Raw genomic sequence first — 274,350 nt, forward strand, 5'->3', positions numbered from 1 at the left:
CCGACCGGAAGTCCCGCCCACCGCAGCCGAGAGGACAGAGGAAGCCGGAAGCTGCCGGGAGCCGACCCCGGGATCCGGTGAGTGAGGAGGGAGAGCGGCGCCTGCCTTCCCAGCCCAAGAGCCGCCGCAGCACGACCGGGACCAGAGTGGAGCTCCCCGGTGTGGGAGAAGAGTCCAGCACTCCAGGAAGAAGTCGCCCGGTAAGTGGAGCCGGGCCTGGGGGGACTCCGTCGGTACAGACGAAGGGAGGAGGGCGTCGGGGCACATTGCCGGTGCCCGCCCCTCCCCCCTGTGCCATCCGGGTTGCAGGAACCTACCTGGGGGCATTGTGGGTATCTCGAGCCCGTCAAGGCTCCAACGTGAGTGCCGCCATTGTGGGAGAGCCCTGAGAGGCTCCCGGGGCCTGTTAGTGATCTCGAGCCCCCAGAGGGGGGACTCCAACGACGGGCTGCCTTGTTCTTTAGAGCCTGCGAGGCTCGGGCGCAATTTGGCATAATTCGAGCGCAGAGAGGCTCCTGAGTGCCCACATTGTGTTTCAGAGCCCAGAGAGGCTCAGAGGAGGCATTTGGTAGCGTGAAGAGCCCAGCGAGGCTCAAAGGGGCATTTTGATTCCAGAGCCTGTGAGGCTCCCACGATTGGCTCATCCTCAATTGCACCAGTTGCCCAGCACTTTGTGGGCAACTGCTACGTTTAGGCCCCTGGACACTGGACACAGGGCGTCCTAGCCCTAGAGAGGCCAGTTGGCCTAGGGACAGTCACAGGTGGTGACTTACGTGAGTTTGGCGCAATTGTACTTTCTATGCACCTCTGAATGTATTGTTTATGCGTCATGTGCCTTTACACCTCTGAATGAATGTTATGCATTGCATCATGTGTATGTTCTTACACCCCTACAGGTATTGTGATACATAGGTGGTTGTTTTCTCCCTAGTACAGGTGGTGCTAGTGAGGTCCTGGTTACCAGTGATTACTGGTTGTGTGCTATTTTGTGCTGAAGTAAATTTATATTCTACCTTCTAAGTGCTATTTCTGAAAGTGCTACTTCTGATTCCTGACAGTGGTCCAGGTGGCCCTGTCTTGTACATATCCCCTGTAAATTCTGCCCGTGCCTCTGGCACATTGTAAAGTGTGTGTTTTATCTAATGTGTTTTGGTGTAATACAAAGGCTATTTTTATATAACCTTGTGTGGAGTTTCCTTTGTGGTGGGCCTTTGGTTGTTGTTGCTGGGGTGCGTGCGCAAATACTTAACCTACATCGCCTCCAAGTTTAGCCTTGCTGCTCGCGCCACGTTACCTAGAGGGTGAGTAGGGGTTATCTTGGCGTGTAACTCCCTTGCCCTGACTTGGGTGTGGTGGTCTCTGACTGACTTTGGCGAAGCCCTGGTCGGCCGGGGATCCCATTTCCAACAGAAAGCATGTGAGTTGAGTGCTGGATTATGAGTGAATATCTACACTGATAGCCGTTACGCTTTCGGAGTAGTGCACGATTTTGGCCTACTCTGGAAAGAACGAGGGTTTCTGACCTCACATGGAGCACACATCATGCATGGAGAGTTGGTACGTGATCTCCTGAATGCATTATTATGTCCAAAGAAGGTAGCGATAATTAAATGTAGTGCACACAAGAAGGTGACAGATAAAATAGGACAAGGAAACGCTTTTGCAGATCGCATAGCGAGAGAGACTGCCATGTTACAAAATGTCTCTCCTATGTATGTGGTGAGGTCACAGGCTGAGCGATGGCATGATGCTAGAGAGGAAATACTAGACATTCAGAAGTCAGCATCTGAAGCAGAACTTGCAACTTGGGCAACAGAGGGAGTGTTGGATGATGAGGGTTGTTGGCGTAGCAAAGATATGGAGAGATGGAAATTGCCTGCCACTTATTTGCAAGCAATGGTCCAAATGACACATGGGCTGGCACATGTTGGAGCTCTTGCAACTACTAAATTGCTTACACGAGTTTGGGAGCATCCTGAGATTGCCAGCACGGCCAAGAGAGTAGTGCAGACCTGTCTGATATGCCTACAGTACAATCCTGCCAAAGGGACTTATACTCCTAAAGGAGGGTTCGTTCCACCTACTGCACCATTCGAAGTACTGCAAATGGATTACATCCAGCTTGAGCGCTGTAATAATCTCAAATATGTCCTAGTGGTGGTGTGTGCCTTCAGTAAATGGATAGAGGCCTACCCCACGAAGGATAATACAGCATTGACAACAGCTAAGGTGTCACTCCCGACCCACCTCCGCCTGACCCAGGACCACCTTGCCTTCAGGAAGCAGCTCAAGACCTGGCTGTTCGAGCAGTAGCGGACCCCCCCTCCCCTAGCGCCTTGAGACCCCCCGGGTGAGTAGTGCGCTATATAAATGCTTTGATTGATTGATTGACTCAAAGAGTACTTCCCACGCTATGGTGTTTGTAAATTTTTGTGGAATGACAATGGTCCTCATTTTGTTGGGAAAGTAGTAGAGCATGTCCTGAAAGGATTGGGAATTAAACAGAGGTTCCACGCTGTATTCCACCCGCAGTCAGCAGGTCTAGTAGGAAGGTATAATGCGACTCTGAAGCTGAAGCTAGCAAAGATTGTGGCATCCACGTCTTTGAAATGGCCGGACGCTTTGCCTTTGGCATTGCTGTCTATTAGATCAGTGCCACATTCCCGATCGGGCCTCACACCCTATGAAGTGGTGTTTGGAAGGCCGATGAACATCTGGGGAGTTCCAAAGCCTCGTTTGATACATGATGTGCCTTGTATAATGATGAACGATTATTTGGCACGATTAACAAATGATTTACTTTCTATTCATCAACAAGTTCGAGAAGCGCTCCCCGACAACTCTATTGGAGAGGCTCACGATCTTCGTCCTGGGGACCACGTTATGGTCCGCGTGTTCGAGAGAGCCAGCAGTTTGGAGCTGAGGTGGCGTGGCCCTGAACAAGTATTGCTGTCAACTCGGACGGCTGTGCGAGTCACGAACAAGAAGCGGTGGATACATTCAACTCACTGCCGTCGTGTTTCTCCGGATCTGGTGAATCCTGCAGTGCTGTCTGATTATCGAGACATCTTGGATGCAGAGAAGAGCCCATCTGTTACGCCTCACGAGTCGGAGGGAGCCTTCCCGGACCATACTGTTTCTGATGGAGCGAAGTATAACCTACGACCAAGAAAATAAAGGTTTTTTTCATTTTTCAAGACTGGTTGAGTAACCGTTCCGAGGTTTGCGAAAACGGAAGCCGGGAATATCAGGGGGGGGGGGGGGGGTCAGTTCTGGCTAGTGTAGCGACACCCGTCTTGAATCTCGGAGAAGAAACCAGCGGCTACCTCGGATCTTAGCACTCAATTTTTATTTTTTAGTTTGATTTTTGAAACTTTGTTCTTTGTACTATGGCACCTACGACACTGAGAAACAGAAGAATTTTGGGTGCAGTTCTTTTTGTTACAACGATAGTGGTAATAGCAGTAATAGCTTGGACTATAGAACGACTGCTTCCTGCACGAGAATATTTACTGCCTACCACTCCAATTCCATCTGAACATTTCCATTTTACTCTGCCTTATCATGAAGAGAGACATAGACAGACTTACTTGAATAATAGCTTCATTCAAATTCTGCATCACACCCACAACATGACAAACACTTCGAACTGTTGGGTATGTGGAATGTTGCCTGGACATCAAAAGAAAGGAGGAACTCCGCTCATTCCTCTTCCGTTTTCACATAATGGTTCTTGTAATGCTTGGTACACTCTTCTTTTTACTCTGAGATGGCCAACAAAAGGTGGACTACTCTTTCGATTGAATAAAATATGCTACAATGATAGAGATGGTTCTCCACAAGCAGAAGGAACTAAATTTGAGTGGGAAGAATATCGAACGGACAATGTATCTACACCTTGTGTTTTCACTAATCAATGACTTATAAATATGTCTAGTCTACATGTGATCACGGTTATTGATACTAAAGCTGATCTTTGCATAAGAAATAAAGGAACAATTCCGGTAGGGAGAAGTGAATGTAATACTACTCTCACATTTGATACACCGAGTGGTATTACGTTTGTAGCCTCACGAAATACTTATTTTATCTGTGGTAATAAAGGATATCATCGTCTTCCCCTTGGATGGTTAGGAACCTGCTATATATCTTTTGTACTACCCCCTGTATTTATTGCCCCGCCTATGTACCATAATAATTTTGTACTATATCATGATTTTATATTAAAAAGGGTTAAGAGAACATTAGAGATTGAAAATTTGGACCAAACAGACATCTCCTTACAACAATATGTAGATTTTAATTTAGGCCTGTTTTCCTTTGTTGGTGCTGCCTTAAACAGCAGGAAAAAAAGACGGTTAACACGTGTTGTGGAAGCTGTTGCTAATGAAACTGCCTCTGCTCTAGGGAACTTAACTGAGGAACTCCAAATTACTAGAATTGTAACGCTTCAGAACCGAATGGTTCTTGATGTAGTTTTGGCAGATCGTGGGGGTGCATGCCGCATTATCGGAAGTAGTTGTTGCGTTTACGTTCCAGATAATTCACCTTCTGTATATGATGCCATTTCTAAATTGCACAAAATCGCTGCTGAAATTCACCCTGAAAATGGTACATGGATATTCTCTAATTGGTTCTGGACTTTGCTTAGTACCTGGGGTTGGAAATTGCTGACTATCCTTTGTATGATTATTGGAATACTCTTTTTTTCTTTGTTTATGTATCCAATGTGGCTCTACCCTCTGCTCTGTATGTATTACGGCCTGTATTCCATCTAAGCGAGCAATTGCCAAAAATGAGCAAATGAGTAATGCCGAAGTGATGAAAATAATGATGATTGATATTGATGATGAACATCCTGATTATTTCCATTATGAGGTAGCTTCAGCTAAATGCTAAAAGGGCCGTCTGTCGTAATTTGGCAGCAACTGAATTAGCATTTAGCTCAGCTACACGAGCTTTCGTCGTTAACTTGACCAAACGTGCGGGGGCCATTTTGTATGTGTCGGCTTCCATTTTGAATGAACATGCGGCCTCATGGTCAGCATGCCCTTTTGTCCTTCTTCCATGCCAATGACCATTTACCTTGCCCGGCAACAGCCTATTTTTAGCACTGGTCAAGCTCACGCATGCGTACTCGAAAATTTGGATTAATGAGTGGTCACCTCTTAGGAATGTTCTCCGAAACTGACCAGTGGTACTAAACTCCTCCCACGAGTTGGCTGTATTCCAAAAATGCCCTTATATGTACCTAAACTAAGAAAAGAGTATACCGCCTACCTTTTTATTACTGTTGAAATTGTATAAAAGAGGTCGCGCACCGATGTTCGGTGTGATACTTCTTGCATTGCCGAAGGGTGCTGTAGGAATGTACCACCACCCCATGGGGTCTTAATAAACTTGTCTTTTGCATTTTCCAGTTTCCGTGCCAACTTCTATTCTATGGTGTTCGAGAGTTTTTGCAGAGTATGTAGACCTGACAAAACCCAATACCACAAATGGAATATTTTAGTGCTAGGAATATTGCTAGTAGTTCCAGGGGATTGATGTGGAGCACTTTTTGTTGAGTGTTTCATCTGCCCCGAGTTGTATGTCCGAGGAGATGGGCTCCTCCTCATCCTGTGAGTGATGTGTCTGTTGTAAGTACTATCTGTGGAACAGTTTCGAGGAACGGCCGCCCTTTGGACACGTTTTTTGTGTTCCACCACTGCAGAGAGCGATGTGTGCGGCTGTCCACCAACACCAGGTCTGTTAGTTGTCCTTGAGCCTGGTTCCACTGTTGTGCTAGACATTCCTGTAATGGACGAATTTGAAGTCTTGCATACGGTACAATAAGAATGCAAGATGTCATCATGCCTATGAACTGCATTAACACTCTGGCTGGGAGAGAGTGTTGGGCTTGAAATTTTGTGATGAGGGCTTGTATGCTTACAATCCTGGCTGGACTGGGATATGCTAGAGCTGTGGAGGTGTTTATTGTAGCCCCCAGATATTGGTGTATATGAGAGGGCTGGGGATGCGACTTGGTGTAGTTGACCGTGATCCCCAAGTTGTGTAATGTCTGAATGGTTTGGTGAGTGTGTTGAACACACTGGTTGAATGACTTGGCTTTTATTAGCCAGTTGTCTAGATATGGGAAGACATGGATCTGTTGTCTTCTGAGATGTGCTGCTACTACTGCAGGGCACTTTGTGAACACTCTGGGTGCAGTGGTGTTTCCGAATGGAAGGACTTTGAACTGATAGTGTTGTCCGTCAACTACAAACCTTAGATACTTCCTGTGAGAGGGATGTATGGGAATGTGGAAGTAGGCGTCCTTGAGATCTAGTGTGGCAAGGAAGTCGCCTTGTTGCAGCAGCGGGAGCACTTGTTGGAGAGTGATCCTATGAAAATGATCTGAGTGTATATATAGGTTGAGGGGCCTGAGATTGAGTATTGGTCTTAGAGTCCTGTCTTTCAGGGTATTAGGCTCCAACGCTAGAAAGCGTGCCAACTTCCAAGTAAGCACAAAGCAGGATCCCAAGATTGAAAAATCCTTCTTTGGCTATGCTTTTAGATTACAGCTCTCGCATCAGGAAATCCAACCGCATGCACTTCGTAAAATCTGGGTCTGACCGTTGCTACATTAAGTGACACCCAGGATACAACACTCAGAGGTGTGCACTATCACTATATCCCATTCAGAGTGCGTGCTACTGCGGCACACATTCCAACTCATCCACAAGTCAATCGGCATTCTTGATTTCAGTCTGTCATCTCTGGGACGATGGATCCAGGCTACTACCCAATGTCCCAAGTCAGAGGACTTCTGATAGTCTTACCTGCGCTTTTTATACCTTGATCGGGTGCTTACTTTCATTAGTCAGAAAACGTCTTGGAAGCGCAACACCTCTGCCGGCTCAAACACACATGTGGTAAAACACTATTGAAAATTTCATCTGAACTAGCAAATTCCTGTATTTGTTCATAAAATAAATATATGGATGTTCGCAAACAATATAAAGGCACTGCTATTAAGGAACATCTCCCTAACCAAAAAAGTGTCACAAAATGTATTCCAATCTGGGAATACCAACTCACATGGTAACTTTGAACTGTTCCAGATATTGTTTAATTAAAGCTAGGAGAGATCCAGTGTATTTATAAATATGTTTTATTAATTGTGAGTAAAAGAACGGAGTGTAATCCTGTAAAATGCATGCCACTGGTTGGTTAAAGAACGGTGCTCGCTCCCAGTAGTGCTTCATGCAGCATGCAGTGCTTTTTCATTCCCTTCAAAACCTAAGATAGAGCAAAGTCAAAAGCAGGCCACAACTTTCAGACAACTATAGTTTCAATCAAATAATTAACAAAGAGAGAAAAGTCTGCTTTGTTGAAAGTTTATTAAATAAAAAAGAGAATATTTAACAGTTTTGTTAACAGCATTTACAAGAAAACAAATATTCGATGCACTTTTCACATCGCGCACTGACAGGCAGGGTAATGACCCAAGTGCTCAGTCTAAGGCACAGTGTGTTACAGAGGCGGGTTTTACACAGATGGACTATAAACGCCATTACTTAGGCACACTGAGAAGAGCTCGAGGAATCTGTACGCAGGGCTTCAAGTGAGCACAAAGCAGGATCCCAAGATTGAAAAATCCTACTTTGGCTATGCTTGTAGATTACAGCTCTCGCACTAGGAAATCCAACCGCATGCACTTAGTAAAATCTGGGTCTGACCGTTGCTACATTAAGGGACACCCAGGATACAACACTCAGAGGTGTGCACTATATCCCAGTCAGAGTGCGTGCTACTGCGGCACTCATTCCAACTCGTCCACCAGTCATCTGCATTCTTGATTTCAGTGTGTCATTTCTGGGACGATGGATCCAGGCTACTACCCAATGTCCCAAGTCAGAGGACTTCCGATAGTCTTACCTGCGCTTTTTATACCTTGATCGGGTGCTTACTTTCACAAGTCAGAAAACGTCTTGGAAGCGCAACACCTTTGCCGGCTCAAACACACATGTGGTAAAAGACGCTCAACAGCACCACAACCATGCTGGAAGCACTGGCCCATTGCAGATAACTACTCATAAAGGTGACAGGGAACTGCACAACGAAATCTGTTAGAGCCCACCTCCTCATGCTACCCATTGTGCAGGGGTCCACAAAGCTGGGGAGCCTTCTGTGTGCAGGACTCAAAGGGGTGTCTGGGGACATGCAAAGTGGTGGCAACAAGGTTGACTGCGGTAACCTCAGCCACTTCGCAAATAGCCACTTCGCAAATGATTCTGAGGCAAAACAAAGTTTTAAAGGGCATAAATAAACATAGCTGAAATGTTTCAAATATTAAATAGTAAAGTAATTGTAAAAAGTCTTATATTATATATATATCCTCTGTGTTCCCCACGCAACCTCACAAATCCTGGGATATGTGGAAGGTATTTTTCTTTCATAGTGGTACTGTGCCAGTGTGATTTTTACTAGTGAACTGGTCACGTCAGGGATCACCTGTGTTCTGACCCTGTCCAAAGAAATGAATACTAAAGATGAATAGGCTCTGATGAGCTGTTTGGACAAGAGGTGTCTTTGCAGTATCAACACAGGAAGAAAAAAAAGTTTCATGGTTTGCCAACCTGCAACAAAAATGAGATGGCAACTCAACTGTGAAAGAAACACACAGCGCAAAGCTTAGTACCTACTGGCCAGTTTTTCTTAGGTGGAGCTCTACCATGAAAACTGGCCAGAGGGCTGTCACAGCATTGGTTTTTGGTAGAAGTCCTCTAGTGAACATACATCAATTACGTCTTGCACCCCTGAAATTGTGTGAACTGAAGACAGTAGGACTTTTAGACCTGTAAATAGTTCCAGCTGGGGGATGTGTCCATTCCTCCTGCTTGTGTTACACCACTTTCCTCCAGGCCCAACAGCCCACGACTTATCATTTGATCCCAGGCCAAAATCAATCAAAGCAAAGTAGCTTGATGAACCTTTGTCAACCATGAGAGGATACTACAAGGAGGAAGCACACTTAGCTTTGTAGTTCTTAAAGGTGGACTTTTAAAACAAGTTGCACAGCTCTTTTGTTTGAACTACAGTGAGTGAGTTGGTGTGTCACAAATGAACTTGAACAGTCCACTAGATTGCCTTGAAGGCTCTAAATTTGGAACGGCTCCGTTCAAGGCACCGTCGATGCCACGGATCCTATCCCGCCTCTGCCAACCTGGGGTCTCTGTGGTCTTTGTGTAGAGCTCTGTGGCAGACACAGTATATATATTATTAGACCTGACCTTCTTGGGCAGCTCATTTCATATTTGGGTCTTCCTCTGAAGCTACTTTCAGGCCCAGGCCTCCCTGGGCAGCTAAAGTCAGTTCCAGTCCTCCTTGGACAGCTGTGTTTGGACTGAGGCCTCCTCGGGTAGGTTATTTCAGAACCAAGATCCATTTGTCAGATAATTTCCAGCCCAGGCTTCTTTGAGCAGACAGATCCAATTCAGAGGAGTCACCGCCAGTTTGAGCTCTGGCCTCTTTAAGCGTTATGTTGACCATTGGGGGAAAGGGCAGGTGCCCATGGGCAGCTGGTTAGGGACCCTCTGGCATTGTTCAGCTCCTCATATCAGAGGAGGCAGATGTGTCAGAGCTGCTGCAGACCCCATGTTGAATGAGGCACAGAGCGTGTCAGTCCCACCTCAAACTTCACCAATAAGTTATACCCACAGGACAGCACGGAGTCCATCGGATTGGGATGCATAGTCTCAGTTGGGAAAGGTTTCGCCCGCTACAGAGCTGTGAGCGCAAGCACCTACAAGGGTGACATTCTTTAAATTATGTGATTACATAAGAAATAAACATTAGTCTAAAGACAATAAATTAATTTCAGAACAAATTATTTAGTGCAACACAAATATCTCTAGCTAAAGCAAAGCTCAATGCCCATGTCACACTGACAACACTGGATCCAAAGTAGAACTTCCTTTAAAAATGACATTAACATTGGCAGCCATCATTCTAGTCATATATTCAGAAAATCTGGAGATTTCAGTGAGTTGAAAGTCGTACGCATGTCCAGAGGTGAACTGGAAGTATGTGCAGAGCTACTCTTAAGCCGCCAAGTAATTTACAGAAATGTTTGTAATTCTTTGGAGGAAGGAACAACTGTCCAGTAACTGGATTACTAGTTTCCCCTCACTGGAGCCTTACAGGAGACCCAAAATGACACATGTGGCCTATATATCCCTGTCCAGTTAGACAAGGGCAGCAGCATCGTGGGACTCTGTCACTGCTTTGCATAAACGCACTGTGCCATCTCCACCAAGCAAGGGTCGGAAGCCAAACATTTCTACATTTTGTCTCGTGGACCATTAAAATGTCACAACATCCTGCAAAGCCACACTCCAGAAGAGCACAGCGCGACGTGCGCCTTAGACAGGCTCCATCTGGCGGTATGTGTGAAGGTGTGGAGAGGGGGTTCTCTGTACCGAAGACTGGGGTGTGTACGAAAGGCTGGTGTTGGCAAAGCTTGCAGTCACGCAGTAGTAGGAGACAAGAGAAGCAGTACTCTACAATGACATACGTACAAGTGTGCTGCAGAGGAGAGCACTACCAGCAAGGTTAAATATAAGGCAAGGATACGTGATTGTGCCAGATACACACAATCACAACATCCAGGGAGTGCACACAACTAGCCTTTTGGATGCGATTCAAAGGAGGCCTATAGACAATGTCCAGCAGCGTACTCTGAGCTCACGGGGCACTCACACGCTGCTGTAATACCACCTTACATATCCAGGGGGCACTCACACACTGCTGTAATACCACCTTACATGTCCAGATGGAACTCTCACACAGCCTCATTGCTTGCAAATCCAGGCCCACAGCCTCTTCCACCTTCTTCTGACTGAATGAAATATTTATGAATGTTAAAAGCCTCGCCTTACTTAAATGCGTGCAGCCTCTCTCAATTCTATTTCACTGGAGAAGTAGGTCAGCTGAATTCAAGGCGGCGGGTGGGCAGTGCGGGCTAATGTTACATCTCCATGGGGTGTAGCAAGAGTGTGCTTTACATGTTGAAGGGAGCTTGTAATCGTTGTCGCCTCCTGGGAGGGATTTCAGTTACCTTTGCTTTTGCGTCATTCATACCACTGCTCAGGGAATGCAATCCAAAGCCCAACAAGAGGCAGTTCCTTCTCGGCTGCTCTGATGAGCTGACAGAGATCGTGCTTTGGGAGTCTGCTGGCGGTCAGTCACCCTGACCAGCCTTCAGGCACCCACTGGTAATGCACAACACGGTGCGCGACAGGTAAAGATTGGACGGTAAAGACAAGGAGCGGCTGCTTTACACCTGTCCACCCACATTACGGCTCAGTATGAGGCAGTAGCCTCACTCGCGGCCACAATGGAAGCAGAGAGTTGCTTCTGGTTATTCAACTGTCGCTACTTTATAGAAATGTCACCGCAGAGCTGCTGCAGTTTAGAAACAAGTGTAGACTCAAAGAGCCAGACCTGAGGAGCACAGAAACTCTGCCAGTGGCCACTGACAAACCATAGGTGAAATATACACTGGACACTGGTATTGTCATGACTAGACTGAACTCTGGATAATAACTGCAAGAATCTGTAATCAGGCCACGGGTGAGTAGGATCAGGACTCCAGAATCCCTCGAAAGTAAGATTGCCTTCAGATTCACTTGTCCAATAGGCCTGCAAGTTCAGCTCAAGCGTTTCTCGTGGGAAGATCTGCATCGTGTGTGCGACAGTCGCGTCTACCTAGAACTAACCTCTACTTTTGTAACAAGAACCTGATATAAAGGAAAGAAGTAAAAGAGGGACGAGGGTTTAGAGTCAAGTAATCAATTCTTAATACCACGTCTCCATCTAAAGTGTCTCGCTGGACGTCAACAGTCCAACAGTTCCATGTGGCGCATTTATGTACCAAAGGTAATGTTGCTGCCTTGTATACAAGGCTCCCTCTCGTGGACTGCGGTCTTGGAGTATATACTAACTAGATGGCAGCCGAGTGGTGCCAAAAGCATGCACGTTCTATAGGCTGTGTCAACGCAATCATTGACAGGATTTTCTCACAATAGGTCTGAAATCCCAAAAAACCCAGACATAGGGGTGCTCTTTCCTGCATTCCTGACCCACACGGCATCCAGCATACAGCATACAGACTCCTTTCCTAAAAGCGAATGTTGATATGGAAAGAATACTGAAAGGGCAGCTGTTTTATTGACCCAAAAACAAAGATTCTAACACTCTGAAATGACAAATCGACTGGACGGCCACAATAAATTCCACTAGCCATAAGATCTGATTGATATCGCTACAAGTTAATTTTTAAGATGAGGTTTAGTGGCCTGGGGGGAAACTTCCTCTCTGGTCTTTCAAAGAAAGCATGGAATATACTGCTTCTCAAAACAGGAGTAAAAACATGCTTCCCCCGATTGGCACAGATTCAACCAAATATACTTTCACAAATGGTACACAAGCTCCATATGGGCTATGTGGCGCTCAAGAGGTAAAGAGCATGAAACCTCACCCTCTAAAAGAAGCATCCTTTTCTACAGCTTAGAAAATCTTTCAAGACAGCTGAAGAAGATTTGGATGTCTAAAGTTAAGACCACATGAGAGATACTAATGAGTTTCCAGACGTCGTTGAGGCGCCATCCATCCTCTATTAGGTCAGCCTAAATGACTCCATGAGCTTGGAAAAATAGAATCCCGGGGGCCAATCCCTTGAAGACCGCCATAGGATTTCCTGTGCCGGCGTCATCTTAAATTGCACTTTTAAACTTTGTTCACTTGTGCCCCATGAGAATTAGTGGAAAGTTCAGCAAGTGGCCGTCTGTCCTACAGAGAAGCAATCTGTTTGAATCACTGGATGCAATCTGTCCAGAAGAGTCACTTGAGGTTTCTTGCTGTGAAGGCATCGTACAGGCAGATCTATGGTTTAAGACCTCTGGCACTGTTTCCACTCTAAAAGAATCTGTCTGTTAGTGTTTAAGTACTCAGAGTACTGGATACAGGCCACTGTTTATTCTCAGTCCTTGGTAGAATCACCGTGAAAATGAGGTACAAAAACATCTGCGGCTGCTGAGGGTAGGAAACACTATGCATTAAAATACCTTATAACAAAATGTGAGGATGGCTTGTATGGCATAGACATGCTCAAGAGGAAGAGATTAAGAAGCCTGTCTAAATCCTCTTAAGCAAATATCCATTCCAAATGATCTACGCCAGCCAATCGCAGGCCTGGCTCTGCCTAATCATCAATGGTGCCAGTCCTCGCCATACGCAGGCTTGGATTCCAGTGGAATTTTCTTTATTCGTGGAGGGAATATCCTCCCACCTAGAGGTAATGAGAACACCTCACTCAGAAACACTCCAGTGTTTTTAGTATCAGACGTTCATGCTTGAGGGGGTATCGTCATTTTTGATGTAGCGCAAAAAAACAGTAAGGGCGAGTATTTTGGAGACTTTGAGTCAACAGCTTTTAAAGTATATCGCATTTTCATGGCTATTTGCACAAAATCTTGGATTCTGAGCATGCATGAGCCAATGTTTTTGGTCCCTGTTAAGATGTTAAGAAGTTTTAAAGATATCCTGACATATTCCCCGCCCATGACTTCCAATCCATATTTGCAAGCCAGCCTCCCACCTCTCCTTCTAAAAGAGCCTCACTAACAGGCCTGCGACTCATCGAACTCTGCCTCCAGCATTCGCCTCGACTCCCATTCTCCCCTCCTTTCCAGTTGTTTGTGGGTCTAGGTCTGGAGTCTTAGGCTGGAGCTTGTGATAGGCCTTTGCACACCAGTTTATGACGACAGACAAGAGACATGGCAGCTGTTCACAAGTGTACGATGGAACTTAGGGAAACATTTCAACACATTGTTCTCCACACCTCAGACTCTTAAGTACCTGGACAGAAGGAAAACAACACGTCCCTCACTGCAAAGAGCTTGTCCGATTTACTGCTGTCCTGCAAACACAATCCCAAGTCACTGCTGTGCTTCCTCTTAAATGTTGTCAGGAGGAAACGATGCTAGCACTCTCAGCGCTGTGAATTCCTGCATCAAACACATATGTCTAAGTGCAGAGTCTAATTAGTGAAGCTTCTAAAGCTCCATTCAACATGGCGAAGGATTTGATTTGATCAGGGGAGAACAGGGCATCTTTGGCTACTAACTGAGGCCAGGAATACCCTGAACCACTACATAGAGAGCTCAGGGCTGCCTTTAAACAATACAGAGACACACCAAGAGTTTCAATGCTTCAAAAGCCACAGGTTTGCAGACTTGGAGTGTTGATGGACGGAGTCTGAGCAGCTCAAGGCCTCGAGGGGCTGAACATAGAATGTTCTGGACTTGTACGAACACTGCTCAGAGGAGCATCTTTTCTCATGGGACAGGGAGGGCCTTAGCCTCTGTGGACGAAGCTTACGAGGTTCTACTGGTTCAATGGAGGCTACTGTGAAAGGTCCTCCTAATGGAACTATATCATCCCAGAAGAAGTGGTCTTTGGTGACTGGCAGGCCTGGGTTTCCAAGGAGCAGACAGATGGCTCTGATGCAGTCACAGCTAGTGACCAATCAGAGGGGGGTACTCTGAGACACTGGAGGAGGCGGACAAAGGTGCACCTGTGACACCAGGAGCCAGTCACAGAATAGGTTTAGCTCCATCACTCCACGATGCACACATTGTTCAACAGCGACCCGTTTATCACACATTGAGCGGTGTGGGTGGAAGGAGTAGGGAAAATGACTACAATCAATTTAATTTGCTACAATGCCCTATGCAAAACTCCAAAATCAAATAAACAATGATTAAGGGACACCATTTTCAGCCGAAATTAGCTGAGAATATATCTCCATACCTGAAAATATTCAAACTGCCTTAAACCTACAGCAGCTACAGAAAATTGCACTTTTTTAAGCTGAGGATACAGTGCCTGAGTTAGTGTTTGGTGGATGAGTTACTTCGTCACAATCGTGATGGCTATCCCGTCCGCCTCATTGAAGAGTATTCTAGCCTACGGCACTGGTGATAAGGCGGACAGGTTATCCATCACATTTGTGACGGAGTAACCCATCCGTCAAGCTTTAAATCAGGTCTTTAGTCTCCTTTATCACCAGTTCTCAAAAAGGTGTTTGGACAAAAGAGCTTGCATCATCTTGAGGCAATGCTTCAAAATAGAAGACATCTTCTTTAAAGCGAAGGCTGAACAGTGCCATACAGGAGACAACAGGTCCAGGAGGACGGACCATTTGCCCACCAGTAAACCTGGCGGTGAAACATCTGACCAAAATACATTTGAGATATTAGATTGTTAACTTTGCAAGACAGTGTGCTAGATTAAAATGGGATGAAGAATCAAGTTATTAATTCCGTCTCCCGCTGGTGGAGCGACTCCTGGGATACAGAATGTGCAGCAGAGAAGGAATGGCTTCGATAACAATACATGGGCGTAAGACCAATCAGCACCTCCACCCCGGGGCACTGCAAACGTAAGAAATAAACTGCAGGCAAAAGGCAAAGAAAGGTGAAACAGTCGCTCAACGTGAAAGGCCTTGCTCTACACCAGGACCATGAATGCTCACAAAGAGACTGACAAATCTACACAATGCATTCATCGTCAGACCTCCTCCCCATGCAGCCCCTCAAAGGGAAGAAAGTGTGCACTCTCAGGCGGTGACACGGCAGACGAACGACAGTTCTTCATTGAACAAGAGTGGTTACATACAACGGAGCCTGTGAGAGTAGGCTAGCTCACTTTCCAGTCCACTACACGGGCACATTGGGCAGCTCGGGCATGCGTCCTGCGCCTGGTGACCCCTCTCCTTCCATCTCAAAGTTGGCGTTGACAAAGGAGCCGGTGCCCTCAGGCTGCGCAGTGCGAGCAGGGTCGCTGCTGGGCTGGTGCTGTTCTTGAAACCGCCTTTCGGCCTCTTCAGACATCTTGTTCTCCTCCTCTTCCTCCTCCTCCTAATAACACCAACAGAGCTTCATGAAACTTAACATGAGAGACAATATTGCAGAGGCATTCCATGCCAAGACAAGGGTCTAAGTTTCAGAGCAGTCAACTTTGCAAAGAAAGGGATTTTGCCAAGGAAGCCCTAGGAAAAGTGCGGAGTGCAATGATGGGAAAGAAATAAGAAAGAAGCTAAAGGGAGCTTTTCGAAAAGCTTCAGGCCTCTGCGCTAAGCAATTAGTTTTTATTAAAAGAAATCAATAAAAACAAAAGGAAAACACAATAGTTTTTAAGGTGGCACAAATACTACTTTTAAACAATCAGCATTTTGCTGAAAGATTTAAGAGAGCATAAAACAGTATGAAAAAATGGCAGGGAGTCAAAGGCACACTCACAGCATAGCATGAAAGTGTCAAAAAGGATGAAATGAAGGCAACATGTTTTGAATATAGAATTCAAAAAGCTTGTGCAAGGGCAGAACAGGCTTAAACACATTCTGTAAAATCTAAAGTGCTGAAGCAGTTTTTCAGGACAGAATTCTTAACAAAAATCAACTATGGAGTCATAGATGAGTCCCCGAAGAGCGGGTGGGAGGTGGGTGGGTGCAGGACTCCTCACAAGAGATATGGTTTGGTTGCAGCTCGCAAAGCTGAAGCTGGATAAGGCACTGGGTACGATGGGGTACAGCATATGGTATTAAAGTAAAGTATAGGCTGTGCCAGCACAGAGAACAGCCCTGATTAAACTCCCTCTACAGACAGAACTTACGAAAGCTCCAAAGTACAGTGACTATAATCTCACCTCATGAAAGGAAGAGCAGACAAGGGAGACTAGTCAGTCAGATCACTCACTCTCCAACCTTGGAACGATCAGGCTCTCTGCACATCTTAGCTGAGCAGGACTGAGGGCCCTCAAGGGACACAAGGTTCCGTCTGAGGGTCTACAGAGCGCGCTCACGTGTGATGAGCTTCAGCCGGAGGGTCTTCAGAGCACACTCAGGGGACACAGTCTTCAGGCTAAGGGTCTACAGAGCGTGCTCAAAGGGTGTGAGCTTCGGTTGGAGGGTCTACAGAGGGCGCTCAAGGGAGATGAGCTTCGGCTGAGGGTCTAGAGAGCGCACTTAAGGGAGACAAGCTTTAGTGTGAGGGTCTACAGAGAGCGCTCAAGGGAGATGAGCTTCGGCTGGAGGATCTACAGAGCGCGCTCAAGGGAGATGAGCTACGGCTGGAGGATCTACAGATGCGCTCAAGGGAGATGAGCTTCGGCTGAGGGTCTACAGAGCGCGCTCAAGGGAGATGAGCTTCGGCTGGAGGATCTACAGAGCGCGCTCAAAGGAGATGAGCTACGGATGGAGGATCTACAGATGCGCTCAAGGGAGATTAGCTTCGGCTGAGGGTCTACAGAGCGCGCTCAAGGGAGATGAGCTTCGGCAGGAGGGTCTACAGAGCGCGCTCAAGGGTGTTGAGCTTCGACTGAGGGTCTACAGAGCGCGCTCAAGGGAGATGAGCTTCGGCTGGAGGATCTACAGAGCGCGCTCAAGGGAGATGAGCTTCGGCTGGAGGGTCTACAGAGCGCGCTCAAGGGAGATGAGCTTCGGCTGGAGGGTCTACAGAGCGCGTTCAAGGGAGATGAGCTTCGGCTGGAGGGTCTACAGAGTGCGCTCAAGGGAGATGAGCTTCGGCTGGAGGGTCTACAGAGCGCGCTCAAGGGAGATGAGCTTCGGTTGGAGGGTCTACAGAGGGCGCTCAAGGGAGATGAGCTTCGGCTGAGGGTCTAGAGAGCGCACTTAAGGGAGACAAGCTTTAGTGTGAGGGTCTACAGAGAGCGCTCAAGGGAGATGAGCTTCGGCTGGAGGATCTACAGAGCGCGCTCAAGGGAGATGAGCTACGGCTGGAGGATCTACAGATGCGCTCAAGGGAGATGAGCTTCGGCTGAGGGTCTACAGAGCGCGCTCAAGGGAGATGAGCTTCGGCTGGAGGATCTACAGAGCGCGCTCAAAGGAGATGAGCTACGGATGGAGGATCTACAGATGCGCTCAAGGGAGATTAGCTTCGGCTGAGGGTCTACAGAGCGCGCTCAAGGGAGATGAGCTTCGGCAGGAGGGTCTACAGAGCGCGCTCAAGGGTGTTGAGCTTCGACTGAGGGTCTACAGAGCGCGCTCAAGGGAGATGAGCTTCGGCTGGAGGATCTACAGAGCGCGCTCAAGGGAGATGAGCTTCGGCTGGAGGGTCTACAGAGCGCGCTCAAGGGAGATGAGCTTCGGCTGGAGGGTCTACAGAGCGCGTTCAAGGGAGATGAGCTTCGGCTGGAGGGTCTACAGAGTGCGCTCAAGGGAGATGAGCTTCGGCTGGAGGGTCTACAGAGCGCGCTCAAGGGAGATGAGCTTCGGCTGGAGGGTCTACAGAGGGCGCTCACGGGAGATGAGCTTCGGCTGGAGGGTCTACAGAGCGCGCTCACGGGAGATGAACTTCGGCTGGAGGGTCTACTGAGTGCGCTCAAGGGATATGAACTTCGGCTGGAGGATCTACAGAGCGCGCTCAAGGGAGATGAGCTTCGGCTGGAGGGTCTACAGAGTGCGCTCAAGGGAGATGAGCTTCGGCTGGAGGATCTACAGAGCGCGCTCAAGGGAGATGAGCTTCGGTTGGAGGGTCTACAGAGTGCGCTCAAGGGAGATGAGCTTCGGCTGGAGGGTCTACAGAGCGCGCTCAAGGGAGATGAGCTTCGGCTGGAGGGTCTACAGAGGGCGCTCAAGGGAGATGAGCTTCGGCTGGAGGGTCTACAGAGCGCGCTCAAGAGAGATGAGCTTCGGCTGGAGGGTCTACAGAGTGCGCTCAAGGGAGATGAGCTTCGGTTGGAGGGTCTACAGAGTGCGCTCAAGGGAGATGAGCTTCGGCTGAGGGTCTTCAGAGCGCGCTTAAGGGAGACAAGCTTTAGTGTGAGGGTCTACAGAGTGCGCTCAAGGGAGATGAGCTTCGGCTGGAGGATCTACAGAGCGCGCTCAAAGGAGATGAGCTACGGCTGAAGGATCTACAGATGCGCTCAAGGGAGATGAGCTTCGGTTGGAGGGTCTACAGAGTGCGCTCAAGGGAGATGAGCTTCGGCTGGAGGGTCTACAGAGCGCGCTCAAGGGAGATGAGCGTCGGCTGGAGGATCTACAGATCGCGCTCACGTGTGATGACCTTCGGCTGGAGGGTCTACCGAGTGCGCTCAAGGGAGATGAGCTTCGGCTGGAGGATCTACAGAGCGCACTCAAAGGAGATGAGCTTCGGCTGGAGGGTCTACAGAGCGCGCTCAAGGGAGATGAGCTACGGCTGGAGGATCTACAGATGCGCTCAAGGGAGATGAGCTTCGGCTGAGGGTCTACAGAGCGCGCTCAAGGGAGATGAGCTTCGGCTGGAGGATCTACAGAGCGCGCTCAAAGGAGATGAGCTACGGCTGGAGGATCTACAGATGCGCTCAAGGGAGATTAGCTTCGGCTGAGGGTCTACAGAGCGCGCTCAAGGGAGATGAGCTTCGGCAGGAGGGTCTACAGAGCGCGCTCAAGGGTGTTGAGCTTCGACTGAGGGTCTACAGAGCGCGCTCAAGGGAGATGAGCTTCGGCTGGAGGATCTACAGAGCGCGCTCAAGGGAGATGAGCTTCGGCTGGAGGGTCTACAGAGCGCGCTCAAGGGAGATGAGCTTCGGCTGGAGGGTCTACAGAGCGCGCTCAAGGGAGATGAGCTTCGGCTGGAGGGTCTACAGAGTGCGCTCAAGGGAGATGAGCTTCGGCTGGAGGGTCTACAGAGCGCGCTCAAGGGAGATGAGCTTCGGCTGGAGGGTCTACAGAGGGCGCTCACGGGAGATGAGCTTCGGCTGGAGGGTCTACAGAGCGCGCTCACGGGAGATGAACTTCGGCTGGAGGGTCTACTGAGTGCGCTCAAGGGATATGAACTTCGGCTGGAGGATCTACAGAGCGCGCTCAAGGGAGATGAGCTTCGGCTGGAGGGTCTACAGAGTGCGCTCAAGGGAGATGAGCTTCGGCTGGAGGATCTACAGAGCGCGCTCAAGGGAGATGAGCTTCGGTTGGAGGGTCTACAGAGTGCGCTCAAGGGAGATGAGCTTCGGCTGGAGGGTCTACAGAGCACGCTCAAGGGAGATGAGCTTCGGCTGGAGGGTCTACAGAGGGCGCTCAAGGGAGATGAGCTTCGGCTGGAGGGTCTACAGAGCGCGCTCAAGAGAGATGAGCTTCGGCTGGAGGGTCTACAGAGTGCGCTCAAGGGAGATGAGCTTCGGCTGAGGGTCTACAGAGCGCGCTTAAGGGAGACAAGCTTTAGTGTGAGGGTCTACAGAGTGCGCTCAAGGGAGATGAGCTACGGCTGGAGGATCTACAGAGCGCGCTCAAAGGAGATGAGCTACGGCTGAAGGATCTACAGATGCGCTCAAGGGAGATGAGCTTCGGTTGGAGGGTCTACAGAGCGCGCTCAAGGGAGATGAGCGTCGGCTGGAGGATCTACAGAGCGCGCTCACGTGTGATGACCTTCGGCTGGAGGGTCTACCGAGTGCGCTCAAGGGAGATGAGCTTCGGCTGGAGGATCTACAGAGCGCACTCAAAGGAGATGAGCTTCGGCTGGAGGGTCTACAGAGCGCGCTCAAGGGAGATGAGCTTCGGTTGGAGGGTCTACAGAGTGCGCTCAAGGGAGATGAGCTTCGGCTGAGGGTCTACAGAGCGCGCTTAAGGGAGACAAGCTTTAGTGTGAGGGTCTACAGAGCGCGCTCAAGAGAGATGAGCTTCGGCTGGAGGATCTACAGAGCGCGCTCAAAGGAGATGAGCTTCGGCTGGAGGGTCTACAGAGTGCGCTCAAGGGAGATGAGCTTCGGTTAGAGGGTCTACAGAGTGCGCTCAAGGGAGATGAGCTTCGGCTGGAGGGTCTACAGAGCACGCTCAAGGGAGATGAGCTTCGGCTGGAGGATCTACAGAGTGCGCTCAAGGGAGATGAGCTTCGGCTGGAGGGTCTACAGAGCGCGCTCAAGAGAGATGAGCTTCGGCTGGAGGATCTACAGATGCGCTCAAGGGAGATGAGCTTCGGATGGAGGGTCTACAGAGTGCGCTCAAGGGAGATGAGCTTCGGCTGGAGGGTCTACAGAGTGCGCTCAAGGGAGATGAGCTTCGGCTGGAGGATCTACAGAGTGCGCTCAAGGGAGATGAGCTTCGGCTGGAGGATCTACAGAGTGCGCTCAAGGGAGATGAGCTTCGGCTGGAGGATCTACAGAGCGCGCTCAAGGGAGATGAGCTTCGGCTGGAGGGTCTACAGAGTGCGCTCAAGGGAGATGAGCTTCGGCTGGAGGGTCTACAGAGCGCGCTCAAGGGAGATGAGCTTCGGCTGGAGGATCTACAGAGCGCGCTCAAGGGAGATGAGCTTCGGTTGGAGGGTCTACAGAGTGCGCTCAAGGGAGATGAGCTTCGGCTGGAGGGTCTACAGAGGGCGCTCACGGGAGATGAACTTCGGTTGGAGGGTCTACAGAGTGCGCTCAAGGGAGATGAGCTTCGGCTGGAGGGTCTACAGAGCGCGCTCACGTGTGATGTGCTTCGGCTGGAGGGTCTACAGAGTGCGCTCAAGGGAGATGAGCTTCGGCTGGAGGGTCTACAGAGCGCGCTCAAGGGAGATGAGCTTCGGTTGGAGGGTCTACAGAGGGCGCTCAAGGGAGATGTGCTTCGGCTGAGGGTCTACAGAGCGCGCTTAAGGGAGACAAGCTTTAGTGTGAGGGTCTACAGAGCGCGCTCAAGGGAGATGAGCTTCGGCTGGAGGATCTACAGAGCGCGCTCAAAGGAGATGAGCTACGGCTGGAGGATCTACAGATGCGCTCAAGGGAGATGAGCTTCGGTTGGAGGGTCTACAGAGTGCGCTCAAGGGAGATGAGCTTCGGCTGGAGGGTCTACAGAGCGCGCTCAAGGGAGATGAGCTTCGGCTGGAGGGTCCACAGAGCGCGCTCAAGGGAGATGAGCTTCGGCTGGAGGGTCTACAGAGCGCGCTCAAGGGAGATGAGCTTCGGCTGGAGGATTTACAGATGCGCTCAAAGGAGATGAGCTTCGGCTGGAGGGTCTACAGAGTGAGCTCAAGGGAGATGAGCTTCGGCTGGAGGGTCTACTGAGTGCGCTCAAGGGAGATGAACTTCGGCTGGAGGATCTACAGAGGGCGCTCACAGGAGATGAACTTCGGCTGGAGGGTCTACAGAGTGCGCTCAAGGGAGATGAGCTTCGGCTGGAGGATCTACAGAGCGCGCTCAAGGGAGATGAGCTTCGGCTGGAGGATCTACAGAGCGCGCTCAAGGGAGATGAGCTTCGGTTGGAGGGTCTACAGAGTGCGCTCAAGGGAGATGAGCTTCGGCTGGAGGATCTACAGAGCGCGCTCAAGGGAGATGAGCTTCGGCTGGAGGATCTACCGAGTGCGCTCAAGGGAGATGAGCTTCGGCTGGAGGATCTACAGAGCGCGCTCAAAGGAGATGAGCTTCGGCTGGAGGGTCTACAGAGCGCGCTCAAGGGAGATGAGCTTCGGTTGGAGGGTCTACCGAGTGCGCTCAAGGGAGATGAGCTTCGGCTGAGGGTCTACAGAGCGCGCTTAAGGGAGACAAGCTTCAGTGTGAGGGTCTACAGAGCGCGCTCAAGAGAGATGAGCTTCGGCTGGAGGATCTACAGAGCGCGCTCAAAGGAGATGAGCTTCGGCTGGAGGGTCTACCGAGTGCGCTCAAGGGAGATGAGCTTCGGTTAGAGGGTCTACAGAGTGTGCTCAAGGGAGATGAGCTTCGGCTGGAGGGTCTACAGAGCACGCTCAAGGGAGATGAGCTTCGGCTGGAGGAACTACAGAGTGCGCTCAAGGGAGATGAGCTTCGTCTGGAGGGTCTACAGAGCGCGCTCAAGGGAGATGAGCTTCGGCTGGAGGATCTTCAGATGCGCTCAAGGGAGATGAGCTTCGGATGGAGGGTCTACAGAGTGCGCTCAAGGGAGATGAGCTTCGGCTGGAGGGTCTACAGAGTGCGCTCAAGGGAGATGAGCTTCGGCTGGAGGATCTACAGAGTGCGCTCAAGGGAGATGAGCTTCGGCTGGAGGATCTACAGCGTGCGCTCAAGGGAGATGAGCTTCGGCTGGAGGATCTACAGAGTGCGCTCAAGGGAGATGAGCTTCGGCTGGAGGGTCTACAGAGCGCGCTCAAGGGAGATGAGCTTCGGCTGGAGGATCTACTGAGTGCGCTCAAGGGAGATGAGCTTCGGCTGGAGGGTCTACAGAGTGCGCTCAAGGGAGATGAGCTTCGGCTGAGGGTCTACAGAGCGCGCTTAAGGGAGACCAGCTTTAGTGTGAGGGTCTACAGAGCGCGCTCAAGAGAGATGAGCTTCGGCTGGATGATCTACAGAGCGCGCTCAAAGGAGATGAGCTTCGGCTGGAGGATCTACAGAGTGCGCTCAAGGGAGATGAGCTTCGGCTGGAGGGTCTACAGAGCGCGCTCAAGGGAGTAGAGCTTCGGTTGGAGGGTCTACAGAGTGCGCTCAAGGGAGACGAGCTTCGGCTGAGGGTCTACAGAGCGCGCTTAAGGGAGACAAGCTTTAGTGTGAGGGTCTACAGAGCGCGCTCAAGGGAGATGAGCTTCGGCTGGAGGATCTACAGAGCGCGCTCAAAGGAGATGAGCTTCGGCTGGAGGGTCTACAGAGTGCGCTCAAGGGAGATGAGCTTCGGTTGGAGGGTCTACAGAGTGCGCTCAAGGGAGATGAGCTTCGGCTGGAGGGTCTACAGAGCACGCTCAAGGAAGATGAGCTTCGGCTGGAGGATCTACAGAGTGCACTCAAGGGAGATGAGCTTCGGCTGGAGGGTCTACAGAGCGCGCTCAGCGGAGATGAGCTTCGGCTGGAGGATCTACAGATGAGCTCAAGGGAGATGAGCTTCGGCTGGAGGGTCTACAGAGTGCGCTCAAGGGAGATGAGGTTCGGCTGGAGGGTCTACTGAGTGCGCTCAAGGGAGATGAGCTTCGGCTGGAGGATCTACAGAGTGCGCTCAAGGGAGATGAGCTTTGGCTGGAGGGTCTACAGAGCGCGCTGAAGGGAGATGAGCTTCGGCTGGAGGATCTACAGAGCGCGCTCAAGGGAGATGAGCTTCGGTTGGAGGGTCTACAGAGTGCGCTCAAGGGAGATGAGCTTCGGTTGGAGGGTCTACAGAGTGCGCTCAAGGGAGATGAGCTCCGGCTGGAGGATCTACAGAGTGCGCTCAAGGGAGATGAGCTTCGGCTGAGGGTCTACAGAGCGCGCTTAAGGGAGACAAGCTGTAGTGTGAGGGTCTAGAGAGCGCGCTCAAGAGAGATGAGCTTCGGCTGGAGGATCTACAGAGCGCGCTCAAAGGAGATGAGCTTCGGCTGGAGGATCTACAGAGTGCGCTCAAGGGAGATGAGCTTCGGCTGGAGAGTCTACAGAGCGTGCTCAAGGGAGTAGAGCTTCGGTTGGAGGGTCTACAGAGTGCGCTCAAGGGAGATGAGCTTCGGCTGAGGGTCTACAGAGCGCGCTTAAGGGAGACAAGCTTTAGTGTGAGGGTCTACAGAGCGCGCTCAAGGGAGATGAGCTTCGGCTGGAGGATCTACAGAGCGCGCTCAAAGGAGATGAGCTTCGGCTGGAGGGTCTACAGAGTGCGCTCAAGGGAGATGAGCTTCGGTTGGAGGGTCTACAGAGTGCGCTCAAGGGAGATGAGCTTCGGCTGGAGGGTCTACAGAGCGCGCTCAAGGAAGATGAGCTTCGGCTGGAGGATCTACAGAGTGCACTCAAAGGAGATGAGCTTCGGCTGGAGGGTCTACAGAGCGCGCTCAAGGGAGATGAGCTTCGGCTGGAGGATCTACAGATGAGCTCAAGGGAGATGAGCTTCGGCTGGAGGGTCTACAGAGTGCGCTCAAGGGAGATGAGCTTCGGCTGGAGGGTCTACTGAGTGCGCTCAAGGGAGATGAGCTTCGGCTGGAGGATCTACAGAGTGCGCTCAAGGGAGATGAGCTTCGGCTGGAGGGTCTACAGAGCGCGCTGAAGGGAGATGAGCTTCGGCTGGAGGATCTACAGAGCGCGCTCAAGGGAGATGAGCTTCGGTTGGAGGGTCTACAGAGTGCGCTCAAGGGAGATGAGCTTCGGTTGGAGGGACTACAGAGTGCGCTCAAGGGAGATGAGCTTCGGCTGAGGGTCTACAGAGCGCACTTAAGGGAGACAAGCCGTAGTGTGAGGGTCTACAGAGCGCGCTCAAGGGAGATGAGCTTCGGCTGGAGGATCTACAGAACGCGCTCAAAGGAGATGAGCTTCGGCTGGAGGGTCTACAGAGTGCGCTCAAGGGAGATGAGCTTCGGTTGGAGGGTCTACTGAGTGCGCTCAAGGGAGTTGAGCTTCGGCTGGAGGGTCTACAGAGGGCGCTCACGGGAGATGAACTTCGGCTGGAGGATCTACAGAGCGCGCTCAAGGGAGATGAGCTTCGGCTGGAGGATCTACAGAGCGCGCTCAAGGGAGATGAGCTTCGGCTGGAGGGTCTACAGAGTGCGCTTAAGGGAGATGAGCTTCGGCTGGAGGGTCTACTGAGCACGCTCAGGGGATACAAGCTTCAGGCTGAGGGTCTACAGAGCACGCTCAAGGGACATAAGCTCACATAGGAGGGTCTACAGAGCGCACTTAAGGGACACGAGCTTCCGTCTGAGGGTCTACAGAGTGCGCTCAAGGGAGATGAGCTTCGGCTGAGGGTCTACAGAGCGCGCTTAAGGGAGACAAGCTTTAGTGTGAGGGTCTACAGAGCGCGCTCAAGGGAGATGAGCTTCGGCTGGAGGATCTACAGAGCGCGCTCAAAGGAGATGAGCTTCGGCTGGAGGGTCTACAGAGTGCGCTCAAGGGAGATGAGCTTCGGTTGGAGGGTCTACAGAGTGCGCTCAAGGGAGATGAGCTTCGGCTGGAGGGTCTACAGAGCGCGCTCAAGGAAGATGAGCTTCGGCTGGAGGATCTACAGAGTGCACTCAAAGGAGATGAGCTTCGGCTGGAGGGTCTACAGAGCGCGCTCAAGGGAGATGAGCTTCGGCTGGAGGATCTACAGATGAGCTCAAGGGAGATGAGCTTCGGCTGGAGGGTCTACAGAGTGCGCTCAAGGGAGATGAGCTTCGGCTGGAGGGTCTACTGAGTGCGCTCAAGGGAGATGAGCTTCGGCTGGAGGATCTACAGAGTGCGCTCAAGGGAGATGAGCTTCGGCTGGAGGGTCTACAGAGCGCGCTGAAGGGAGATGAGCTTCGGCTGGAGGATCTACAGAGCGTGCTCAAGGGAGATGAGCTTCGGTTGGAGGGTCTACAGAGTGCGCTCAAGGGAGATGAGCTTCGGTTGGAGGGTCTACAGAGTGCGCTCAAGGGAGATGAGCTTCGGCTGAGGGTCTACAGAGCGCGCTTAAGGGAGACAAGCCGTAGTGTGAGGGTCTACAGAGCGCGCTCAAGGGAGATGAGCTTCGGCTGGAGGATCTACAGAACGCGCTCAAAGGAGATGAGCTTCGGCTGGAGGGTCTACAGAGTGCGCTCAAGGGAGATGAGCTTCGGTTGGAGGGTCTACAGAGTGCGCTCAAGGGAGATGAGCTTCGGTTGGAGGGTCTACTGAGTGCGCTCAAGGGAGTTGAGCTTCGGCTGGAGGGTCTACAGAGGGCGCTCACGGGAGATGAACTTCGGCTGGAGGATCTACAGAGCGCGCTCAAGGGAGATGAGCTTCGGCTGGAGGATCTACAGAGCGCGCTCAAGGGAGATGAGCTTCGGCTGGAGGGTCTACAGAGTGCGCTTAAGGGAGATGAGCTTCGGCTGGAGGGTCTACTGAGCACGCTCAGGGGATACAAGCTTCAGGCTGAGGGTCTACAGAGCACGCTCAAGGGACATAAGCTCACATAGGAGGGTCTACAGAGCGCGCTTAAGGGACACGAGCTTCCGTCTGAGGGTCTACAGAGTGCGCTCAAGGGAGATGAGCTTCGGCTGGAGGGTCTACTGAGCGCGCTCAAGGTAGATGAGCTTCGGCTGGAGGATCTACAGAGCGCGCTCAAGGGAGATGAGCTTCGGCTGGAGGATCTACAGAGCGCGCTCAAGGGAGATGAGCTTCGGCTGGAGGATCTACAGAGCGCGCTCAAGGGAGATGAGCTTCGGCTGGAGGATCTACAGAGGGCGCTCACGGAAGATGAGCTTCGGCTGGAGGATCTACAGAGGGCGCTCAAGGGAAATGAGCTTCGGCTGGAGGATCTACAAAGCGCGCTCAAGGGAGATGAGCTTTGGCTGGAGGGTCTACAGAGCATGCCAGGTCAGGGCTCTATGAAGGGTGCCTGTGCCTTGCCTGGTCAGGGCCCTATGGAGGGTGCCCGTGTCCTGCCTGGTCAGAGCCCTATGGAGGGTTCACATGTTCTGCCTGGTCAGAGCCCTATGGAGGGTGCCCGTGTTCTGCCTGGTCAGAGTCCTATGGAGGGTGCCCGTGTCCTGCCTGGTCAGGGCCCTATGGAGGGTCTACAGGGCATGCCAGATCAGGGCCCTATAGAGGGTGCCCGTGTTCTGCCTGGTCACAGCCCTATGGAGGGTGCCCGTGTTCTGCCTGGTCAGAGCCCTATGAAGGGTGCCCGTGTTCTGCCTGGTCAGAGTCCTATGGAGGGTGCCCGTGTTCTACCTACGTCAGGATGCTGTGGCCCTGTTCTGGCTAAGCCAGGGAGTTCTAGAAAGTTTCTATATTGCCAGGCACTTTCTACGTTCACTTCCTGCAAAGCAGCTGCATTCGCTGGTGAAAGACGCCACTGGATTATTCCAGTGTAGAAAACACACTGGAAAAGAGTACAAAGAATTGTGCATTATCTAAAGACTCCGAAGGCAATAAGGAACTAAAGGTAGTCCGAAGGAATCTTTATACTTAGGGACTAAAGGTGAGCAGGTTGAAGAACAAGATGTATTTGAGGGAGATAGAGTAGTACATGCATACGAGCACCCCCGAAGAGTGGGCACAGAGGAGTACATACAAGCAGGACCACTTAGAGGAGTGAAGGAAGTACAGACAGAAGAGAGCGCCTGTGTATATTTGAAAGAAGGACTCACGCACCTCTTTCTGCATCCTGTAGTACTCATCAATGGCGTACTGGTACTTAGGCGTGCTGATGCCAAGGACGGACGCGATCTTCTCCCCAAGGAAGTCACACACTAAGAGAAAGGAAAGATTATACACCACTGCCCGAAAAGGATAGGACACACAAAAGAATAGTGAAAAATCACTGGTGCAAGTTTAGGCAAGGCTCTTATACCGGACATAAACACAGAGAGATGAGTGCTATCAATTATGGTAATGCAGTATTGGAGCAGCAGGCTTGATGAAAGTCTGACCAGGCTTGCCTATGGTAGGCTGTTGTTTAAGTTCTGGACAGCAGATGGTCTGCATGACGCTCATAGTCAGCCTTCACTAAAGCGAGGCCTCAGGCCAGATCCCCCCGAAGTGATAAAATACAGAGGGGGAATGCTGAATACACATATTAACCCCCTTTAGGTTTAGATCAGCTTTGCTAAAATGTGTGGAAGATGCAAATAGGTAATACAAATAAATACAAAGAAATAATAAACTAGGTCCAAGTGGTGCACATCTGAAAGGAGAGGAAAGTTTAAAGACCTCATAACCGTAAAAAAAACAAGAATGTAAACAGGGACCTTTAAATTGTGTTTGTTACATACAAGTACGGGCAAAATGTCCCAAACTGGAAGCAAAGATGTAAAAGTGAAGAAAACCACAACTTCAGCGTGAAGAAACCTCTCACTCCTTTAGTACGAATGCTCATCCTCGCTGCAACTGAACACTGGGACCAGAGACTGGACTCCGCCAAACGCCAGGGGCCGGCGACTGGACTCCGCCAAACGCCGGGGGCCGGTGACTGGACTCCGCCAAACGCCGGGGGCCGGCGACTGGACTCCGCCAAACGCCGGGGGCCGGCGACTGGACTCCGCCAAACGCCGGGGGCCGGCGACTGGACTCCGCCAAACGCCGGGGGCCGGCGACTGGACTCCGCCAAACGCCGGGGGCCGGCGACTGGACTCCGCCAAACGCCGGGGGCCGGCGACTGGACTCCGCCAAACGCCGGGGGCCGGCGACTGGACTCCGCCAAACGCCGGGGGCCGGCGACTGGACTCCGCCAAACGCCGGGGGCCGGAGACTGGACTCCGCCAAACGCCGGGGGCCGGAGACTGGACTCCGCCAAACGCCGGGGGCCGGAGACTGGACTCCGCCAAACGCCGGGGGCCGGAGACTGGACTCCGCCAAACGCCGGGGGCCGGAGACTGGACTCCGCCAAACGCCGGGGGCCGGAGACTGGACTCCGCCAAACGCCGGGGGCCGGAGACTGGACTCCGCCAAACGCCGGGGGCCGGAGACTGGACTCCGCCAAACGCCGGGGGCCGGAGACTGGACTCCGCCAAACGCCGGGGGCCGGAGACTGGACTCCGCCAAACGCCGGGGCCGGAGACTGGACTCCGCCAAACGCCGGGGCCGGAGACTGGACTCCGCCAAATGCCGGGGCCGGAGACTGGACTCCGCCAAATGCCGGGGCCGGAGACTGGACTCCGCCAAACGCCGGGGCCGGAGACTGGAATCCGCCAAACGCTGGGACTGGATTGAAAACTGGAAATCGCAACAGGACACCACTGAATACTGTAATCTGTGGCTGGATTGCAATGGGAACACTGGGTCCTGTGATTGGACTCCACTGGTGACATTAGGACTCCCAACTGGACTTCATCAGGCCCACAGAGGCTTAAAAAAGGACTTCTATGGGAGCACTGTAGCTGGACTCCACTGAAAAATGTGCAGGGCTCTAGAGTCGGCATTAGGACCAGCAACTGGACTCCAGAGGAGACACAGGGGCCCGTCAACTGGACTCCAGAGGAGACATAGGGGCCCGTCAACTGGACTCCAGAGGAGACACAGGGGCCCGTCAACTGGACTCCAGAGGGGACAGAGGGGCCTGTCAACTGGACTCCAAGGAGGGACACAGGGGCCCGTCAACTGGACTCCAAGGAGGGACACAGGGGCCCGTCAACTGGACTCCAGAGGGGACACAGGGGCCCGTCAACTGGGCTCCAGAGGGGACACAGGGGCCCGTCAACTGGGCTCCAGAGGGGACACAGGGGCCCGTCAACTGGGCTCCAGAGGGGACACAGGGGCCCGTCAACTGGGCTTCAGAGGGGACACAGGGGCCCGTCAACTGGGCTCCAGAGGGGACACAGGGGCCCGTCAACTGGGCTCCAGAGGGGACACAGGGGCCCGTCTACTGGACTCCGAGGGGACACAGGGGCACGTGACAGGACATCAGTGAGGACACAGGGGCCCACGACAGAACTCCAGAGGGGAGACAGGGGCCCGCGACAGGACTCCAGAGGGGAGACAGGGGCCCACGACAGGACTCCAGAGGGGAGACAGGGGCCCGCGACAGGACTCCAGAGGAGAGACAGGGGCCCGCGACAGGACTCCAGAGGGGAGACAGGGGCCCGCGACAGGACTCCAGAGGGGAGACAGGGGCCCGCGACAGGACTCCAGAGGGGAGACAGGGGCCCGCGACAGGACTCCAGAGGGGAGACAGGGGCCCGCGACAGGACTCCAGAGGGGAGACAGGGGCCCGCGACAGGACTCCAGAGGGGAGACAGGGGCCCGCGACAGGACTCCAGAGGGGAGACAGGGGCCCGCGACAGGACTCCAGAGGGGAGACAGGGGCCCGCGACAGGACTCCAGAGGGGAGACAGGGGCCCGCGACAGGACTCCAGAGGGGAGACAGGGGCCCGCGACAGGACTCCAGAGGGGAGACAGGGGCCCGCGACAGGACTCCAGAGGGGAGACAGGGGCCCGCGACAGGACTCCAGAGGGGAGACAGGGGCCCGCGACAGGACTCCAGAGGGGAGACAGGGGCCCGCGACAGGACTCCAGAGGGGAGACAGGGGCCCGCGACAGGACATCAGTGAGGACACAGGAGCCAGCTACCAGACCTCAGAGGGGACTTGTGGACCTGCTACCGGGCCCTAGAGGGAACACAGGGGCTCTCTACCAGACCCCAGAGGGTCCGCTACCGGGCCCTAGAGGGGACACAGGGGCTTACATCTGGACCCTAGAGAGGACAAAGGGACCCCAGAGGGGACACAGGGGCACGCAACCGGACCCCATAGTGGACACATGAGCATGCAACCGGACCCTAAAGGGGACACAAGGGCCCGCAACCGGACACCAGGGAGGACAGAGGGGCCCGCAACCGGACACCAGACAGGACAGAGGGGCCCGCAACCGGACACCAGAGGGGACAGACACAGGGGCCCAGAACAGGACTCAAGAGGGGACACAGCGGCCTGCAACTGGACTCCTGTAGGGATACAGGGGCCCACAGCTGGACTCCAGGAGGGATACAGGGGCCCACAGCTGGGATACAGGGCACACAGCTGGGCTACAGAAGGGATACAGGAACCCACAACTGGACTCTAGGGGGGACACAGGAGTCCACGACCAGACAGCAGAGGGGACACAGGGGCCCACAGCTGGACTACTTAGGGATACAGGGGCCCACAGCTGGACTCCAGGAGGGACACAGGAGCCTACAGCTGGGCTACAGGGCACACAGCTGGACTACAGGAGGGATACAGAAGCCCACAACTGGACTTTAGGGGGGACACAGGAGTCCACAACTGAACTCCAGGAGGGTTACAGGCCCGCAACTGGACACAATGGAGGACACAGGGGCCTGCAACTGAACTCCACGGGGGACATAGGCGCCTGAAAACTAGGAACCTGCGACTGCACTCCTGAGCGGCCACTGAGACCTGTGATTGGACTCTAAGAAGGACACTGAGTGCCGTGCTGGACTCCAGGAGGTACTTTGGGACCCAGGACTGGACACCAGATAAGATGCTAGGAACCACAACTGGACGCTAGAGGAGACACTGGGAGTTGCACCTGTACACCAGAGAGGACACTGGGGCCTGTGACTGAACTCAAGAGGAGACACTGGGACCTGTGAATGGATGCCAGAGGGGGCACTGGGACCCGCGAATGGATGCCAGAGGGGATACTTAGACCCTTGACTAGACGCCAGAGAGGACTCTGGGGCCCGTGACTGGACTCCAGAGGAGACACTGGGACCTGGAGAAGTGTGGCTCAGTGGTTAGAGGCGGCAGACCCGGAAGCTGAGATCAGCCGTGGACCAGGGTTCGATTCCTCGGCGGGTCTCTGGCTCAAAAATTCCACGGACTCGACAATTCTCGCTCCGGTGCCTACTCGACTCACGGGGTCACACTCTGCGACTCTGGGCAATAGCTTGCTTAATCTCCACTACGGCCCCTCGCGGCGGGATGCCTGGCTTTCACCTTGTGAATACCCTGCCGGGGTATCTCTCACAGGGGAATACCAGGACGGGTTCCCTAAGCAAGCGCCTTGAGACCCCTGGGTGAAACGTGCGCTATATAAATCGAAATACATTTACATTACATTTACCTGTGAATGGACTCCAGAGGGGACACTGGGGCCTGTGAATGGACTCCAGAGGGGACACTGGGGCTTGGAATGGACTCCAGAGGGGACACTGGGGCTTGGACCGGTGATTGAACTCCATGAGGGACACCTGGACCTCTGATTAGATTCAAGAGGGGACACCTGGACCTGCACAGTTACTTGAGAGGGGACAGAAGAGCCGCCACATGTAAATTAATTTGTGGTGGTCGACTTTACAGAATTGACTGAAATAGTGACTGGTGTTTGTATTAAGTGCCTTTTCCCCATTTTTAGGTCATTCTGTAAGGAAAATGTTACTTACCCGGTAAGAACTGTTTGTGGCTTGTAGTGCTGTAGATTCGCATGCTGTACATACTCCGGCCATCTAGTGTTGGGATAGGATATGTTCAGCTTGTTTTTCTTCAAACAACTCTTCGAGTCACGAGGTATAGGGACTTCACCTATTGCTGATAATTCTCATCGCCTTCATTGTTAGATTGCTTTTTTTCCCGCCATAGGGTTCAGACTTGTTCTCACCAAGCTGTGGGTTGACATCTCGTGGTGTTGTCGCCGGGCCCGTTCAGATACTCTAGACTCTTCGGTGTAAATAATTGTTGCGTCTTCTCTTCGTATCGAAGCGGTTTGCAACCTCGTCCGGTTCCACGACCAAGACTTCTCCGTGCCCATTTGGGGCTTCACAACTCAGGGGTGTTCTCTGCAGTTCGACACCCAAGAATATCCTATCCATGATGGAAAGGACTCCATTCTCGAACGGCCCGAAGTGTCACACCAAGTATCCGTGGACAGCCACATGCTATCAACATTAGATTGATCTATTCTTAATGCACGTACAGTCTCTGATGTATGTTTGTCACATTGAGAGTGCAAACAGCCTTGAGAAGACGCATAATCGTGCAGAAGCCCTCCTGATGGTCAAGGATCTGTTATAGCTGTGCCTTTTGCAGTGGTTTCCACCTGCCAGTCTGCAATGGTTTTGACAGGTGATGCGCTGGCTGTAGGGACATGTCTTGGACGCATATAGGCCCCATGCATCACAATTCAAGCTTTCTGACTTTAGTGAGCAAACTATTGTGAAAAGATAAAAGAGCAGCACTGTGCAGTTTCACCTGGTGAAAATACTGCCTGTTGTATTTACCAGAATGCAGACAAAACACAGCAAAGGATTACAGCTAAACCCATTGAAGCACATCCTCTTGCGCATTGCTGGAGACACAAGTCCTCCCTCCATACATCTGAACATACCTGTAAGGGTGGATGTCGCCATGCGGATCATGTAAAACCACAAGTACGGTCCCCAAGTGAGCCTTCCCTGGGAATAAAAAGAGTTATGAGGGCAGGCTGGAGGAACAAAGGAAATTAGCAAACACACAAATGTAGTTTAAACAAGATTCTGTTGTGAAATTACACTGCACAAAGGGGAACCATGGGTTTAGAAACCACCTTTTGAAAAAATTACCATATGCGAAGAAACCACCGACCTGCTGTGTGTGGTACTAAGGTTACTTTCTGTCCCACGCTAAGAGGGTGGATCGCACTAGCTCCACCAGGAGCTGCGATCTACCCAGCCAGTGCAAGAGGAAGACAGGAAATCATGGTTTACTTGTAGTATATATTTCAAATGTTGAGCATCATAGTCTGGCCTGGGCCCTTCCGGCTCACGACACAGGCAGATTAAGGGTCAACGCTCCTGAAAATGTCATGTCACAGACATTAAAAGCCCCAACTGGGTTCAGGCCCTTTTAGCCACTTCAAGATGCAAGTAAGGGCGCCTGCTCAGTACTTGCCACTGTTATTAAGCATCAAAGACCCTCCCTACACTGAGGGTAATAAAGTAAGGAGCTGCTACAGGGTAAAGCAGACAACGACCATCTAGCACCCGAGCTGCATCCAAGTTCCTGTGGCCTATATACGAAGTAGACAAAGGCTGGGCTTTTGCAAGAAAGTGCACATAATCACAGATTACCAGCGCAGTGCCCTATCACAATGAACAATAACAGTCTGACAAGCAGAAAACTCCAGTAATAAACACACCCATATTCGATGTTCAGAAAAGCAAGGCACCAGTTGTTGTCTTGTTCCCAGAAACAAAGATTATTAGCTTTGCATTCAGACACACAGAGCTATTGGAGCCCTGACAGGGCCGAAGGATCCTAACATGTCAATCATTGCATGAAGCAAGTGTCTGGGTTCAGAAAGAGTGGCTCAACAGCCGCAGTGTAAGTGACAAAGTATGGAATCCCAAATACATCTGCATAGAAACCGCAGCACCCCAGAACCTGAAATGCTCAACCCTTGGATCACACCTTAGTCTGAGCCCAACCCTGGCTGAAGATATGCACTCACAGGGTCAATAGCAGGCAGCAGGTCCTTCTTCTGCTCCTCTTCCTCCTCATCGGTGCTGTACTCCTCCATCGTCTCTCCACTGGCAAAATGAATCACCCTGCGTGGCACCTTCTTCTTCCCCACGACGCCCAGCTCAACGCTGTCATACTCTCCTGCCCCTCCAGGCTCCATCTAGAGCAGGCAAGAGAAAATGTTAGAGTAAAATGTATTCTTGATAATAATGCCCTGACCGTCTTCTAACACGAGGATGGATATGACTGTGCCCGACCCTCTTTTAACACCAGGATGGACATGACCGTGCCCCAATCCTCGCTTCACACCAGGATGCATATGACTGTGCCGGACCCTCCCCTGACACCAGGATGGACATGACCGTTCCCGACCCTCCCCTGACAGCAGGATGGACATGACCATTCCCGACCCTCGTCTAACACCAGGATGGACATGACCATTCCCGACCCTCGTCTAACACTAGGATGGACATGACCGTGCCCGGCCCTCCCCTGATGCCAGGATGGACATGACCGTGCCCTAATCCTCGCTTCACACCAGGATGGACATGACCGTTCCCGAGCCTCGTCTAACACCAGGATGGATATGACCGTGCCCGGCCCTCCCCTGGCACAAGGGTGGACATGACTGTGCCCGAACCATCTCCTAACACCAGGATGGACATGACCATGCCTCGACACTCCCCTGACATCAGGATGGACATGACCGTGTTCGACCCTTGTATAACACCAGGGTGGACATGACCGTGCCCGGCCCTCCCCTGACGCCAGGATAGACATGACCGTGCCCTAATCCTCGCTTCACACCAGGATGCATATGACCGTTCCCGACCCTTGTCCAACACCAGAAATGACATGACCGTTCCCGACCCTCCCCTAACACCAGGAAGGACATGACCGCGCCCGACCCTCCTCTAACACCAAGATGGACATGACCGTGCCCCAATCCTCGCTTCACACCAGGATGGACATGACCGTGTCCGACCCTTGTATAACACCAGGGTGGACATGACCATGCCGGATGCTCCTCTAACATCAGGATGGACATTCCCGTGCCCCAACTGTCCTCGAACACCAGGATGGACATGACCGTTCCCGACCCTCCCCTGACACCAGGATGGACATGACCGTTCCTGACCCTCGTCTAACACCAGGATGGACATGACAGCGTCTGACCTTCATCTAACACCAGGATGGATATGACCGTGCTTCGACCCTCATCTAACACCAGGATGGACAGGACCGTTCCCGACCCTCATCTAACACCAGGATGGACAAGACCGTTCCCGACCCTCATCCAACACCAGGATGGACAAGACCGTTCCCGACCCTCATCTAACACCAGGAAGGACATGACCGTGCCTTGACCCTCCTCTAACACCATGATGGATATGACCTTGCCTTGGCCCTCCCCTGACACCAGGATGGACATGACCGTGCCCCGACCCTCGTCTAACACCAGGATGGACATGACCGTGCCTCAACCCTCGTCTAACACCAGGATGGACAAGACAGTTCCCAACCCTCGTCTGACACCAGGATGGACATGACCGTGCCTCGACCTTCGTCTAACACCAGGATGGACATGACCGTGCCTTGACACCCTCGTCTAACACCAGGATGGACATGACCGTGCCCCGACCCTCCTCTAACACCAGGATGGACATGACCATGCCCGACCCTGGTGGACATGACCGTGCCCCGACCCTCCTCTAACACCAGGATGGACATGACCATGCCCGACCCTGGTGGACATGACCGTGCCCCGACCCTCCTCTAACACCAGGATGGACATGACCGTTTCCGACCCTCGTCTAACACCAGGATGCACATGACAGCGCCTGACCCTCTTCTAACACCAGGATGGACATGACCGTGCCTCAACCCTTGTCTAACACCAGGATGGACAAGACCGTTCCCAACCCTCATTTAACACCAGGATGGACACGACCGTTCCCGACCCTCATCTAACACCAGGATGGACATGACCGTTCCCGACCCTCGTCTAACACCAGGATGGACATGACAGCGCCCGACCCTCCCCTAACACCAGGATGGACATGATCGTGCCACAACCCTTGTCTAACACCAGGATGGACAAGACCGTTCTCGACCCTCGTCTAACACCAGGATGGACATGACCGTTCCCGACCCTGGTGGACATGACCATGCCCCGACCCTCCTCTAACACCAGGATGGACATGACCGTTCCCGACCCTCTTCTAACACCATGATGGATATGACCGTGCCTCAACCCTTGTCTAACACCAGGATGGACAAGACCGTTCCCAACCCTCATCTAACACCAGGATGGACATGACCGTTCCCGACCCTCGTCTAACATCAGGATGGACATTCCCGTGCCCCAACTGTCCTCGAACACCAGGATGGACATGACCGTTCCCGACCCTCCCCTGACACCAGGATGGAAATGACCGTTCCTGACCCTCGTCCAACACCAGGATGGACATGACAGCGTCTGACCCTCATCTAACACCAGGATGGATATGACAGCGTCTGACCCTCATCTAACACCAGGATGGATATGACTGTGCCTCGACCCTCGTCTAACACCAGGATGGACATGACCGTGCCTCGACCCTCGTCTAACACCAGGATGGACATGACCGTGCCTCGACCCTCGTCTAACACCAGGATGGACATGACCGTGCCTCGACCCTCGTCTAACACCAGGATGGACATGACCGTGCCTCGACACTCGTCTAACACCAGGATGGACAAGACCGTTCCCGACCCTCATCTAACACCAGGATGGACAAGACCGTTCCCGACCCTCCTCTAACACCAGGATGGACATGACCGTGCCACAAACCTTGTCTAACACCAGGATGGACAAGACCGTTCTCGACCCTCGTCTAACACCAGGATGGACAAGACCCTTCCCGACCCTCATCTAACACCAGGATGGACAAGACCGTGCCTCAACCCTCATCTAACACCAGGATGGACAAGACCGTTCTCGACCCTCGTCTAACACCAGGATGGATATGACCATTCCCGACCCTGGTGGATATGACCATTCCCGACCCTCCTCTAACACCAGGATGGACATGACCGTTCCCAACCTTCGTCTAACACCAGGATGGACATGACCGTTTCCAACCCTCATCTAACACCAGGATGGACATGACCGTTCCCAACCCTCGTCTAACATCAGGATGGACAAGACCGTTTCCAACCCTCATCTAACACCAGGATGGACATGACCGTTCCCAACCCTCGTCTAACATCAGGATGGACATTCCCGTGCTTCAACTGTCCTCGAACACCAGGATGGACATGACCGTTCCCGACCCTCCCCTGACCCCAGCATGGACATGACCGTTCCTGACCCTCGTCTAACACCAGGATGGACATGACAGCGTCTGACCCTCATCTAACACCAGGATGGACAAGACCGTTCCTGACCCTCATCTAACACCAGGAAGGACATGACCGTGCCCCGACCCTCGTCTAACACCAGGAAGGACATGACCGTGCCCAGACCCTCATCTAACACCAGGATGGACAAGACCGTTCCTGACCCTCATCTAACACCAGGAAGGACATGACCGTGCCTTGACCCTACTCTAACACCAAGATGGACATGACCGTGCCTCGACCCTCCTCTAACACCATGATGGATATGACCTTGCCTCGGCCCTCCCCTGACACCAGGATGGACATGACCGTGCCCGACCCTCGTCTAACACCAGGAAGGACATGACCGTGCCTCGACCCTCCTCTAACACCAGGATGGACATGACTGTGCCTCGACCCTCCTCTGACACTATGATGGAAATGACCGTGCCTCAACCCTCGTCTAACACCAGGATGGACAAGACAGTTCCCAACCCTCGTCTAACACCAGGATGGACATGACCGTGCCACGACCCTTGTCTAACACCAGGATGGACATGACCGTGCCCCGACCCTCCTCTAAAACAAGGATGGACATGACCGTTCCCAACCCTTGTCTAACTCCAGGATGGACGTTGCCCCTTCCCAATAGCGACTCGTAATTCCTAAATAGCGAGTCGCATTTAAATTGTGACTCGCTTTTTAGGAATTGTACATGGCCCTGTGAACTTTTGCATGCGCAAACGAGTCGCAAACCCGTTTGCGCAAGCAATTTAGGATCGTACATCTGGCCCAAAATAACTCCAAGGTGATGGAATGAACAGACGCTACTAGGCAGAGAAGTTACACCTGAATTAATGTACTTCAGTTGATCTCAAATACAACTACAAATGTTCAAACGTGGATTACAGAGTAGAACCTAAGAACGAGTCTACACGCAGGATATCCCAGGCACCACCACCCTGGAATCTTGAAAACCAAGGCTCTTGCTAAGCTCTTTCACTAGACTTTGTTTACCATTTTAGCCACAGATTACATTAGATCTACTTCTTGAGAAAAGCAAATAAAGACAGTGCATTCGATCCATTACATAAATAGCAGCATTTTGTTTTCAGTTTAGTTGCAGTTTTCATTGCGTGGCTGTAGGAAAGAGCCCCTTCTTGACATGGTTACCCCCACTTTTAGCCTGGTATCTGATGCAATTTTGACTGAAAGTGCATGGGGTTCCTGCTAACCAGGTCCCCAGTACCAGTGGTCTTTGCCTAAACTGTACCTTTGTTCCACAATTGCCACTATTTTAGGCTCCATGTAAATTCCTAGTAAGCGTTACCCCTGGTACCTAGGGCATTTGAATTAAAGAGGGTTCCTAAGGGTTACAGCACAAACTGTGCCAACCAATGGCACCCCTCACCAAACTCATGCAAACTGCCACTGCAGCCGGCGTGTCTTGGAGCAGAGAAAAACGAGGGCAGGTCGCGAGGAGCAATCCAGAACTAAGCCAGAGTCTGTCTGAGGCGAGTCGAGGAGAGGCAGGCAGCACCCCATAATTTAATGATTTCTAGCCCTGGGCCTGGCCCCTGCCTGTCCCTGCTGCCGCCATCAGATTCCTCATGGCACTGTGAGCCGGGGCGGGATTAAACAAAAGGTATAGCCCCCCCCCCCCCCCCCCCTCCCGCAGCGCTGTACCCGTTGACTCAGACGAGGCGCTCTAAATGAGCTAAAATATGCGTCTTGTGCGTGCGCAAAGTCGGCCTGTGCATCGGAGCTACACGTGAAAGCGCTGCATAGTAACGGAACCATCATTCTGTGCTGTGTGGTATTTTTTGGCATCCCGTGCAGCGGACAAGCAGGAGCAGCCGATGCACAGAGATGAGATAGCAAACGAGCCGCTGCACCGCATGTACTTTGACTTTCTAATAAGAAAACCCCTGGCGAAGGGCCACTAACGGCTTGAGATGCACTGGGTAGAACATCACTTATGTCCGAGGAGGTTTGATGGGTTCTAGCGTGCCCAGAAAAAGGTCCACATGGGCAGATCTGGCGCATGAGAAACGTTGTTGAAAACATCCGCACCCCGCGTGTGTCATGATAGAACAATAAACAATTGAATAAAAGATTTTGGAGTAGTTGGAATCATCATTTTTGGAAATTGAATAATGGAATACATTGGAATACATTGGAATACATTGGAACACATTGGAACACATTGGAACACATGGTCGTGCGAGAATAACGCAACATGCTGTTGTGCGCCTGGAAAGGAGTGAAATGTCGCTTCCTTAACAGTTACACATCCCTGTGTGCCATCCTACACAGCCCTGCATGAGGTACAGGCAAAGTCGCCCCTACAGCAGGCCTTACAGCCCTAAGGCTGGGTGCACTATACCCGTGTGTGGGCAGATCTGAATGAGTGGACGTGTCCCTGTGTCATCTAAGTTCACCCTTAGATACCACAAGTGCACAGGGAAACCGTACGAGTGCACGGGCTGGACACTCAGGATTACAAGTTCCCCAGGTACATGATGGCTTCACTGTAACCTCAGATGTTTGGTATCAAACATCTCGTCTTAATAAACCCACACCGATGCCAGTGCTGGATTTATTTTAAACTGCACTCAGAGGGCACCTTGTGGAGAAGCGTGGCTCAATGGTTAGAGCGGCAGACCCTGATGCAGAGGTCTGGCCCGGGAGCAGGGTTCAATTCCCGCCTCGGCAGCTCTTGGACTCAATCTCCCCGGACCTGATAATTCTCGCCTCGGTGCCTAGTCTAATCATAGGTCCCACTCTGTGACTCTGGGCAATAGCTTGCTTAATCTCCACAACGGCCCCAACAGCGCTTGGATGCCTGGCTTCACCTTGGGGGTGCCCAGGAGTGGACATTTCACAGGAAAGCCAGGATGGGTTCCACAGCGGTATGAATACAGCGCTACGAGGCCTCCGGGTAGAAGTGTGCTATATAAATACTCCTTAGAGGTGCCCCTGAAAACCTACTGACTACTAGTGTGTTCACTGTCTGGTCTGGGGTATCAGACGTCCTGCACCAAGCACCAACAGTGCGAGTCCAGGCTGGATTCTCACTGCCTCACGATCTAGCAGATGTCGAGGGACGTCAGCATCACTGAGACCCACTTCGTTAGTGGCCCACCTGTCCTGATTTTATCCCTGACAGATGTTTGTCCTTGACCCCTGAAACAGACTGTATTTACCTTTATTGCATTTATGTGTTTTCCTTACATAGGACTGCATTGTGCGCGAAGGTGCACACTGTAAAGTATTTACTTAACTGTAAAAATTGATAACAAAGAAAGTGCTTACCTTTGAACTAAGTTCTTGGTTTTAAAACATATATAAAAAGAAGCTTTATTTTTTTTCTGAATTGGTCTCGGATTTATTCTGAGTGTTTGTCTCATTTATTGCTTCTGAGTACAACAAATGCTCAGCACCACCCTCTGATAAGTCTAACTGCTCACCCACACTACCACAAAAGAGAGCATTTGGGGGGGCGTGGCCAAGATGGCGGCCTGACTGGATGCGTTTTCCGAGGCTCCCCGGCCCTAAACCCCTTACCGCCTTCTCAATAGCGGGTAATACCCCAATCCCCCCACAATATTAGCGCCGAGAAGCAGCTTTGGTCCCGGCGCTGCCAGCGGTCTGATCCGCTCGACGCTGCAGGCCGGGAGCGTCAGGACGGAGCTCCGGACCTCGCCGGCGCAAAAACTGAGAAAGCGCGGCAGCGCAGACCCGGCGGCCGGGGTGCCCTCCGAACACCGGGGACTGGGGTGTCGAGTGACCTGTGCCGCGCAAGACAGCCGAGAGCGGTGGGCTACCGCTGGAGACCCCCGGAGTAGCGGCTAAAAGTATGCGGCACCGCAGGGCAAGGACGCGGTCCGGCTGGGTCGCGGCGGCGACGGAGGGGAGCTGAGCCGGATACTGCAGCACCCGAGCCCCCGGCTTTGGGCCCAGTCCGCGTGGAGCGGTGACCGGGCCCTTCCCCCCACGCCCAGAGCGGAGGGGCGAAGCACAGCGGGGACACAGACGTGAGAGGCAAGCACAGGAGGAGACCTCCAGCGGCCGACGTAACATCTGGTGAGGAGAAGGGGGAAGCGAAGCGCACCGACGGCGGAGCGGTGAGAGAGGCCGAGGTCGGCTGGGAGACCCCACCAGGCCGAGCTGCTGTGCGCCTGCCTATATGCCTGCACCGGGTGGGAGCAGCGCCATCCATGTGGCCGGAGGGTGAGGGCTGAGCCCCCTCGATAGCACCGAGTCCCGGACCCGAAGCACCAGGGACGGACGGAGAGGGAAGCGCGTTGGGGCCCACTAGACGGGGGGCAACGCCAGCGCCAGGCCGGACCAGCGCGGCGCTAAGTAGTACAGGACTGCACCTGGTCTCCCCCTGTGGAACGCAGCGCCCGATCCCTGAGCCCGACGCCCGGAGCAGGGGATCGAGCACGCCCCGGGGCCGGTGGTCCCGAGTGGGGTTGACAAGGGAAACCCCCGGTTGCAGGAGTGTTGGCCGGAGCACAGACAAGAGTCCAGGAGGCGAACCGGCGGAGTGACAGAGGGCAGGGCCGGGACCCGGACGGAGACTCAGGTGGTCGTCTGGGAGGTACCTGCGCCCGACGGGAGAAAGGAGGGCCCTGGGGCCGGGGGTGAGGAGTGTGCCCCCTACCTGCGCGGAGCCCGGGTCCCGGGGCACCGAGGGAGGGCCGGTGGAGGTTTGACCCGGTGGCCCACGAGACCGGGACCGACGCCAGCAACTGCAGTCGTGGGCCGCCAAAGCGACAGGCCTAGAGGGCTGGGCACTGCACTTGAGACTCACACAAAGTGTAACCCCCCCCCCCCCCCACCCCGGTGGGAGCAGGGCTGCACAGCGGAGGGGCCCCCCACCGCTCTACGCCGGCATGGACGAAGCCTCCGGGCCCCCAGGCCCCTGCATTCGGATCCAGGCAAAGTGAAACCTGCTCCTGAATTAGAGTGGAGACCCCCTTCCCGGCATTGGCGCTAAAACACCGACGACATGGCCACCGCGGGACGCAAAGGCAACCGCAACATAGCGGACATGCTCCACAAAAATACGGCGAAGGCGGAGAAGGCCCAGGCGCAGTCGCCTCCTAAGACACCGGTTGCTTTTTGGCCTCCCTCTTCAACATCCTGAGGGACGACTTTCAGACCTTGAAGCAAGAGCTTGCGGGTGAGCAGCAAGAGCTGCGCAGGGATGTGGACAGCCTGGGGGAACGGGTGGCGGCAGTGGAGGAGGCGGACCAGACCCGCAGCATGGAAGTGGAACGACTCCAACAAGAAATCCTGCGCCTCCAGGACCAGCAGGTGGATCTACAAGCACACTCGGAGGATCTCGAGAATAGATCCCGAAGGAATAACATAAGGGTCCGGGGAGTTCCATTGAAATCGGAAGGGAACAGCATTGTCACATACCTACAAGACCTTTTCCTGGAGATCCTCGGGGAACCAGGTGACTTCGAAATATGGATTGATCGAGCCCACAGGGTGGGCCCGGCGCGCCGGGCGCAGGCCCCCCCTCCGGATATATTGGCCTTTCTCCCGGACTTCCCTCTGAAGGAGCGCATCTTGAGAGAGGCCCGAGCGCGACAACCGATCACCTTCCAAGGAGACCCGGTAGCCCTATTTCAGGACCTCTCTGCCATCACCTTGCAGAAACGAAAAGCCTTTAAGGTGGCTACGGACTTCCTAAGAGACAAAGGCGTGCCTTACACATGGGGCCATCTGTTCCGCCTCATCTTCAAATGGAAGGGGACACTTCATCAACTCAGATCCCTTCGGGACACGTGTGCGGTGCTGGACATCGACCCACCGGAGGGAACGGACTCCAGAGGGGCTTCCCCGCACCGATCGACGGAGGGGCCTGCTCGACGATCCGGAGACGGTTGGCTAACCGTGCGGAGACGACGCTCCCCCAAAACCTTCCGGAAGCCGGACCCCCTTGTGACGGCCCAAGAACGGGAGGCGGCTGTGCAAGAGGTGGCGGACAACACAGCAGCTAAACAGTAAGGTGCTCCTGTACAGGGGTTTGCCCTCATGCAATTGCCTCATTGGGGAGATGGGGTCGGGGGGCCGAAGAGTCGGCCGCCGCCATGTCCTTCCTTACATTGACACTCTATGGACCTGGACTTTGTCCTGATAGGCCCGAGACTACGGGAAAAGTTATGAGGGACAGTTCTGGGGGGGATTGCGGGGTGGGTGAGGGAGTTGGGGGGGGTGAGGGGGAGGTCTTCTAGTTCAGGGGAGGAGGGAGGGGGGAGGGAGGGGAAACCGGTGGTGGCAGCCCACTTTCATCTGTGCTGGATGACCCACATGGGCTGAATGATGGGGGGGAAGATGGACTGGCTGGGAAGTCGTAGAGCCTTTCACTGCAACATAAGGGGGTGGACGGATAGAGCACTGGTTGGTCGGCCCCTGGGGAGTGGTGGGGAGGGTCACGACGTGAGATGTATGCCTGAGGGCCTGAATACCCAATTCCACATAGATAACCTGGGTTCCATGTTGCAATGCCTATTACAATAGGTACTTGGAACGTTAGGGGGCTCAACTCCCCCCAGAAGAGGCAGAAAGTTTGGAAGTACGTCTCAGACCACCATATAGACATACTTGCACTTCAAGAAACTCATCTAATGAAAACTGAGGACTTCCGCCTGAAACATAAATTGTACCCGCTTATTTATAAGTCCTCCGCTCCTTCCAAGCACAGGGTGGTGGCACTCCTATTTCGTTCTTCCACTCACTTTCAACCACTGGGCATACTAAATGACAAAGACGGTCGATGGCTGATGGTTAAGGGGTGGCTGAAGGGGAAGCTGTGCACCTTTGTTACGCTTTACGCCCCCAACAGCCGGCAGAAGGACTTCCTACACACTCTCTTGGGTAAAGTGACGGACTTTGCTGAGGGCCCTTTATTTCTACTGGGGGATTTCAACTTGGTTTGGCACCCCTCCCTCGACAGCATGCACACTAACCGCTCTGGCCTGGGCTCCTTCCATCCTGACACTCAGGGGCTCATTCACGACATGAGCCTGCTGGACACCTGGCGCGCCCTCTATCCACACACCAAAGACTACTCCTTTTTCTCCCACGTACACCACTCCTACTCTAGGCTGGATTACATCTTCGCCAGCCAGTCTCTACAGGGCGGGCTACGGGAGGCTAAGATATTTCCCATCTCCGATCACGGCTTGTACTCAATCTGCATGACCTGGCTTGGTAATGCCCCCTCACCGGCCTGGTGGTATTTCCCGGCATCCTTAGCACGGGACAAGGAATCGTGTACCCTCCTTCGGGAGACTATAAGGGACTTTTATGAGCAAAATAAACCGGAAGACACCTCTGAATATAATAATTGAACCACCCTTAAAGCTGTGCTCCGGGGCAAGTGCATCGCGCTTAACTCCGCCCTAAACAAGCAAAGAGCAAAGGAAAGGGAACTGTTGGAGGAGGAACTGGCGTCTGTCGAACAGGCCCACAAACTTACACCCACCCGACAGACACTTCGCAGCCTCACAGCCATCAGAGGCAAGCTGCGGGCATATTTATAATAACCGAGCTGAATTCACTCTCCTTAAATTGAGGAATCTATCCTACACTGAAGGCAATAAAATAGGGAAACACCTAGCGAGGCAACTGCGCGACAAACGAGAACGGGAGTACATAGGTGGGATCCGGGACCCCTCGGGGGCGCTATCCCACAAGGACGAAGACAAAGCTAATCTGTTCTGGGACTTTTATAAAGCGCTGTACTCTGCAGACGCTTAAGACCCTGACGCTCAGCGAGACTTTCTTCAACACCTGCCTATTACACAGGTCTCCCAGGCCAGGAATGATGAATTAACGGCCCCGATCACATTAGAAGAGGTGCTTTCCGCTATCAAAGCTTTGAAACCCCACAAGGCACCGGGCACCGATGGATACACTGCACTTTTTTATAAAACTTTCGCAGCCGACCTTGGTCGCCACCTGGTCCGGCTGTTCAACCAAATGGCCTCCGATGGGGACGCGGCGATATCTATGGCTGAAGCGGTGTTATCGGTGATCCCTAAGGCGGGGAAAGACCCCACGCTCTGTGCCTCCTACAGGCCTTTCGCTCTTTTAAACATTGACGCCAAGCTCTACTCTTCGATCCTAGCAACACGACTACACGGCCTTAGGCCGCTCATTATCCATCCAGACCAGTCAGGCTTTATAGCGGGACGGCAAACACACGACAACACACGGCGCATCATTCATCTCATTGAAAAAGCTAACAGATTTAAAATCCCTGCCATCCTTGTCGGGCTCGATGCGGAAAAAGCCTTCGATCGTGTTGATTGGAAGTTCCTTATGGTCACGCTTCAGGCGTTTGGCTTCTCCCCCACATTTATACAAATGCTTCAAGCCAATTATAAACTCCCGAGATCTAGAGTCTCAGTGAATGGTGTCCAGTCTGCTCCCTTCTATCACTCCCGGGGCACTAGGCAGGGGTGTCCCCTATCCCACTTACTGTTTGCCCTTAGTGTAGAGCCTTTGGCTATCGCCGTCAGAGAACACCCAGGAATTGAGGGCCTACCATTCACAGGTGAATCCCATAAAATATCACTCTTCGCGGATGACGTCCTCGTGTCCCTATCCAATCCACGAACGTCTCTCCCGCACCTACGGACAGAACTGAGCCGCTTCGAAAAAGTGGCCGGCTTCAAAGTCAATCTGACTAAATCCTACATACTCAATATTACTCTCTCCCCGGTTGTGAGAAGTTGGCCTGATGTGCAGTGTTCACTATTCTAGTGATCACTATATATCAGTCCAAACAACCCTTATTGATGATTGGTTGTAAGTCAACCTTATAGACCAGCTATCCTAGTAGCATGGATACGAGCAGTCTAAGGCTAAGACTCTAGAGGGCGTGTTAAGCCAGCTGTTTTACCATCACATTACCCCTTGAACACCCAGTGAAAGGACACCACACAAGTGTTATGAAAATAAACAATGTATTTATTAGAATCACAACAACCCTGTACTCTTTATGAGGACAGGGTGCTAAGCACACAGCAAAACTCTTACGAAAATACTTAAGTTAGCACAGTATACACAAATGCCCGAGGGGCACGAAAAACCATATACTTTAAAAGTGGAATGCGAAATTACTAGCAGGTAAGTACAGGACTAATAGGCTTTGGAATCGCTAGGACTTGACTAGGGAATCGTTAATTACTTCTAGGAGGCCTAGGGGACTCGGGTGCAGAGTGTGCACTCTCACGCGGGATGCGGGACAAAGTCTATGGAAGCTAGTAACGCTAAAGTTAGTGTTCACGGGCGAACCCGACCTGGTAGGGAGAAAACGACAGTGGATCCTGACCCTTGGATAGTGAGGCTATGCTGGGGCACCGAAATGCCGAAGTTACCTAGCCCAGGGGCTGCAGCTGCATAGGTCTCAAAAGACGTCGGGAATCCTCGTTGCCGGACCAGGAGCCTGGAAGAAAGATGCTGGCAGGCGACCAGTGAAGATAGTTCGAGTTGATCCAAGCCTGGATCTGGAAGATGGATGACACCTGAAAGCAGAGGGGACCAAGTTCGTGACTACTAGCCAGTAGTCAGTGGGCACCAGGAGGGCACCGGATGGCAGTCACCTCGACTAGGTGAGTGGGCGACGCTGGCTCTGCAGATCTCACGGACCAGGAGGCGTTGTCGGCGACCAGGATGGAGAGGCGAGCTGTCCCATGATGGATGAAGCTGTCGGCGTCGAAGTTACCCAGGATTGGGCAACAAGCCTTGGCTAATTCAAGCCCACGCGGTGGACTCAAAATGGCGTCTTGAGTGGACCAGGAGGGTCCGGGGTGCTCCTCTTCGGGAAGGGAGCAAGGGCCAGTCTGGAGCAACCAGACCAGCAGCAGTGATGTCGTCGGGCGTCGTTCAGAAGGCCACAAGCCAGCGGGCTAGTAGCCAAACAACGCGGTGAGCAGCAAAAAGCAGAAGGGCCCCACGCAGATCGTGGAGATGCTGGGAGGCTGCACTTCGGTGCTGGAGCTGCTCAGGGTCGGGGCTTCTCGGACCCCAAAGCACTCACCAGGAAATTACTCGGCGGGCTTGCTGTGCAGAAGTCGTGCAGTCTTGCAGATGGCCGGTCCCTCGAGGTCTCGTCGCTCCCACGGTTCTCAGCTGGGCTGTAGAGGTGGGTAGAGGTCAGAGGTGCCAGGGAAGCCGGTTCTCGTCGAGCTGGGCAGTCGGATTCCGGAGGAAGAACTTGCAGCAGACCGCAGTGTTCTTGCGATGGTGCCTGCGGATGCAGGGTGACTACTCCTTAGCCACAAGGGAGAAATCTTAGGAAGAAGTCTTGAGTTCCTTTCGTAGAAAGTAGTTTCAGGATTCAAAGATGATCTAATTTGGAAGGGGGCCTGCTCCTACCTTTATCTGGGAAAAGGGGGCTGGCACGCGACTAAGTCCTGCCCTATGGGTGGGACCAGGAGGGGGGTGGTTACACCCACTTCCTTGGCGGGCTTTTCCCCAGCACAGGGTCTGGAGTGTCCCTGGAACTGGTTCAAGCCAGCCTATGCACAGTGAGCACCGGGGTGCCACGTGCAGTCACCTTCCTCTGAAGCCCTGCCTACCTACAATACACAAAATCCTGTCTGGGACGGTGCTGGCACCGCCCCTGGCAGGAAACCCTTTGTCCTTATCTCCTGCTCTGGGAGGACTCCCAGCAGCAGGAGGGCAGACTTGTGTCTCGGTGGCAGCATCCATTTTGTGGATGCTAAGGCTCTGTCTGACTTTAACCGGGGTTAGGGGTTACATACATGTCGTGTCGTGTCCCTCTAGAAGGGTGGAATGCTAACCCCGTCGCCAGAATTGGCGAGGGGTTAGTATTCCAATTCGTATGACACCTTACTCGACATGTTTTGATAAAGCGATACCAGAGTTGGCATATAACCACGAGGATTATAATGCACTTAAGAGTATATGGTATGCGATATCATGGAAACGGCTAAGGGATGGATCCCGAAAGCCGCAGACAGGCTCAGCTCATGCCAGAGCACCATCTCACACGATTCCAAGCACTCTGCCTTCAGGATTGTTAAGGCCTGCCATAGGAGTGACTGATAGGAGATCTGTGTGTCCATTTTAGGGTTAGATATAGGTATACTATATCTAAAGCAAGGGGTGAGTACACCACCTTGCCCCAGCTGTCGTGCAGCCAGTTGTGTCAGTTTAGTTAGTCAGCCCAGGGGTGGCATAATACATGCTTCAGCCCCTGGGAGACTTCTGGGTACACCTCAGCCCTGGGTACAGGGACTTGGAGAGGGCCCAGTGCCAATTCAGTACCTGAGTACAATTTGGATAGAGAGAACAGCTAGGCTGTGGGTCTGATTAGCAGGCCAACAGCCAGGGAAAGTCGTAAACCAGTGCAGCAAAAAGCAAAAATCTGGGTGATCATAGGATTGCAGACCCTACTCTCCTACATGACCCCCCCCCCCCCCAAACTTTGGGACAATAAACTAACCTTGACCAGGTGAGTCTTCTTGCTCTAAGTGGAAATACCTGGAGAGCCCATCAGCATTGCTGTGATCAGTACCAGGTCTATGCTCCACTGTAAAATCCATCCCCTGTAGGGAAATGGACCACCTAAGCAGTTTGGGGTTTTCACCCTTCATCTGATTTAGCCACAAGAGGGGCTTATGGTCTGTCTGAATGGTGAAGTGAGTGCCAAACAAGTAGGCCCTCAGCTTCTTCAGGGCCCAGACCACAGCAAAGGCCTCCCTCTCAATAGCTGACCAATTTTTCTCTCTGGGTGTCAACCTCCTACTAATGAAAGCAATAGGCTGATCATTACCATCAAAATTCAGTTGAGACAGAACAGCCCCCACACCCAACTCAGAAGCATCTGTTTGGACAATGAATGGCTTGGAGTAATCTGGACTCTTTAGGATAGGTGCTGTGCACATGGCCTGCTTTAGGTCATTGAATGCTTTCTGACAGCTTGCTGTCCACTGAACTTTCTTTGGCATCTTTTTGCTTGTCAGGTCATTAAGAGGGGTCACTATGGACCCATAATTTCTGACAAACTTCCTATAGTACCCAGTCAGGCCCAAGAAAGCTCGAACCTGAGTCTGGGTGATTGGAGGAGTCCAGTCCTTGATGGCCTGTATCTTACTCTCCAGTGGCTGAACCTGGCCTCCACCTACAAGGTGGCCCAGGTATACAACCTGTGTCTGCCCTATCTGGCACTTTGTGGCCTTGATAGTGAGGCCTGCCTTTTGCAGAGCCTCTAACACTTTCCTCAGGTGGACCAGGTGATCCTCCCAGGTGGAGCTAAAGACAGCAATATCGTCTAGATATGCTGCACAGAAGTCATCCAGCCCAGTGAGGACTTGATTCACCAACCTTTGGAAGGTGGCAGGTGCATTTTTCAGTCCAAAGAGCATCACCACAAACTGATAATGCCCTCCAGGGGTAGAAAATGCTGTCTTGGGTTTGGCCTCCTCAGCTAACCTGATTTGCCAATACCCAGCTGTCAAATCAAATGTACTTAAGAAGTTGGCAGAAGCCAATTTATCTATAAGTTCATCTGCTCTTGGTATTGGGTGGGCATCAGTCTTAGTGACTGCATTGAGGCCTCTGTAGTCTACGCAAAACCTCATCTCTTTCTTACCACCCTGGGTGTGAGGCTTTGGCACTAGAACTACTGGGCTAGCCCAAGGGCTATCTGAGGGCTCAATGACTCCCAGCTCCAACATTTTCTGCACTTCAGTTTTGATGCAGTCTCTAACATGATCAGGCTGTCTGTAGATTTTACTCTTGACAGGCAGACTGTCTCCAGTGTCAACATCATGGGTACACCAATCAGTTTGGCTGGGTGTCAGAGAGAACATATGTCTGAAGGATTGCAGGACTTGCCTGCAATCCTGTTGCTGATGTTCAGTGAGGCTGCCACAAAAGACAACACCATCAACTGATCCATCATCAGGATTCTGAGTGAGCAGGTCTGGGAGAGGGTCACTCTCTTCCTCCTGTCCCTCATCTGTGGCCATGAGCAAGCTCATGTCCTTCCTGTCAACATATGCCTTGAGCCTGTTTACATGGAGCACTCTGAGAGGGCTCCTGGGAGTTCCAAGGTCCACCAAGTAGGTAACCTCTCCCTTTTGCTCAATGATGGTGTGGGGCCCAGACCATTTGTCTTTCAGAGCTGCTGGGGCCACTGGCTCCAGCACCCACACCTTCTGTCCTGGCTGGTACACAGTCAGAACAGCCTTTTGGTCATGCCAAGCTTTTTGAAGTTCTTGGCTGGCCTCCAGGTTTTTAGATGCCTTCTCCATATACTCAGCCATCCTGGAGCGGAGACCAAGTACATAGTCCACTATGTTGGTTGCAGGCTTTTTGAGAGGTCTCTCCCATCCTTCCTTCACCAAACACAGGGGTCCTCTTACAGGATGCCCATACAGAAGCTCAAAAGGGCTGTAGCCAACCCCCTTCTGTGGGACCTCTCTGTAAGCAAACAAGAGGCAGGGGATCAGGACATCCCATCTTCTCCTAAGAGTTTCAGGTAGCCCATGAATCATCCCTTTGAGGGTCCTGTTGAATCTCTCAACAAGCCCATTGCATTGTGGATGATAGGGTGTGGTGAACTTGTAGTTCACACCACACTCTTTCCACATTGTAGTCAGATATCCTGACATGAAGTTTGTACCTCTGTCAGAAACGACCTCCTTAGGGAAACCCACTCTGGAGAACACTCCAACTAGGGCTCTTGCCACTACAGGTGCTGTAGTGGTCCTAAGTGGAATAGCTTCAGGATACCTAGTGGCATGATCCACTACCACCAGTATAAACGTGTGCCCTGATGCTGTCTGGGGTTCCATTGGACCAACAATGTCAATCCCCACTCTTTCAAAGGGAACCCCCACCACAGGTAGTGGTATGAGGGGGGCCTTTGTTGTGCCACCTGACTTACCACTGGCTTGGCAAGTGACACAGGAGCGACAAAACTCCTTGGTATTCTCATTCATATGGGGCCAGTGAAAGTGTGAGACAAGCCTGTCCCAAGTCTTTGTCTGACCTAAATGACCTGCAAGGGGAATCTCATGGGCCAAGGTGAGAAGGAAACCTCTCAGAGACAAGGGGATGACCAGCCTCCTGGTTGCACCAGGCTTGGGGTCTCTTGACTCAGAGTACAGGAGTCCATCTTCCTAGTATACCCTGTGGGCACCTGTGGCATTCCCTGCAGCCTCAGCAGCAGCCTGCTGTCTGAGGGGTTCAAGGGAAGGGCAGTCTAACTGTGCCTTCCCCAGGTCTGCTCTGGAGGGTCCCCCTGAGCCCAGAAACTCAACTTGATCAAGTTCAAGCTCTTTAGGCTCAGTTTCCCTCAGTTCTCTCAGATCAGCCTCCTCAGAGACTTGATCCTCAACCTGGGGCAAGGGGGAAGGCAAAGCCTTAACCCTACTGCTCTTCTTCTTGGAAGGTGTCTGGTCCATAATTTCAGGATCCAGCACCTGTTCAGTGGGGCATCTTCTGGCCTGTGACCTAGTCACAGCAAGCACATGTGCTGGCAAGCCTAACATTTCCATGTGAGTCCTCTGCTCCACTTCTGACCATTGTGATGACTCCAAATCATTGCCCAACAAACAATCAACTGGGAGGTCTGAACTGACTACAACTTTCTTTTGTCCCTTCACTCCACCCCAGGAGAAAGCCACAATTGCCACCCTATGACTAGTAGTGACATTGCTGGCATTGGTCACCAGGAAATCAGTACCTGGCATGATCTGTCCAGGGTCCACAAAGTTAGGTGTCACCATGGTGACACTGGCACAAGTGTCCCTATAGGCCTGAGCCATTTTGCCATTAATCAAAGGCGTCTGCCTGTATTTGCCCAAAGTATTGGGACTTATCTCAGGGGATATATCCATTTCCCCTGTACAGACAAGGACAGCCTGAGTGAGTGTGCCAACTAAGTTGTCGGACCCCTCAGTTCCCAAGGTTCACCCAACTAATGCCTTGGGAGGTACACTACCACTACTGACTGTACTAGGGGGTGCAGTTGCCTTAGGGGCTGTAGTGGCAGGAGTTTGTCCTCCTCTTTTGGTGCACTCACTAAACCAGTGAGATTTACTTTTGCAGTACTGGCACCACCTTTTTGACTGGCCTTCTTGAGTCTTCTTCTTCTGGGAAGCCTGACCCCCACCCTCTTTGGTTTGTTGGGGACCTGGTGAAGACTTCTGGTCATTTTGTTCACTCTTTGCATTACCCTTCTGGTCTGCTTTCTTCTGACCACCCTGGTTCTGGTTCTGCTTGATCCTTGTCCTGACCCATTTGTCTGCCTTCTTTCCCAATTCTTGGGGAGAGGTCAGATCTGAATCAACAAGGTGCTGGTGCAACAACTGGTTCTGACAATTGTTTAAAATTTGTTCTCTCATCATAAGATTATACAATCCTGTGTAATCTGTAACCTTGCTACCCAGCAACCAGCCCTCCAAAGCCTTAGTGGCACTATCCACAAAGTCAGACCAGTCCTGAGACTGAGTTTTCTGGGTGTCTCTGAACAGCAACCTGTACTGCTCAGTGGTTAAACCAAACCCATCAATCAGTGCATTTTTCAGGACCTGGTAATCATTAGCATCCTCCACTCTTGTAGTGAGGAGCTTATCTCTACCTTTACCATCAAAGGAGAGCCACAGCATAGCTGCCCACTGACTTCGGGGAATGCACTGCACAGTGCAGGCCCTCTCCAAAGCAGCCATCCATTTCTGGATATCATCCCCTTGCTTAAAGGGGGGCACTATCTTAGTCAGGTGTTTAGTATCTAAACCCTTCTCTCTATCTCTTGGGAGATTGCTGCCACCAGTGGGAGCTAGCCCACTCATCTGCTGCTCTCTAGCAAAAGCAAGCTTTTCTTTGGCCAGGGCAAGTTCTTCCCTTTCAATCCTCAGAGCAGCCTGTCTCATTCTAGCTTCATGCTCTATTCTCTGAGGGGAAGTCACTCTCCTCTGTGGAGAGTTTCTCCTCCTCTGGGAAGAGGCATTAGAGTGCAGAGATCTATTGGAGTCCCTAGAAAGAGATCTATCTCTCCTAACTCCAAGGTTAGGCCCACTTCGGGTTAGTACTGGGGGCCCCCAAGATCCTAGCCCAAGTAAGTCTAAGTTGGCCCTGGTTAGCCTTCTGACTACCTCAAGACCTTTGTCTACCTCATCCCCAAAGAGTTCCTCTTGATCCTCCTCCTCAACTGCAGTAGCAGTGTTGGGGAGGTCTGGATCCCCAGAGGTTCCCTCTAAGGCTGGCATATTCTCATGTAACTGAGAAATCTTTCTGGCATCATATGTCTCTAAGAGACCTATCAGAAAGGGAATGGTGGGGTTAGACCCCTGCTTCAGTTTCCTGGAGGTACAGACTTGTCTCATCTCCTGAAAACTGAGAGCTGCATATCTTGAAGTGACCTGTGGAGGGTCAACACTGACCAGGGGAGTCTCAGTAGATTCTCCCTGGGTAGACATGCTTTTCTAGTGAGGTGTAAGTGGTGCACTTACCTACACTATGTGTTTGCCTACTGATCCCTTGCTAGAGTTGTAGTTTAGGGTGTGCTAGGCCCTAGGAGCTACAACAGCTGGTTCAGTAGAACTCAGAGTATTCTAAGCTAAGTTATATGTACCTTTAGTACTTATGTGATCTTTCACAAGATATTCTTAGGATATGTGTGGTAAAACAACAGCAAGCTCAAATCCCAACCGCTGCTCACCAATGTGAGAAGTTGGCCTGATGTGCAGTGTTCACTATTCTAGTGATCACTATATATCAGTCCAAACAACCCTTATTGATGATTGGTTGTAAGTCAACCTTATAGACCAGCTATCCTAGTAGCATGGATACGAGCAGTCTAAGGCTAAGACTCTAGAGGGCGTGTTAAGCCAGCTGTTTTACCATCACATTACCCCTTGAACACCCAGTGAAAGGACACCACACAAGTGTTATGAAAATAAACAATGTATTTATTAGAATCACAACAACCCTGTACTCTTTATGAGGACAGGGTGCTAAGCACACAACAAAACTCTTACGAAAATACTTAAGTTAGCACAGTATACACAAATGCCCGAGGGGCACGAAAAACCATATACTTTAAAAGTGGAATGCGAAATTACTAACAGGTAAGTACAGGACTAATAGGCTTTGGAATCGCTAGGACTTGACTAGGGAATCGTTAGATTACTTCTAGGAGGCCCAGGGGACTCGGGTGCAGAGTGTGCACTCTCACGCGGGATGCGGGACAAAGTCTATGGAAGCTAGTAACGCTAAAGTTAGTGTTCACGGGCGAACCCGACCTGGTAGGGAGAAAACGACAGTGGATCCTGACCCTTGGATAGTGAGGCTATGCTGGGGCACCGAAATGCCGAAGTTACCTAGCCCAGGGGCTGCAGCTGCATAGGTCTCAAAAGACGTCGGGAATCCTCGTTGCCGGACCAGGAGCCTGGAAGAAAGATGCTGGCAGGCGACCAGTGAAGATAGTTCGAGTTGATCCAAGCCTGGATCTGGAAGATGGATGACACCTGAAAGCAGAGGGGACCAAGTTCGTGACTACTAGCCAGTAGTCAGTGGGCACCAGGAGGGCACCGGATGGCAGTCACCTCGACTAGGTGAGTGGGCGACGCTGGCTCTGCAGATCTCACGGACCAGGAGGCGTTGTCGGCGACCAGGATGGAGAGGCGAGCTGTCCCACGATGGATGAAGCTGTCGGCGTCGAAGTTACCCAGGATTGGGCAACAAGCCTTGGCTAATTCAAGCCCACGCGGTGGACTCAAAATGGCATCTTGAGTGGACCAGGAGGGTCCGGGGTGCTCCTCTTCGGGAAGGGAGCAAGGGCCAGTCTGGAGCAACCAGACCAGCAGCAGTGATGTCGTCGGGCGTCGTTCAGAAGGCCACAAGCCAGCGGGCTAGTAGCCAAACAACGCGGTGAGCAGCAAAAAGCAGAAGGGCCCCACGCAGATCGTGGAGATGCTGGGAGGCTGCACTTCGGTGCTGGAGCTGCTCAGGGTCGGGGCTTCTCGGACCCCAAAGCACTCACCAGGAAATTACTCGGCGGGCTTGCTGTGCAGAAGTCGTGCAGTCTTGCAGATGGCTGGTCCCTCGAGGTCTCGTCGCACCCACGGTTCTCAGCTGGGCTGTAGAGGTGGGTAGAGGTCAGAGGTGCCAGGGAAGCCGGTTCTCGTCGAGCTGGGCAGTCGGATTCCGGAGGAAGGACTTGCAGCAGACCGCAGTGTTCTTGCGATGGTGCCTGCGGATGCAGGGTGACTACTCCTTAGCCACAAGGGAGAAATCTTAGGAAGAAGTCTTGAGTTCCTTTCGTAGAAAGTAGTTTCAGGATTCAAAGATGATCTAATTTGGAAGGGGGCCTGCTCCTACCTTTATCTGGGAAAAGGGGGCTGGCACGCGACTAAGTCCTGCCCTAGGGGTGGGACCAGGAGGGGGGTGGTTACACCCACTTCCTTGGCGGGCTTTTCCCCAGCACAGGGTCTGGAGTGTCCCTGGAACTGGTTCAAGCCAGCCTATGCACAGTGAGCACCGGGGTGCCACGTGCAGTCACCTTCCTCTGAAGCCCCGCCTACCTACAATACACAAAATCCTGTCTGGGACGGTGCTGGCACCGCCCCTGGCAGGAAACCCTTTGTCCTTATCTCCTGCTCTGGGAGGACTCCCAGCAGCAGGAGGGCAGACTTGTGTCTCGGTGGCAGCATCCATTTTGTGGATGCTAAGGCTCTGTCTGACTTTAACCGGGGTTAGGGGTTACATACATGTCGTGTCCCTCTAGAAGGGTGAAATGCTAACCCCGTCGCCAGAATTGGCGAGGGGTTAGTATTCCAATTCGTATGACACCTTACTCGGCATGTTTTGATAAAGCGATACCAGAGTTGGCATATAACCGCGAGGATTATAATGCACTTAAGAGTATATGGTATGCGATATCATGGAAACGGCTAAGGGATGGATCCCGAAAGCCGCAGACAGGCTCAGCTCATGCCAGAGCACCATCTCACACGATTCCAAGCACTGTGCCTTCAGGATTGTTAAGGCCTGCCATAGGAGTGACTGATAGGAGATCTGTGTGTCCATTTTAGGGTTAGATATAGGTATACTATATCTAAAGCAAGGGGTGAGTACACCACCTTGCCCCAGCTGTCGTGCAGCCAGTTGTATCAGTTTAGTTAGTCAGCCCAGGGGTGGCATAATACATGCTTCAGCCCCTGGGAGACTTCTGGGTACACCTCAGCCCTGGGTACAGGGACTTGGAGAGGGCCCAGTGCCAATTCAGTACCTGAATACAATTTGGATAGAGAGAACAGCTAGGCTGTGGGTCTGATTAGCAGGCCCACAGCCAGGGAAAGTCGTAAACCAGTGCAGCAAAAAGCAAAAATCTGGGTGATCATAGGATTGCAGACCCTACTCTCCTACACCGGTGGAGGCCTGTCACCTCAAAACACTGTCACCCCTGGCGTGGGCACCCTCTTCGCTACAATACCTGGGAGTGCAGCTTATGCCAAGGGTGGAGCAATTGTACGGGGCCAACTTCCCTCCGATTCTGACTCGCATCCAAGCGGAGCTCACGAGGTGGAAGCCACTTTTCCTCTCTTAGTTAGGGCGTATCCACGCCGTAAAGATGACCCTCCTTCCCAGATTGTTATACTTGTTCCAGTCACTTCCCATAGAGATGGACAGGGAATTCTTTGGTAAGGTGAAAACAATGATCCTGCGCTTTATTTGGCAGGGTGGGCGGGCGCGCCTCCCTTTCCATGTGCTTCGACGTCCCCAGAGGGAGGGTGGAGCTGGCCTCCCTGACATGCAGCTTTACTATAGGGCAGCCCAGCTTAGAATTCTGATCGAATGGTCCCAGAAGGAATCCGAGAAGCACCTGCTCCATATGGACCGTAGTGTGGCGGGTAGAACGATCTGGGACCTTATCTGGCGTACGAAGCAGGACAGGCCCAAGAACGCCTACCTTAGCACCCCGACACCACTTTAACAGTCTGGGACTCGGTGGCGACACTGGAAGGCTGGTCTTCCTTTCCTTCGCCCTTTACCCCTATCCATTTCAACCCGGCTTTCCCCCCTGCACTCCAAGAAGGGCCATTTGATACCTGGAGAGAGGGCGGGTGTCTGGCCTTGACCCACCTGTTTCACAATTATGATCCCCTCACATTTGACAATTGCAAGAGAGACTATGGGATAGGAGACTCTGAACGCTTCCACTACACTCAGATGCAACACTGGGCCCTAGGTCCCCAGATACGGGATGGGGCGACTCGATCCCTCACCAAGTTTGAATCCTTCCTAGTTAAATCTTCAAGCATGAAGGGTGCCATTTCCTTCCTATATAAGCTCCTGCTGTCCTCAACAGCGTCCCCGCGGCCGCGATACATGACACTGTGGGAGGGGTTGACCCGGCGAGACATTACTGACGAGGAGTGGTCACATCTATGGTCCAATATTTTCAAATTTAATCAATCTGCTGGTCTACGGGAAGCACACTTAAAGACGATGACTGATTGGTACCTATACCCCTCTAAATTGGCTTGAATCTTCCCAGGGACATCAGATAGGTGTTGGCGAGGGTGTAGACTCCTGGGCGACTTTCGACACATTTGGTGGGACTGTCCCTCTATTAGACCCTTTTGGGAAGAAATTTTAGCGCAGGTGAAGGACTTACTGGGCTACCCTATACCGACCTCCATGGCTGAGACTCTTCTGGGGGTCCGAGACCCTATGCTAGAACACCAAACCAGGGCAGACAAGAGAATTATGTGGCTCTGTATAGGGGCTGCTATAATCACTATCGCGGCGGCTTGGAAGAAAAAAGAAGCCCCGGCGATGTACCTGTGGCATTCTCGCCTCTGGAGGCTACTCAGTATGGAGCGTATGTCGGACATCTTCCGGGAGGACTTCAAGAACTTTGAATTTAGGTGGGGTCCACTGGTCGCCTTCCTGTCCCGCGTGTTGCCCTCCGCGGTCTGTCCCCCCACAGTTCGGGCTTTACATCTTTTCCAACTCTAAGTAGTCTTACTTTTACGACACCAATCAGGGACAACGCCACCACCGGGAGGGTTAGGGGGGGGTTTGGAGGGAGTTCAGTTTCTCTGTTTACCTCATGGTTGCTATCAATGTTTCTTTTACCATGTCTCCCTTTTGAGCCCCATGGGGCGATCCCTATACGCTTAAGAGCAATAGCCTCTAGCCCATGATGGACTCATTTACGCACAAACTCATCATCAGGGCCGTAGGAGCCCAGTACTCTGCTATTGACATTGATGCCGAGTGAGACTTACTGGTGCACCTGTTACTCTTTGAAGCTGTAACCGGTCAGTGGGTCTGTGCATTGGGAACGGGATACGTGAACCTAGATCTTTGGGCTCTTTCTCGGCTTGTTTTGCCTGAAGGCTTTTGATCTGGTCGCCCCTGTGCGGGAACATGGGCGGACTGTGCCATGAGTTGTTTTCAAAAAATCAATAAAAATATCTTTGACAAAAAAAAGAGAGAATTTGGCAGTTTAGCCTCTGTAAACCAATTGGGGACCCACTGGACCCCATTCTTTATTTTAGTGCACTATATAGAGAGTCAACTTCCTACAGTGACCCAGATCATAGGGGGCTCCGGAGCACTTTAATAGGGTTAATGCAACTGCTGGGGTGGGACTCGGTACACCGGCACACATATCACCAGCAGCAGTAGGGGCCTGATTGGTGATGCTTAAAGAGCATCTTCGGACTCCTGCAGCACGTTAGGCGATCAGGTGTACCCGGCTCACGGGCGGCCCTGTCTGCAGCCAGACAAGGCTGTGCCCCGTCTCTTGGATCCGGACCTTGGCGCCTTTGGTGTTTTCCCATTTCCTGGCCCTGCCAATTGCATACCAGTGACCTTTCGGATAGCATGCAAGCTTCTAGTTCCTTTTATTCCCTTTGCATGGCCGTACTTTGTAGCCATGGGGAAAAAAATTACTACAACCAGGAAGCCCCGAGGGGATAGAGAGGGCCCCCACACAGCTCCAATCACAACCTATTTAACTTCTGCAATGAATGCCATCTCCTCTGAATTGGAGAGTGTAGAAAGCTGCATTGATGCGGTTCAAAAGGTCATGGTTTCAAAAGATTTGCTAGATTTTCCCACAGTGATTGATGCATATTCTGCGAGTCAAAGGGTTGCTCCACTTCCCCTGGGACTACCCTTGGAACCAGGCATTGTTATTCTAAACTCACATATTCCCCCAGATGTTCTTCTTGATAATTTGCCTGGAGGCAATCCTCAGGTCATCAAAGTGCCTCAAGTCAAAAAGAGAAGGCATAATGACATTACAATAACTCCCATTGGAGCAAAAATAACGCGCACCAAATCCAACGTTCCCCCAGCCGGTCCTGACCCAGAAATCCCCTTGGACATTAAAGTTGCCTTACTGAAGACCTAGAATCCCTCTTGTTTGATCTCCGGAATGAGATCACTACCCAGTTGAATCTTTTGGGGGACAAAGTTCAAGCACTTATGGCACAATGCGCCTCTTCACCTCAAAATCAGAGTATTAAAAATCAATAGCCGCAGCCCCTGCCTTTAAACACCACTATTTCTTCAAGCTTGACAGGAGTGGAGACCGGCTGCACTCAACCATCAGTGCCTGCTCAGTCCTAAAGTTTTACTTCGGTCGTCCCAACATCGTTTCCACCAACTCACCCATCAATGGCCACGAACCCTGGAGATCTTATGGCTGATTTTTGAAAAGGGGGTGGTGATGGACAGAGTTTCTGAAGGATGCAGAATACTCCTACCAAGTCAAGAGATCAGGGCTAGATCCAACACCGTTTTTTAGCTCACTGCACCATCCCAGCTCAGAACCTGGCTACATGCAAATTAGTCTGTTCCTGTCCCAGTGCATGATGGGAACAGGGCAAACCAAACTACCAAGCCAATTCTTATACTGGGAAGGAAACAAGCTTCCGGGGACCGGTTTCTGGCATCACAGCCTTCGTCGGCCCGGCTTGCTTGAATCCTGAAGGTGCAATGAGCAAGGGACTCACGTCTGAGTATACCCTCCCACACATAGTGTGGATAAAATCGATTTTGGAAAAGGGGGTGGTGATGGACAGAGTTTCTGAAAGATGCAGAATACTCCTACCAAGTCAAGAGATCATGGTTTTAATCCATCACCGTTTTTTAGCTCACTGCACCATCCCAGCTCAGAACCTGGCTACTATAAACCATGATCTCTTGACTTGGTAAGAGTATTCTGCATCATTCAGAAACTCTGTCCATCACCACCCCCTTTTCCAAAATCGATCTTATGGCTGAACAAGCACGCAGAACGTGGCCCATGAGCGGGGGGCAAAGGGGCTGTTAGCAACTTCCACCGGAATGTTCCCCATAGCAGACTGGTGGACAAGAAAGTTGGCATAGTTTAAAGAATAAGGTTGTCCACTGGTTTAACAGAAAATGTTGGGTCTTAAAATTCCGGGCTCATTGGATATACTTTTGATTAATTTTTATTTTAACTATTATGGCGATCCTATGACTGGGCGACTTTAATTCTATAGCTTGCCCCTTTGGGAAGAAGTGGGTGTGCGGGGTTTCAGATGGATCCAAAGAAAATGTTACCCACTTTTTACACACCCTGTATGGGGACACCCTGAATCAAGTATCATGAAGTTTAATCTTCACTGTAGCGCTGAGTTTTCTGAAGAAAAGGGGTGCTATAATTAATTTAATGTTTTTTTATTCAGTAAATAAGAACATCATCTTATATGAGGCAAAATTGACCATAATACATTTTGGAGCAACTTGATTTCCCAGAGGTACCAGGATATTACGGTCTGCTTGGCAGAGGGTGCTACCCTGTCGTTATGGTCCAGTTCTTTGAGGCCATTTGTAATCAAGCTACAAATCAATTTGTAATCCAGGTTAAGCACACAGAGCCCATCCCTTTAAATGGTTCCCTGTAACTGTACAGCAGCCTTAAAACAGCTCAAGGAACCCCCACATAATGCTGCTCAAATTAAATAGCTTAGGAATCCGTACAAAACAATAGTTGCTGCTAGGAAACAGGAAGTGAGGGATAAGGCCTGGGATGACTTGCTAATGGCATCATCATTACATGACTCTAAGGCCTTATGGGAAGTCATCAACAGACCTTATTTTATGATAATATTCCCTCCCTCCCCCCAGAATGAATGCCATATGCCAGCAGTCGAACGGCTCCACCACTGTTCGGAAATCTTTGGTATTACCCAAAGCTGTGGACGAGGACCCCTCCAGATAGACCTTGCCGTCTGAACGGTGACGTTCAGTCAGTGGCTTGTGAGGCGGTTTTAGTCATCCTGCCAGGGGGCTTCAACTTGATTATCGGCCCCAGAGGAAATCCCTTTGCCTGCGGGGAGACAACCAGAGATTCTTGCAGGAATACAGTATTCTGCAGCAAACTCCACATAGTCTGCTTGTACCATGACGAGTCATTAACCTGTCATGCGACGGGTTTCTCCCACCGAAGGGACAATCAATGAATCAATCATAGCATTTGTAAAGCGCACTGCTTACCTGTGAGGGTCTCAAGGCGCTGGGAAGGGGGGGGGGGGGGGGGGAGAGGTACGCTGCTACTGTTCGAAGAGCTAGGTCTTGAGGAGTCTCCCGAAGGTCAGGAGGTATTCGGTCTGCTGTAGGCAGATGGGGAGGGTGTTCCACGTCTTAGCAGCGAGGTGGGAGAGTGATCAGCCGTCGCCGGTCACTCTTCGGATGCGGGGGATGGTGGTGAGGGCCCGGTCTGCGGAGCTGGCAGGCGGGGATGTAGCGGCTGAGTCGGCTGTTGAGGTACGCTGGTCCGGTGTTGTGGAGTGCCTTGTGTGCAAAGGTTATCCTCTTGTTGATGGGGAGCCAGTGCAGGTCCTTCAGGTGGGGTGTGATGTGGCTGTAGCTGGGGATGTCGAGGATCAGGCGTGCGGGGGTGTTCTGAATGCGTTAGAGTCGTTTCAGGAGTTTGGCCGGGCTCCTGCGTAGAGCGCGTTGCCGTAGTCCAGTCTACTGCTGATGAGGGCCTGGGTGACCGTCCTTCTAGTTTCGGTGGAGATACACTTGAAGATCCTGCGAAACATGCGAAGGGTGTAGAAGCAGGAGGAGACGGCGTTGACCTGGTTTATCATGGAGAGTGTGGCGTCGAGGATGACCCCTAGGTTGCGTGCGTGGTTGGTGGGTATTGGGTGTGTTCCTAGTGCAAACGGCCACCTGAGTGTTTCAGGTCCATCCTTAAGTAAGGGTGTACATTATCGGGCCGGGGATGTTGGTGTATTTAAGGTGTGCGCACAATACATACATCTTGTCTGTCTAGCGCAGTTGGGTGGCAACATCATACGAGGTCAGATATGTAGATATGAGTTAGGAAACATCTATCGGCTTAGTAAGTGTGAAAATGAGTAGAGAGTAGATGGGTATTTATCCTGTGAAACTATGCCCGGTCATTTTTGCTCACTTCCCATAGTTCTCTTTCCGATGTTTCGGTCTCTGACTGGTTTGAATTATCCTTGTTTTCGCATCTCTTGGATCAGAAAAGATAGTCTGAGCATGGGGGCTTTGAGGGAAGAGTTGATGATGGCTGCAGTTTATGCAACAAGTGCCACACAGCGAATGCTGCACTCGTGCCCAAGTGCTAGATTCTAGTCTTTTTCTTTCAGTACTGCTCTCCTTCAATGCTGTACATTTTAAGCGTTTAACATTGCTATGACTCTGTAGTTTATACCACTCCTGTCGTGACCATGGCTACGTGTAAGGGTGGGGACGTAGGGGTTAATCCTCTGTCCGTCACTGCGACCAGTCAAGAAACCCTCCCAGCATGTTCTTCCAATGTTAAAATAACATACATTTAATAAAAAAAAATCTTCATTTATAAGGGGTTCTTTCCACGCATGTTAGTGATACATTGAATGACGGATGTCAAATAGAATTTGTGAGTCACAAGGATGTTTAGCTTCGGCTGCCTTCTCAGTCCGAGTCACTGCGTTGTTATCCTCAGCGCCCTGGTTTCTTGTGCTGGTTCAACACACTTGTTTGCGATAGTGCCACGATACAGCGTGTGACCTAAAATCGAGTCGAGGGCAGCCCAGGGTTGCTTGGGAATTACTTTTTTCCCTGTCTGGAGCATTCTTGGTGTACCCCCAATATTGATCAACAAAGAACACACACCTGGTTGAACTCCATAACACACTTAGAGGCTCATGTTGTTATTTATTTTTGTAACATGTCCACCTGTTTACACATTTATTTTTTTGCTCGTTTTATATTTATCCATATTTGTTTTGCAATGGGTATATTTCCTGGTGTGTTTAATCAATACATGTTTACTCCTGTTTGTCCAATTGGTTTACCTACTTACAGTACAATACAGACCTGGAAAGATTTGCAATGTGGAACAGCTTTGCTGCTACAGTTATTTAAGCATCAGTAGGAAATTATTATTATTATTTTTTTTTTATTTCACTGTCGGCACAGCTATTGTCCTAGCACACATGATTGACAGCGAGAATATTCCAGAAGAAAACATATTTTCTGTATTCCAGATTTACAAAGACAGCAGAATATATTGTTTTCAATCTGTAAAGATCAGGAAAAATGGAAAACTGGGAGCATTTATTATTATTTATTCTTCATGGTCACATATTGTATCTTTTGGAGCCCAGTCCGTACAAGTGCCCTGACACGTGAGAATTGTAACATTTCCTCATCCCGCCTCACTCCATGGAGACGAAAGGTCATTGGTACTGCCTTAATTTAACTAGAGATTGTGAAGAGATGTAGGATCTTGTGGAGTGTCATAATGTTGAGTAGAGTTTAATGGAGTAGAGCATCATATATTGGTGTACCGTGGAGCACACCCTGAATAGCCATCTAGAAAAATAACACCCTAAAACCGTAGTCTCACATGGGTACCCTGCAGGGATCAATTAAGGGTCATATGACCATAGTATCCTAAGCACCTCTGAATAATTAGGTTTATCATCCCTGAACGCCCCGCTAATAAAGGGATACCATGAAGCGAGCAAGATATTTTTAATCTATAGTTACGCCCCCTAGTACCTTTCTTTTAACTCCTTGGATGCTCATGACGAGCTGACCGCACCCGTTCCGTGGAACGCTCGCACGCTGGGCTGATTCCCCTGCTGTGCTGAACGTTCCATTGGATCGGGCGCGGTCATGACGAGCTCAGCTCGTCATGAGCGCCGTGGCTCATGACGAGCTGACCTCGTCATGAGCATGGGGGCGCTGTACGCGCCGCCCCCCGGCCACCAGCACAGCAGGGAAATATTGCGAGCGGCGAAGGGGTTAAGAGCTGTCTGGAACACGGTTGAGTCCACCGTGACCTTTATGAGTCAGGGTGAACCCAGTAATGAAGCAGGACACTACTAGAGACCCTATGGTTATTTGAAGAAAAGGAATATTTTCCTTTCCAGCGCCTAGTGACAGTCTACTTAGGGTGACCACTCCGCCCTCATGCCACCTTATGACACTAGGTGGGATGCCTATACGTTTTTGTGTACTCTGCAGGGTTGTTGCACAAATCCTCTTACTTTGAAGTCAGAAAAAGAAAAGTAACAAGCATTAAAAATGAAATAGGTCTCGCCTTTCATTAAGTTAAAGCCATTTGCTTTGCTATACAATACCATTAGCAAAGCAAATGGCTTTAACATAATCAAAGCCAAGACCTATTGCATTTCAATGCTTGTTCCAATAAAGGTATCAGACAGGGCTGCATTTTGTAACCCTTTCTTTTTAACATAAATGTCCTAGAGAAAGAACTGATACGAAAATCTAAAGATCGCCCACGGATTGGGGACTGCGCCATCCCTGCGCGTCTTTACGCAGATGATGTGGTCCTTTTTGCACGTACTGTAAATGGGTTTCAGCTGTTTTGGGACCTCTTTAACGATTTCATGAGGGAATTAATCTTGAAAATTAACCATGTGAAGTCATATACCATGATATGCGGGTCTAAAAAGACCCTTTCACACCTTCACAAATTTGCAGGGACTTCTATTGCTATAGTCCAGAATTGTAACCACCTTGGGATAATGTTCTCTTCTGGTTTAAAATGGGAAAAACTTCAGACCCCGAGAGTAGGCATGATGGAGGGGCAATACAGGCTACAATTAGTTTAAAAAAGAAATTAGGCCATAAACCGATTCAGGAGTTAATCGCCCTGTATAAAACATAATGCGTCCCTTTGGGAACATACAGGGCAGAAGTTTGGGGTCACATCTCACCTAGTATATTACAAAGTATTGGGAATACGTTCCTCAGTAGGCTGTTAGCTACACCCTGGAGTACAGCCAGTTTGGTCTCCCTTTGGAATCTGGCCTCCCTTTTCTTGAATATGCTGTTGTATCCGCTCCTGTGGATGAAAATTTAGACCTTCCCATTTTGTTCATTTTCCAAAAAGAACTAGAACAAGCAAATGCCATTTCCTGGTTGTCCTACGTTACAAAAATCTTTCTTGGAACTAGAACACCCTCATTTTTTCTCTCTCTCCTAATGATCTTATTGGTGGTGCAAAAGATGGTGAAAACTGCATTCTACCAAGTTAGAATGGAGATGAGACTTCGTAATCAACATTCTTCAGTTACAGCATTGCATTATTTAGCTCTTAAACAACAGGTGGGAGTCGAACGCTATCTCCTTTGGGGGGACCAACATAGAACATAGGTTCTATCTTACCCCTTTTAGATTAGCTATGGTCCACTTCTTGGTAGTGCACCCTTGACAGAGATCATGGTTCTATCGTTTACCAATCTGTCCCTGTGATGGCATCTCAAAACAAACATGTGCCCACTTCTTGTTATTTTGGGGTTTCAACATCCAACCTAGAAGGTCTTTTTTTATTTTCTTTATTGCAGGAGTATTTTATGGAGCATTGTTCATAAACAATAAACAATAAAGAGCAAACAAAATAAAAAAAAACAATAATACAAGGGACCAGTCTGAGATGTACATGTCTGTAACGTACAGACCTGGGTGGTTGGTAACAGTTGATGAGCACAAGAAAAGCAACATAAAATGTCTCGACGGGCCCTTAAGTGGAATGGTCTGAGATATAATAAATTATAGGGGTAGATAAAGAGAGAAGGAAGAGGTGCTAGTAGGTATAGAATCGGCACGCACTGTCTGTGGGTAATATCTAGGGAGCTCGTAGAGCAATTAGTTTCAAGTGGAGTTCAGGTTATGTGCTCCGATCCCTCTAAGGAGTCAACGCCGGGTTTATGAGAGCGACGTTGTCAGGTCTAGTTACTCTCATGTTTGTGCACGTGCGAGAAAGGAAGATATACCAGAATGTAGAGGTGGATCTCCTGGTAGGCTTTCATGGTGATTTAGAGGTAGGAATATAATTGTCAAGGGAGTTCCAGATCGTTGTGCTGCGTACAATCCACAGGGAATTTTGAGGTGAAATGTTATCTGCTCCTCTCAGGAAGGAGACCCAGTTTAGCCAGGATCGGAAGGAGGTGTCGGATGTGTTCTTCCAATTAGCTAAAATAGTTTTGCATGCAGCAGTAACTAGGATATCAATTAGACTGTCTGCATGAGATTATATGTTTGGGTCTAAAAAAAACCTTGAGTAGTGTTAAGAAAGTCCGCTCTAGAGGAACTTCACAGGTGGAATGGATAAAGCTAAACACTGAGTCCCAAAAAGGGGAGACTGCGCTACAATAGAAGAGGAGATGAGGGAGATCACCCATGGGATCATTGCAATTCCAGCAAGCTGGTGTCTCTCTAAGGGAGGGTGTGTAGAGGCGTGCAGGGGTCCAGAACCTCCCGTGTAATAACCAGAATTTCATCCGTGCCAGTGTGAGGGAGATTTTATACGAGACCACTGATCTCCATATCTGATGTCAGGATTGTGGTGTAATCTTTTTTGTGGTCTTTTTTACGCCCCATCCTGCAATCTTTTGCTGTCGGATCTTATAACACTTGTTTGTCTTGCCTATTATGCTTAGAGTCAGAATTATGCTGTCTTGCTATCATTAGTTTTATTTGTAGAACCTTAAAAATTTGGAAATCTCCGAATTAAAAAGGCTCATTATTAATTGCAGCATTTTAACTCTATAAGAATATTGCGCTTGATTATTGACCATTTGAACTTTATACTGTTTTTTTATGATTGATTCTTACTCGAGGGCTTTTATTTGTTGTCGCTCTATTTTTTTTTAACAAGTTTCCGTCTATGCGGTATATTTCCAACATGGATTTATGCAGACTCAAGTAAAACTGATTGATAAAATATCCGACACTTAGTCGTCAAGACATCCTGGGCAACTAGGTGAATCCCTTACATGTCCCCTTTATGGATAATTTGGAGGTTTTTATTTCCTTGATTTTGTCTTAGCCACATGCCACTTTATTATCAACCAATATATTATAACAAATGTATTCTATACATTTTGTACTGTGATCTGCATTCATCTCATTTAAATGTATTTATTTTGTGTACTTGTATGGTTCGTCTGAGTAGAATAAAGACGATTGACTGACTGACTGTCCTGTAAAACATAAGCCAATGCACTGTATCCTCCCCAAGTCCTAACTTATGGTTACACTATCATTCCTCTGGATTAGGTTACAGTTTGTATCTGCCACAAAGAAAAGTTTCAATTTCAACAAGTATACAGGTTTTATTACTTATAAAATCGCCACTGAATAACTCTTTGACAAGTTTTTTTTTAATTAGTCTAAAGAGATAACTATGTGCAATAGGATACAAACTTGCACAGGAACAATTGAAAACATTCTAAAATCAAAGCCAATACATCTAAGCTCAATCTACTTGCTTTGTCAATGTTCTTTTTGCCATTTGTACAACTTTTGTACAAGATAATTATAATGGTATGGTACGCTCCATCATTGTATAGTGTAGTATTGCATGGCTTGTCATTGTATGCAGTATAGTATGGCGTCAATGAATAGTACAGAATGGTATGGCGTGTCATTGAATAGTTTAGTATGGTATGGCTTGTCAGTGGGTGGTATGAAATGGTTGCCCACTGTACGGTATGATATGATATGGCCTGCCATTCCATGGTATGGTATGGTATGTCATTGTATAGTATGGCCAGGGCCCCGGAAATTTTGTGATTCCACTGCTGCAGCGTTTTAAGCATTATAATAGGTCTTCTGTATTTGCCCCATAATGCATAAACTGAAGGTATTAATAGAAAAATGTTTCTCGCTCAAATGGACCAAAAGTTACAAAAATCGAAGTGCAGTGCGTTGCCGCACAGGAGAAGGCCCTACGCAAAGGTTGGTGAGATTCATTATTATATTTGGATATTAAGTTGGTACCAATGGAGTGACAACCGTACCTAGAAAGTGTTAACATGTGAAAATGTTACAAAATTATGACGTAATTTCACAAAATGTGCAGTATTAGGTTGCAAAATGTGCCTTTAATTGCCGCATCATTTAGTGAAACCTGCCGTATAGTTTGATTCTCCTGTGCCACAAAATTCCAGTGGCCCTTGGTATGGCCTGTCATTGTATGGTATGGTATGGTATAGTATGGCCTGTCATTGTATATCATGGTATAATATGGTAATCTTTGTTGCACATTAAGCTATGGGAGGAAGTGCAATAAGAGAGGTCAAACAAGCATAAAAAAAGCTTTCCAACATGTTATTTTCACACTGCAATGTTATATCCAACCAGTAGTCATGCAAACATAAACCAATCTAAAACAAGCCCTGTTTTTGGCATACATTTTAATCATGCCCAGGACATCCTATAAACCATGAAACACGTAACAAAAAGCACTTTTACCAACTAAACAAGTGAATTATTTATAGCAAAGCCATTAAAGTATTTTAAAATTAATATTAATGTTAAAAGAGATGCCAACAACCCATTGGCTCCTGGTGTTGTTATATTTCACCAAAGAGTAGAATGGAAAAGGGTGAAGTATAAAAGGAAACATACACGGGTGAAAGCTACAGCAAAACCAGAGGTTAGACAAGCTACAAACACACTCACTCATACAAAGAGCTGCAAGTGGAAGCAAAAAACAGGCCACGACAGGAAGGGGAGGCCGTGAGAGCTGACCCCAAAAAAGAAGCAGTACTTGGTCCATGCTCCAAGGGCGGGAACACATAATCAGAAAGTGAAGTCAGCATGTGCAGACCAAACAGGAGACAGAAAATGAGCCAACAAATGGAACGGAATTGGCGGGCTCGAAGCCCCCTGTATGTAAACAAGTTGCCCATGGCCTTCCTAACTGTCCCATAGCCCTCTACCCAAGCTTACTCTGTCCCATAGCCCTCTACCCCACCTCACTCTGTCCCCATCACCCTCTGCCCTCCTCACTCTGTCCCCATCACCCTCTGCCCTCCTCACTCTGTCCCCATCACCCTCTGCCCACCTCACTCTGTCCCCATCACCCTCTGCCCTCCTCACTCTGTCCCCATCACCCTCTGCCCTCCTCACTCTGTCCCCATCACCCTCTGCCCACCTCACTCTGTCCCCATCACCCTCTGCCCTCCTCACTCTGTCCCCATCACCCTCTGCCCACCTCACTCTGTCCCCATCACCCTCTGCCCTCCTCACTCTGTCCCCATCACCCTCTGCCCTCCTTACTCTGTCCCCATCACCCTCTGCCCACCTCACTCTGTCCCCATCACCCTCTGCCCTCCTCACTCTGTCCCCATCACCCTCTGCCCTCCTCACTCTGTCCCCATCACCCTCTGCCCACCTCACTCTGTCCCCATCACCCTCTGCCCACCTCACTCTGTCCCCATCACCCTCTGCCCTCCTCACTCTGTCCCCATCACCCTCTGCCCATCCTCACCCTGGCCCCTCTACCAACAAGCGCCCCCTGCCTCTCCTCTGTGCTCTTGAGACCCTCGGAGTCCCTGCGGCTCTGACCCCCGGCCCCCTCACCCACTAGGACCCCCCAGACCTGGCCAGTGTAGTTCCGGGTTACCGCCTGTAATGCGTTTTCCATCCCGAGCACCTGCTGCCGGGCAACCATTCACCGGAAATGTCCTCACTTCCGACTTACTGTCTCTGCGGGGGTTCCGCCCAGCCAGCGTAGTACGGCCCAATCCAACATGGCGGTCGAGGAAGGCGCTGACATAGAGGAAGGACAAGTGAACGTACTGCTAGCAAAGTACTAGAGCGCTAACTTCCTGTAACAAACTAACAAAGGCGAGGCAGCCGTGGGCGCCATGTTGCTAACGCCGTTGCCTGAACAACAAAAACACAAGCAGTGTGTTGTTGAGTTAGCTGTTTTTCTTTTTGCACGTGTGGATATTTCTGTTTCTAGATTCCTTTTATTAACAAATTGCAAACCATAGCTGCCTAGTTGTGTTGGCTTATGTGTGACGTTTCTATGTTTTAGTGTGCTGGTGTATGATATTTCCTTATGCATGGCAATTCAAGTGATAGTTTATTGATCGCAGAACGAAGCAGATATGTTCACTTCAGAAATGGACAAAACAATGCTGCAGAGCTCTAAATGCATAAACAAGCTTTCTCACCTAAGGGAACATTTCCTATCTAGCAAGGAAGATTTAAATTCTCTTAAGGATACTGAGGAAAAGATTATGGTTTAATCTTCCTTTACTTTTCTCACAGCAGCCATCAGAAAAAGCGACAGAAACAACATATCCCATGTGAACTATGTAGAACCAGAACACACGATCCCTTCAAATAATCATAGTGCCCCCAAAACAGTATATTACCTGGCTTAATCGTCCACTAATCCTCTTTCTTTGTGCGAAAGGTAGCTGCCAAATCTTGTCAAAAGACTGTTGTTGAACCTCACTGCATTAGATGAAAGAATACAACACAATTAACCTGCCATCCTTACTTAATAAGAATCAGATAAAGAACAATTGTGAGAGAAATTGTAACAGTTAGAATGAAGAATAATCAATCATATAATACAAGTACTCAAGAAAAAAAACTTATGCTGACGCCAGTCGCGATCCACTTCATAAACACAAGCTCTTCGCAATGAAAAAGGGTGGGATAATCTTCTACTCCGTGTCCTTAACAGCATTTACATTTTCCTACACACTAGTTAGAACATTTTTCATTCAACGATGTGACCAGGCAACTCAGTTATGCTTGTCCAAAGCTTACTTACCACCACTGAGGCTAACTGGGAGACTAGCCTGATATAGAACCTCTTAAACATGGAATCAGATGACGAGTCTACTATTTGCAAAATATCCTCCAGTCGAACCCCTAAATTGTATGTTTTTGGGGACACTGCGGTCCTGGCTGAATGAGCCCAAAACATGCATCACTCATCTTACCAATCTAACCATAGTGAGTTAGGTGACCGCTTGATGTGGTTTTGTAACTGCAATCAACAACTGTTTCACTCCTCTGGGTTGCAGCTCCTTAGACACATTCTTATACTCTCGTAAACACTACACTACACACAATTTGGGAGACTCTGGGAGCACATGAAACAATACTGACCGCATGTTTGTGCGATTAGAAATAGAAAACATAACTACCACCTGTTAGAAAGGCGGTCCCTGGGGGAACAGAAGGTGTCTGACTGATCACCCCGAGACCCACCTCTCCGTATGGAGTTGGCCAAGCGCCGTCGAGAGGCCTCCTGGGTGAGGCTCCTCTCCTAGAATCGTAACAGCAGAGCAATCACACCACTACAAAAGGATACCACACAAGAGGATAACTTCTTAGGATCTTTATCAGTAATAGCGATTGGTTTTCTCAGTAGTATATACAAACGGATCGAGGGATCCTTAAAGTCTCGGTAACTGAGGAAAAAGGGGTAGCGGGACAGTCTTAGGACCAGCAAGGTCGGGCCGCGGCAGCGCCAGCAGGCTTCGAAGATGGTTTCAGCGAGGTTGGGCCGTGGCAGCGCCAGCAGGCTCCGAAGATGGTTTCAGCGAAGTTGGGCCACGGCAGCGCCAGCAGGCTCCGAAGATGATTTCAGCGAGGTTGGGCCACGGCAGCGCCAGCAGGACTCCAAGGTAGTTTCAGCGAGGTTGGGCCGCGGCAGCGCCAGCAGGACTCCAAGATGGTTTTAGCGAGGTTGGGGCGCGGCAGCGCCAGCAGGACTCCAAGATGGTTTCAGGGTTCAAGGTAGTGAGTTCTTCGCGGGGTCAGCCGCAACAGCGTCAGCAGGGCTTTCGACTCCAGGATACAACTGCCGACCCATTCCAGAGCTGCCCCAGATATAGGTCTGGAGTCCTTTGATGTCCGGACCCTCGCGCCTGGGGGTCAGAGGGGCCGGGATGAGAGCGTCCAGACACCCAGCAGGGGGGTGGAGCCAGCGCCCAGGGAGGCCGGAGGGCGATCGAAACCAGGCGTCCGGGGACGACTGGAGGGCCATCGAAACTCCCCTCCTTGATCCGTCAAGTGGCCGCTTTACCACCTGGTCGGATCTTGGTGCCTCGATGTCGGGGCTTCGCTGGGGTTGCGGCCGGGGACGGGCCGAGGCCACGTGGTCAGGACGTGGAGGGTCCAAGATGGAGTCGGGGCCTGCGAGGGTGGCCCGGGTAGGGTCTGGACCAGTAGAGTGGGGCGAACAGGGGTCGTGGCTGTCCCAGGCCCGCCATGCGGGGAGGAGCCATGAGGCCGGGTCCAACACCACCAGAGTAAATGACCTACCTGTTTGATCTAAGGCACGGACGATCAATACCCTTTTGCATGATATCAGATATAACAACATGGTCAATTTGGCAAGGAGTTGCTTTCTAGAGAGTTCTGCATTTTCTAGCCACCTTAGAAGTAAATGTGCCACTTGGTTGAAGAGGTGTGGCGCCGCGGCCAGGTTGACTGACTCCAGAATCTGGGGATCACGGTTCAATCGCCGGCGGCAGATTAGCCCAGCACCATGTGACTCTGGGCAATATTTTGCTTAATCTTCCCGATGGCCACCAGCGCCTAGAGACCCTTACAGGTGATTGTTCACGTTGTTCACAAATATGGATTATTATTTTTATTGTTGACGTCCCATGTCTGGATGAATTTAGGGTTTTGAGGATTAGCCAACCCAATGATTTTCATTCGTTTTAATATTAGGGAATGTGAACCGATTGGCTTACCTGCAATTGGAGGGTGTCCAACTGAAATGGCTAATCTGAAGGAGTTGATGGTGGAGTATGCTCTACCCACCTCTGCCAACTCAGCCAAAAAATGTAAAATATGTACAAATTTGGACCCCACAGGATCCAAGTGTAATTTCAAACACCAACAGCCCCAGTCAGACCATGCCAACCTGCATAGTTTATGAGTTGCTGATGCCCAAACTTGTGCCATAAATGCGGAAGCCAATTCCGAATGGCCCAACATGCTCCATTGTCACCGAATATTATCCATGCCATCAAGGTCAGTAGATTTTCCTTGATCATGGGATGAATTTCTCCCCCCTGTCCCTGTAAGATGTTATGAAACATCGGGAGGACTCCCGGACTGTCGATCAACATCTTGAGAAGAAGAGAGAACCAAGATTGGGAACTCCACAGCAGTGTCACCAGGATTACCTCCACTCCATGGCGCCTGGTGTTGGTCACCACCCTGGTGATCATGATGAATGGAGGAATGAGTAATTCGACCCCTCGCTCCAATCCTGGAGAATGCATTTACTGCGAAGGCTTCCGGGTCCAGGATCCAGCTGAAGAACTGAGGAACTTGCACATTCAGTCTCAAGTCACACAGCTCCCTAACTGTAAAGCCTTATCTCTTGCATAGAAGGTAGAAGACCGGAAGATTAAGTCTCCAGTTGCTGGAATCCATCAGAAAACATGAGTTCCAGTTCTCCACTGGGTTGGCAAATCTCCATGCCCAGACAGTAGTGCTGAAAGTTCTTGGCTATCTCTGCCAGAGTACTTGATCTCTTGCCCCCCAGCTTGTTCCGACTTTGCACCGCTGAGATGTTGTCCATTCTCAATGAAATAGAACACCATACTCGATCCTTCACCAGGCTACAAATCGCAAAGGAACCCACCATCAACTCGAGGTAGTTGATATGTAGGTTCAGCTCCTCCAGGGACTAACATCCCCCTGTCGAGGCGCTCCCACATCTGGCACCCCAGTGGCTGGCATCTGATCCTATCACCCCGTCTCGGGCCGATCCAAAAAGCACCCTGCTGTTCCACGCCTTCATGTGGTTGAACCACCAGGTAATTTCCATCCGGGGCTCTTCTGTCACGGCTACCTCCTCCAAGTAAGAGACACCCTTTTGTAGCTGATAGCGATTCAACCACTGTAGAGCCATATACTGCAACAGTCCAGGAAAAATGACTTGGATCGAGGAAGACAAAAGCCCGACTATCCTCACCAGTTCTTGCAGAATTGACGGGAAAACTAAGTGAAGAAGGGAGGTGTGCCCACCTTTGCCAACCCCACACCTCCGGTGGGGGAGGTGGGATGAAGCACAATTCTCAGTCCCCGCCATCTTGTAGATGAGGGGACCCAGCCAAACAGAGAGAGGCATATGCCCCACTCTCACAGGAGGGTGACACAAAAGGGGTGTAGCCACCACAAGGAAGGGACCCATCGGTCCCGACTGTTACCTACCTGTAATGCCCCTAGATCTAATATTTAGGGGCAACCCAGAACCTTGCCTCCTCAGACAAGAACCGACCAGAAAAAGAGAAGGAGGACCGAAGAAGTCATGATGAACTAAGAAGAGGGGGACGCCCACTGACTTGGCCCCAGCCCTACCGGCCTGTCCCCATCTCGAACCTGCTCCAGCGAAATCCTGGTGTGTCCTGCAGCCAGCAGCCCCCAAGGACCCAGAGAACCTGCCCTGCCTTCCCAAACCAAGACTCTGCCTCCCATGAGCACCGGATTTGTTCACCCATAGACTCTGGCTCCGGCCAAATCCGCGAGTCTGCACCACTCTGCACCCGACGCCCACGGCCCGATTTCGAGTGGCCCAACACCACGAGGAGGTCTCCCCTGCGATCCTGACCTGAGATCAGGTGATCTCTGACCTGCTTCAAATCGCTAATCGACGCCTGCAGCCCCTTTCTGGAGGATCCCCCGACCACGACCGGAGCTGGTACGAAACCACCGACGCCTAAAGACACCCCTGCACCTGACGTCCCATGGCCTTGGGTGGCCCAACCGATGGTGTCCCAGCATCCCCAGGCATACCAACGTACCTCTCCAATTGGTGCCCCCCCGCGAAGATCTTCGTCCCCAAGACCGCAGTGTTTGTTGCAACCACAGAATCCCTATTGAAATCAACAGAGCACCCGACGTCAAAACAGCACCCTGCACCCAGCCGTCCCTGCGCCGCTGCGGGTGTTCCTTGTGTGCTAAACCAGCTCCCCCTTTGCCCTGAACACAACACCAGGAGCAGCCACCAACTGGAGGCCCTCTATACCCCATTGGATAACATTGGGCCTCAGCACTCTGCACCCGGCCGCCCTACTGGCGCTGAGGGTGCTTGAAGAGTGCATCCATGACCCCGGGGGAACCCTGGTGCTAATCCCAGAATACCAATTTCCACAAAAAAGTACTTGCCTGTTAACCGATAACTCCATTGTCTTTCATGGGGTTGCATTGACTGCTTTCTTTGAAAAATCTTCTAAGTGTGGATTTGGTTTGTATGAAAACTTGAAAAACTGAAAATATACAAAAACGGTATTACTTATCTTTTGTCTAGGAGATGTCCCGGTGTGATAAACTATACCTTACTTTGGTATTGTATATATAGAGCCAGCTTCCTACAGTGGGCTTTGAAGTGTTAAACTCTTTCAATTCATCCAAGGAGGGACCCGCTAGTTCTCGAAGGATAGAGGGCCTGGGCAATCTGACTGTACGGCAACCAAACATTTCTGAAGTGACTGCCATGCAAGGATACCAATGCCCAGCGATGGGTGGGGGGGCAAATACCGGCCACATTTCTACTCATGAGATTCACTGATCCAAATTCACACTTTTATAGCCCTTGTGCAGGCAGCTAGGTGAAATGGGAGCTGGCACAGCACCTGCAAACTGAGCTGCCTGCACCTACCCCCCTAAGGCAGTGCAGTTTGGGTGAACAGCCTGTTCAAAGGCCAGGCCCTGTGGCTAGTTAACGCTACACACAATCTAAGGATGAGCCATCCGGGGGCTGGACACGCACGGGGGTGGCAGGGATTCCATGGCCGAGGCTCGTGATATGGTTTGTGTAGCCAACCACAACTGAACAATTTTCAGAGGGGTTGTTTTATTTCAGAACCATAAGTTTGCTAATCACTTGACAATACTTATGCCAATAAGTAAGAACACCTAAAAGCACAATGTAATTAAACGAGAGTCAAAGCAATAATGAATACTGCCCGTACAGTCGTCTTTCACTATGTTAAGGGTAATATGACTCAATCCCCATCTTTGAATTTATTTACAACAGTTGTAATTGCATTGGTCACATCAAGGGGGAGATCTTGGTTTGCATGTACGGATTGAGGTCCTAACCACAACTTGCAAATGTAAGTGTTTTTTCTGTTTACATTTGCAATAAGAAACCACAGAAGAGCTCAAATAAAAAAAAGAACTTCCCGATTATACTCTCCAAATAGCCTACTGTAGGAAGCTTGCTCTGTATATACTATACCAAAGTAAGGTATGGTGTGCACACAGACCAGTGGATCCCTAGAGGTATAGAGGAGGATAAATTAGATAATCACTAACAGTTCAATTTGTGGTAGTGTGTTCGAGCAGTTAGGCGTATCAGGGGTGTGTTAAACATTTATTGTATTCACTCAGGCAAGAACTGATGGCACACACTCAGAGACAGAATCCAGACCAATTAGGAAAGCATAAAAAACGTATACTTATATTTTATTTCTACAACCAAGCAGGACTTGGCACAGGCAAGTAGTATAAACTTTGAAATGCAAAACTTTATAAGAAAATGTGGTTGAAATTGGAATGGAAACAAGTTTTTATTTGCTTTAAAAAAAGTTTAAAATACATCGGATTTACATTTGGATTACTTTTTAGTTACATCGACTACTCAGGGTGATATGCCTAGACATCACACTATGGATCCTACAATACAAAGATAAGTAATACAATCTACTTTTTAAAGCACAGTTCCTTTTGTCACATACAAAAAACAGGTTGACACAACATTTTCAGAGAAAAAACAAAATGGATACCTAAGGGGAAAAATAATGTTATCGGTTTGCAGATAAGTAAACAACTTAAAATGCTGTGTGTCTGGGCTTAGAACCAAGGTGCAAGTGCCCCACCAGGATTTTGACTGCAGGCTTGGTATAGGAAGTCTTCTGGGAGGAACCAACAACTGGGCAGGTAAGTTGAAGGTCTCAGGGACATAGGTGCACCTCAGGGCATAGGGAAGCCAGATGCAGGGGTGCCTTTTGAGGTCGGATTTCACTTTACGTGGCCACTCAGATGCAGGGGTTCCTTTTGAGGTCAGATTGCACCTTAAGGGGCCACACGTAGATGGGGGGGGGGGGATGTCTCCATGCAGAGGCTACAGGCAACGCCAAGAGTCCTGGAGGGATCAACCCACGGTGGACCCAGACTCTGGATCGCTGGGGGACCTAGCTGGGGCAGGTGGGCTACCTTAACTCAGGCCGTTGGCAACGGGTGCAGAGGTGGTTCCAGGCGTGAAGTTTCTTCGTCCTCAGCAGGCTCAAAGTCTTTCTTTGGAGCTTCTTTGGAACAGAGCTGATATTTGCAGGAAATCCGGTCTTTGTTGAAGGCAGTCAGTCCTCACGGGGTTTCTGGAGGTCACGGACTGCAGGACAAGTTCACTTTTAGTGCAGAATTTCTGAAAACTGCAGATGGGTTGGTAGGGCTGGGGCCTAGTTAGTTCTTCTCTACAGTCTCCTCTGCTGTGCAACTTCCTCCGTCCTTCTTCGTAGTTTGCAGGAATCTTCAGAGGCAAGGTTCAGGGTCCCTTTAAATATTAAATTTAGGGGCGTTACAGGGGTGTGCAGGTTTGGATCGATGGGTCTTTTCCTTGTGGTGAGTACACCCCTATTATCCCTCCCTCCAGTGGGGTGGGGAGCATAAGCCTCTCTCTGATTGGACGTTTTCCCATCATCTTCACGATGGAAGGGACTGTGATGCGTGCTTCACCTCGCCTGCCCCACCTGCGGGATGGGGTTGGCAAAGGTGGTCACACCTCTTTTCCTAACTTGGTTTCCCTGCTGATTCACCCACCCAAAGTGGGGTCAGAATCGGTGGGAGCCAGCTGCTGGGGGCAGCAAAAGGCAGGGTCAGCTAACAAAGGCGGCAGGCCTTTGAAGCTTCCCATTCGTTGACCCAGCCCATCCTAGGGAGGAGGCATGACACCCCTGCCCCGGATGGGCTTTTATTCTAGACCTAGAAACAAGTCTGGTGGTGACAAATGTCAGGCAACCATTCAGGAACCACACCAGGGCTGGTCGTTTTTCAGGGGGCATCTCTAAGATGCCCTCTGAGTGCATTTTAAATTAAAACCTACACGTGCATCAGTGTGGGATTAATGTGCTGAGAAGTGTGATACCAAAATTCCCAGGTTTTAGTAAAGCCATTATGGAGCTGTGGAGTTTGTAATTACAACTCCCGGACCATATATCCTTTTATGGCTTTACTGCACTTACAATGTCTAAGAATGGACTTAGACACTGTGGGGGTACAGAGCCTATGCAACTGCACCTTCACCTGTGGTCTAGTGCACACTGCTAGAGGGGTGACCTACCTAGGCCACAGGCAGTGGGTTGGGGGCATGGCACGCAGGGATGTGTTTCATGTCGACTCTTCACTTTCATCTGCACGAAAACATGCAGCCTGTATTGGCAGTGTGTGGGTATTAAGGTGTAGGGTCTCTAAGGGTGGCATAATACATGCTGCAGCCCTTAGAGGCCTTCCCTGGTCACAGGGCCCTGGTATTCATGGTACCTTTTACAAGGGGCTGACCTGTGGCCAGAGATGTGCCAATTGTCGGTACAAAGGTACTATTTTTGGAAAAGAACACAGGCCCTGGGAACCCGATTGGCAGGGACCCAGGGCACATCAAGTCAAAGTGCATCAATAGTCTGGCAACAAGTGTGGGGGGGAGGGGGATTACTGCAACAGAGACCCACTTTCCTACACATACTCTACGTACTAATAGGGAGTAGCATTAAAGTGTAAGTGTAAATGTAAGTCCATGAACAAGCAATACTATAACGAGGCAAGAACGGGGAGCGGCACCTCAAAGCTTCTGTGTAAAAACTTCAAGACCTGTGTAAGAAATGTTGACTTACTTGTGGTCCTGGTTCTGCTTCGCAGGAATAGTCATTGAAGTAAAAAACATTTGAATAATTCCACGCTGTGTGTGGGAACCCCAGAGCACTTCAAATCCAACATTTGTCCTTATAGTTAAATACATAGGATGCAATTGTCTACATGAGATACAGCACTCTTCACAACAGCCAACCCACCACAAGATTCTCTCCGAAATGTAGACTGTTGTGTGCTTCAAATGATCCATGTACACTACTTTGCCACATTTGTAATGTAAATGTAGGCATGTAGACTACATTGCTGCATTTAACCTCTTCCATGCTCATGACGAGCTGAGCTCGTCATGAGCCGTGGAACGCTCACATGCGGGGATAATTCCCCTGCTGTGCTGAGCGTTTCACGGAAACGGGTGTGGTCATGACGAGCTGAGCCAGTCATGAGCCCCAAGGCGCTGCGCACGCCCACCCCCCAGCACCGCAGGGGAATAACCCCCGCACGGAAGGGGTTAAAAAGTAAAAGCAGGGAAAATCGGTCCCTGATTGAGAAAAAGTACAGGTTTCATTCTAAAGGTATGAAAATAGACTGCTGTCTCTTTAAGAGGCCATGGACTTTCACTTCCCATGATGCACCTTACTGGCAGTGATCTCCCTTAGTCAGTCCTTTTTTATGGTGAGAAGTTAGAGGAATGTAGTCTTAAAAACTTATTAACTGAATTTCTGATGCTCAAGATAACCCAGACAGGGAGGCAGGTGGGTCGTTTATGACATGCAATGAGGATTCCTCCGATACATAACCAGGACTACAAGTAAATAACTTCTTCTGCATTGTAAGATTTTCATTGATGGTCATAAATGTTACAATAAAGGAGGTGGTGGCCGCACACTGCCTCACACTTCAGCACTCAGTTCGCCCCGATGCATCATAATAAATGCAGTGCATGATAACACTTTCTTCAGTGTCAGGCTTTAGTGGTCCTGACTACATACTTCAAGTTGCATGGGCAGGACAGAAGGTCTGTCACTCCGAGAGAGTGACACGGGAAGCTCAATCAAGCGGCCCAATTAACCCTAATGAGCACTCTAATTAGCCAACGCACCACAGTAAAAATTCCCCCTGGGTCTCACCATTCAACATCGACGGAGAGACAGAGAGAACGCCCTCGGGAAGAGAAGCTGGAAGCACTGAATTCCGACAGTAAGAGTATGTGTGGTGTACTGGAGGCTTGGGAATGAGTGGGTACTCCACTAGTTGGGACACCACCCTGCTTGTGTGGCTGTGTTATGAGTCTGAACCTTTTAAACATTTTAACATTTTAAATGCCAAGATCTTCTTCCTTTTTTGTGTGTATGTGTGGTGACAGACAGTTCTGCCTACCATTAGTGACAGTGTAATTTTTCATTTTTCAGAAAGTCAAAGTAGGTCCTTCCACCTCAGCCCTCCCATTGAGCGAGTAGGTTAGAAGTACTGGGTAAGAGCTGGTCAAACCAGAATCGCTTATGACAAGTGTATGAACACACATCCACATGGCACATGTCTCATAAAGACCAATCCCACGCGCGCCATAGGTATGACGCAGTATGGTTGGTCAAATTGTATTAAATGTGTACATACTCACACGCTTTGGTTTGTATGTTTTTTCCTTTGTTTTTTCCTTTTTCTACAGAGTTACTCACATTGAGCCTACACCGATTGGGTAGTGCAGTTAATATATTTATAATCACATCCCCTCCTCCACACTAGAGGCAGGCCCTACCGCCCTGACACTAGGTGTAAGGTGAACACATAGATTGTAATATCCCCATTTTGTCCTGAAGAATGCTACGTACCCTTCGGGGACATATTAGCAGAAAAATGTTGACCATAATTCACACGGTGAAGGGAGAATAACATCCCATATCACCGTTCACTTCTTTTTAATCACCATACATTTACCATCTGAATAAACATAATTTATGTACAAATGTAATGGGTTTTAAATTACATATCACTTCCCCACGGCCATCACTTAGTTTAGAAGTGCATCCCTGTCTCCAGGTGCAGGCCCGCTGTGGAAAAGTAAATTGTGCCATGTTATATGTGCCTACGTGTTCCCCATGTTATGTTATATGTGCATGATCGATATGCATGTATCCCCTTCTGATCGATTAAAGACGCAATTACAGTTGTGTCCATCTCTAGTATGCCAGTTTCCAGTCCTCGTGAATACAACGAATATCAGGCCTATGTAAAGCTACGTTGCCACGTTTCACAGTGTGCACGTTAATTCATTGAATTGTCCCCGTTTCTAGGCCTCAAAAGGGCCCGGACTTAGATTCAGCTCCTGTCTCCTGCACCCTCTCCGAGGAGCGATACAGCCCCCACCTGTATCCCTGACCCTTAGCTTACTTTCATGCCTCGCAGTGCCCGGCTAGGCCTGGCTCTGCCTCCCAGTCTGCCAAGAGTATGTTATGTTTCTAGTTATCAGTCCAACCCTCCTTCTCTGCATTCCTAAGCTACTGAATCGCATCAATAGTTTCCGTCATGGTCTAGCCTTTATGTCTCCATGAAAGAGAAATACTGTATTAATGTTCATAGAATATTCCTCACACACGCAATACATGTAGAATAATGCATGCACCAGTCTTAAAGTCTGTTAGCCTTTGCCCTGATAACTTTTGGATTCTATCAACATGTACTATAAACACCAGATACCAGATATGCCTGAGTACATGTCGCTCTGACACTCCAGACTTTAGTCTCCTCTTCTAGCGCAGAAGTCATAGCCCCCAGTTTTCCATAGTAACACGTCATTGTCAGTTTGCGCGCACCACTAGGTTAAAGGTCCCAGCTGCTCAGGTAGCCCCCTCCATGTTTCCGCCCCATTTATGACATATTCTGTTACGTTTGCATCACATGTCTATGTATACGCCCTGTACACGCCTCTTGTTACACCCACTTTATGCCTTATCTTTTGCGACTGCTACAAACCCCGCCTACTGCTACGCCTACTGTATTGAATGTAATGTATTCTGTTTAACTATAAATATTGTGTACTGTTATTAAAAGTTAGCCTATTCCTGCCCCCGGCAGCTGCCATCCTATTCCCGTACAGGCTGTCCTGTTCCTGTCCTTTATGCTTGATTAAAGCCTGTCAACTTCAACTACCTCGAATCTTGACTCTTATTTATTGAGCTACCTGTTTATTGATTATAGTCAAAAATAGATCCGGTAATTAATTATTTATTTACCACATAATGGCGCCCGAATAGGGACTTGCCCTTTCCCCACGCGCCGGAGAAGCCACGCAGGCCCCCTGATCCTCTGCAGCCGTGACGGAACCATACCGGCCACGTGCAGATATTTCTGCTTCAAGTATCCCTCAGGCCCACGGAGGAGACGGAGGTTGCGGTCCAGCATCCAGACGAGGCGGTGGAGGAACGCGGCGAGTCCCGACCAGAGCCCAAGCCGAGAGTCCAAGGTCCGAGGTATCCGGAGGCCCACCTGTAATGTAACTGAAGTCCGAAGTTCGTCCGTCCGTCGTCGTAGCAGTCCAGTCCAGTCCGAGGCCTTCCGTTCTTGCTGCCCGGTGAGTACCGTTGCTGGGGTAGTATCTAGACAGGGTCAATTAATTTGTCTCTGGTCCGTGGGTTTGGGTACACAGATCCAACACGAAGTGTCCACCTAGGTGGATGCGGGTCCTGACGTGTCTCTTTATGGGACCGGTAAGTTTCGTACTGTTTTAGCAGTGCATCTAGTCATTCCAGTAAGTTCTGTTCTGTTCTCGAGAAATTCATGTGTTTCTGTTCTCAGTATTCCAGGTAGTATTCTGTTCGAACTGTTGTTTTAAATGTTATTTCATGTGTTTTCAATGTCGTGGTATGAGTGATTTGTTTTCTTAAGTTATTATTGTGTTTATCGTGTATTGTATTGTGTCCAGATTCCAGTCTAAGTTATGCCTCTGTTCACGAAGTTACGTCAGTTAAAAACCAGAAAAGGTCTGCTCGAGGAAGCAGTTCCTGTCCCGCCTAGGGACAGTCCAGGTCATTTTATGTATCAAAAGCATGGCATAAGTGCCATATTATATCTAGACTTATGGGTAGAGTACACCAAAGAATTAGAGGAAAAATATAGATGGCCCGTATCAGGTACGTGGGATGCCGAGTGCATCATGCGAGTAGAAGAAGTATTATGGAAAAAGAAATCCAGACAGTCCCAGAAAGATGCCATCGAGTTATGGCGCAAAGAATCTCATAAAAGAACCGAAAAAGAAATCAGAAAGTCAGAATTAAGTAGGGAATCCTCAGAAAGAGCCCAAGAAAGGGAATTAATCGAAATAGGTGAACGAGTTAAAGCCGAACAGTCAGACAGACAGAGAAATGCCCTCATTAAGGGTATGTATCCTCTTCTTGCCGAGGGCTTGCCAAAAGCAACCCCGGAAGCACCATGTAATTTTCCGCCGCCATTAGTTCCGATTAAGCTACGTCACAAACCGACCGCAGCTGATATTTTTCTCTCGTCCTATTTGGACGACACGGTCCCAGAATATGCAAATCCTGTTCCGCCAGCTCCTGTAAATAATGTAATTCCTGTTCCTCCAGCCACCGGGGCACCTGTTACAGCACCTGTTACGGTACCCCCGGTCCAGCCCGTAGTACAAGTACCCGCTACATCGGTCACTCTGCCAGCACGAAGAGTATCGGTCGACGATTCCAGTTTAGGGGCCGCGGGGGGAGGTCCTCCTGGTACCCCGCCGCCACACAAACGTGTAACGTTAGTCGAGTTACATGAACGTGCGTTACAGCGTACGCCCAAATATCAGTCCGTTGCAGATATCAGACGAGCTCTCACCGAATGCCGTTATGATCCAGTCCCAGGCGATGATAATATGGTTATATATTCATTGCGTGTAAGACGGGTGACCGAGTATTTGGACACCCTACCGAATATGAAAGAAGATCTAGACAGAATATATCGTTTCATCCGTACAGGAGAAGACCCAGAAAGTATTGGCGAAATCATGTCTCAAAGGAAAGCTGAGACCCAGCTCATGCTATTAAAGTTTCTAGTTAATTGTTTAATAAGGGAACAAGATTGTCCGACTAAAGATCCGATCGAAATGAGAGTTCTGACAAAGTGGAGTGATCATATAGCCGAGGGAAGACACAAGACACTCAGTAGTATAGAGAGTATGTACAAGAAAATTCGTAAGGAAATAATAAGGTTACACGAGAAACGTAAAGCAGCACGAGTGTCCGAGAAAGAAGACAACACTGATACTGAAGAGGTAGAAGACGAGAATACCGCCAGAATAGCGTATGTAGGTAAATCTAGACTTCCAGACCGACATTCACGCCTAGAACACAAGAACGTTTTTCATCTTCCAGCACCAGAACAAGGTTCTCTTGAACAAGTATTTCAAGCTACCGATCACATTCTGAAATCACGAATCGGTTATAGTGAACTTAGTACCATGCATGAACAAGAACTAGCCCGATCAGCAGTCCGATGGACTACTGATTCTACCACTTTTCCAGACGAAATAGTGGCACAAATGTTTCTGAAACTGCCCCCAGCCGAGCAGCGACTGGTGGGTATGTATATGATCCAGCACCTCATCACACTGTATGAGGGTCAGCATTCTGATCCAGGTCCGTTACATGATGTTCTGAACGAGTTACTCCAATATAGATGGAGAGGTTTAGGTACCGATTTAATTAGTATCATTCTAGAACAGCGCCACAAATATCGAACGTTTCTGAATCCGCATTTTGTTCATGTCTCACCTCCAGAAAGTAAACCATTTTACATAGATAGACAGAATCCGTTACGAGAAGTACACCCAGTTAGGACAGCGGGTGGTGAAATGCAACGAGTATTTGTTTACACCCCTATCACCAAGATGGAACTCTTAGAGATGAAGAAATTAATTCCCTGTCACGACAAAGATCCAGCAGGGTTCCATCGAGAATTAAAAGACATGCTCCGTATGGGAGAATACACATATCCTGATATCATTAAAATGCTAAAGGTCCTGTTGCCCGCAGGGGTATATGAAAAACTCAAGGAAAAAGAATGGGAGGTGGGAGAGAAAAAGATTGATTGGACAGCTCTAGAAGCTGAAGATAAAATACGAGTACCAGGTACCGGTCTTGGGGACAAATGTAAAGAATTGCCCGAGTTATTGATACAAGTTTTGCCAAGGTTACTAGCCACGAAAAAGGAAGATTGGGATGCAATCTCAGCATGTAAACAGAAACAGGATGAAGACACTAGTGATTTTTATTCTAGATTTGAGAAATGTTTTATTATCAACAGTGGTTTGAAGACAAGTAGCGAGTCATACCCTCATCTTTTTGTTACTAAACTAGTCGAGAATTCAAGTCCACAAGTTAAAAATCGGGTTTTGAAAGTCGAAAGTAGTTGGCCAGCTAATACTCCTTCACAAATGCTTCAAATGCTCCAGTATCACCAGAACAGAATCAGGGAAGAGCAAGAACACGAAAGGAGACGTATGAAAGATACGAAAATGAAAGTACTAGTTGCACAATCTGTTCCACAAGACAGTCAGAAGAGGGGTCCGAATCAAGCCAGTCATCCTGCAGCTCCCGTTAAAGGGACTTGCAATTATTGTAAACAGCCAGGTCATTTTATAAACGAGTGTGCAGTTCTGAAACATAACATAGCTACTGGTAAAACTAAAGAAAGACCACGTCCGCCTAGACAAGAACAAGTTTCACAGACTTCTCAGTCACCACAGAATGCACAACAGACAGTTCCAGCACCGCAGCCTATCGCTGCAACACAGCATGTTACACAGCAGATGTACCAGTATGCTCAGACAGAGTATCCAGAGTATCAACAGTATTCATGAAATAGCCTAGAGAGGGAGGTAGGCTTGCCTCTCAGCGAGATACCTGTAGATCAAGAGGGTCCCTATGTACACAGTCAAGTATTAGGGAAAGACAGAAAGTTTCTGATTGATACAGGGGCAAGTAGGACTACTATCAGTCATGACGAGGTTCCAGGGGCTCCGCTCTCAGGCTCTAGAAATGTTTCCCTTGGATTTTCAGGAAAGCCTATTGTAAACGAAATTTCAAAACCAGTTACTCTAGAAGTTGGTCCATTGTCCCGAACTACTGATTTGTTACTTACGAAGTCATGTCCAGAAAATTTGTTAGGCATCAAAACATTGAAAGAATTAGGTGCAGTAATTTGCTGCTCCCCAGAAGGAATACGTTTGTTTTTGCGTGACTTTAAAGGTCACTATGTATTACGCGATTTTGATCCAAGGTTACTAAATGTACCACAGCATTTATGGGCGCAAGGTCCAACTGATGTAGGTTTTATGCAAATCACACCCCATCGTGTGACTCTCAAACAAGGTATAGTTTTGCCACGAATCAGACAATATAGATTGCCACCTGAGGCTGTAGCAGCCTTATCCAAAATTATTGATGAGCTCATTGCTCAAGGAGTGGTTGTAGAAACTGACTCCAATGTATGTAATTCTCCTATCATCCCAGTCATAAAACGTACTGATCCAAATGCACCTCCAGTATATCGATTAGTGATTGACCTTCGAGAGCTTAATAAATGTATCATACCCCAGTATCCAGTAGTCCCAGATATTTCTTCCCTACTGACAGCCATTGATTCTGAAGCTACATTTTTTACTGTTATCGACCTCAAAAATGCATTTTTCAGTGTCCCCATTCATCCAGACAGCCAGTACCTTTTCGGTTTTTGTTTAAATGGAAGGAGCTATAAATTCACACGAGCTCCTCAAGGTTTCACAGAAAGTCCTAGTATTTACAGTCAAGCACTTAAAAGACAACTAGACAATATTCACATGCCAGCTGACACTGCGCTGCTCCAGTATGTCGATGATCTACTGATCACAGCCCGTTCTGAACGTGACTGCGAGCATGCGTCACTTACAGTTCTGTATTTTCTGGCCGAGCAGGGGCACAAGGTGTCCCCTTCGAAGCTCCAGTTCTGTGTCCAGCAAGTGATCTACTTAGGCCACTTACTGTCCAAGTGGGGTAGGCAGTTGACACCAGACCGTATCCAGTTAATAGCGAGTCTTCCACAGCCCAAGACACAGAAGGAGGTACGAGCTTTTATTGGCCTCACTTCTTACTGCAGACAATGGATTCCTCAGTATGCATTTCTAGCCAAGCCACTGATACAGTTAACGACACAGGAGGCAGCCGTATCGACTGTCCTCCCTTGGACCCAGGAACATACACTTGTTTTTAATGAGTTAAAGAAAGCCTTATGCCAAACACCTGTTCTAGCTACACCGAACTACAGTAAGCCTTTTACACTTTTTGTCACAGAACGTGATGGTACTGCATTATCTGTTCTCACACAAGATCAAGCAGGACAGTACAAGCCCTGTGCTTATTTTTCGAGCACATTAGATCCAGTAGCCCAGGCTCTGCCTGCGTGCCTCAAGTCAGTTGCAGCCACAGCTCTAGCTATCAGACAAAGTGATTCCATAGTGTTAGGACACTCCCTGACAGTACAAGTTCCACATTCCGTGGAAGTTCTTTTAAACCGAACACAGACTCAGCATTTGACAATTGCACGTTTAACAGGTTACGAATTGACACTGTTCCAGCCACACATAGAAATCAGACGCTGCAACATTCTAAATCCTGCTACACTGTTACCGTCAGTTACTTCAAATCCTGCCACACATGACTGTGTGGAAGTCATTAACACTATGACTAAGCCAAGACAAGACCTGACAGACATTGCATTACCTAATCCCGACCTGACACTTTATGTGGACGGTTCATGTATGAGAACTAGTACAGGAGAACTAGTAGCCGCGTATGCAGTGACCACTGAAACTGAAGTTATTGAAACACACCGTATTGACACCCTGTCTGCTCAAGCAGCAGAGCTCGTTGCTCTGACCCAAGCCTGCATACGTGCCAAGAACCTGAAAGTAAACATATATACAGATTCACGTTACGCATTCGGAGTTGTACACGACTTCGGAGTACTCTGGCAGGAGAGAGGTTTCATGACTTCTCATGGAACCAAGATTCAGCATGGTCTCCTCATTCAAGCTCTGTTAGAGGCAATACATTTACCGACAGCTATCGCTATCATGAAGTGCAAGGCACATACGAAAGTTACTGATATCATTTCCCAAGGTAACGATCTAGCAGATCGAACAGCCAAGCTTACAGCTCAGACCCCAGACATTCCAGTTAACATGACACAGACACTCACTCCAGATCCGACTACTTGTATGACAGTTAAGGACCCTACACAAGATGTCATAGACATACAGTTACATGCTACTCCCGAAGAAATCAAGAAATGGTCCGAACAAGGAGGGGTCCAGACAGATCAGGGATGGGTGACGAAGGGAAAAGCCACATGGTTTCTCCCCGACTCTATGGTTCAAGTCATTATTAATACCGCACATAGTCCAGCACATCTAGGAGAAAAAGCCATGTTAGACAGTATTCAGAACCTTTGGTTCAACAAGCACTTACGAGCTGCAGCCAAGCAGAAAGTCCGTACCTGTATGATATGTTGCCAGTTCAATCCAGGTAAAAGTGTCCCGGTGGAACAAGGTGGATTCCAACCTCCTGACCACCCTTTTGAAGTCCTCCAGATGGATTATATTCAGATGGAGCGATGTCGAGGTTTCAAGTATGTCCTTGTAGTTGTATGCGCTTTGTCCAGGTGGACAGAAGCATATCCAGTTCCAGATTACACAGCCGCGACCACTGCCAAGCAGTTGGTTCGTGAATTCTTTTCCCGCTATGGACTCCCTAGGGTCGTGTATTCTGATAACGGCCAGCCATTCTCATCTGAACTCATGAAACATGTTTCCCTTTTGTTAGGATACCAGTGGAAGTTCCATTGTGTGCGCCATCCTGAAGCAGCCGGTCTCGTAGAGAGACATAATCAGACCCTGAAAATCCGTATTGCCAAGACATGTAAAGAGAAAGGTGTAGACTGGCTAGTTGCCCTGCCAGTTGCTTTATTCTTCATGAGGATGGTTGCACATTCCAGATCAGGTCTGTCCCCTTATGAGGTCGTATTCGGCCGCCCCCCAAACATGTGGGGTACACCTAGACCCCGCAGTATTACAGATGTTTCCAGTAATATGTTGACAGATTACCTAGCTTCCTTGATGTCTGCCCTACACTCTTGTCGTTCACAGGTTGCCGCCGCATTTCCGGACATTACTGAAGTGAAACCGCATGAGGTCATTCCAGGCGACCTCGTGTTGGTCAGGAACTTTGATCGTTCAAGCCCGCTGGAGCCACGCTGGAAGGAGCCACGTCTAGTCTTGTTAACCACGAGGACGGCGGCCAAGCTAGAAGGAAGAAAAGGCTGGGTCCACCTGTCCCACATCAAGAAATTCCATGGATTGCGTATAAAAACATTTGCCAAGAACATTTCTAAGGACTGCCTAAAAATTGACTCTGAATCCAAGACTCCCCTGTTAGAGAAAACTCCGCAACAGGAGTATAAGTTAAAGCTCCGGTCTAGCAAAATAAGTCAGCCAGTTTAATTGTCTAAGTCCCTCTCGGGTGAAACGGTTAGACAGGTATCTGACATGTATGAGATAGACCCCCATAGTGAGAGAGTTAGTCAAAACTCTATGAGATGTATCGTTTTTCTAAGTTTCTTATTGTTTCTAAGTTTGATGGTTACCTGCACAAGTTATGCATTACATTTATGTTTTCCAATTCCTCATGTAAATAAGTTTTCTAATGCTACAGTAGAGCACACATTCAGTGATCTGCCTCCTCACGAGTTATCCTATCGTCTTGCTATGAGAAATAATACATTTATAAGAATGTTACACTATTCACACCAGACCAGCAATGCCACTAATTGTTGGGTGTGTGGTCGACTCCCCCCTTTCCAGACACCGAAGGGAGTTCTGCCACTCTTTCCTTATCCGTTTTCACACAATGGTTCGTGTGGAGCATGGTCCACGTTAACGTCATCCTCCAATGACATGTCCCTTCTGAATAGAACATGTTTTCCAGACAAGCAGGGTCTCTCCCATAGAACAGGGTTAGATCTAGAAAATGAAGTATATGATTTAGGTAATTATTCTTCGAATTTTATGGTCCTGAATGTTCAGTCTGATACTACTCCAGACTTACCTGCTATTTCAGTACTACCAGTCAAAGGCGAATTATGTGTCAGAAATAATGGTTCCGCACATGTAGGACATAGTGATTGTACTACTACTGTCGAGTATAGTGACAGTGGGAAATCTATTTTCAAAGCCTCACGTCATTCTTATTTTGTTTGTGGTCAGACCGCATATGTTCGTCTGCCCCTCGATTGGGATGGAACATGTTACATTGCCTTCCTACTGCCACCAGTTTTTCTAGCCCCATCTGATTATCACAGAAACACACATCTAGTACACGTCAGACATAGAAGGGAGATCGAGTCCCCAATAGTCGATCAAACTGAAACTACTCTAGAACAGTATCAAGACTTTAATAAAGGTTTCTTCTTCTTTATAGGACCTGTCCAGAATAGTAAGTTAATACGTAGGTTAACCAGAACCCTTGAAGCAGTAGTGAATGAGACTACTTCTGCTCTAGGTAACTTAACTGAAGAGCAATCTGCTATGAGATTTGTCGTGCTCCAAAATCGTCTCGTTCTTGACGTCATACTGGCCGATAGAGGAGGAGCATGTAGAGTCATCGGATCTAGTTGCTGCATTTTCATTCCTAATAACGCGCCGTCTGTTTATTCAGCTATAACCAGACTTCATAAAATTGCCCATCAGTTACACCAGAATCCAGGCACCTGGACATGGTCCGGTTGGCTCTGGAGTATTATATCTGCCTGGGGATGGAAAGTATTGTCATTCCTAGGTATTGCAGTAATGATCATATTCAGTTGCTGCCTCTGTATACAATGTGGCCCTGCGATTTGCGGCATTTGTGCTACCTCTTGTATTCCTAGTCCTAAATCCCGTTCCAAGACAATTCGAGACGAGCAAATGATGCTATATGAAATGATAGATGAATATTGATGTTTCCTGATGGAAACGTAGGGCACAAGGAGGGAATGTGGAAAAGTAAATTGTGCCATGTTATATGTGCCTACGTGTTCCCCATGTTATGTTATATGTGCATGATCGATATGCATGTATCCCCTTCTGATCGATTAAAGACGCAATTACAGTTGTGTCCATCTCTAGTATGCCAGTTTCCAGTCCTCGTGAATACAACGAATATCAGGCCTATGTAAAGCTACGTTGCCACGTTTCACAGTGTGCACGTTAATTCATTGAATTGTCCCCGTTTCTAGGCCTCAAAAGGGCCCGGACTTAGATTCAGCTCCTGTCTCCTGCACCCTCTCCGAGGAGCGATACAGCCCCCACCTGTATCCCTGACCCTTAGCTTACTTTCATGCCTCGCAGTGCCCGGCTAGGCCTGGCTCTGCCTCCCAGTCTGCCAAGAGTATGTTATGTTTCTAGTTATCAGTCCAACCCTCCTTCTCTGCATTCCTAAGCTACTGAATCGCATCAATAGTTTACGTCATGGTCTAGCCTTTATGTCTCCATGAAAGAGAAATACTGTATTAATGTTCATAGAATATTCCTCACACACGCAATACATGTAGAATAATGCATGCACCAGTCTTAAAGTCTGTTAGCCTTTGCCCTGATAACTTTTGGATTCTATCAACATGTACTATAAACACCAGATACCAGATATGCCTGAGTACATGTCGCTCTGACACTCCAGACTTTAGTCTCCTCTTCTAGCGCAGAAGTCATAGCCCCCAGTTTTCCATAGTAACACGTCATTGTCAGTTTGCGCGCACCACTAGGTTAAAGGTCCCAGCTGCTCAGGTAGCCCCCTCCATGTTTCCGCCCCATTTATGACATATTCTGTTACGTTTGCATCACATGTCTATGTATACGCCCTGTACACGCCTCTTGTTACACCCACTTTATGCCTTATCTTTCGCGACTGCTACAAACCCCGCCTACTGCTACGCCTACTGTATTGAATGTAATGTATTCTGTTTAACTATAAATATTGTGTACTGTTATTAAAAGTTAGCCTATTCCTGCCCCCGGCAGCTGCCATCCTATTCCCGTACAGGCTGTCCTGTTCCTGTCCTTTATGCTTGATTAAAGCCTGTCAACTTCAACTACCTCGAATCTTGACTCTTATTTATTGAGCTACCTGTTTATTGATTATAGTCAAAAATAGATCCGGTAATTAATCATTTATTTACCACACCGCCCTCTATCAAACCAAGTTTTTAGAGGGCGAGGACAGCCGATGATGAAGCATGACACCGGGCGGTGTGTGAGGCCAGTCCGAAACTTTTCATGTGATGCCCCCAGTTAGTGTTGCATCTCTTTAGCACTCTGTAGATAGTTGTAGAAATATACTCTTGAGGCAGCCCAATTTTGTGGTTACATATTTCAAAGGAGGCTGGCACGCCCCATGGCCCCGCGCCTCTAGTTCCCACCCTTGGCATCATAGTTGAGGTTAGTGTGTGTGGATTGCTGTAAGTTCTACCCTCAGGGTCAGACCTCTTGCTAGAGCCAAATGTTTTGTGTCTTTAGAGTGTTTCCTTAATCTTGTTTTTCCAAGTTTGTTTAGGTAGTGCATCATAGTGTGGCTGTCCAATTAAATCAGGACACTGTCTTGAAGGGTGGAAGAAAAGCTTTGTGTGATAGGTGACTGTCTTGAGAAGACCCTGTTCTAGCTTTGACCAGCTGTTGGCCTTAAGAAGCCAATTGTCTAGATGGGATAGAGGAAGATGCTGCTACTACTGCCATGCATTTTCAGAATGTATCTGGGTTGATTTCAGGGAGGTTGAGAGCACGGCATATTGAAGTATGGCCCGCCTGTCAAGATCTAGTATTTTTGGTGATGTTGCACTAAGGGAAAGTGAATATGAATCTTAAAGACAGATCGCGCCCATCCAATTTTCCTGTTGTGAGACTGTATCGGGTGAAAGTCCAGCGTTCTTATTTTCTTTCTTTATGCATTTGTTTGGATAAGTCAAATCCAATATTGGCCTATACTTCATTTTTGAAGCCTTTATTTGCACCAGGAAATATCTGGGGTATATTTCCTGTCCCTTCTAACAGGGTGGGACCAGTTCTATTGCACGTTTCTTTAACAGGACTGAAGGCTCTTTTCTGACAATGGCAATTCTGGGATGCAATGTTGGTTTTGCGGAAATGGAAGATGGGATTGCCTTTAGACTCCGTGAAAACCCCAGAATCACTATGTCCAATGGCCATTTGCCTGTTTTAAAAGACTCCATTCCCCTGCTAGGTGACAAGACACTGCCCCCAATCTCTCCCCGGAGTGGCGAATGGAGGAGGGTTAGCAGACAGCCAATTCTTATTTTTTGGGGTGTACCTTGCTCCAGAATTGGACTATTTCCTCAGAGTCTGCTCAATTTTGAGCACTTCTTTTGTTAAGAATAATTTTGGCCTTGCTGATTAAGTTGCTGCTGCTGCTGTTGGTACAGTCAGTTGGGGAATTTCACCCTACATTGTAAGTATGTGGTATCCTTTATCTTTTACAGATTTCTGAAGAAATATTTCACCTTTTCAAGCCCTACAGATTCGAGGGTTCGACTTTATTTTCAATATATCATGTTCCGTGTGTTCACCAAAAGGGCTCCACCTGAAAAGGGAAAGTTATTAATCTTGGGCATCAGCTTTTAGGGCAGTGCGTCTCAGCATGGGTGATCTTTGTAGAGAAATCCCATGACAATAGCCTGTAGCGGCCCACTCCGCACCACCGACAGCAGAGGATATGACCCGATTGGCCACTAAGAAAACAATTGTTTACTAGAAATTCTGCTGCCGGTGTTTAGAAAGATTGAACATTACCGAATTCATACTTCCCAATATTTACCAAGGTATTGGCGTACTGAGCTTCTTCGACGGCGTGTTCCTTGGTGACTTCAATGGTGAGGGAGCTGCCTTCGACTTATTGTCTCTCGATCTAGAGTGCTTCGATGTCAATGATGGGCTTTATCCAATTTATCTGGAGACTCAACTTGTTTTGTGGGTCTCCTCTGAAGGAAACACTCTTCCTTTCATGGTATCTATCGGTGCTCCTAGAAAGGAAAGGTGTTGGCCGTGGTTGATCTAAGGAGTGAAACTCTGTTGTCCTCTAAAGGTATTTCTTGCCAAAATGGAACCTCCTACATAAGATTCTACTTTACGCTCCACCACGCTAGAGACGGGGCTACAGATGTCCAACGGACGGTGGTATCTACTCGATTGGTGGAAGGATAGTCTTTCTAAGACTTGGAACATACCTGTGGGCTAGGACCATATCATTTTTAAGAATATCAAAAAATTCGATTTTTGAGTTTGCACCTCATATTTTTTTAAAGATCTTGTAATCCTAATGAAGCGGCTTGACCGAGTTTTGAGGTGAGAAACTAGTTGATGAATTAAAAGGTGAACCAACTACTTATGAAAGTGACCATAATAAGGCCTAAGTGACACTTTTAAAGGTGTCTGAAGAGGGCAATAATAAAATAGTGGGCTCCATTGACAATACTTAAACTGTACATTAATGGGGGTTTGTGGGAGCACTTTCATACAATATTTTAACAGGCATATAAGATAGTTAATGGACCCCCAGATTGTGAGCGGTGTATTAAATCATTGGGCAAACATTCATTTCTTGTCATCACAAAGATGGGGAGAAGGTAGATAAAACCATAATGAACTTACTCCTCGCCCACCGTGTTGTGGGAACTCAGGGCAGCTGAGGAGACGAAAATTGCTGATTTCTCGATTACCTATTCAAGGAGCTTGGGGGTGCCCTTCCCCCTCTGTTCTTGCGTTTGTTTAGCTATGATGATCCATGTATGCTGATTTTGTTACACAGGGAAATGTTTATTCAAAACATGAAACTAAATACTGGGATATACTGTTTGATTACCTGGAATACAAATAATAAAATATGTATTAAGTAGTTAAGAATACAGGTTTGCAGATAAAACACGCTTTGCTACCTAAAAAAACAACAAAAAAAATGTAGTTATAGAAATACTGCCGCAATTGTAATGCTCAGGTTTCGTTTAGCTTTCGACAAGACTGATAGTTCGACAATAAGCAATGGCTTGGTTTGGAAATGTTTTGACGCTTCTTAAACAATAATCAGCCATCAATGGGATTCAATACTATTTGAATATTCAAATTTTGCTTTATTTTTCATGATACAATTGGTGATATTGAAACTCTGTAGATGCAATGAAATTTCTGTGAAATGCTGAAAATATTTAATGGTTCCCTGTGAAATATTGGGGTCTTACACCAAAACATTTTGTGCAAGAAAAGAGTGTGTGCGTGTAGGTGTGTGTGGGTGAATGTGTGTAGGTGTAGGTGTGTGTGGGTGTGGGTGTGTAGGTGCGTGTAACCAGTTGCCCGAGTTCACTGGCACTTGCTTTGCTTCTATGTAACAATCAGAAAAGTTACTTTCTTTCGATAATGCCTTATCTGGTAGAGACAAGATCTAGCCGCATATTCCTTAGCTTTGAAATTCCCAGGCATCAGACTGGATCTGTAAGATTTTTCTTCAAGCAATACCCCTTCGAGCCAGTAGGAGGCGTTGGTTGACGCTGCGTGGATTCGCCAGTGTCGTCTGCGTCACCTATATAGATGCCACCTTGGCGCGCTGATGTCCGTTACTTTTCATGACTTTCCATGCCAGAAGCGTGGAGCCATGAAGTGCACTCACATTGGTGTATTTCAAACAACCAGAGCCCTGAAAGGGATCAACCCTGACACTAGGAACCTGTCCGCTGTGCGGGTAGAATGGGTGGGTCGGTAAGGAATCTGTGGCTAGATCATTTCTCCACCAGATAAGGCATTACCGAACGTAAGTAACTTGCGCATCTTATAGAGACATCTAGTTGCAGGTTCCTTACCTTTGAACAGAGACCCAAGCATTACCATCCCCGGGGAAGGGACTGCGGACAAGTTAGACTAGAAAATCCAAAATGGCTGCCCTGTGAACTTCACTGTTGAGGCAGTAATTCTTGGCAAATGTGCAGGGAGGCCAACGTTGCTGCCTTACAAACGTTGAGAACTGGAACACCACATTGCAACGCTGTGAAAGCAGCCTTCGCTCTGGTGGAACGAGCTCTTAAGCCTTGTGGAGGTTGCGTCTTTGCCAGAGGGCAGCAAATCTTGATGCAGAGGATGACCCATCGGGAGATGGTCCTCTTATGCACCGTGCAACCTTTCTATGCTCCAACGTACCCCACGAAGAGTTGGTCACTCCCCCGGAACTCTTTTGTGCAGTCACAGATCGACAATGCTCTTATTGGGTCTAGATGGTGGAGTTCCTTCTCTTCTTTCAAGGATGCGGAAGAGCACTGAAAGTGGGTAAGGTGACAGATTGCCCCACATGGTTGGTGTCACCACTTTCAGAAGGAAAGAGGCCCTAGTGCAAAGCACCAACGTTTCAGAGAAGATGATCAAGAATGGAGGCTTGGACGATAAAGCCTGCAGCCCGCTAACCCTCCAGAGAGATGTGATTGCCACTAAAAAGGCTTTTTAGATGGTGAGAAGCCGTAGGGGGCAATTCCTCACAGGTTTGAAAGGAGCACACATCAGGAAGGTGAGAACCAAATTAAGGTCCCGTTGAGGCATAATGAAAGGGGAAGGTAAGAACATATGTACAAGACCGTTTAGGAATCTATATACAATGGGTGACTTAAATAAAGAGGTGGGTCCAGCAGTCTCAAGAAAGCAGACAAACCAGACTGATACCCTTTCAGGGTGCCCAGAGCAGTGCCCTGCTGGCAAAGGGTCAAAATTAAATACAAAACATCATGAAGGGGAGCAGAAAGAGAGTCAATAGACTTTTCTGTACAATATATTACACATTTGTTCCATAGGCAGGTGAACACAGTCTTGGTGTAGGGCCGTCTGGCCACCATAGGAAAATGCTACTTACCAGTATGTATTTGTTCTTGGCATGTAGAGCTGTAAATTTGTATACTTGTGCATAGATAGCCATCTGGTGTTAGGCTCGGATGTTTGCACTTAGTTTTTGTCTTGGAAGAAGTCTTTGTAGTCACCAAGTAGGTGACTCCTCCTGAGGACGATAGTGCGCATGGGCATAGACTCCATCTCCAAGTTGTAAAGCAGCTGAATTGTTTTGTGTGTGTGTTGTACACAGATGCTGTGTGACTTGGCTTTTATGAGCCAGTCGTCCAGATAAGAGAACACGTGAATGTGTTGTCTACGTAAGTGAGCTGCTACTACTGTAGGTGACTCCTCCTGAGAACGATAGTGCGCATGGGCATCGACTCCATCTCCAGATTGTTTTGCCATGGAGGGTTATGATGGAGTTTAGTAAGAAATATAAAAGATGTCCATGTGTGATGTATCTAAGTAAGATAGTCCTGGAACAGATAGAGGTATCCGGGGAGGCGGGAGGGCGAATATGAATCTACAGCTCTACATGGCAAGAACAGATGCATACTGGTAAGTAGCATTTGCCGTTCGAGGCATATGAGCTGTAGATCGTATACTTGTGCATAGACTATACAGCAGTTACCTCCTTAGCGATGGCGACCTGTATCTCTTGCAGTGGTTTGAAAAAGTGTTCTTAGTACAGCCAGGCCCACACTAGCTTGTTGTCTTGCTTGCACATCTACACAATAGTGTTTTGTGAAAGTGTGTGGTGTAGACCAAGTTGCTGCTTTGCACCTATCATCTAGGGGAATGTTCCCTAACAATGCCATAAAGCCCCTAGTTTGCATCTGGAATGAGCTCTAGGGGGAATGGTTAGTGTGCGTTTGGCTTTAAGATAGCATATTTGGATGCATTTAACAATCCACCTTGCAATACCAGCTTTGAAAATGGGATTGCCCTTATGAGGTGGGGAGAAAGCCACAAAGAGTTGTTTAGTTTTCCTAAAGGATGTTGTCCTTTCAATGTAGTAAAGTATTGCTCTTTTAACGTCTAACGTGTGAAGAGCCCGTTCTGCCACCGAGTCTGGTTGTGGGAAAAAAACTGGGAGTTTAACAGACTGGTTAAGATGGAAGGCAGAAACGAATATTGGGTTAGGCCTAAGAATCACTATGTTATGATGGATTTGTAAAAATGGCATTTGTATGGTAAATGATTGGAGTTCACTAACTCTTCTGAGAGACATGATAGCGACGAGGAAGGCTACTTTCCAAGTGAGGTACTGTAGTTCGCATTTGTGCAGAGGTTCAAAAGGGGAACCCATGAGTCTAGTATGAACAATATTTAAATTCCATACTGGAGAGGGTGGAGCTCAAGGTGGAATTATTCTTTTAAGTCCTTCCATAAATGCTTTAGAAGCGGATACTCTAAACAGAGACAAGGGTCTGTTTTGGAGATAGGCTGCTATTGCAGCGGGATGTAGTCTTATGGCTGTATATGCTAGGTTAAATTGTTGAAGGTGTAAGAGATAACATATAATGTTTTGAATAGAAGCATCTAGTGGATTGATTTTGTTATTTGTACAGTAAATTACAAATAGTTTTCCACTTTGCGGCGTAACATACTCTGGTGGTAGGACCTCTAGCTTCTTTAATGATGTTCATGCAGTCTGGTGGGAGATTGAAGGACCCGTACTCTAGGACCTCAGGAGCCAGATCGCAAGGTTGAGTTGACTGGGATCTGGATGCCTTATCTCTCCATGGTTCTGAGTGAGAAGCTTGGGTGAGAGGTGTAGTTTTTGATGAGGAACTACTGATAGTTCCAACAGGGTTGTGAACCATGGTTGTCGGGCCCATATTGGAGCAACCAGGATCATTGTGAGGGAATGCTGTTTGAGCTTCCGAACCACTAACGGAATTAGTGGGAGAGGCGGAAAAGCGCAAGCAAATGTGTCTGACCAGTTCATCCATAGCGCATTGCCTTTGGACAATGGGTGTGGATACCTGGACACGAAGCTTGGGCATTTTGTGTTTTGATGCGTGGTGAACAGATCTATTTGTGGCTGGCCCCACATGCGAAAGAATGGAAGAGCAACTTGAGGATGAAGCTCCCATTTGTGGATCTGCTGTGTTTGACGACCGAGCAAATCTGCAATCTGATTATGTACCCTTGGGAGGTGTTCTGCAAGAAGATATATCATTCGCGGAATGGCCCATCTCCATATGCTTTGAGCTAGATGGGACAGCTGTAGAGTGTGTGTCCCCCCTTGTTTCTGTATGTAGTACATTGCTGTCATGTTGTCTGTACAGACTAGGACAGCTTTGCCCACTAGATGGAGTTGAAAGGATTTTAGTGCTAGAAAAATTGCCGGTAGTTCCAGGTAATTTATGTGGTGGTATTTTTGAAGAGGGGTCCATAAACCCGGGATGGTATGGTTCTGAAGATGAGCTCCCCAGCCGGTGAGTGATGTGTCTGCTGTTAGCACTATCTGTGGAACCGGGTCGAGGAACGGCCGTCCTTTGGAAAGGTTTTTTGTGTTCCACCACTGCAGAGAGTGAGGTGTGCAGCTGTCCACAAACACCAAAACACCAGATTTGTTAGCTGACCTTGAGCCTGGTTCCACTGACGTACCAAAGACTCCTGTAAGGGACGCATTTGGAGTCTTGCATAAGGGACGATGAGAATGCAAGAGGCCATCATCCCGATCAACTGCTTGAACACTCGAGCTGGTAATGAGTGTTGAGGTTGAAATTTGGATACTAGAGCTTGCATACTGCTTATCCTGCGAGGGTTAGGGTATGCTAAAGCTTTTAAAGTGTCTATTGTAGCACCTAGGTATTGCTGTGTGTTGGATGGTTGGAGATGGGATTTGGGGAGATTCACCGTGAATCCCAAGTTGTAAAGCAGCTGGATTGTTTTGTGTGTTGTGCACAGATGCTGTGTGACTTGGCTTTTATGAGCCAGTCGTCCAGATGAAAGAACGTGTGACTGTGTTGTCTTCGTAAGTGAGCTGCTACTACTGCGAGGCACTTGGTGAAGACTCTAGGTGCTGTAGTCACTCCGAATGGAAGGTCTTTGAATTGATAGTTTTGACCGTCCACCACGAACCTGAGATATTTCCTGTGAGCGGGTTGAATGGGAATATGAAAGTAGGCATCCTTTAGATGTAGAGTGGAGAGAAAGTCACCTCGTTGAAGCAGTGGAAGTACCTGTTGGAGAGTGACCACGTGTAAGTGGTCTGACTGAATGTAGAGATTTAACGGTCTGAGGTCTAGTATTGGCCTCGGAGATCCATCCTTTTTTTGGGATTAGAAAGTAGAGGGAGTGAACCCCTGTGCATTGATGAGGCAAGGGGACTGGTTCTATTGCATATTTTTGTAAAAGGGAGAGAATCTCTTGTTTTAGAAGAGTCAGATGCTCTGAAGACATTGGACGTTGTCTGGGAGGGATATTTGGGGGTGTAGAGGTGAGTTCATTGCAATAACCATACTGGATAATTTGTCTTACCCACTTGTCTGTTGTGATGGAATTCCAGACAGGTAGGAACTGTCAGAGGCGTTCCCCGACAGGAGTGGAATGATCGGGGGAAGTGAAGGGAAGTCACTGCTTGGTGGTAGGGGAGTTGAGGGTATTGTTACCGTGACCTCTTCCCTTAGCATTGCTGCCTCTGTACCCTCCACGAAAGTATCCTCTGGAGGAATGTTTTGATTGGGGCTCTTATAGGAAGAAGAGGCATGCTCCGAGCCAATAGTTTTGGAGCCAGCCCTGTAAAAGGAGCGATGAAAAGAACCTCTAGGGGTTTGCAAGGTCCTCATGGCTTTGGCAGTTTCCGTATCCTTTTTTATTTTCTCTAAGGATGTATCTATTGCGGGCCCGAAAAGATGCTCTTGGTCAAAGGGCTGATTAAGAATAGCGGACTGCACTTCCTGTTTGAATCAGGAAATTTGGAGACAAGCGTGCCTGCGCAACAAAACGCTGGCATGAATAGCCCGAGAGGCAGTATCAGCTGCATCAAGCGCACATTTGATGGACGTATTTGTTATTAATTTTCCCTCCTGTAGGTCATTAGCTTTGTCTTTAAATTGGTCAGGAAGAGGTTGCATCAGCTTTTCAAGCTCATCATAGCGAGCTCTGTGATTTCTGGCCAACAAAGCTTGTGCATTGGCAACGCGCCAATGATTTCCAGCTTGTGATGCAACGCGTTTTCCAGATGCGTCTATAAGTTTGGATTCCTTTTCAGGAAGAGGGGTGTCGCCTGTGCTTTGTAAATTTGCTCTCTGGAGTGCATTGGACACTACAAGAGAATCTAGGGGGACCGGACCTTTACAGTACACTGGGTCATTGCCAGCTGCCTTGTATTTTTTGTCTATTCTGGTGTTACGATTCCTGGCTCTGACGGGGTCTTTAAAAAAGTCTAGTGCATGTTTTAACATGCCTTTTAACATTGGCAGAGTGTGTATGGACTTGTGTGTGGGTGTAAATGTTTCCAGTAAAAAAGTCTTCCTCTAATGGGTCAGAGTGTAACTGTAGCCCGTGGTACTGAGCAGCTCTATTAATGCGTTGCGCAAACCCAATATGGTCATCTGGTGATGATGGCCAAGAGGGATACAGGTCCAGGTCATTGTATGGGTCGGGATCTGTGTTGTAACCATCATAGGATCTAGATTGTGAGTAACGGTATCTGCGTCATCATCTTTATCTGGATCTCCATTCCCACCCACATCACTATAGTCCTCTTCATCATCCTGTGGTTGAGGTGAAAATGTATGTTGTTGGGAGTGTGCTGGAGAAATTAGATTTGGATCCGCTGGAGAAGGAGAGAGATGTGGAGTAGTGTTTGCGCCCATCTCTTTTCGCTTCATGGGTATTTCAGGGTGATCTGAAGGGTCCAATTTTCTCTTTTTAGGTTTGGCGACAACTTTGCCATTCTCTGGGTCAATGTTGAGAGTCTCTTATTTCGGATCCAAAACATCGGTTGGAATTTGTTGTACTGGTACATTGCCCTTTGTCGGTGCTGAAGATTTAGGGTCAGAATGTTGATTTGCCCGGGTCTCTGAAGCTTTTCTGTGGGTGTGAGAAAGTGGCTCTATATATACTAGACCAGAATAAAGGTACAGTGTGTATAGAGTCCACAAACCCCAGAGGTATAACAGAGGTTAAAGCCAGGTGTGACCTTACTCTCTACAGTGGTAGCTTAGTCGAGTAGTAAGGCAGTACCAGAGGACAGTGTAAAGCATTTGTTGTACGCACTCAGTCAGCAAAAGGTTTCACACACTCAAGGACTGAACTCCAGGCCAATTGTTTTATATCAAAAGATATAGTTGTTTTATTTTTAGAACCATCAGTTGTAAAAATATACTTTTCTCGATATGAGAACTCGCATATAATTACTTTGCAAAGAAGCAATAAACTTTGTAAACATAATAGGTACAATGGTTGCAGTAGGCAACACAATTCTAAACACAATTTAACATTGAGCTCAATGGGTTTTCTACATAAATGCAGCTAGATACTTTATCGATTACTTTTGTAGTCCCAGGAGTGGATCATAGTCAGTCTTGGGGTCCAAGCTGGAAACAGTTTAGCAAAAACGATTTGCCTATTGCTATGATTTTTAAGGAATATAAAGCTATTTCAAAAGTTCACACTTAGAAACTTTTCAATGAAAATCTGGCAATGTTATCCAATGGGAGGAAAATCAAGTTGCAGTTAAAGTACGTTTTCGTTACCTTGGTAAACCAGGACTGGGCTCCTAAGTCCAGCATTGGGGTCTCTACTTAAAACAGGTAAGCAATTACGTTTCAGTAGTAGGTACGATTTTTAAGGAATATTTGTAATTTTCCAAAGTAGACACTTAAAAGAAATTTCACAAAAAAAAAGTCAATGGTTTCCAAAGGCAGAAATTTAGATTACTAGCAAACACGGTTGTGATTACTTTTGTGGTTCAGTACTGGGCTACAAGGTACAGTACTGGCTTCTCTCCTGATCACAGGTGAGTAATTTGAAATTCGTTATTCGGCTGATTTTAGATGAATATTTTAAAGTTTCAAACGCCACACTTAAAAGATTTTTCGAGTCAAACCAGTCAATGTTATCCTATGGCAGGAAAGTGAGTCATCGGTTTTCAGGTGAGTACTCGACTGGTGAAGTGAAGGTTCTGGGCATAGACTCAGGGATCCCCCAGGGTCAGGTAGGTACAGTTAGTACACCCTCAGCAGCACAGGGGCGGCCGGGTGCAGAGGTAGTTAGGCCCAATGTTATCCAATGAGAGGCAGGGGGCCTTCGGTTGGTGGCTGCTGGCTAGCAGGCCACGTGGCTGTGGGAGCTGGGCTCCTGGTCACTTGCTCAGGGCAAATGGGGAAGTAGAATAGGGTACAGGTTCCACTGGCAGGGGCACTCGGGCGGCTGGTGCAGGGTGCTTTTGAGACGTCAGGCGCTCAATGTTATCCAATGAGGATCTTGAAAAGGGAACAAAGGCTGCAGGGCTCAGGGACGGTGGATCTTCAGGAGCAACCAACACTTCGAGGGGTAAGTTGGGATCTTGGAGGATAGGTAGGCACCCAGGAGTTGGGCACAGGGGGCCGTGGGGCGCCGGGTGCAGGGGTGTCTCTTGAGGTCGGGAAATCTTACCCCCTGCTGGTCGCAGTCGGAGGGGTCTTTTGTCCTGAGGCTGCAGGCGTCGTTGAGGAGGGTCCTTGGGCACTGGATTCCGAGTCAGAATCCCTGGGGGGATGTCCTCAGGTTCTTGGTTCACTCCAGCACAGGCCAGGCTTGGCGGGTGCAGAGTTCGCTGTTCCAGGCTGATGCCAGGGCTTGTCACTTGCTTTGAGCAGTACCACTGCTCGTGGGAGACCCAGGTAGTCAGTCACAAGGCAGTCAGGTCCTCTGGGGGTTTTGAGGTTGCTGACTACTGGAGACGCCGGGGTTTAGCAGGAGCAGGTTCGAGGGTCGACAGGCCGGTAGGGTTGGGGCCAAATCAGTTGGTGTCTTCCTCTTCTTAGCAGCTGCACGGCAGGTCTTCTTGTTTCTTGTTCTTCTTTCTTGTTTCGGTATCTGGATCTAAGGAAGGAAGGTTCAGGGAGCCCCTAAATACTGAATTTAGGGGCGTTATAGGTAGGGCAAGGACAGGGACCAATAGGTCCCTGTCCTGGGGTGGATACACCCCCTAGCCTGCTCCTCTCCTCTGGGAGGGGGGCAGGAGCCTAGCTGTGATTGGGCAGGGCTCCCCATCTTCAAAATGGCCGGAGCCCGGGGTCGTGCTTCACCTCATCTCCCCCACCTGAAGGGTGGGGTTGGCACAGGCTGGCATCCACCCCCTTCCTGACGTAGTTTTTTCCGCCAGTCTTCCCACCAGAGTGGGGGTAGGCCTGGTGGAGGGCTGGTTGCTGGGTACAGAAAATGGTCTGGAGAAGCTCACAGAGGCGGCATGCCTTGGAAGCTTCCCCCTGCCCATCCTGGGGGAGGAGGCTTGGCACCTCGCCCAGGATGTGCATTGTTGCAGGCCCAGGAGAACGGGGGGCTCTCCCACCCAGGGGTCCAGCAACATGTCTGCTGTGTGGCAGCCTAGGCAGCCTCTCAGACAAGACGTGGATTGTAGGTTAGGTTTCAGGGGGCATCTCTAAGATGCTCTCTGTGGTGCATTTTTCATTAAATCCCACACTGTCATCAGTGCGGGTTTAATGTGCTGAGAAGTTTTGTACCAAACTTGTCAGTCTTCAGTGTAGCCATTATGGTGCTGTGGAGTTCGTAATGACAACCTCCCAGCACCATATTTTCTTAATGGCATCACTGTACTTAGTGCCCAGGAATGGCCCTGGGTACTGTAGGCGCACAGGGCTCATGCACCGGTGCCCACACCACTGCCATAGGGCACCCAGCTAGAGGGGTGGCTTTTGTATGCCAGGGCAGTGGGGTTGTGGATATGGCACCCAGGGATGTGTGCCATGTCGACTCTTTGTTTAGTTCTGCACCTAGACACTCAGCCTGCAAAGGCAGTGTGTGTGTGTGTGTCAAGGTACAGGGCCCCTAAGGGTGGCACAATAAGTGCTGCAGCCCTTAGGGGTCTTCTCTGGTAATAATGCCCTGGGTACCTAGGGTACCATTTACTAGGGGCTGATATGTGGCCACAGATGCCAATTGGGTTTAGGCTTTAGTATAGTTTTTAGGGAAGGAACACAGGCCCTGGGTACCCGATTGGCAGGGACCCAGGGCACACCTAGGAAAAGTGAATCAGGTATCAGGAAAAAAATGGGGGGGGGGGTGTACTGCAACAGGAACTCACTTTCTCACAGTGGGGTCTTGGACTCTTTAGCTTTTAGAATAGGAGTCTGTGGCTCAGTGTTTTTCGGTTCCAAAGTTTTGTTCAGCCCGAAGATTTTTTCATCTCCGAACACTTTTTCGGCACCGAAGATTTTTTAGACGCAGAAGAATTTCGGCTCTGAATGTTTGTCCTGCGTTTGTTTCGATGCAGAGGGTTTTGGCACCGACGAAGAAGGGCGTGGCAACTCCTTGGTTTTAAACTTCGGTGCTCAACGTAACTTCGGCACCGGAATGGGGTTGATTTTACCGCTGTGCCAGAGGGTGGGGCGTCTGAAGGGTGTTGTCGGTGTCGACCTGAGCCCAAGGGCGAAGGTGTTACCGGATGTGAGAAGTTGGCCTGGTATATGCTGTCCACTATTCTAGTGGGCACCTTGCACTGGTCCAAACGACCCTTATTGATGGTGGTTGTAAAGTCAACCTTATAGAAAGCTATCCTAGTGGTAGCAGTGGAGAACTGGGGTGGCTGAGTGAACTAAAGAATGGTGGTGGATTAAACCCAGATCAGTTGACTGGGGGTGAGTGTTTGATTTGTTCAAACGCTCCGTCCATCATCCCCTTTTGTATCGCTTTGTTCGCCCTAAGTGTGGCAGGGTATGCTCAGACGTGAGTCCCTTGTTCACTTGGCCACTGGATTCAAGATAGCCTGGCTGATGAGGATTATGAATCCGAAACCGGTCCCAGTATGCTGGTTTCCGGTCCAGGGAAGACATGGCTTGGCAGTTCGGGCTGGACTGTTCCCACAAGGCACAGGGTCAGACTGATTTGCATATAGCCATGTCTGAAATGGGGTGGCTGAGTGGGCTAAAGAATGGTGGTGGATTAAACCCAGATCAGTTGACTGGGCTGAGTGTTTGATTTGTTCAAACGCTCCGTCCATCATCCCCTTTTGTATCGCTTAGCAGTGGAGAGCAGCCTTCAGGCTAAGACTTAGAGGCGAGTTAAGCAAGTTGTTTTACCATTTATAATCTCTTGAATGATCAAATGAAAGTACACCACACAAGGTATATATCAAATATATATGTATTTAATCTAAACACAACCCCACTGGCCTCATTATGAGGTCAGAGGTAAAAGTACAATACAAGGAACCTAATTAGCATACAATAAGTTGCACAGTATACGTTATGCCCTAGGGGCCTCACAAACCGTATACTAAAATAGTGGTATAAGAACCACGTGAGAGTTAGAAAGCAGGCCTAGGGCCTGTAGAACCACTGGGGCTACCTATAACCACCTACGGTTAGAATGCAGGAGGCCCACGAGGGACGCGTGCAGTGTCTGAACACAGCCGCGGATCACCATTGACTTTCTATGAAGAACGAACAAGTTACAATTTTAAAGATTAAGGACACTTAGAGGTGAACTACGATGGAACCCTTTTAGACTTAGACACTTCGAGAGTCAAGACCCACTGGAGCACCGGAGTACTCGTGTTACCTCACCCATGGAAGCCGGGTGCATAGGTGTCTTTTGGTGTCAGATTTCGTCATCGATTCCAATGGAGAGATGCGAAGAAATGCTTCAGGCGAACAGAGGAAAAGTGTCTGGGTGGAACCAAGGGTGGATTGGAGATGTGAAGAACCTGAAAGCAGAGGGGACAGAGCCTGGGTCCCTAACCAGTGACCAGGATGGAGAGGAGAAGATGCCAACCGATGTCAGGTGATTTCGGGTGAAAGAGGTGAAGCTTGACTCTTCAGCCACGAGGTCCAGGAGGAGTCGACGACGACCAGGAGCTGGATTCGAGCTGTCCCACGAAGGATCTAGTTGACTGCGGTGTCGGAATCCAGATTGGACCCAACAAGCCTTGGCAACAGCAATCCACTCAATATGACAAAATTGGCTTCGGTGCAGACTAGCAAGGTCCTTTGGAGAGGAGTGGGAGCTAGTCTGGAGCAACCAGGAAAGCTCAAGAAATCAAAGATGGCCCTTCGTGGGGGCTCCCTAGCCAACGGACTAGGAACCGCGAAGGGGCCTCGAGTGCAAATGCACAGAGCGGGCCCACCGGACACTCGTGGAGTGTAGGCCTCTGAGCTTTGGTGCAAAAAGGTGCTCTGACCAGGGGCTTCAAATACCCCAATGCACAACTTCGGGATACCTTGGGAAGTAGGTGCAGTTGAAGAGGCAGGATGTCCAGGAGTTCCGGTCCCATGTCTCTCGTGTCAGCTACGGGTCTCAGCTTTGCTGGGAGCTCGGGTCAGCTTCAGAGATGTCTGGAAATCCATGTCCTGTGTCGCAGATTCTTCGGGAGCCTCGAAAATGCAGACCGGCAAAGATGCAGTTGGTGCCTGTTTGAACAGGGCGGTCACTCCTTGACCACAAGGGAGATTTCTTCCGTTTTCCAATCGATGTGAAATGTCGAAGGTCCAAGATATATGTTGCAGTTTTGTCCAGGGTAATCTAAAGTCCTAGGGACTGGGGTTCTATACTTATAGTAAGTTTAGGGGTTGGACTAACTCTAAGGTCCCTCCTATGGGTGGACCTGGGGAGGGGGTGGTTACACCCCTTCCCCTGTGTCCAGTTTCGCGCCAGAGCTGGGGTTGAGTGCCCCAGCAACCGGTTTGAACTGGGAAATGCATGGAGCACCTTGTGTGCCCCAGGCAGTGTCTGAAAAGCATTCACTGAATGCAACCCACCCTGCCCTAATACACTAAAGCCTGTCTAGCACCTCCTTGGACAGGAAACCTGAAACCTATTGTCCAGGCCTCCCCTGCCAGAGTTTCGTCCAGCAGCAGGAGGGCAGACTCGTGTCTGTGGCATCAGCATATATGGTATGGCTACATCATAGAACAGCTATAAGTAGATGGTTCCGAAAGCTGCAGAGGGGCTCAGCTCATGCTAGGGCGCCCTCTCACACAAAAATAAGCACTCTGCCTCCAGGGTTGTCAAGGCCTGCGATAGGAGTGACTTATAGGTATACTATATCTAAGTAAGGGGTGCTTACACCACCTTACCCAGGCTGCAAGTGCAGACCTGTGGTGTCAGTTTGGAAGGCTAACCAGGAGTGGCACAATACATGCTGCAGCCCCTGGTAGGCCTCTGGGGTCCCTATGCCCTGGGTACATAAGGTACCATATACAGGGGCTCACAAGGGTGCCTCAGTAACCAATCTGGTATGTACCTAAAGGACATGGTATCAATTTAGAGAGAGTACAGCTAGGCTGTGGTCCTGATTAGCAGGGCCACAGCCATACTAAAGTCGAAAAACCAGTGAAGCACAGCAAAAAGTGGGGGTAACGATAGGAAGCAGACCCTACTCTCCTACACCGGAGCCTTAGATTTGGTTTTGGTTAGGAGAGGGGTTTCGGTACTCACGGACCGCTGAGCCGGGGTGACTGCCTGGTCTTCGACGGAGTCGTCGGCTTCGGAAACTGAGATCTCTCCTTCATCAGCTTGTTGTTCCAGTTGGATATTGGGATCTGCTCCGAAGATGTCCGGAATCGAGCCGCTTCCTCAAGACATTTTGTGATGTCGATTCTGTTGGTAACGGATGGTTTTCTTCGACCTGAAATATGAACAGACCTCATAGTTCTACTCTTCGTGCTCCGGGGAGAGTAAGTCAGTGTGTGGGAACTTGGCCCCACAGCCGGGGCATTTTTTTAAAGGAGTCCTTTCCATTGACTGCTGGCGTGGTCGGCGCGGATAGGCCCAACGGCCCGCGTCGAAGATCGAGGATTTTATATATTTTGAAAATACACGTCGAAAAGGAAGCGCGATTGAGATATTACAGTCGAGTGGAGAGGGATTGCGTGTCGAAGGGGGTTCGAAAACAACACCGACCCGGAGCGCATCAAATCACATCCGAACCCGATGGTGGGAAAAAAAAAAACAATCTGCAGATGGAGTCGATGCCCATGCACACAATCGTCCTAAGGAGCAGTTACCTACCTCGTGACTACAAAGATTTCTTCCAAGGCAAAAACAAAGTGCAAACATCTGAGCCCAACACCAGATGGCGATCTATGCACAAGTATACGATCTACAGCTCATATGCCTCGAACATAACATTACAAACTTCGGGAGGAAGGTCGACTGCTATCTAAATGCCGCCGCTCAATCTACTCCCAAGAAGGCGTAGATTTGAATGGTTCAGGTGGAGGACCCTCCCCTGCTGCTGCAACAGAAGATTTTCCCGAAGAGGCAGCCTGATCGTAGGATCGATGCTCATTTGGAGAAGCTCGGGCGGGATACCAGATTCACTGTGTCCAGTCCGGAGCCACAAGAATAACTTGGGCACTATAGTTCCTGATCTTCTTGAGAACTCTGCGCATGAATGGTATGGGTGGAAAGGCGTACAGGAGGCTGAGCTCCACTCGAGCTAAAAAGCATCTCCAAGCGAGAGACTACATGGATATTCCAGCACACAAAACTGCAGACATTGAGTGTTCTCGGTGGAGGCGAACCGATCAAACCAAGGCTATCCTTACCCCTGGAAGAGAGACTATTCACGAGCAGCTAGGCATTGATGGCAGAGTTCGTCCGCCCTGGCGTTCAGAGAACCTGCCAGGTGGTGAACTACCAGGGATATGCCCTGCTGATCCAGCCAAGTCCAGAGATGCAGGGCCTCTTTACAAAGGCTTCACCTCTCCCAGATGGCTGCCTCATCCAACGAGTGACACAACTGTGAGATCTGGTTGAGGAAGGGAGAGGGGTCTGCCTCGGACCTGAATGCGGTCAGCGAGCCACCTCTGCAGGGCTTATTCAGTTCCCTCCGAGCCCTGAACCAAGTCAAACAGATTCCCCTGATGCTGTGCCCACTGGAACTTCAGTTCCCACTGCAGAACCCGCATATAGCATGTGTCACTAGCAGGATGCAGGAGGCCATGACACCCTGTTGTATAACATTTTAGGACCCTATTATAATTTTCCCGATTTATGCCCTTATATAGGTATAAATCACCATATCCTTATATAGGCATAGAAATCATAACCATATTTAGACATAGCTCATGCAGTCCAAATTCGTCAGGGCTACTTCCAGTAGTTCCGAAAATCTACAACGATTTCTTGGAAAACTCTGCTCCAGCAGCTAGGGACTTCCTCTTGCTCGAATACTGACTTGTCCAAGAACTCATGGAGTTTTCAAAGAACTGAGACTCTAATGACGTTATTATGTCCACCTTTACGTCAAATTTGGTACCTTCAAGGTATAAATATACCCACACTTGCCATAGCAAACACACGGTGGTTTGGAGCAGTTAGACTATCTACTTGCCCGACACATCCTGCTACAGCAAGTGCCGAAGGAAGCCGACCATCCAGCAGACGCACTGAGAGAGACGCGGTCTTTTCTCCTGCCGAGAAATCCAGCCCCAGTGTTTCCAAGCTACCCTTGCGGGTTGTTGGGAAATCGAGTCCTGGGATTGACCTTCATTCTAAACCAAGGTACGGAGCCGATAAGACCCTAAGAGAAATCTTGGATAGATTCTTGGCAAAAGAATACAAAATTTATGCTAAACCTCACTTCTTGCCTCGTACTAAGCTTAGGTTAGGTACATCGGGGTAGGCGTATTTTAGAAGCACCAGTTGAGTACTTTTTAGCCTCTGTTATTTATGTATGTATTTATCTATGGTGTAGGAACCATACAATGCTCTTACAGTATTATTTTACCCTACTCTTTTTACTGTACGCATTATACTTCGCAACCAGTATTACAATTGTAGCAGTTCATTTCTTATGCTGGAGAAAGAAGACTGTTCAATAAAAACCTTTTATCGAAAACGCCCGTCTATTTCTCTGCACCTCTGGTGAAACGAAGCATGCACGATTGAATGAGTACAATATCTATCTATTGTTTGCACGACTCTGAAGATCAGTTTTATCTTGGGAAACAAAGTTGTCATGTTTATGCGGTTGTCAGAAACGAAATCCCTTCTTGTGAACTCGAGAAAGTTTCTAATGACCTCGGAGCTAGCTGGCACTCACAATTAAGTCTAATATAGTTCGATAGAGACCTAGTAGACATAAGCTCTACGTCACATCTATAGGATATATTATTCCAATGTGCAGAGCCTATTGGAAAAATAGGAACTAGACTACAATCCAGCAGCCTTAGAGTCATTATTACCTAAATCAAGCATAGAGGCTGAAACATCAGAATTATAGTCTGAATATCCTGGACTCGCCACTTGGGAGGATATGCCCGAAACTGCACTGTGTCCAGAACAGCTGCAATGAAAGGGAGCATCTGAGAGAGAGTCAGATGCGACTTCTGCAAGTTGATAGTGAACCTAAGCGAATGCAGGAGGTTCGCTGTAGTCTGGAGGTAGGAGACAACAGCCTGGGCTGAGCCCGCCTTCAGCAGCCAGTCGTCAAGATAGGGGTCGACTTGCACCCCTGGTCTGCACAGATGAGCTGCGACCACCTCCATCAACTTGGTAAACACCCGAGGGGTACTAGTAAGGCCAAAAGGGAGCATGGGGAATTGAAAGTGCTCATGGCCTACCGTAAACCGCAAATAGCGCTGATGGACACACAGGACGGGGATGTGAAAATAGACCTCCTGCAAGTCTAATGCTACAATCAAGTCTCCCGGGTCCAGGGCAGACAGGCCCTGAGCTACTGTGAGCATCTTGGAATTTTCCTTTTTGAGGAAGTATTTGAAGGCTGGTAGGTCTAGGATATGACGAAGGTGCTGGTCTTTTTTTCAGGTCATGAGAGTAGTGGGAATAACCACCACAGTCTACTTCTGGCGCCGGAATGCCCTTCATGGCTCCCATGGCAAACAGTCATGACTTTCGCCTAGAGCAAAATCAAATGATCCTGCGTCAGCCGGTTGTAGGATGGAGGCATGATGTGAGGGGTGGTCTCGAAGGGGAGGGAGTACCTCTTTCAGACCATCTAGAAGATCCATCTGCCTGATGTAATGTTGGTGGTGATGGCGGATCCTGCCACTAACTGGCCGCCCATGGTTGGAGGGTTTGGACGCTGAGGCTGCCGGGGTGGAGGGGTGGGGGAGGGGGATGGATTTGACTGGACCTCTGGCCGCCCAACCTATGTTGTCGGAATCGTCCACGCCCTCAGCCGTGCAAGGGTTGCGGAACATTTGCGGCTTTGTGGTTGGGATACGACTGGTGCAGCTGAATGCCCCTTCAGTAGCCACAAAAGGGGCGAAAGGCTGACTAGGGACATGCGGCTACTGAGAGGCCTTGTCTCAGAAGAGACAGGTGCTGTACGAAACGAATATGCTACTTACCAGTATGCATCTGTTCTTGGCATGTAGGGCTGCTGACATTCATATCTTGTGCATAGATCGCCGCCTAGTGTTGGGTCCGGATGATTGCACATTGTTGTCCCGGAAGAGTCTTCGAAGTATCACGAGATAGGTGGCTCCTCCCCTGGACTACAGTGCGCATGGGCATCGACTCCATCCTCAGATTGTTTTTAGCCATTGTGGCAAAGATGGAGTGTAACACCGTGAGTGATGACCATGCTAAGAGTAAGTGTAAGAGCTGCAGCCGCTACAGGCGCCGGGGAGGAGGGCGGGCGATATGAATGTCAGCAGCCCTACATGCCAAGAACAGATGCATACTGGTAAGTAGCATATTCGGTTCGAGGCATGTGGGCTGCTGAATTCATATCTTGTGCATAGAATACCTAGCAGTCTCTCCATTAGCGGCGGCCGCCTGTGCCAGCTGCAGCAGTTTGAAAAAGTGTTTTTAGAACAGCCTGTCCTACAGCTGCCTGCTGTTTGGAGTGCACATCTACACAGTAGTGTTTTGTAAATGTGTGTGTGGTAGACCATGTGGCTGCTCTACAAATGACTTCTAGAGGAATATTTCCAAGGAAAGCCATGGAGGCCCCCAACTTTCGCGTGGAGTGGGCCCGTGGGGGAACCGTTAATGTGCGCTTGGCCTTTTGATAGCAAATTTGAATGCACTTAACGATCCACCTGGCTATACCTGCTTTGGAAATGGGGTTGCCTTTGTGTTGTGGCAAAAAGGCAACAAACAGTTGTTTTGTTTTCCGAAAATCTTTGGTCCTATCTATGTAGTACATTAGAGCTCTCTTGATGTCTAGTGTGTGGAGCTTTCTCTCCGCCACTGACTCTGATTTTGGAAGAACACTGGCAGTTCTATAGTCTGATTGATATGGAACTGTGAAACCACCTTAGGAAGAAACTTCGGGTTAGTACGGAGTACCACCCTGTTGGAGTGAATCTGTATGAATGGCTCCTGGATAGTTAGTGCCTGGAGTTCAATAACGCGTCGCAGCGATGTGATTGCTATCAGGAAAGCCACTTTCCACGTTAAGAACTGAATCTCGCATGAGTGTAGAGGCTCAAAAGGTGGACCCATCAGCCTGGTGAGGACCACATTTAGGTTCCATTCAGGAGCTGGAGCGTTCCGTGGAAGAATAACTCGTTTGAGTCCCTCCAGAAAGGCTTTAATGGAAGGCACTCTGAAAAGCGAAAGATGCTGCCTGTTTTGGAGATAAGCTTCTATTGCGGATAAATGTATACGAATGGAAGCATAGGCCAGATTGCATTTGTATAGATGTAACAGATAACAAATGATGTTGTGAGTAGATGCATCTAGCGGGTTGATGTTGTGGTCTGCACAATAAACGACAAACCGCTTCCATTTTGCTGCATAACATGCTCTGGTGGTGGGCTTTCTTGCCTCTCATGATATCCATACAGTCGGGAGGCAAGTTGAGGTAGCCAAACTCTAAGACCTCAGGAGCCAGATCGCCAGGTTGAGCTGTTGCGGATCTGGATGCTGAATGTCGCCATGGTTCTGCGTCAAAAGCCTGGGTGTGAGGTGCAGCCTTTGATGCGGTACCACGGATAGTTCTAGAAACGTGGTGTACCATGGTTGGCGTGCCCACGTTGGAGCAACCAGGATGAGTGTCATCCAGTGTTGCTTCAGCTTGCGTGCCACCAGCGGTATTAGAGGTGCTGGGGGAAAAGCGTACGCAAATATGCCTGACCAGTTCATCCATATCGCATTGCCCTGCGACTGTGGGTGTGGAAACCTTGCGGCAAAGCTTGGCATTTGGCGTTTTCCTTTGTGGCGAACAGGTCTATCTCTGGATGACCCCACTGCTGGAAGTACGGGTGGAGTACAGATGGATGCATCTCCCACTCGTGCATTTGGTGGCTGTGCCTGCTGAGCAGGTCCGCCATCTGATTGTCCGTGCCCGGGAGGTGTTCCGCTATGAGGAAGATGTTTCTCTGAATGGCCCACTTCCACATGCTCTGAGCCAGATGAGACAACTGTGGAGAGTGTGTCCCTCCCTGCTTCTGTATGTAGTACATGGCCGTCATGTTGTCCGTCCGGATCAACACAACCTTGTTGCACAGATGTACTTTGAATGCTTTCATTGCCAAGAAGATAGCCATCAGTTCTAGAAGGTTGATGTGCATCTTCTTTTGCTCCGCTGTCCATAGTCCCTGCACTGTGTAGTGGAGTACATGAGCTCCCCATCCCTGGAGAGATGCGTCCGTTGTCAGAATAATCTGTGGCACAGGCTCTTGGAACGGTCGGCCCTTGCAAAGGTTTTGTGGATTCCACCAATGCAGAGAGTTGTAAGCACGAGCGGTCACCAACACTAGGTCTTTCAACTGTCCGTGAGCCTGGTTCCACTGACGTGCTAAGCACTCCTGAAGCGGACGCATATGTAGTCTCGCGTGCGGGACTATGAAGATGCAGGAGGCCATCATGCCTATCAACTGCATGAACACTCGTGCCGGAAGCGAGTGTTGTGGTCTGAATTGTTGTATCAGCAATTGAATGCTGTTGATTCTCACTGAATTTGCCTGTGCTTTGGCCGCCAGAGTATCTATTGTCGCGCCCAGATACTGCCGTATGTGGGCGGGCTGAAGGTGGGACTTTTGATAATTCAGTGAGAACCCCAGATCGTGAAGAAGGTGAATGGTGTGAGACATGTGGGCGGCACACTGCTTGGCCGACTTCGCCTGGATAAGCCAGTCGTCCAGATAAGGGTAGACGTGAACGTTCTGTCTCCGTAGGTGTGCAGCCACTGTCGCCAGGCACTTTGTAAACACCCTGGGTGCCGTCGTCACTCCGAAAGGGAGGACCTTGAATTGATAATGTTGATTTTGAATGGTGAATCTGAGGTATTTTCTGTGTGACGGGTGTAGCGGAATATGGAAATAGGCATCCTTCAGATCTAATGTTGCTAGGAAATCTCCCTGACTGAGTAACGGTAGAACCTGCTGCAATGTGAGCATGTGAAAGTGTTGCGATAGGATGTACCGGTTTAGGGGCCTGAGGTCCAGTATGGGTCTGAGGGACCCGTCCTTCTTTGGGATTAAGAAGTACAGCGAGTACACCCCTGTACCTCTTTCCTCCACAGGCACGAGCTGTATTGCTCCTTTTTGCAGCATGACGACTACCTCCTGCTGCAATAATTGCAAATCCTCTGTGGACATAGGACGGTGTCTTGGGGGCATGTTGGGTGGAGTGGACGTTAACTCCGGACAATAACCGTACTGGATAAGCTTTCACCCACCTGTCTGTAGTGATGAACGTCCAGACTGGTAGGAACTAATGCAGTCTCCCCCCCGACTGGTGTGGCATGGTCGGGGGGCAGTGACAAGGCGTCACTGTTTGTTAGCGGCGGAGGATCGGGAGCTGTTATTTCCACAACCTCTACCCTTGGCGCTGTTTCCACGATAGCCACCTCTACTTTGCTTGGTGTAGGTGGTTTGCGTGCCTCCTTTATTGTATTGCGATTGCTGCGACAGTTGGCCTCTGGAAAGTCCTCTATTGTTTGAGCGACGAAAAGAACTACCCCTGAACTGCTGGGACTGTAGAGCCCCCATAGACTTTGCAGTCTCAGTGTCCTTTTTGATCTTTTCCAAGGTGGTGTCCACCTCTGGTCCAAATAAGTGGTCAGGGTTTACAGGCTGATTTAGTATGGTGGTTTGTATCTGTGGCTTGAAACCGGAGATTCTAAGCCAGGCATGTTGGCGCAACATTACACTTGTGTTAATTGCCCTGGCCGCGGTGTCTGCTGCGTCCAGCGCACATTTGATAGATGCATTTGATATAAGCTTCCCTTCCTGAATGAGCATCTCTGCTGCCTCCTTATATTCATCTGGCAAGTGTTGTAACAGGGTTTCAAGTGTATCGTAATGAGCCCTGTCATATCTGGCTAAGAGTGCTTGAGTGTTGGAAATGCGCCAGATATTGGCCGCTTGAGCCGCCACCCTCTTCCCTGATGTTTCTAGCACTTTAGATTCCTTGTCAGGGGGAGGAGCATCACCCGTTGTTTGCGAGTTTGCCCTCTTCCGGGCATTTGAAACAACTAGAGAGTCCAACGGCAACTGTCCCTTGATATAGGTGGGGTCCCCAGGTGCTGGTTTGTACTTTTTTTCAATTCTGGGGTTTATCACCCTTGCTCTGGTGTTTTCTTTAAAAATGTCTGCAGCATGTTTTAAGACACCCTTTAGCATTGGTAGAGTCTTGAAAGTTCTCTCTGAGGTGGAGAAGGTGTCAAACAAAAATCCACTTCAATAGGGTCAGCATGGAGCTGGACATTATGATTTTTGGCTGCCCTTTCAATAAGCGCATTAAACGCCGCGGAGTCTTCAGTAGGCGAGGTTTTCACAGCATACACCTGACTGTCTGGGGCAGTGTGAGGATCTCCTGGGTCAGTAGCGTCCGCCCAGGGTTCATTGTGATCTTCAGGATCAGTGTCTATAGGATAACTGTACTCCTCATTGTCACCTTCCCCTGTATCCACATCTGAGTAAGTTGGCGAGATAGGAGCAGTGACTTGGCCATGTGGTGAAATAGGCTCAACAAGAAGAGGTGATGTAGCAGAATCCTTCTTTTTCAATGGAATGTTATATGACTCCATAGGCTGTTCAGGGGCGATCTTTCTCTTATAAATAGAAAGTCTACCCGTGTCTGCGTCGATGAATTGCCTCGACTGGTCTTCAAGCAGGCGCTGTCGATGCTTTGTGACAAGGTCCGCAGTTGTAGGCTTCGGCCCCGTGGACACCCTCTTGGACGCTTCGACGGCCGGTTTAGGGGCGAAGGCTTTAGGTACCACTTTCGGCGGCAGTGTGAACTGGATGGGTGCCGACGATTTTAGAGGTTTAGTGGGAGGCTTCGGTGTTGGAGTGTCCTTCGGTCCGACAGGAGAAGCCTTCTCCTTAATGCGTTTCAGCGATTCCGACACCTGCTTGGAGAAGGAGGCGGACGGCTGTGTCGACTCGACAGGTTTCTTCGAGGCACCGCCAGGCGTGGGCTCGAGGTTCGTACTGCCTGTAGCCTGATCTGGTCGACGCATAGGATCTAGGACCTTCCGAGCCCCGAGTCCTTTTTCAGTGTCGACTGCCTTCGGCACCGACTTTTTCGGGTCGACGTCCTTGACCAGTTTTGTCTGTGTCGCAGTCCTCGGCTCGACACCCTTCAGCGACCTCACTGGGTCGACAACACTTTTCTGCTTCGTCGGTGCCGATAGTTCGGAGAACTTAGAGCCGACCAAAGCAATACGCACTTTTGGTTTCGATTTCGCCTCCAGTACTTGAGGTTGAGTAGACACCGAAGCTTTCTCTTTCGGTTTCGATCGGTCAACCAGTGGCTCTTTAGAGATGTCCGTAGCCGGGCCCTGAGGCGAGGCTGTAGAACTGAGTGTACGATCTCGGGTAAGGCCATGTGGCGATCCCTCGACCTGAGCCTTATTGAGTGTGTCGGTCAAGGGCCCCGTAACAACGATCGGGCCTTGCTCTTCGCCAGAGCTATCTTCTCCGGCCCCAAAGGCCACATCGTCGTCTCCTACCTCGTCGACGACGTTATCAATATCGACCATCTCGACATCTGCGTCATAGTTGGAGTCGTTCTCCCATGCAGGATCAGACTCTCGAACTTCCTGCTCGACTCCCTCATCCTCCTCGGTATCGAAAATGTTCACCGGGTCAGGTGCCGTCTGCTGGGCCTCCTTGCGCGCTGCGCGTCAAAGCCGAATCGTATTCTTGGAGCGGAAACGAGAACAAGCCATACAGCTGGCTTCATCGTGATCCGGAGACAGGCACTTGTTGCACAGCGGGTGGACGTCGATATGAGGATATTTGGAGTTGCAAACGGGACATCTCTTGAACGGGCTCCGTTCCATGATGGTTCGTCGATAAGGCCTCTGGCGTCGACCGGGCCTTCAGTGCCGAAAGCCACGCGGCTCCTTCGGAGGTTCGTCTCGGAAACCGAGCTGAAACAAGAACTGGCACCGATCGCAAGACAATACCGACGATAACTAAAGGCCTTTTGGCCAAAAAGAAAGTTTACTATCGATTCCGAACTTGAGTTAACAAATATACATCCGAACCCAATAGAGGAAAAAAACAATCTGAGGATGGAGTCGATGCCCATGCGCACTGTAGTCCAGGGGAGGAGCCACCTATCTCGTGATACTTCGAAGACTCTTCCAGGACAACAATGTGCAATCATCCGGACCCAACACTAGGCGGCAATCTATGCACAAGATATGAATTCAGCAGCCCACATGCTTCGAACCTGGGCTTTTGTTGCAGTCCCCACACCCCACTTTATGCTTGGTTTTCGATGCAACTTTGACTGAAGTGTACTGAGTCCCAGCTAACCAGATTCCCAGTACCAGTGTTCTTTCCCTAAAAGCTGTACAATTGATTCCCCAATTGGCAAAACAGTTAGCACCCTCTTTAAGTCCCTAGTAAGTGATACCCATGGTACCTAGGGTCTGAGTAATTAAAGAGGGTCCCTAAGGGCAGCATCCTGAATTGTGCCACCCTAAGGGACCCCTCACCAAGCACATGCAAGACTGCCATTGTAGGTTGTGTGTCTTGGTGCAGACAAAAGCGAAAACAAGACATGCATGTGTACCACGTCCCTAACACTGCTTGTTATATTTTTAAGTCACCCCTACAGGCCTAACAGCCCTAAGGCAGGATGCTGAATATTACATGTGAGGGCATACCTACATGAGCAGAGAGTAGATAAGCCCCCCTACGCTGGTCAGTCCTACTACTGCCAGTACAAGAGACCAGGGAAGCCATTTTGAAACATGTGCTGGACACTGGTGAAAAAGAGTCCCCCAGCTATATGAATGCTTCGCTGAAAATAGGGATGTTTGGTATCAAACATTTCGTATTGGTAAACCAACACTGATGTCAATACATGCACCCAGAGGGCACCTAAAAGATACCTCCTGAAAAACTACCGGCCTTTGTTGTGCCTGCTGATTGGTTTCCGCCAGCCTGCCACCCAAGATGCTGTTCTGACCTCCTAGGGTGAGAGCCTTTGCTCTCAAGAGACCAAGAACAAAAGCCTGTTTGGGAAAGAGGGTGTCACACCCTCTCCCACACGATGACCTGCTGATTAGCATCCTTGGGCCAGCAACCTTCAACGAAGCTGCCGCCTTAGAAATGCAAATCTTAATCTCCTCAAAGGAAACAAAGCCACTCCTTGTCCACAGCCCCCTTGGCACCTGGACAGGCAGGACAATTAGCTAATCAGGTAGGTGTGTCACCTCCAGGCTAGTACCACCCCTAAGGTGGGCTACTTTGAGGTGGACACCATTTTTTTTTTTTTTTTTTTAGAAGTAGCCATCTTTGTGATGGCATACTTTGGAATCTGGAAAAGGGTTATGCCTACTTCCCACAGGAAGTGGTCATATAGGGGGCATAGTGACCCTAAGAGTCAGTAGCCAATTAGCTATTACCCTACACTCCCCTAAATTCAGTATTTAGGGGAGTCCCTGGCACCAGAGAAGAAGATCCTGACAACCTAAGAAAAGAGTACACAGATGAGCTGCAAAAGCAGAAGAGAGAAGACGCAGCTGACCTGGTACTAAACCTGCAGGCCTGTCTGCATTCCTAGTCAAAAACCGCTCCAAAGTCGACTCTTCCTGCAGCGGTTTACTGGAGAAACTCGGGAGAACTGAATGCCTTTGAAAAAGACTCAAAACCTTCTGTAAACAGTGGACCTGTTCTGAAGAAACTCCAAAAGATAAGACTGAGGCCTCCGGAACGGCTAAAACCAGACACCAGAAGCCACCACGGCACCAGTGGCCTCCAGCCTTAGTTGAAGTGGGCCACTGGTGTCAACAAGATTCCCCAGCCCTCCCGAGTTAAGAGTCCATCGTGGTTGCACCCTTCCTGGACTCCCGACATTGCCTGCATCCTCTGCACGCAGGACCCCGCAATCGCGACTGCTCCCGTAAGGAAAAATCAGAGGCCTAAGGACACCCCTGGTTTTTCAATACAGCTTACAGTAAGACTACCAATCCCAGTCCATACACTCCGGCCAGGACCACTCTGGCCATAGGCAGAAGAGGCACAAACACCGCTCGGTTTCAGGCAACTCAGATTCAGACAATTCATCAAGACGCCTTTCAAATCCAATAGTCAATGGCACAATCGGAGGAGTGCGCAGAAAGCAAGGGAAAACGCTCTTTCAGAAGGACAATAACAAATCAGACTGGCAAGTGCAGCTGTGAAGAATTGTCCAAACACCTGAAGCAGAAAGTGCAACAAAAGTAAAATGGGAACCTAAAGAGGCTAGGGCCTGTAGATGTGCCAGTTCCCCTTTAAGAATGTAGTTATTCAAGACCTGCCTGAGTATCAGGACATCTCAGGATCTGGAAAAAGGGACTGGATGTGCCCGCATAAGTCTTTCTTTGTGATCTGCATTCGTGTGCCAGCTTCTTGAATGTAACAGCCGGCTCTGCTATGAATTTGGAGGAACGGGATAAGGACGTAAAGAAAAGACCAACACATCTGCAAGCAGCAATGCATCTTTGATAAGCTCAGTTGCAACAAGAGGGTGTCTACATGACGTTTCAAGATGATGGCAAAGTTTTCTTGCGTTTTTGACGAACTAAGACTAAACACACATTTCAAAGAAGACTTCCAAGGACACTGATCAATATCCTGTCTTCTTCAGTGTCTGAGGGGTGAGAGGGACCACACCTGCTTTCATGACCACGTGTGGATAGACTGGACCTTCACAGTATTGGATGCAGTGAAAAAGCAACGGCACTGACACATTACCAAACATTCACAGGCCACAGCCGAGTATATTTTGTACCAAAATACAACTTTATTTATAGAACGTGTTTTTCCAATTTCGCTTCTACAGCAGTAAAAGCATACACAGGAAGCTTTTCAAATGAAAGCCGCCCTTTCTAGAATCCGGATGAGTAAGTGATTGGTGAGTAAAATTAAATAAACAAAAAAAAAGTACATGTGGTCTGATGATCCTGTGCATAGCTGCTTCCTCCTCTCCTTCCCACCATACCCCATAGTGGAGAAGGTCTATGAATGAGGAAAGTTACAGAAACTTTGGAGACATTTCAAGTGAAACAAACATTGACATAATTTGGATCCTTCTGAGTAGACAGGCTCCAGTAAGCAGAGAGAGGAAACTGAAGCATGGTCACAAAGGCTGAATGGCTAGCAGGGAAGGAAGGAGACTCCTCCTTTGGAGAACACGTTAGCCGTGCTCCTCATGTGGCTGTTCATGCTATATAAACCTTTCCAGGCACAGGCCTGTTGAGCGAGCCCCCCATTCAGACATCTATCCCAACAACTAAAGATCATACCAGGCTCAAATATTCAACAGACAATCTATACACTAAGAAACCATCTTTCCTGCCAGCAGAACTAAGGATGCGTGGGATAGAAAACAGACAGACAGACCAGAACAGTCACTGAAGTAAGGGATGCAGATACACAAATGGTACAGGAGGAAAGATGTCATGAGCATAACCAAGGTCTCCAGGAAAACCAATGTAGCATGAGGGTTGAGGCAGTGGGGTGGAGTAGGGAAGAGAGATGTTCCCTTAGACTCAAACATCAATGGCACGATGAACCCTCCTGGTAGCATAGGTAACAAGCCAATATTCTGACCACATCAAAGCCTTTTCCTGAAGCCCAACCAGATCTACCCCACACCAATAGTCCATCTATTACTTGCTTTAGAGCCCAGACCAGTACTTGCATTATATTCTGTGTTTCACAATCCAATACTTGGAAATACGGACACCACTTTCAAAAAAGAAACCACCTACTGAATAATGGCAAACAAGAAACCATGCCGAAGGTAGCACCTCAAGTCATCCCTCTGTTGTCCCTTCCGAGACAAGACCCTTGATCACAACCATCTGAGGCGGCACTGGATGCTAACGTCTTGCGGCCATGAAGAATTTGTTTATTTTACATCATTCTTCTCAATCAAAGAAATTGCACTTTACTTTAGACCAAAGATAGGTTTCATTTACAAATATTTTTGTTAATCGATACAAACAATTAAAACTAAAGTCTCTCAAACCTTTCGACGCTCTTAATTTTTGAAAGGTTTATTTACTGCCTCTAAAGCTTTAAGGAGCCCCCCTGCCCAGGGAGGACTAAGGAGCTCCCCTTAAAAGCAGAACTAAAAGTGAACCTGGAGAGGAAGAGTTTTTAACCATAGTGGAGAAACAGAGTTGCGGGGAGTCTGCACTAGTTAAGTCTCAGAGGAGCAGCTCGTCGTCTGTGAGGCCTTTCAGAAAACCTAGAGATGTTTCGAATATAATCTGCCAGGAGCTGCGAGGAGGCTGTCCATGGAACCTGGAGATATTCCTAGTGTAGTCAGTCAGCAGCAACGAAGAGGCCTTCCACGGAACCTTGAAATAGTTCTAATGCAGTCCATCAGCAGCCGCGACGAGGCCTCCAGGGAAGAGTGAGAGATTTTTCAAGTCAGTCAGCGGCTGCGGAGCGATTGCGGGATGCCCTTCATGGAACCGAGAGAATTTTCCGATGTCGTCAGTTGGTGGCTGCAGCCCCTCGGCTCACATGTTGTTAAAGCCCATCATGCCCTTCATGTTGCCCGCTGCCCCTTGCTGGAACTGTCGCATCATGGACTGCAATCCTGCCATGCCTCCTACGAAGTAAGGAACACAGGGGCAAAGGTCATCCAAAGGAACACAGGCTCAACAAAAAAGAAACTACTGGTTCTGACCCCTTACGACCACTGAACAAGGCTCCTGTTCTGAAGAGCAAATAGACATTGTCAAGGCATGCCAGGTATGAGACGTGACACATTCTTTCAAGCTTCCTGAGAACATGTCCAGCTCACAATGGACTTCACAGATTACACAGGAGCTTGTGTTAATGCAAAGACATGTATGTGTATGAAGCTGCTTAGCAAGCACAAAGAGAAAGGTGCAAAACAGCAGGCTTGGGTGAGCATAGCAGTTTTCACAATGTACAAAATGGCACACATGCTGGTCACAGACATATGTAAAGTGAAAGTGGTCCACGACGGGTGGCTTCAGTTTACCTGCAGCAGAGTCAACAGACACCTAGGACAGCTACGTGCCAGCCAGTGCCCCATCCCTGCCCTATGAGGATTTCCTCCCAGTAAACCTTTGGTCCCTAGGGCAGGGGTCACAGTGCCAGCTGCGCTGAAAATGTAAGGATGGAATTCTGCATTCCCAAGCAGAGCTCGTGCCCACAGCCAAAACCCATCTCTAATCAATACTGACAAGGAACCCTTAGACTCACTACGCACGGCCTTTACCACTGTAAGATGCCAACGTACGCAGCAGTGCGACAAGGAGCTCGCTAGCTGTAGGGCTGTGCATCCCAGTCACTGCATTACAATGGACCTTCGTGCGTCTGAAAAAATACCAAGGCGGGCTCCTAACACTAACTTACATCCATCAGCATTGGAAGCTTTAGTGCCCTTCTATGGAGGGTAAGATGGGAAACTCCTATCCCTTATCCACTCAGGTCTTGGCCCTACTGCTAAGCCAACAGACAGTGGAATCAGGTGGCACCAAACAGGAGACTCTCTAATGGCAAGATCCCCATCACTAGAAGACGCTAACGGGTGGGTACCCATTACTTACAAAGGATTACAACGGTCTATCTCTACTGGTCAGGTCGTAGTGCTACTGGGCTGGGATGCCAGCAGCACCTGGAAAACAAGTCACGCTTACCCATGTGATGTAGAACGCGGGGATCCATCATTTTTGCCATCTGCTGGTTCAGCTTGGCCATCTGTGAGGGGTTAACATTCTTCGACATGTCGCCACCTAAAACAACAAGAACCAATCTGAGCATGAGGGTGCAGAGAACGTAGTTCCATGTCAAAGCAGCGATGTGCTAAGTAGAGACCTAACCTGTGCCCGAGGTTACAAACTAAACAGACCAATGCTCACAGCTGCACTTGGGGCCGTGCAGAATGCATCTCTTCACACTCAAGGGTTTGTCCAAACCTCTTATATCAAGTGACCACAATGATAAATTCAAATTCAGGGTCAAGAAGACCCCAAACATTGGAGCAACAACCAAGTTCATTCAGCTTTTCCCATTGTAGATGGGTCATCCTGTAAAATGCTAAGAAGAGGTAGAAGGTGCAGTGTCAAGTCCACTAAGAGGGAATCAGAGTTGAGGAAAAGGTTAGATGGACATATGCAGATAACCAGAACAAAGAACAAGAAAAGGACGAAAGGTTACCCAGGATGCAGGTGCGATTATGTGTTCTATTCATACTACTGTGTTGTATGCAACAGGAAAATCAATTTTATTTTTTTTAAATGAAAAGACCAAAAAATGGGCCATAGTATGGGAATCGAGAAACACTTGGGGAGGAATTGTGGGCATGTGCCAGGGGAGAGAGACATGAGTGTCCACCAATACAATTGTGCAAGATTCAAACTCCCAAGGAGCTTTCTGTGCAGTGCAAGAAGGAAGGACACACAGGGGTAGAAGGCATCTCTTGCTCTCAGGCGCACTCACACTGAAGGGGATGTGGGAAAAGGCTGAGGGACGCCTAATGTTTTGAGTGTGGATCAGATCCATGGTTTCCAAGGGAAGGGTGAAAGATGCACAAAATAGAGGGAGCGGAAGACAGGAGTGCCAGGAGAACTACTTGATGAATGCAGATTGTGGGGTCCGGCGGCACACAGGACCCCACAAGGAGGTGATGTACCAGTCATTTCGGTGTGTCGAGAGGGTTCAGAACAATCGCTAGGGAGGATGTTTCGACTGTACATTGTGGGGTAGGTGGAGTGGGATAAAGAAAGATAGTCATGGGGAGGTACCCTTGTGTAGAGAAGAGGCGCTTCAAGCAAATGATATGGTGTGATGTCACCTCCGTAGGGGAAGTGAAAGAGGGCGATAGCAGGAGAACTATTACATAGAAAAAAGTACACACCAAAGTATATGGAGAATACGTGAGGATGTACCCACTATGTGGTATGTGGTGAAGGGAAACAGAGGTTGAAGAGATGCACACGCTGTGGGTAAAGTAGAAGGGGGTGGTGGTGAGAATACGTGAGAGATACGCTCGCAGTGATCAGACGAATGCCTTGGGTTGCACCCACTATGGGACGAGTGGAGGGTATTAGAAGAGCTGGTGGAGCTACGGGCCAGAAGAATGAGTGGCGCTGAACACAATCTTTCTTAAGTTGAGTGCCAAGGGTTAGAATGGCACAAATGCCCACATTTTGTAGTCGAGTAGTGAAGATAGGATGTGAGTGGTGTCTGTAGTAAAAGCAGTGCAGGGGTAATGGACCAATTTACTAGTCGGGTAGTAAATTTACTGTGGCTGCTTGGTCTTACCTTTGAAAAGCCCTTTAATGCCACCCATCTTCTTCACCATCTGTGCAAACTTGGTGTACTGGGTCAGAAGCTCCTGCACATCCCTGGTGGAGACGCCAGAGCCACGGGCCACCCTCTGGATCCTCCCGGGTTGCTTGCTGAACAGCTTGGCACCATCCGTGTTATCAAGTTCTGTAGAAAGAAGATTGGAGCACGTAGGTTACACACAATGTGTGGTTGCATATCACCCTCAACCAACTAGTGCACACTATTTACACATCCTTGAAGAATTTAAGACTTTCTGCCTAAAACCTGTGAACCACGGAGCATTTTAATGACAAGAAAATCAGAGGCATCAATGTCACAAAGCCAAGGATCAAATGAGGCAAACAGTTTAGCTTCACGACTAAGCAGAGGCGAGCAGCACTCTAAACTACTCCTGCAAAGTGTGCTCAGTAAACTATATAACTAAGTCGGTTTGATATCTACATTACATAAACTGTTTCCCTGAGCAAGTTACCCATCTAATTGCAGTGGACGAGCAGCTCTCAAAGTCCACCTACAAACGGGGTTCCTTATCCCGGGTTTCGTTGCCGCTGGAGATTGCCCACATTTTGTTACGCTAATGGCTAAACCTCTGTGTCCTTTAAGTCAGTGGTTAGTGGCACTGTTCTTTAGGAAGCTTTTAGGAGGTGATCACAATTTAAATTATTCAGCGAAGCACCTTCTAAGTCCATGTTTATTGTTTTTAGTTGGCTTGCTAATCTTTCTTTTAAACCTGATGCCAACTCACTGCAACTACACTGTGCTCTGCTACTAACAAATGTCTGGACCTGCTGCGACTGAATGTAGAAGACACTAGTGCTGCTAATTCACTTCTTACACCCAAACATTCAAAACACATCCACCCAAAATGTCCCACACTACGCCGTAACTTACGAAGCACAGACTCGATGACTCAGAACCAGCCCCAGCCAACTACAGGCCAATAGCAAACAGATCAATCTTAATAAACTTGCTGAAAAGGCAGAGCAATTATCGCTCATTTCCGGCCTCAAATCAGCCTGACTGACTAGTTTCAGCCCGAAGAGTCCGCAGTATGAGCTATCGGGGAAGGTCTGAAGAACATGGACTTCCAACAGCATAGCTGCGATCTTACCACTCGATATTACACCAGTATCGGACATGAGCATAAACTGCTCCACCAAAGGCTGGCTCACATTGAAATCCATGGGGCAGCACCAACTTGAGTTAGGCACAAAAAGGTCCGAATCACCCAAACACATTCTGCATACCACCTTCACCAACCAAACAAATGTCCTTCCAGGACGAAAGACTGCTCCCGTTGCTAATGGCAATCAACACTTCAGAAACGGATACCTTTAGGTTTACTTGAAAAACTGGGTGGATGACAAAGATCATCCTAAAACTGGAAAGGAAGGACATGGTTTTAGGGTGTCCTATACATATGTGTGACCCCAGAAACCCCATAGATCTGGCGGTTAACAGATTGTGTTGCGTTCAGTGTCAGCCTAAGTAGATCTAACAGATGTAAAGTATTTTGCATTGTAGCGTTAACGTCTTGCTGTGTGAGTGCCTTGATAAGATAGTTGTCCAGTTTTGGGGAAAGCTTGCAGCCCAAGAAGACAAACGGGCAGCAAATGACGCCAGGCATTTCAATTCGAAGTTAAATAAGAGAGCCTTGAACTGAAATTGTTGGCGTTTGACCAGGACTCCAGTTTTTTCACTGAGTATGAACTGGTATGTGGAAGCATGTGTCTTCCAAATCTATTAGTGCCAAATACTCGCCCCTGTTGATGAACTGAAGGATGTCTAACAAAGTAACCTTTCTGAAGACAAGTTTTCGATAATGTATTTAGAGCCAGAAAAGGATGCCACTCTCCCCACTTTTTTCGTGATGAGGTAAAATCTCAACTTAAAATAAAGCCCTTTATTTCCTTGAGCTTCCAGTATCAGGCCCACTGTGTGCTTGAGGAATTGAAGGATTTCTTCCTGAGGAGCTTGTAAATGAAGGTGATTCTCTTCTTAGTGGTTGAAAGGAGAGCAGATAGCTCTACTGGATGTCCCCCAAAAGGTGATCCAAGACTGGAATGCATCTGACTGACCTCCTGGCATTGTCTTTAAAGTCAAACAAGAAATTGGTTTGGGCTATGGTTGGTGTTGGGATGTGGATTTTTTTAGCAGCATGATCTATGAGGCAATGTCATTTGGTGAATGTGGGAAGCAGGAGCTTCAGAGAGTGAAGACTCGTGGAGTGGAATCTGAATCTGCTCTGTCAGAGTGTACACAAGCATCCTTCACTCTTCGGTGTTTGGATGTCGGGAGTGGTTGAATCGCACAATTCGTCCCCTCATCATCATCATCATCATCAGAATTTGGCATTCCATCTGTTTGTTTAGTGTGTTCATGCAATAACCCTGGAAGGGCAGGCTGGGGACCTGGAGTGACTTAGTGGAGGAACCACTGAAGTCCTCTCCTGAAGTTGTGTTGAAGAGGACTCCGGAGTCTGAGGAGCAAAACCCTGGTTGTGGGTAAGGAGGCAAAACTGGTGCTGATAGCGGAGGCAGTGCTGATGGAAGCAATCATCTAAAATAGAAATCCTGCATCATGTGCTTCCATCAGTCCAAGAAATCTGCGGGCACCTGCACCACAGGTGGCATCGGGCAAGGCGGCAGTTCCCTGAAGCATCACCAGTCCATATGCTGATGCAGAGGATAGAACACGTCTAGTTCATGATGACTTCTACCTATGGATTCAATGTGGTAGCTCAGACTATAAATCATGTGAGTAAAGCATGATCTCTTTCTGTGCCTCTGCCTTTTTCTGACTGTATCCATCATCGTCATCCAGCAACATAGAGGGTGGTTCAGAAGTAATCCTTGATGGTGAAATCAGTGACTGGGTTGGATTTGTAGTCACCGGTGGACTGACTGTTGGCAGTGCACTCAGTTGTAAATGTATTGCGACTTATATAGCGCACGTATCACCCGAAGGTATCAAGGCGCTTGCTTAGGGAACCCGTCCTGGTATTCCCCTGTGAGATACCCCGGCAGGGTATCCACAAGGTGAAAGCCAGGCATCCCGCCGCTAGGGGCCGTAGTGGAGATTAAGCAAGCTATTGCCCAGAGTCGCAGAGTGTGACCCCGTGAGTCGAGTAGGCACCGAAGCGAGAATTGTCGAGTCCGTGGAATTTTTGAGCCCGAGACCCACCGAGGCGGGGAATCGAACCCTGGTCCACGGCCGATCTCAGCTTCCGGGTCTGCCGCCTCTAACCACTGAGCCACGCTTCTCCAGTTGTCATCAGGTCTGACCTCCAGGGCAGTTTAATAAAAACAGTAAAGATTACTGCCCATGGTGATGCCTGTAATGTCTGCCCAAAACCCCTCCATGCTGTTCGTTTAGGTGACTGTGGACAAGGGAGCAGCATCTGACCCTCTCGTGTGAACAGGTCCACCCAAGACACCTCCATGCTGTTCGTTTAGGTGACTGTGGACAAGGGAGCAGCATCTGACCCTCTCGTGTGAACAGGTCCACCCAGGACACCTCCGTGCAGTTCGTTTAGGTGACTGTGGACAAGGGAGCAGCATCTGACCCTCTCGTGTGAACAGGTCCACCCAAAACACCTCCATGAAGTTTGGTTAGGCCGCTGTGGACAAGGGTGCAGCATCTGACCCTCTTGAGTGAACAGGTCCACCCAGGACACCTCCGTGCAGTTCATTTAGGTGACTGTGGACAAGGGAGCAGCATCAGACACTCTCGTGTGAACAGGTCCACTCTATCCGGAAGCTGAGAGGGGCCTCTGCCGCCAGCTGGATCAAGTCTGGGAATGAAAACCAGCCACAGAGAGGCCACTAGGCTCCTGCAGAAACTGTGTGACTGCCTCAATTTGGCCACTACATTGGGAAGCTGCACTTCTTTCAATGGGAACCTATGCTTCTTCTGACACAAGTACTTGAGACTGGGAGTGAAGAGATGTTGGCATCTGAAGCCTGAACCGTTGGCAAAGCAAGCTAAAGAACCATGGGTCGTGGGTTCTGTCACACTAGAAGCATGCAGACAGATTTAATCCAAAACAGCGGTACATTGCTCCATAGTCCCCAAGAGACGGAACAGGAGAATTGCTTTTAGAACTCCTACAGCTTTTAACTCTTGACCCTTATAGAACAATTCTGACAATTTCTGCAACTGGCAAAAAAACTGGTTGGAAGTCAATGCACACCCACCAGGTAGGAGTATTGGGGAGTAGGAGATTATGAGAGTGGCATATGCAACCTGGATAAGGGCTGACTGCATAAATCCACCGCCCTGTGCAGCATGCACAGAGGAACCATATGGATGCCACCGGTCAGCTAATACTTGTCTATCACACAGCTTCCATTTGTTTCAAATATGTAGAAGACAAGGAATCGCCACTATGGACTCCTGATGGACCTTCTATGCGAGAGAGCCAGTGGGCATTTTCTCTACAAGGGCATGGCTAAAAATGCCTCTAGCTATTATCTACTTTCTTGCAACACCACTAATGACATAGAATGAAAGGGTTATAACCACCCTCACCCAGAATGAAGGGAAGTTTGTGGATGCTCACGTCAACAAACTCAGTAAAGTGAAAAGATGGAGCATCTCCGGTACATTCACACAAATGTTAAGCTTACTGGAGGAAGAACAAAGACTAGCTAGAAGAACAGGTTGGTTACTTTCGGTAACACTGGTTCTGGTGGACAGTCTGTCTAATTGCAGTTTCTTCACTTGTAGGTTGCCACCCAGGCGCAAGACTGGACCTGGAAGTTTTCACTGCAGTTCTCTAGAGTGCCACTAGGTGGTGTCATGAGGTTCCAAGTTGGCTCATTCCACCCCAGAAGTGACAAAGGAGACACATAGAAGTGTCACCATTGCACTTTATTTATTAGTTACTTGCTTGACTCTTTCAGTGCCCTCAAAAGTGAGGCATGAACAACCGGAGGTTACAGTAAATTAGTACCTTTTAAGATGGTAAAAGATAAAAAATAATCCCCAGAAGGGGGAGGTGGGCAGGCGTTGAGGAATCTGCAGTTAGATTATTTACCAGAAAGAGTTATTAATTGCAGATTTCTAACCTCAGAATAGATACCAAACTAATATCTCCACAAGGTGAGGGTCTGTGGAGAGGGCTCAGACCAAAAAGTCCTGCAGAGCTGAACAGGAAAACGTCCTTCCTCTCCAACCTGGCTGTCAAGACAACAGTGCTTTGTAAATGCGCCACTGATGTCCACATCGTGGCCTGACAGATTTCAAGAACCGACACTCTGAGTGTCACTGCACCAGTAGCAGCCCGGCCCCCGGTAGAATGAGCCCTCAGTCCTTCCGGAGGCTGCTTCTCGGCCGATGTAGAGCAAATCTTAATGCAGAGGACTGTCCACCTCAATAAAATTCCTTTCTGCACTGCTTTACCCTTCTTTGTCCCGGAGAACCCCACAAAGGCTGATCCTTGGTACGATCCGTGTAAAACTGAAAGCTCTTTTGCGGGTCCATCCAATGGAGTCTCTCCTCCTCTTTCGAAGGGTGAGGTCACTGGGGTGGCTGTTGCGGTGGTAGAGGAGCCTGGCACAGTTACTCTACCATCCCTCTGGAGTAGCCAGCGAAGGGTAAAAACTCATTAGGAAATTGCCAAGCAGGGGTAGAAATATCCCAGGAACTGTTCTGGCACTACTTTCTTTAAAAGCATAGAGGGCAGAATCAGCTTTTGAGTCAAATAGGCGGGACTAATGAAAAGGCAGATCCCATAAAGGACGTCTGCATGTCTTCAGAGAATCCAGTGGATCACATTTAAGAACGGTGCCAGAGCACCACACTAGCACCTACCACTCGCCCCAAGCAATCCGTATGATCGAGGCCAGCCCTGATTGCATACTTGGTGTCTTCATGGCTGTTCTGAATGATCTGAACCAAAGAGGTCCAAAACTCCTCCTTAACCACCATCAAGATCTTGCTGGAAATGTCCCAAAGGGCTTATGTATTATGGCCTAAAAGGCAGATGGCATTAACCGATCTCAATGTCAAACTGGTGCTTCCAGTAAATCATCCCCATCATCATTCTCAGGTGGTGGCAAACTCCGATAAAAAAACACAACCAAAACGATGGAGCCTCTGAGGACGTCTATGAGGTAGAGTTGAGTAGGAGTCAGAAAGTAATTGTGTAAGCTTGGGTGAAACCTCAACCGGGGTCAAAACAGATTTGCCTCAGAGTCGGACACCAGGCTCAGCAAGGGCTCGACCTCTTGCACCAGCAACATGTGGTGTCAATGAGGGAAGAGGCACCAGTCTAGGAGCCGGAACGGAAGTCGACACTAGAGTCCCTGCTAAAACCGAAGCAGGTTACTGGGACTCAGATGGCGTAAGCATGGGTCCAAAGGCCATAACCTGAGGTCCTCGGCTGCTCCTTGGGGTCCAAAGGAATACCAGAGATAGCAGAAGAGTAACACAAAAACACAGAATGGCCTCCTTAAAGGCCTTTACTAGCTGCAGTGTCACCAATGGCCCAGGAAACTCAGGGGGCATCTGGACCTGTTGTGGAGTTGGCTCTTCGATCATGAGCCAGATGGATTTGCACCAGGACACCCGTGTGACTGCTCTTTGGATTTTTCTTCGACTTTGATTTCAACTAACCAGATTAATTCGACGGTAAGTTGCACCTACTGCAAAAACTGCAGTGAGAGTGGAAGGGGGTCTGCGCTCTTGACTTAAAACGGTAGCAGGACTAAAGCGAGGTCCGTGGCTTCATTCAATGTTTGGTGGTGTCCAGCTTCACTTCACGGTTCCAGGCCACTTTTAGATGAATAAGGGCACATTCTTGTACAACTTAGAATTGTGCCCCGTTCACAAACTGAGGCACACCTCGGTAAGGCCATTACCAATATATCTTTCTGACAGTCATTGCTCAGTCTGAACACCTTAGTCTTCAGTGGGGACATCATTTCCTTGCACACTGGAAAAAAATGTAAAAGAATTTCTCAACAGTCGAACAAGTGAGTGGAGCTCCTAGCCCGCATTTGAAGATGCGGAAAGAAAAGAATGGACGTTGGCGCACCGGGTCTGCGTTTATATGCAACCCCATCACTTCTGTGGCACAACAAGGTTAACACGAACCACACAGCACCACCTAGCAGTGTGTGGGAACACGCCAGTGAAAACATATGGATACAATCTGCATCTGGAATATATTCTACAGGTAAGGAATCTGTGGTTAGAAGTATCCATCACAAAAAAAAAGTTGCAGGACAACACAGTTTCCAAATTGCACGGAGAGTAAGAGAGGTGTTTCCTGTCAACACCGCTGAGAATTAGGGGAAGCATGCAGCAGTGCAGGAGAGAATAACCCAGTCAGCACTGCAGGGCAGCAAAAGGAATTGTCACTCTGAATGGGAACCACAGAAAACTAAGTGGAACTGTGCCCAACTTCAGCACTGCAGGAGCGAGTGGGAGGCATATAGCATGTCAGCATTGAAGGAAAGACTGCTTTGTGTCAGTACTTCAGGGGATGAAAAGCAAGAGTAACCTGTATTAGCACTGCAGGAGAGTAAGTGAAACGAGTGTCCCATGTCAGCAGTGTTGCAAAGTGAGAGGAAGTGTGCAACAGGTGGGCAGTGCAGGACAGAGAAGTGTTCTGTGTCAGAACTGCAGAAGAGTGAGGGGAAGCCAGCTGGTTGGCAGCAGTGCGGGAGATGGGGGTCACTTCAAAAGAGCGCAAAATGTTAGCAAAGTGGGAGTGTGAAAGTTTTGAGTATGGTGTCAGCGCTTCAGGAGAATAAGCATTGGCAAAGCTACTGCTCGAATAACCAGGTCTTGAGTAGCCTCCTGAAGATTAGTAGGTCTTCGTTCTGCCGTAGGAGGATGGGGAGGGTGTTCCACGACTTGGTGGTGAGGAAGGAGAACGGTCTGCTGCCGGCGGTCGCTCTTCAGATGCGGGGGACGGTGGCGAGGACGAGGTCAGCGGAGCAGAGCTGGCGGTTCGGGGTGTAGAAGGCGAGTCGTCTGTTGAGGTATGTTGGGCCGGGGTTGTGGAGTGCCTTGTGTGCATGGGTGAGGAGCTTGAAGGTTAACCTCTTGTTGACAGGAAGCCAGTGCAGGTCTCTCAGGTGGGGTGGGGTGTGATGTGGCTGTGTCGAGGATCAGGCGTGTAGAGGCGTTCTGTAGGCGTTGCAGTAGTTTCAGCAGTTTGGCCGGGGCTCCCGCATAGAGGGCGTTTCCGTAGTCCAGCCTGCTGCTGACGAGGGCCTGGGTGACCGTTCTTCTTGTGTCGGTGGGGATCCACCTGTAGATCTTTCGGATCACGCGGAGGCTGTTGAAACAGGAGGATAAGATGGCGTGGACTTGCTTGGTCATGGAGAGTGTTGAGTCGAGGATGAATCCTAGGTTGTGTGCGTGGTCGATGGGTGTCGGTGCTGCTCCCAGGACAGTCAGCCACCAGGAGTCATCCCAGGCTGAGGGGGTGGAGCCGAGGTTGAGGACCTCCGTCTTGTCAGAGTTCAGCTTCAGAAGGCTGTTCTTCATCCATTCGGCGACGGCTTTCATTCCTTCGTGGAGATTGGTTTTGGTGGTGCGAGGGTCTTTGGTGAGGGAGAGGATCAGCTGTGTGTCGTCGGCGTAGATGATGTTGAGGTTGTGCAGTCTGGCAACGCAGGCGAGCAGTCCATGTAGATGTTGAACAATGTCAGGCTGAGGGATGATCCTTGGGGTACACCGCAAATGATCTTGGAGGCTTCGGATCGGAAGGGGGGGTGAAGGGGGGGGGGGGGAGGAGAGAGGGATGCTCTGGGTTCTGTCCGAGATGACAGAGGTGGTCCAGTCCAGTGCTTTGCCTCAGACTCCTGCGTCATGGAGGCGAGTGCGTAGGCAGACCGTGTCGAAAGCAGCTGAGAGGTCAAGGAGTATGAGGGCCGCGTTCTCGCCGCTGTCCAGCAGGGCCCTGATGTCGTCGGTGGCGCCGATGAGGGCCGTTTCGGTACTGTAGTTTCTGCAGAACCCGGACTGGGACGGGTCTAGGATGTTGTTCTCCTCGAGGTTGTGGGTCAGCTGTTTGTTGATGGTTTTCTCGATGACCTTCGCCGGGAACGGGAGCAGAGAGACGGGCCGGACGTTCTTGAGGTCCCTCAAGTCTGCATTGGGTTTCTTGAGCACAGCGTTGATTTTAGCGGGCTTCTAGCTCTCCGGGAAGGTCGCGGAGGAGATGTTGATGGCCTTGTGGAGGTGGGGTGCGATGGTGGAGCTGGCTTTTTTGACGATGTGGTGAGGGCACGGGTCTGACGGGGAGCTGGAGTGGATGGTGCTAATGATTTTGATAGTGTCATCGTTGATGTTAGTCCAGGTGAGCAGGGGGTCACTGTGGGTGGTGGCTGTGGTGTCTGAGGTGTCTGAGGTGTCGTTGGCTGCCGTGGTGGTCTGGTTGTCGAAGCAGTTGTGGATGTCTGCGATCTTGCGGAGGAAGGAGGCGGCAAGGGAGTTGCACAGGTCTTGCGATTGTGGGATGTCATTGGAGCTGGGGTTGGAGAGTTCCTTCACAATGTCGTAGAGTTCTTTGCGGTTGTGTGCATTGTCGTCGAGGTGGTCCTTGAAGGAGGTCTTTTTGGCGGATCTGATGAGTTGATGGTGTTGGCGCATGGCGTTCTTGTGGGTTGCTTGGTTCTCCGGTGTCTGATCGTGGCACCATTTCTTCTCCAGTTTTCGGCAGTTTTGTTTGGCGGTCTGGAGGTCAGCGGTGAACCACCTGGCATTCTTGTTGGTGTCTGTTGGAGGGATTCTTGATCGGGGCGAGGGTGTTGGCGCAGTCGTCGATCCAGCGTCTGAGGTTGCTGGGGTCGGTGGGGTCTGTGGGTGGGTGCGTGAGGGCGGTGTGTAGGAGTTAAGTAGTGTTGTGGACGGTGTACACAGGAGTATGAATGGTGTAGTAGTGCACTGCCATTGCAGACAACACATTTTCAATTTAAATGAGCATTACATTTGTATCGACCTACAGTTTTCCTGATTAAAAAGTCTACAGCGCATAAACGATAATGTGTGGGAATGCAATCACCTTGTGCATAGACTGGTTTTGTTCGCATTAAAATATGGGTTTCCACCAGACTTCAGACTGACAAAAAAAAAATCATTTGTGATTTTCTAATTCTGAAATAACTGTAGTTCATTTACAGATTTTACATTTTGCTGTGTGCTAGAAAAAAAAGCCTTTCCTTTTCACAGCAAGATTGTCACGTAAATCCTCCCACCTTTAAGTCAACAAAAGAAAAGTAAATACCAAGCTCCCTGGAAGACAGAGCCTGACATTTGACCTCGGTCTTTAAATGCACAGCAAATTTGACAATTTAAGTACCAGATTTAAAGGCCTGGTTACAGAAACAGAGCACTCGTGAAAAAATACAGTAAATAGGCTTTGCTCCACGGGAAGGGCAAACTGGAAAGCCTAAAACAAATAAAGCCAGAAAATAGAAAGCCAGAACATAGGAGTTACAAAACACAAAGTTAATGGCGAGCTATGGGTGAAATGCAGTCCCAGTGAAGCTTTCGGAATTTCCAATCTTCTGTAAGCAAACCAGACAGCTATGCTGTTTGATAGGCTTCAACCTAACAAATGTATTTGTAAACAGTGTGAGCACTGCCAGGGCAGTAAAGGTAAGTGGACACTACTGAATTATACACTGCCTGCACACCAGGGAAGTTAGGAGTAGTGGCCACATTATAATAATCCACATTTGTAAAGCGCACAATCACCCGTAAGGGTCTCTAGGCGCTGGGGGCCGTCGGGAAGATTAAGCGAGCTATTGCCCAGAGTCACATGGTGCTGGGCTAACCTGCCGCCAGAGCCGGGGATCGAACCCTGATCCCCAGATTCCAGCGTCAGTCGCCCTGGCCGCGGCGCCACAGATTGCACAGATGGTGTCCTTCGCCTCAGTCCTCTTCTTTCTCCCCCAATTACCCACACCTCCCCGCCTTCAACAGTCCATCAAATAGTCACATGCAACAGTTGCGTGTGTCCAATTCCTCCTCTCGACTTCCCTGCTTAGCACTTCCCCTGAACCTGCCTCCATCCCTCAATCCACAATGGATTTGGCGAGGCATTCCTCTGAGACACAAGTCCCACCCTTTCTGCACTGGCCTTGGAGCCAAGACTCATTCCTCCTCCTAAAGTTAAACGGCATTGTACCTTGATCGTTCATGCTGTCCATGATGGTCATCAGTTTCTTGAGCCGGGCCATGGATTCCTGTTCATTTCCTTTGCTCATGAAGTCTTGTCCGAAACCAGGAATCATACCCTACAGGTGAAGATATGTGGAGAGTACAAGATAAACCAGAGTGAAAACACAAAGCACTCCTGGGCGACTGGGAGTAGACTGAACTGGGTTACGTGTCTAATGAGGGAGGCATAGGGACCTGGCACAAGAGCACATTACATGTGTCAAACTCCTCTAAATGACATAATCTAGCAGAACTGACCCTTTAAAAAACAAGACCGAGAAGTCTGGTGTAGGTCTGCTGCACCGAGTCAAGGGGAACCAACTGTGTCAAACTGATTGTAGGAAGCTGGCGCTTTATGTAGTGTACCACACAGAGGTACACAATAGAGAAAGTCCAGACAACCCTTACTGGCTTACAGGGCTTAAAATAATAATCAAACGGCTCTTTTGTGGTAGTGTGGGCGAGCAGTTTAGGCTTACGGAGTAAAGTTGTAGGAAGCTGGCTCTCTGTATAATTCACTAAAACTAAGTACACTGAGTAGAGAGTCCAGGCAACACTTATTGGTTTACAGAGGCAAAAATGAGAACACTAAAGGCTCTCTTTTGAGGTAGTGTGGGCGAGCAGTTTAGGCTCATCAGAGGGTAACGCTAAGCATTTGTTGTACTCACAGAGGCAATAAATGAGAGACACACTCACAATAAATCAGAGACCAATTTAGAAAAATAACTCATCTTTCTTTTAAATAAATTGTGATACCAAGAACTTCGGTATCAAGTAAGTACTTTTCGAAATACTGATTTTCACAGGTAAGTAAAATGTTCACTTAAATGAGTCTATACATGATAATGCTTTCCTATGGGAGAAAAAGGCATTTACAGGTACTTGAAGTAGGTTTCGGGGGTTCCCCTTAAGGACTTACAGTGATAGGGGGTAAAGTCTAAAGTACCACCAGCAGTTAGAGTTTACCGGCCCTGGAGCGTCCGGGTGCAGAGGTGCTGGTCAGGTTGTTAGCCTTACATGCTACACTGAAGGAGAGCGGGGGATGGGGGGGGGGGTGGCTTTGGGGGGGCGGGGGAGGGGAGGGCACCTAGAAACTGGCGACAGAAGGGGACGTGGGGACAAGTCCGGGAGCTCCTCATGGTGGTGCTCAGTTCAAAAGGGGCCTGGGAGAAAGAAAGCACAGTCTGTTCTCGGGAACCCGAACCAGGACACTCCGGTGAAGAGTGGATAGGCCGACTGAGCTGGTGCATCGCAGCTCCTTGCGGTTGTCGGTCTTGATGGTTGAGGGTGCAAAATCAGGACAGCTGGAAATGAGTCTCTGCAGTGCGGGCGACCCTCAACAATGGCTTGCTTTGTTTGCTGCAAGGGGTCCAGAACTCTGGGTATTGGTGCTGTGCTGTTCTGCTTGGCCCTGGTGTCATCTCACTTGGTGGGGGAGATGGAACTGACCTCTTGGAGCATGGTGACCACTTCCTGAGGGGCTGCTGAGGCAGTGTGACAGAGGAGCTGCAGCACGCTAAACCGAAATCTGTTGTTTTGGTGCCTGCTGACTGCAGGGGAGTAGCTTCTCTACTCCAAGGGAGATTGCTGGCAGTCTACCGGAGTTCTTGATAGCAGCTCAGCTACAGAACGAGTCGGTTTCTTCACAATTATCGGGACTGGTGCAGGCAGGGTTTGGTGCCAAAAAGTTCACAGAAAGTTAGCGGCTTTTCTTTGTCCTTTTCTTCATGTGTCCATCGAATCAGATTTCCTGGTGTCATGGGGTCCTTTAAATACTCAATTTAAGAGCGCTAAAGGGAGTAAGGGTAGTAGCCAGTGGGCTACTTACCCCTGCGGTCACTACACCCCTTAGATGTTTTCTTCCTTTGAGGAGTGGGCATCACCCTGTCCCAGAGTTGCTAATTTCACCACACACAAGATGGTAGAATTCCTATTTTCATGTTCACTACAGGTTGCCCACCCTAGAGGTGTGTACAGCCAGGCATTGCAACACTCCTACTGCATAGCTAATTTTCCCGTCTGTCCTGGTGCCAAATGGGCCTCAGGGTAGGGGGTAGCATCCTCCAGGTCTGGGCGAAGCCAGGCTCGCAAATCAAAAGCGGTGGGCTCTTTAAAGCTCCCTGCCCTGCCTTGACATGCTAATTTACTAGCCTTCCTGCTGGAGGTGGTGTAAATACCTCCTGCCAGAGCAGGCATTGTTTCTGACCTCTGAGAGTGGGGCTCTCACCTCCAAGTGGGTCAGAAACTAGTCTGTTTTGGCAGTCTGGACTGGACCAGTCAACCAGCACACTAGAGGACTAGAAGGGTTCAGGGGGTACCTCTGAGGTACACTCTGGCGCAGATATCAGTGAATCCATGACTGGAATCGGCGCAGGTTTATTAATACAAGATGTTTGATACCAAACATCAAAGGTTTCAGAGAAGCCATTATGTAGCTGGGGAACTCGTGACCAGTGCCCAGTAAATACCTTAAGATGGATTCCCTGCTCACTTCTAATATCCAGCAATAGAACCAGACATCACAGGGGTATATCGGCTCATACAGATTTGTACTTGCATATACTACAATGCACCCTGCCTTTGGCTCTTAAGTCCTGCCGTAGGAGTGACTTACATATAGTACCTGAAGTGTACTTTGGCATTGCACACAGGCAGTGTGCAGTGTTGTGTTTTTGAAAGGGCTTGCACCTGTTCACGCATCCTTCAATGGCAGTTTGTATGTAATTTTTGAGGGTTCCCTTTGGGTGGCATAAGGCATGCTGCAGCCCATAGGGACTCTCTTTGGTACCTATATCCTGGGGACCACAGGTACCACTTACCAGGGACTTGCAAGGGTGCTAACGTTGTTGCCAATTGGGTTACATTTCGTTTTTAGGAGAAAGACCATTGGCACTTGAGCATGGATGGCAGGCTTCAGTGTGCACTGTCAGAGTCAAAAAACCTGCATCCAGTAGTTTAAATGGGGGCAAAAAGTGGGGGGCCATCTGCAAAGACGCCCAGGTTCCTACAGGTCTCCGCCATGATTAGGTTGCATTTAATCATCAAATTATTCAAGGCTACGAAATAAGGACAGTGACGAAAATGCTCTAAGCCTCACCTTGCACATCAGTTAGGCCACACACTTCTTTGGAAGGAAGGGGGCATCTAGTGATATTTAACCACTTGGCTGCTAAGGCTTTTCCCCTCCTGTGCTGACATTTATTGAATCCCATTATACATGACGAGCTCACCTTGTCATGAGCATGCAAGAGGTTAAAACCCCAGACCAGATTAAAAAATTGTAATTCTTTCTCCAGAGCCTCAACCACACAGACACGTGAGGCGTCTAATTGGTAATTACAAAAATGATCTATCTATATGTCAGGATTGCCTTTAAAATGTAATAATACAAATTGATAGCATGGTGAAGCTAAAAATGACTTTCGCACTTTCAATGGCAATGTGGTTAATACTAAAACAAGCAGGCCTCCTCTAGCCCTGCCCACACTGGATGGGATTGCAGCTGTGCAGAAAAATGAGAAACCATCTACATCAACCTTGTCTGCCAGCCGTGTCTCTTGAATGCACAAAGCCCGGGCTAGTTTCGCATAATTAAACCAGTCCTGGAGTAAAAGCTCGTTTGCCCAGCCTGCGACATTCCTCAATATTGCTATAACTTCAAAAGTGAACGTGCAATTATTACCAGAGTTCAGGGAGAGGGTGGACGCATCTGGATCTGCAGTACTACACGCTATTAACAGGTGCTTACAGGGTAACAATTCCCCTGGTAGCATATGTGCCTATAGATACACTTGCTCTACATCAACTGGTTTCCTCCTAGGCAGGGGCTAGTGGGCGGATGATGCAAATATTTGAAACAACGGTCTTGACACGGTCTCTCCAGCCATAGACTGTTGACGGGCTAGAATGTCCAAACGTGTTTTGTAAAATGTGTCTGTTGCGGACCATGTAGCAGCTTTTCAGATGTTCAGCATCTGCATCTGACCTACAAAAACAAATCCAAGTCTCTTGTTTGCATGTAGAGTGCGCCCTGGGAGATACAGTAAGCTACATTTTGGCCTGGCACAGTAAGTCTGAATACACCTCACAATCCACCTGGCAATGCCAGTCTGGAAAGTGGGGTCACCTTATTAGGGGAGTTAGAAAAAGATGTAGATTTAAAAAGGGTACATTAGAATTCAACAAAACACCATGATGGAGGATATACAAAGAACCCTACAAATCACGGGTGTATACATATATTCCAAATGAAAATGGAGAAGGACATGAATCCGAACTAATAGAAAACAGTTCCTAAAAAACACCAAATGTTAAGATAGTAGATGTATAAGTCCATCTTATACATCTACTTCCTTAACATTTGGTGTTTTGTTGTATTCTAATGTACCCTTTTCAAATCCGTTTACATTAAAACGGTGTACCTTTGAAAAGAAAACATACCCGTGTCTGCACATTTTCTATTGTTTAATTGAATATGCTACTTACCAGTATGCATCTGTTCTTGGCATGTAGGGCTGCTAACATTCATATCTATTGCATAGATCGCCGCCTAGTGTTGGGTCCGGATGATTGCACATTGTTGTCCTGGAAGAGTCTTCGAAGTATCACGAGATAGGTGGCTCCTCCCCTGGACTACAGTGCGCATGGGCATCGACTCCATCCCCAGATTGTTTTTAGCCATTGTGGCAAAGATGGAGTGCGAAAGCAGAAATGATGTCCATGCTAGTGATGAAATGCAAGAACTAATCTGCAGCTGCTACAGGGGCCGGGGAGGAGGGTGGGCGATATGAATGTTAGCAGCCCTACATGCCAAGAACAGATGCATACTGGTAAGTAGCATATTCAGTTTGAGGCATGTGGGCTGCTAAATTCATATCTTTTGCATAGAATACATAGCAGTCCCCTCATTAGCGGCGGCCGCCCGTGCCAGCTGCAGAAGTCTGAAAAAGGGTTTTGAGAACAGCCTGTCCTACAGCTGCCTGCTGTTTGGAGTGCACATCTACACAGTAATGTTTGGTAAATGTATGTGGTGTAGCCCACGTGGCTGCTCTACAAATGTCTTCCAAAGGAATGTTACCTAGGAATGTCATGGAGGCCCCCAACTTGCGTGTGGAGTGCGCCCTGGGGGGGGGCGTTAAAGTGCGTTTAGCCTTCTAGATAACAAATCTGAATACATTTAACGATCCACCTGGCTATTCCAGCTTTGGAAATAGGGTTGCCTTTGTGCGGTGCTGAGAAGGCAACGAAAAGTTGCTGTGTCTTTCTAAAGTGTTGTGTTCTGTCAATGTAGTACATTAATGCCCTCTTAACGTCCAGCGTGTGGAGCATTCTTTCCGCTACTGTTTCTGGGTTTGGAAAGAATGCGGGCAGCTCAATCGTCTGATTGACATGAAACTGTGACACCACCTTTGGAAGGAACTTGGGGTTAGTGCGGAGCACTACCCTGTTTGAATGGACTTGAATAAATGGCTCTTGTATTGTGAGCGCTTGTAGCTCACTAACACGTCTTAGAGACGTGATAGCAATGAGGAAAGCCACTTTCCATGTCAAGAACTGAACCTCACACGAATGTAGAGGCTCAAAAGGTGGGCCCATCAACCTAGTGAGGACCACGTTGAGATTCCATACTGGAGCGGGTGGGGTCCTGGGAGGAATGACCCGCTTCAGCCCTTCTAGAAAAGCTTTAATGGCAGGCACCCTGAAAACAGAGAGGTGCTGCCTGTTCTGAAGATAAGCCGCTATGGCGGATAAGTGTATCCTAATGGAAGCGTACGCTAGATTGCATTTGTAAAGATGCAACAAATAGCAGATGATGTTAGGAATGGATGCATCTAGCGGGTTTATGTTATGTGCTGTACAATAAATGACAAACCGCTTCCATTTTGCTGCATAGCAAGCTCTTGTAGTGGGCTTCCGTGCCTCCCTGATGATGTCCATGCATTCTGGAGGCAGGTTAAGGCAGCCAAACTCTAAGACCTCAGGAGCCAGATCGCCAGATTGAGCTGGTGCGGCTCTGGATGCTGAATGTCGCCATGGTTCTGCGTCAAAAGTCTGGGAGTGAGGTGCAGCCTTTGATGCGGTACCACGGAGAGTTCTAGAAACGTGGTGTACCATGGTTGGCGTGCCCACGTTGGAGCAACCAGGATGAGTGTCATCGAGTGTTGCTTCAGCTTTCTTGCCACCAGCGGTATTAGAGGTGCTGGGGGAAAAGCGTACGCAAATCTGCCTGACCAGTTCATCCATATCGCATTGCCCTGCGATTGTGGGTGAGGGAACCTGGCGGCAAAGCTTTGGCATTTTGCGTTTTCCTTTGTGGCAAACAGGTCTATCTCTGGATGACCCCACTGCTGGAAGTACGGGCGGAGTACTGATGGATGTATCTCCCACTCGTGCATTTGATGGCTGTACCTGCTGAGCAGATCCGCCATCTGATTGTCCTTGCCCGGGAGGTGTTCCGCCATGAGGAAAATGTTCCTCTGAATGGCCCACTTCCATATGCTCTGAGCCAGATGAGACAGCTGTGGAGAGTGCGTACCCCCCTGCTTCTGGATATAGTACATGGCAGTCATGTTGTCCGTCCGGATCAACACGACTTTGTTGCACAGATGTACCTTGAAGGACTTGAGTGCCATGAAAATTGCCATCAACTCTAGATAGTTGATGTGCATCTTCCTTTGCTGTGTCGTCCATAGTCCCTGCACCGTGTAGTGGAGCACATGAGCTCCCCATCCCTGGAGAGAAGCGTCCGTCGTCATGATGATCTGCGGCACAGGCTCCTGGAACGGTCGGCCCTTGCAAAGGTTGTGTGTATTCCACCAATGTAGAGAGCTGTATGCCCGACCGGTCACCAACACTAGGTCTTTCAATTGTCCTTGAGCCTGTGTCCACTGATGCGCCAAGCATTCTTGGAGCGGACGCATATGCAACCTTGCGTGCGGGACTATGAAGATGCAGGAGGCCATCATGCCTATCAACTGCATAAACACTCTCGCTGGGAGTGAGTGTTGCGGTCTGAACCTTTGGATGAGCGACTGTATGTTGTCGATCCTCACCTGGTTCGGCTGAGCCGTAGCAGTCAGTATTTATTGTCGCGCCCAGATACTGCCGCACATGGGCTGGCTGAAGGTGCGACTTTGGATAGTTCAGTGAGAACCCCAGACTGTGAAGGAGGTTAATTGTGTGGGACATGTCTGCGGCGCACTGCTGTTCCGACTTTGCTTGAACGAGCCAGTCGTCTAGGTAAGGGTAGACATGTATGTTCTGTCTCCTGAGGTGCGCCGCTACAGTCGCCAGACACTTCGTGAACACTCTGGGGGCAGTGGTCACTCCGAAGGGTAGGACCTTGAACTGGTAATGCCTGTTCTGTATGGTGAACCTGAGGTATTTCCTGTGGGATGGGTGGAGTGGTATGTGAAAATAAGCATCCTTGAGGTCCAAGGTTGCGAGGAAGTCTCCCTGGTTTAACAATGGAAGAACCTGCTGCAGTGTTAACATATGAAAATGTTCTGAGAGGATGTACAGGTTGAGGGGGCGCAGGTCCAGAATAGGTCTGAGTGAACCGTCCTTTTTCGGGATTAAGAAGTACAGGGAATAAACCCCTGTGCCTTCTTCCTCCACCGGCACGAGCTCTATTGCGCCTTTTTGCAGCATCACAAGAACCTCTTGCTGCAATAAGTGCAAGTGCTCTGCCGACATAGGTCGTTGTCTTGGGGGTATGTTGGGTGGAGTGGACGTCAACTCCAAACAATAACCGAACTGGATAAGTTTCCTTACCCACCTGTCTGTGGTGATGGACGTCCAGACTGGCAGGAACTGCTGGAGTCTTCCCCCCGACAGGTGTTGGATGGTCGGGGGGCAGTGACAGAGAGTCACTGTTTGTTGGCAGCAGAGGAACGGGAACTATTGTTGCCTCTGCCTCCGCCCTCGGCGCTGTTGCCTCTGAAACCACCTCTATTCTGTTTTGGGTACGAGGCCTGGGCGCCTCCTCTGCCGAAATGTGACTGCTGTGCCAAGTGTCCTCTGGTAGCACCCCGCGCACTTGAGCGACGAAAAGTGTTTCCTCTGAACTGCTGAGACTGAAGTGCCCCCATGGACTTAGCCGTCTCGGTATCTTTTTTGATCTTCTTGAGGGTGGTGTCAACCTCAGGCCCAAACAGTCTGTCTGGATTGACGGGCTGGTTGAGGATAGTCGTCTGTATTTCTGGCTTGAACCCTGAGATGCGGAGCCATGCCTGACGCCTCAACATAACACTTGTGTTGACTGCTCTCGCCGCTGTATCTGCCACGTCTAGCGCACATTTAATTGCAGCGTTAGAGATGAGCTTGCCCTCTTGTATCAGCATCTCAGCTCCTTCTTTAAACTTGTCTGGAAGGAGTTGTAAGAGCTGCTCTAAGGTGTCATAGTGCGCCCTATCATACCTGGCTAATAGGGCTTGTGTGTTAGATATGCGCCATATGTTGGCTGCCTGCGCAGCCACCCTTTTGCCCCCTGCCTCCAGCACTTTTGACTCTTTGTCCGGGGGAGGAGCTTCACCCGTTGTCTGCGAATTCGCCCTTTTGCGGGCATTTGAGACCACCAAAGAGTCTAGAGGCAACTGGCCTCGGATATAAGTAGGGTCCCCAGGTGCCGGCCTGTACTTTTTTTTCAATTCGTGGGTTCACTACCCTCGCTCTGGTGGGTTCCTTGAAAATGTCTGTGGCATGCTTGAGAACCCCCTTAAGCATTGGAAGTGTCTTCACAGTTTTTTCTGATGCGGAGAAAGTATCAAACAAAAAGTCAACTTCCACAGGGTCGGCATGCATCTCCACCTTATGGTTCATAGCCACCCTTTCAATTAAAGCATTAAACGCCGCAGAGTCTTCAGTTGGAGAAGTTTTCACCCCATACATCTGTGGGTCACCGACCACCTGTTGGTCCCCCTGATCACCAGAGTGTACCCATGAGTCCTGCTGCTCATCAGGGTCATTATTGTCCGGGAAGTTATACCCCTCATCTTGTTCATCCTCATCTCCATTTGAGCAAGTGGGTGAAGGGGTAGGACTCAGCCTAGGCCGTTGTGGAACGGGTTCAACAAGTTCTGGCGTGTCTGGTGCAGTCTTTTTCTTCTTTAGAGGTATTACATAGGATTCCACAGGCTGGGATGTAATTTTCCTCTTGTAGAGCGTTAATCTACCCGTGTCGGCGTCGATAAAATGCTCCTCTTGGTCATCAGATAAAGGTGGTCGACCAAAGCCTCCACTCAGCTGAGTCTGCCTCAATGGCTCCGAGTCCTCGGGCACCGTACGAGGTGCAAAAGCCTTCGGCGCCACCTTCGGAGGTAGAGTATAGAGGATCGGCATGGAAGTCTTCTTCAGTGGAACACTTGTGCTCGGTACCGAAGGTGTTTTCGGCTCCGACGCCTTGTCTCTCAACCGTTTCAGGAGTCCGAGACTTGCTTCGTAAAAGAAGCGGCTTGGTCGATCCGACCGACGACCTCTGTCCACCCGCAGGGGAAGATCCGAGCGTCGACGATGTTTCCTTGGGTGGCGGAGGCGCGGACGCACCTTCGACAGCTGCGCTCTGCTTCACCGTCCCGGCCTTAGTCGTCGACGTCGCAGACTTTGGAGCAGCAGATTTATCTGTCAGCGTCGGGGCTCCAGACTTCGGCTCGGTGCCCCTCGCTGACTTCGCTTCGACTGTCCGTTTGCCTGTCGGTGCGGCAGTCTTGGTTGAAGGTGTCTCGACAGTCTTCTTCGACTCAACCACCTTACTCGACACTGGCTCGACGACCTTCTTCGAGCCGGCCTCCTTGGCCCCTTTCGGCACCTTAGCCTGTTCGACAGCCTTCTGCGGCTTCGAGGGCTCCGAAGACGACGGTTTCGATGTAGTCCCAGACGTCTTCGGTGTCGATGGTTTGTCGGCCATCTTTGTTGTTTTCGATTCCGATGGTTTCGGTTTCGATTTGTGTAATAGAGGCTCCGCTGGTATGTCTGTAGCCGGGCCAGGAGGCGGGGCCCGAGGACTGAGGAGTAGGGTCGTGGGTAAGGCCGTGTGGCGATCCCGTGACCTGAGCCTTAGTAAACGTACGCACGGGGCATAGCTCTTCCTCCGAGCTATCTTCCGCGGCCCCATAAACTTCCTCGTCGTCCCCTACCTCCTCGACGTGTTCGTCTAGGTCCAGGTCCTCAACGGGTTCTCCGTAGTCAGCCTCGACCTCCGCCGATGTAGGTGAGATCTGCAGTTGAAGCTCTTGCTCATCTGCTTCGGGGTCGCCAAAGATGTCCGCCGGCGCCGGTGCCGATCGCTGGGCCTCGAGGCGCGCCACGCGCCTAATCTTGAGCGTCTTCTTCGACCTGAATCTCGAACAGGCCATACAGTTGGCCTCGTTGTGGTCCGGCGACAGGCACTTGTTGCATACAGGATGCACGTCGATGTGTGGGTACTTCGAACCGCACACGGGGCAGTACTTGAACGGGCTCCGTTCCATCGTAGCGTCGTCAGGGTCTTGCTGCGTCGACAGGGCCTCGATGACCGAAGAGTCACCTGACTCCACAGTTATCCGACTCGAAGAGTAGGAGGACACACGAGACCGAACGCTAACAATACCGACGAAGTAAAGAAAGCCTTGTGGCCTTCAAAAGTTGTTTTATCGATTCCGAACAGGAGACGTCGAAATCACATCCGAACCCAATGGCGGAAAAAAAACAACCTGGGGATGGGGTCGATGCCCATGCGCACTGTAGTCCAGGGGAGGAGCCACCTATCTCGTGATACTTCGAAGACTCTTCCAGGACAACAATGTGCAATCATCCGGACCCAACACTAGGCGGCGATCTATGCAATAGATATGAATTTAGCAGCTCACATGCCTCGAACATTCATGTTTTGAATAGCTACATTGTTGTTTTGATTGTTCAATGGTTAGCTACCAATTGGGGCTTAACAAACAAGTGATTATTTCTGTACTAAATCTGACTAAGAGTAGCTACTCTAGGTCACATACATCATTGCTTTAATCCCGGTTACTATTATTGTATTTCTGCCAACTGCCCACACCTCATTTAAAAGTCAACAGCTCCTTTGAACGTCACATCCATGCAATAAGGACCTTTGGGTCATCTCTTAATACCACCAATCATTTGTGTGAATTTACATGCCGCCTTGCCACACTAAGGATCACATCAAAACTTCTATTAATTTAATCTACCACACAAACTGGAGTAAACGCACAGAATGATTTCCGTAAGAGCACAAGACTAATTCCAATTCACAAAGATAATCACAGAAAAACCAGTAACCTTGGATTCTGGATCAGCGTGCTGCCTGATGAGAAGCTTAAATGCCTCGACTGGGATAGTAAGCACGAAATAAATGCAATTACATTATAATACCGTAACAATGGTGGTCGGTTGTATTCAAATGCAAATACCATAGAGCACTTGAAACCTGGAAGACCTATGTGATTGTGGGTTTTACCCCGCTTATTTGTCTGTAAGCCACAAAGGAATTCCAAGCGCTTGTGTACTTTGAAGTACTACGGCTAGATTAATTAGTTACTGGGGATTCTCTTGAAGTGAGTATCCGTGTGAAGAGGCAGAGGACTCACCAGGATTTGGCTGAAAGGTCCCATCTTCATGATGTTCTGGAACTGTTCATACATGTCTCGCAGCGTGAACTGACCTGCAGAAGAATCAGTGGGTTACCATGGAGCACAAAAGCTCGCAATAGAAGAGCTCTGGAACCACAACATTCAGACATGTAACAGATTGGGGAGGTACAAATTGGAAATATGCAGCAGATGCTGTGTTGAAGCACCCCTACTCCTAAAACAATTACTATGAAGGAACATAGCGGACTTAACAGAAAATGAGTAACACTTCATAGAAAGAGGCGTAGAGGATACTTTTCTCAGCACAGTGCTCAAGAGTCTTGAGCGTCAACCATCCATGGTTTATAAAGAGAGTGGGTTAAATTAAGCCACCGAGCAATTTTTGGGGAAGGGACTGAATGAACAACTATGGCGACTGACTCCCTGCAGTGCCTGTCACTTATGGTCAAGGACGCAAGCATGCGGCACACTTAACCTTGTGTAACCACTCATTTTGGCGATCTACCCGTTGTTCCCTCGAGCGGAAGAAGTGATCCAATGATATCCGAGCGTTCATTAGAGAGGAGTACTCGCAGGGCTGGGGTCGGAGCCAAGCATCTCCTTATGTGAATATTACCAAATGGAGGAAATTACAACTCCACTGTGACTGAGGCCCGCAGGATTACAGTTACATATTATCATCTTAAATGCCGTAACTGCTACGGGCTATAGGAAAAAATACTGTAGAGGGTAATTTAGGCCAGGTGTAAAAATAAATCAATACAGTGGCACAATACATGTACCATGCTGTTAGCAGCTAACCAGATTTCATTGGGTTAAAACTTGCACCCAGGCAGCATAGTGCATAGCTAGGTAGTAAAAAAGAAAGGGGGGGAATAAATCATAATGAGTACGTTTGTACAGGGCAAGACCCTGGTGGGCAAAATACATCTTTACGATCACGCAAGTGTTTGCAGGGCAGACATAACCATCGCTTCGGACTGTAAAAACCGGTTAGTAGTTTTACCCGTGTTAAGATCTACTCCCATCAATGATATCTTATCTTAGGTGGCAAATCGCATCCACATATGGCATTTTCTTTCCTTAATGTAATTGGGGATGCGGAGAGTAATGCAGTTACTGCCAACGGTAACGCTGCTCTTCGCAGGCAATTTTACAGCTTGGTGATAACTAACCACTGTGCTTCCCATCAATTCTGTATTCTAGACATAGGAGCCTGAATGCATCCTTGCCACGGTTAGTAGAGCCCACAGCCACGAGATCTCATTCTTTGGCCTCATCTCTTCAATAACTTGGACGAGAGCCCTCCCCTAGAGCCATACTTCATCCTGCAGCTCTCAAAACTAAAACCCATCCGTCTAGACACAGGAATAGCTCCAAGAAACCACGACTCTTGCCCAGAGCGTGTGCTAGCAGCCCTCACCTCATGACTTCGTTGATTGAATACAATTACAGTTTAGGAGGCAAATTCTAGACAACTTTTTCAAGTCCGAGAGACAGTCTGGGGGTTTGCTCACTAGATCTCACCTCTCTTGTCTCAACCTGGGATTTGACTCTAAGGATATTTCTGTGTAACTCACCATGTTTGAGCTTCTCGATGAGGGCCTCGTTATCATCCAATTTTAATTCATTCACCTTGTCAATAAGCCCTTCAATGTCACCCATTCCTGAAGATAAAAAGAAAAAACGTAATTAGTTAAAGATGCAGAGTGGCAATTGCAGGAGAGTAACATTATTAACAACTGCTAGTCTTACATTCTCAAAAGAGATCAAAATAGAACAAAACCGTATGGGGACAGCCTTGCTAATGTATCTTTAGTGGCCCACTGGAGATCACTAGAAAATGTTCAAGATTCTACCAACAACGAAAAAAAACATGTTCTAATAGCATTCACGATGCAAACCAGTGACCCTATCTTCCGCTGACTACTTCTTAAGACATCCTGCAATTGACAATTTACTCTTGCCTACTATGCATTTCTTTAAAAACATAAATATCAGAATAACATATATTTCCCGATTAGTTGATATTAGATCCAAGCTGATAATCTTAGGAACTGTGGGGGTAATAGACTAAAATCATCTCAAGCCTCTGGGTTATCTTAGAGTTTCAGCATATGTGACCATTCAGACAACACTCAAGATGCCGTCTCTAGAACAGACTAATTCCTAGTAGCAATGAGCACAGTTAACAGCACCCTTTTCAGCTGGTGATATCTCTGCCCGTGCAAAGCAACATCTCAAACCCTAAACTGCCCTAGTCAATACAAGATAATCAATAACCCCCAAACTTATCTTCGCATTAGCACTCCGAGATCTTATATCCCATCCAATGCCATGCCATGAACTGGTGCCCAAAGGGCAGGCCTGTGCATGGAATCTGAACGTGCTTTTATCATATTTACCATTCACTCTCAATTATCAATCACATGGTATTCTTTGTGTCTCTTGCATTCAGACAAACTCACTCACCACTCCTCAACCAATCTCACTCACCGCACCTCGATGTGCCTTACCTACGGCTCTTTGGCATACCTCACCAGCTGTTTCTCAGCCTCCCTTACCTACTGCTCTTAGTGATAAGAAGATGTACTTTTATTCCATGTATTTGACATTGTATACCATATTTACACTCTGAAACAAACTGAACAGATTTCAATATGTTTGTCAATGCACATGGACACATTAGGAAGACCAGGAGAAGTTCATCTGCAGGTCTTGCTGCAAGTAACCGTGCACCAGTTAACCGAGGCTCTATGCAAGTGAACACAATGCCTCACCCATAGGAGCACCACCCGCTGGCAACAAATTCACAGATCACCACAACCCATGCTTCGTTTTCACAGAGGTTATAGGACTGAGCTAGTGAGAGTCACACACCCTGATCCACATCATATCAAGATACTTTCACAACAAAAATCACGACACAGAAGCCTTTGCCCACTAGAACCAAGCCAGAAGAATTCCCCACAGCAGAGTCAGCTACGTCTTCAGATTAAGTACTTAAGAGTGGACACACATTGCACCACAATGGGAGCCACCCAGAAGCTGCCATGGTTAGCTCAGAGTACCTTTTACCCAGTCAGGACTAGAGCACAATAAGAGTCTTTAAGCTACTTTAAACATAAGATTGAAACAGGCAATGACATGGTTAACCTCCTCCCAAACAGCTCACACACAAGCCTGGCATGTTTTACACTGATTTGCGGGTAGTGTTGAAAAGCCACAAACTAAGCACCTACCGAGAAGCTTGCTGATGAATGGCTGTGTTTTGAAGGGTTCAAAATCATCTATATGTTCTCCCGTGCCAATGAAAATAATAGGACTCTTTGTAGCAGCAACCCTGTAAAACAATCGGAAAAAAGGATGTAAATTCTTATATACAGTAAAAAAGATTGCACATTTAGAAACCTCAGTCCAGCCATACACTCTCACTACAGGTTATAAAACTGGTTTTCGTTTAGTGGAAATGTTTTTTTCTGCATTTCAGCATAAATATTATGGTTAGAGCAGGGTACCCAAAAGAAGGGTAACCTAGTGTGTTACCAATTTTGAAAATAATATTTTTGCTTGCTACTCCTGAACCACAGAAGCAGCAGGTAGGATTGCAAGTTTTTCTAGAACAGGCACACAGCGCAAAGCCACTGCTGCAGCTAAGTAAGTTGTTCCTTGCACAGTACAAACCTTTTAGAGACGCATGCTGTGCTTCACTTTGTTGTGCCCCTCATGCAGAAGAAGGATGTATGGTCAGTATAATAACAAACAAGTTCAAAAGAATCTTGCACCCTTTTCCTCCTGGTTACATTTTGTGAATGTGTATGCTGATGTCCAGGTGGCAGCCTAGCATGTCTTTAGGAACTGCACTCCCCTTCATTAAGTGAGGATGAAAGGCGAAGAGGAAAAGACAAATCTTTTGTCATGTTGCCCTCACACACCCCGAGAGGTGTCATGCTTCATCATTGGGCCTTGCTCCTCGTCGGGCCGGCGCTGCAATGCCCGACGGGCTCACCGTAAACGGGGCTCTTGTTAGAAGAAGCCGTTGGGTGCGTGTGGGTATGGGGATAGTGGAGGTATGTTGTGCACGTGAGGTGTGATCTAAAATAGGTCAGGGTCAGTCCTATTCTCAATAGACTTTAATGGTTAAGGTAGATCCTGCCTAAATAAAATGAAATGGACGCCCTGTGGGAAAGTGATGTTCCTAGCGGGCAGTCTCTAAGGTGGGGTCGACATGTTTCGTGCCTAAGGAATCGGGTGGCACTTCTTCAGGACCTATGTGAAATGTAGTGCACAGCTAATGACAGGCTCCAAGGAATTCTGAAGGTAGCCTGGTGTGGGGCCCTAGTAGTCTTGTACTGGGCAGTTGGAAACCTGTGGGAAACACACAGAACCAGAACCTGAACTAACCATCAACCCAGCTTTATGGCACAGTCCTCCAGCTTATGTACCATCATTATCAACAGGCATCGATGTCCGTTGGGGCAAAGTCCCATATCTCTTTTAAAATAATATCTACTCCACCTCCCCTGCCACTGCCACTAGTTGGGGAAGGGACTGAATGAACAACTATGGCGACTGAATCTCTGCAGTGCCGGTCACTTATCATGGACTTATTCAGAGGGCATTGAACTATTAGGATTTTCACTAAGGGACATGTGCTGACTGGCATAGTATGCTACAGGCCTCCTGAGGTTGTTAGTTTTCAACGACAGCAGGCGCTGATTGAGGTCCTTGTCAATATGGCGATGGCACACCCCAGACTGCTCATTGTGGGAGATTTTTACTTGTGGCTAAATGGAACCTTGGACTCCGGTTACAATAATCTCCTCCAATCCTGTGAAGGCCTACAACATTGGGTCACTGAGCCAACACACATGGGAGGACATATGCTAGATTTAATTTTCTCTGAAAACAGGTCATAGAACAGTGGACATTTTGGCAGTAGGTTGGTCCGATCACTATCCGATCAAATTCCGGGTATAGAACCAGAGGATGAGCATCCAGGTCATTAGTGAGGTGAGGAATTTTGTAAGCAGGGACTGGAAGATGTTCCTGAAAAAGGCAAGAATATCCTCTGTATTTCCCCTTAATGGGTGCTTTGATATAGAAAAGCAAGTGGAAGAAAACTATGTGGCTTTCTGTGCACAGATAACTTCTAGGCTGGACCAGATTGCTTCTCTAAAAAATCATAAAAAAGTAGGTAGACCCTCGGCTCCATGATTTATTGAGAAATAAAACAATCTGAACTAGGGATGTAAGCAGGCAGAGAGGAAATGGAGAAAGGTTTATGTAGACGAGGGTAAAACCGTCTGGAAGGCAGCAATTATGAACTATAAAAAATAAATTTTTATAGCGAAGGCAGAGTATTTCGCGGATACCATTTTCAAAGCTCCCAATAGCACAAGAAGTGTTTTTAAAATAATGAGTGATATGGCTAAACCGGATTGCTCTAAAAACAAGATTCACCCCACTCAGGACCTCTGTGATAGCCTAGCGACCATTTTTGTGGACAAAATCAGAAAGATCATTGATGGACTCAAAATGGGCAATCTGCCTGAGGAAGAAGATCGCAGTGGTAATATCTGAGGTTCACTAAATACAAAAAAGCGGAGAAGGGCAGGGGTGGAGAACTCGAGTTCCTTAGACCACCTTGAGATATTCTCGGTGGAGGATTTTAACAGTGGCTCTGGAGTCTCCTCAGGATCACCTATGGAGCCACTACCACACAAATCTTGGAAGGAACTGGGAACAGAACTGTTCCAGAACCTCCAGCAGATTTGTAATCAATCCTTGTCCAACGGGCCAGTGCCCACTTGCTGGAAACAAGCACTGGTGACACCAATTCTGAAAAAACAATGCTTGATCCAATTTGCCCATAATATTATAGACCCATTTCTCTACTACTCTACCCAGTAAAGATCTTAGAGCGACTGGTCAGCAGGACACTCTCCAAGTTCCTAGAAACCAATAACATTCTGGAGGACGTGCAATTTGTTTTCCGTCCCGGACATGGAACGGACACCGCTCTGGTGACCGTGTTGGACGATCTTCGAATGCGAGCAGACAGGGGACAATCCGCTATACGGATCTTGCTTGACCTGTCTGCCGTATTTGACACAGTCAATAATGAGGTCCTTCTGGCCAGACTCAGAGAGGTTGGGGCAGTGGGCACAGCGTTGAAGTGGTCTCAATCTTACCTATCTAACAGGCGGCAGGCAGTGGCCCTCCCTCCTTATCGATCTGAATTTACCAGCATTCTGCATGGTGTTCCCCACGGATCTTCGATCAGACCAGTATTGTTCAACATCTATATGAGCCCCCTGATTGCAGTCATAAGGGCTCATAATGTCAATACTGTAAACTACGCAGATGACACCCAACTTATTCTATCATTAGAGGGGGACCAGTCTATATCCTTGGAAGACTTTCATGCAGGATATGACCCACTCTTAAGGGAATACTTGGACTCTTTGTAGAGTAAACCAAAAAGAGTTATACTGTTCAGAGAGCCAGGTTCCTATATTTGGACAAGGTGTTTGATAGGTTTCAGTGAAGACATTATATAGCTGGGTAACTCGTTTTGACAAGTGCCCAGTACATACCTTAAGATGGCTTCCCTCCTCACTTGCAATGCCCAGTAATAGAACTAGACATCACAGGGTCATTTCTGTTCGTGCACATATGCCCTCACCTAAAATATAATGCACCCGGCCATAGGGCTCCAAGGCCTGCTGTAGGGGAGACTTACATATATTAAATGCAGGGACTTTGGCATGGAACACAGAAGTGTGCAATGTCATAGTTTCACTCATGGTTTGTACCATATCCCGCAGCCTGCAATGGCAGTCTGTGTGGAATGTGTGTGTTGGTCCCTTAGGGTAGCAGAAGATATGCTGCAGCCCTTAGGGACACTCATTAGTATGCGTGCTCTAGGTGCCAGGGGTACCATATACCAGGTTCTTACAGGGGTGCTACAGTCCCTGGCCAAATGTAAAAACAGTCAGACATCACCATGTCAGTCGAAAATAGGCCTCTAGTAGCTAAAAAGAGGGCAAAAAGTGTGTGTGTGTGTGTGTGGGGGGTGGGGGGCTGGGGGCAGGGCGGTATTGCAAAAAAAAAAAAAACAGTTACCTACAGCTACCTGCTGAAGGTCTGTATAAAGTAAATCTACTGAAGATGGTGTGCTGCAGCAAGCTGCAGAGGGGTCCTGGAACACCAGGTACTGCATGGTTCATTTTATTTACTTCAGCAGATTCAGAATTTTGCTGTACCTTTTTAGAGTGAGGTTTAAGTAGGCGACATTCTACTTCATGTTAGGAGAATACAACAATATAGCAGTTCTAATCCCTATAAAAAGAAGCATGTGCGTAAAACATCTGAGTTGTACAAACCCAGGCATCATGAACTCTAATCCGACAATTAAAAACACCCAAAATGCTCAGTGTTAGATCTACTTCTGGATTTGAACCACGGTTCACACTTACGCACTAAGAGCTCCGCCGCCTTTCGCATGCCCATCCAGCTTTGTGACGATGACGGAAGCCACATCCACTTTGTCTTTGAAGGCCTTGGCCTGGCTCTCGCAGGCCTGCCCAATGGAGGCATCCATGACATACACAATGTTGTCTGGTTGCTGAAAGAATTACAGAAGAAAACACGATTCAGAGAGGGCATTTTTGAGAAGAGTGCCAGAGAGGCAGTGCTTATGCAGAAGAAATGGAGGATTTGTCACTAAGCTCAAATGAGGACGATAGGCAATAGTACAGTAGGGTAGCGGGGAGGCCAATCAATGACAGAGTACAAAAAGAGAGGCAGTATTATTACAAGAAAGAGGCCCTCGAGACCTAGCATGTCATTAGAACCACAGCAGGAGAAGCAGTAGTATTACAGGGGTGATGGAGGGGGCGCTTATGTAAAACAGACGAAAGGGGTTGCTGGAAGTACAGTGGCAAGACACAGCTGCAAAAATTAAAGACATTTTGGAGGAGCGATGGTAAAAGTGCAGTTGTGGCAGCACAATGGAGAGAATTCGCTTTGTCACCGAGTAGTGCCCATGAGGCATAGGAGATGTACAGTGGCCAATGGGGCTACAGCATCACTGACGAGCACAGGGCAGAGCAGTGACTGTTCAGTGCTGAGTGGGCACCATAACCAAGAGAGCGTAGAGGGCGCAGGGGAAGCGCAGCGCTCAGTGGAGCTCTCACCATGAGCAGAGCATGCATCGAAGGACAGAAAATGTGGTTAAAATATGGCCTGCTCACTGTCTGCACAGCTCGGTAGTAAAAGAGGTAGATGCAAACCGCTATTAGAGAGCAGAAGTTAACATTACATTATTAAGATTACCTCATCGTGGGATCACCCAAAACTATAAAAGGGCAGTGTTTCAGTCCAGGAAGTTGAAGAGTGAACAGGAAACTATCAGGCCGGCGTCAGCTGTATTGATATTTCACTGCCCTCCTGCCCTTGTACGCTCACAGCCTCCCACTTATAAAGCTTATCAGTCCTACAAAACACAACGCATTCCTTCGACTCTTTACTACACTGTCTTGTTACGGTTGCACAGGCTTCCCCACAAAGCTGCAAAGAACTTTTACTAAAATACTTACTATAACTGGAATATAATGGAACCTGTCGCACAATGTTCAGTCTCTACTTCTGTAACAACCCTCTTGTTAAACATCCACTGAAACCCGCAACAGCATAAACCTTCTGGAACGTACCCTCTGGCCAGTACATTCGTTCATCTCCCTAGTGGTCACCACCACCACCACCCCGCCACTACCTCACTCCACCACAACACCCCCCATCCTCCCTAATACCACAAGTATGGACTCTCTCTCATGATACCCATTCCTCTTACAGTAGAATGGACCTTGTCCTATAATAGCTACACTCTCTACCATAGTGCAGGCCTTACCAAATGGCCACTCCCATTCCAACAGTATGGACTGCCTCCTACAGCAGCCGTTCTCGCTTCTATTACATGGGCCACCCTCCTGAGACAGCCACTCCCTCGAAAATAGCAAGGCCCCATTCTGCAATGCGCACTTTCCCCATTACGGTGTCCATCATCGTAAGAGCAGACCTCTCACAAAAGGCCCGCTGCATTGACCCACTCCAACTAGGACCGCACTCCATACGCCATTACAGTGTGTCAATCATCATAAGAGACAGACCCCCCTCACAAAAGGCCTGCTGCATTGACCCGCTTCCAACAGAGACCGCACTCCTTACGCCATTACAGTGTGTCAATCATCGTAAGAGACAGAAAGCTCACAAAAGGCCCGCTGCATTGACCCGCTCCAACTAACACCTCACTCCTTAGAATCCAGCACATCAGTGGCAGACGCAGGTCTTACTCCCATCTAGTTTATTCTTCATTCTCCCTACTGTCCATGGCCTACAAGATCAGTGTAACCTATAGCTATACATTTCAGGCTGGTGTAAGGAGAAGTCAAGAGGCACAGCTCTGCTGTCCCAAGACTTGCTTCAAGGATAGCTCTGCTATCCAAGGCCAGCACCTACATCTGAGGAATTGCTCTGCTGTCCCACGTTTGTCTCCTCTTTGGTGTGTAAACCTCAGGGAAAGCTTTGCTGTCCCAAACGTGCACCCACGTCCTTACTATTGCATTGGACACTTGCAGCATTTCTTCAAACAGCGAGTCCTCCTGCTTGTGTCGGCCGCTGGTGTCCACAATGAGGATCTCAAAGTTCTCGTTCTTAAATTTCTCCACACCTTCAGCTGCTATTATGACGGGGTCCATCTCTGTGTAACTGTGTGAGAGGGAAAGATACAGTCCTAGTCAATAATAACAATAGAAGATCACAGACAATACTTCTCACATTCTGGGAGAATGTTTCACACCTATCTTCATTTCCACATGTAGGTCATATCTGCACAACCCTTGTCTGTGCTGTACAAATCAGTCTTTGCAAAAGAAACAATTGATGGACGGAATGCTGGACAATGCAAACATTCACCCCCAGTCACAAGGATCTGGGTTTAATCCACCTTTCTTTTGCTCACCTCACCACCCCAGTTTGGACCCACCGATATGCAAATCACTAAATCACTCTTGACCCTGTTCCTTAGGGGAACAGTCCAGCCCGAACTACAAGCCAGGTCCTCCCTGGACCAGAAACAAGCATCCTGGGACCGGTTTCAGGGCATCACCCTTCATCAGCCAGGCTAGCTTGAATCCAGTGGTGTAGTGAGCACGGGAGCCACGCCTGGGCATACCATTCCCACCTAGGGCGACATATGCAAAAGAAACAATGGATGGACGGAATGCTGGACAATGCAAACATTCACCCCCAGTCACAAGGATCTGGGTTTAATCCACCATTCTTTTGCTCACCACACCACCCCAGTTTGGACCCAGCCATATGCATATGCCCTGAAACCGGTGCCAGGATGCTGGTTTCTGTTCCAGGGAGGCCTGGCGTGGCAGTTCTGGCTGGCCTGTTCCTAAGCGGCACAGGGTCAAGACTGATTTGCATATGGTTGGGTCCAAACTGGGGTTGTGTGGTGAGCAAAAGAATGATGGATTTACCCAGATCCCTGTGACTGTGTGTGAAGGTTTGCATTATCCAGCATTTCGTCCATCATTTGTTTCTTTTGCGTACAAATGAGTCTAACAACATGAATTGGGTACTTGTTCCCATCGAGAAGCGAATAGGATTGCCAGCAAAAGAGTCGTTGGAGTGGAGAAAGTCTGGAGTGGGATGTTCCTCATTAGTAAGTGTATTAGTGGAGTGGTGTGGCTCACTGGTTAGAGGCGGCAGACCCGAGAGCAGAGAATGGGCTGGGACCAGGGTTCGATTCCCGACGTGGCAGGGTCTTGGACCAGGATCAGCGGACTCGATAATTCTCGCCTCGGTGCCTACTCTCTCCAGGGACCACACTCGGTTACTCTGGGCATTAAGCTTGCCTCATCTCCACAACGGCCCCTCACAAACGTCAGGGATGCCTGGTTTCACCTTGGAGACTCCCAGGAGGAACTATCTCACAGGGAAAGCCAGGACGGGTTCCCCAGCGGTCTATAGCGCTACGAGGCCTGCGGTGCGGGTAGCAGTGCGCTTTACAAGACACACTTTCATTTCATTTCATTAGTAAGTGTTGCCCTCACAGACCCAGATTGGTGTCATGCTTCATCATTGTGCCTTTTTCCTCCTTGTTGGGGCAGGGGCTGCAATGCCCCACAAGAGGACTCCTTAGCAGAGATTTTTTTAAGAAAAAAGCTGCGATGGTGCATGCGGGTGTGTGGAACCACGTATTGTGAGTTTAAAATTACTTGAAGGGTATCCTAAGGTGAGTTTATATGGGGATCCCCTGGGTATATTAAAAGAAGGTCAATAAAAACTTAGCAGCTGGTGCTGGTTAAGGAAGCACGACTGTCATGAATGGAGTATCAACACAATCTGGTCGATGATAGGTCAGGTCGACAAGTTTTCACGCTCTGGTGGTCCAAATGGATCAGAGGTGTTTCATCAGGATCAGTGAGTGTTGCGAGGACCCTAGTATGAGCCCTAAAAAAGTGGCGTGGGAACGTTGCTTGATCTAGTGGAATACCATCAGGTCAGAAAGAACCTAGAATTAGCTTTCCCTGAATTACAATATTATCCAGCCTGGAGAAAAGGAGAAGGAAAACTGAGTAAGGGAGAGCAATAGAGCAAATGAAAACAGTTTGCTGGCATAATGAGTCGACACCGTGTCTTAGCATCATTATGTGCCAGGTGTATTTTCATAAATGAGTACTATACGTCGTTTGAATAAAGTGCAGGGATTTATGCATCTGTGACTTTCCACATACTTAGATAAGCATGATCCAACTGACAACATCCAACATACACAACCAAGTGTTGGTATTGTGGACTAGAGAGCACAACAAAAATTACTCATAGTATTAACAACATATAAATCATCTCAATGGAGATAATTATGCGGGTGGAGTAGCCCTCATATCTTACCCCCATGCGACAGCCTACATGCGCCTAACGAAATTAGGAGAGGAGTACCAGGAATAGGTTTCATTAGCAATTTACATCAAAACTGTGTTATGTACAGTTAATTGTTGCTAAATATTTCAACATCCTCGAAATCAAATCACAAAATCTGGAAAACAAAGTGAACCTAGGGCAAAGGCACTTTATCACCACTAGAGTAAAATCTACACACCTGCCATAGAAAGGGATTCTGGCTTTTGTGGCATTCTGCTTCAGCTGATCAAAGGCACCTGAAAAAGAGAAAGTCAGTGAGAGAAGCAGGGATATTCTATGTTCTGGCCAGCAAAGTAGGGAGTATCGCACAACAAAAGTGGATGATGTGGTGTAGTATGTGTCCGGGTAAAAAGATCACCTGCTCTGAAAGTATCCGCACAGATGAGGCACGTTTTCCAGCCTTTCCTCTGGTAGTAGTACGCCAGCTACGGAAAGAGAAAGAGGCCCAGGGCACGGTTAGCAAACTTTCCTTCAAATCAACAACAAACATTCAAGTTAAAGGAACATAGGAGGCTAGTGTATCAGTCACCTGCATAACAATAAACAAACGGATCAGACACGGTGCCCAGCTTTGCTTTTGCTCACTCTATAATATAGATTATCAATTACGCCTCAAGCAATGATGAAGCAAAAGCATCAAGTACTGAAAAGGGAACTCAAGAAAGGCAAGAACAAGGATCAGAAATGAAAGACTGAAACCTCAAAAATGTGAGGGGTGAACCTACTCTTCTGCAAAAATTTCAAACAGCAGGTAAAAGCAGCCTAAATGTACTTCCTATAGCAAGAGTGTAGGAAGCTGGCTCTGTATATACTATACCAGCGTGAGGTATAGTGTACACAGAGTCCAGTGGAACCCCAAAGGAAGGCAGAGGTAAAAGTAGATAGAACCTTACTCTCTATTTGTGGTAGTGTGGGCGAGCAGTAAGGCAGTATCAGAGGACAGTGTAAAGCATTTGTTGTACACACTCAGTCAGCAAATGATTTCACACACTCAAAGACTGAACTCAGACCAATTTGTTTGTATCAAAAATATTAGTTATTTTATTTCTGGGGCCAAGCTTGGTGCAGTTAAGTGAAATAATACTTTGCAAAATCTTATGCAGTTGAATGCAGGTTCAAATGCAGTTGGTTGAATTACAGGTAAGTCAACAGTTTGAAATTACTTTTTAGTTACTTTGCAGATTACTGTGCATGTTACTTATTGGATTACTTTTTAAAATTACTTTTGCCTAGGTATCACTCTGAAACATTTCCTAGTCAAAAGGTAAGTAATTCAGTATTTACACATATGCAGTTTTTCAATGTCTCATACAAACCAACTCCTCACTTAAAAAGAATTTTCAAGGAAAAACAGTCAATGCAATCCTATGGGAGGAAATGACGTTAACGGTTTACAGGTAAGTACTGGTTTGCGGGGGTTGGTATTCTAGGGTTAGAACCAGGGTTCCCCCCTGGGTGGGGGATGCACTCTCAGATGACCCTCGGCGGCACTAGAGCAGCCGGGTGCAGAGTGCAGAGCCCCAATGATAGGGGGCCTCCGGTTGGTGGCTGCTAACGAGCAGGCCACAAGGTTGTGGAAGCAAAGCTCCTGGTGTTAGGCTCAGGGCAAAGGGGGATCAGATTTAACACACAAGGTACACCTGTATCGGCACTGGGGCAGCGGGGGACAGGGTGCTGTTTTGGCACTGGGTGCCCCGTTGTTTTCAATGGCAGTTGCCGTTTTTGGATTTTAGCTGCACGCTCGGTCCAGGAAGACTTCCGAGGGAAACCAAAGGCTGGGCAGGAAAGTTAGAGGCTATGGGACGTAGGTGCACCTCCAGGGCGCTGGATGCAGGGGTGTCTTTGGACTCTGGTTATGCACCAAAACATGCAGCCTGCAATTGCAGTGTGTGTGTGTGTGTGTGTGTGTATATAAAGGTGAAGGGCCTCACAAAATGTGCTGCAGCCCTTACAGGTCTTTCTTGACCACAGTACCCTTGGTACCCATAGTACCTTTTACAAGGGACTGACATGGCCAGAGAGGTGCCAACTGGGGGTACAAAGGTACAGTTTTGGGCAAGAACACAGGCCCTGGGAACCCGATTTGCAGGGACCATGGTCACATCAAGTCAACATGCATCAGAAATCTGGCTAAAAGTGTGGGTTGGGGGTTACTGACACCGAAACCCAGCTTCCTACGTTCCTCGATTGTCATATAGTTCTTAACTGATGACTATCTGCCCAATGTTTGACCTTGTTCCAAATCGATCCAAAAATCCTTGGAAGATGCTCTTGGAATCAACTGGAAATCAGCACTTGGCAGGACGGCAGAAGTACAATACTATCCAGGGCCCAGAACACATGAGGCAACCGAGAGTTACTTATCACAGAGCTGACCGATAACTACTGAAATGGAGAAAATGCAGAAAATGATAGAAGCAGGAAGCTGTAAACTAGATGGGCAGCACTCTGTCAAAGAGCAAAGGTGAAGGTATTATAACAAACCTACAGACATCCCAGGGATCTATTTTTGGAAATGTGTGCTAATAACCCCACATTTGTAAAGCGCAAATGCATCCAGGCGCTAGGGGCCGTCGGGGAGATTAAGTGAGCTATTGCCTGGAGTCACATGATGCTGAGCTGCCGCCGGGGATTGAACCGGGAGTCCTGTGCTCCTGTGTCAATGGCTCAGGCTGCGTCACACCTCTACCTCCTCATAAAAACGAGGTTAATAAGATGAGATGCCATGCTTCTTCGTGATACAAGACACATAGAAACATTTCAATCCACAGAGGTCCTGGTTGTTGGGATTTTTTCGCTTCCTTTTTTCGTGAAGGATGATGGGGAGTGTTCCCGAGACCAGGTTCTTCTCAAATACAGATATGACAATGAGATAACAAAGAACATTTTTCAACCTAGGTACCACATGCTCCATCCGAATTGCATAAAGTAATAATTTCCCACCACTTGCGCATCTCCTGGGTAGGGCTTACCTTTGAACAAGTCGTGGTCTTACCGCTCCCCTGCAGCCCTACAAACATGATGATGTTCTGTTTTCCTTTAGTGGGGGTCCAGGCTTTTACCCCAGGGTCGACAAGCTGGGGGCAAAAAGGTAAAACAAAAAAACTATAAAGATACAGAACTTAGGTTGAAGGTCCAAAAACCATAGTGACAGCACTTGTCCTCCCCAAAAGCGAAGCAGCGGCATGCCTGGTGCATCAATTGTTATTACATATACCTTGACAAGTTCTTTGAAGACCGCGTGCTGAATCATTTTGCGTTTGTTGAGGCCTGACGCCATTTCCTCCAAATCAATTGCAGATCTAAAAAAAAGAAATATACTTTTCATGGATAGCAGTCTAGTCAATCAAACATTTTTACCAGTGATTTGTCCATGCACCACTAAATTTACTCCCAGCTTCCCTCAATGACAGATGACGTCAGGTGGGGAAAGGAGGGGAGGCATGATCAGGACTGCAGGTCAGCCCGGTGATGCCTTTATCACACTTTAGCTTTCAACCGTCTAAAAATGAACCTCTTTGCATCCCCGACTTCATCGCAAAACCACACAAATCATTAGGCTTCCTCATCTGTTTCTCTCAATGCAACATTTAATTTTTCAGCAATAATGCTGCCACAAATTCAGTTGTACAACTGAGGCCCAGAGCAATATGGATAGAGACAGTCCTGGCTTAAACCCAGAGAATAGAGTTTTAGGTGCACAGGCTTCACTCCCCCTAGGCACCTAAAACTCTATTAGCGCCTTGAGACCCTCCGGGTGAGTAGTGCGCTCTATAAATGTCTTTGATTGATTGATTGACTCCCCATAATTTACCTCTACACTCTTATCTATTGAGTTTCTCCACTAGACAAAACAACGGAAACAGCTTACTGAACCGTACAATGGTTGTTAGAAGGTGTAAACAGCCAGAGTTCCCTCCTGCTGCAAAATGAAGTATCTGCCAATCCAACGGGGTAGGGATGTAGACTAGGAAGGCACTGTACTGCACGGTGTGCTGCGCCCTCACACAATGACAAACAGCATTTTTACTTCAATGCTTTGATTGAAACCCTCACAATTTACTAAGTGACTTCTGCAGTGTTGCTAAATATTTTCACTTTTTATATTCAACACTCTAAAATTCAATGAATCTACAGGAACAATCAAAGCAGTATCTCCGCTAAGGCGGAGAAGCGCCACCCCCCTGCTCTGTGAGCTGTGCAAAAAAGGAAAAATAAAACGATAACTCAATGTTATTATCATTTTATTTTTCCGTATTGCAGGTGAAGGAGTGATGGGCACTTACGTGGGCATGGCGGTTTGGCTGGCTGGCCGGCCGTCTTTGTCCTGTCAAACAGTCAAGCACACTTAGCATGTTCTCCATCTGGCTGCATTATATAGCCTGGGTGGAGAACGTGCATAGGCTCCCTATCCCTGTCCCTGTCCGAGCGGTGAACCACGGGGCTCAGACCAATCACAAAGCTACTGTCATGCTGGTAACAGCAGCGTCGTGTCTGGCTAGGGAAGCCTGGATTCCAGGAGCCAGGAACCAAGGGACGACAGTGGAGAGGCGTCGGCCAACGCTGGGCAAGTAAGTCTTTTCTTTCTTTTTTTTCCTTCTAATATCCGTTCCCCCCTAAATCCTTTCCCTTGTTGCCACCACTGGACAATAAACCCTAACCTTTGTGTTTTATTTCACAGATATAAACCAAAGTTTTTTCATCCGAAGGCTGTATAGTACCCTGACTGCAGAACTGCTTGAACTGGTTTTGTACAAAATGCTGAAGTAGCACCTCTGTAGAGGTGAGCAATTGATTCTCTTAATGAGCAAGTGGAAAATTACATTCAAATTGGTGACCACAAGCTGCTCTCACATGGCTCTCAGCTCAGGCCTTATCCACAGACAGTGAGCAGTGTTCTGTCATTGATAAGGATGTGTACAACTAAATGCTCCGTCATATTTATATATTCCCTTTAAAGTGCTGTGTTAATCACATATGCAATCCAGACTGTACCAACCATACTACATTGGCTTATATTTAACCCCTTCGGTGCTCATGACGAGCTCAGCTCGTCATGGCACATACCTCTCAGGTGCTCATGAGGAGCTGAGCTCGTCATGGCATATACCTCTCAGGTGCTCATGACGAGCTGAGCTCCTCATGGCATAAACCTCTCAGGTGCTCATGACGAGCTCAGCTCCTCATGGCATATACCTCTCAGGTGCTCATGACGAGCTGAGCTCGTCATGGCATATACCTCTCAGGTGCTCATGACGAGCTGAGCTCATCATAGCATATACCTCTCAGGTGCTCATGACGAGCTCAGCTCCTCATGGCATATACCTCTCAGGTGCTCATGACGAGCTGAGCTCATCATGGCATATACCTCTCAGGTGCTCATGAGGAGCTCAGCTCGTCATGGCATAAACCTCTCAGGTGCTCATGACGAGCTGAGCTCATCATGGCATATACCTCTCAGGTGCTCATGACGAGCTGAGCTCGTCATGGCATATACCTCTCAGGTGCTCATGACGAGCTGAGCTCATCATAGCATATACCTCTCAGGTGCTCATGAGGAGCTGAGCTCGTCATGACCACACCCGTTTTTATTATGGCCCAGCACTGCAGGGGAATCGCTCCAGCAGCCATGAGGTTAAGGAAAGGGTATATATATATATATACTAGGATGATTTACATACATTTTAGATCTTGACTCTAACTGACTATTTTCTATTGAGAGCACTGGTCAGCAGAAAGGAGAATGGTCCTGGGTAAGTTTGCTTTGCTGCCTGCTGTTTTGCAAAAAACTGTAGTTTCTAACTAATTAAATATTGGGTGTATTTCTGTTCTCTAGCCATTTCTCACTCGTGTGACAAACACGGCGTGGAAAATGGATATAGTCCTGATGTACGCCTACGAATGCCCAGGTGAAGGGGGGGGGGGGGGGGGGGGGGAGGTGTGGGCGAGTGGGTCCAAAACAATTGTTTACCCAAATTTCCTGATTTTCACTGTTCATCCATATTTAAATTTAAAACATGCAGTTAGGTGAAAACATGCCTCAAAAGGTAAAGTAATTATACAACAGGATGTGCTACAGAATTCGTGTTTGTCCACTTATTCTTTAACACGCTTTTATTACTTCACTGCTCTACTATACTTAAGTAGCAAGTGAGTACACCTCTCACCTGATACACTGCAGTATAATACATGTTTATGTACTATTGATATGTAGTCACACCTTATGAATAGCTTTAACTTTAGATGGTATGCACTAAAGGTCAGTTTATGGTGACCTATAATACATTTACAAGTATGCTTCAACAATGCTATCACAGCACCATCACAGAAGTCTAAGCATACATTCAATCTTGTGCTTGTTCCACATTAGTAGTTAATCCTAAATGAATCCTAAATTCTGCTTGTGCACCCTCGACACTCGAGAGCCCTCTGGGTTCCGGGATTATTATGAAAAACTACACATAATTTAAATGCATTTCGGAAATAGCACAACTATACACATACTTCCCACCAACTGACATTGTTCTGATCCCGGGGAGCGACTACAATGCTGGAACAAGACTTGGGGTTCCCACTTCTGAACGATCACTTGCTCCTTTATGGGAAGTGCCTATTGTTATGTTATGTTATTATAAGTTTGTAAAGCGCCTTATCATCCCGAGGTATCTAAGCGCTATTGTGATCAATGAATATATAAAACGTCTTCTTTTTTCAGGTGGTCAACCATTTCATATGATCCAATTTATTGTTCCTTCTGCTGTAACGCTCAGAGAGACTACAGTGTGAGTGGCCTTCAACACAAGCGAGAGTGAAGCACACTTACACGGCAAACTCACCATGTGGCACAACGACACACACAATACTCTCAGGCACACATGGTCTATATCTTCAAACACACGCTAAGCATGTGTACCCCACACTCTCCAGCACGTACCAAGCATGTTTCTCTGACCTCTCCCATCCACATGTCACTATAATCTCTTACTTGACATTTTCTCTGAGCTGCTTCACCAGCTTAATGTTGACATCTGCTTCTAAGAGAGCCGTGCAGACCTCCTTGAGCATCGCCCCCAGCACCTGCAGAACAAGCACATGTCAAAGCAAGAGGCTACAAATGATGCAAGAGCAGGAGCAATAAATGGCAGAATTGTAAGTTGGAATTAAAATGTACAATGCTCAAGAAACACTACATGGACTGTAACCATGGGGACACAAGAGCACCAAGTTCATTTTTAGCACAACATAATGCAAGGACAATGGTGGTCTTCCCCACCTCCCCCCAGAAAGCCACGGTAAGCCCCATAAAACAGAGCTAAAGGTACAAGACTAGGTTTTACACGCTGGGACTAGGGACACACGCTGTTTTCACCAAACCAGCCCAGCTGCACTATCGGCCTGACCTGTACTCCGCAGAGCGAGCGAGGAAGACTCTGCCACCGTCACGGACTCCTGTGCTGTTGAGACCCCCCACCGCCTCTCTACCGCCGTCCTGCTGTTTCCTGCCAATTGACAGCGGGGACGCCGAGTGGAGCGAGGCGAGGGGCTGCCTACAACTCCCGGCAGCCCTCGAGGTCTCCAGCCACACCCCCTTCACGACGCGCTAGGAGGCGCATAAAGGGCGTTAGCGCCCCCCTTCGCGGGACGCGAGCGGGACGCTGGGCGAAGCCTGGGCCAAGGGTGGGCCCGTCCAAGCCCGTCACAGACCGGAGGAGACCGGGCCGGGCGCACCCCCCTAACAACTAAGTAAAGGTAAACCACCGAGGACAGGCCCCTTAACAAAAAGTATAAGCACTCGTCCTTCCGAACCAAAACCAACCAAGGTCATTACCTTTGCTCCACACCTGGTCAATAAACATACAATGACCACGAGAGGCTCTAGAAGCAAAACTATGAAAAAAAATGAATCAACTACTGTCGGTCCAATTGAACAATTCCTACATAAAGTAAACGAAACCATAGATCAAACAGTTCTGATGATTGACCGTCGCGTATCATACGAGCTAGACCAAGCTCGGCGCTCATCAATGGGCATTTTTGCACAGGCCCAAACACCAAATGCGATATCCTCAAATAAATCCATCATAGACACAAATGTGGAAATACACGCCTTACCTAACACCGTTGACTTATCGGTAACCACACAATTGTCACAACTGTCAAACTCACAATCCTCACAGGACCTTGAACTGACCCCCGATATCTTCGCAAGTCTCCAACCGACAATCAACGATCCAACGCAACAAGAACTAAGAGGCATAAGAGAAGGAGCAATCCCAAAACAGAACCCTTTACAACTAAGATCTAATAGTTCAGAGCACACAAGTGCCACTAACCCAGATACTGCTAGTCAACAAACTCAGGAGAACATTGTCATCACAGACTCCGCTAAGAATATCCTATTCGATGTCCTCATAGTCGAAGACCACGTAAACAGATCCAGTTCCAACAAGATTCGTCAAGACAAACCATTTGTTCAAGCAGAAAAAGTCACAAATCACTCTAAAGTTGACACACTTCTGCTAAATAAAATTGCGGAAATAATAAAATATCAACTACAACCTTTACAAAGAAGCCTTGAGGTAATAGAAAAACAAGTGGCCATATTAATAGCCTCCGCAAAAACAACCACTATCCCAAAGAAAAACGATCTACCTGTTCCTCTAGGCGCTGCCACTGACTCAGGAAAAAGAAATGCAATCAACCCACCAAATCAAACAGCTAACAAACCGGTCCATACTACCACCACAACAACTACAACGAAAACAGTGACAGAACCAGAAAACAAATCTATCAACCAAATTAACACCGTAAAAACAAAGACCGATCAAAATAAACCAACACACAACTCTGGTTCTCCAAACCAACCAAATACAGATTCCAACTCAACAAACGCTGTACAGACAAATAAACCTTCCAAACCACCAACTGAAATTCCCCCAAGACTCGAACAAACACAGACCCACAATAGCAAAACAGGACAAATCAACAAGAGATGGAGAAAGGTAGTAAATCTCCCTCCTGAGGCAACTCAGTTCGTAGCCATTCTAACGGGCGTACCCGAATTAGGCAGAGACTCAGATGAACCTACATGGTCCCTACTAAATAAAGTACGTTACTGGTTAAATGTCAACAGGCCCAACCACCCTAATAACATCCCCAGAATAACCACGGTAAGAAGGGTCTCGTGGATTGGCCACCAGCCTAAAACAATCCCAGGAGACTGCATAATCGTAAATTTTGAAAACCCACGGGCAGTTGATTACACTTGCTCCTGGGATACTCCAGAATACAACGAAGGAATAAGTGTCAAACGCCTATCTTTTTTCTACCCCCGACAATCCCATCGCTCCGAGGACCCCACTTGGCCATCAAATTGGTCCTGGAGCCAACCCGAGCAAGGACCAAGAAATTGGCACCAGGGAAATAGGGGACAAGGATATAGCCAGAGGTCCCATCCGCAGAGCGACTGGGGATACGAACCCACCAACCGAGGTGACTGGAATTCCGGTAAAAGACCATATCAACAAATGTATAACGAACCATGGTCGGGAATTCCGACATTTAATCATTTTAGCTGTCTGGATATGGTAGACTGACCACCATCTCAGCCCCATTCTCCAAGTCTCCCGTACAAAACCACCACGCTACCATTTTTGCCACCTACTGCTTCTAAAATACACATTACAGGAAAAACTCAGTCCGTAACAAAGCGAAGAACAAATAATGATACATCAAAACAGGGAAAATTAGATGGAGCCCGTCAGACCGAAACTAGACAACAATATGGTAATTTGGTCCTGGTTGTGCAGAAACGGTCATCATCACCTTTAAATAAATGTTTGTCTAAAACAAATCAGATAACCGATTATCCAAACGCAAGCATACAAGAAAAATCTGTCTCCATTAAGAATCACATGACAGACAAAGTCGAGCGGAACCTGTTCTGGAACGTGGCGGGTCTTGCAACAAAGCACCAAGAAAAAGCCTTCCTGGAACTGGTCCATACACAAGATTTAATATGTCTACAAGAGACATGGCTGACCGACCCAGTCCACCTAGAGGGATATAGAACATTTTTTTCAAAAGCTACTAAATCGCAATCAGGGAGAAGCAAAGGAGGCCTAATAACATACATCTCGAATCTTTGGCCATGTCAAGATATAACACCTGTAGTTCTTCACCAGAACTATCAAATAATCAATATTAAAGTCACTATTAATATCTCCTATACAATTGTAAATTTCTATAACAACATGAGCTCGGAAGACTTACTCAAAATACTAACTGAAATAACTGAAACAATAAATTTCCAAAAAGTCAAATTTGTAAAAATTACTCATTCAATAATCTGGGGAGGAGACTTTAATTTACACATCTGCAGTCAAAGTAATGCACCCACTTGTGGGATCATTGACGAACATGATAATCCCCTAACCCATTTTGTACATACGGAAGAAGGAAATAACACACAAGCCACCATCTTCGAGTTATATCTAGGGTTTGCAAATATGATAATGTCACCAACAACCCCATTCAAGCCAACCTTTCACGGAAGAGGGGCACAAACACTAATTGACTACATCCTGGTTTCTACCAACAACGCCGGCTTTATAAAGCAGTTTGAAGTGGTTAACAACGTACTAAGTGACCACTATCCCCTCAAATTAACATACCTTGAACCTGATCGCCACAAGAATCGAGTAAAAGACAATCATACTCTATTACTACAAGACAATCTTATGTTAAACAGGTTGAATGGCTTCACCTTAAAATGGGGCACCCTAGATCAAGAACATACCACCAAAAGAATAGTGGACAAATGCAGGCCATTCATCGAAAACTGCTTAAATCTTTCAGCAGGCGCTGACGAAATTCTGAATGACTATGACAGAATAGTGAAAACCATAGGAAATGAATTAACCAAGCCCAGAAAACAAAACAACACACAAAGAAATGGATGGTTTAACACCAAGTGTACAAAAGCCTACTCTACCCTAAAGAAAGCTCTAGCAAAGAACGAACGAAACAGGGAAGAGATAGCCAAACTACGGAAAAGTTATGCGCAAGCACTCAAAGAACGGAAAAACGAGATTCAACATAATCTCTGGACTCAGCTTTTAAATAGTAGTTTGCAAAAAGACAACATAGCATTCTGGAGAACAGTCAAGACTCCTTTCCTAGCAGGGAATAAGGAGGGTCCATCCCTAGACGTGGCAATCAATGCGAAAGACTGGGTAGTGTACTTTTCAGAAGTCTTCGGAGAGGCAAGAACCGGAGCTCCACCTACTGGACCAGCGCTCCCAGCGGTGAAGTATCCGTTAGATATACACTTTACCATCAACGAGACACAGAAAGCCATCAATTCGGCAAAAAATGGCAAAGCGCCAGGCCCAGACTCCGTTCCAATGGACCTCTATAAAATTCCTTCCCGACCTCTGGTCCCCACTCTTAACAAAAGTATTGAATGCAGCTAAGGAAAGAACCCTCCCTAAATCTTGGTCAACATCAATCCTAATTCCCATCTTCAAGAAAGGAAACAGACAGTCCTTCCTGCTACCGACCCATTTCACTTCTGGACTCTGTGGGTAAGATGGCAGGAAGGATCCTCCTCGATCGTCTACAGGAATGGTCACAGGAACACGGGGTCCTCTCAGATCTTCAGTACGGGTTCAGGGCCGGCCTGAGCACCGTGGACCAAGTCCTGAACCTAACTCTACTGGCCGCAAAATACACAAGTGTCAAAAAAAAACAGTCTCCACCTAGTCTACGTTGACCTCACGGCAGCGTTTGACTGTGTGGTACACACAAAACTATGGCTAATAATGCTGGACATGGGGATTGATCCCCCAATTGTAGATTTTTTACGCGAGTTATACTCGGACGCCACAGGCAAGGTAAGGTACGGGCTGGAAGGACAACTCACAGACAGCTTCCCAATACGGAAGGGGGTCAGGCAGGGGTGTGTACTGGCCCCCTTCTTATTCACGCTGTACACCAACGGACTAGAGGCAGCAATGCTGCAGGGCACAAAAGACTTTCCAATAGTAGGACGGCGACCAATTCCAGCATTGCTATACGCCGACGATGCGGTGATACTTGCCCGAACTCCAATACAGTTGCAAAAAGCCGTAAACAACTACTGTACCTTCATGACTAACCTCAACTTGAAAGTTAATATAAAGAAAACTTTTGTGATGCATGTCGGCAGTAAAGGGAAAAGGACGAAAACAATCTCAATAGATAACACACCACTCGAAACAACAAAAACCTACCCATATCTCGGAATTACCATCGACGAGGAGTTCAAATGGAAAGACGCAATTAATTCCCGCAAGTTATCGCTCATACGAACAGTCGGCGCCCTAAAAGCCTTTTCTCTCCGCCTAGGGAAAAAACCCTTGGCGGAGATGTTAAAGATTTACAAAGCAAAGTGTATCACCACGGCTATCTTTGGAGCAGGAGTTTGGGGAACGGCAAACGTTGAACAAATCCAAAAGATCGAAAACACCTTCCTCAAATTTTTACTAGCAGTCCCTAAGAGTACGACTACCTTTGGATGCCACTTAGAACTTGGACTAGAATATATTTCAGACCTGATCAAGATCGAACCCATAATGCTATGGCGTAGAATATGGGCAACGGAAGAATGCACACTCACAAGAGCAATCATCGAGGATTGCATGAATCTAGAACATATGGAAAAGATCAGGTGGCTTCATTATGTAAAAACCTTCCTCACAGATATTGGTCTACTGAGGTTCTTCAACGACCCACAATCAGTCGCAGACATAGCAAAAAAAGAACTAAAAAAGATATGTCTGTCCCATTTAAACCAACTAAGACTGATGTCAGAAATAGGAAAACCGTCGGTACAACATAGCCTCATGATACAATCTGTTCCATCCATACAACCATATCTACAGGAAGACTTGACACATTTCGAAAAACTACTGTTAACCCGTTTCAGGTTTAATCTTTTTCACATCATGGTTTCATTCCCCACCCAAAACAACTGGACATACACTAGAACACCATGCCCCTGTGATTCTAATTCTTCCCAGTCCACAATTCACGTCCTCTTCTTCTGTACCTTTTACACTCCATTCCGGAAGAGATGGATTTTACCAATCCTAAAAGCAATGAAGGTCAGAAGATGTCGCCCAGCATTCTTGGCATTGCAGCTCTTGGACAATCTACTAGTCTCAAGATCCGTGGCACATTACCTTAGAGTATGCCTTAAACACCGTACGAACTTATGAACAACCCATGAATCCGCCTAAATACGGCCTCTAGTAAATCCATTGCACAGTATACAGTGAACTAATTGTTTTTAACTCATATCATGTACTTTTTAAACGTATCTATTTTTATCAGTGTTTTTTTACAGTATAAATTTGTACTTTTGTGGTTTTCATATTGAAATCCGAATAAAGTTAATTTTTTTAATTTTGACTAGGTTTTACAAAACCAAACTCACAAAGAGTTTAAGACTAAAGGATATGTGGCGAGCAGCAAAAAAGGTCAGGGAGAGACCCAAACACTTTTTTGGAGGGGGAGATGATGGGAGGTGGGGATGAAGGGTGAATCCTTCAGTTGAGCTGCTGGTTTATTTCAGGAAAGATCTAATTGACATAATGGAAAGGTTCATGGGAGAGAGAGAGAAAGAGAAAGAGAGGGAGAAAGAGAGGGAGAAAGAGAGGGAGAAAGAGAGGGAGAAAGAGAGGGAGAAAGAGAGGGAGAAAGAGAGAGAGAAAGAGAGAGAGAGAGAGAGAGAGAGAGAGAGAAAGAGAAAGAGAAAGAGAAAGAGAGAGAGAGAAAGAAAGAGAGAGAGAGAGAGAAAGAGAAAGAGAAAGAGAGAGAGAGAGAAAGAGAAAGAGAGAGAAAGAGAGAGAGAGAGAGAGAGATTGGTTTAGGGGAAACAAACTGTGCTCAATTGTAATAAAAATTTGCCAATTTCACTGCTTAACAGAGAGGACGTATAGTGGATACCAATATCATGACATGGGCATTATGAGGAGCACAATCAATAGACAAGAAAAGCACAGACACAGTACAGCTCCAGGAATGCTTAGAATATGAACTATCCAAAGACTAGCACTGCACAAAGAGAGAGAATGCACCGCAACCCAAGAACGATTCAGACTCTGGCTTTAGATTTATTAACGAGGGCAGTGTGAAGTCTCAGCATTGCTCTGCAGGAGGCAAGATTGAGGCATTGATCACCCACTCCCCTGGGCACTATTTGTGTACGAAGGAGCCCAAGTAGCATGGGGTGACTGGAGATCAACAACAGACCCAATGCCAGAGGTAAGATGCCGCAGGACGTGAAAGCAGTCACCAAATACCCCCTGCACTGTGATTACCTCTTCATTGATAATGGTAGCATTGCTCAGGGAGCGTAGCGCGGAGGTGATCTTCCTCCCTAGATCGGCCAACACCATCTTGGCTGCTTCTCAGTCACTCACGCTAGTCTGGTGAAAGGAAAAAAAACATATTTAGCGTCAGTAAAACGTAAAATTGCTTCATGCACATGGGCTCGGATAGAATGACAAATTTCAACAGTTTGCTCCTACTCGCATGTAAAAACAAATTTACTGTATTGTACTAAGGGCAATCCTATGAACAATGCCAAGTGACCGGTGTAAAGAGTTTTTTTTGTTAAAAAATAAATAAAAATGTACACACAAAAGAAACAGTGCAATTAAAGCGATTGTATAAAACAAAGCAAAACAATAAAAATCTGTTGCAGTGTAATTACATTGACACAATAAACATGCCTATTACAGGTGTCCAGAGTCATAAGTCTATACAGCGAAAGGAAGCTATCAGACCCTGAAGACGCATTACCAACATGATTGGAGGGGGTCAGATGATGCAGGGTAACAAGACGGAAGTCCTTATCCTGGGATCCTCACCCTCCGCCTGGGACGACTCCTGGTGGCCCCCCGCCCTGGGCAGCGCACCCAAACCAACTGACCACGCACGCAACCTGGGCTTCATCCTGGACTCCTCCCTCTCCATGACCAGACAAGTCAACGCCGTCTCCTCGTCGTGCTTCAACATCCTGCGAATGCTACGCAAGATCTTCCGATGGATCCCCACCGAAACCAGGAAGACGGTCACCCAGGCCCTCGTCACCAGCCGGCTGGACTACGGCAACTCCCTCTACGCCGGCACCACCGCCAAACTCCAGAAGAGACTCCAGCGGATCCAGAACACCTCAGCACGACTCATCCTGGACATCCCCCGCCGCAGCCACATCTCCGGACACCTGAGAGACCTGCACTGGCTCCCGGTCAACAAGAGAATCACCTTCTGGCTCCTCACCCACGCACACAAAGCCCTACACAACCAAGGACCAGGATACCTCAACAGCCGCCTCAACTTCTACGCTCCCACGCGCCAGCTTCGATCGACCAGCCACGCCCTCGCCGCCGTCCCCCGCATCCGAAGAGCCACCACAGGAGGAAGGGCCTTCTCCTACCTGGCCGCCAAGACTTGGAACTCCCTCCCGACCCACCTCCGCTTGACCCAGGACCACCTCGCCTTCAGGAAGCAGCTCAAGACCTGGCTGTTCGAGCAGTAGCGGACCCCCCCCCACCCCCCAGCCACTTGAGACCATCCGGGTGAGTAGTGTGCTATACAAATGTTCTGATTGATTGTGTAGACTAACTGCAGGGTGTGACCCAGTGACGACTTTCCGCCACCTTATATCCAGACAGCGCTGAGAAGCACAGCTCCTAAGGCGAGATCATTGTTGCAACAGTTATGTCTCATACGGTATCCCCACGGGAAGGGGAGGGAGTACATGCCCCAAACCCCCAATGTACTCCTTAGATCATCCTGGTATAGGCTACAGAAGTTCTTGGGGCGGCTTTTAGGGGGGAGCAATTCACTAAATAACTCAGATTGAGTATTACAAACTAACGCGTCACAGGACCATTGCGCTATGGGGGGAGATCTGACTCAATGTATTGCTACCACTCGCTTAGCAATCAATAACACCATCTCTACGAGGCACCTAACACCCTTACGTATATGTTCTGAAAAACTCAATAGAGCCAACAATGGGTCCGGACTCAGGGGCACCCCGGTGATTTCTCCAAGTTTCTGAAAGATCGCTATCCAAAAATTGGCTACGTTGAGACCTAGCCATGCCATGTGGAGAAACCTTGCTGGCTCCACACCACATCTCTCACATGTCGCCGTGTCTTGAAGTCCAATCCTATGTAAGACCGGTGTCAGTTATCTTGTCTCACAGCATACAGTGCTACATACAGCTACCTCACCCCAAACCCTACAAGGCTCTCCCTTGGCTTGCCATCATGTGAATAAACTTCTGCGTGGTCTGGCTCAGGAGAACACGTTTCAAATAGATCCAAGGCTCTCAATTTTAGAGGGGAATCAGACTGCATGGATAAGGATGTGAAATACTTAATAACCAGCCCCAAGTTTTTTCAAACGCGCTGTGCATTTGCTCGTGGCAATGTTTTCCCAAAAGCACTACACACAACAACCCTTTTGGGAATCATTTTTTCCCTCCAGATCTGGTGACGAGACGCTTTGCAGCTCCCAGTATTGCCCGATCACCACAATGCTCACTCCCATCCTGCTCAGGGCCACTAAGGGCTCCAACCGCGGAATGATCTCAGGGTTGGGGGTCACACGTGTTCCAATATTCTGTAAATATGGATCAACACCGCCTTCTAGAATGTTTGAATGTTCAATAAGCTCCACGATATGATATCAACATCTGCCTGCACCATAAGCAACTATCAGAGGTGTTAGGAAACATAAGGCTTAGCCTATCTGGTGTCAAATGCCACCTCACGCGTATTTTCTACTCTGTTTCTCTATGGAGCAGGCAATGTATGTCCCTGAACGCAGGGGCACAGCTCCCAGCTCTTAGCCCGTGTTTGCTACTTAAACTCGGTCCACAGTTCCCGCTTCCACTGTCTCAAATTGAGTATGAAATACAAAGTGGATGTCAACCTCTGTGTGGAATCATAAATGGACAGGAATTTTTCAAATGGCGTGATTGGTCTAATGGCTGCAGCTTTACGATCAGCGTTTAGTGGCCAGTGTTTCAACTGTGCATATGTATGACTATCAAGTTCAGACACCACCACCATCTCTCTTGCAATCATGAAATGAGTTACTTGTGGGTCCTGTGATCATTTCTTTTAATACTAACCTTCCACTGTCTCTCCAGCTAGTGAGCTGCCTGCCTTCTAGGGCAGGAGGTAATTGTGGGTAATGATGTATGGGGTGTACAGCGATGGGAAAGTCATCAGTCAACCTTGGCTGCTGATCTATCCCATATCGCCAGTGATGTAGGATGGCGGTAGGCAGAACATGGGGTAGGTAGAGAAGACAGGGGCAGGGCATGGAGTAGGTAGAGAAGACAGGGGCAGGGCATGGAGTAGGTAGAGAAGACAGGGGCAGGGCATGGAGTAGGTAGAGAAGACAGGGGCAGGGCCTGGAGTAGGTAGAGAAGACAGGGGCAGGGCCTGGAGTAGGTAGAGAAGACGGGGAGGGATGCTCATTAGAACAATATTGATCCTGTCTAACCAGGATGCGAAGAGGCCACTCCAATGTGTCAGATTAGAGAGTATCTGATTTCAGGCGGGGGCAATTAAGTCCAATCCAGTCAGAGGCACTATTAGAGATACTTCGGCCCAACATCTGATGGACTTCTTGGCCAAGCTAACCGGGTGAGCATGCTCAATGCCTGTAGATGATACACTGGTACATTTATATTAGGGATTTCAGATTTCTGTAACTTTACCGCAGAAACCGAAGGCTTGGTCAAAGTCAGCGAGCAGTGAAACGAGGGCTGGAGACAAATCTCTGGCCCACTTCATCCAAAATCAGACTGATATTGCATTTGACCCAGACACATTTCCCACCTCGAATTCAAACAGCCTCTCCAATAGCAAAAGCAGGGGGGGGGGGCTAACAAAAGCAGGAACAGAGGCAACCTTTTACCCTGAGCCTTTCCCCAGGTGTATAGTGTCAGGACATCTACCATTGACCTCGGCTGAGGGAACTTTATAGTTTGTCAGTCCCACACCTTCATTCTAGGCCCCATCCTAATCATTGATAGGACATCCTTCATAATCCCCAGCTCACTCTATCAAATGCTTTTTCAGCATCAAGGGTACCTAGTAAAGTTGGGATCCCCTTTGATTTCGCCTTCTCAATCAGGTGTCCCACTCTGCGTGCACTGCTAGACCCTTGCCTATCCTGTATGAACCCCTCCTGGGCAGCCTCGACCAGTGAGGGGGATCATCTTGTCTAATCCATTGGCGACACTTTTAGTAAATAAGTTTAACAGTGAGATAGGGCGATAAGATGCACTCTCCGCAGGGGTTTTTCCTGCCCTTCCAATCATAGTGATTTCTGCATTATCCATTGTTGGGGTGAAACACTCATGTTCTGTAAAATAAAAAAAACGGAACAATTGCTCCTACGGTTGTAATAAAAGGCCCGAACAATCCCCATGAAATGACAGTGGGGTGCCATCTGGGCAGGGAGCCTGGTTAGGCTTCCTAGATTTTATGGCAAGCAAATAGTCCCCCCCCCCCCCCCCCCTGCGAATGGCACGAATTGATCAGCTTGTTAACTGGGTAAACGGACACATAGATTTTTATAGTTTCAGGAAATATATGAAGCAGCCAAAACTTGCTTATGTCAGGGACTAGTTCCTTCCTGGAACAGAAGAAGTGGGTTCTTAATAGGGATCCAGAACCAGGCTGCCTATTTTTCAATTTCTGCTGGAATGTGCTCTTCCAGGTTTGGCTCAAGACATGAGCACAATGCAGGATGCGTTTCAAACAATCCCAAAGATCTGAGCCTTGGGACTCTCTGACGTTCAAAAACAATTTGGTTTAAGTACACTGCTGAATGGTGCAATAATTTTTGGGTCATTTTCACAAGTGGGCAGGCAGATAGCGAACACCATACAAAAGGCAGACCAGAAGGTACTTGCTTCTAAACTAACGATTCTCCTTGCCATTTTGCAAAACTGTGTATTGAGGTACAGACTGACACAAAGAAAAATGAGCTTGAGCTGGGAAAGACAGTTGGATGTACCATTTTAGAGGCCAGTAAAACTGTTACAATGCTACCCTTGTGCTGCATATCCACACCAAATTCCAGTTTATGTATACATTTTTACCTCAACTTTAAGGGATGGTAACTGTGTTTACTACCTAACTTTGGAGGATGAGGTTGAGAAGTATTAACTAAGTGTAGGTGAACTGCACTTCTGGCAAATACCAATGAACTTTAAAACAACAGGTAAAAGTTTAACAGTTTAAGTTAAGTATTATGCTGGTAAAAAACTGAGCAAACTCAAGTGTTTTAAAACAAATTGACAACCACTAAGGGCTCGATTCCGATTTCGGACGGAAGGGCTCAGAACGACGGTCGGAGCCCTTCTGCCCGCAACGGAATGTGCCGGACGGATTCCTTTCTGACCGAGCCATTCCGATGGGCTCAGTCGGAAAGGAAACTGACTCAGATTTCCGGATGGCTTACGATTGACTCGGAGAGCCCGTCCGCAAATCCTTCAGTACGCCCCTGGCCGCCTCTTTATGACCGAAGGAGTACGATGCCAGTTTTCCACTACCTTTTCATGCCGGTGTTTCCGGCATGAAAAGGCAGTCAGAAACTGTCTTTGGGGTTGCCCCTCTGTTGATCCCTGCACCCGGTGGCAGGCACCTTGGGGTGCCGGTCGGATGAACTGCACCCCTCCATTTCACAATGTGGGTATGCAATCCGCTCGGAAAGCATGCTCCCACTGTGAAACATACGAGTGCAAACGAACAGGGTTCGGTCACATCGTACTTGCAGGGCCGTAACCGATGGCACTAGGTCGGTGGGTCACAGTTCCTGACCGATGTCGGACAGGCTCAGGTCCGTCCGACATCGGAATCGGCCCCCAAGTGTTGGAACAGTTAAAACTGTAGTTACAGAGTTGCTCACCAGGCTATCGTCCAAGTACTGTTGGGTATGTGAGAATTTAGGAATGTAAATGTAAAGTACATGCTGGTACTGGCTAAAAACTTTTTGAGACTCAGCACAAGATTTGAGTGACTGATGAGACACTAAAGAGACATGGGTGTGCAAAATGTGCGTAGTTTGCATTAACATAATTATGCTAAATGTTGGGAAAATCAAAATGCTATTTTGCACTTTATTTTAGCGCGACATGCATCCACACTAAAGCTCTGGATGCCAGGATGCAGTTTGTGCGGCAAACATCAGCACCTTGCATGCTGGTCCTTCACGTTGTTACCTTGTGCTTCTATTTACTGTGAACGGTGCAGAATTATGAGGTGTGGTGTAATAGCGTAATATGGGTTACAAGCTCAACGTGAAATTACGTGAGATCATGCTGGCATAACAGAAATGTCATCCCAGCATACTAAGGAGGTCTATATGGCTGTCTGTCAACCTGAGGTATTATATACTGAAGCAATAAATATCGAACCAAAGAAATCAAACTTACCAAGCTAAGCAAAATATCAAACTACACATTAAACCAAAGACATGCATCTAAAAACAAGACTTGGCAACAACCAGAAACACCAGAGCGTTATTAGAGACCCAACAACTTTATATTTCCTGGTGTCCTTTAAAGAAACACTCTACCCTAGTATAAATAAGCATTTGCAATGCACTAGGTTTCGCATTTACTAGAGTGTGAGGTATTGGCATTGTAAATGACAATGCCTTTTATTTACTTGAAGCAAATCCATTTTTGTGGGAATTTAAACTAATTGGAAGACAGGAGAGGATGTGAGGTGTAAAACTGATAGATGTAAGCAAGGGGGGTTGGACTCGGAGGTGCCGGATGAAGGGCGAGGAGGGACAGTGGGGAGGACGCAAACAAGGGTGAGCACACCACGCTAGGAAGTGGGAGGAAGCACACCGGGTGAGCACATGACGGAGGGAAGTGGGGAGGAAGCACCCATGGGAGAGCACATCTTAATCTCCTTTCCCCATGCCTACCAAAAACAAGCATTATAGCGCCTCCTCAGCGGTCACGTGGAGCGCTGCTATAATGCACATGATCGAGTCAACTGAGCTGCAGTCAGGCAGAGGATAAGCGGGATGGCTAGATCTTCCTGCAGCTCTGCCAGTACTGTTCCAATGTATTCAAGTTGTGGAGTTTTGTCTAGTTGAGATTTTGACTCACTGCAAGGTACCGCCAAGGGTTAATATACCTGCTGCAAAGAAAGTGTACCATGCAGAACACAAACTGCATATAATGTAAATAGGTCAGTGGGTTACTGCTTTTAGAAGAGACATACTTTGGTTACTTACAATTATAAGTTAAAATACTAATATAGAACTGCACGCACCATGCGAAGTATAAAATAGAGCACAGATTAATGTTGCACAGAGGGTTCATTTGGGTAGAAATCGATTATTATTAAAGAGAACCCCCAACTGTAGTGTTCCTTTTTAAATTCTGAGTTTGTGCTTCTCTAGACCATGCACTCTTAAACGATACTGCTTACGGGTATGGATGACATGTCACTACGACACCTTATAGCCGTCTGGCTTATGCAACATTTCCTATACACTGAGTTATAAACATACGACTGTATAGTCTCTGTGTAATGCATGTGTGATGAAATGTGCTCTGACACCCTACACTGGTATGAGTGGCGCTATATAACTAATTAAATACATTTGAGAGAGAGAGTGGTTATAGAGACCTGAGGGGCACTGTTAAAGGATGGTCATTGGTGGGCGCCAACAAACAGTGTTGCAAAGGGAGCCACCAACGCTAAAGCTGGCCCCGCTTAGTGTAGTGCCCTTCCATTTTTGGTGCTTTGCAGCAATTTTCAGATCTTCTTATAGTTTCAGGTTACTCAAATGGATGTAGTTTCTTATATTAATATGTTTCCCTGTCTTCATTGCTTGATTTTGCTCGCAAGAACGTATCACTCATAGTTGTTGAGATCACTCATAATTACACTGAAATTATGAAAATGTCACACATATGGCAATCGGAAACCATGGCAGCTATGCAAGAGGCTGGCAAAACTGTCTGACCTTCAAGTAGAAAACTTGGCCATTGTCAAGAATTACTATCCAGGCAGCTAATTCACAATGCTGTTTGAGCCACACCTGTGACGAGAGTCCATGGGACAAGGCACTAGGGCCATACAAGGGAATGAGGAAGTCACGAGGAATGTGTACCTGCAGTTTCCATTTCAAGCAGTCGTCTCTTTATTGCCCTGTAACGAAACGGACTGTAGTTTTCCATAATAGGACCGATTAATAACGCTTCAGCTGAGAATACTTTATTCCAAAGCACATTACCATGAAGTGATGATGTGGCATTTTGCTAAATACTTGACGCAAAGAGTTTTTGCTTCATTACAAAACAAAAACAAGCATTTGCAATGCAATAGGTCTCGCATTAGGAAAGTTTGAGCTATTGGTATGGTAAATGACACATTTTTTATTTATGTGCTTGTTTTGAAAATAGCGAAATTAATAGCTTTATCATTTACAATGCCAATAGTTTTATCTTTCGCAAATGTGACACCTATAACATTTGTAACACAATATGTGTTGTAGCACTGAGTGGTATTTGGAGTGTATGTTGCATTGAGCGTAGTGTAATTATGTGGCATGTAATTATGTGGTACTGAGTGGGATTTGAAGTGTATGTTGCATTGAGTGCTGTGTAATTATGTGGCGTGTAATTATGTGGCACTGAGTGGGATTTGGAGTATGTTGCATTGAGTTTAGTGTAATTATGTGGTGTGTAATTATGTGGCACTGAGTGGGATTTGGAGTATGTTGCATTGAGTTTAGTGTAATTATGTGGTGTGTAATTATGTGGCACTGAGTGGCATTTGAAGTGTATGTTGCATTGAGCGTAGTGTAATTATGTGGTGTGTAATTATGTGGCACTGAGTGGCATTTGAAGTGTATGTTGCATTGAGCGCAGTGTAATTATGTGGTGTGTAATTATGTGGCACTGAGTGGTATTTGTAGTGTATGTTGCATTGAGCGTAGTGTAATTATGTGGTGTGTAATTATGTGGCACTGAGTGGGATTTGGAGTATGTTGCATTGAGTTTAGTGTAATTATGTGGTGTGTAATTATGTGGCACTGAGTGGCATTTGAAGTGTATGTTGCATTGAGCGTAGTGTAATTATGTGGTGTGTAATTATGTGGCACTGAGTGGGATTTGGAGTATGTTGCATTGAGTTTAGTGTAATTATGTGGTGTGTAATTATGTGGCACTGAGTGGTATTTGTAGTGTATGTTGCATTGAGCGTAGTGTAATTATGTGGTGTGTAATTATGTGGCACTGAGTGGCATTTGAAGTGTATGTTGCATTGAGCGCAGTGTAATTATGTGGTGTGTAATTCTATGGCACTGAGTGGTATTTGTAGTGTATGTTGCATTGAGCGTAGTGTAATTATGTGGCGTGTAATTATGTGGCACTGAGTGGTATTTGGAGTGTATGTTGCATTGAGTGCAGTGTAATTATGTGGCGTGTAATTATGTGGCACTGAGTGGGATTTGGAGTGTATGTTGCATTGAATGCAGTGTAATTATGTGGCGTGCAATTATGTGGCACTAAGTGGTATTTGGAGTGTATGTTGCATTGAGTGCAGTGTAATTATGTGGATTGTAATTATGTGGCACTGAGTGGGATTTGGAGTGTATGCTGCATTGAGTGCTGTGTAATTATGTGGGGTGTAATTATGTGGCACTGAGTGGGATTTGGAGTGTATGTTGCATTGTGCGCAGTGTAATTATGTGGAGTGTAATTATGTGGTCCCCCCAAAACAGTATCCATAGCGATGTAATTCTCTTCCCAATGAATATTGCAGTGAAGTCATAAGCAATACATTCGTTAATTTATACATATATGGGAAACTGTAACTTTAAAAAAGAGAGTGCATATATTTTACGCAATAGATATAAATAAACAACTGGTTTTAACATGACAGTTATCACCTATTCATTTAGAAGGATCAACCTACTGTATGTTTACATAATCAAACTCAATATACAAGGCATATCAAGAAAAAAAAAATTGGGATAAACACAGAGGAGGTGGTAACAGAATGGGTGGTGGAGGGAGAGCCACAGAGAGCTAAAGAAGAGAGCGAGGTATAGAGGAGGGTACAGAGATATAGAAAAGAGCTGAGTGAGGAGGTAAACGAGTGTGGGTGAGGGGGGACCCAAGGATAGACGCAAATAAAGGCAAAAATTGAGGAGGGAATGGTACAAAATGTGGAGGAGTGAGAGGGGAAGGTCCAACGGGAGATGAAGGAAGTGGGGACGGTAAGTGGTCGGGAGGAGTGAGTTAAGAGACAATGGAAACATTATTGAAAGGGGAGGAATGGTAAAAACTGAGGAGAGAAAAAAAGTGAGAGGAGCAAAGAAACAGAGATAACAAAAGACAGGTGCATGTAAAGAAATCAGGAGGGAGCTAAATTGGTTAAGGGGGCAGATGGGAGGAAGAGAAAAGGGGAAGAATGAAAATAAAATGGGAGAGAAAAAATTCGGCTGAATCTACCCCTGAATGCGAGTGTCCAAAAGAGGAGGGAGCCGACGCCTAGACTTGAACCGGTTTCCCAGTTCCAAAGTCGGCAGCTTTTGCCGTTATGCCACATTCTGACTCAAGTAATAGGGCCTGAACACAAACACGAACATTATTGATCAAAATATTCTCTGAAAAGTTGAGTTCTGTTATTTACAGCTCTGCGCTATGTCCGGGTTTAAGAACACGGGAGCTGGAAGACAATTGCCTGTTTCAGACCGACGCCCGTAAGCATCTTCGTTCATGGAGGGGTCGCGAGCTGAGTGGCGGGAGACTAAAGTGCGAGGACGATGACGGCATCTAAAGAGAGGAGGAGCGCCATGTGGGTCGGCGAGGGAGGATGAATGAGCTAAAAATAAAATGCTGTGGGGTTTGAGCGGCACATGACCCGGCCCTGGCATTTCTCCACACACCTGCCCACAGAAGCATTCTGGCCTTTCTAATGTTATTTCTCTGTAATACTGACCAGTTCCTCGCTCGTCAAGTTGCCAGAGCGCAGGGTTCTCAAGCCCTGCCGCCATGTGGCTCTATCCATTTCGGCTCATGAGATGGGGTTGTTAGACCACTCTAACACTATAGTAATTTAAGGCAAACAGACCCTGGAAAATGAAGAATACGAGGCTATTAAAAGAAGCACTGGTAAAGAGAACAGGTCTTGTTTTTATGTGCTAACACATACAGCAGTAGCGCTTTCAAGTGAGGCACACAGCAGGGAGTCCGCAGGAGCGGACAAACGGGGCTGTAGCTGAAGTTTAATTGTAAGGTAGGAGCGGAGGGCTACCACTAAATATCATTAGGCGATAGGCGAGAGATAAATAATGAGGCCGAGCTAAGACGTGATTAACAAAGTCTCAAACTACTGGCGGAAGAAGGCTCGTGGAAGCAATCCGATGGAGGCAAGGGGCAAAAGTAAATAAAAATAAAAAATAGGAAAAGTTGAGTCAGTGCCCTGGCACAGCTCTGCGTCTCCGAGTGTTCATGTGTTTTTGCAGTTTTATATAGCATGAACTCGACGCGATGGTATAGGAGCGCTTTTTACACGAGCACAAGTTGCATTACACAAGAACACATTTTTGTTAGCAACGGAGATTAAGTGATTTGCCCAGAATCACAACAGGATGTTGAGCCGACGCCTAGACTCGAACCCTGTTTCCCAGTTCCAAAGTCGGCAGCTTTTGCCGTTATGCCACATTCTGACTCAAGTAATAGGGCCTGAAGACAAACACGAACATTATTGATCAAAATATTCTCTAAAAAGTTGAGTTCTGTTATTTACAGCTCTGCGCTATGTCCGGGTTTAAGAACACGGGAGCTGGAAGACAATTGCCTGTTTCAGACCGACGCCCGTAAACATCTTCGTTCATAGAGGGGGCGCGAGCTGAGTGGCGGGAGACTGAAGTGCGAGGAGGATGACGGCATCTAAAGAGAGGAGGAGCGCCATGCATGTGGGTCAGCCAGGGAGGATGAATGAGATAACAAGAATGTGGCGTAATGCCCAGAGCTGCAAGCGAAAAGCTAGAAAGCCAGGTACAAGTTAGAATGTCAGCTCACTATACTGTGACTGTGGGAGAATTCGTTAATGTTCCTGCGGCTTTAAGAAGGCAATGTGTTCTTGTACTATGCAACTAGCTCTCATGTAAAAGTGGTGCCGAAGGGTGTGAAGGATGGGGGTGGGCGGGGAGCGTAGGGGTGGCTCGGGCTCGGGGCCGAAGTAATGACAAAGGGTGTGAAGGATGGGGGTGGGCGGGGAGCGTAGGGACGGCTCAGAGGCCTGAGGCAGAGCGCACCATATGGAGAGGGAGGGGGGTGGCAGTGGGAGGGTGATTGATGGGCGGGGCAGTGCTGGGGAAGCCTTTGATGTGGCCTGGCGGCCGTGGAAGCCGTGCCTTTGAAGTGAAGCTAAGCTTCACTTCAAAGGTGTCGGAGGAATGCGGGCGGCTGTGCACGCGCTTTTAAGCTCAATGCGCATGCGCATTGAGCTTAAAAGTCACGGGCACTGCAAGGAATCGCCACGATTCCTTGCAAGTTAGATAAAGAGTCGATGAGCCCCTATAGTCTCGCTTGCTCGATGCGCATGCGCATCGACAGGCGAGACCTAATAACTTGCATAAGTGTTTAGCGGGTGCACTGCATGGTTTTTATGCCACTCCACAGAGGACGCGTCTCATAAGCGGCGCGCGCTCTGCTTGGTGTCTCCGCCTAGTGGCGCGTGGGCCAAGAGCAGCACACAAGTTGTAAGGCGCACGCTGGCCAACAGGAGACCCGGGGACGCGCGCAGCTTCACTCAGGACACGCAACCGGGCCCCGCTGCACCCTCGAATTCCCTTTAGTCGCTGCCTATTTTAGACCTGGTCGTTGACAGTCAGGGAGGGAGGGCGGAGGAGGCACGTATGGCTCCTCGAGCACCCATCAGTGCTCCAGAAATGCAGAACGAGCCGCTGCGGGCACCAGAGGGGAGGCGAGAACCGAAAGAAGTGTTTAGAGAGCGGTGAGACCTTATGTTTTTTTAAATAATAAAAATAGTGTGGGAGGTGAGAAGCGCTACTTCTAAAGTTAGAAAAGGGCTGGAACCGCGCCGGCATGTGCAGAATGTACTCTGCTCGACCGCTGGCCAGACCTTCAGTCCACTCACTCCCTATCCGGTACACTTGGCAGCCGCTGGGTGCAGCACCGCAGTAAGATACCTCTAGTGTACCGCTATCACACACTCTTTGAAAGCACATTCAGCCTCTCAAAAATGCACCACACTTTAACCTCCCAAAACATCCTTAAAATGGTAAACACTCCCATCCTCTTAAAACACCTGACAACTAAAAAAACATTTACAAAAAAAAATAAAATTCACTCATAATTATCTTCTAAAAACTCTTCTATGTAGCAAAAACTCACGAGTGGTACGCGCTCGCGAAACAGCGAAACATGTGCTTTCAATTATCGTGCCCGTGTCTGGGCACGATAATTGAAACCACATGGCCTTTGGTGCGCGTAATAGACACTAATAGGTCATGAGCGGAGCAATGCGCACGCCTTTGGCCTATTGCGTGCTATCTTGTTAAAAAACACACACACGCAAAGGCCAATAGCGGGACACAAAAGGAAAAGCACACACACGAGCGTGTGCGATTCCTAGGTCACTCTCCTAAACCCCATTTTTAGCTACTAAATGTATCGCGCTGCACGAGCAATGCCGAGCACTGCACCTCTAGGCACGAGACCTAAAAACCGAGATTGTAACTCAGGAAAAACTTTAGTTTTGCAGACCGTACAGAGGCCGCAAAGAGAACGAAGGCCTCTGAAGAGGCAGCTCCAATATAGCTCCAACAACTTCTATCATCAAGATATTAACCAACCCAACAGCTGCAACTAACACAATCACCCTGACACGATAACTCTGCAAACCTCTCAGACTTCTTATACAAAAAAAAAAATCACCAAGATCTACAGCAACTTCGAACCACAGCCACATCCCATTGACCGTCCGGTGCAACCGAAACAAACTCCAAACAATGCATGGACAGCCTGGCCAATTGGATGAAAGAGAACTGCCTCAAGCTCAACACCAACAAAACTGAAGTGATGATCTCCTGGAATAAGCTCACCTAGTGACTCCACCTGGTGGCCCGCCAAACTCAGACCCACACCCACCCCAACCAACCGCAATAGGAACCTAGGCCTCATCCTAGACACCAACCTCACCATAAAGTCTCATGTCAGCGCAGTCATCACCCGAGCATGCTTCCACATCTTCCCCATGCTATAAAAAATGTTCAGGTGGCTCCCACTGGACACCAGGCATACCATCACGCAGGCCCTAACCACAAGCAGATTGGACTACTGCAACCCACTATGTCGGCATCCCAATCCATCCACTTCACAGACTTCAAACAAATCAAAACGCTGCCGCTAGACTCATCCTTTCATGCAGATTCCACACGACACCACTAACTGGCTCACCATCCAAAAGCACTGCCAGTTCAAATACTCGCACATGCATTTAAGTCACTACACAACACGGGACCAGCATATCTAAATCATAGGCTTCACTTCCACCAAACAACTTCGCTCAGTATAGTATATAACTGGGAGGGACCCCTGAATCGTCCCAACCCTTTCCTTAGGGTACTTAAGGCCTTACCTGTGGATGGGTCCCTGTATTCATCAAGGAACAAGATTTAGATCCGAAACCACTTCAACTTCAACCGTCTAAGCACTTTGGACTTCGTTTTGGGAACAGAGACTGCAAATGGGAAGACTCCTGCTGCTCCTGGTCTCATCATCCTGCCAGTCTTCTGCAACGCATATGCCTGTGCCCCATACAGGTTCTTCACAGGGCCTGGAGACATCCAAAACACCCGAAAGAATCTCCCTTGGTGTGAAGGAGTCACTCCCCTGCACCTGCAGGCACCTCAACAAAGCTGACCGGTCTGCTGATCCTGGGCTCCCATGGACTCCGAAATGCTCAGCAACACAGGTGGTGGTTCTGCAACTCCCTCGAGGCCTGCCCTGTCTTCACAGCAAGTTTGAAGTCAGTATCCCTCGTTGGAACCGCTGGAGCAGTACCCCCTGTGCACTGCATCGACTTGCCATTGCCAAGGCTTGCTGACTCTCCTCCAGAGACCTTCGGGCTCCAAGAAGCTCCACCTCAAGCATCTCCTGCAGCCAAATCTTCGCCTGCACCTCATCCTCTGCACCGTGGGCCTCCACCCTTTGGCGAGCTGCTCGAGGTCCTCTTGCGACTCCTGTTTCTTCAGCCCGTGGGTCATATCAAGAGTCTTCTTTGGCTCCAGTGGGCTATCCTGCTTGCTCAGGGCCTGCTCTGACTTACCGGCTCGTGGTGAGTCACTTGGACCGTGCTGGTCCCGACAGTACACCTTTTTCTAAGACTACATTGGTTGCCATTACCATAAGGGTTGTTGGTGCCCCTGCCGGATACTGACCCCAGGGCTCTTGACATCCGACGTGGGACAGCTTGTGAACAGCTCCTGGTCTTCCAAAGCATCGCCTGATCCGCACAGCTACAACTTCAAGGCCACCGTCAACTCTCCTGCATCCCAACATTAGTGGGCATTCATCTTCGGTGCCTCCTGGTCACTCCTGAGTGACATAGACTCTGTCTCCTCTGCTGGGAGTACCTCTCATCTTGAATCCACCGTTGGGTTCCACAAGCCTCTGTTACCTTCTTCGCCAGCTGCATCTTTTCTGAAGTCCTCCATTGTGGTCTACGGCTGTTTCCAACGTCACTCTGCACCTATCCACTTGGCTTCCCTGGTGTAGGTATCCTAGTTCCTGGGGTATCAACAGGTGGGGTGGCTCTCCAACGTTCCATCTTCAACAGGGTTTCTTCAGGGTCCACTGGGAAGAATCCTTCTGCTTTAAGACTGCAACCGCGACTTACCCATTGACGTGCATTGAGTACGCAATCATGTTCCCACACAGCCTCCATGGAGGGTTCCTAGATTCTCACCTTGGGTGGTTCCTTGGGTCCCTGACTCTTCTACGACTTATGGGTCCAGTCTCAACTTAAGTTGTGGTTCGCATTCCACTATTTAGTATATAGTTTGGTCTTCCCCTGGAGACCACTCTGCATGTGTTCTATTTCCATTTGTGTGTATGGTGCTTATATCTCAGGATAGGAGATATTGCAATGTGTTAGTGAGTGTTTATAATAAATACATATTTTTAAAACCACATTCTGTAGTTCTTTTTCACTTAATCTATATAAGTAAGATTATGTTCGTGTAAAACAAGCTGCTTTACACTTTTTCTGGACTAAAACCACTAAAATCACGAAAAGGGTTGTCTGGATTAGTGCAGGGTGCTACACTTAAATAGGTGAGCAGGATATTACGCAGTAAGTCAAATTTAAATTGTGAATTAATCACTTATACACCTACGTCGGCAGCATGCAGCTTAAGCGGCAACACGTTGCAATACAATGTTGTGAAATAAAGTGGCCACTTTTGAGATTCTTTTCATGTGATCTTCCCACGAGGGGTCAGGGTAATTGGCATGAGGGAACCCTTAATTAGACAATCATTTCTGTTTTGCTGCTGGAATCTAGACAAGTGAGCACCCTATCCCCTCCCGAGGATTCTGCAACTGAGCCCTTGGCTCCCCGCTTGTTTTAATGGGAGGAGAGTGTGGGGAGGGGGAGGGCAGAGAGGGCGGGGGGGGGGGGGTGGCGCCTGCTGCAGGTTAGCAAGGGATGCTGCTGGTGGAGTGTATGTTGTGGTGTGTCGGAGGTGGGTTATGGGGACGGGGGGGCATAAGGCGACGGAAGTTATTGGGTTTTTGGGGGGCACTGAATAAGAGATGAAAGCGCTGAGTGACTGTGGGGGTGGCCGGTCAGTGGGGGCACAGGGTGGCAGTGGGGTGTGCGCAGGGTGCTGGCACACAGGGCGGCGGGGCGCCGTGTGCTGGTGGGGGTGTCTGTGGGAACCCCCGCTGCACTCTGCCCAGACTCCACTCCTGGCACAGTGAGCCGCTGTCTCTGCTCACTCTCCAGCCCTGAGACTGCGGCCTTCCCCTAGAGCAGCACTAGTGTGGGCAGAGCCCCTCCCCCAGGGCCACGCCCCGGCCACTCCCCCAGGTGCCCTGGCACGGCCCCAGTCCCAGAGTGGGACGGGTCTTGCACGGACTCAGCCCTCTGTGCCCCTGGCACGCCCCGGCCCTAGCGCTGCCCCCAGAGCTGGTGTAGCCCACCGTCCCTCGCAGACCTGGCATAACCTCAGCCTTGGAAATAACAGCTTGGCATGTATGACCCCTTCTGCACCTGCCGTAGCATGCACGGTGGCAATGCCCGCTGACCCCACCCTAGGGCAGACTATCTCTGGAGAGCATGCCCTTTGTGCCCCTGGCACAGAGAACGCACCCCCCACGGCTCCCCCAGTGCTGGCTTGACCCCTGACACTGACATAACCCTCATCCGATTAGCATACCCCAGGCACGGTCCAGAGAGCTTGTTTCAGCACACTTACACTGGCACACTCACTCCATGCCACCGGCACAGTCACTTCTGCCGCAAGCTCATCCCTCCTCCTCCCCGGCCCAACTCCTCGTGCCTCTGGCAAAGCCCCTTCCTTGCCTGGCAAAGGCTTGGACCTGACACTGGGTCTTGCTACATCACCACCCTCCCCAACTATGCCACAAACCGTCCCAAACTGGCACCACCCACAGACCTTGAGGCAGCGCCCCCTTCCTGGTGAAACTATGGGTATACACGTGCTCCAATCACAGGCCTGTTTCTGAACAAGCATTTGCAATGCAATAGGTCTCGCATTTGCGAGAGTTGGAGCTATTGGCATTGTAAATGACGATGCCTTTTATTCATTTATTTTGAAAACCTGCAAGCTGTGCGTAAACACGCACTTTGTACGTATAGTTCTTGCTTACGAGAAGCAAGGCTGTCAGTAAAAGAGACTGCCAGCCTTGCTTCTCATAAGCAAGGACTATAAGTACAAAGTGCTTGTTTACGCACAGCTTGCAGGTTTTCAAAGCAAATGAATAAAAGGCATCGTCATTTACAATGCCAATAGCTCCAACTCTCGCAAATACGAGACCTATTGCATTGCAAATGCTTGTTCATCTAGTCTCTATGTCGTCAAGCAGCGGGTCCCTCAGGGCTCGGCTTTGAGCCCCCCCCCTGTTCAATCTGTATATGCAATTTTGGAAAAGGGGGGTGGTGATGGACAGAGTTTCTGAATGATGCAGAATACTCTTACCAAGTCAATAGATCATGGTTTTAATCCATCACCGTTTTTTAGCTCACTGCACCATCCCAGCTCAGAACCTGGCTATATGCAAATTAGTCTGTTCCTGTCCCAGTGCATGATGGGAACAGGGCAAACCAAACTACCAACCCAATTCTTATACTGGGAAGGAAACAAGCTTCCGGGGCTAGCATCGAGGCCATTGACGGTTGTTTGGCGGCCTTCTCCTCCACCCCTAACCATTTCTCTACTGATGAAAGAAGTTATCCCGAAACCCGAGCCATGTCTCGGGCGATACCCAAAAACCCGGGACATGTATCGGGTCTAGAGATTCATCAGTCCAACAAGTACCGACTTGCACCCACCTGGGTGATCCACTATTGAACTACAAGTACCAGAATCCCGAGGGGCGATCCGGAGGAGGGGCTAGCGGTGTGCGCTCCATTGCGGTGGTTTCTACCTATCGTATAGAAGCTCTACAGAAACCAAGAATTAAACAACAAAATTATAGAACAGAAAATAAACAGTTACAAAGCCCTCCGGAAAAGCAAATCCCAGAACCCAGACGATCTACTTCCTCAATTATAGCAATATTCTCACAGAGCCTCTCCAAAACACGTTTATCGCTTAATTTCCATTCAGAACTCACAAGGATTCTTGATTAGATACCACGAAGATCCTCAAACAGAAACACGAGAGAGACAACAGAAATAAAACAAGCATTTGCAATGCAATAGGTTTCGCATTTACGCAGAGTTTGAGCTATTGACATTGCAAAAACAATGCCTTTTATTTGTGTTTTCATTTTTAAAACCTAAATAAAAGGCATTGTCCTTTACAATGTCAATAACTCAAACTCGCGTAAATGCGAGATCTGTTGCATTGCAAATGCTTGTTATTTGGAGAAGATAGGCCTTCGTCGTCAGGGTGAAGAGTAGGACTTGTTATGGATAACTAACGTAGTAAGATATTTCCTGTCAAAAAGTTTGCATTGTCTGAGACCAAGAAGGGGAAGCCTAGCATAGTGCTCTCAGTAATTTGGTCTTTATTTATTTTTTCAAGTAGGGCGATTTTAATGGAACCTAGTGTGTGACTGTAGTGCTCCTCACTGAGTAATGTATCTAGGATGGATAACAGGGCTCTTTGTTTCTGGCATTTGAGGGTAGTTATGGGTGGGCCCGGGAGAATAGGGTTTCTGAGGTGTAGGTACCTACAACCTGTAATTGGATCCGATGTGAAACTCGCCCTATTTTAGCTTTAAGCCATAACAAGATCATGTGAATCGGTGTGAGGGCTACTGAAATTCAGAAACAGATTCAACACGGGAGAGCAGCAATATTTAATCTAATCTTTATAGAGCGCCTGGATACCCTTGGGCGTCCCAGCGCTATAAACGCAACACAGATTACACCACTACAATATATGAAGCCACCGGCTATCACAACACATAAGACGCCTTCTAATGGTAGTACGATGTCGAATCAGATGTCAACGGTGTGCATCAGTATGCCCTTGAAATTAATTTACAGCACACGGAACTGTGTTATCGCCAATGGGGCGACATTGGCCTGACTGTTACAAAATCATAGCTCAAATCACATTCATTCACAAACACGGTTAGGCCGCGAAACCGAAACCACGGTTGTAGCACAGGAGACGCCGTCGCCGTGCATTGGCTGTCCCTGCGCAAGCTGTGATGAGAAGACACACCGAGCCAGGGGATGTGTGTGTGTGTGTAAGCACTGGGGGTGGGGGGGTTTATGTATGTGCGCATGTGTACGTGCGTGTATGCGCGGCTGCGGGGGTTCTCGATGTGTGTGTGTGTATGCGCGGCAGCGGGGGTGTTTGTGTGTGTGTGTGTGTGTGTGTATGCACGGGGGCGGGGGGTTCTCTATGTGTGTGTGCGAGTGTGTGAATGCGCGGCGGGGGGGGGGTCTGTATGTGTGTGTGTGTGTGTGTGTGTGTGTGTGCGTGCTTCCAAGGAGCCATGGGAGACAGGAAGCGCGCGCGACCTGATCCCAGTTAGCAAGGTTGCGCGTGCACATCACTGGTCTCCTGTCTCCCTTGACTCCTTGAAAGCAGAAACGATTATAATAGAGTTTCGCAGCGACGATCGTTTCACGATCGGTTCGCAGTGCGAAACCTAAAAATGCCCGACCCATTTCCCTAAGCAACTCAGTCAGCAAAGTATCCTTGCTTCACAGACCAAGATCAGACAAATCAAGCTGACTTTGTCAACAGATCTAAAACTCGTAACTAAACTAACTTCATAAGCCTGATAAAATTAGCAAAGGAAAATACAGTGCATCATCTCTCTCGAAGCTGAAAAAGCCTTTGGCACAGATAATTTTTTTTTGTTTAAAATATTTTATTGAACAAAAGCAGAGGTAGTAGTAAGCTGACAATCATGAATTACAAACTTGACATAGAATGCATACATTACAGCAGTGTATCACAAGTACGATTACGAGGTGGACCAGTCCTAGCCATCGCCATGTCAATTGAAGGGGAAGTACAAAGTTCACCTCTGTAAACATTCCAGTGTCCCCATTTCTTATCCCAAGTTCCAGGACACCCCCTGATCTTGTAGACCGTTTTTTCGGACAGCATACACACATCCATTGCAGCAACCCACTTGATCAAGAGCGGTTTAGATGGTGAACCCCATTGCATTACTATTTCACGTTTCAGTAAGAGGAAGCCCAGAGCCGCCCATTGTCGTTCCATTGCAGTTAGATCTGTGGGGTCCCACACATTGAGGAGTTCGCTTTTGGGAGTCAGAGGGACGGGGTTTCCTAGAGCATCAGTCATTTTGCGAGCAGCACGCTCCCACAGGTCCTGAATCACCGGGCATTCCCAGATAGTGTGGTAGAAGGTACCAATCTGTCCGCAGTTACGGAGACAGAGGTCAGATGTGCGTCTACCAATTTTGGCCAGGAGGGGAGCGGACATGTATGTTCTGTGCAATATCTTTAATTGTATAGGTCTAAATCTGTGGTTGATAGCTGATTCGCGCGGGGACATCAATGCCGCCTGCCATTCGGCATCATCCATGACTCCGATGTCGTTCTGCCATTTGTCTCGTAGAAGTTGGAAGGTGTTGGGCATGTTATTACATAATTTACGGTAGGTATAGGATATCGCTTTGGCCTGGAGGGGTTCTGACAAGAGTCTGTCCTCGAGGGGCGAGGATTGTGGAAGAGAAGAGAGGTCAGGGACATTGGCGAGTATGGCATGTTTGATTTGGAGATAGCGGAAGTCTTCAGATTTGGCTAAGTCGTGTGTCTTCTGCAGCTCTTCGAATGTCAGTAATTTGCCCTTGTGAAGTATGTCTCCTAAGGTAGAGATGCCAATTGTGTCCCACTTTTCAAAGCCCTGATAGTGACAGAGGGAGCCTAACTTATGTGAGGTCCAGAGTGGGGTGGATAATGTAAGAGTGTCAGCCCAACCGAGTCGCTTGTTCGCACGGTGCCAGATTGTTATTGTGTGGGACATCGGGCCTGTATAACGGGTGCGAGTGTGTTTATCATACAAAGCCTCAAGATAGCTCCCGCGGCCCGTCTGGTATCTCTCAAGGTGAAAAGCAGGGTTCGTGGGTGAACCATATATCCACGAGTTAATGGCAGTTAATTGGAGTAGCCCAATAGTAGAGTCGAATATTTGGCAAGGCAATACCACCATCATACCACCCCTGTGTAAGCGAGGGGAGAGAAATGCAGGGAGAGCCGCCGTCCCATAAGAGGAGGCGGAGGTCTCCTTCAAGCGTGTTGAAATAAGAGTCGGCTATGGGAAATGGGCAATTCTGCAGGGCGTACAGAAAACGAGGAGTGCAAGCATTTTAAAGAGGGCTGCTCTGCCCGGGAGAGAGAGAGGGAGTGATCTCCAGTGAGAGATGTCGTTATGGAGTCTTTGAAGTGGGCCTTTTAGGTTACGGTCAAAGAATATTTTTGGGTCTGGGGTGATAAAGATGCCTAGTTATTTGAATCCATCCAGGGCCACTTCGATTGAGTAGCCTCGTGGGAGAGGAGGGGGTGGGCCGTGTAGTACGTATAGTATTGATTTGGACCAATTGATGGAAAAGCCAGAGTATTTGCCAAAATTAGTGATGACGTGTAGTAGACTGTTAAGAGAGGATTTGGGGGAGGAGACGTGGACGAGGATGTCGTCCGCGTAGAGTGAGATCTTGTCAATTGTGTCGTCATTCCACCGGAGGCAACGGATGGAATTGTCAGTCCTGACCCAATGAGCCAGAGGTTCCAGGGTGAGTGCGAACAACAATGGGGACAGAGGACACCCCTGTCTTGTACCTCTGTGTAGGGGAAATGGCATGGATGTTTGTCCATTGACATAGACTTGACCCCAGAGATCAGTGTAGAGCAGTCGAATCCACTGGATGAATTTGGGACCAAAACCATGGCGGAGGAGGACCTTGAAAAGGTATGACCATTCTATAGAATCAAAGGCAAGTGTAGCATCAAGGGAGAGGATAGCTGCGTCCTCTTGGATTTGGCACAGATAATTGAACTTATATTTTCTCAGCTCAAAAAGGGAATGAATGACTTAGCAGAGAAATTTGTTTTGCTTAATAAACGTCTTCACTATAAACCCACAGCTTCATTGTTAATTAACATTCAAAGTTCCACGCGAGTTCCCTTGCCAGGGAAATCCTCCAATGTAGCCTTGCCCTATCCCACAATTCAATTACGCGAACCCTTTCACAATAAGATTAAAACCAGATAGAGAAAATCATACAAAACGAGTCCTGCCTTCGTGGGTGACATTAAACTCTGGCTCATTACCATCTGAGTCCTGAATTCCAGTGATCTTGGACTTGGTTAACCTCTGCAATGCAATTTTGGGTTATACAGTAAATAAGAGCAAAACAGAGGTCCTCTCTATAAGCAAATGCCTAAAACGGTAAACAATTTACCACAAATCTTTTTTCCCTGCAAACAATTACAACGCACACCATTACTCCGCAAGTCGGAACAACGACTTGTGGAGGGGTCAGAAGGTGTTGGATTTAAAATCCAACACCTTCCCTACTGTTGCACATACTGGAGTTGGAATAGTAAATTATACTATTCCAACATCCAGCACCCCCCCAGGGCAAGTTGTTGTTACGACTTGCGGAGTAATGGTATGCGTTGTTACAACGCGGTTGTAACGACCACATTGTAATTACCTGCAGGAAAACAGAATGCGTAGTAAGGTGGCATATTCATATCAACACCACATATTCAACGATAAATAGAGACCAACTTTTATACATGCCCTGGCGTTTGCTTAAGTAAATGTAAATGTAAATGTAGTATACTTGTAAAGCGCACAGCTGCCCCAGCAACGGGGCGTCCCGGCGCTGTATAACTCTGGGGAACCCGTCCTGGCTTTTCCCTGTGGGATGGTCCCTTGCTGGGAGTCCCCAAGGTGGAGCCAGGCATCCCCGGAATTGGTGGGGCCGTTGTGGAGATTAGGCAAGCTAATGCCCAGAGTTGCCGAGTGGAACCCCTGATTAGAGTAAGCACTGAAGCGAGAATTATCGAGTCTGCTGACCAAGGTCCACGACCCTGCCGCGTCGGGAATTGAACCCTGGTCCCAGGCTGATTTCTGCTCTCAGGCCTGCCGCCTCTAACCAGTGAGCCACACTACTCCACATTCATGGATTATTCCAAAAACAACCAGAAAGATATTAGTCAATTGTGAGAAACGTCAATGTGTTTATTAACCTCTTCTGGTGAAGCAGACTATGCATCGCAAAAATAACGCGCACCACCAATGTATGTATCTTAAGTATTTCATTTCCTTTTCTCTCAACATCCTGTTCTCTCAACACCCACTTGTGGGACACCCCCGCGCCGCACGGCCACCAGCTGCTGCGTGTGCCCCTTTGCTGTGCCCTCTGCCTCGCTGCCTGCCTCGCTGCCGGCTGACCCTGCTGTCGTTGCTCTGTTCTGTTTTTGCAATCATTTGTGCTTGTTTTTCTTCGTATTCTTTGCCCGTGTTAAGCGGTTTTGACCCCATTTGTGCTTGTTTTTCTTCGTATTCTTTGCCCGTGTTAAGCGTTTTTGACCCCATTTGTGCTTGTTTTTCTTCGTATTCTTTGCCCGTGTTAAGCGTTTTTGACCCCATTTGTGCTTGTTTTCCTATCGTAGTCTGTGCCCGTGTTAAGCGTTTTTGACCTCATTTGTGCTTGTTTTTTGTAGTTTCTGCCCGTTCTCCTCCCTGTTTCCCGCCTTCCTCGCCGCCCCCCGCTTCCCGCCACCACCGCCGACCCCGCCCCTTTTTTCCTTCTGTTCCCTCCCCGCTCCCGCCTCCCAGCTGCTCCGCCCACCCGCGCACTTCGCCTCAAATGGCGACCGTGCGAACGCGCAGCGTTGACGCGCAGCGGGCGCGCCGATTGTGTGCCGAAGGCGCGCCAAAGGTAAGCCCGTCTGCGCCCGTCCGCGACCGGATCGCGACCAGCGCCAGGACCCCTGGCCCCCACCGACGGAAGCCGACCCGACGAACCTACAACGCCGCCGATCTCACCGCACTCAACACCGGCCGCATCCCAGGATGTCATCGAGCCGCCCCGAAGCACACCCACGGACCCTTCAGCTGCCACGCCTGCAAGTTCACCTGCATCCGGACTCATCCTGCACCAGCACTCGCCAAGCCGAACATCAGCAGCAACCACCTCAAGTGCATCCTGCTCAACACCCGCTCCGTCCACAGACACGCCGTAGAACTCTGGAACCTCCTCGACACCACCGCCCCTGACGTTGCCTTCCTCACCGAGACCTGGATGAACGCCTCCTCAGCCCCAGACATCGCCATCGCCATCCCGGAAGGCTACAAGATCATCCGGAGGGACCGCACCGCCAACCAGACGGGAGGAGGCATCGCCATCATCCACAGAGACACCATCCGCATCACGACCAACACCGACGACACCCTAACCACCGCTGAACACCTGCACTTCCAGATCCACACCAACCCGAAGACCACCCTCAGAGGCACCCTGATCTACCGACCCCCGGGTCCACGCACACGATTCAGCGAGGACATCGCCGACTTCGTCAGCCCGCATGCCCTCCCCTCCGCCGACTACATCCTCCTGGGGGACCTCAACTTCCACCTGGAGAACAACAACGACCGCAACACCATCAGCCTGCTCGACAACCTCGGACTCAAGCAACTGGTGACCACCCCCACCCACCTCGCCGGACACACACTCAACGCCGTCTTCTCATCCAGCAAAGACGTCACCTTCAGCCACGCAACAGGACTCCACTGGACGGACCACAGCTGCGTCCACTTCACCTTCAAAAGAACGACGATCCACCACCACCAGCAACAGGTTGCCCGAAGAAGCTGGAACAAGATCACAGCCAACCAGCTCACCGCTTCCCTGAGCCAGCACCCCCCCGCCAGCTCAGCGAACCCCAGCAGGCCGCCGACAACCTCACGAAGTGGATCAACAACTGCGCGGACGAACTCGCCCCTCTGAGAACCCCACCCAACAGACCCTGCAGCAGAAAAACACCATGGTTCACCGACGAACTCAAGAGCTCCAAGAAGAACTGTCGAGCCCTCGAGAAAGTCTGGAGAAGGGAACCAACCACGGACAACATGACCACCCTCAAGCTCGCCACCCGGAAACACCACCAACTGATCCGCGCCACCAAGAAAAATGCATACAAGGACCGGCTGGACAACAACGCACACAACTGCAAGGAACTCTTCAACATCGTGAAAGAGCTCTCCAACCCCAACGCCGGAAACAATGACATCACCCCGTCGCAAGACCTCAGCAACTCCCTCGCGTCCTACTTCCACAACAAGATCGCGGACATACACAACAGCTTCAGCAACCAACCAACGCAAGCCACAACCGCATCAACGCCACCCACCACCACCCTCCGCACCTGGACTCCGATCAGCACCGAAGACACCATCCGCACAATGAACTCCATCCACTCCGGATCTCCGACTGACCCCTGCCCTCACCACGTCTTCAACAAGGCCGACGCTGTCATCGCACCCCACCTGCGGGACATCATCAACACCTCCTTCGACACCGCCACCTTCCCTGAGAGCTGGAAGCACGCCGAACTCAGCGCTCTTCTCAAGAAACCCACAGCAGACCCCACCGACCTCAAGAACTACCGTCCCATCTCGCTCCTCCCGTTCCCGGCCAAAGTCATCGAGAAGACCGTCAACAAACAACTGGCCGCCTTCCTCGAGACGAATGGATCCCTCGACCCCTCACAGTCTGGCTTCCGAGCGAACCACAGCACCGAGACTGCCCTCATCGCTGCCACCGATGACATACGAACTCTGATGGACAACGGAGAAACAGCGGCCCTCATCCTCCTGGACCTCTCCGCGGCTTTCGACACTGTCTGCCATCGCACCCTAGTACAGCGCCTCGGCAACATCGGAATCCAGGACAAGGCACTGGAATGGATCACTTCCTTCCTCGACGGAAGAACACAGAGAGTCCGCCTACCACCGTACAAGTCAGAGGCCACCAAAGTCATCTGCGGCGTCCCTCAAGGATCCTCACTGAGCCCCACCCTCTTCAACGTCTACATGAGCCCCCTCGCGGCCATCGCACGCCAACACAACCTCAACATAATCTCCTACGCCGACGACACCCAGCTGATCCTCTCCCTGACCAACGACCCCGCCACCGCCAGAGCCAACCTGCACGAAGGGATGAGAGATGTAGCCGAATGGATGACGACCAGCCGCCTGAAACTGAACTCGGACAAGACGGAGGTCCTCATCCTGGGCTCCTCGCCCTCCGCCTGGGACGACTCCTGGTGGCCCCCCGCCCTGGGCACCGCACCCAAACCAACGGACCATGCACGCAACCTGGGCTTCATCCTGGACTCCTCCCTCTCCATGACCAGACAAGTAAACGCCGTCTCCTCGTCTTGCTTCAACATCCTGCGCATGCTACGTAAGATCTTCCGGTGGATCCCCACCGAGACGAGGAAGACGTTCACCCAGGCCCTCGTCACCAGCCGACTGGACTACGGCAACGCCCTCTACGCCGGAACCACCGCCAAGCTCCAGAAGAGACTCCAGCGGATCCAGAACGCCTCGGCCAGACTCATCCTCGACATCCCCCGACGCAGCCACATCTCCGGGCACCTGAGAGATCTGCATTGGCTCCCGGTCAACAAGAGAATCACCTTCCGTCTCCTCACCCACGCGCACAAAGCCCTACACGACCAAGGCCCGAGCTACCTCAACAACCGGATCAACTTCTACACCCCCAAAGCGCCCCCTCAGATCAACCAGCCACGCCCTCGCCGCCGTCCCCCGCATCCGAAGAGCGACAACAGGAGGAAGGTCCTTCTCCCACCTGGCCGCCAAGACCTGGAACTCACTCCCGACCGACCTGCGCCTGACCCAAGACCACCTCTCCTTCAGGAAGAAGCTCAAGACCTGGCTGTTCGAGCAGTAACGGCACCCCCGCCCCCCCACCCCAGCGCCTTGAGACCCTACGGGTGAGTAGTGCGCTCTATAAATGACCTGATTGATTGGTCAAGAAATTACTAAGAATTTTAGAAAAAATTCATTCATTTCTTCAAAATTCGGTTACTCACACAGACAAAACTTGACCCAAGTAAACTAATGAAAACCATTGCATTAAACCCAACACAACAAATTAATTCCTTCTTTAGAGACCACTTGTCTGAACATCAGGCTATTAAAACGCTGGTGACATGGCTATAATCATGAATCCCAATATTTTATTGCACCACGTTATACAGCCTCCATTCAACAAAGAGTGACGTGCTCAAAGCGGGAATGAGCTCTGCAGTAGTAATCAGACCAAAAGACACTGCGAGGAGCCAATAACACTACTGACGTACAGGGCTAGTAAAAGAATCATTTTCAGTGTAGCCCACATTTCATTCACATACATAGTCCATGCACTTTTCGCAAAAAGAAATTCCACTGTCACAAATGAGGGGCCGGAGAACTGGAATATCTAGAGAGTCTGAACGCTTTGCCGTAAATTCCACAACTATAGGGGGAGTGGTGGAAGGAGGATACATATAAGCTGAAGTGGGGGAAGGCCACACTGGGTACGCCACAGAACCTGCTGTAAGAGAAAAGGTATGGGGATCACGGAGGTGGGGGTGTAGAAGGGTGCAAGGAAGTCACTGGGGTGAGTGTACACTACAGAAACTGCTGGGGAGATCACTGGGGTGGGGGTACACCACAGAAGCTGCTGTAGGAGATGGGGTACAGGGGTGTCACAGGGGTGGGGGGTGCACCACAGAAGCTGCTGTAGGAGATGGGGTACAGGGGTGTCACAGGGGTGGGGGGTGCACCACAGAAGCTGCTGTAGGAGATGGGGTACAGGGGTGTCACAGGGGTGGGGGGTGCACCACAGAAGCTGCTGTAGGAGATGGGGTACAGGGGTGTCACAGGGGTGGGGGGTGCACCACAGAAGCTGCTGTAGGAGAAGGGGTACAGGGGTGTCACAGGGGTGGGGGTGCACTACAGAAGCTGCTGTAGAAGGGGTGCATGGGAGACCACTGGGCTGGAGCTCAGACAGCTGTCCACTGAAGTCTGCGGCAGCAGGTGGCCCCTCGGCCTCCGAGCAGGAGGGCACTTCCTGGAAAAGAATCAAGAGAGGAGACCCCCTGGGCAGGGGGGGGCGGTAGGGGTGGGATGGAGGACTCCAGCAACCGGGGATGTGGACAGGCAGCCCCCCGGGGGAGGGGACAGGGCTCGGGCAACCACCGGGGAGGGGAGAGTCAAGATGAACAGCTGCCAGCTCAGGAAGCCCCTGGGGTGGGACCGGATGGAGGCAGCTCCCCCGGGGGGGGGGGGACAGGATGAGGCAGCCCACTCCCCTCCCCCCTCGGAAGGGGACAGGGCTCAGGAAGCCCCCGGGGGAGGATGAGTGAGGGAGAATCAGCCCACAGATGAGCAGCTGCCGGCTCGAGGGCCCCTGGCGGGGAGTGGGCAGCCCCCCGGGGTGGGGACAGGGCTCAGGCAGCCCCCGGGAGGGGCTCCCAGATGAGCAGCTGCCAGCTCAGGGAGGCCCTGGAGGGGACCGGCTGCAGTCAGGGCAGTCCGCGCCCCCCGGTGGAGTCAGCCTCCCTCCCCCTCCCCGCCGGCTCGGTTCCACAGACCGGGACTCACCTCTCTCTCCCCCGGGGCCGGTGCGCTCCCTCGTCCCCGCTCCTCCGCTCTCCGCCTCTCTCTGTGTGTTCAGCGCTAACGTCACCATAAGCCGCTGACCTCTGACCTGCCGGCCGCACATCCACTTCCGGGTCACCGACGGCGGACCCAGAGCTATGACTGCGCTCTGGAGGCCTGGCTCTGGTGCGCATGCGCGGTGCTGCCGCCGCGAGCAGTCCTTTCTTTGTGTCTAGTAACAGAGCGTTCCTCTTTCCCCGATCCAGGCGTCAGCAGACGATCCAGTCCGGGTTTCATCCCGAGGTCCTGATGCAACAGTGGGATGAACAAGACAACTCAGAGAAACAAGCCTTGGCAAAGGCAGCAGGTCTCATCTTGTTGATGCCAATGCTGGGCAGCAGTGGCGGCTGGTGACATTTGAAAGTGGTGAGGCGTAAAATGATTGGCATACTGCACCGTTGCGAGCGAGCGAGCGCAGTGGGACGCCTAATGTTGCACACTAAAGACTGACAGCGTGACAGCCAAAAGTTCAAGGACTCAGGAAAGAAGCAGACGTCCCTTCAGCCAAGAGCAGGAAAGGAGCTGGCATCATTGACGCCGGGCAGTGTTTAATTTAACTGTGGGCTCAGATTGCCATTTTAATTGGACTCCTACCATCGCGTTGTAGACAATCCCGGGTTCCTCTTAGGGGAAACAGCTTTTACAACGAAGCCGTTTCCCCGAAATCTTTAACCACGCATGCAGTACAACGCATGCGTGGTTACAACTAATGCCTTTACCACGCATGTCTTTACTACGATGTTTGTAGTAAAGGCATATGTGGTAAAAGTAAAAAAAAAAAAAGGGGGGGGCTTGGGGGGTCTCCCCCCCAAATAAAACAACTCACCTTAAGTCACGTCGGCATCAGAGTCGATTAAGAGAAATCGGTAAAAAAATGCAGTTTTCTCTTCACGACGTATGACGTCACCACGCAAATAGTCGGTGAAAGGTTTATGCGTGCTAAACGAATTCCTTTGTAACGCATGCGTGGTAAAGGCATGCGTTGCAACAAAATTCGTTGTATCATCATATATTCTCCTCTTAGGCATGTACGTGCGTTTTACCTAATGTAACCAGCATGGGTAGCAGCTAGTTGGATCTATAAAATACTACCTTTTATTCGATTCTAAAATGACACAGGCAGCCTTGCCTGCTGGTAACTCGGTCTCAAAAGAGTTCTTGAAACCGCTAGTACAGTTACTCTGGCAGGGCTGGGTAGCTTGGACTTGCTTGCTTTTTACCAGTGAGACCCTGAGGGACCCTATGGAAAGTAGAAATTACTGAGGGACTGAGGCCCCGAGAGCTGTAAATTGCAGCTGTTACTGTTGCAAAAAGGGGCATTCACATGTTCATCATCACAAGCGCACACAACATGCGAGGAAGAAACAATGCTGGCGGCCCTTTAGTTGATAGGAAGTGCATTAAGCATTACAATAGACAGGGCCAATAAAGCGCCTAGAATGAAAGTATGGAAGGGTAGCAGGCTCTAGAAATCACAGATGGATTAAATTCATCAGGGCAGATGTACAGGATTTAAAATGTTCCTCATCCATCACATTTTCGTTGTCTGTCTACAGGTCGCGCATCATATTTCTCCACATAATTATATCAAATCCAACCACGGCTATATTAGCAGTCAGATATCCCTCCAGCTGGTCTACTAGAATACAAGACATAGGTTTTATTAGAGGGGTATTAATTCGGCAATTTGTCAAAATAATATATGCAGGCAACGTTTCGTGTCAAGATCTTTGTACAGTAGGGAACTCTGCTGGGCCTAGCATTCTAAATACAATAAATCAGAAATTAAAATATTCGGCATCAATTAGAAACTATCTATCTACCCTGTTTTCTCTGCTTTTTTATCTGTTTTTATATTACTGTGTTGTGTTCACTCTGCCTTAGGTTCTCAATAAAAGCGCCGGGACACTCTTTTTGAGTAGCCGTGCGCTATATAAAACAACGTATAACATAACATAACATAACTATATAAATTATACACACACCTTCACAAACCCGAAGCTTCTCCAAGTTTTACTCTCTCTTTTTGTCTGATAATTAACTTGTAAATCATGAAGAATCATTAATTTATAGTGCCAGGACACTTTCTGATCGAATGGCGCGTATTACACGACCCTTTAATGCGAATCGTGCTAAAATAAATGGCAAAGCAAGGAAATGCCTGTTTTTAGGTTAACAGGAGAACGTATTACAAAGAATAGTTAGTGCAGCCTTGCAAAGAACGGTTGGTCTAGGCACGCCAGACCATGGTTATCTGTTGTTTTCTCTGGGGGCAGATTGTTCAAGCCGCCTGCGATAAAACTTATAAATCATGACGCATATGTATTTTTTATTACCGATTTTGCCGCGTGAATGAGTAAAATGCTCTCGCGTTGCAGACAACACACACACATACACAACAGACAACACTCAAAGAAATGTATTCAATTTCACACACGCATACACACAAACACATCCATTCACGACAAAACTCTCCACCAAACATTCATGCATACACGCACGCACGCTCGCACAAAACACTTCAAAATAAAAGAAAAACACACACACACTCTTACACTGATACAGCCCTGCGGTGCCTTCTGCTGCTGCAGAACTGGGCCTTGAATTTCCAGTACTGGGCCACATACACAGACCTCTGCACCCCTCCTACTCCTGGCCCTGGGGTGCAGTGTCTCCTACTACTTCAGCACTTTGAACCCTACACATAACACAACATCCCTGCAACGTCCGTATGAGCTGAGAAGATATCTCAGTGAATAATGTGATCCTTGCTAGAATCCGGGAATGGCATGGATGCCACTGCTTCGATTCCCGGTTCCTCTCAGCCTTTCATCTTTCCGAAGTCGATCAAATGAGTTAAGTAGTAATTAAATTACACCTATTCTGAATACCAGTAGAAAGTAACAATACAAACGAGAGCAGTGGTGACAGAAATGTGTTAATTATTAATCTTACTGGAATACCCGGAGTCCTGCAGCTGGGGGATCCAAGTAGCGCACAGCTCACCCCGTACTTACTGGTACAGACATGCCAAGGGTCCCAGCTGCCCTTGCGTGAACCCTAACCCGTTTGCTTCGCCTGACCTCCACTGATGACTGTACACACCGGGGGCCCCTTGTGGTTGTGTTTACCAGGGCCAGCCCTTCCGTCACCGTGGGGGTAGCACGAGTGTGGCCTGGCGCTAGACAGGCCTGCTGACAGGGGCACGAGGACACGACTCATTTTAATTACAATCTTAGTAGTATTCTTACTTAATATTCACACAGATATACAATTACAAAGTATAGATAACTCCACACCATTTGATTAGTGCAAACTAATGCCACACACCTTAATGTAATTCATCTATCAGAGAGACCGCACTGAAGCTATCATTCTCTGTCGCAACCATCTGCATCTTAATCGCAGGTCTAAGGGGATATTATTTCGTGTGGAGGACATGATGTATAGGCAAAACTGCAAAATGCTCCGCCTTTACTAAATGAAGCATCAGGGGAAGCTCAAGCGTTTCAGTATACACGTCACGTTTCAAGCTTTAAAATCGAGTGTCTCGCACTCCCTCCCCGGCTCGCGCATGAACAATATTACATGTATTTGAGATTTCCCAGGAAATAATACCCGGCGCTTTGAATGTGCACTTTAGAGAGGGCCGAGCAAAATGCTCATGTTAACGTTAAGTCAAACTTAACTTACCTTAGGCTCCGCTTCCCGCCTTCAAGTCCTGACTCCCGCGGCGCAGTCCTGTTTGAAATTCCCATGGTGCTCGACTCGTCGTGACGCAGCAGGAAGGCTGCAGGCAGCCCCCCTCCCCTCCCCTCCACCACAGCACAGCGCTGTGATAGGTTCGGCCGGCTGCCCTACCTACGTCATTTCTCTCTGTATGCTGCAGCATACAGAGAGCAGGGAGAGTGGGAGGGGTTACGCGAGGGCAGGGGGGAGCGGCTTGCCTACTGTGTTAATACTGTCTGTTTGGGTAGCCTCTCAGGCTGCCCAAACAGACAGTATTACCAACAGTGGGCAAGCCGCTCCCCCCCTGCCCTCGAGTAACACCGCCCACACAGGAACTTCTGCTTTCTCGCCGTGCGAGAAGGCAAGGCAGAAACAAATGGTAGTTATTATCATTGGTAATAACTACCTTTGTTTGCCTTCTCGCACGGCGAGAAAACAGGGGGGGCGGAGCCCAAACGCCCCCATGGACCAGCCGCCGCTGCTGGGCAGCATTACCAAACAAGCATTTGCAATGCAATAGGTCTGGCATTGGTGAGAGTCAGAGCTATTGGCGTTGTAAATGACAGTGTCTTTTTACATATGCACTTTGGAGTGGATGTATGTGGTGTAGAGTGGTATTATGTGCGTTGAATTGGAATAGTTAGTTGTGGTATTGTGTAGTGTATTTGTGTGGTGGAATTATGAGGCATGGTAAATTGGGGTGAGAGCTGCATAGAATACTTAGAAAGGACGATAGCGAGGGATAGGTAGTTTATGCACAAAGTGGCAAATTATCTCCAGATAGAGGAGCAGAAAGACTGTGTGAAAAAGACAAAAACTGGTAGAGTGCAGAACACAGACGCAGAAGACATGCGAAGAAGAGGCGGAAAACAAGGATTGGAGGAACAGAAAACTTGAAAGGGCACGGGAAGAGCCTGTTGTGAATGCATTCAGTTATAGCGATGACATATTGATTTTCGGAGCAACAGATTAGGAGCCTGAGAAAGTTCTCACCCAAGTATGTTGTTTACTTACTGAGGCAGGTTTAACTTTGAATGCGAACAACTGTAAGTTCCAAATGACAAAGTTAAAGTTCTTTGGACATATCTTTTCCGATAACTATCATGGCTCATGACAGTGATGATCTGAGCTAACGATGTAGCATCTGATGTGTTTCATTTTACAATGAAATTGATGTAGGCTTCAGCCATCTTGGATTGATTAACCTGACCTGTATAGGCGTTCTGAAAAGTAGTGATCAATCAATCAGGAGTTTGTATAGCGCGACTACTCACCTGTGAGGGTCTCAAAGCGCTGTTTTGATCATTCCCTGGAGGATACACAATGGTATAATTGTCCTCTTGTAATTCCTGCCTTTCAATGCGATGAGACATCTTGGCTTTTGGATTGCCAAAGATAGTAAAGTCGGATAATTAGTTACCAACATATAAGGCTTTCTGTTCAGAAATACGTGGACATGTTTACAAGCCCATACCACTGCCAAATGTTTAAATGTTCTTTCTCAGGTTGGGAGTAAGGACATTCAGTCTGGGACAAACTTCTACTGGCATATGGCGCGACAATATGCCTTCAAGCATTTGGGTATCTGTGTGCTGTGCAAGGATAGCGCATAACACGACTAGTCTAGCATCAACAACCTCGGTATGAAGCTTTGGATTAAAATAGTAAGTTACTATGGGGTAACCCAGTATCCCTCAGAACCTGGCCAATATTTCTAAATTAAATAATAGTTCTGTCGGGTAAAAATTAGTTCAAGCTTTAGAAAATTAATTCAAACACTTTTTTCACAGATTACAGTATTCAGCGCTGCGAGGCCTCCGGGTGGTTATGCGCTATATAAGTGGAATTTTTCATTTCATTTCATTATTAACTTGCTCTGATTATACAAAACAACAAAAATGCAAATCCAAAACAACAGATAGGGTATAAACAGATTATTTTATGAATTTAGTGTCATTCATAATTACCCTGTATTCAATACATACATTAGATAGTTTTACAAAAAACGGCGCATCAATATAAGGTGATAGTGATATTTGAGTGCAGTGATTTATCGTGCAGTGGTGAGATAAAACCAGTGTCTTATATACAGGTGAAGGAAGGTTGGGGTAAAATGTTGGCCAAAGCTGTATTCACTTGGAGATATTCCTCTATGGCACTGAGGTTGGCGATTGCTATGGAATACTCTCTGTTGGTCCAAGGGTTTCTTTGTTGACGTTTCGACCCTAGTGACGCCCGATTCGTGGGTCAGAGCGGGTCTTCTTCAGGACAGGGGAGGGGGTTGTGTTGCGAAGGGGGTGATGTCGCCTCTGGGGGGCCCGTGGGTTGAAAGAAGAGGGAGGGGGCGCGCACCCGGACTTCCACTGGATCTCAAAGGCTGAGTACTCAGGTTCCAGTGGGGAGGATCCTAATTCAGAATAGAATAATTCAGATTCTTCTTGCGTGTCTCTTCTTATGTCATGCTGGAAATAACTCGAGCGCTGCAGCGTTTCGTTTCCTTCTTTCTGGCAGCTCAAGGCATCAATCATTTGGATCTAAATAGCACATTCAGTCTGGGCTCTAAAGAGCCAAATGATTGATGCCTTGAGCTGCCAGCAAGAAGGAAACGAAACGCTGCAGCGCAGGGTTTCAATTATGGCATTAACCAAGGATCAAGGGTGGAGGAAATAAATACTGGGCTGATCTTGCAACAAAATTCCAGTTTTATGATTAGGGTTGCCAGCTAATTAATTTGATGTCCCACGTGGTACAAAAAAAAGAAGTCACCTAAAGCTCTATTTTCAGCACTTATCTGTGCATACTCTGAACAGCAAATATACATAGAAAACACTTTAAATTGTGTTTTAGGGCTGCTTGAATGATATGACTGATAATAAAAGGGAATAAAGACAGAAAAGTCACATCATAAATTAATACATAATTCTTTATAACTCATATTTAGTGTCAAGAGAAGCAATTTGCAGGCTGTTTAAACACCTGACTGGGATTTGTCTTTTGGCAACTTAAAACCCTTTTAGCCCAGTGATCATTGCGCTCCTGCTGGTGTAATTTAAAGAGCAACATTGTCGCCTTTCTGGGAAGAGCTGTCCCTCCCTGGACGGGGTTAAATTCCGAGAGCTGAAATGCTTCAGCTGCAGTGGGAGGCAGGAAGCCTTCCCTGCTAAAACTGAAAGCAAGTTACAGACATTCATTTCATCTGCAGTGTGAGGAAAGGTGTCTCTCTGCTATGAAAATCGTCGCTTTCAGTTTTGGTAAAGGGGGCTCCTTGCCTCCCACTGCAGCTAAAGCATTTCAGCTGTAGAATTAACCAGGATAGCCCCCCCAAAACCCGTGTGTGGCAGCCTGATGAGACAGCTTCCCAGTGCACACACAGCCTACCCGAGTATTTCACAGGTCTTTAAAATACATTTTTCTTGTTAATGAGGCTTTAATGGCTTTCACCCCTTCTTAGGGCCCCTGCAGCTCCACTCTGCCTTAGTTCGAATCAGTAGAGGACAAAGGTGAGATTTCAGTGTGGAGTGCGCGCCCCCCCTGAGACGGGGGGGGGGGGCGCGCCCCACAGATTGAAGACCTCTGCCTTATATTGATGAGCCGTTTTTGTGTAAAACTATCTAATGTATGTATTGAATACAGGGTAATTATGAATGACACTAAATTCATAAAATGATCTGTTTATACCCTATCTGTTGTTTTGGATTTGCATTTTTGTTGTTTTGTATAATCAGAGCAAGTTAATACTGTAATCTGTGAAAAAAGTGTTTGAATTCATTTTCTAAAGCTTGAACTAATTTTTACCTGACAGAACTATTGTTTATATTTGGATTAAAATAGGCCATTTCAGCAGCAGTTTCAATGGCTTGCTTAATTTTCTAGAAACTTCTCTCACATTTTTGTGACCACTTGAATGAAAAAATGTTCTTCGTTAGCTCTCATAACGGACCACTTATAGTAGCAAAGTCTCATACGTATCTTGAACAATAACTGGCCATGCTATGAAATGGAAAAGGTTGTAATGTACCTGCAATCTTCATTGAGTTCCAATTGGTGATAACCTTTATTTCAATCAAGGTGAGAGAAGAACTTTGCACCATTTATTTGTGTTATCATGTCAGCAATGTGTGGACCTGGATGTCGTTCTCATTCAATTGCCTTGTTTGCTTAACTCATGTCAACGCATATTCGTACAGTTCCTTCACTGTCCTTTTTTGGCACTACCACAATGGGAGAAACCCATGGCGTCGGACCAGTTGACCGCTCAATAATTTCATGCTTAAGAAACTATTCAAGTTCTTTTCAACAGCCTCTTGTAAATGAAAAGCAATTTGTTTATGTCTCTGAGCAACATGATGGACATCTTCATTAATATGCAACTTTACTTTCATAGTCTTTAGCTTTCCTAAACCATGAAACAACAAAGGAACATTTGACTTACTATTTTGTGATGAGCATTCATGTTGTAATTCACAGAAATGTGTCCCATATCAGCAGCTGCACTGATACTGAGCAGACAGGCACTTGACACTGTACCTTGAAGAACATGGATGGGTGCCTGCACCTTCGTTTTCTTGTGTTTCATTATCACTACAAAGGAACCTTGACTTTTTGTAGGCTTCAATGCAGCCCATGTATACACTTTGATTTTCAATGGCGTAAGTCACAGCAATAGAGATAATTCATAATATTTCTCTTCAGGCATTATGTTTATTGATGTACCACTGTCGATGATAAAAAGTATTGAGCAACCGTTTATTTTCAATGTAATCGGACAATGTTTGTAAGACTTTTCTTTGACTGCCATTTTTCTTCACATGCAGCCAGTCCAACATGCACATGTTTCCCTGAGGTAAACATTGACATGTCACAACCATCTTCCTCACTTTCACTTAATATTGAGGCGGAAGAAATGTTTCACGTTAATTTAGATGAGGATCCACTTCGTTCAATGTCAATTTGCCTCGATTGCAGGCACCACTTGGCCTTGTGGGTATGCGTCGAACGTTGCTTCTGGTATGTTCTGGTGGATATTTTATCTTCACGCCGTGAAGCACTTACTTTATCATTTGCTTTGCAAACCATCACAAAATGGCTCTCTTTACCACAGTCTTTGCATATCTGTCCAATGGTGGAACATTTACCTTTGTGAGTTAACGAAAATCCACGTCTAAAACATAACTTCTTTTCATGTGTAGACATCATTTTGTGTCCTTCAGTCTTTTGCTTTGGTTTACTTTTTATACTAATGACTGATTCACTCTGGGCAGCTCTGGCTCCATGTAAGCAGCTTGTCTGTCAGCACGTTCCTCAGCTCTTACAGCCATCAACAGTTGCTCCAGACTAAGAGTTTCTCTCAGCATTCATCATCTGAATGAATCTCACAAGCATCCATCAATAACGCATAGCTTCTTCTTCATTAAATTTATTGAACTTATTGTGTTTGATGAGCGTATCAAGTCTCTTCACAAATCCATCATTGGTTTCACCAACTTTTGAACGTTCTTGACTGAAAATGTATCTTTTGTAATCAATGTTTGGGATTGGATTGAACTTGGGATTCAGCGTGTCCTTAATCTCTCAATATGCAATTTCTTTGTCAGTTCACAACTTTCTCTTTATGACCTGCTTCACGCCAGAGAAGTGTGGCTCAACGGTTAGAGCGGCAGACCCTGATGCAGAGGTCTGGCCCGGGACCAGGGTACAATTCCCTGCCTCGGCGGGTCTTGGGCTCAAAATTCCACGGACCTGATAATTCTCGCCTCGGTGCCTATTCCAATGATGGAGTCCCACTCTGCAACTGTGGGCAATAGCTTGCTTAATATCCACAACGGCTCCCACAACGCTAAGGATGCCTGGCCTCCACCTTGGGGGTGCCCAGGAGTGGACACCTTGATGGAGCAAGGATTCACACGTTACGCGACTTGCTTGTACTCATGAACCTCGAATAACTATAATAGATTAATCCAACATGTTTGTTTTACTAATTTCCCCGTTATTCTGACATTTTGGGTGTCCCAGAGACGCTTGCCTATGTGTTTACTAAAACGTAATAAAGCTTGCCACTAAAAATGGCCGCTGCTTCGCGGGAATTTAGTCTGCGCATGCGTTGGTCACACTCACGTGACGTGACGTACTCGCAGTTCTGGTGGGAAATGTTTGCTCATGCGCAATACAGCTAAAATGGCCGCTTTGTTTTCTCATATGCTCTGTGCTTGCAAAGCTGCTTTCGCAAAGTTGTTTGTTCCGCATTTACCCTAATGCTATAGTTATAATAAAGTAAGGGGTATAGAGTAGCTATTCATGGTATACAGTGTATTCAATTTTTCTGTATTTCTAAATTGTTTTTGCTTACTTTTCATGTATCGCATTCTTTGGGGCCTGAGGAACACTCGTGATTCCATATTGAACAGCCTTTCTGCGCATGACAGTCTTCTGCCGGTGGCATTGAAACATTGCCAACCCGAAGTCCCAGCCAAGATGTGCTTGGGAAGATGCACCTTCGCCTAGCAGAAGAAGCTGAACTGTTTTCAATGTATCATAATTCATAGATGCACTATTGTAATGAGAGAGTTAGGTCATGGGAACCCCACATTCAATAGGCGGTCCCAGATCATGCAAACTTAGTCTTGTAGAAATGAAATGTGGTTGGTGTGTTGACCTATCCTACTTGTGGACCAATAAAAATTGGGGATTCTTACACTTGCAACATTTTGGGGGTGGTACACTGACCCAAAAACAGTATAACTAGCCTAGGTTTAGCTAGAGAAATTGTCCGACTTGTCCGAATAGCTGACCTGTCACTGACCCAATGCACTCAATAGGTGACTGATACAGAGCGCTGCGGAGCACTCTGTCCGAAATTTCTAGAGACTCAAGGGGTTTTGTTGTGAGACCTTAAGTACTGGCGGAGCACTTTGCTGGGGAATTCGATAACCCAATCGGGGTTCTGACTTATAGCTGCAGAGAGGGTGGAGCGCTGGCGTTGCTTCCGAACTGCGGGTGCTGGTCTTACCTTGGTGGTCCTGTCCTGATCCTAACCTGGGTTTCCTGTCTTGTCCTGGGGTGTCCATTCTGCACTTACTGGCCTACTGGCGACTGTCCGTCCGTGGGGTTTATCCTGTCCTTAACTGACCCGTGGCCAGGGTTGGTCTTCACACCATACTAGGTAATTATAGTGCTAAAAATCTACTCTGCATCTTCTATTTTTCCTTTCTTTTGCTTTAATAAAGTCATAATCGTGCATATTTGAATTTCCATGCTTTTCGCAAACCAGTAAATGAAAAAAGGTTATACATTATCGTTGTTATTCTAGCATGTTCCTATTTTTCCCTTCTTTTAAGTACAATCCTCTATACCGTTCATGAAATATAGATGTGTCTTATCTTTATCTTCATTTAAGCTGACTGAAATGATGGTTCTGGAATTATAGCGTGTTCCACTTTTACCTCTCCCATAGTTATATGATATCTCAGAGTACTCGTAAATTAGTTTATTTCTCATACCCATATATCAGGGGTATTTTCCATCTGTGACATTCTAGTATATTCCTTATTCTTCCCCGTCTTCAGTTATTTCATTTAAATCTAAACTCCGAAATTTCTGATTAGCATGTTCCCTGTTCTTACCTTCCTTTAGACTCATAAATGGTTGGCCTGATTTATTTCCTATATGGATATGTGCTCTTTGTAATTTTGGTTATTGATAGTATAATTGCTGTAAACCTAATGCTTTCAGAACTTTAAGAACTCTAGATAAAGGTTTTTAAACTTTCTTGAGTCTGTGGTCATTACATGAAGGCAAAGAAATTACAGTAGTTGGTATTTTTTTGTCTTCCTTTCTTTTACAGCTAGCTCCCTGATCCATTTTGGTTATAGGTACCCGTAACGGTGGATTGGTAAGTCGGGTACAGTAGGAATAAATAGGAAGAAACAAGGGATACTGGTAGTAGAGTGTAAGGTCACCTGATTGATAAATATGGTGAATTGAAGTTTATGGGCCCGATACGTATATGGTAAAATTGTTGGTTGGGTGACAGGGAAAGCCAGGATAGGTTCCACAGCGGTATTCGTACAAGCGCCTTGAGACCCTTGCGGGTGAGTAGTGCGCTATACAAGTATCAATTTACATTACATCACCAGTAAGATTTTTGAGATACTGATAACCTTTTTGTTATCAGTCTCCTAGTGCCTCAATGGAATCATCAAATGTCTCCATCTATCGCCAATATTTCGTTTTTTGGCAGTATAGTATGGTGGTGGGGGTGGTTTCAGGAAGCTCACAATTCAATATTGTCACAAGGACCAGGAGTGTCTGATATCCCTGATTCCAGCACAACAATAGAGGGAAGATCATACCCCCCATATGTTTATCTATCTGTGCATAGTGTTGGTCTGGGAGTGAGCATGATGGTGAGAGTGTGTAGTGTGACTGTAGAGTAGTAGAGAATGGGTTATGTATGAAGGGGATTACATTTGTTGTATTGATATGTTTAGCTATTGTATGTACTAAATTGACATTTGAAATTGGACAGCATGATTAATTGATGTTTTGCACTATTTTGATTAAACTTATTGAGAACTGTATCATTATGGATAAATGTATTTGAAAATATTTATATAACTAAACACATGTGGATAGAATTCATTTTTGTACTAAGAAAAATACACAAATAAAGAAAAAAATGAAAAAAATTCAAAGAAACTAGGGCCCGATGTAGGTAAAACTTATTTACCGATTCTTAATTACCGAATTTTACCGATTCGGTAATTAAGAATCGGTAAATATGAAGGGTGGACATGTAGGTCCATCCAGATGTGTTTTTTACCGAATCGGTAAATATCTGTATTTACCGATTCGGTAAATACCGACCGGTAATGCTCCATTCATTCCTATGGGCTTTGAAGCCCATGGGAATGAATGGGGCATTACCGGTCGGTATTTACCAAATCGGTAAATACCGATTTTGACAAGGGTGCAGGGGGTGTCACTTTGACACCCTCTAGCACCCCCAAAAAAGGTTCGGGGGCCATGTGGCAGGCATACCTGCCCTAAGGGCAGGTCTGCCTGTCATATGGCACAGGTGTGCATGCACACATATGCATGCACACCGGAATCGGTATTTTACCATCAAATATATTTGATGGTAAAATACCGATTCTGTAAGGCTTGTGGGACTCAGAAGAGTCCCACCTACATCTCATTATTACAGAATCGGTAAAAATACCAATTCGGTATTTTACAGATTCGGTAAATTTACCGATCGGTAAATTTACCGAATCTGTAAAATTCTGGGCCCTACATACCAATTCTGATTTACCGGTCGGTAACGGCCGAAAATACCGATTTTCGGCCGTTACCGACCTACCTACATCTGGCCCCTAATGTGTTGAGAACATTTTTGGGGAGATTGCCCAAGACTCTATAAAGTTGTATTTAGAGTAAATGGTAAAGTGATATAGGTCGGGAGGGAGCTTGTCCTTGTGACAATATTGAATTGTGAGTTTTTTCCCCTGCTCCCAGACCTAACATATACATAGGGGGTGCCTTCTTCATAGGGTGGTTTCAGGAAGGCAGCAGCATGGTAACTAGTTGTGGGATTGGCTGGCATGGAGGATGGAGCTCTCTTTTTCCTACTGTCAGCTGTCCAGTTGAGCCTGCGTCATTTGCTCTGTTTCTGAGTACCTTGCAATGGACCAGCCTCAGAGTCGTCATTGACAATCAGGAAGACGGAGACCTCCTCCTTGGTCTTCATCGGCACCCCTTCACTTGTTGGAGACCTCTGGAGTTTTTCTGAGTTGCCACCTGGCAGCTTTAGTGGTGTGTGTTGGACTTGGCCCTTTTTGCAGGTTCACCCCTAAACTTTTTGCATTTCTCTCAGCCTTTTTCTCTGTGTAGTGTTAGTGGTTTTAGGCCGCTGGGCACTTTAGCCCTGTGGTCCAGTGTAAGGTGTGTGCGTTCTCTGTTACATTTAGTGGGAGTGAGAGTGGCCTGCTCTCCCGTAGGAATGCACGGGGGATTCCCTGCTCAGTGTATGTCAGTGGTAATTCCTGTTATGAGAGTATCAGTAGGGTCAAGTCTGGTATGTATGAAATTGTGAGAATAAATGCTGCACAATGGTGTGCGCAGATTTATTATGACTATGTGAGAAATACCACTTTTAGAAGTTGGAAATTCTGTGTGCTATGCGTCCGCCTGCCTGATGTGAATTGAATGTCTGGATTTGGAGGGACAGGGTAGGCTGAGCCAGACGTGGGTTGAATATAGAGATCTGCAGTTGGAGTATGGGGAGGGGTGACCCTTTGATCTGAGCAGGGCTGTGCCTGGCAAGGTAAATTATGGCACCACCTCCCACTGTGCGGCTGATGGCAGAAGCCCTCTTCCTCAAGGGCAGGATGCGGCCTTGTAAACAAAGTGTTTCAGGGCCACACCAAACTGGTTCTGGCTGGGTTCAGTGACTTGTGACTTTTGAGAACAAAGGGCCAGATCTAGGTTATTCCTATTTACCGACTCTTAAATACCGAATCATACCGATTCGTTATTTAAGAGTAGGTAAATAGGAAGGAGGCATATGTAGGTAAATCTTATTTTCCAAATACCGATTCGGTAAGATTCGGTATTTACCGATTCTGTAAATACCGAATCAGTATTTCACATTGATTCCTATGGGCCTTGAAGCCCATAGGAATCGATGGGAAATACAGAATCGGTATTTACAGAATCGGTAAATACCGAATCCTGCAAGGGTGCAGGGGGTGTCACTTTGACACCCTCTAGTACCCCAAGAACAGGCTTGTGTGACATGTGGCACACATACATGCACTAAGGGCATGTCTGTGTGTCACATTGCACAGGTGTGCATGCACAGATGTGCATGCACACCTGAATTCGGTATTTTACCACACAATAGGATTGTGTGGTAAAATACTGATTCTTAAGGGCCTGTGGCACTCTTAGGAGTGTCAGCTACATATGGATTTACAGAATCGGTATATTTACCGATTCGATAAAATACCAAAGTGGTAAATTTACCGAATCTGTAAATATACAGATTCTGTAAATAACGACCCACCTACATCTCAAAAGCCAAATACCGGTCGGTAACGGCCGAAATCGGCCGTTGCCGACCGGTATTTGACTACCTACATCTGGCCCAAAGTCTTTTGGTGGTATAAGTAAAGGGGCTGTGACCCCATGAAATTGTTCAGTTCCATGGTGCTCTTCTAGGATAATGTGCTGTTCCTGATCCTGCTGGGGCATGCTGCTGCTGGGGCCCAGGAGGAACTGCCATGAGGGCTCTCCCTGGGCCCTGCATTGCCCCCTTGATTGCAGAGTACTTTTGCTTTTGGACCTATGGCTCCCTGCGCCCTGTGAGAGCTCTATTTTAATTTCTTCCTGGAGGAAGAGCGTGTAACTTCTGGATATCAAGACGAACCTCTGTCCGTGTAACTAGAGGGAAAGGACTTTGAAACTCATCCATTTTGCTGAAGCAACTACCCAAGGGCCTGATTTGAGCTTGCCTCCTACTGAAGTCTCAGGGACATTAGACTTCACCCATCAGCTGCCTGGTTTCCTATTTGAGGGGGATTCTACTCGCAGGTGAGACTTCTGTTGAGATTTCCAGAGCCTCTGGTTCTACTGCGGGGAACGTGGGCTGAAAGTCATCGTTATTGCTATTGTGGGCTGCCCAGCTGAGGAGCTGTTGCCGCTCTAAGCCCGCATTTGCCTGTGTTACCAAAGTCATCGTTATCGCTATTGTGGGCTGCTGCAGCTGGGTGTCATGCTTCAAGAATCCCCTACACGGTCCCTTTAAGAAACCCGGTATGTAAGGAACCAGGAAACAGGGAACGACGCTTCACGTTCCTGCGTCAAGCTTCCCTTGTTTCCGGTTCCGTTCCTGTTCCTCTGCCTTCGTTACTCTTGGTTCTGTTTTGCTGTTTGACCGCTGTTCTTCGTGTAGCGTTCCCCTGCTCCAGCTAAATTGGGCTCGCATACGCGCTTGGTTACAGCGCCTTTCTGCCTCTGGCGTACATTGCTGTGTGCTCCGCACGGCGGCCGGGCTTTGCTCCGCCATCCGGCCGGGCATTACTCTGTGCTTACTTACTCTCCACTCCCCTACTCCTGGTGCCTCGCCCGGCGGCCAGGCCTTGCTCCGCCATCCGGCCGGGCACTGCTCCGTTCTCTGCTTCGCTAAGAACGAGTTCACGGCCTTAGACGTGAACTTCTGATTTATTGCGCTGACCCTCATTTTCCACCCGGCGGCCGGGCTTAGCTCCGCCATCCGGTGGAACTCATCTCCCTCTTGCTTCCCAGTATTTTCTTTTTACGCCTGACAGCCGGGTTTTGCTCCGCTGTCCGGTGTGGTGTTTTCCCCCATTATTACTTATCACTTAGTTAGTCAGTTAGGATTCTCCTTTATTATTTTCCTGTCCCCACCTTACCTGCAAGGACCCTGCTTCCAGGAGTTTTCACCATCTCTTTCCATTATTTTCTGGAAACTCTGTCCTTGATATTTTGTGGCACTCTTGCGTGGATCTGGGTGGGTGCATCTATTCCTCACTACAGGGAATCACGGTAAGAGCGTTTATGCGCTACCAATATTTTGCCTTATTATTGTTCCATGTAAATAGATTGTATAGAATTTGTTTGGTTCTCATAGATGGTGATTATTCATAAAGACATCTGCAGAAGAATTAAATGGAAGGTTCTTTGTGTACCAGACGTTATTGAAGGAGTCTTCAATGGCAGTTCCAAGATAGTTGAAGTAAGAGAGGGGTTGTTTAGAGTGCTAACAAACATACAACATCTAGACTATAATACTCCTTTCCATAACTGTGTCATCCTTCTTATAGCTCCAGACGCTGTACCTTACTTCCACCTTCATCTGCTAAATCAGAGTCATATTAAGAATTTGGGTACGTGATATGTTTATGTACATGTATAATCAATGTCCTGTTTGATTGGAGTAGCGCTAGAGTGTTTTTGTTTCCTCTTGTCATTTCAGCCTTCCTGATTTCTTGTTGCCTTCATTGAAGTACCCTATATTCACTACTGGAGTATTCCATCAGCCATCATTGTCTTCCCCCTTCTTTCCTTGTTTTGTTTCCCTGTTTTCCCCTGGCGTGTCTCTCGTACTCTAGTGCTTGATAGAGTCGGAAGACCGTAGGGGAAGGCTGCGGACTACTCTTCGGATTCCTGACGCTCCTGTGGAACCAGCCTGCAATCCTTACACTGGGGAGCTGTGCCGCTGAGTGCCCGCATTTGCCGTCCTACGAGAATCATCGCTACCGCTATTGTGGGCCGCTGCAGCTGGGGAGCTGTGACCGCTGAGTGCCCGCATTTGCAGTCCTATGAGAATCATCGCTATTGCTACTATGGGTCGCTGCAGCTGAAGAGCTGTGGCCGCTGAGTGCCCGCATTTGCCGTCCTACGAGAATCATCGCTATCGCTATTGTGGGTATTTGCAGCTGAGGAGCTGTGCCGCTGAGTGCCCGCATTTGCCGTCCTACGAGAATCATCGCTACTGCTATTGTGGGCCGCTGCAGCTGGGGAGCTGTGACCGTTGAGTGCCCGCATTTGCAGTCCTACGAGAATCATCGCTATCGCTACTGTGGGTCGCTGCAGCTGGGGAGCTGTGGCCGCTGAGTGCACGCATTTGCAGTCCTACGAGAATCATCGCTATTGCTATTATGGGCCACTGCAGCTGAGGAGCTGTGCCGCTGAGTGCCCACCTTTAAGCACCGTACTTTCACAGCTGTGCAGCACTTAGTGCCAGCTGCAACGTTTAGGTCTGTGCAGTTGCGCACATTGATTCTTCTGCATTGACAGCCGCCCTGACACTCTGGCCATGGGGCATTTGAGCCCCTTTGAGAAAGCCAGTTGGCCAGGGGGACTGATAGGTTAATAGGGCGCCAGGCCCTAGTGTGAATTATGTGGTGCTAGGAAATGTGATGCATGTATTATGATTTACGCACCCCGATTTATTTCTCTAATGTGGTTTTATGATTATGAGGTTATGCATCCTGTGTTTATGTCTGAGTTACTCTATACTGTGATATATGCCTCTAAATATGGTGTAGGTAGGAGGTTATTTGCATACTGTGGTTTATGCTAGTGAGATTATTCCCTACTGTGAGGTATACCCCTAATGTGAGTTATGCTTAGGAGGTTCTGGTCTAATGCGTTTAGACTTATGAGTAAGATTGCATAATGTGTTTATGCTGGTGAGGTTGGCGCAGAATGTATTTCACGCCTAAATATGACACTGTACATAATATGGTTTGTGTTACAGCATGATGCCGAGTACAGTGTTTGCCAGTAATTACTGGTTGTGTTCTATGTCTATTATATGTTCTACAATTACTATCTTTACTAAGTGATGGTTCTGACAGTGGCCCCAGTGGCCCTGTCATGTTTATATAATCCCCTGTAAATATTGCCCAGTGCCAGTTGGCAAAGTCTATATTGTGTGATTACTATTCTAATGTGTTTTATGATAATACAAAGGCTATTTATGATATAACCTTGTGTGGATTTCACTTTATGGTGTGCCTAGTATGTTCTTGCTGTGTTGGTTGCACAAATGCTTTACACGTGGCCTCCGGGATAAGCCTGACTGCTCGTGCCAAGCTACCAAGGCGGTGAGCAGGGGTTATCTTTCGCGTGTAACTCCCTTGCCCTGACTAGAGTGGTGGTTTCTGCCTGGCTTAGGCGCAAGCCCTGGCCAGCCAGAGATCCCATTTCTAACAGTGTGCCACTTCAGGTGTCAGACAGCTCAGTAATCACAACCCTTGTGCTTCTTCTTGGGTCTCCTCATCCATTGCTGAGTTCATAAAGCTCCGCTTATCAAAGCTCTGGTAAGTGCAATGATAATATACTTTTTTGTTACTTATTCTGTCAGCCAGCGCTTCTATGTATTTTGTTAGTATTTGACTACTGCAGTTTTTACCGCTTTTTCTCTATCAATACCTAAATGCTTTTTGCAGTATCACTCTGTATGTTGTACAGCTTTATCTTGTGTGGCAGCGCTGTACCTTTATGTATGGCCTGACCAGCAGGTTTTTGGCCATCGACGTGTAGATTCTTTGCAGCGCTTTACAGTGGTCAAAGTTGCGATTTGACGTCACATGCACGAAGCGTCAATTCCGTACTTCGACAGAGACACACATGGCATGCACAAGCAGTTTTCTTGGATCACAGAAAAGTCTCTGGGAGAGCACAGTCATTCTTTAAATTACTTATCCCCTATCCCTAGCCCTAGTTGTAGCATCCACTCCAGCCTGAGTACCCAACAATGACTATGCCACACATGTAGCTTTGTATTACACGTGTTTATTTGTCTGCGTGTAACTGCAAACTCAACATTCTAATACAAGGTTTTATTGCATTCTGTCTGGCACCTACGTCACAGCTTCTACAGAGCAAGTTGGGTAAGCAATAATAGTGGACATGGGCAAGGGAACATCAGGGAGCTGTGAAAGACATTCTGGACTGCAGAGCAGCCTCCAGCAAATGGCAGCTGCCTGGCCCTCCAAAAAAATTAAATTAAAGCATTTTCTTTAATGACCAGCAGGTGTAGGGGAGCGAAAGAGGAGCAGGTGAAGAAGAAGCTGCTGGGTGAGTATTTGAGAAGGATAGCAGCATACAACAGACATCAAATAAACACATGCACTTTCATGGAGTACTTAATAAAAAAGAAGAAAGTAGTTCCTGAAATATGAGTAGTGGAAAGAGACTGTGCTTCCGGGGGAGGGACAAACAGAAGAAGAGGAAGGCAAGCCACTAAATAAGAGTGACAGTATGGTCAACCAATGGTAAGTCCAGTATAAGTGTTTGGTAAGTCTACAGAAGGTGATTCACTGAGATCAAAAAGCTGTCTGGGGGAGGCGTGGTTTAGGTGCCAAAGAAGATGGCCTCCTCACTGCGGAGCCCCTTTGCCATCTCAGAGAGCGTATTCCTCGCTCGCGGCTGGCGAGGATTCTTTTTCAATCACAACGATAAGCCTTTACTTTGGGAGTATGCATAGGTGATAAGTCCATCCTTTTTTGAAGAATTGAGGCACCCGCCAGCATGTTGTGCTTGGCACTGTCAACTGCTTTGGGATTCTGTGAGGAGAGCGGCTTCCAATTTGAGAGATTACAGGCTTTTTCTCTTTGCTGAGGTAACCACGTGGCGGCTCATCACTTTCTCTCACCTTGCCTCGATCAATTTATAGATATTTAATTTTGTATTTTTAGTCCCAGAAATGAGATGAAGTATACCTTGGTATACCTCAGCCTCCTGGTGTTTTGCTCTCTCTCTCTGGCTGTGACATCATCTAAATAAACCAGGAAAATATTTTCAGCGCTTCTTATATAAAGGCAGGACCAGAAAGCTGGAATTATCTATGACACCTGCTCTTTCCAAATTGGCTCCTTTGAAGCATTCATCAGATTGCTCCTCTGAGATAGCCACGCATGCACCGAGTGAACATGCTTATTCTCCTATTCCAAGACCCTCTACATCCAATTTGCCTAATCTGAAACCTTCCAGTGTTTCCTCAGCGAACAAATGACTTAAGCAAGACCTTCCCTCACCGGAGAAGTCATCCTCACCTATTTCTCTGGAGCTTTTGCATGAGGAAATCTGTGCATTAAAGACCAGCAAAGACAATCAAACTTCTACCCTATAAGGAATCGAGGCAGCAGAGGTCGTGGCCCCCGAGAAGGCAACCGAGGAGGCAGAGACAACAGCGCTGAAACCGGTTACTCATGTAAGCCTTCTTCCTCAATCCGAGGTCAGGGTAGGGGGGCGGATTCATTTGATTTTTCACAATTGGGTGGTGATTTCTCAGGATCCTAGGGTTTTACATACAGTTCAGGGATTGAGCCTGGAATTTTATTCAACTCCGTACCAGAACACCCAACCGTTCCCACTTAACTTTTCCAACGTAGAGATGTCTATTATAGACAACGAGGTTCAGTCGCTTATAACCAAAGGGGCAGTCACCTCGACATCTTAAAATCCCAAGGGATTCTCCAGTACACTATTTTTAGTTCCCCAAAAAGATCAGGGTTACTGAGTCGTACTCAACCTAAAGAGTTCAATGCCTGGATTGTGTATCACCGCTTCCAAATGAAGGGCATACACTTATTACTAGACCTACTCCAGGAAGGTGATTGGCTTGTATGGTTAGATTTAAAAGAAGCATATATGGCGGTTCCCATCTTTGCCTCTCACCACAGATTTCTGCAATACCAATGGCGTCATAGCTGGTACGAATTCACTGCCATGCCATTCGGTCTATCATCAGCCCCTTGGTGTTTCACCAAACTTCTTTGCTCGGTAGTTCAATATCTGAGAGAACGAGGGGTGCGCTTGATTATCTACCTGGACGATATTCTCGTCAAGACAAGGACACGGTCCTTCTGCATCTCACTTGGACAGGTTGCCTTCTACAAGACCTGGGCTTTGTCCTAAACAGAGAAATGTCAGTGTGACGGGGTGAAGCGGTCGGACTCCGAGGAGAGCCTGAATATGAACTCTTCTATCTCTCTGTGCAGCAAGGCGGGGCGTGGAGCAACGAGAACCCGACTGAGTTCAGAAGCACCGAGGAAACTGAACACTGTTTCTTTAACTGGGCTGACTTTGACCCAGTCTCCGCCCCCTCTGATGACAGGGATCACCTGGAGGACGGAAAAGACGCAACGAAAGAGGAACCCGTGTGTTTTACACCTGGAGGCGAAGGAGAAGCGAGAGCGAAGGCGGTGAAGGAAGCGGATCGAGGAGGAAACCGAGGAGAGGAACAAGAGGGGGTTGCAGAGAGAGCTGCAAAGCCAGGAGGCCAACGACAAGGCGAATCCCCGAGCCACACTTCAAGGGAAGTGTGGCTTAGTCAGGTACGGGCTCGCATCGCGGCGTGGGCAGGAAGGAGGGGGCCAGACCCACCTTAATACACCCGTTTTCTCGTTCCCTGCACTCCCTCTCCTGAGCACTTTTCATCACTCGAGAGTCACGCCAGAGAGCACCATGTGTTTCCCCACTCCCTTTTCCCTGTACTGTAAATAGCAGAGCACCTAAACTTAATCGGGTATTTTCATTTCTCTTCTGGGCATCCCTGCACCCGCCATACTGGAGTGGAGGAGAGGAAGTCCAGACAGACGGAAGCTTCGCAGTTCACCGGAGAAAAGAGAAGCAGACTTTGCCCTCCTGAGGTATTGAAATTCTGAACCTCGTTGTGAAGGTCGTCGTATCATGACGAATTTGGTATCAGCAGACCGAATATGGCGAGTGCTAGACGTGTGAGTATTTTTGAAATGACTTGGAGACAGTGGTTGAGAGTAGTAGAAAAGTAGTTTATTGGATTAACAACCCCAGGAGCATTCAAGGACCAACTTCCTCAGTATCTGTGCATCTCTGATCTGCTCCCTGGATTCCACACTCTGGAATCCAGTGAGCACAGTGACCATGAGACAGTGACATCATTGCTAAGATACAACATATCTCCCTTTCTATAAAATAACAAAACAAACAATAAAAATAAAGAAAACATTTCATACCGAAGCATTTAAGCATTACACAATCACGGACAGATGTAATCCTTCATCCAAATTGGTTTACACTTAGGTCTAGCAGATACAGACATGGAAATAGGTACAACATCTCCTTTCTCCACAGATGTTTTTGGAGAATTGTCTACCAGACCACTCATTTGTTTGCACTCCAGGTCATTACATCTTGTAATGCTCCTTACATTCCACTGTTTACCATCATCTAACTTCACTATGTTACCAGTTACACAAATAATTTGTTTAGGTTTAGACCATTTAGAGGAACCAGGTTTCCGATTGCCTATTAATTGGGAGCGTACCCAGTCACCAACCCTAAATGCTTTATCCTTGCAATTGATCTTGGAATTGTGATTTTGAATATATTTATTTTGATATAGTCGAACCTTAGCTGCAAGGTTCTCACCATCAGTTATTTTCAAAATATTTTTAGACATCCATACAGGTTTAACTTTAGATCCAGCCTCACGCCCTTTTAATAAAGAAAACGGAGATATTCCCGTGGCTGTGTGGGGAGTATTTCTGTAACACCATAACATTTCCTTGACAGCATCCTTACAGTTATCATTATTGTTGCTAGCGAGTTGGATGCACTCCTTCAACACCCGGTTGAACCTTTCTATTAAACCATTTTCTCTAGGATTATATACTGAGGTGGTAATGTGTTTTACTCCCACTTTTTTAAGATAAGCTGAAAATTCCACGGCTATAAATTGCGGGCCATTATCTGATAAAATAGTGCTAGGGTACCCTTCTCTTCGGAAAATACCTTCGCAGAATTCAATAATGTTGGAAGCTTTGATATCCTTTATAAAAGCTACTTCAGGCCATTTAGAGTGAAAATCCATTAAGACAATTGCAAACTTATCTTCTATGCCTTTGACATGGAATGGACCACAAATATCAATAGCAACTTTATCCCAAGGCTTTTTAGGAAAAGGAGTTGCCGAAATAGTGGTTTCTTGTGATTTGTGAGATTTGTCACTAGACATACATGCTAGACAATTCCTAACGCACCTGTCTATGTCCTTGACCATTCCAGCCCACCAAAAATCATTCCTTGCTCTCTTCTTCATGCTAGTCATTCCACTATGTCCTTCATGTAATAAACTCAATAGTTTTTCACGCAGAAGTGCAGGTACAACTAATCTGTCGCCCCTCCTAAGAATGCCATCATAAAAAGATAATTCTGGCCAAACCATCTTAAAATCGGCCAAAATGGACTTATCCAAAGATGACAGATCTACACCAACATGTAAGTTGTTAATGATTTGTTGTAGTAAGGTGTCATCAGTCACAGCTTGAACCCATTCTTGTTCACTGATTGCATTATTACAAGATTCTTCGATACTGGCAATTAACCATTCATCTTTATCCTCAGTAGTATCATCTTTATCACATGGCAAAGGAAGACGTGATAAACAGTCCGCATTAATGTTTTTATGACCAGGAACATAATTTATTTGAAAATTATACCCCTGTAATCTATATAACCATTTCGCTATTCTGGGAGTGGCTCTTGAAGCACCTTTTGTTGTGAATATGTCAATAAGAGGTCGGTGATCCGTTCTTAATTCGAAACAAGTGCCCCAAATAAAAGTTTTAAAATGGTCTACGCCCCACCAACATGCTAAAGCCTCCTTTTCAATTACGGAGTATGAAGGTTCAGCGCCCTTAAGTGTGCGAGATGCAAACGCTATAATTCGTTCAGCCCCATTGTGCTTTTGCATAAGGACAGCACCTAAACCATAAGCACTTGAGTCCACAACAATTATAGAGATATGATCAGGGTCATAAGGTTTAAGAGCTACAGCTTTAGTGATGTCTTTTTTGATGTTCTCAAAAGCCTGTTGGCACAAGGTTGACCAAGCAAAAGAAACGCCTTTTTTCATTAATATTCTTAAATTATACACCTTGTCAGCAAAGTTTGGAACAAACTTAGAATAGTATTCCGCAAGTCCCAAAAATGATCGTAACTGATCTTTATTAATGGGGTGGGGTGCTTTTTCAATAGCGTCTAATAACTTCATTTTAGGTTTAACCCCTTCGTTGGAAATGGTATGACCAAGATAATCAATTTCTTTCACTCCAAACTTGCACTTTTCACCACTTACAGTTAGACCAGCATCCTGTAATTTCTGCAGCACACCGTGTACTGCATGATCATGAGAAGGTACATCTTTCCCCCAAATAAGAACATCGTCTTGAAAAATTCTCACATTCACTTCACCCTTTAGAATGCTGCACATGACTCTCTGAAAAACTGAGGATGCAGATGCCAGTCCGAATGGCATTCTGAGATATTGGAAGGCACCCTCAGGTGTAATGAAAGACGTTAAATGCCTGGAGTCAGAGTGTAATTTGATTTGGTGGTATGCATTTGACAAATCAATCGACGAGAAATACATGGCATCTTTAATGCTTGAAATCATTTCATTGATGTGTGGCAGCGGATATCTATCCACCCAAATATTTTTATTCAAGTCCCTCAGGTCCACACACATCCTAATTTTTCCATTGGGTTTGCGAGCCAAAACAATGGGACTAAGCCAATTTGAAGCTTCAATAGGTTCTATTACCTTGGCATCACATAATCTATTTAGTTCATCTTTCAAGGGTTTCCGTAGAGCGAACGGTACATTTCTTACTTTATGGACAGATGGAGTATTGTCTGCTTTTAAAATGATCTTGTGTTCAAATTTGGTTAAACATCCTAGCTCCTTGCTAAATAATTTGGGAAAAACAGCTTCCCATTTAGAGGATGAATCTTCATTAGTTACCAATACATGTTCAAGATAGTCATTAGCCAAAACTACTTGGTCAGGATGATTAGGATTTAGTACTAACCCCATTTTTTTAAGATCTTTCCAACTCAATAAAGCACGTCCTTGTTCGACAACATAAACTTTAGTCGAACATGATCTACCTTTGAAAGTTACTTTGGCATCAAAATAGCCCACAACTGGTAGTCTAACACCACAGTAACCTTTAGGTCGTGCATCAGGTGTTTTTAAGGTGTACATGTTTCCATTTTCCCACATGTTTTTATCAATGATGGTGTACGGTGAACATGAATCTGCCCAGAGCATCATATAGACATCATTTATCAGTACTTCACATTTAGGGGGACAATAATCTTCAGAGATGTCATTAACAAAGTCATCTTGCAACATCATCACTTCAATGTCATTCTCATTGCCCTCAAATACTTCCTCATCACTGTCAAGATGAGATTCTACAAGATTTACAGAACGTTTCCAATTACTGTAATCGCCAGTTCTACACCATTTGGCAAAATGACCAATTTTTTTGCATTTAATGCATGTAACTTTAATAGCAGGACATTTGATGAAATCAGCAGTGTGTTTCTGACTACCACATCTATAACAAACTCTTTTGGTAAAACTAGATTTATTTTTAGAAAAACTAGGTTTGACTTCTTTGTTATCGCTTTTATAATCAGATTTTTTGTAACCTGTAGATACAGCATTAACATTACTAGATTCATCTTTAGAACTTAACTCTTTGACATAATGGGACGTATTCTCCATTTTCCTAGCAGTGTCAAGAGTTTTTTGTAGAGATGGATTTTTTAGCTCAAGTAAACGTTCTTGAATTTTGATGTTTTTTATTCTATTTATAAACTGATCTCTTATTATTTCTTCGTGTAAGTCTTTGAACTTACATGTAATGGCTAAGGTTCTTAAACATGCCACATACTGTTGCACATTTTCACCAGCTAGTTGTGCCCTAGAAAAAAATTTGTGTCTTTCAACCACAATACTCGTTTTCTTCCCATAATTTTCTTCTAATGCTTTTAAAGCATCAGAAAATACATCAATAGCTGTATCATTAGAACTGGTTTCACTAGTTTCACTTGTTTCATCATTGTCAATAACCGTTGAAACAACACGATTTGTTACAGGTAAAGTTTTTAAAACTTTTCTGCCTTCAACACCTAAATTGTGTTTAAGTAATGCTAATTTTCTAGAAGGTAAAAATACATCACCGCCTATGGCCTCTAAATAAGTCTCAAAGGATTCTGACCAATCTGCCCAATTCATAGAAGGAGGACCAGGAGACTGCAAGAACTTGGGAGGAGCAACTACAGAAGATGAAACATCCATAATGACTAAATTTAAATTATAAATATTAGAATAATACTGTAAATGCAATAAAAATAACAAACTAAAATAATTAATGTAGTCACCGTTGTCACAGTAGATTGTAAATAAATAAACTAAAATAATTAATGTGGTCACCGTTGTCAATAGCTGGTATTTGCTTGAAAAACTGTTGTCAGGCGTTTATCTCATTAAGTATACACTGTTGTTTAAAGTTTATCTCATGTTCTAGGTTCATCTCGTAGAAAAATGTATACAAAGATTGAACAGTTCATTGAAGGACGTTTAATAATATTAAGTAATGATTTTAGAAGTAATAAATTGTAGACTTGCCGAAGTAAATTGTGTCCGACGAGTGAAAATAGCCTTGTTTGTTTTTATCCGACGTCTGTACTGCTTACGATAGAAATAGCATCAGTTGCTATGGTTATTCAAGATGGCCGCTTAACAGAGCGTCAGACGTGATGATGTAGGTGGTTGATGTCAGAGCGTTAGACGCGCTGATGTAGCAACGCGATGACACGGTGATTGATGTCAGAGCGTTGGATGCTACGTTGGACGCTGACGTGGCAGTGCGATGTGCACGTGAAGACAGGAATCAACAGAGCGGCATTTTTTAAAAGAAGAAACGAAGTAAGTAAAACGAAGTTGTTAACATGGCGGCATTTTTCAAAATAAACAGCAGTGTAGGAATCCTTAAGGTGATACAGGCGGTATCTTTCAAAATAAACAACAGTGTTGAAATTTTTAAGATGAAACGATCCTTCGTAATTAAAATGGCATTAAAACTACAAAGCTGCGCGCAATGTCGATATGCCAAAAATGGTTCAAAAATTGGATTTCAATAATTTCAATAAAAAAATCCAAATTAAGCGCAAAACAAGAGTCTATTTGTTTCAAAACGACAACATATGATAAAGGTACCTTGAAACTTTTATGAATGTTCAGGCTTTCTGGGGTTGTGTGGAGAAGTCTTCAGTCTGTAGGAAAATCTTCAACCAAGTCAGGAAAATCTTCAATCCAAGTCAAATTTTCTTCTTTAACTGTATCCCATCCTCGTGGCCACTGAAATGACTTGGAGACAGTGGTTGAGAGTAGTAGAAAAGTAGTTTATTGGATTAACAACCCCAGGAGCATTCAAGGACCAACTTCCTCAGTATCTGTGCATCTCTGATCTGCTCCCTGGATTCCACACTCTGGAATCCAGTGAGCACAGTGACCATGAGACAGTGACATCATTGCTAAGATACAACAATTTTCGTCCTATTCGAGTGACGAGATCACCATGAAATCAGGGAGTCCGTTCTGAACCCTCGGGTTCCATCTTGCGTACGGCAGCCATTTTGTGGTTGCCCTCACATAGGCCGGTGACAGTGGCCGAACGAGTCTCCAAACACACGTACACTTTAGCTGCCTTCTGAATGACCTGAACGAGCAACCCTCTTGCCTGAAGCCAAACTGGTTTAACCAGTCCCTTCCCCGGTAGCTGATCGAGATTACGGATCGAGACACAAAACACCATCAAACCCTTTTTATTGCGCATAACTATGTCTTATCTTGCTCACACCTGTCTCTACTCTTTGCTTTATGATCCGTTTACGATGTGGATGTGCCCGGTTTTATGGTGGGTTCGATCGACCTGTCTGATCAAGAATGTTGGGTTGACCAATAATCGATTATGGGCTGGACAAACTGAAAAATGGACTTGTCATCATGATCCTGCCTTTTTTCTTTCTGTGAAAATATGTGAGTGGCCAACTGTAAATTAGGGATATTTGCTTGAAGCATAATATTTGGTATAAAAAGGGATGACTGGTTCTTGTGAGCGAGCAGTCTCCTGAGAACATACACCGTGTTGTACTTCTAGGATCTCTGTTACAGGCTGCAGCTAATAAAATTGATCTTTGACGACACCAAGAATCACCTGTGTCTCTGTACTCTAAGACAGGTGGACCCGGAGACTAGGGCATTTCCCCTGGCGCCGCTGGGTCTTAAATAACCCGGTTCTTCATTTGGCGCCCAACGTGGGGCGACTTCAGCGGTACTGGTCCAAGCCTGAGGTTCGTGAGGAGCTTCGTGTGAAAATTCTGGAGGAAGGCCAACCACTTCATCGACCCCTGTATGTCGTCGTGGTCCGAAAGTCTTTGCTGCGAGGTTCCCCGCTTTCCGACGGCTACGAAGGACTGCTGCCCTGACTGTCGCCCTGTCTTGGAGCCTTCGATGATTTGTAAAGCGGGACGATAGACGGGTCTTCTGGTGCCGACATTGATACCTCAGTTAAGTATGAGTGGAGCGTCTCCCAGTCCTTCGTTTTTGGGTATCCCCTTGGGATCTTTGATTTGGGACTTGCAAGTACCAAAGCCGAGGGACTTGTCTATTCAAGAGACTATCGTATTCGATACTCCCTTGAAGTTTGAGGCTAGACTAGTGAGCAAAGATGCCTGGTCTTAGCAGACTTGGAAGAATATTTTGTTTTGGTCGTAATAGGGATTCCCAATTGTAGGACTCGTGTCCGGTTCCTCCGATTGGAACTCCAACCTATGAGCTCTATGTGAAACATGGCGTGGGCCCCATCACGTATAATTAAGTGTGGATTTGTTACACAAGAAAGGACGGTGTTCTTAAATGGCCCCAATATGGTAGTTTTGACACGGAAGTTTTAGATAATCTAGAAGTTAAACTTTTTAAGAAGAAAGCCCGGCCGGCGATGTTTGACTCTTTCCGCCTATGGCGAAAGGAAGCCAAACAGAAAGAAATTAAATTAGCGAAGAAAAATAAAAGAGAAAAGGGTATCTCGATAATGCAAGCTGCTATACAGTTTAAAGATAATGAAGAAGAACAAGCTAGTGAACAGTTGCACAGGCAACGTAAAATGGCGATCGATAAATGCTATCCAGTTTTGCCGCCTCTTCAGCAAGATGCGATGAAGGATCTTGCGAAAGATCCTTTGATGTCGCATTTGTTGAATTCGCCACCCCCTTATGCTCAGAATGCTACAGCACCTCCGCAACCTTTAGTTGCACAACCCCCGGGCGTTTTGCCTCTTGCTGTTGCACAACCGCCAGCTCCTCTTCAGTTGGCTCCTACTCCTATGGTGCAGCCTTCTCAAGGGCTGCCGACTTTGCTACCTGCTCCACCTTTAATTCCTGCGACTTTTCCGCCTGTTCTCGCTGCCTCCTCTGCTTCTACTCCTACGTTGACCTTTTCTCAGTCCGCTTTATCTCCTGTCCTGTCAACTTCCCCTTCTGTTCGACAGAGGATGACTGATACTGTCACTACTCTTTTGTCCCCTTTCTTTGGGTCATTTAGTACGAACCCTTTTTCAGAGCGTAAACAGTTGCGTAGTCAACTGCCTAATTCCCGAGAGAGGGAAGTGTTAGATCATTTAGCGCATAAATGGGTCACTCTTCCTTTAAGATACGATGTCGAGTCTGTTATTAATGTTTTCCGTCAATGGGAAGCGCCGAAGCAGAGATTTGTCTTTGAGAAGATGTGCACGTTCCTTCGTGAGGAATGGGAAGATGGTGATCTGGAACTAACTCCTCCTGAGTTGTCCAATGTGCAATCAGAGTTTGCGAAAGGCACAATTGTGGGTCTCGATGTTGAAAGGGCGGTAGCGACACTGCTTTCGTTCAGGAGCGAGTCTCCTTCTCTGTCATTGTTTGAGCCTGACCCTTCGGTTAGGAGGAAAGTGCGACAATATCCAATGAGAGAGGTTCCTCCGGTGTGGAAAGAGGCCGTTCAGGCCAATGTTAATGCTGGTATTGTAGCCGTACCGGCTCATTTTCAACGTGTTTGGGTCCATGTTCCGTGAAAGCGAGCGGAAGTTCTGGCTCCTAAACAGACTTTGCCTGATCCTCGTAAAAATCCCGCAGGGTACTATAAAGAATTATCACAGACTGCAGACTCATATGTCATGAATCTAGCTGATATAGACATGTTGTTTGGAAATGTGGTTCCACAACCTTTATGGGGTTTGATTCGGCACACGGACCATGCGCAGGAGTTAGGTGATACCTGGGTCAATATTAGTGCTGCGGATGCGCGACAAGTGGGTGGTGCTAAACCGGAGCCTGTAGTTGCGGAACTTCCTGGTAGGATCATTACTTACATGAAGACTTTAATGCCTGCTATGCGAGTAAATTGGGACAAATTGTCTGCTTGTAAGCAAAAGAAAGATGCAACTGTGTCCGATTTCTTCACTAGGTTTGAAGAAACATTTATTGACCACAGTGGTCAAGACATGAGTACTGAAGGTGGTCAACGGTTGTTTGTTGATAAGTTCGTGCATAATTTGCTTCCCGAATTATGTACCAAGTTGAAGGGTTCCGAGAGTTCGTGGGCTGTTTCCTCATCGGCACAGATATTGGCTACTGCACAATACTATGAAAATAGGGATAAAGATGAGAAGGATAGGGCAGACAAAAAGACTAAAGAGCTAAAGACGAAGGTTCTTTTACAGCAAGCGTATCCGCCCCGTAGTAACCAGCGTGACTATCAGCAGCCTCCGCAGTTTCAGCGAAACTCGCAAAGGTTCGAGCCTCTCCAACAACGTTTTCCTGTAGGCCCTAATCAGTGTGCATATTGTAAAGAAGAGGGTAATTTTAAGAGTAGTTGCCCTGTTTTGTCGCAGCGTATGAATGGTGTTACTAGCGTAAGAGGTCGGAATGCTCCATAAGCTCCTAGAGGTAGAGGACGTGGAGGGTTACCCCAGAACACACGCCCCTTTCCTCCACAAAATTCAATGAATAGTTTTGATCAGCAGAATCACACGTCTGGTAGGACGACTCAGTACTATGCTGACGACTACTATGTCGAAGGTGGGGATATGGGAGGTAATGATTGCTAGGACAGCCATAGACAAAGAGAGGGAGTTGTTTCAGTTCCAGTAGATCAGAGTGGACCTTACGTTGAGGTGATTACATCAGGTGTGTCAGAGCCTTTTCTGTTGGATACTGGTGCTACAAAGAGTTCTATTATGCACTCTAAACTCCCTGGCGCACCTTTGTCTGGCGAGACGAATGTTTCAGTAGGTTTTTCTGGCACCCCGGTTAGGAACCCGATTTCTAGTCCTATGTCTCTTTCTGTTGGACCTTGTGAATTCGAAGCACCCCTTATTCTGACGACAGGTTGTGGTGAGAACTTGTTGGAACTGGATCTGTTGAAAAGATTGTATGCGACATTGTATTGCTCCCCTTCGGGAGTACAACTTACATTAGGTAAGAAAGTGGTCTCCCCGATGTATTTGTCAAAGGATAAACTTCCGACAGAATTGTCCTCTCTTCCTGATATTCTTTGGGCAACTGGTCCTAATGATGTGGGTCTATTGGAGATACCGCCATATGTTGTGACGTTGAAAGCAAATGTTAAAATGCCACGTATTCCCCAATACAAGATCTCTAGTGAAGGTGAAAGAGCGTTGCTAGCGATCATTCATGACCTGATTGAGAAAGATGTAATTGAAGAAACGAGAGGTAATGTGTGCAATAGTCCGGTTTTGCCTGTTCTAAAAAGGACTGATTCATCACAACCACCTGTATATAGGTTTGTGATCGATCTTCGCGAGGTGAATAAGATTGTAGTTCCGCAATTTCCTGTTGTTCCAGACATTACTGCCTTACTGACCATGATTCCAGCTTCAGCCACTTGGTTTTCGGTAATTGATTTGAAGAATGCTTTCTTCAGCATCCCGATTGCCGAGGAGAGTAGGGATATCTTTGGCTTCTCTTTAGGAGGCCGAAGCTTTCGGTTTAAGAGAGGTCCTCAAGGCTATTGCGAGAGTCCTTCTATCTATAGTCAGGCTTTAAAAACACAGCTGTCACCTTAAGGGTGTACAAGGAGGGAAGGAGCCCAGATTGAAGTGAATCTTTGAAGCGTTTTATTAAGGAAATAACAATGTCCCGAAATGGCTAAAGCACAACTTGACTCTGTAGCGTCGTGGGAACCGTCTTGATAGGGCGGGACGTCTCTCCTAGGGGCTGGCGCAGTCTTCTTCCTGAGCCTCTCTCGCTCACACGCCCCAAAACAAAAGAAAAAGACAGGTGGCTGTTAGTTCACAGCACTAATCTGTACAGTGTCAGGGAGGGGAGTGAGGGCAACACGCGTGAGGAAAGCAACGGACACCGACACCAATAAGAGCCTACCTAGAAGGGTGAATGTGAAGTGATCAAGGCTTCCAGTGCCCTGTCCGACCTCCCTCCTCCCGTTGCTACCCTTTCCCTGCTCGCTTAAATGTCAATAGGGTACGCAAGCGTTCACGTACCTGGTGTAGCCACGCGTCTTCCTGCGCGTGGCTGGGCGATACATGAGAACGTTGGCCTCCAGGCTTCTCCTGGGTCGCTGCTTCTGGTCCGTCCCCTTGGTCAGGAAGTCGAACGTTGGCTTCTCCGTCGTGTTCCTGCTTCGGCTCTCCAATGCCTTGACTCGCTCCTGCTTCCGTCCTTTCTCCTCGGTGGGTGGTTTCTCTACGGGACCTCGGTTCCAAAGCGCTCTGCACCATCCACACTTCGGCGTCTTCCTGGTCTGCCTTTGTTCGTCCCGAGCCGCACTCTGATTGGCTCGACGGCGTCCACGTCACTGGGGGGAAGTCCTCCTCGTAGGAATCCCGGCTGTCCTTAAAGGGCCCGGACCACTCCTGCAAGCGAGACGTAGAGTCCGTTACGGGGTAGGAATGGACCCCGTGACAACAGCTTGATACGATTGCTTTACCTAATGGTGCTGCTCTTCTCCAGTACGTTGACGATTTATTAGTCGCTGCCGATACTGAGTAGATTTGTAAGAAAGCTACCTTGCTGTTGTTACGTTATTTGTCTGATTTCCATCACAAAGTGTCTCTTTCGAAGTTGCAGTATTGTCGACAAGAAGTGACCTACTTAGGTCATCTCTTATCGAAGGAGGGAAGAAGATTGACCCCAGAACGAATTCAAGCAATTGCGAAAATGAGTGTGCCTACTACACAAAGAGAAGTGCGTGCTTTCTTGGGTATCACGTCATATTGCAGACAATGGATACCGAATTTTTCTTTGCTGGCCAAACCTTTGGTGGCATTGACTTGTAAAGGTACACCGAATCCCCTCCTGTGGTCTGACGACTGTCAGAAAAGTTTTTCTGAATTACGCGATGCATTGTGTTCGGCTCCTGTGTTGGGTACTCCCGACTACAGTAAGCCTTTTACGCTTTATGTCCACGAGAGAGAGGGATGCGCGTTGTCATTGTTGACACAGTCTTTTGGGGACAAGCAACATCCAAGCGCGTATTTCTCGTCAACCTTGGATCCGGTAGCTAGAGCGTTGCAGAGTTGTTTGAGAGCCACAGCGGCAGCAGCTGCTTCTATTCGACAGTCTGCTGGGTTAGTGATGAATAATATGTTGATTGTAATGGTTCCACATGCAGTGGATACCTTGTTAAATAAGACTAAGACACAGCACTTAACCAGTGCTCGATTGTCAGGTTATGAGCTGACACTCTTAGCGAGTCATGTGCACATAAAGAGATGCAATACGTTGAATCCAGCTACGTTGTTGCCGATTGTAGCAGAGACAGATGTTTCTGAACAGCATGATTGCTTTCTCAGGACAGAGGAGGAAACGAAAGGGAGAGTGGATCTTAGGGACACTCCTCTTGAGAAGTGTGACGGTACCTTATGGGTGGATGGTTCATGCTTCAAGCTTCCAAATGGTGATACGACTGCGGCATATGCTGCCACGACTTTACAGACGGTTGTTGAAGCTGCACGTATCCCACATAATTCAGCTCAAGCAGCCGAGTTGATTGCACTTACGAGAGCGTGTGTGTTATCGAAAGGAAAGAAAGTGACCATATATACTGACAGCCAGTATGCGTTTGGTGTGGCTCATAGCTTTGGACGCTTGTGGAAGGAACGTGGGTTCCTCACGTCTCATGGAACAAAGATTCAGAATGGTCAGTTGGTGAATGAGCTTCTTGAATCACTTACCTTGCCGTTGCAAGTTGCGATTGTGAAATGCAGTGCACATAAGAAGGTTACTGACGACGTTGGTCGCGGTAATGCGTTTGCTGACGAAGTTGCGAAAGAAACAGCGAGGGATGTGATGAGTCGAATGTATGTTGCGTGCCATGCAAGATGGATTGGTGATGTCGGAATGTGTGAGGATACGATAGAAAGTGTGAAGTCTATCCAAGCTGAAGCTACAGAGAAAGAGTTGAGCGTATGGAGAGAGAGTACGGGTAAATTGGATGCGAATGGTTGCTGGGTTGAGTTGTCAGAGCATCAGCGATGGTTGTTACCCGATGCGTACGTGCTTGCAGTGGTTACAATGGCGCATGGAATGGCTCATATCAGTGTGAAAGGGATCTGTAAGTTGTTGGCTCCAGTATGGCAAAATACTGGGATTCCTAAGTGTGCAGAGAATGTGGTCAAGAATTGTATGGTTTGCCTGAAATACAATCCTGGTAAGGGAACTCCAACTCCAGCTGGTCAGTTTGCGCCTCCGACGTATCCGTTCGAGGTTTTGCAGCTAGATTTCATCCACATGGAGAGATGCAACAACCTAAAATACGTACTTGTGGTTGTTTGTGCCTTCTCAAGATGGGTAGAAGCATACCCCCTAAAAGATAATACCGCCTTGTCCACAGCTAAAGCACTTGTCAAAGAGTTTTTCCCTAGGTATGGTTTGCCGAGAATGGTCTGGAGTGATAATGGGAGTGAATTTGTGGGTCAAGTGATAAAGAGAGTGTGTGAAGGGTTAGGAACCTGCTAAAAATTCCACGCTGCGCATCACCTCCAATCAGCTGGTCTAGTGGAGTGCTATAATGGCACCCTCAAATTGAAGCTGGCCAAGATACAAGCGAGCTCTGGTCTTAAATGGCCTGATGCTTTACCATTAGCACTCCTGTCGACTAGGATGACTGTGCATTCACGAGTGGGACTTAGTCCATATGAAATAATTTTTGGTCGCCCGGCAAACATATGGGGAGTACCGAGGCCGACGAAATTCAGCGAGATTGAACACCCTGTATTGCTTGACTATCTGCATGATTTGACGGCTAAATTGCGTGTCTTACACCAACAGGTTCATGATACACTGCCTCAGGCTTCTGAAGATCCAGGGCATGCAATCGATCCCGGATCGTGGGTGCTGATCAAGAACTTTCAACGGACAAAGAACGATCAGCCCCGCTGGACCGGTCCATACATGGTGTTTTTATCTACGAGAACTGCAGTACGAGTGCAAGGGAAGAAAAACTGGATCCACGGCGTACATTGTAAGAGGGTTCCTCTGCCTCTACCGTACGACCGGTGGGTCCAGGAGGGCATTCCTGATTCTGAGACCGAAACTGTGCCTCATTTTCTGCCTTTTAGCGAAGCACGTTTAATTGGGACAAGTTCTGAGCGTGAAAGTGACAATCTTTTGCAAGAAGCCCTGCCACCATCAGTGCGGCTGGACACTACCGAACCTGAACTCATATTCTGCGACCACACAACACCCGGCAAGAACTGTTAAAATCTGCGACCAAGAGTCACGGGACTAATAAAATAAAAATCCTTTTCTTTACTATTTTTGAAAGATCAGCTCTGCCATCTGAGAAACTGTTTTGACCGATTTTTGTTTTTCGAACCGCCATCCGGGTTCAGCTGTAGGGTCGCGGCGCCAAGTCTTTGGAGTGCAAGCCGAAGACACAAGGTCGACGGTTCTGGTTGGTCCTAGGGCGTTCCCTGGAGTGACAGACGCATTCCTTAGCACGGAACACCCTACCTACGCGAGTAGCAAGGTTAGAGGATGGAGTTTTTCGAGATGGAGAGACCTGTTGAAGAAACAAACATTAGAGCCAAAATATGTGAAATAATGAGTAGAAAATGATTTTTAATATTGTGTGTTTTCATGTTGCTTAGCTTAATGATGTTCTTAATGGGATATGTTATATTCTCTTTTAAAGTGACGTTTGCACCCACTACACAACCCATACCTTCTTCTACTGTACCTTCGCATTCTTTTCATCCTCTGCCTGAACATGAGACTGTTAGAAGGTTGGAGTTCGTTAATAAACTCTTTCGTTCAGCTTCTGCACCAACACCAATTAGTAGTGAACACGACTAACTGTTGGGTGTGTGGTCTTATGCCTCATACTACTGATAAAGGTATTCCTTATCTAGTCCTGCCTTTTAGCTACAATGGTTCCGTATGGGCGTACCGAACGATGTTCATCTACGCTCGCGAAGTCCAGCCCCTACGTTCTGTGAAGGATAATCCAAAGAATAGTGCTCTAGTTAAGGGAATAGTCGATATGATTAAAGGAGCTAGTTCCTATGAGACTATCCCGAGAGATGAGACACTAGCGTATATTGGATGGAACGTGACCGGATATGGAGCTAGTCTGAGTAAGAACCAGCAAACGAAAAGATCCTCTCCGATTTGGATTGTACCCCATCAGGGTCATCTTTGTCTGCAAGGCAATGGCAAGAATCCGAGAGCTCAGTTAGGGAGCAGTATCTGCACTGAGACGTATGTTTTTTCGTCCCAGACTTCCCCATCGTTCCTAGCAGCTAAGGGTACCTATTTCATCTGCTATGATAGAGCATACACATGGTTGCCCCCTGATTTCTCTGGCACATGTTTTGTCTCGTTCCTGTTGCCTCCCACCTACACAGCCGCGGCAGATTACCACAAGACAAGAGTAGTCAGAGGTGTCTTCAGTCAGGAAGATACTGCAGGACAAGAATTGGGAGATTTCTTGAAGGGTTTTCTGCCATTTTGGGGACCTATGGTGAACAGCAGGAACATACGACAACTGACGAGGGTGGTTGAGTCCACCGTAGTTGAAACTGCCGGTGCCCTTAGTAACTTGACTGCTGAGCTCCAGTCGGATCGTCTTATGACTCTCCAGAACAGAGTTGCGCTAGATGTCATACTCACAGATCGAGGTGGGGTATGTAAAGTGATCCAATCAAGTTGCTGTGTCTTCATTCCAGACAATGCTCCGACAGTGTACCAGGCCATTTCCAAACTGCATAAAATCTCCGAATCTATACACGTGGATAAAGGAGATTGGTCGTTGATGGGATGGTTCTGGGAACTGTTATCCACGTGGGGATGGAAGACTCTGATGGTAATTGGGGTGATCTTAGCCATCCTTTTCCTGCTCTGTATTTGTGTACAGTGTACCCCTGCTATATGTGGTTTCTGTGCTACATCGCGTGTAAGGAAACCCCTATCAAGAGACGTGCTAAGTAATAGGATGATGCTACAGCAACATCTTGATGATCTGATGAGTATAGACCTGGACTCAGACTGACATGGGTTTAGGTTATTGCCTATGTAAGGGCAAAAGGAGGGTCTGAGGTATTGAAATTCTGAACCTCGTTGTGAAGGTCGTCGTATCATGACGAATTTGGTATCAGCAGACCGAATATGGCGAGTACTAGACGTGTGAGTATTTTCGTCCTTTTCGAGTGACGAGATCACCATGAAATCAGGGAGTCCGTTCTGAACCCTCGGGTTCCATCTTGCGTACGGCAGCCATTTTGTGGTTGCCCTCACATAGGCCGGTGACAGTGGCCGAACGAGTCTCCAAACACACGTACACTTTAGCTGCCTTCTGAATGGCCTGAACGAGCGACCCTCTTGCCTGAAGCCAAACTGGTTTAACCAGTCCCTTCCCGGTAGCTGATCGAGATTACGGATCAAGGCACAAAACACCATCAAACCCTTTTTATTTCGCATAACTATGTCTTATCTTGCTCACACCTGTCTCTACTCTTTGCTTTATGATCAGTTTACGATGGGGATGTGCCCGGTTTTATGGTGGGTTCGATCGACCTGTCTGATCAAGAATGTTGGGTTGACCAATAGTCGATTATGAGCTGGACAAACTGAAAAATGGACTTGTCATCATGATCCTGCCTTTTTTCTTTCTGTGAAAACATGTGAGTGGCCAACTGTAAATTAGGGATATTTGCTTGAAGCATAATATTTGGTATAAAAAGGGATGACTGGTTCTTGGGAGCGAGCAGTCTCCTGAGAACATACACCGTGTTGTACTTCTAGGATCTCTGTTACAGGCTGCAGCTAATAAAATTGATCTTTGATGACACCAAGAATCACCCGTGTCTCTGTACTCTAAGACAGGTGGACCCGGAGACTAGGGCGTTTCCCCTGGCGCCGCTGGGTCTTAAATAACCCGGTTCTTCACTCCCATATTATAGAACCACTATAAGAAAGAAAAGGGTGTTGAAAATAATAGAAGCAAGTCTGACCCCACCAACTGTTCCCGTGAGTTTCTCTGAAAGGCCACAGTCAGTCATGGTATCAGCACAGGTTTTGGATATTCTGGGCCTCCAGGTGGACTCCAGCAGAGCCCAGCTTCTCCTTCCATGACTGAAGAGGTTGTCAATCAAGAAGGTGTTGAGGGGAGCGCTTGTCTCTCAGTCTATATCTTTGAGGACCCTGGCTCTCCTGGTGGTTTGATTAGCGTCTTCCATACAGGTGATTTTTACGGGCCCCTTACATTATCAGACCCTCTAACGATTGAAAATTTTACATGTCCACAAGGGCCTGTCTTACTCCGAACAGATTCATCTGACAGAAGAAGTCAAGACAGAGATGAATTGGTAAGCAAAAGACACACAATTGATGGACGGAATGCAGAAACAAATCAAAAGATTCACCCCCAGTCAGGAGATCTGGGTTAAATCCATCATTCTTTTGCTCACCATGCCACCCCAGTTTAGACCTGGCCATATGCAAATCAGTCTTAACCCTGTGCCTCATGGGAACAGTCCAGCCCGAACCGCCAAGCCAGGTCCTCCCTGGACCGGAAACAAGCATACTAGGACCGGTTTCGGTGTTTCACCCCTCTTCAGCCAGGATAGCTTGACTCCAGTGGCCCAGTGAGCCCAGGAACCACGTCTTAACATACCTGGCGCACTTAGCAAAAAGAAAAAGTAAGCAAAAGACACACAATTGATGGACGGAATGCAGAACAAATCAAAACATTCACCCCCAGTCAGGAGATCTGGGTTAAATCCATCATACTTTTGCTCACCATGCCACCCCAGTTTAGACCTGGCCATATGCAAGACCAGTCTTGACCCTGTGCCTCATGGGAACAGTCCAGCCCTAACTGCCAATTCAGGTCCTCCCTGGACTGGAAACAAGCATCCTAGGACCGGTTTCGGGATTTCACCCCTCTTCAGCCTGGATAACTTGACTCCAGTGGCCCAGTGAGCCCAGGAACCACGTCTTGACATACCTGGCACACTTAGCAAAAAGAAAAAGTAAGCAAAAGACACACAATTGATGGACGGAATGCAGAACAAATCAAAACATTCACCCCCAGTCAGGAGATCTGGGTTAAATCCATCATTCTTTTGCTCACCATGCCACCCCAGTTTAGACCTGGCCATATGCAAGACCAGTCTTGACCCTGTGCCTCATGGGAACAGTCCAGCCGAACTGCCAATTCAGGTCCTCCCTGGACTGGAAACAAGCATCCTAGGACCGGTTTCGGGGTTTCACCCCTCTTCAGCCTGGATAACTTGATTCCAGTGGTACAGTGAGCCCAGGACCCCCTTCTGGGCATACCTGGTGCACTTAGAGCATCCAGGCTGATGAGGGTTGAAAGCCTGAAACTGGTCCTAGGATGCTTGTTGCCAGTCCAGGGAGGACTTGGCTTGGTAGTTCGGGCTAGACTTTTCCAGACGGGCACAGGGTCAAGACTGATTTGCAGATGGCTGGGTTCAAACTGGAATGGCATGGTGAGCAAAATAACAATGGATTTAGGCCCACATCCCTATACTGGGGTAAATGTATGACATTGTTCTGCATTCTGTCCATCAACTGTTGTTTTTAGAGATGAAATGGTGGCTGGAGCACATGGACGCCTAGAATGGCAGGGCCATTTTTGCTCAGTACCGGAAGTAGTGATAGAGTTGGATGCCAGTCGATGGGGCTAGGGTGCCCATTGCAGGTCGATGGAGATAGGTAGATGGTGGTCACTCCCAAAGAACTCCCACTGCACATCAATTGTCTGGAATTGTTGGCGGGATCCTTTGCGATCCGGACCTTATCACCACACAAGATGAGTTGTTGCATCCTTTTACGGATAGTCAACGTGCCGGCGATTCGTTATATCAACCGCTTGGGAGGAACCAGGTCTTGCCTTCTGGCAGAGATCTCTAAAGACTTTTGGCAGTTTTACACCAGAACCAAATTTCAGTGACAGCAGAATACCTTCCGAGCTCGAAGAATGTGAGAGCGGACTGGAACTCCCACTTTCTTCGGGACTCCAGCTACTGGAAACTACACCTGCAGGTTTTTCAAATGCTGAATTTATGCAGGGCCCCCTGCTCAGTAGACCTGTTTGCATCTTGCCTCAATATCCAGCTCCCATGATTCTACAACTGGGGACCGGATCTGCGAGCAATGAGTTTGGATGCGTTTCTACAAAACTGGTCAAGAGACCTGTCATATGCTTTTCCCCCTTTCTCGATGATTCCGAGGGTCCAAGCACAAGTTAACAGGCAAATAGCAGAGGCGGTATTGGTTACCCCAATATGGAAAGCGCAATCCTGGTTTCCAATGGCGATGGAATTAACCTGGGAGCTTCCAATTTGCATTCTAACTTGAACGGATCTTTTAACAGACCCAGTGGGTCGTCTCCACCCCCTGATGAGTTAGGAGCTGTTGTACCTCATGGTGTGGCGATATTCAGGAGATGTTCAAATCAATCAACCAGGGGTTTTATAAAGTGTGCTACTCACCTGTGAGGGTCTCAAGGCAATGGGGGAGTGGGGGAGTTGCAGCTCCGGTCAGTCGAAGAGCCAGGTCTTGAGGCTCTTCCTGAAGGTGTGCAGATTAGGGGAACATCTTATGTTGACTGAGAGCTTGTTCTAGGCTTTGGCTGCGACGTGGGCGAAGGCTCTTCCGCCTGCTCTGGTTCTGTGGATGCAGGGGGTCTCTGCGAGGTCGAGGTCGATGAAGCAGAGTTTCCTCTTGGGTACGTGGAAGGAGACTATCTCATTGAGGTATTTGGGTCCGATGTTGTGGAGGGATTTGTAGGTGTGGGTGAGAAGTTTGAAGGTTACTCTCTTCTCGACTGGGAGCCAGTGGAGGTCTTGTAGGCGTTGTGTTATGTATTTGTGCCGTTGGGTTCCGAGGATGAGCCTGTTCTGGATGGAGTTTTGGATGGTTTGGAGCTTGTGTAGGAGAGTTCTGTTGATTCCGGCGTAGAGGACATTGCCGTAATCCCGTCTGCTGATTATGAGTGGGTGAAGTTTTTTCTGTATTCGAGGGGGATCCATTTGAAGTTCTTGCAGAGGATCCGAAGGCAGTTGAAGCTGGTGGAGGTGATGGAGTTAATCTGGCGGGTCATGGTGAGGGAGGAGTCGAGGATGATGCTGAGGTTCCGTGCATGGTCAGTCGGGATGGACGGTCTCCCGAGGGCAGCGGGCCAAGTGCCAGGAGTTTCAGAGCATTGTTTTTCTTATCCCAATCCTGGACTCCCTCTACCCACAAACACTATGACTGTGCATGGCGTAGATGGGTGGCTTGGTGCAGTGAATGGGAGGTGGATCCCTTGGGATCCGGTAACCATATAACTGTACATTTTTTGTTGGATTTGGCGATGCAAGGTTTGGCCTACCAAACAGTGAATTATTTCCATTCAGCCATTTTGACGGAACATCCTTGTGTGGAGGGTCGATCAGTGGGGGAACACCCCTTGGTATGCAAAGTTCTAAGAGGAATAAGGATAGTGCGGCCTCCACAATCAAAATATTCCACCTTATGGGGCATAGATATAGTCTTGTGCTTTATTAGGGCCTGGCCAGCTAATGAATATCTTACGCACAAGCAGCTCTTGCCAAAACGTACATTGTTGTTCTGCCTTATATCATGCATAGGGTATCGGACGTAAGGGTCTTGGACATAGCAGATAGAGTATTCACTCCTTCGGGGGTTTCATTTTCCATAACAAAACGTTCGAAAACTGATTTGAAATGTATTGTGTATCCAGCTTTTCCTCATCATCAATAGTTATGTGTTGTTAAATGTTTAAAATGTTATGAAGATCAGACACTAGAGTTGAGAACAGAACAAGCAGGTCAATTTCTTATTTCTTTACAGAAACCTTTCTGCCCGGTCACGTCTGCAACACTGTAAGAAAGTGCCCTCTTGGGTTGGAGATGGGATGGAATTAGATGACAAAAACTGGAAGAAGGCAGTCTCCTCCCCCAAAACCATAGCCATCCCAGCGCGTCTCCGCCTGGTGCAATTAAAAATACTGCATAGAGTTTACATTACAGGTCCCCAATTGACACACATTACTGGTCCATCAGATGGGTCCTGCAGGAGGGGGTGTACCCACACGGGAACGTTTATCCACATCATATGGCACTGCGACCCAATCCAGGAGTATTGGCACAGAATTCATGAAATAATGAGTGAAACACTGGAAATTGAAATTACACCTGAGGCCCCTAGATGCCTTCTCAACATCTGGGAACCCACCGACCTCAATACACACGCCATACAATGGGTCACGCTGAGAGAAACATTTCTCAACTCTGGGGGGCGCTGCATGCTCCTAAAGTTGGGGATTGGGAGAAAGATCTCGATTGGTGCATGTTGAGGGAAAAGACAGTGTACGCAGCTCGGGGATGTCCACGAAAATGGTCTTAGATTTGGGCTTCATGGAATGGTTATCGTGGCAATATATGCACTCCACCCTGTACCCCTGATTGTGATGATCCCCCCTCCCCGTGATTTCCACACTTTATCCAATTGTGTCTGTATTTATCTTGATTTCGCTGTGCTCCCTGTTATTGACCTATGCAGAATTGTACCTCTATGTCGAGTATGTTTAATATAAAGATTTATTTTAAGAAAAGAAAGTGACCTCTTTCTGCATAGTTGCCCCCACGATTTGCTAAACTGCTGATGAACTTGGACTGAGTGAGCCCTGGGCTCCTGCCAAACAGGTACCCAGGGCCTATGTTCTTTCCCTAAAACTGCATTTAAAACAAAACCCAATTGGCACTCTCTGGCTAAAGATCTGCCCCATGTAAATGGTACCACAGGTACCAAGTGCAATGTGTCTTCTCTCACAAAAGGAGCTTAGAGGGAAAACTTAGAACACAGGTACCCTCCACTCATAACATTATAATCACAACAACCTGGTCCTTGACTCCATAGGCTATTCTTTCTACAACATCCTTTGTTGACTCGTTGGTGTGGTTACACATAACCTATCACCCACTAGAAAAAGTTACAACAAGGTGTGCCTATCATTAAAACCTCCTCGCAAATTCTCTGTGTGTGTGCGTCTACTTCTGTAGTGTCTACTGTCAATCAATCCTCATGCAACCCCGTGCAAAAGAAAATACATCGGATCACATCCGTAAAATAATCAGAAAAGATCAAAGAAAAATGTGTGGATGGTGGGTAGGAACCTCACGGGAGCAACCACCAGGGAACTGCTGACCGGTTCTCGTCAGTATGTTCCTTTTCTCATCATTGGCTCCTTCCCACCAGAAAACAAAACAACAAGAAGATAGGAAACAATATATGTACAATAAATCCCAATCAACTTAGAGGTGTGTATCCCTACAGCACTCCTGTGCATCTACCCCCTTGGTATCAACACTGCTACTCAGTGAGATCCTCTATGTTAAAAAGTGAAGTTAGATAGCCCTAGCTGATTGAACAACTTTATTCCATGCTGGGTATCTACTCCCATTAAAACCAAAACCTTACTGTTGTGCTTCGTTTTGTATTATAAAAAGCCAACATGTTTCATTGCCTGTCAGAAATGGTCGGCAATTTCTTCAGGGCAGGGGGTAATTCATTCGCCACACTCAGCTGGACACTGCCAACCCGTTATATCTTCATTTCGGTGCCTGCTGGCATACCTAGGGTTCTTCGTACCCTCTTCCACATGTGTGGTTCACCTTGTAATTGCTTACGGTGGTCGCTTCACGTCGACCGCCTGTCACCGCGGCGATGTTTTCAAATAGGGGCTCCCGTTCCCGCTATCACCATACTGACGAGAACCGGTCAGCAGTTCCCTGGTGGTTGCTCCCGTGAGGTTCCTACCCACCATCCACACATTTTTCTTTGATCTTTTCTGATTATTTTACGGATGTGATCCGATGTATTTTCTTTTGCACGGGGTTGCATGAGGTGTGATTGACAGTAGACTCTACAGAAGTAGACGCACACACACAGAGAATTTGCGAGGAGGTTTTAATGATAGGCACACCTTGTTGTAACTTTTTCTAGTGGGTGATAGGTTATGTGTAACCACACCAACGAGTCAACAAAGGATGTTGTAGAAAGAATAGCCTATGGAGTCAAGGACCAGGTTGTTGTGATTATAACCAAGTGCAATGTGGCCAGGAAAGGGCTCTAAGGGCTGCAGCACTTTTTGTGCCACCCTTAGAGGCCCTGTACCTCTGCACTCACACACTGCCTTTGCAGGCTGCGTGTTTTGGTGCAGAACAAAGTAAAGAGTCGACATGGCACACATCCCTGTGTGCCATGCCTACAAACCACTGCCCTGGCATAGATCAGCCATCCCTCTAGCTGGATACACTATACCAGTGGTGAGGGTACAGGTGCATGAGCCCTGTACCCCTACAGTGTCTAAGCCAATTCTTAGACATTGTAAGTATAGTAATGCAATTAGGAGTATATGGTACTGGGAGTTTGTCATTACAAACTCCACAGCGCCATAATGGCTCTACTGATAACTGGGAAGTTTGGTATCAAATTTCTCAGCACATTAAACCCACACTGATGCCAGTGTGGGATTTAATGAAAAATGCACACAGGGGCATCTTAGAGATACCCCCTGAAAAATGACCTAACAGTATTGTCCAGGCTGAGTGGCTGCTTGCCAGCTGCCACCACCAGAACTGTTTCTGGATCCCTGGGTCGAGAGCCTGCTGCTCTCGGGGTTTGAAACAATGCACATCCTGGTACGAGGTGCCAAGCTTCCTCCCCCAGGATGGGTAGGGTCCACAAAGGGGAAGCTTCAAAGGCTTGTCACCTTTGTGAGCTTCCCCAGGCCTTTTGCTGCTTCCAGCAACTGGTCCCCACTGGTTCTGACCCCCAATTTGGGCGGAAGAATCGGCGGGAAAACAACGTGAGGAAGGAAGGTGTGCTCACCTGTGCCAATCCCACCCCTCAGGTGGGGGAGGCGAGGTGCAGCACAACTCTCAGTCCCTGCCATCTTGCAGATGGGGGGACCCAGCCAACCAGAGTGAGGCATATGCCCCCTCCCACTGGAGGATGGCATAATAGGGGGTGTACCCACCCCAAGGAAGGGACCCATTGGTCCCAACCTTTACTTACCTGTAATGCCCTTAAATTTAGTATTCAGGGGAACCCCTGAACCTTGCGATACAAAAGGGGATGATGGACGGAGCGTTTGAACAAATCAAACACTCACCCCCAGTCAACTGATCTGGGTTTAATCCATCACCATTCTTTAGTTCACTCAGCCACCCCAGTTCAGACATGGCTATATGCAAATCAGTCTGACCCTGTGCCTCATGGGAACAGTCCAGCCCGAACTGCCAAGCCATGTCTTCCCTGGACCGGAAACAAGCATCCTGGGACCGGTTTCGGATTCATAATCCTCATCAGCCAGGCTATCTTGAATCCAGTGGCCAAGTGAACAAGGGACTCACGTCTGAGCATACCCTGCCACACTTAGGGCGAACAAAGCGATACAAAAGGGGATGATGGACGGAGCGTTTGAACAAATCAAACACTCACCCCCAGTCAACTGATCTGGGTTTAATCCATCACCATTCTTTAGTTCACTCAGCCACCCCAGTTCAGACATGGCTATATGCAAATCAGCCTGACCCTGTGCCTCATGGGAACAGTCCAGCCCGAACTGCCAAGCCATGTCTTCCCTGGACTGGAATCAAGCTTCCCAGGACCGGTTTCTGGCATTACAGCTGTCTTCAGCCGTGCTTGCTTGACTCCAGTGGCAAAGTGAGCAAGGGACTCACGTCTGAGCATACCCTGCCAACTTAGGGCGAACAAAGAAAAACCAAAGGTGATGATGGACGGAGCGTTGACAATACAAACACTCACTCCCAGTCAACTGATCTGGGTTTAATCCATCACTGTTCTTTAGCTCACTCCGCCACCCCAGTTCAGACATGGCCATATGCAAATCACTCTGACTCTGTGCCTCATGGGAACAGTCCAGCCCGAACTGCCAAGCCATGTCTTCCCTGGACCGGAATCAAGCTTCCCAGGACCGGTTTCTGGCATTACAGCCGTCTTCAGCCGTGCTTGCTTGACTCCAGTGGCAAAGTGAGCAAGGGACTCACGTCTGTGCATACCCTGCCAACTTAGGGCGAACAAAGAAAAACCAAAGGTGATGATGGACGGAGCGTTGACAATACAAACACTCACTCCCAGTCAACTGATCTGGATTTAATCCATCACCGTTCTTTAGCTCACTCCGCCACCCCATGTCAGACATGGCCATATGCAAATCAGTCTGACTCTGTGCCTCATGGGAACAGTCCAGCCCGAACTGCCAAGCCATGTCTTCCCTGGACCGGAATCAAGCTTCCCAGGACCGGTTTCTGGCATTACAGCCGTCTTCAGCCGTGCTTGCTTGACTCCAGTGGCAAAGTGAGCAAGGGACTCACGTCTGAGCATACCCTGCCAGTCAGACTGATTTGCATATGGCCATGTCTGAACTGGGGTGGCGGAGTGAGCTAAAGAACGGTGATGGATTAAACCCAGATCAGTTGACTGGGAGTGAGTGTTTGTATTGTCAAAGCTCCGTCCATCATCACCTTTGGTTTTTCTTTGTTCGCCCTAAGTTGGCAGGGTAAGCTTTGTACGTTAAACATTAACGGCCTCAATGACCCTAAAAAGATAGGGATTCTGTCTAGACTAATCCAACATACAAAAATTGATATTCTGTGTTTGCAGGAGACACACATCTCTTGGGGCAAAAGAAATATTCTGAATAAGCTGGGTCTTGATCTTCTTGTTTGTTCAAAGCAAACTGGTATTAAAAGAGGGATCGCGATACTCATGAAAAAAGGAATAGGGAAGTGTGTTAGAACTCTAGCCGACAAATGGGGGAGATGGGGGCTCGTTGAATTGATTGTCAATGATAACAAATTTACTTTATGCTGCCTATATGGTCCTAATCTCGATGACAATGAAGTATTTGATACTATTAATATGGACCTCGCTACATGGTGTCAGCCATTAATTCTTTGTGGGGATTTGAATGTTAATATTGAGTCTGATTGTGATATCTATGCTCATCAGAGGTATACCGGTCGCAAGATTAGGATTTATAAAGCTCTTAGAGCACTAGTGGTAGGTAACGAGTTGCATGATGCTTGGCATACATTTTTTCCCACTGACCCCGGATATACTTTCTTTTCTTCTCCGCATCAAAAATTTCTTCGATTAGATAATTGTTTTATTTCCTCCTTTTTCCTGGGAAAGTCCAGTATCGACATTATGCCGCAAATAGTCTCGGATCATAATCCTCTTATATTAGAATTACTATTTCCTTCCCAGAGTTCTAAATCATATCGTCAATGGTCTTTTCAAAGGAGTTTACTTTTAAATGATCAATATTTGACCCATATGTCCAAAGCTATTAAAGATTTTTTTCTTTGTAATGATGGGACGGCCTCAACCCAGACAGTATGGGATACATTCAAATCAGTCGTCAGAGGGGAGACTATTAATTTTTCTAACTTTCTCCGCAGGAAAATTCAGGAAGAATTTAAGAATAAATCAGACCATGTTAAGGAGGCAGAGTTTAAGTTGGTTAGTACTATCAGGAGGGGCCATGGAATTGAGGAGGCACAGCGCCTTTTGATGATTGAGCGTGCTGCCCTGTATGCCTATTTAGCCGATGAGGTTGCTATCAAATATAAGCAGCATAAGGCTGAGTGTTACGAATTGAATGATCAGACAGGTAAAATCCTAGCACAGAGGCTGAGACAAAAAGCAGTTATGAATGATATCACAAAAATTGTCGACCAAGCTGGACTAATCCAAGAAAATCAAGCGGAGATATTAACGGCGTTTAGTGATTTTTATAAGATCTTATATAATAATAAAATTAGTGATGATTATATCCAAGCTAGGGTACCACTAGATTATTTGAGAAATATTGACATGTTAAATAAAGGTCACGGACAATCGATATTTGCCCGGCGGTATCGCCTCTTTAACCCACGAAATATTAATCAATGAAGAGGCAGGCGCTGGAGACGGGAAGGCAGGAAACAAGGTTTATTCTCTCCGGAGGAGAACACATCAGTTCAGACAGCAGGTATCGTCATGAGGTGCTCTACCCGCATCTCTGAGGCCTGGCCTCTTATACACAGGTTTATTGCTTTATTACATACAACATATTCTTGGCGATGCTTTGATGTACGGAAAGACATTCTCGGAACCCCCGCTCCAAGCCCGTTCCCACACACATATACAGCAGAAGTCCCCACCCCGGTCACAACAGGTGATGATTACCGCGCAGCTGGACATTCCGCCGATTCACGGAATGTGGGGGGTTTGATCGGATCTCATAGGGTGGGGGCTTTGATCAACTCGAGGTTCCTTTGATGAGGGAAGCTTTCTACTGTACGGGGAGGGGCAATAAACAGTATCGGCAGAGCTAGGTGTCGGCCTGGGAACGGGGGAGACAGACGGGCACACAGGAAAAGGGGTTTGTATCAAAGGGCCTGGGGCCATGAAAGGAATGAAGGGAGGTGTCGCGCTGGGAACAGGATGGGGTTCTGAAGCAGAGCTGCGCTGAAGGGGGGTTTATGACCCCAGGCATGTGCGAGCGGGGGGTTGTCAGCGTGCGGGCTTTTGTGAGGGCGAAGGGCTATGCTGGGGGCCAGTGGCATGCAAAGGGGCGGTTCTGATCGAGGCACCTGAAATGGCGGGTGTGCACGACAAAAAGTGTGGCATCAGGGAAAAGGCAAGATGGCGCAGATAATGTTTACCAAACCGTACTAATTTTCCACAGTCCTCCCTTTAACATATCCAAGACATCTTGCTGGCCTATTTCCAAGTCATGTCGACTGTGGTGGTCATAGGAAAAGAAGTAGGTACCCAGGTGAAGGAATTATAAACATTACATTTTAAAATCTTTCATCTTAGGAGGCGGGTCTATCGATAAAAACTTGTTTGCAGGAAAGTCATAGTAATGCAATAACAGACAAAAATGATTCTGTAGTGAGAGCATTGAGTACATTTCATAGCTACTTATAGTCGTTCGGAATGTAAATTGATAGGTCATTACATATGTGAGTTCTGTTCATGTTTGGTTGGAGCATACTTAATACAATGGTGGCTGGGAGAGAAATGAGACATAGTAGTAACGATAATTAAGGGTATCAATGTTCGAAGTTAGCGAGTTCTCAGTATTCTTTGTCGTTTTCTGTTGGCACTGTGGAGCACCGGCGGTGGAGCTACGGGTCCGGCTCTATTCTAGGTCCCGCGTTGCAGGGCACGACCTTTTCCTCGCGTTGCTGGTCAAAAAGGTCCTTTTCGCCCTGTCCTTTGAGTTGATTGTCAAAAAGTTCAGATGGAAGAAATATGTGTATGAGCAGTCCTTAGGGTAGGTCGGAGAAAAAGGGGGATGGAGCAGGGCCAGATCGGGAACAGACTAGGGGGACGGAAAATTTCAGGTAGGCGGGCTCATGACCGAGTTCAGAGAGCGGGGACTTTTCGGCATACGTTGAACATCGAGCAGGGGCATCAGGTCAGCCCTTTCCTCTCATTTTGTTGAAAACAGTGCCTCGTCCTGCAGCTCCTTACTGTCGCGGTCTCGCCTTGGCCAATGTCGCAGGTGTTCCATAATCTGTAGTAAGGCCACGTGCTCCCACATCCGGTCCTTCTTTCCTCCGACCGTCGTACCCTTAAATGAGTTTGAAAAAGACAGTCTTTAGAGAATTGGCAGAGGAAGGTAATCACATAAGTCTATTTCTCTCCCAGCTCCAGGTAAATGAGAAACGTCCGTTATATTGGGGTTCACAATTAACATATAAATGACTGATGATGGGCTTGCTGGATTTACTATAACTTTCCCTCGCAACTATTTCTTTGGCGTTTGTTGGTCGAGATACGAGGCCTGGTACCTTTTATTGCATTACAGTTACGTCAGTTCTTCTGACGGAGACCCACCTTCCTAGTACGAGCCTTACAAAGCTATACCGTTCTCCTGGGCTTTATATTAAAAAAACGCAACGTGCTATCACCATGGCCTGATAGGTATCTTTCTGAGAGATGAACATAGGCTAAACATTTTTCATTCTATCACTGCATCCTGCCTTTCAGCTAAACAGTTTACTTTCAACAGGGTTCATTGCAATGGTTTCTTCACTTCGGTCTAATCTTAATTTTGCAAACATCGTTCTAGTTTCTACGTGGCCTCTTACGACCTGACTACTTAATTAAGAAGCCGGGGTTTTATGGAAAACAACTAGGGACACAGGAAACTGTGGTAAGGGACTATCGTCTTGCTTTGTGTTATAAGGACATTATTTTAGCAGAAGGCCACAGTTCAGTTGGTAAGCGTGTAGTGATATTTCTCGAATTCCAAACTCTGTAGTTTGCTTATCAAAAAATCATTTCTAGGAACAACGGCTGGCCTGCGTTAGTCGTAAATCGACCCATCTCTTACAACCGGGGGTGAAGGACAGTTTTAAAACTCTCGTCTGAGGCAGCTGATACGAAACTGGGGGCGTTCTGGGAAGATGGGGATGTTTCGATCACCTTTACTGTTTGGGTATTGCGACAATTCGGGACGGGGAAGGTCGCGTTATCTGAGGCCTCTTTTTATAACACAGGAGCCGCTGACATGTAGTTCCCTTATTACGGGTCAGATTAGGGAACCTCAGTCGTCTTACCTGTCCTTTCCCTTATGGTCAATTCTCGGTTTCATCAAATTTTTTTTAGTAGAAAGGAGAGGTAGTGACACGGCGTCAGGGTGATTTTATTTAGGGTAAATTTTGTGCAAATACTTGCGGTATTTGGAGCCAATTGGGTGGTGCACTAGGGGTGGCGGTTTGCCAATTTAGGTGCTAGTCGTTCGGAAGAGAGAGAGAGAGAGAGAGAGAGAGAGAGAGAGAGAGAGAGAGAGAGAGTGATGTGCAACAACAGGCTAAATAGTACACGTGCGACATGGGGAGTGGCCGTGTATTTAAGATAGGCTATTCAGCGCATTACACAACATAAGACATTACGGGTCTGTGTTAGAATTTCGAAAGCATGCAGTTTGGGATGGACGAGCATTAGGCCGGGTACAGAGGACATGCATCGAGTAGTCCGCTTCGTGTATCAGACATGGCGAGGCTTCAGATCTTCACCATACCTCGGTCGTGATTCCGATGTGGCCTGTAGGGGGAGGAAAAGAGGGGAGGGGAGGGGGACAACATTCGAGCATATCAAAAGCACGGGTACGAAAGTCTTTTACTTACCTCATACTCGTCTCATGTCCTCGGGATAGAATCCCTGGGGTTTTGGTTTCTGGAGCCAAAAAAAAGGGGGGGGTGGGGGCAGTGTGTCCTTATAGGCCGTGGGTAGGGAAACGTTAGAGAATCAGAAGCACTTAGTGTGGGGGGTTCTAGTTGGTAGGTGCATTTAGCTATCGGGGTCCTTAAATCTCTTTCAACGCTGTGATGTTCTAAGGTTTATCAGTTCTTCGGACAACTCTGTTCCCTAGTACCTTTGAGTGTCGTGTCTTTATAATATTCTATCATCTTACATCGTTTCCTTTTACCCATCCTCTATATTCCATAATTTACACCGCTTCGCTTTACCCATCCCCAGAAGTCGAGGTCTTTCTCCATGCGCGAGTCCCTGAGTCAGTCGCATATTTGACGGCAGAGTATCGTGTCTTGGATTCGATCCTCCATCCGGGGCTGGGCAACCATCTTCTAATAACCTTAAAGAGAGAGCAGAGTAGGGTGCACAGAAAAAAAAAACTCTCCCGCCGATCCCACATTTTAAATAAAGCATGCAATACCCGTTCCTAGTTTCGAAAACCTTTATTTTCACAATCGTTCAGCATGTTGATAGGACAGTGTGATCGGGGTTGGCCGGATACGGCAATGGCTAAAGTGCGTACAGTAGAGGGGGGCTATCTGGTAGGATTAAAAAAACATGTTTAAGAAGGTTCATTCATTCATTTGCAGGGAACTAAAAACGTCTATCGAATAGTTGAGGGACCAAGGGGCATTCATTTCATAATTGGAAACACAGTTGGGCTAGTTGTAATCAAATTCTTATAGGTATACCATGGGAGTGTGTCATAAGCGAGGTTACATGTCGGACATGATAATATCATAATGAATCGTACATTGAAAAACATTTTTCACGGGGTCCTTTTACATGTTCGTCGAGTGAATCCTCCCTCTTTTCCGTCAAGTGTACAAAGGATCATAACATATCTCGGAACATCGAGTCTTTTTAGCAAAAGAAAACACCACGAGGTGTTCATAAGTTCCTATTGTTACCGGCGCCATTTTGGGCGGGGCCGGGTTAGTCCGGAAGTAGTATCAAGGAAAAAATGTTTCCTACAACCGGCAGTTGGACCAGAGTCCTTTTCGGCAGTTCGAGAATTCATGCTAACAGAAGGAGTGGCTATGTCATGCTTATTTCGTTAGCGATCAAGGCAGTTGTCCCTCACCGGAAACCTGCAGGGGCCGAGGGCTCCTGGGACTTTTGTAGAATCTTCAAGGCTGTGGGGGTGCTGTCGGAGGTGGGGGCTCGTGCCCCGGTGGGCAAGCGCCCGAGTTACATTGCTGTCCAAAGTTACTCTAGCGGCCGAGACCCGCCTTCCAGCGGACCCAGACGCCATTTTGAGGCCCTGCAGCAGCCCCCCTCGTCGAGTCTGCAAGAGTGGAAGAGACCTTTCTGGGGACAAATAGGGAATGGAACTCCGTGATGTGGAAGCAGGACATTCGGCTAGGGTGCAGCTGTGGTGCCCCCACCGGGGGGGGGCGAGGGAGACTCGTTCGCGCCGTCTCCCTCTCCCGGTGCACTCCATGCCGCTCTCTTTCATGGGCATGCACGATGGTCTCTCCACACCCTGCGCTCCACAAGTCCCATGCCCAGTGCTGCGGAAGTATGGCCACCTGCGGCGCATGTTCAGTGCTGCGCAAGTACTGGGGCGCCACCATGGTATGTTCGGTGCTACGCAGGTATTGGTACCACCGCCTGGCTGGAGGAGTTCGGCGCCGGGCCGGGGGCTGGGAAACCTCCTATCCGTGGAGGTGGGAGAGGCTCGTCCGCGTCGCCTCTCCCTCCCAGCCCGACCTGGACTAATTTTCGCGGAGGTATGTACAAGACATCCCCCCCCCCCTCCCAGAGTTGTCGCAGCCATTATTCAAGTGGCGCCGGGCGTGCTGCTGCGGCCATTACGGAGGGGAAAAGAAAGAAGTGTCCCGTCCTTCTCTGGGCCGGGCTTCCGGTGGATGTCGGCCGGACGCCCCTTGCTCTGGCCCCATGAACGGGTTCCTTGGCTCATCGGCTGCAGCCGGATCCAGTTGGCCCCAGTCCCTGGCCATTGGTGGCCGGACCGGGAAGACATGTGGCGGGACTACCTGAAACTCCCACGCGCCACCGTGGCCGGACTGGGGGAGAGAGAGAGGGGGGGTCGAGGACATAGACATTTCCCCCCCCTACAACTCTCCGGTGTGGTCAAGGTGATCCCCTGGCTGGGTCCCGCTGGCCCTTGTCTCTCCTCCGGCTCCACCCTATGTTACGATTTTCTGGCCGACTGTTGGCAGCAGGACCCGCCTTATATGGGTTGCTGCCGGCTGGGCGTAGCCGTAACCCTGCCCTACCTTGGAAGGTTCCAGAGTGGGGGGGGGGAATGTTCTGCTGACTTTCATTTTCTAGTTTGCCATTCTTGTTTCAAACGTTTTCTGTTGTTAGGGCATTAATAGGTGTTATTATTACGTACTGTTATTTGTTTCTTGTTCGTTATGTTAAATAAAAGTTCAAATTTCATCTGTGGCCTACGGATTTCGTTTTCCCATTCCTTTCTTTCCAGGTTGTTCCATGCTAAAGCTTCTGTTAACAGAAGTTAAGTAACACGGAAACACAGGCAGGGGGATGACGTAGATTCATGCATCACGTACACACAAACTCAGACGGGGAGACAGTACAAGTATTATATACAAGAGACCCAAGACAAACATAAAACAGTTATTATTATTATTTTTTTTTTCTTTGTTTTGGCCATAATTATCTTTTTCTGTATGCCGCTCATACTTATCGTTAGAGCAATGGGGCAGGCTTTAGTTATATGCCTATAAGGATGCGGAAGAAAGGAGGTAGTAGGTTTTCAGACATTGGCAATATCCCTAGTCCTCTCGGCGAAGGATACTTGTGTAACCCTTACCTCGAAATACCCTAAACTTTTCCCTACTTGGCTAAACGTAAGGATGCCTGATCATGTGTGTACATTATTCGTTCTGCTTTATTCGGGGTTTGTCGTCTGTTAATTTAGAGCTAGACTGGGTTTCCCGTCTTAGCGTTGTTTGATCTATGAGGACTCGAACATGTCGCTGAAATCGGCCTGGCGAAATCTGTGCCATCGGGCATAATCGAACGTGGTGGTTCTATCTGGCCTGTCCATGTCAGTCTGATTCATTTTTGTCTCGCGCCTTTTCCCTTTCTGCCGGCCTGTTATTCCTGTCGGTCCTCTGCTCCTACTCACGTTCAGTAGAGTCGGGCATTGGGCTTTCCAGTGCCCGGCATATCTACAAAAAGCACATTGGTTTTGCCCTAAGTCTGGCCGCCCTGTGCGTAGTGTCGGGGGATTACTTTCGGGACGTTGTGTCCTGGGGTCGTCCTGTCGATATGTTCCTTTACCTGCTCTGTCCTCGTCTCTTTTCTTTCGTTGCGTTGCTTCTTTGCGCCACATACCGAGGCAGTCGAGCATAATAGGCGTTGTCTTATTATCACGAAGGGCTATTTCTAACGTTTCTATTTTATCAAGATCGAAGGATCCTATCAGTGGCCACTGTTTCTCTTGATTTTCTTTGGTATACTTGGGCCACAGTTTACTATAGGCTACGGTAACTAATCCATAGTTTATGAACATGTCTTTATTAGGGGTGCCTTCCAGCGGAGCTAGATGATCCACCTCTAATAAACGGTCCGGGCTGAACCAGCTATCGACCAGTGGGGAGAAGACAGACATGACAGCTCACAACGAGGGACAAAAAGTCAGCACTGCCTATCTTATCACTGTGTGCAAAGACTAGACAGAATATTTCTATTCTACGTTGTTTGCAGGCAGTGAATACCTCATGAACCAATATGAAAATAAAAAAACAATTCAGTGGGGAGAATAAGTAGATTCGCAAAAGGTCTGCGTCCTCTACCCTTTCACTATCTGCAAAGGGGAACCTGTTCTTTCCTGTTTGTAGACAGAGAATCTCCAGAAAACAATCCGCGAACAGTAGCTCGGGGTCAAAAAACAGTTAATCAGCGTCCGTTAATAAATAATTAATCAGTGGGGGAGAAAGATAGGCACGACGGCTGCGTTACCTATCCTTCACTGTTTGCAAAGAGAAAGAGCCTACTGTTTCTTCGTGTGCAGACAGTGAATCTCCAAATAGGTCAACAAAGAGTAATACTAGTATTTTCTGAACAATTAAACAATTATTTCGTGATTCGTCGTGTCTACACGACCTTACCCGGACCGTATGGACAGTTTCTTGTCTTCCGAATCCAGCGCCCGATCGTCCTCTTTTCTTTGTATTCCTCGCAGCACTCCTGATGGTTCCCAGTCAGGACCGTTGATCACTCGGGAGAGGTCTGTTCGGAACCAGTGAAGTTCGGATGATCGGCTGCCAGACGAGGGTCTATTGGGCAAGAGCTCTCCCGATCGTTGCAGTCGTTCACTCTGTCGTCAGGACCTCTCCCACTGGATCCACGAGTCGCTGATGGGCCCCACGTTGGGCGCCAATTGTTAAATAAAGGTCACGGACAATCGATATTTGCCCGGCGGTATCGCCTCTTTAACCCACGAAATATTAATCAATGAAGAGGCAGGCGCTGGAGACGGGAAGGCAGGAAACAAGGTTTATTCTCTCCGGAGGAGAACACATCAGTTCAGACAGCAGGTATCGTCATGAGGTGCTCTACCCGCATCTCTGAGGCCTGGCCTCTTATACACAGGTTTATTGCTTTATTACATACAACATATTCTTGGCGATGCTTTGATGTACGGAAAGACATTCTCGGAACCCCCGCTCCAAGCCCGTTCCCACACACATATACAGCAGAAGTCCCCACCCCGGTCACAACAGGTGATGATTACCGCGCAGCTGGACATTCCGCCGATTCACGGAATGTGGGGGGTTTGATCGGATCTCATAGGGTGGGGGCTTTGATCAACTCGAGGGTCCTTTGATGAGGGAAGCTTTCTACTGTACGGGGAGGGGCAATAAACAGTATCGGCAGAGCTAGGTGTCGGCCTGGGAACGGGGGAGACAGACGGGCACACAGGAAAAGGGGTTTGTATCAAAGGGCCTGGGGCCATGAAAGGAATGAAGGGAGGTGTCGCGCTGGGAACAGGATGGGGTTCTGAAGCAGAGCTGCGCTGAAGGGGGGTTTATGATCCCAGGCATGTGCGAGCGGGGGGTTGTCAGCGTGCGGGCTTTTGTGAGGGCGAAGGGCTATGCTGGGGGCCAGTGGCATGCAAAGGGGCGGTTCTGATCGAGGCACCTGAAATGGCGGGTGTGCACGACAAAAAGTGTGGCATCAGGGGAAAAGGCAAGATGGCGCAGATAATGTTTACCAAACCGTACTAATTTTCCACAGTCAACCACCCTATCAGTGATCTAGACACGATATCCCTAAGTGATCCGATTTCGTGGGATGAAATCGAAGCGGCTATCTTAAGTTTAGCTCCAGGTAAAGCAATGGGGCCGGATATGATCCCACTTGAATTCTATCGAGCTTTTCGCAATACGCTTAAGCCTCATTTGCTTGAAATATTTCAACAAGCTTTTCAAGGACATCCACCCATCTCTTGGTCTCTTGCCACTATCGTGATATTTTAAAAAAAAAGGGAAAGATAGTACTGAAATGGGATCACCGTTGTTCCTCAGTGCCCCGGAGTCGACTTTTAAGACCCTCCAACAAGTTCAGAATGCAGCCGCTAGACTGCTGATGATGGTCCCTAGGAGACAATCAGCTGCTCCGGCCCTGAAAACTCTTCACTGGCTCCCTGTTAAGGAGCGGGTGAAATTCAAATCCTTATGCACTGCACACAAAATCCTGCATGGGAGGGGCCCCTCCATTTTGATTAATATGGCACGTCCATATAAGTCCACACGGGCTCTTCGCTCTGACCAAAAACACCTGCTTCAGTCAGCCAGAGTTAAAAGAGCTCGTTCGGGTGGCTGGCGTTTCTCGGTGCAAGTAGCGGCACTGTGGAACTCCCCGCCCCTTAAGATACGCTCAGAGCCTAACATCTTGCACTTTAGGAAACTCTTTAAGACCCATCTGTTTCCGGTGTAATGGCTGAGTTTGAGTCTTTTTTTCCCTTCGCTGTGTCCTGCGCCGGGATGCCCCTGGGTAACTGAGTGCGTTATAAATTTCACAATAATAATAATAATAATCATACAGGCCAATTTCTTTGATCACATCTGATAGTAAGATTTTTTCAAAAATACTAGCAAATAGATTAAATGACATAATGCCAACAATAGTATCCAAAATTCAACATGGTTTTATAAAAAGGAGAGACACAACTGACCATGTTAGACGTATAATTACTTTACTAGATTGGGCACAGGCCACGGGATCTCCAGTCGGCGTTATTCTGTTGGATGCTGAAAAAGCATTCGACAGAGTCGACTGGGGATTCCTGTGGTCTGTCCTAGCTTGGAAAGGGTTCCCAAAAGAATATATTCAGGCAGTCCAGGCGCTATATAACAGTCCAAAAGCTGTAATACGTATTGCTAATGGTGTGTCCAATTCTTTCCCAATCACAAGGGGAACAAGGCATGGATGTCCTTGTTCCCCCTTGTTGTTTGCGCTCTATATTGAACCATATTTAATTAGATTATCAACAGAAAACAGGTTCACCCCGGTCACGCTACACCTTGTTCCCCATAAAGTCTTGGCATACGCTGACGATGTGGCAATTGTCACATCTGATATAACATTAGTGTTACCTACAATAATAGAACTTGCCCAAGAATATGGGGAATTCTCGGGATATAAACGAAATATATCTAAAACCCAACTTATACACTCGATGGTAGGACAACCAGATGACTTAATATTTTCTTCAACAGCCTTATATCTTGGTGTTACAATCTCTGCTAAAATCGAAGATATTGTAGCGCTGAATACAGATGTGCTATCGTCCTCCGTAAATAGAACCCTCGAGAGGCTGGATAACCTACACCTATCATTATTTGGCCGTACAAACGCAATAAAAATGATTATATTTCCAAAATTTTTGTACTTATTCCGCACTATACCACTACTGTTCCCTTCTTCTTTTTTTGGTAAATTAGATAGGAGCGTTTCTAGGTTCATTTGGGGGTATCATAGAGTCAGAAGATCTTTGAAATGGTGTACCTTGCCTAAATTAAGAGGAGGACTGGGAGTCCCGAATTTCAAACTATATTACTGGGCAATTTGTTTAAAAGCGATGGGCATAATGATCTCTTCAGATTTCTGTATGGATGAAGCGTTGTCCCCTTCTATCTATGAGATGCTGCTAGGAGTAGAGGTTAGACAATGCTTACTCAGGCTTGTAGAACCTAGCTATTACAAGAAAACAAAGTTCAAGGTTCTGATCGCTGCATATCAAATCTGGAAACAATTTAGCAAAACATTTTTTTTCAATATGAGGCTAAATTATTACACACCATTTTCTAAAAATCCTTCGCTCCCTGAAATCTTCAGGGATTCGGTGATGCAGAGATGGATTGATTTTAGGATTAGCTCATTTGGAGATCTGTTTCAAAATGGACAATTGGTATCCTATTCATATCTACAGGACAATTATACTCTAATAAGGGGAGATTTCTTTAAATATCTTCAAATCCGAAGCTTTGTAGAGTCTAAAAATGTAATTAATACTAGCTCTATGAACAAAAATGATGTGCTGGAAAGCTGTATTAGGAGACATAGAATCGGCACGATATATCAACTGATGCTAAATCGAATAAAGGATGATCTCGAGATTTATACTAATAAATGGCAATTAAATTTAGGAATTGAAAAGGTTGATATCTCTAGAGCTTTAGAAATGGCAAATATGGTACTATTTAATGGGTCGTTTAAAAGCCAACATTTTATGGCAGCGTATGATTTATACTACACGCCGGCAAAACTGGCTCTATGGAAAGCAAAGGGGGGCACAAGTTGTAGCCGTTGTGGGCTGGCAGCTGCCAATTCAACCCACATGTTTGCTCAATGCCCAAAATTGAATCAACTTAAACAGGAAATACAGAGATTTTTAGATAGTATTATAGAGTCATCACCTGTATTATCACCAGAACTAATGATACTGGGAATTCAAGCCGACCAAATTGACATTAGAAGGGTAGAAGAAGAAGGTTTTTTATTTATTGCTATGTCAATATATAGATATTGTATAACATCTCACTGGCTTGATATAGACCCGCCTGCTTTCCATATGTGGCAGTCAAAATTACTTAGTGTCTACCGGCTTGAAAGTGCAGTATATAGACTTAAGTGCCGTCGGAAGAAGATGTTTGGTGAAAAGTTATGGCTACCAATTCATAAATGGATTTAATTGTTTGTTAATGCTACAGAATGTAATTAATTTTTTACTGCCTTTTTTCTTTTCATTTTTTTCTTTTTTTTCTTTTTTCCTTTCTCTGCTATACGATAATTTATGTAATTTTTGTTTTTCTCGTTTGCTTCTGATTGTAATTATTTCTTGGAACTGTGCCATACAGCTTCCACTGCCACTAAAAATTAATAAAAAATATAAAAAAAAAAAAAGATCTTCGTCCCCGAGCCTGCAGTCTTTGTTGAAACCAGAGAATCCCAATTTAAACCAACAGGGCACCCAACTCCAAACCAGCACCATGCACCCAGCCGCCCCTGCGCCACTGCAGGTGTACTTTGGGTGCTAACTAGGATCCCCCTTTGCTCGGAGCCTAACACCAGGAGCTTTGCTCCCACAACATTGTGGCTGCTAGTAAGCAGCTACCAACCGGAGGCCCCCTATCCCACATTGGAGAACATTGGGCCTCAGCACTCTGCACCCAGCCGCCCTAGTGCCGCTGAGGGTGTTTTGAGAGTGCATCCTTGACCCTGGGGGAACCCTTGTTCTAACCCCAGAAACTCACCCCCAAAGACTGAGTACTTACCTGGTAACCGATAACTTAATTTCTCTCCATTGGAATACATTGACTGTTTTTCTCTGAAAAATGTTTTAAGTGTGGAAATGATTTGTATGGAAACCTGAAAAACTACAACTGTGCAAAACTGATTTTACTTATCTTTTCTCTAGGAAATGTCCCAGTGTGATATCTAGGCATATCACACAGTAAAAAAACAAGCAACTTAAAAAGTAATCTAAAAAAGTAACTGAAAAGTAATCTGTACAGTAATTTCGATATTAGACTTATCTGTATTACAATCAAACTGCATTTGAACCTGCATTCAATTGTAAACACTGCATACGATTTTGCAAAGCATTTATTTCACTTACCTGCACCAGGCTTGGCTTACTTCTAGAAATAAAATAACTTAATATTATTTTTGATACAAACACATTGGTCTGAGCTCAGTCTTTGAGTGTGTGACATAATTTGCTGTCCAATAAGTAACATGCACAGTAATCTGCAAAGTAACTAAAAAGTAATTTCAAACTGTTGACTTACCTGTAATTCAACTAACTGCATTTGAACCTGCATTGAACTGTAAATCACTGCATAAGATTTTGCAAAGTATTATTTCACTTACTTGCACCAGGCTTGGCTTGGTTCTAGAAATAAAATAACAAAATATTAATATATATATTTTTTAATGTTTTTATTTGGAAGAATGACAGACAATTTCACTGTTACTCATACAGTTCACAATGCAAGTTACATTAAGCATCATATTAAGGACCAATTTCAATTAAAATGCATCTTACACATTTTGCTCCCCATCTCTGTGCCTTCGCAATTCCAATTCCACTACAGGCGATATGCAAATCTCCCCCCTATACAAGTTCCATTTGGACCATTTCCTGTCCCACTTCGTCAGGCACCCCCTAGCAACAAACACTTCCTTCTCAGCTATCATGCATCTATCTAACTCCCTTTGCCAGACCGCCACTACAGGAGGCCGCGCTCCGCCCCATCCCCTAGCGATTTCCCTCTTAAATAGTGTGAATCCTAACGTTACAAACTGCTGCTCCGTCTCCATATGGTCCGTCGCCTCCCATATATTGAGCAGGCCCAATCGTGGTGTCAAAGTAAGTGGCTTTCCCAGCGCGGAATGCATATGCGTCGTGATTCTGTCCCATCGGCTCTGCACCAGCGGGCATTCCCATATCATATGGTAAAAGGTAGCCGACTGTCGGCAGCCCTTCAGACACAGATCATCGGGCCTGGACCCAATCCTCGCAAGAGTGACCCCAGTCAAATATGAGCAGTGTGAAATACGAAGTTGAATAAGTCAGAATCTAAGTGTGATGGCAGCCTCTCTAGATTTTTTTTTTGTGTAAAAACAGTTTTTATTGGCAGTCAAGTTCGAAATTAGTGCAGTACAAAGGATAAAACAATGCGGTAATAGCCGACATTTCAGGATAACAGTGCAGTTCCGACAAGACGTCTTTTGTATAGAACATCCCCCCAAACCGTTCCCTCCCTGTGACCCACCCCCCTAGTCAGTGTGCCGTTGTCTTCTCTCTCAAGCATCCGAGCGCTAACAGTGTCACCTCCCTGATTGGAACAGTAGTAAAAGGTAAGTAGTGCATATCAATGGGGGATCCGATCTCTCAGAACCTCTATCGTTACTTGTAGTTGGTGTGTGCCTCGCCGGAAGTGGGGTACCCCTTAAAACTACACCCCTACAGTGTCGCTACTCCCTCATACACACTCAGTTTGCTCTCAGGCTGCTGGAGCGCAATCACCAGGGCCTCCCACGCTCTAGCCACCTCCAATGCCTTGTCGTTATCTAGGCGCCTGGCCTGTTGCAGCCACAGCGTGCTCTCTGCTTTCGCCCACCGCACCAAAGTGGTCCTCCAACGCAAGTAGCTGGGTCCCTGGCTAGATTTCCAGTGCATGGTGATCTCTCGTTTGGCTAGTATCAAGCCCAAATCGTAAAACTTACTGGTAACGCGAGTACGGGGGTGTGAGGGAACCATAACAATAGGCAAGCGCCATTCTGCATCAATCTGCCGGTCCGTGACAGCATTCAGGCAGGTCATCACCGCCTCCCAGTAACCAGCTAGCTCACCGCAGGAATGGCAGCCTCTCTAGATGACATTAGCGCCTGCCTCCAATCCTCATCCTCAATCGTCCCAAGGTCCCCCTCCCATTTCTCTTTAAGCTTCCCGAAGGAATCAGGCACAATATTACTAAGTTTCTTATAGGTGAGTGAGATCGCCTTGGTATGCAACTGTCCATCCAGCAGACGATCTTCCAGAGGGGACGACTCCGGTATGTCCACACAACTGGGGAACGCCGTCATCAAAGCATGACGTATTTGCAGATAACGAAAGATCTCACTTGGCGCCAACTGATAGGCCTTCTGTAGCTCCTCAAACCGAAGAATCTTACCCTTCTTGATCATGTCGCAGACTGACGAAATACCAATCATATCCCACCTATCAAATCCCGGATGATGGCAAAGCATACCCTATTCCTGCGAATACCACAACGGCGTCGCTTTAGTGAGCACGTCCGTCCATCCCAAACGGGAATTAGCTGACCTCCAGATCTGCAACGTGTGTTGAGTGGGACCTATAAAATGTTGCTTCTTAGTGTGAGAGTAAAGCGTCCCAAGATAACCAGATCTATCCATCTGATACCTGTCTAGAGCACATGCAGGGTCATCTGGCGGGGCGTATCAGGTGGGGGAGGCGAGTTGCAGCACAACTCTCAGTCCCTGCCATCTTGCAGATGGGGGGGACCCAGCCAACCAGAGTGAGGCATATGCCCCCTCCCACTGGAGGATGGCATAATAGGGGGTGTACCCACCCCAAGGAAGGGACCCATTGGTCCCAACCTTTACTTACCTGTAAAGCCCTTAAATGTAGTATTCAGGGGAACCCCTGAACCTTGCCTCCTCAGACAAGAAACGACCAAGAAGAAAAGAAGAAGGACTGAAGAGCGGTGGAGCTAAGAAGAGGAAGATGCCCACTGACTTGGGCCCAGTCCTACCGGCCTGTCCCCACCTCAAACCTGCGGAAGCGAAACCCTGGTGTGTCCTGCAGCCAGCAACCACAAAAACCTCGAGGACCCACCTTGCCTTCCACAGAAAAGACTTTGTCTCCCATAAACACCTGATTTGTTAACCCACAGAGTCTGGCTCTGGCCAAATCAGCGAACCTGCACCTATCTGCACCTGTCACCCACTGTCCGAGTTAGAATGGTCCAACACTGTGAGGGGGTCTGCCCGGCGATCCTGTCCTGAGATCTTGTGATCTCTGACCTGCCTCGAATCTCCCAGCGAAGCCTGCATGCTCTTTCTGGAGAATACCCCCGACCGCGACCGGAGCTGGTAAGAAAACCCAACGCCTAAAGACACCCCTGCACCCGAAGTACCACGGCCTTGGGTGACCCAACCGACGGTGTTCCAGCATCCCCACGCATCCCAACTTACCTCTCCAACCAGTGGCCACCTCCAGAAGATCTTCGTCCCCGAGCCTGCAGTCTTTGTTGAAACCAGAGAATCCCAATTTAAACCAACAGGGCACCCAACTCCAAACAAGCACCATGCACCCAGCCGCCCCTGCGCCACTGCAGGTGTACTTTGGGTGCTAACTAGGATCCCCCTTTGCTCGGAGCCTAACACCAGGAGCTTTGCTCCCACACCATTGTGGCCTGCTAGTAAGCAACTACCAACCGGAGGCCCCTTATCCCACATTGGATAACATTGGGCCTCAGCAGTCTGCACCCAGCCGCCCTAGTGCCGCTGAGGGTGTTTTGAGAGTGCATCCTTGACCCTGGGGGAACCCTTGTTCTAACCCCAGAAACTCACCCCCAAAGACTGAGTACTTACCTGGTAACCAATAACTTAATTTCTCTCCATTGGAATACATTGACTGTTTTTCTCTGAAAAATGTTTTAAGTGTGGAAATGATTTGTATGGAAACCTGAAAAACTACAACTGTGCAAAACTGATTTTACTTATCTTTTCTCTAGGAAATGTCCCAGTGTGATATCTAGGCATATCACACAGTAAAAAAAAGCAACATAAAAAGTAATCTAAAAAAGTAACTGAAAAGTAATCTGTACAGTAATTCCGATATTAGACTTATCTGTATTTCAATCAAACTGCATTTGAACCTGCATTCAATTGTAAACACTGCATACGATTTTGCAAAGCATTTATTTCACTTACCTGCACCAGGCTTGGCTTACTTCTAGAAATAAAATAACTTAATATTATTTTTGATACAAACAAATTGGTCTGAGCTCAGTCTTTGAGTGTGTGACATAATTTGCTGTCCAATAAGTAACATGCACAGTAATCTGCAAAGTAACTAAAAAGTAATTTCAAACTGTTGACTTACCCGTAATTCAACCAACTGCATTTGAACCTGCATTGAACTGTAAATCACTGCATACGATTTTGCAAAGTATTATTTCACTTACTTGCACCAGGCTTGGCTTGGTTCTAGAAATAAAATAACAAAATATTAATATATATTTTTTTAATGTTTTTATTTGGAAGAATGACAGACAATTTCACTGTTACTCATACAGTTCACAATGCAAGTTACATTAAGCATCATATTAAGGACCAATTTCAATTAAAATGCATCTTACACATTTTGCTCCCCATCTCTGTGCCTTCGCAATTCCAATTCCACTACAGGCGATATGCAAATCTCCCCCCTATACAAGTTCCATTTGGACCATTTCCTGTCCCACTTCGTCAGGCACCCCCTAGCAACAAACACTTCTTTCTCAGCTATCATGCATCTATCTAACTCCCTTTGCCAGACCGCCACTACAGGAGGCCGCGCTTCGCCCCATCCCCTAGCGATTTCCCTCTTAAATAGTGTGAATCCTAACGTTAAAAACTGCTGCTCCATCTCCATATGGTCCGTCACCTCCCATATATTGAGCAGGCCCAATCGTGGTGTCAAAGTAAGTGGCTTTCCCAGCGCGGAATGCATATGCGTCGTGATTCTGTCCCATCGGCTCTGCACCAGCGGGCATTCCCATATCATATGGTAAAAGGTAGCCGACTGTCGGCAGCCCTTCAGACACAGATCATCGGGCCTGGACCCAATCCTCGCAAGAGTGACCCCAGTCAAATATGAGCAGTGTGAAATACGAAGTTGAATAAGTCAGAATCTAAGTGTGATGGCAGCCTCTCTAGATGACATTAGCGCCTGCCTCCAATCCTCATCCTCAATCGTCCCAAGGTCCCCCTCCCATTTCTCTTTAAGCTTCCCGAAGGAATCAGGCACATTATTACTAAGTTTCTTATAGGTGAGTGAGGTCTCCTTGGTATGCAACTGTCCATCCAGCAGATGATCTTCCAGAGGGGACGACTCCGGTATGTCCACACAACTGGGGAACGCCGTCATCAAAGCATGACGTATTTGCAGATAACGAAAGATCTCACTTGGCGCCAACTGATAGGCCTGCTGTAGCTCCTCAAACCGAAGAATCTTACCCTTCTTGATCATGTCGCAGACTGACGAAATACCAATCATATCCCACCTATCAAATCCCGGATGATGGCAAAGCATACCCTATTCCTGCGAATACCACAACGGCGTCGCTTTAGTGAGCACGTCCGTCCATCCCAAACGGGAATTAGCTGACCTCCAGATCTGCAACGTGTGTTGAGTGGGACCTATAAAATGTTGCTTCTTAGTGTGAGAGTAAAGCGTCCCAAGATAACCAGATCTATCCATCTGATACCTGTCTAGAGCACATGCAGGGTCATCCGGCGGGGCGTGTCGCCACCTGTTCACAGTCACCAGTTGTGAGGGCCAATAATACAGCTGTATATCAGGTAGCGCAATGCCTCCATCATACCATCCCTTCATCAATTTCTGAAGCGCAATCCTCAGGGCTTTCCCATCCCAGAGTAGCGTACGCACCTCCCCATCAACCGCAGTAAAGTAGGTATCCGGGACCTTATGTGGACAATTTTGGAGAATGCATAGAAACCGCAGAAGGGCAGGCATCTTAAAAAGAGCAGCGCAGCCAACCAATGACAATGGCAGAGATCTCCAATGTTGGACGTCAGCTCGCAGCCTTGCCAACAATGGTGCTAAATTGCAACTATAAAAGAGAGCTGGATCCGGCGTGACGAAGATTCCCAGATACCGAAATCCATCTTCCGCGACCATTAAAGCACATTGTCCCGGAAGGCGTGGGTTCTCTCCATGAAGCATATATAAAACCGACTTGCCCCAGTTAATAGCGTATCCAGAATACTTCCCAAAATGTGTAAAAATATTGAGGACCATATCGATGGACCTATATGGGTTCGCAAGGTATAACAATATATCATCTGCATAAAGGGATATTCTATCTTCGCAATCGTGGGACCACCGTAGACCCCTTGTCATTACATCACGCCGCAAAATATTCTTTTTAATACAAACAAATTGGTCACTGTTCAGTCTTTGAGTGTGTGACATCATTTCTTGCTTGAGTGTGTACAACAAAGGTTTAACTCGACCCTCTGATAAAGCCTTACTGCTCGGCCACACTGCCACAAATAGAGGAAGGTGCTATCTACTTTTACCTCTGCCAACCTTTGGGGTTCCACTGGACTCTGTGCACACTATACCTCATTTTGGTATAGTTTAAACAGAGACAGCTTCCTATCTGGGTTAGATAAGGTAGATGAAAATTCAACTGGAGGGGGGAATGCTAATAATAATAAAAATGATGCCAATGCTTATAATGGGACACTCGCATACACAAACGAAATCGCATCAGTAATATCAAATTCACCCATCATGAATTCTCCATCAACCCCGAAGCAGACATGCGTGATGAGTTAGGCTCTGCAACATAGGCCCACGATAACTGATTGACAGGTCACAGATTGGGTGGCACGTAGACTGCAGACAAACGCATGAATGGAAAACTCAGGTCCATCCCCCAGATAAGCGCAGCAACACCACAACGATCCAGAGAAATTGGCCCCAATGAAGGTTACATGGCGAGAGAGGTGTGTGCTTTCCCAAACCACCAAAAAGTCCGATGTCAAATGGAGTTAGGAATATACAGGCAATCAGGAAACAGCACACACAGTGATCATGCTCGCCTCATGCCAGACATCTGAACACATACCCACTGGCCCACGTTCTATCCACTCAAGGTTGAGGCTCACCTGCATTTGTTATCAGGGACCTTTTATTTACGACTTCACTGACAAGGCCCACATTCTTTTACTAAACACGGATTGACAGTTGTACTTTTATGACAACCAAAACTGTATTGACTGATTGACTGACTTTGAGACAGTCTTCAGACCCATATCTGTAAGCTGTACTCCCGACCAAAGTGCTTAATTAAACCAACTATTCCTGTTTTGCCAAATTCTTCTTGTCTTTTGTTTTTTCAAGGTAAATTCATATTTGAGCACAAAAACTCTGAATCGAAATTTGGAGAAAAACAAAGGGTAATTTATTTTTTCCATTAACTTGAATCTTGTAAGGAATTTGTAGGCAGGAGAAAGCTAAAATAGGATCATTATTCTATACGTGCCAACATTCTGAACCTGGTAAGAGGGAGATTTAAACAAAAATATGAGGAATTAATTGTTTCCACTGATTTACATTGAAGACAAGGAGATTTTAGGAGGGAGACACCTACACTAAAGCCATTTTGGGCTTAAAAATTCAGGGGTGTCCCGCATGAATCTGGTCTGTTGGCATGTCTGTTACTTTCCAGGGAAACAAAGAATGATTGGCTTAAAAAAATAAGAAATGACTTGAGACTGTATTCCCATAAAATATGTGGGGGTTTACCATCTGTGTAAGAGAAAATCGCAACCATTAACTGGCTCCAAAGGCCTGAACATGACACCAAATAGGAGTTTATACAAAATCATACATTTGCATTTGTAACATGATTTTTCTGCCATAACTACTTTACTTATTAGTCAGGGATCATTAACACAGCTCTAAAAACATTTAAAAGTGCTTTCTATTTATATTTTCTGTTTGAAATGCAAGCAAATAAGGGCTAAAAATATCGGCTTTACGTGATTTCGCTTATTGTTGTACTGGCCGGGACATTAAAGTACTGGTAGTGCCGGTAGAAAATTGGCTAAGGGCAACCCTTGTGGGGTCAAAGAGGAAGTTGGCGGTTGAGAAGGTT

The 274,350-nt window shown here is 47.9% G+C and overlaps 1 protein-coding gene across 2 annotated transcripts; it reads right to left on the bottom strand.

The window, feature by feature from the left end:
- Positions 1-14,739: 14,739 nt before the first annotated feature.
- SRP54 (signal recognition particle 54) lies at positions 14,740-205,582 on the bottom strand. Of its 2 annotated transcripts, XM_078659378.1 has the most exons (17): positions 205,385-205,515; positions 176,296-176,403; positions 168,918-169,009; positions 165,150-165,234; positions 164,905-165,009; positions 162,291-162,357; positions 162,111-162,168; positions 159,556-159,706; positions 157,417-157,565; positions 153,178-153,278; positions 151,516-151,602; positions 149,933-150,006; positions 138,316-138,424; positions 127,140-127,310; positions 125,513-125,608; positions 28,024-28,121; positions 14,740-15,965 (listed from the first exon to the last, which is right to left on the bottom strand). In XM_078659378.1, exons 2-17 carry the CDS (start codon positions 176,371-176,373, stop codon positions 15,765-15,767), a joined length of 1,722 nt encoding a protein of 573 aa, XP_078515504.1. In that variant the 5' UTR covers positions 176,374-176,403; positions 205,385-205,515; the 3' UTR covers positions 14,740-15,764. The 2 variants fall into 2 exon arrangements, with proteins under 2 accessions (XP_078515504.1, XP_078515503.1); XM_078659377.1 differs by lacking the exons at positions 14,740-15,965; positions 28,024-28,121 and adding an exon at positions 122,611-124,452 and having other exon boundaries at positions 205,385-205,582.
- Between the last annotated feature and the right edge of the window lie 68,768 nt (positions 205,583-274,350).

The sequence above is a fragment of the Lissotriton helveticus genome, chromosome 9 (assembly GCF_964261635.1).
Source record: "Lissotriton helveticus chromosome 9, aLisHel1.1, whole genome shotgun sequence".
NCBI classification, from domain to species: domain Eukaryota; kingdom Metazoa; phylum Chordata; class Amphibia; order Caudata; family Salamandridae; genus Lissotriton; species Lissotriton helveticus.

Bases quoted from the DNA above. Each gene is read 5' to 3' on its own strand.
- SRP54 (XM_078659378.1), bottom strand. From the start codon at position 176,373: ATGGTGTTGGCCGATCTAGGGAGGAAGATCACCTCCGCGCTACGCTCC. The intron at 125,609-127,139 runs GTAAGACCAAGC...TTGTTGTTTTAG, and splicing joins CATTAAAGGGCTTTTCAAAG to GTGGCGACATGTCGAAGAAT. The intron at 15,966-28,023 runs GTGCGTGAGTCC...TGGTGTTATTAG, and splicing joins ACTACAGGATGCAGAAAGAG to GAGGAGGAGGAAGAGGAGGA.